Below are 283,948 nucleotides of genomic sequence, written 5' to 3'. Positions count from 1 at the left end.
AGTGGTTTCCTGTGGTGGATAATCCCTGGGTCCCCTCATCCCCATGTTTATCTTCTCTTTCTCTCATCACTGGTCAAATCAATTCCCTGTATTAAATTCCCTCTGTGTGAAAGACCTAGAATGGTTTCTGATTTTCCTCTTAGATGCTAATAAATCATTTATGTGAATTAAAAATATATCCTCTGGTGGAAGGACTGGCCCGTGAGTCAAGATGCCTGGTATGGAGACCACGTTCTCACCCAACCTCATGTGAAACCTTGAACTCTTTGTTTATCTTCCTCAAGCTTTGGACTTCTAATTCGCAATGTTAATGTTGGATTAGGGGTGTGTGAGCATGCGTTCATGCGTGCATATGTGTGTGTCTGTTTTAAGCATATTCCTCCTCAAGTGCATAAACATACACATACATATTCAAGAATACATGTTTTCCACGGATAATGTGAATTCAACGGTATCTGTGAAACACCACAGTTGCCCATGGAGAATGAGGATAAAAAAGAGTAAACAGACAAACAGAAAGTCCTGGTACTGACCAAGAATGATAACATGACATAACTACTCCCTGAACTTGAGGGGCCGTACAAATAATTCTCTATGCCCCGTTGTGCATGGAGACACCCCCTGAGTTTGGGGAATAATGTCTGAAACCAGACACAGCATTCATAACACAGATAGGAAGCACAGAACTGGGAGGTGGGCAAGCTGCCCCCGTTGAGCCTTCCACAGAGCCTTGCAGAACCTCTCCCTGTCCTGTGGGCGGTGACTCCCAAGTGCTATGTGACCCCTGGCTGCCCAGAGCCCCAAGCAAGGGAGAAGGAGAAAATACATATTAGAGGAGACCAAGGAGTTGCTACCAAAGCAGAGGAGAGACCTTCTTTCAGGGAAGATCTCTGGTAGCTGGGGGAGGGTAGGCGGTGCTGCTGAGGAGACATACGAAGTAAGTCTCAGGGAGGAAACCTGTCCTTCCTGGCAAGGTCTTAGCAACTGGAAAGCAATGCATGGCAGTGCAATGCAGTGGTTCTTAACCTGCCGTCCAGGACACATCACTGATCACCGTACACACCCACCCTGCGTCCTCCCGAAGCGAAGGGAAGCCTCTGGGGGCTTGGATTCACAGTGGCTTCTTGATGGACCCCGCTTTGAGAAAGCCTGCTCCTCCGATCCCGCCGCGCTGAAGGAGGCAATTCAGCCCGGAAGGCTGCTGGCGCCATCTAGTGCCCGAATGCAGAACTGCTGGGCGCACAGCCCTGAGAGGGGCTTTCCAGCCGCCACCTCTCCGGGCTCTCCAACCCCCATCTGCCTTTTCGACAACTTCACAGTTTGCCAATTTGCAAGTGCTGGGAAATCGCTTTGCCTTGCAATCTTCAAGGAGTAAACCTCCTGATCCCATTGCCAGGAGAACCCGAAAAGGCCGCCAGACCATCATCCAGCCCCCAAGGGGCTCCCTGCAAATTGGACATTCTGGTGTGTAAAACCCACCATCCGCATGCACAGAATCATTGGAAACTTGGCGTTCAGATTTCATCTCCAGCATCTCTCAGGGGCAACCTGAGTTTTTTCTAAGGGAAAAAAATCTCTCTCCTGAGGTGTGAAGCCATCTGCTTTCCAGAGTGCCACCCGCCAACTCTAAATAACAATTTCACAACCAGTTGTTGGCTCACACTTAAAATTTAGAGCCATGTTTTCTCTTCTCCTTGTCGGGAAGAAGAGGGTAGCTGTTTCAGGGTTCATTAAGCCCCAATTTCTTCACCAGGATTCTGGATGTAAATGGCTTAGCTGTTCCACACTGCTTGTTAAGACTCTGCAATCAGGCTCAATCTTGAAAATGAATTTTCAGCTGCAACTGCTGGAAAGGGCCTTGATTTACTTATAATCAGCTAATATTGTCATTCAACAGGAAAGAACAATAATAATGGGAGAAAGAAACTTGAGCACCGAGGTAGGGTGCAAGATTTGGGAGCCCACAGTAGTTTGCTCGCGTTGTTCGGAAATGGATGAATTTGTACCTATGGAAACGACTTATTGTGCCACTGTACTTCGCCAGAAGGAAATGGGATTTTTGTGCATGTGTTTTTTTCGTCAAAGACCTTATTGCTATGTTGACCATCCAAATTGTGTCAGCACCATCTCTCCCTAATAACACGGCCAGTGATTTCATTTGGTCCCAAGGCCACGGTCATTCAGCAGTCCCAAGGCTCTCCAGTACCCCTCCCCCCAGAGGGAAAGGGAGGTGTAGGTAGGACTGGAAGTGAGAGAGACTTCCCTCCCCCCGCTTGCCAGCGTCAGCAACATGCGGAAGTTGCTAGAAGGAATTGCCTTTTGTCTCTGGGTTTAGGTTGGGTTTTGACAGGTCCCCTTTTACTTTCCCGTCAGCTTCTCAATTCAGGCAATTTCACGGCTCCTTTTCTGCTGCTGAGACATGTGGCAGCTGGGTTGTTAGATGCAGCCGCGGGCTGTTGCTAAGCGGCCTCCCTCTGACTGCAGCCCAGCCCTGCTCGCTCCGGACGTGATGCTGGCAAACCAGAGTTAATGGGGTGATCTGGGCAGCCCGAAGGGGAGCAGTGTGTCCTGGTTAATTATTCAGCACAATTGGACAGCTGAGGGCTGTCTGTATACTTACTTTCCATGAATTGGAATATAATAAAGGAGAGCTCATTCATTCATTTAACAAGAGTTTATTGAGATCCATGCTACAGCTCGGCGGAATGTAATTAGCCGATTACACGGAACTAATGCTAGAGGGGAGGAGAGTTCCAGGCAGAGGGCGCGGCAAGTCCAATGTCCAGGTCACATGCTTGGCCTGTTCAGGGAAGAGCAGGACGGCAGTTAGAGCTGGGGGCACACGGGGAGAACAGAGGGGTGGGAGAGGAGGCCGCGTCATGGACAGCTTTCCAGGCCACGGTGGGGGGGCTTGGGATTTTAGTCGAAGTAGGATGAGCGGCTACTACAGAGCTGGAAGATCAAGTTGCTTCAAGTCTCATTGGGGCCTTAAAATGCCATGGCCTCTTAGATGAACCCCCCCTTCTTAGCTTGGCAACCCCCAGCTCCTCCTCTGGACTCTCCTCCTACCCATCCTACCCCCAGCTCCACACACCAGTGGTGAAATCCCTTTCTTTGCCCAGCAAACTCCTCCTGCTCCTTCAAGACCCAGCATATCCTTCACTGCCCCTCTCCAGCCTCCCTTGCCTTCTCCAGCCCGTGAATTCCCCTCTTTGCCCCAGAGCATCTGGGACACACTCTTGGTATGCAGGGTCCATACTGTCTCTTTAAGGGATCCCCTGCACCCCACGACTGGAGGCCCTAGAAGGAGGAACCAGGTGCTGGCCTGGGCCAGGACAAACAGAGGAGGTGCCGGAAGTTCTCAGTGGATGGATGACAGATGAACAAGTGAAGCAGTAGTTGGGGAGTTAGTCGGCCAGTAACCGCCCATCAGCCGCCCTCCTCCCAGGGAGCAAGAGGGGACCTAAGCTTAGGCGGGGAGCCAGCTGCCTGGGTTTCCATCCAGCCTCCACCAAGGACTGCCTCGGGGACTCTGGGCAACTGCTGTGCCTTGATTTTGTTCTGTATAAACTAGGGATGATAATAATGCCATCCCCTGACTTGTAGAGTCATTGAAAGGATTAAAGAAATGAATGCATAAAAATGCTTAGCACACAGTCATCATTCAGAAAGTGCTAATATTATTAGGGCAGCTCTTGCTATTGCAAGGGAAGGGGGCGGCAGGTAGCAGGGAGAGGGACTCTTGGAGGGACGTGAACTCTGCTTCCTTCACAAGAGCCATACAGAAGAGGCTCGTGTCAGAGGCGCTGGAGGGAACCACATTTTCATTAACCTCCCAGTAACGCCAGTGTAAAAACTGTTGTATTCCAAGACTCGCCCTTGACTTCTTGGGACCAATTACTAGCCCCTTTTGCTATGGAAGGAGCTGGTTTAGGGAGGCAGAGGTGGGGCCGTGGAAAGAAGTTGGGCCCCCGAGCCAGAATACTTGGGTTAGAGTTCTCACTCTGCCACCTGTCAGCTAAGTGGCCTTGGGCAATCTGTTTCCGCCCCTGATTCCCTTGGGGAAGGAAGAGAGAGGCTGATGGCCTGACACCACCCCTGCAGGCTGTGGTGGGGTAGGGACAGCACTTCTGTGTTCAGCTTGCAGTCAGGCCATTATGGCTCAGACTCTGCCCTCTGTTTCCTGTGGGCCTGGGTGAGTTATCCAGTCTCCCTGTGCCTCAGTTTCCTCAACGGAAAAATGGGATTTTTATTACCCCATTAATAACATTAAAAATGTTATTAAACAGCACCTACCCCGTTATGGGCCGAATTGTGCTCCCCTCCCCCAAATTCAATCTTTAAATCCTAACCCTCAGTACTTCAAAATGTGACTGTATTTGGAGACAGGGTCTTCAAAGAGGTAATTAAGGTAAAACAAGGTCATTGGGGTAGATTCTCTTCCAATAAGATAGGTATCCTTATAAGAGGAGGAAATTAGGACATACACAGAGGGAAGGCCATGTGAAGACACAATGACAGGGAGGTCATCTACAAGCCAAGGAGAGAGGCCTCTGAGGAAATCAACCCTGCCAACACCTTGATCTTGGACTTCCAGCCTCCAGAACTGTGAGAAAACGCATTTCTGTTGTTTTAGTCCCCCAGTCTATGACTTTTTGTTATGGCGGCCCTCGCAGATGAAGATGCATCCCATTGGGTGGTTGTGAGGTTAAATGAGATGATGCGTGTCAGGTGCTTTGAACTGGGCCAGGCAGGCAGCAAGGGCCCACCCATGCCAGGTTTGTTCATCATAGGAAAGGTCCCAGTACACGCAGGGCTCACTGGAGGCGTGCTACATCTGAAGGAGAATCCCTTCTCTTAGTTCCACTGAGAGCTGAGGACACTTCCAGTATTTATCGAGTGCCTACTGTGTGCCGGGCATCCATGGGGCTGGGGGGCGGCGGGGGAGACCCTGCCTGCATGGAGCTTGCAGTCTAATCTGCAGAAAGAGAGAAAACAAGGACACCATGGAATAAATCCTCACCAAAGGGCCCAGAGCACAAATAGAAGCAGGGGGCTGTGTGATAGAGAAATAGGGGTCTGACAAGGGCTGAGAAGGTGCCCAGGAGCACTGAGATGGATCTGGGGAGACAAGGCAGGCCAAGGCAGCAGCCTTTTAAAAACCTGAGGTGGGAAGGTACCGAGAATGCTGGGGTAAGATGAGAGCAGCAGTCAGTAAGGGGTCAGGATCCCCTCGTTTCTCCTTTTTCATGGGCCTGGGGCAGAAGACTGGGTTGGGGCCCCAAATGTGTCTCAGTCTCCTTGTCAATAAAATGGGGAGGTAACAGTAGTAGCCCTCAGAGCTGTAAAGATAAAGAGTTTATATATGTGGCAGACTTAGCACAATGCCTAGCATGCAGGGAGAGCTCTAAGTGTTAACCTGTACTATTATTATTTTTAAAGATTTTATTTATTTATTTATTTATTTGACAGGGAGAGAGAGACAGTGAGAGAGGGAACACAAGCAGGGGGAGTGGGAGAGGGAGAAGCAGGCTTCCCGCCCAGCAGGGAGCCCGATGTGGAACTCGATCCCAAGACCCTGGGATCATGACCTGAGCGGAAGGCAGACGCTTAACAACTGAGCCACCCAGGTGCCCCAACCTGTGTTATGATTACTCCATAACAGTAATAACAAGCAACACCTGTTGAGTACTTACCATGTGCTGGGAATTTAAAAGCTTTACCTGGAATACATCATTTAGTCTTTATAATAGCCTTTGGAGACAGGGACTGTCATAGTTTCTATTTTACTGGTGGGAAACTGAGGCACACAATATCATATCCAAGATCACATAGCAGTACATTACCCAAGGCAGCCAGACACCAGGAGAGGGCACCTGGCAGCTGAGGCTGACACAGTCCTGGCAGGGAATGACGCCTCTGTTGGTGTCTTCATTCAGGGAGTCTCAAAGCACATGGGTGTGCATGCACACACACACACCACCAACTGGTGTCATCTCCCAGACCTCCGGAGCCTGCTGTACATCTGCAGGGGAAGCGTATCCTTCTCCTTCTCTTTCTCCAGAGGCCTAGAGGAGGCAAAGAGGAATTTTAAATTTCTAGCAACAACAGAGGCTCTGCACCTTGCCTTATCAGTCTCTGTTGAAGAGATCGACGTGTTTTATTCTTGCACTGCCAATGGGCAAAGCCCGAAGGAGCAGAACAGAAGGTATTTCTTCCTCATGCTCACTGAGAAGAGAACTCAGTGCTTGATAGATTTCCTCATTACGGTTTTGGGGATGCACCATTTCTTTGCACTTCGAAGAGGGGAGATTGGGGATGCCTGTGTGGAGCCTTGATGTGTTTGCAGGCAGCTCCTATTAATGCCATAAACCCATAAACTCAGTGGGCAGGGCCGACCTGGCAGAAGGTGCAATGACGCAAGTCAGGGCAAGTCGTGGCTGGCAGAACCCGTTCAACATCTGTCTCCCTGACAGTTCCAACTGCTGGGTTCTCCAGGGCCTTTCTGTTTGGTTCTTAGAATCAAGGCCATCCCTGGGTACTTCTGTGAAGAAGGCTAACTTTGCCTCTGAAACTCCATCTTCATTCTTCGTGCTTTATCAGTTCGGATTATTTGGCTGAAAGCAACAGAGATCCAAAACAACAGTGGCTTACATCAAACAACTGATTGCTTCTCTCTCACGTAAAAGCTGGGAAGCCAGAAGTCCAGAGCTGGTGTGGTACTTGGCCAAGCCCCCAGGGATCCATGCTTTTTTCAGTTTATCCCTTAAATTTCTCAAGGGCAAGCGTCATCCCCATAGCACAAGACCACAACTAGAGCTCCAGACATCACACTCATGTTACTGATGGGTAGATGGAGGAAAGCATAGAGAAAAAGGTGCTCATCAACCACCTTTTAAGGAAGGTTCCTAAAAAAGCCACGTGACAATTTCACTTAATCACATGGCCACATGCTCCTGCCAAGCAGACTGGGAAACATCATCTTTATTTGGAATGGTCAGGGCCCAGCTAAAAATGGTGGAATCTATACTACAGAAGAAGGGGGAAATGGTTATAATTTCATGGGGCAATCTACCAATCTCAACCACACCTCCTCACCACCAAACTTCCCAACAGAAGCAAAACTAACATTTTGTGTAATGTGCTAGGCATCATGGACTTTCCCATAAGCTAAGTCACTGGGTCAATGAAAAAAAGGTGTGGAGTAAGTGTTGGTAAGTGTTGGATTTCTAATTCTGACTTAGCCATTTACACATGGTGATAGCTTGGGCAGATAACTAAACCCTAGTGTTCTAACAGACAAAGGGGGTATTATGATACCCTTGTCATAGGGTCATCATGAGGATTGAAGAAAAGGGCAGGTAAAGTTTTTGGCACACAGTGTGTCTCCCCGGCTTTGCCAAGCTTCTGAATTGTCTGAGCCTGAGCTTCTTCACTGATAAAATAAAGATCTGCTTTATAAGGTGTTGAGGATTAAGTGAGATGAAAGATATAAAGCATTGGCATAATGCTTAGCTCTTAAGAAAGAAGTTGGGGGTAAGTTTGGCACGATGTTGAAAGGGCACGCCATCATTTTCTTCCTTTCTTTCCATGTTTTGGAAACATTTTGTTCCCAGAAGTAATTCTCAATGATTGAAGAAACAACTGCTGAGTCCCTAATGGTGACCTGGAGGAGAGCAAGAAAGGGCTCCCGCCCTCCAGGTTCTCCCTGTCTTGTGTGTGTACGTGGCAGGGAGAAGGGTGTGAATTGTTGAGTTTATTATGGGAACACACAGTTGGCCAACCAACCCCGGGCAGACGTCCAGGGCAGCAGAAAGATGAGAAGGAGTCAGGTGGAAAAAGGGGAGAGGAACTTTCCAGACTGAAAGGTCCCTGAGAAATGGCACGGGGTTGGGGGTGGGGACTGGCACCAGCGGGGAGCTGAGTGCAGCCAAAGCAGACCTCTCGTGTTTTTACAGATGAGAGGTTAATTAACTTGTTCAAAGTCCCACAGGTAATAAGAGGAAGAACTGGGCTTGGATAAAGTCCATTCATTTCCCCACACTACCTCTCCTCTCCAGGCTTTTTAAAAATCTGTCCTCGAGGGACCAAAGGTCTGTGCCAGTCATTTGCACTTTGGTATTAATTCAAACCAGTCTATTGCTTCTCTTGGGGCAGTATGAATTCTAGGCCTGTCCTTCTGCAATTAAATGAAAGGTGCTGACCTGCATTAAAGGAATCCCTGGCATCCTGGTGGTGCTGGAGGAGAGGGTGCTTCCCCTTGCCCCTGAAATCCCAGCACCCCCAGAGAGTCAGACCCAAGCTGCTTGGCAACCAGAAATCAGAGACAGGAGCAGGGAGACAGCATGTCTGTTCTATCACCCAGATGTCGGCTCCTCTTACAAGCCCGTTAGGATTGATGAGGATATGTTGGCCTCCGGGCCCAAAGATGGAGGTAACAAGATCCTCTGACATATTCAGCCTTATAAAATTGGATGTGGTTTAATTGCCTGAGAAATTATTTCAAGACGTGCCCTGGCCTTTGTGGAGCCTGAGATCATGGGTGATACTGGAGGGGGTAGGGGAAAGCAAGCTAAACCCAATAGCTCTTATCATTCCACACTTTATATCGTTTGTTTATTAGTGGCGTATTAGTGAAGTCCCTGGTGCAGATGGCTGGGAAGAAACTCTGTTTCATTGCATCGGCATTTAAGTAATTCATTATCAGATGCAGCCAATCTGCCTCTTTGTCTCTGGATGCCAACCTTGTTCAAAGAAGGCAGCTCCCCTCGTTTTGCAAATGAGCCCGCTCATTGTCACCCCACCTGCACACGGAGCCCATCTCTGTCTCTCTGAGCTAGAAAGCACCCCTTCCTTCTCCCACCGTCCAAAATCCTTGCAGCTTCAGCTCAGGTGCAACCACAGCCTTCCTGGCCCGTTCATTTCCCAGAGCAGGGGACAGTGGGGGTCTCCGTCTGCCCAGCAGCCTTTTACTCACCCCATTCATTTAACAGATATCTATCAAGTACCTTGTTTTGTGCCCGGCAAAAAATGGGAATGTGGCAATGAATCAAAGGGCCATGATCTCCTGCTTTCATGGAGCTTGGTTCCAGTGGAAAAACTGTTCCCACTCCAACCATGAGGAGGAACTATCACTTTACATTAAGCTACTCATTTATTCAGTTGATGAGTATTAATGAGCGCCTGCAATGTGTCAGCACTGTCGTTGGCACTGGGGCTGCAGCAGGGAACAGAATAGACGAAGCCCTTGCTCCCTCCAAGTTTACATTCTAAAGTAGGTAGGCTAGACCATAAGCTAATAAATGTGGCAAGTAGTCAGAAATCCAGGGAACGAGATAAAGGGGACGGCAGGGCGCATGGCACTAGTTTAGATACTGTGATCGGGGAGGCTTTCTGTGATGCGGTGGCATTTGGGCAAAGAGCTAAAGGAAGCATAGGCCGGGTGGATGGGTGGTTATAGCACTTGTACACGGGGCTTCCGAGGGGCCAGCGCAAGTCCGGGTGTGGACCGTCCCAGCCATTCCTTGAGAGAAGCAGGGCAGCCTCCATGACCTTGTCTGATGGATGAGGAAACTGGGTTTCGGAGAAATGATCTCACATGAAGGAAAGGAGTCTGCAGCCAGGCTGTCCAGCACGGAACCTGCGTGTCCCTTTGTAGAATTGCTGAGTTGTTTCAGAGTGCCCTGGTCTCAACGGGTGGGCTCAGACTTCCTCCTTCCGGCTCACCGCATCCCGAGAACAGTGCTGCCTCGGGTCCGGGGTGTGGGTCTCAGCTCTGCTCTCGGTAGCTCTGCTCTCGGTAGCTGTGTGGGACTTTGGGCAAGCGGCTTAACCTCTCTGGCCATCTGTGTTCTCATCTGTACAATGGAGATGGTCGAACCTACTTCATCGGGTCAAGGCGAGGTTCACAGGACGAACAGAGCCAACACACCAGAAATGGTATATTTTGTGTCCTTAGCAGCATACTGGTGGCGATATGGGGGATATTGTGGGTTGAACTGTGTTCCCCAGAAACATAAGTTGAAGTGTTAACTCCCAGTACTTGCAAATGTGATCTTATTTGATAACAGGGTCTTGTCTGTAATTAAGTTCAGATGAGGTCGTGTTCAATTAGAGTAGACCGTCACTCAGTATGATGGCGTCCATAGAAGAAGACAAGAAACAGAGATGAACAGGGTGAACCCCTTGTGACCATGAGGCAGAGACTGAAGAGATGTGTCTCCGAGCCAAGGAATACTATGGATTTCTGGCAGCAGAAGCTGGGAGGAGGGCATGGGACAGACTCTCCTCCAGAGCCTTTAGAGAGAGCATGGCCCTGTGGGCTCCTCGACGTTGGGCTTCTGGCCTCCAGACCTGAGAGAAAATACATTTCTCTTGTTTTAAGCCACCCGGTTGGTGGTACTTGGTGACGGCAGCTACAGGAAGCTAATGCAGGTAAGATGGTGAGTCTCTTGAAGAACTGCGTATCTGGATGGGAACGGGTGAGCTGTACCCTGGCATGTGTGTTTAGGGATCAGATCCTTAAGGATCTGCTGGTACGTGCGGCTTGGGGGCCAGATGATCGTGTCCTTTGGGGCCGGTTTGGAAGTGGAGAGAGAAACCTGGAGAAGGCTCTTGTTAAATACTAAACCAGAGCCCCGTCAACCTGGGGCTTTAGCCCACAGCTTCAAGGGTGGAATCTTGGGGTGCACTCCGAGTGCAGGGGCTGCCACAGACTTCCTGGCTCAGAGAAGGTGAGAGTCCGTGAGCTTTTCTGGCCATCAGGCCAGAACTCACCAAGCTGTCTGTTTAAATACAGATGAAATCAGAAGCATGGGCCCTCATCAGCACTTACATAAAACCCAGATTGTCAAATTCGAGGGAGAAGGAGTCAGAACGGCCTGGCTGGAGTCTGGGCCAACATTCCAGAGGACTGATTCAACACAAGGAACAGATTCTGGGCCCCCCCAGCCATCTCCAAGCTGTCTGTAAAAATATCAGCATGAGCTCGAATGAAATTGCCTGGGCAGATATGGTATCATATGAATCCCTGTGGAGATTCGGAATTATAGCATCTTGGGGGCGGGAGGGACCTTAAGAGTCAGTCCGTCTGGTATGACAGTTGGAAGCGAGGCCTCTGGAAGCAGCTGGACCTGGGTTCAAGTTCCATCTCCTTGACTCTGAGGAGTGCCACCTCCAAGCTCCACGATCTTGTTCTTCTCTCCTCGTCCTTCTCTGTGGAACAGGCACCAGCTCCTGGCATCCTGGGATCTATTGACCCTGGTACCACACTTAGCCGAGACCCATCACAACGACTGAGAGAGCTGTAACTCTTGTGATGCGGATTGTTATTTAACTCAACCCCACAGCAGTGCTGGGTTCCCCTCTATGAGGGGCTCTCCTGCCTGTTTCCAAATGTCTCCAGGCCATGCGTCTCTGAATACCTCTGTTAGAACATTCTTTGCCACAGTAAGAGAGCTCCTTGTAAAGAAGTTTCCCTTTGCTGAGACACGCTCTGTTTACAGTCAAATGGTTCGGGGTACGGGGCCCCTGGGCCTGCACTCAAACCTGCCTCCAATTTAGAAGTTTTATGCCTTTGAGAAAATTACTTAGCCTGTCCGTTAACTAAGGGTCACAAAAGTTACATTACTTCACTTTACCTTTCAGTGCCTTGGCATTCTCCTCTGGGAGGTGATGATGGTGATGTCCCTGCCCCCTACAGTTGTCCTAGGATGGAAATGGAGAACATACACTTGGTTAGAGAAAGCCCGATGCATAGGAGGTGCTCAGTAATAAGCTGTTACCGAGGTAACATCCATCCCGGGGCCTAAGTCTATCGTGTCCTTCCCCCAGTTTGTCTTAATCTGATACACGGCCTCTCAATCAGTCCAGTGACCCATCACAACACCCATCCCAGCCTGGGCATCTGGGTGGGCTCTACAGCATGCAGCCTATGCACTTGCCAGGGGCCCACACCTGGTTTAATGCTCTGCAGTCTCCATCTTGAAGTTCTTAACAAGTTTTGAACAAGGGGCCCCGCAGTTTCATTGTGCACTGGCCTGACCTAGCTAGTCCTGCCTGGGAAGTTGGCCCCACTGGCCCCTTACCTTCCTGCATAGACAGAGCTGGGCAGGGCCCTCAGCAGAGTCTGCTCCTCCCCCACCCCCCGGCCATTTCCCACTGTGTGCAACAGGCCTGGTGAATTTGGGGTTTGGTTGTCCAGTGTACCCCCTCTATTCTTTCCTCCTTCAGCAGCCCCCACCGCATCTCTTGCTCTCCACCCATTCCTCCAACTTTCCCTGCTTCTACTTGGCTGCCAAGGTCAGAACCGCTCGCCTCTGTGCCAGATCAGGTGCCCCCGGCCCGTCAGGAGGCATCCCCCTTCCTTCTGAGGCACCCCTCTCCTTTCCCCACCGTAATGATGGAAGAAATCTACGCTGGTCTACTTGCTGGGGTGAAAATGGACACTGTCTTTGGCAGAGTGGGAATGGCAGCGGCCTTTATAAATTCACAAAGATGGTAGAGTAAGAATTCCAGGTTCTGAGCCCGGATGTGGGGTGTGAGACTCAGCAAAGTGCTCCAGACGGAGGGACGCCTGAGTGAAGGATTGGTGGGCATCGAGCTTTACATCCAATCATCAGGGAAATCAGGAAGGATCTATTCCTGGGCTTTCAACTGGAGAGTTGGCCCATCTGTCATGTCCCCAGGGTCAGGCATTGTCTCCCATCTCTTGTCTGTTAGAAGATCAGGAAACTGGGTTAGTGCTTAGCAAATGAAGTGGCCACCAGGAATGTTTTGGTCCTGCTTACCCCGCAAGAAGACGTGCAGGGAAGCAAGGGGGTTGACGGTGAAATAAGGCAGTGTGTGCTTTAAGCAGAAAAATAGCTAAGGGGTCCGAACTCACAGAAAACTCATATCCCACCAGATGGCTCCCCCTGGAAGAAAGACACCAGCTAGACAACGGGGTAAAAGCAGTCTGTGTCCCTAAAGCAGGGCTGGGGGTGGGAAGGAAACTCGTCACTGGCTGTCCGAATGAGAAGGGCAGTCAGCAGCGGCTCTGCCTTCGGCCTGGGCCCTGGGGGATCCCTGAGGCTGGGGCTCAAGCTCCGTAAAGGGGGGACAAAAGGCCTGGTTCGTGCTGCTTAAATTCAAGGCCCCCAGGCTCCTGCAATCAGGCACAGAGCCCAAGCCGCCTAAGAATGGCAGATGGGGTGCTGGGATCATCCTCCCATTTCACACTTGGTGAACTGGCTTTCAGCTGCAAGAACCGCTCCCCGAGAGCACACCCTTCTCCTCTAATCACCTCCTCCAGGTTCCCCTGGTAACCAGACTCCTAAGGGGCTGAGGGGGACAGAGGTGGGGGAGTCAGGCCCTGAGGGCATCTCTGAAGGTCGGTGCAGCTGGGAAGCCCGGGTGTCCCCGTCCCTGGCTCCCGGGGCAGCGCCAACCCCTGCAGTCTGCCCCATGACTCAGAGAGCCGGGAGGCCTGAAGAAGGTCCTTGGGGCTTAGTGATGGTCTGCAAAGCTGCTGTGTCCGTGCTTCTCCAGAGCCCAGACGCTTCACCAGCTTAGGCCCTAGAGACAGGAAGGCTTGGTGGCGGTGGGGGGGGAATGTTTACTCAGCCCCAAGGCAAAGTGCCTGCAGAGCCAGAAAGGCGGCAGATGCTCTAACCACACCACACCCAGGGATGTGAAACCAGGACTGGATCCTGAAGGAGGCTGGGGTGGGGGTGGGGGTGGGGCGGCACAGCCACATTCCCCGAGGTCAAGCCTTGGGCTGGGCTTTTCAGCTGCCAAGCTCCGACTGGGGCTGGGGAATGCCATGGAGACCTGGCCCTGCAGGACGGAGGGGTGGGAGAGGAGAACCCCAACCCCTGCCACGCCCTGGGATGGGGGTAAGGAGAGACCAGGCTTGGCCACGGGGACACGGGGCTTGTGTCCTCACCTTGCCACCCACTCCCTGGCCAAGTATGGGCATGTCACTTCCCCTCTCTGGGCCTGGTTCCTCATTTCTAACTCGGAGGCGCTGGAACAGTCTCCCATGGGAGCTTCCAGCTCCAAGTTTTTGATGATTTGACTTTACCAATGTCCTGAGCTGGCTTTGCAGAGAGCATGTGGGGAACGAGGAAGTTGCAGAGAGCTGACTGGTGATTTCCCCGGAGGGTCTGGGGCCGGCGGGGAAGCTCCCACTGCCCAGGCCCCACACGGCAGCCGTGGGCATGGGATTCGCTGAAATGTAGCGGGAAGAAGATGAGCTCATTAGATTTCTCTGTGTACCTCGGTGCCTTTCACAGCTGAGTGTCCTGGGGAGGGGAGGGTTGAGAAGGCAGCTCAGCAGGGCCGGAAGCCCCATGTCTGAAGGCCGGGCTGACACTAAAATGAGGCTATAGAAGCATATTTAATGACACAGAAAAATGTTCAGTGATAAGGTGAAAAAAGCAGGTTATAAAAAGCAGCATATGTAGGACAATCCTCTTATTATGGGGAAGAAATATTTCCCTCTAAATGCGCGCGCACACACACACACACACACAAAAGAAAAGGTCCTAAAATGCAAGGAGTGATTATCTCAGTGCATTGGGACTCCCTGTGGCTTTTTTTTTTTCCTTTTTTCTTTCTTTCTTTTTGTGCTCTGCTGTATTTTCCAAGCCTTTACACTATAAAGAATTTTTTTTTCTTCACAGAAGGTTCGGGGCACTAACTGTCGAATACACTGGAAGTTCCTGCCCACAACTTGGCTGAAGGTCCAGGTCCTAGGTGGCCATGTCTTAATTTATACCAACCCATGGTGGCTGTAGGATTTCACCACTGGAGTGATTTAGCAGGACAATCTGATTGGGAAGTGGAAGTTACGTGCAAAATTAACGGAGAAAAGATCAATGGTCCATATGAAAACCTATGGGAGGGGCTAAACCTTCCGCAGCTTCCTCCTCAGTGTCGGCCATTAAACCTTCTGGCGCTTCCGGTCCCAGCTCCCTGCCTCCGCACCGCTGATTGGACTGGCTATGATCAGCTGACCCCGCCACAGCCAATCTGTGCATTGGCCAAGGCCCTATACAAAAAAGATGAGCCAGCCCATCAATTCCATCCAAGGGATGTGAGCTGAGAAATTAGACAAGAGTGAGCCAGTTAGCAGCGGGAATAGTAGGTGAAAGGACTTGAGATGTAGCACTGTGACAGGAAGGGCCATGAGGAGTGACAGACAGTGTGGATTATGAGAAAGAGGAAATAATTATTAAAATGAACAAGCAAAAGCCACGAGAGCAGAGCTGTGAGTCTTTTAAAAGGTTACAGAGATTAGAGGCAAGGAGAACCCAAATGGTAAGAAAAGAGCAGAAGTTCAAGAGACTGAAGTTGCCATGTTTCTTCTTGGTTTGGGTTTTCTGAGGAGCAGCCTCTGAGACAAGGATCTGAGTGCAAATTGACACTCAAAATATTGGGGCAGTGGGCCCAGGAAACTGCAGAGGAGGAGTAGGAAGGGATATGGGCGAGGAAAGGGATATGGGCAGCAAAAAATGGTGCATTATCAAGCCTGCCACTGAAGTAGGCGACAAGCTCTTATTCCAGGGGGGAATCTGAATATGAACACCTAGGTTAGCCCCAGCCAAGAGATAAGGGGGTTGGAGCATCCATACAGCAACTCCTGGAAATCACTGGTGGAGGGCTGTGCCCATAGAGTTTGACTCCCTGGCCCTCTGACCTGCTGCTTGTAGGAAGAGCTGCCTTCCAGGCACCTGGGTGGCTCAGTCGGTTAAGCATCCAACTCTTGGTTTTGGCTCAGGTCGTGATTTCACAGGTCCTGAGATTGATCCCTGCCATTGGGCTCCACACTCAGCGGGGAGTCTGCTTGAGATTCTCTCCCTCTGCTTCTCCCCCCACTCATGTGAGTGCTCTCTCTCTCAAATAAATAAATAAATCTTAAAAGAAAGAGAGAGAGGGGCGCCTGGGTGGCTCAGTCGTTAAGCGTCTGCCTTCGGCTCAGGTCGTGATTGCAGGGTCCTGGGATCGAGCCCCGCATCGGGCTCCCTGCTCCGTGGAGAGCCTGCTTCTCCCTCTCCCACTCCCCCTGCTTGTGTTCCCTCTCTCACTGTGTCTCTGTCAAATAAATAAATAAAATCTTTAAAAAAAAAAAAAAAGAGAGAGAAAGAAAGAGAGAAAGAGAGAAGGAAAAAAGAAAGAAAAGAAAGAAAGAAAGAAAGAAAGAAAAGAAAGAAAGAGAGAAAAAGAAAGAAAGAAAAAAAAGAAAGAAAGAAAAGGCTGCCTTCCATGGCCCCAGAAAAAAGCTCCCTGGGTACAGAGATGCATATACTGGCAGTGGAAGGAACAGAAGCACACTGAAAGGTTGGAGAGCCATAGGCAAGGTTCTGGGGGTATCTGCCTCACCAAGAAGGAGGAGTGACAGACGGCCCCGTGTGAGGGAGATGAAGAGGGAAGGGTCAGCCCCTCGAGCTCTCTATTTTTTATAGTTGCCTAGATCTTGAGCTTCATTGCAATAAGTCCCCAAGATTTGAACAAGCCCAACTAAGACACTGAGAGGAAAGACAGAAGGAGTCACTCCTCTTTTCCAGGACTCTGTACCCTCCCCAGCCTCCCACAGGGAAAGGGCTACCCTATATTGTCTGGGGTTTAAAAACCATAAAAGATTGTCACCTTGGATTGACTCTTAAATAACAGAGTTTGAATTACTGACACATAATAGAGTTTGAATTACTGACACAATCCCTCATTCCGTCCTCTAATTCTCAGTGACCATGCTAAGAAATTATGTGGGAGTTCCCCAGGTATGGGTTGAGAAACCCTAAAAGGCTCTATGCCTGTTTGCCATCAATGCCACCATTATGGCCTCCTTGGGCAGATATAATCGAGTCTACTCGAAGCCAGGCACTGTGCCTAGTCGACATGGCGGAACCTCATAGTCTCGTAGGCAGTGGGCACAGACACTACGAATTCCCTCACAATGGGGCAAGTGTTAAAATGGAACTGTGTTCACAAAGGTGGGGAACATCGAGGCAGAAGAAATTAATTCTGCTTATGGCCATTGAAAAAGGCTTCACAGAGGAAGTGGCTCTTGAACTGGGTCTTGAAGGATGAATAGAAGTTCACTGGGGGGATGGGGAAGGCTGGGGGATAGAGGAAAGGAGACAACTCAGGCAGGGAGCCTGGATCAACAAAAGCACTGAACTGAGAAATAACTGGTTGGTTTGGAGAATGGGCAAAGACAGCAAAGGCTAAATGGCAGAAAAGACTAGAAAAGTCTCTCCACCCCCAACTGTGAAGAGCTTTACATGTTGGGCTGAGGTTTAATTTTATTGGGTGATCACTGAGGACCCACAAAAAATAGCCCATGGGAACTATTATAATACCGAAACTCTGGGAGGGTAATAATCATCAGTTTTAAAGACAGTGAGTGCATCAGATCACTCTCCCACCAGAGAACAGATCCACCAGGGCATTGGGCAAACATGAGAGCAAAGTTTATTTTCTATATTTACTGAGCACCTAACTATGAGCATAAGCCCTGAGCTAGGCTTGGCAGGAGTCCCGGGCATAATGTCACTTCAGAATAATCGGAAAAAGAAAACTAATAGGCCTAAGAAATTAAACAATTCCAGCGGTGAGAAGAAAATATATATTACTTTAAGAGCTAAAAGGGGAGTTCTTTTTAGGGAGAGAACTATTCTTTGCTCAGCAAAACATGTTATAAACCATTTGTACTGGGTCGAATAGTGTCTCCTCAAGACTCACGTCCACTGATCAAGTTAGGATGAAGTCACACCGGATTAGGGCAGGTCCTAAATCCAGTGTGACTGGTGACCTTGTAGGGAAAGGAAGATTTGAAAACACACAAGCTCGTACAGAGGGAAGAAGTCCATAGGACATGTGACATCAAAGCAGAGAATGGAGTGGGGCAGCTGTAAGCGAGGAAGGATAAGGATTGCCAGCAACTACCAGAAGCCAGGAAGAGGCAAGGAAAGATTCTTTCCTATCCTTCAGAGAGAACACGACCCAGCGGACACCTTGCTTTTGAACTTCTAGTCTCCCGAACTGGGAGAGAATCCATCTCTGTGCCTTTGTTTAAATAAGTAGTTACTTTAGGGGCACCTGGGTGGCTCAGTCGGTTAAGCACCTGCATTCGGCTCAGGTCATGATCCCAGGGTCCTGGGATTGAGTCCCGCATCGGGCTCCTTGCTCTGCGGGAAGTCTGCTTCTCCCTCTCCCTCTGCCTGACACTCACCCTGCTTGTGCTCTCTTTCTCTCTCTCAAATAAATAAGTAAAACTTCTAAAAATCATTACTCTAAAACAAGGAGAAGGAAGAAATCAACTAAATACATCTCTGATGCACCTTTGTCACCCTGAACTGCAATATGTGAAAATGGAAACCAGACGAAGGAACTAGAAGGGGGAGTGGATGGACAAAGAGACAGATTTTTTAAAGAGCTAACTCCTCATGTACCCAAAAGAGGATGCCACGAGATAAAATTTAAAAATAACTGAATCAGGGCGCCTGGGTGGCTCAGATGGTTAAGCGTCTGCCTTCGGCTCAGGTCATGATCCCAGGGTCCTGGGATCGAGTCCCGCATCGGGCTCCCTGCTTGGCAGGGAGCCTGCTTCTCCCTCTGCCTCTCTCTCTCTCTCTGTCTCTCATGAATAAATAAATAAAATCTTAAAAAAAAAAATAACTGAATCAAGAAATGGTTGTATATGGAAGTGTATACCTGAAGAAAACCCTAGAAGAATGGTTGACTTTCAGAAAGGAAGTAGGAATGGAGGTGAACAGGCTATTACTATTATGTAATTTTGGTTTTGTATTTTTTTTTTAAAGATTTTATTTATTTGACAGAGAGAGATAGAGCAGGAACACAAACAGGGGGAGTGTGAGAGGGAGAAGCAGGCTTCCCGCTGAGCAGGGAGCCCGATGCGGAGCTCGATTTTTTTAGTTTTTATTGACTGTTGAAACTTTGATGTGATACTTTGATTTAAAAAAGCAATTTAGGGCACACCCCCATGCCTGTGGCTCAGGTCATGATCCCAGGGTCCTGGGATCGAGCCCCACATCGGGCTCCCGGCTTGGTGGGAAGCCTGCTTCTCCCACTCCCCCTGCCTCTATTCCTGCTCTTGCTATCTCTCTGTCAAATAAATAAATAAACTCTTTAAAAAAAATAAAAAAATAAAAAATAAGCAATTTAAAAAGGTAATTTAAAAATTTATTTTAAATTTCACAGTGCTGCAGTTATATGTGCTGCCATGGGAAACTCAGGGTAGAAGAGTGTTCTCGAGATGGGGAGGGCACAGAGGGGCCAGAGGCAGGACGGGCCGAAGGTGTGAGGTGAACTCCAATCCCAAACCCCAAAGGACAAAAATAGGAGGGCCATTCTCTGGGCACAGCTGGTGAAGCCAGTTTTCGGATTGGCGAGGACCAGGGGAGAGCAGTCCAAAAAAGAAACCGATCATGTAAGTTTAGCTCAGTGTCTCTCAGACTGGAACGTGCATACAAGTTACCTGGGGATCTTATTAAAATACAGATCCATTCAGGAGGATTCTGCATCTCTAAAAAGCTTTCAGGTTGTGCTAAGGCTGCTGTGCACTTTGACTGGCAAGGCTGGAGGCTGAAAGGGTCTGAGAGGGGAGGGAGGACTTGGCCTAGGTCCTCGATGGGCCGGGAGAGGGAGGAATGGGTTCGCAGGTGCCACGGCTGAGTTCATGGGGCAAAGACCCTAGTCTTGTGGGGCTAAGACCAGGCGAGCAGGACATCAGGGGAGGAGGGGGGACACATCAAAGGCAACTTACCTTCCATGGGGTTACCTCTGGCCAGCCCTGACAAAGCTCTCAGTGTTTTGTTCCAGGCAAAGCTGCCCCCGCTATGGGTCAGATAAAGAGTTGCTGGCAGGACCTTGGCTGTCTGGCCTCACCGTCCCCTTACTGCCCTCGCTGAGGAATGACATACACTGATGATCTGTGCTGGAGCCCTGACCCAGGGCTGGGGGGTGGTAGGGCAGGGGATGTCAGGCTCCCCAACTCTCCTTCCCTCCCCCCAACTGTCTGCCTTCGGCTCGGGTCATGATCCCAGGTCCTGGGATTGAGCCCCGCATCGGGCTCCCTGCTCAGCGGCGAGTCCGCTTCTCCCTCTCCCTCTGTGCTCTCTCTCGCATACATAAATAAAATCTTTATTAAAAAGATAAACAAAAGAGTGCTTCCCATGTGCAATCATTCACTTAAGCACTAATTTATTTCTCCTAACAGTATCATTATCCCTGTGTTTTGGATGAGGAGACTGAGGCGGAGAGAAGTAACTCCCCCGAGGACACGGACTGTGGAGCTGGGATTCAAACCAGGCAGCTGGTCCCACCATCTGCTTTCCTAAGAGGCTGTGGCTCCTGGCACAGAGAAAAATCGCATCATAGGTGAATCTTCATCTGGAGGTAACAAGAGATAATGAGAGAGCGAAACACTTTTTTAAGCTGTAGACAATTGCCTGCCGTTGTTGCCACTTAGGCAGGCCCTAGGGAGCATGTGGAATCTTCCAGCTAGAGATCTGAGGTTCCCTTGGTCCATCCCAGTTCCTCCTCGCTTGTCAGACTCTAATGGAACAACATCCCGGGGCACTGAAATTTCGTTCCAGTTTAAAGACATATTTTACCACGCAGTACAAATCCTTAGATGCAAGCCAACTGCTTCATCCTGTGCCCCCTAAAGAAATGGTTACCTGTTCCGGGCTGGAAGAAAAGCTGGCGCGTGGGACTTACCGGAAGATGAGGCGGCTAAGACTCTACTGTAGAATTCTCTCTACTGTTGTAAATGGCTATAGTACTTCAGGTCCATATTGCATCCCATGGGCTAGCGTGGGCACTTAACCATCACTGAAAGCACCCCACTGCATTCCCTTGCCTCCCTGCCTTTTGTGGACTGGTCTCTCTCCTTGGCTTGCCCTGACTTCTTTGACTGGCTAATACCTACTTATCCTTCAAAATCCAGCTCAGGCAAGCATTACCCCTCCCGAAAGCCTTCTGGATGAATTGAACACCCTGTTCTGTAGCCACACACCGCCCCCCCTCCCCCCGCCCGCATAGAATGCATTGCTCTGCATGGTCAAGGTCTCTTGCCTGCTTCCTTCACTGTTAGGGTCAATTCCTTGAGGGTAGGATTTTTATCTCTATAATCCACAAAGCCTAACCCATGCCTGGTTCCTAATAGGCTCTGAACAAGTGTTTATTGAGTGGATATGGAAAAATGGCTGAGCAGGTACTATGGGCTGCCCCTCTGTCTGGGGCAACTTACTCTTCCCCAGTGTGCGCTTGCTTTTCTCTCTCTCTCTAATCTAAACTGTATTTCTCCTTCAGTCTTCAGCTACAGTTTCCAGGTCCTCCTGCCACAGGTGCCCGCCGCACACCATACTTCCCTTTCTTTAAGACACATCTCTCAAGTTATTATTTTTTCCACGTTTGTCTTCCTGGCCAGGTGGTCAGCCCCTTAGGGACAGAAACCTTGTCGGCTGCCCCTTCTAGCCCCTACCGCAGCACTGGGTACTCAAGGCATTCAATCAATGCTTGCTTAGTAAATGAGCAAACAAATGAATGAGTGGGCGATTGTATTTTTGAGTTCCCCAAAGTGAAGCCTTCCGTTTGTAGCTGGGGCTGGGGAGCCAGGAAACGCCAAGGGCACAGAAGGAAAGAAGGCGCTCACTTCAGAGACCAGCCGTGGACTTGCACTAGCCTGACAGCGAGGCCTCCTTCCCTCTGGGGCTCTGGGTGCTTGTCTCACCCGAGTCCCGGCCCTGTTCCCACTTCCTCCTTGGAGAACTCAGGCCTCTCTTGATGTAGGCAACAGAAATCAAATACACACGGATTAAGCCAAAAGCTGGAATTGATTCACTCATAAAAAAAAAAAAAAAAATCACAAGAAGGGCAAGGCTTGGGGATTCCTGGAACCAGGAATTCCAACATAATTGGAACTCTCTCTGCATCTTTCTCTTCCCCATTTCTCTGCTCCGGTGTATCATTCTCTCAGACCAGCATACTTTATATTCTAAAATCCCCTGTTGGTTCTGTTTCTCGGGAGGGCCCTCACTAATACAATGCTGATAGAAGTTTCTTGAGAAAACGGATTCCCACTGTCCCCTCCTCGTCCACCTCTAATCCCACCATGCATTTGGGGTGTAGAGAAAGTGGCAGGAAGCTGCGCAGGCCTGCCCCGTGCTCGGAGGCACCAGCTCTCATCGTTATCTCTTGGATCATGGTGTTGAGACCATCCAGAGGGCACGCGGGGCCCCGAACCCAGCCGGGGGAGTGCAGAGTTCCTCGGGTCCCAGAACACCTGCTCCACATACCGCAGGAGAACCACTGAGGCTGGCAGGGAAGTCGGGGCTGAGATGAAAAGGAACAGCTAGCACTCTTTGAAAAGCTCAGCGCATCGGGAAATAGCAGACGGGTCTAGTCATCCTTAGCAACCCGCCCGGAGCCCACCTCCCGCCCCCGCGCCCCCCCCACCCCCCCGAGTGTTACTGCTCTTTAGAGACAGCAGGGGCTGGGGGAGAAGGGAGAACCGAAGCCCACAGAGCAGCCCAGCTGTGTCACGCCTTCCTCTCTCTCCCCCTTGATTTGCCCGGGTATTTCCAGATGATGCGAGAAAAATCAAGTCCTTGCCTCAGAGCGGGGCTAGGACCCTGGGTCCCGCCCAGTTGGGGGGCTGTGCCTTCAGTCAGGTTATTCAGCGTCTTGGACAAGTAAAATGTGCCTCCTAAGACCGACGCCTTAGACGCATTGCGAGGTTTATCCAATCAGATGAGGCACGGCAAGGTCTAGCTCAATAGGGGTTGCCCAAAGGCCAGCAGGCGAGGGGGGTGCCACGGCGTTCTTGTCCCGGAGGGGTGGCCCGTCTGCACAGAGGGAGCCAGACCACCCAGCGGACTCTTCTTCCCCCCCAAAGCGGTGGTTCTCCAACTTCAGTGTGAGAATCGCCTGGAGGACTGGTTAAAATGGGTTGCTGGGGCCCCGCTCCAGAGTTTCGGATTCAGGAGGGCGGGGCGGGGCCTGAGACGCAGCATTCCCAACGAGTTCCCCAGGGACCACACTTTGAGAACCGCTCTTCTCACGGAGCCCCGAAGGTCCGGCTGCGCGTGAGAGGCACCAGGGAGGTTTATACACCCCTGAACTTCTGACTGAAGTGGTTTGGGGTGTGCCGTAGGTATCAGCAATTTTTTAATGCTTCCCACATTCATCCCATGTGCCGTGCGCGGGTGGAGAACTGGGTTTCCAGCGGCTGTGCGGGCACCGTGGCAGGGCTCATGATGTCTGGGTTAGGACACTGGGGTTCTGCCAGCTTAGGCCGTGCATCTTCCCAGAGCGGAAGGGCAGCTCCCACACTCAGTCGGACATTTACCTCTCCGGGGTGCCTTCTCTCAGCCTCACCTCCCTTTCTCCACCCCGGCCATCTCCTCTGCCCATGTCAGGGTCCTGTGAGGGCCCAACCAAAGGCCTCAGCCCCAAGGTCCAGGTCAAGGCTGACTGAGGTGGCAGGTCCTCGCTGACTGGCTTCTATTTCGGGGTCCAAATCTCTCTCTGCGTGTTGGGTTTCTGGGGCTGGAGCCCTACCACTGACCACTGGGTTTCCCTGGACTCCAGGCTCTGACCTGCGTGGGCCCACCTGTCTGTCCCATGCCTCTCTCTGGGCCTTGCGGGGGTGGGGAGGTGGGGGGGTGGACTCACCCCTTGGAGTTGCCCCAAGGTCTGCTCTCTCTGGGCCCAGCTCCTGCAGCTGGACTTCTGCTTCCTTTGTGAATCCTGTGATGTTCTAGTCATTCATTTAAAACACCAGAGATAAAGCCTTATATTTAAATTTCAGAAAGGGACCCTCCTTACCCTTTGATGTTCACAACACAAATAGATCTTCAAAGGGTATCATACTAACCTCAGCATCTCGGCCCCTTTAAAAAAGAAAAAAAAAAAAAGTGCTCCGTTGCTGAAATGCAACATTTCTAATTAGGGCCTTTGCCGGGCTGAGGATGCTGTGGAAATGCCTCTCCCATCACCTCCCTCAATTCTCCCCACCCTGGTTTGCCCCCCCATTGCACCTTCAGTCTGGTCCCCCCACTCTCTGTCCCCAGCCTCTCCTTTCATGAGACCCACTCACTCTGATGACACAGCAGCTAGGATCATCAGAAAGCACAGGCAACTTCCCACCCCCCGCCCCCCACCAAGGATGGAGGTAGGTGGGGTATTTCTTCTCATTTCTGATATATTTCTAGATCTCAGCTGGGACCCTTCTCCCCTGCCTGGGACATCTCCAGACCCGGTTCACCTCCTGTGTTAATCAGGACATGGTAGGCGATGCTGCTGTAACAGGCGCATCCCTCAAATCTCAGAGGTTTATCCCTCAAAAGGGTTTCTTCCTCCTTAGGTTAAATCTAGGCTGGGCATTCCTCCTCCATCTGGAAGCCGCCCTGTCTTGAAACCATGGGCCCCTAAGTAGCCATGTCACTGCATGAGAGAAAGCGAGGGATGGAGGAGGCACACGGCTCTTAACTGCTTGGACCAGTAAGCGACACACGTCATCTCTGCTCCCAGTCCTCTGGCCCCAAGTAGACGTGTGGCCCCAAGCTGACTGTAGGAAGCACGTGGAATTTTGGGTGAGCACTAACTGCCACGTCGTCCCTTCCCAGGTGAAGTGGCTCAGGGAATGTACACTGTTTTCATGATGGTGCCTTGGATTTCCCAGTAAGACCAGTCCAGGGTACGGAGGGGGTGCTATTAATTCTGCACTTAACTTCCAGATCCATGCTCTGTCCTTCTGGGACTTGGAATCTCCTGGATCCTTCTGCTCTTGGACTCCCAACTGGGTTCAGTCAGTGGAAAATGAACACTGGGAGGTCAGCAGCAGCAATGGGAAGTTACCAGCAGGAAATCAGGAGGTTGGAGGAAAGAAAGCGCTTTTCCCATACTGACATATTGAATCCTCATGACAACCCTTGAGGCAGATTCTACTGTTTCCCCCAATTTTCAGATAAAGAAACCAAGAAACAGAGAGGATAAGTAACTTGCCTGAGAACACACACCTCTAAATGGTCACATTTGGATTTGAACCCAGGGAGTCTAGCTCAAGAGTCCTTGCTCTTAGCATCTGTCCTACTATGCCACATTCCAACCCACTTGTGGCAACCATGAACCCCACCCCCCCACATAGGTCTGTGGGCTTGCCAAGTGTCCCTTCAGCCTTTAGCTCCTGGTTTCAGTGATTCCTCCGGCTCCCAGACCCCCCAGCGTCTAGGTGCCTCTGGGCTCTGTCCACTGTGAGGACTCTGCTTATCCTATGATTAAATAATGTCTTCTTTCTTTTCTTCTCTCTCTCTTTTAGCTCCCTAGTTCAGCAAAGTATTGCCCTTTTTTGTGGGTTTGTGTTCCCCAACAAGACACGTTGAAGTCCTAACCCCCAGTATTTCAGAATGTGCTTTTATTTGGAAATGGGGGGGGGCGGGCTACACATATAATTAGGTAAGATGAGGTCCTACAGGAGAAGGGATATGACTGGTGTTTTTGGCAGAAGGGGGGAGTTTGGACACAGATGTAGAGGGACAACACCACGGGAGACAGAGGCAGACACTGTAGGGGTCTGGGACGCCTCTACAAGCCAGGGAATGCCAAAGATTAGCCACAGCCACTGGGCGCTAGGTGAGAAGCAAGGGATGGGTGCTCCCTCCCAGCCTCCGGAGGGAACTGACCCTGCTGATGCTTTGATTTTGGACGTCTAACCTCCAGAACCACGGGCAACAAGTTGTGGTTGTTTGAAGTCACCCAGTTAGTGACACTTTGTTACAGCAGCCCTGGAGAAGGACCCACCTCTGGTGCCATGGCAACCACCTCTGTCCCCATCCCCACCACTGCCCTGTCTCACACCAGCACTGCAGCCCCACTGGATTCCTTGCCCCTCCAGTCGGGACTCCAGGTAAGGTCCTGCCTTAAGGCCTTTGCACTCACTGTGCCCTCCTCCTGGGGTGATTTCCCTCAGACGTTCACATGGCTCCTTCCTTCATAATACATTCTTAGGCGGGGGAGAAAGGCTCAAAGAACACTACTCATACTTCAGGTCCTCTGGTCCTCAGGGAGATTACTAAAATCTGCCCCATACTGTAAAAAACACCAAAAATCTTAACAAATATTCACTAGAAGAAGACACCAGGCAAAGACATTGCTGAAGGACGGACGTTCTAGAGTTAGCTGAAACTGGCTTTCCCACCCTGGATCTTCTGGATCATCTGTTCCACGGCTCCGTGTCAGAAATCAGCTGTCTAAAGTAGAAACAACAACGTGTCTGTCAGAAAAGTCTTTGGCTTCCAAAATTCGTAGAGAAGCCAATAATGAATGCCTTGGGACGTTTAGCAAACACAAAGCCCTGAAGAAACTGACCGACTTGTTAAGCATGATAACAAGAGAGCACAACTGAAGATGAGGAATCAAGTCAAGAAGAAACCAACACTAGGCAAATAGAAACCACCTCATACCCATGAGGATGGCTACCACCAAAACAAAAAAACAATACAAAACGAAAAAACCCAGCAAATAAGTGTTAGCGAGGATGTGGAGAAATTGGAACACTTGTGCACTGTTGGTGGGAATACAAAATGGTGCAGCCACTCTTGACAAACAGTATGCAGGTGGCTCCAGGAAGTAGAGTTAGTGTGTGACCCAGCAATTCTTCTTCTGGGTATATACCAAAAAGAAGGAAAAGCAGGGTCTTGAAGAGATATTTGTACACCTACATTCATACAGCATTATCCTAAATGCTAAGAGCTAATATAACCTTCAATAGCTATATTATATTTTCGCTCTAAAGTAGCTCAAAGCAACCCAACCACAGATAAATGGATAAACAAAATGTGGTATACACACACAATGGAATGTTATTCAGCCTTAAGTAAGAGAGACATTCTGACATCTGCTCCAACATGGATGGGCCCTGAAGACACGATGCTCAGTGAAATAAGCTAAGCCCAAGAAGAGAGACTGTATGATGCCGCTTCCCTGAAACACCTAGAGCAGGCAAATGCATGGAGGCCAAAGGCAGAACGCGGGTGGCCAGGGGCTGGGGAGTACAGGGAGCTACTGTTTCCTGGGTATCTTTTCAGTTTCACAAGATGAAAAGAATGCTGGAGGTTGGCTGCCCAGCAATATGGGTGTATTTAACTAGTGAATTCTATACTTAAAAATGGTTAAGACGGTCCATTTTATGTGATGTGCATTTTACCAAACTGAAAATTGTGTTTAATTAAAAGAAGAAATAAAGACTGACGCACCTGTGCACATGAGAGAGAGAGACAGAGAGATGGAGAGTGGAAGTCGGGGTCCTTTGTTCAGCCTGGTCGGCAAGCAGCACAGAATGGTGTCTCTGGGGCCTATCCCTTCAGTGTGTTCTGAGGGATGCAGGCCTTGAAAGAGAGAGAGGTGTAAATGAGGCAGACCTCCCCCCTCAACCTACAGTCCTTCAAAGCCTAAGGCCTGCTCTAGACTACAAATGCCCTGCTTAAGATAGAGAAATAAATGCACGGATCTTTTTGGGTTGTTTTTCTTTGGAATCATATTTTTTGAATAGGTAAGACATGCATATTGTCCCACCTTCAAAAAATATCCCAGGGCATATGGTGTACACGTAAATTTCCCTTCTACCTTGGCTTCATGTTTCTCTTCTTAAAAAAGCAACCACGGCTTTGTGTCCTTTCAGATTTATTCCCCTGTCCCCCTTTAGTTTTGACCCGAATAGTAGTATTCTAAGTCCATTATTCTGTCTCTTGCTTTACCCTAACGGTATATCCTGGAGATGCTACCTACCCATGTAGGTAAATGGGCTTCCCTTTCTCCTCTTTCCCCTGGAGAGAATATATTTATGAACTGACACAAAAGGGACCATAGAGAGCCTGTGGCCTGACACCCACCTTCAGAATGACCAGCTTTAGAAAATCACCACCACTTCCCCCTCCCACTGTTTATTATATTTTTAATTTCAAACAGAAATAGGGGGGCTAGTACAAGGAGCCCCGTATACCCATCACCCAGATGCAATCATTATCAAGATTCTGCAACATTGACTTTATCTTTATCCTTTTAAACTTGCTCTTTGTTTTTTTGTTCTTGGCTGATGTATTCCGAAGCCAACCCCGGGCATCAGGTAGTTTTTTACACACCTACCCTCTTCACTGTGCAGCTCTGAAACACGTCCACGCTGTATCATATAACCACAAGTTTGTGCCTGTGCCTAGTAAAATTAACAGTAATTCTCTGATATTGTTTTATGCCCAGTCTAGAAGCGAATTTCCCCAATTCTTGCAAAAGTGTCCCTTTTATAATTGGTTTGTTCAAGAAGAGAAGATCCATATATCATGTTTGGTTGTTATGTCTCTTCATTCTCCCTTTTTTTTTAAAGATTTTATTTATTTATTTGTGAGAGAGAGAGAAACATGAGCAGGGGAAGGGGCAGACGGAGAGGGAGAAGGAGATTCTCTGCGGAGCAGGGAGCCCAGTGTGGGGCTTAATCCCAGGACCGTGGCACCATGACCTGAGCCGAAGGCAGACGCTTAACCGACTGAGCCACCCAGGTGCCCCTCTTTATTCTCTTTTAATCTTGAATACTCCTACCTCCATCTTTATTTCACACTGCTAACTTGCAGAAATTGGGTCAGTAGTCCTGTAAAATGACCTACTTTCTGGATTTGTCTCTTTGGCTCTTTGTGGTCTCACGGAAGTCGTTTTGCTTGTTCCCTGGTTCTTCTCTCATCCCTGTAAATGAAAGTTGGCTCCAGGGACACAGTTGGCGTCCGGGGCAGGAACACCTCCGGGGTGGTGCAAGCTGCCTTTTGCAACACTTCAGGAAACACATGACGTCCTACTTTCTGTGGCTCTCAGATGGATCCTTGTTCAGGTAGCGCAGCCTGATCCCCCCATGGTCAAGTGCCCCATCAGTCTCTCATCTAATGAAATCATCCATTGGTGATCATTGTCTGAATCAATTATTTCCCTAGGAGTTACAAAATGATGATTCTCTCATTCTCTCCTTCCTTGCACATGTGTCAGGCTGTGTTCTTCTGCCTATTGTTAAGGAGCCAGGGAACCCCTCTTATCCACAAGTCTTGATCTGAATGACTTGCGGCTGTTTCTATAACTCACATTCACACCTACAAGATCTCATTTCTCAAATGTGGAAAAAATTCCGAAAACTCGGCCTTCAACTCAGAAAGCAAGCCTGAGAGGGGAATTCTAAAAATTATTTTCGCAGGGTGGCATTGCTAGTGTAATTACGTGGCTGTCCAAGGTACCTGATCATTTGGGTTTATAGCTTCTGAAAGTTCTGCTTAAACCAGAGATCAATCACACTGTTTACTACCACACCCACACCCATACTCACACCTCCACACACACGGATATTGCAAAACTAGATCAAGAATTAAATCCTAATGCAGGATTTCCTGTGTGCAATGTTCTTTCAGAAACCCATGTTCCTGGTTCCTGCCCTGGAGCACCCACTTTGAGAGAGGCCAGGTCAGGGTGGTGACATAACCACCTGCTAAGAGTTCTGGGAAGATATTGGTCGGGAACAAGACACCCCCTGAAGTTCAAAAAGGAACCTAAGAACGAGGCTTTGAGGAAATTCGTATTTCCTCTTGCTCATAACCTTTCCTAGGTTTGTCAGAGAACGTTCTTGGGTCTTCCTCTCCTACCTGCTGTCAGATGGATGAGAGTAATTGTCCAAGGATCACCTTTGGCTGAAAGGAAATAGATTTCAGAATGTCCCTGCTGTGGATGGCCTCACTTCTGTTTGTCTACTTGACACTTCTTTGCTCATCTCTTGAGCTGCTTGCTTGGGATTAGCCCAACTGAAGGGAAAGTGTCATTTTATTTTTACTTGGGTTTAAAGAAATCAGTCTCCAAAACAAATCAATTCCAAAACCAATAAAATCAGAGATTGTGAGAGCTGGAAAGGGATGCGGGACATCTAGGCCATCGAACTCAGAACTTTTGTGCTAAAAGGCATCTTAAAGAGTTTGAAATCAATTCTCTGTTTATAGCTGTGGGACACGGAGGCCCAGAGGGATGGAGTGACTTGCCCAGGATCCCGTAGCAAAGTTGAAACCTGAAGCCAGGTCTCCCCACTAGATGGTGAGGTCCCCTTCCCCACATCTGACACGTGAGGAGAAAGAGATCTGGAGGGGATCATGTCATTTGTCCAAGGTCAAAGAGTTAGGGAGGCACTAGGAGCCTGCTCTCTGCCAGGTACTCTGCTAGGCATGTAATTACACCATACTGCTTCCGGAATGAGTAAATGTGTCCTTAGTACCATTCTTCATGTGCCATGCAGCTGCTTCCCACAGAGAAGCTCATTAGATGTAAATATTCAGCATTTTGTCATTGCAGCTTATTTATCTTCTAATGGGTAAAATGCACTCACTGTGCTTTTTAAGGAAAATTTTGCCTCTATAAAAATATCCTCCAGATGAAACAACAATCCTAGATTCTCCAAAGTACGCCATTTCCTTCCTGGGGGAAGTAGGAGTGTGGAACTGGGAGTCTAGAGGCCTAAGTTCTAGACCTGGCCCTTCACCCCCAGCCGAGTGACCTTGGCCAAGTCCCCAGATGCTTCCTATGTAGAGCAAGGAGGTTGGATTAGTTTAGTGGTTCCCAACTGTGTTTACACCAAAAGCCTCTGCTTAGAAAGATTCCTTCAAACACTGTGCTCTTGATGAATAAGTTGTCTCTCCACTTTGTAAAAGTTACTCTTAGATCCATAACTATAATAGCTTTTAGTCAGAATAATATACCATAAGAAGGAGAGATGACTCCAGCCCCTAATAGTGCACATTAACATTTAGTCTGCATGGTTTTGTCATTGCTAAATGGATGATTTCTTTCAGGCTCTCAGAATATTGAGAGCAGTTCTGAGATCTCCATTCCTACCTTGATGGAACATTGCTAACCCATTCCAGGAAGTCTTGCGATCCACTTGGCTGGCTAAAAGCTTTAGATAATCCCCTGGTTCTAAAATTCTTTTTTTTTTTTTTTAAATATAGAAATTTCTTCTTTTTTTAAAAAAAGATTTTATTTCTTTATTTGAGAGAGAGAATGAGAGAGAGCACATGAGGGGGGGAGGGTCAGAGGGAGAAGCAGACCCCCCGCTGAGCAGGGAGCCTGATGTGGGACTCGATCCCGGGACTCCAGGATCATGACCTGAGCCGAAGGCAGTCGCTTAACCAACTGAGCCACCCAGGCGCCCTGGTTCTAAAATTCTTAAGGGGGCAAATCCTACCATCTTCCTCAGGGGTAAATATTTGAAGTTTCATCTACTGGTCAATACAAAAGCTTGTTTTTAAGAATGTGGCTGGCAACCATAATACTTCAAACTAGGAGACTGGCTTAGTCTACATTCTTTTTTTTTTTTTTAGATTTTATTTATTTATTTGACAGAGATCAAGAGAGGGAACACAAGCAGGGAGGAGTGGGAGAGGGAGAATCAGGCCTCCCACAGAGCAGGGAGCCCGATGCAGGGCTTGATCCCAGGACCCTGGGACCATGACCTGAGCTGAAGGCAGCCACTTAACAACTGAGCCACCCAGGTGCCCCCTTAGTCTACATTCCTTTTGACTGAAGGCTGGCCTTGAAACAAGGATTTAGGGTCATGCCACTTATTTGGGAGGTGATGTGAAAAGGGGGAAGGGGGACGGCGGTGGGAAAGGAAGCCAGGTAAGGGGTACCAGTGAGTAGACTGGTGCTGTGCACAACTAAAGTCAGTCCCATGGAGAGGCAAGAAAGTGGGGTTCCTCCCCACCAATTCCCACCACCTGCTGGTTGGGGACTGCTCCTTGGAGTGAATTCCCTGGCAATTTTGACTCCTCCCAAGACTGTGCAGTCGGAGACCCAGGATGCATCTGCTTTGGGGGAACTATCTGTTGGTGACCTTTAGGGTAATGGAGGGGATGCCAGTGGGACACCAACAGCTTTTCTGCAGACACTAAACCAAAAGCATCTCACTGTTGAAAGTCATAACAAATAACCATCCATTCATTCAACAAGTATTGGTTGTTAGGCACTGTTCTAGGTGCTTGGATACAATCATGAACAAAAGGGACATGGATCCCAATAGGAGAAGGAAACACGTAATATATGTAATAAATACACGAATTACACATAAGTGTTACAGAATAATATTCACAATAAATATGTAAACTGTACAGTGTTGGAGGAGGGTAAAGGGGACTGGGGGTGTCAGGTTCTGTGAGGAAAGGTTATAGTTTTAAATGGGGAGATGGGGGAAGCCTCTTGAGAAAAGATTTAAAGGAGGTGATAGGAGGAGCCGTGGAGAAATATGGCAGGAGAGAACTCAAGGCCAAGAGAACAAACTCCTTGAGGTGGAAATATGGGCAGGTCTGATGCATTCCTGGAGTAGTGAGTAATGCCTGGAGCAGAGAGAACAGGAGAGAAAGTAGGAGGACATGCGGTCAGAGGTCAGAGGTGGTAGAGGTCAGAACATGGCTTTGGCTTTTATTACGAGGCCAACAAGAGACATTTCTGAGAGAAAGAGGGACAGACAGGATCAGCTCGCATTCTGACAGGATCACTCTGACTAGTGAGTGTGTGGAGAACAAGTGCAGGACAAATAACCACAAAACCACTACATGACCAACAGCTTAAAACAATATAAGTTTATTGTGTCAGTTTCCTGGGTCAGTAGTCCAGGTATGGGTTAGCTGGGTCTTCTGCTTAGGGTCCCACCAGGCTGAAAGCAAGGTGTCATTCGGGGTTATGATCTCATCTGAAGCTCTGGGTCCTCTCCCAGGCTCACTGGTTGTTGGCAGAGTTCACATCCTTGTGGTCGCAGAACTAAGATCCCGTTTTCCTGCCAGCTATGGGCTGGGAAAGACTCTTGTCTCAGAGGCCACTCGCAAGTCCTTGCCATGTGATCCCCTCCACAGACAGTTAGCAACATGGCTGTTTGCTTCTTCAAGGTCAGAAGGGGAATCTCCCTTACACTTCAAATCTATTCCTTTGGGAAGGACTCAGTCCCTCTAAAGAGCTATTAGGTAAGAACCAACCAAGATATCCTTGAATATCAACTCAGTAACCTAATCACAGGCATGACATCCACCATATCTTCACATCCTGCTCACACTCGGGTGGGGAGTACACAGGGCCATCTTAGGATCTGCGTACCATAGGGGACAAAGGTAGAAGCTGACAGTTCTGTTAGGAGGCTGTCATCAGAATCCAGGCAAGGGCAGATGGTGGCTTAAACACTGATTATAACAGTAGAGAGGATGAGAAGGTTTCAGAGTCTAGAGGTGTTTGGAGAGTAGAGTCCATTGGTTTCCTGTCAGGTTGACTGTTAGGTATGAAGGAAAAGAGAGGAGGCAAGGATGATGCCAAGCGTTTTAACCTGAGCTGAAGGTGGGAGGGAGTTGCCATCTGCTGGTGATAAAATCACCATCCACCACCACTCTATGCCACATGCATGGTGTAAATCCCTAAGAAGCCAAAGGGAAAGTAAAGGTCAAGGAAGGCTTGCGGGGGGGTGGGGGGGATGGGGATGCATTTTAAACAGGTCTGGAAATTACTGTGGTATTAGATGGGTGACGGGGAAGAGGGTGTTCCACAGGGAGTGGAGGAGGGCAGAGGGATGGGGAGGGGCAGGGAGGCACCAGCAGCATTCTGGGGGGCACGAGGAGAGCAGCGGGCTAGAAGGGAGGGTCGTGTGAACGAGCAGAATGGGAAGGTAGGCAGGGGCGAACCTTGGAGGAAGTTCAGCCTCAAGGTAAGGCCATGATCCTACACGGTAAAGAAGTGTAGTTTGAGAGAAGGATATTCACAGGGGATGACTTAACGACCCCCGGCAGATGTTTACCGCGGAGCCACTGCATGAGTTTGCCACAGACCGGGGACTTCAACAACCCAAAGGGACTTCCTCACAGTTCAGGACCCAGAAGTCCAAGATCAAGCTTATGAGCAGGCCTGGCTTCTTCTGAGGACTCTCTCCTCAGCTTGTAGATGGCGGCTTCTTCCTGTGTCTCCAGTCTTCCCTCCCTGTGAGTCAGTGTCTTTATCTCCACTGCTTCTAAGGACACCAGTCACACTGGATTAGGACCCACCCTGATGTCCTCGTTTCATCTGAATCATCTCTCTCAGACCCACCTGGTCTCCAAATACAGTCACCTTCTGAGGCCTTGGGGGTTAAAACTTCAACATACGGATTCTGAGGGGACACGATTCAGCCCACAACACCTACTATGTTTATGTAATTGTGTTTGGCATTCTAGACACTGGAGAACCAACTGCCCTTCCTTGTCTTGCCTTTCCTTGGCTGGAAGCACATATCCAGGAGGCCAGGGCTGGTGGGACACTGTGCCAAGTTCACTGATGTTCACGGCAATCACTCTCTTCATCACTGAAAGCCACTGTGTTTGGCAAGAGCCGGTACGAAGTTCATGGAGAGCCCAAGTGAACCGACAAGTCACGTGTTTGGTGAGCAAAAAAAAAAAACCCCAAAAACAAAAAACAAGAGTGACCCTTTTGGGCGCCTGGGTGGCTCAGTTGGTTAAGCGACTGCCTTCGGCTCAGGTCATGATCCTGGAGTCCCGAGATTGAGTCCCGCATCGGGCTCCCTGCTTGGCAGGGAGTCTGCTTCTCCCTCTGACCCTCCTCCCTATCGTGCTCTCTGTCTCTCATTCTCTCTCTCTCTCAAATAAATAAATAAAATCTTTAAAAAAAAAAAAAAAAAGAGTGACCCTTTTGGGATTTTCAATCCTCTGCTTAACTCCCCAAAGCCACAGACCAACATTCCAAAGGCAGGGGCCAGCAGAAACTGAGTCCTGCTCTCTTGATTACAAAAACCAACTAAATGGCTTTGTGCTTGGGCATTTTATATCTGTAATGTGAGTCCACATCGAGTGGGAGCACAAATAAAAATAAAAAATAGCCATTTTAGAAGGCAGATTCTGCTTACTCTGCAAGCTAATCACCAGAGCTGCCATTTTCCTAGTAATCACAAAACCAGATTTCAGTTATATTTTTTTCTAAACACAATTGTCTTCATTTGAGCTTCTCAGAGAGAGTGTGCCCCTTCTGGGTTTTCACTCAACTTAGCAAGGGCAGCCAGCCGCATGCCCCTTACAGATGTTTACCCAATATTCCAGCATCACATTTACGAGGCTGAAGTGGCTCCAGTGTATTCCAGGGTGCATATACTTAGCAGAAAAGTTCAGAAGCTGGCAACTCACATTTGCCCAAATTGATTCCACATCTGCCATAAGTGAACCACTCTCTCTGATACAAGCATACTTGTTTGTTGTTTTTTTATCTCCCCTCACAAGTCAATGTATGTGATTAGAGGTTGAAAATAAAGGGGTTGTTTTAGAAAAGAAACAAAACAAACTAAAGGTCAGCCTGGCGTTCAGAATACTGCTGCCGGTTACTGTTCCTTCTTTGAAGGAAACTGAGTTAACTTTGCTAAGTTATAAGACATTTCAACCCTAGTTCATTTGCTCACACTGCACAATCCTTTAGTGTGAAAATCTTGTTACAGTAAAAGTCTCAACCAACAGAAAAATCAGGAAACCTCATCTATCCAGAACCATGCAGAAACAAAAAGTGAATACCAAAAAAACCCTCGGGGCAGCCAAAATGTCACAAAGCCCTTGCAATTCATCCATACCAGAGCCTCCAAATCCACATTAAAAGCTTTTACTTTCATTTGATGCCATTTTCCAAAATTTTGGCTAACTGCTTTCCAATCTCACTGCGGCCTAGAAGCAACAGATCGGAGAGATGAAGCCCGAGCCTGCTCCTTACAGCTGCGAGGCAGGGCAGAGATAAGAAACACAGAAAGCCAGAAAGCTCACAAGCATAGCAGGTACACGCCTGACCCACCCCGGCAGCCCCTCAGGCACATCTGTACAATAACAATAAGTCCAAGTCATAAAGAGAGGCTGAACTGTGTTGAACAGCCTTTATATAAGGTGGAAATGACATGTGAAACACATTTCGGAAAAGTAATTAAAACATAAAATTGAGGGGCGCAGGGTAGTTAAGCATCGGACTCTTGTTTTCGACTCAGGTCACGATCTCAGGGTCATGAGACAGAGCCCCGCAACAGGCTGCATGCTGAGTGTGGAGCCTGCTTAAGATTCTTCCTCTCCCTCCCTCTCCCTCTGCTCCTCCCTCTCTCTCTCTCAAAAACAAACAAAAAAAACCCCCCCAAACAAAAAAAACCCATAACTCTTTAAAATATAAAACTGAGATGCCCTAGTCAAAACTCTTTTGGTTGCATTTGACAAAAACCCAATTTAAAATGGTGCAAAAAGGGAACTTACTAATAACAGTATTTATTAATTCAGACATATCCTTGCTTCAGACCCAAATGGATCCAGGAGGTAGAAACAACAGCATCAGGACCTGGCTTCTATCTCCCGTTGTTTCCTCCTCCAATGGTGTTAGTCTCAGACCAGCTCCAACCCCATGGTGGCAAGATGGCTGCCAACACCTCTAAACCTGGTGAAAAAGACACCTTCCTCTAGTCTGACCACACAAGCCAACAAGCAAGATTAACTCCAGCTAGACCTGATGAGCCTGGTTTGGGTCACAGGCCCAGCCCAGATCCAATCCCAGGGGCCAGGAGTTTGCCCAACCTTCTGATTGGCCAAACATGGACCGCGAGCCTACTACTCCTGGAGTGCGGGGTAAAGTCAGCTTCACCCAAAGCAGGGAGATAGAATGGGTGGAATGAGCCAAAGGGGAGTAGGGGTGGGGGGTGGGGTGAAGTGTTCCCGTGAGAGAGAGAGTGAGGTGCTGGGTAAAGGGAGCAGTTAATGTCTACCAGGGGAGGTAAACCCTGTTAACTGTCTAGGAGATCCAGCGTGCCTCTTTCTTGAGGCTCTGGGTGTAATACTTTTTACATTCACACATGATTGTGAACTAGGACTTTCGTATTTGGAAAAATGACCACAACGATATAAACTGATTGTGACTCTAGAGTTTTCAATTACACCACTGAACTCCCTTTTGCACCATTTCAGTTTGGTTTTTCTGTCACTTGCAACCAAAAGGGTCTGGACAAAGCATCCCCCCCACCTTTTTTTTGCATTTTATTTTAATTATGTATGGTCACACAGAGAACCCCAGGAAGAGGAGAGGGCCGCAGAGTGTTCCCCAACTGTCGTGAGGAGTAGCGACCCCTCCTTTCTCCCCAGGGTGTTCAGAGGATCAGGGTTTGGGAAACACCACTTAGCGGAGGAGCGAAAGGTACCCTGCTGCTTCCCATCAGCTGGGAGAGCCTCAGGGAGGGTAAGCTAGCTGCCACTGCCCCGGAAGCCCTTCTCCAGGGAAGCTGGCAGCCAAGTTCCTGCCCCTCTTCAGGCGCATATTCGGTGGGATGCCCAGGCGGGCTCCCCAGGGGCTCCCCCACCATCTCACACACAGGCGTAGCCAGTGAGCTGTGCATTTCCCTACCGACAGGCAGAATCAACTGCAGAAGGCCTCAGGCACCAAGCAGGAGAGGTCTGGGAGAGTGAACTCCCCTGTCCACGGTGTCCCGCCAGGGGCTAAGACCAGGGTGTTCTCATCGGTTCTCTGCATCAGAACAGAGAAGCCTCAGGCGGGCAAGGAGCTCTCAGCTTGCTGAGCACATGGGACTTCCCCACCATGGACTGGTGTGGACCTGAGAACATCAGATTTACCCTCCAGCTCAGTGCTTTTCAACCTACCCGGGGCGAAGCTCAGCTTCTGTTTCTGAGTACCAATCCATCCCGGACCTGTAAAATACAGTAAGATTACTTTCACCAGAAATTTTTAAAAAGCAAAAAATACAAAATGCAAGCCCATTATTTTCAATCGGATTCAAAAGATAAAAACTCGTCTGTCACACTGCCATTAACCTTTCTAAGTGCTTATTCTTTGTATCTGTACTTAGCTCCCGTGGACAGGGAACAGGGTTGCCCTGCTCTGACCACCAGGGTGATTAGCCCTGCTCTGGGGCGAGCACGCTGGCTTTAACGTTTTCAGACCACTTCCTGCTTCTAATGCTTCATGTTTATCAATTAAGTAGAACTTACCAGCTTGACATTCCAGGTGTCCCCACACATGGTCCGAATCTGCCATTCCCTTCATCTGGTCCTCCCTCATTCTTTCAACTGATCACTCAGTCCATCCAAACCCTAATGAGCGCCTGCTCTGGGCCAAGCCCAGGCCGGTGGCACAGCGGGCAGGCAAAGCCCATGGTTCGGTTGTCTCCCCAGACACACCTGCACCCGGGCCCAGCCAGCTCTCAAAGATGGGCTTAGTTTTGCTGAGTCCACACCTCTGTCACACTGCGTGTCTGAATCCCAGGCGTTTTTCATAGCTCTGTTGGAATGTCAGCTGCCCAGCCAGTGATAACAGCTCTCATTAATCTGGCCTCTGCTGGCCCAGGAATTTGCTGGGCACTTTATATACACTTTATATACTGAACAGCAGGGTTCTCTGCTAAGGTTCCTGATTCCACTTCTTATTCTTCTAAATCAGATTTAACTTCTTTTCCTTCTAGAGCCAATCTCTGCAACTTTTTTTAAAAAAACCTTAAGTATGACGTACATTTAGAAAAGAATGTGAATTTATACAGCTCAGGGAAGTAGCCCAAAACTCGATACACCTATGAAACCTGCACCCAGATAAAAAAAATCGAACCTATCAGCACCGTGAAGACGGCCTGTACCACTTCCCGGTTACTAACCCTCCCCCTTCCCAAGAGCAGCCACCGTCCTGACTTCTAACTGAATGGCTTAATTTACCATTTTTATTCATCTAAATGGAATCTAAAAGTACTATTGCAACTGGCTTCGTTTATTCAGCATTATTTGTGGGATTCATTGTAGTGTTCATTCTAATTGCTGTATCGTATCCCATCATGTGAAGATCTCACAGCTTATTTATCCATCGTACTGTGGACGGACATTTGGCTGCTGTGAACATTCTGGTACATGGCTATTGGTCAATCTACAAGAGCATTTCTGCTGCATCGGGAAGAGAACTACAGGGACACAGGGTTTGTGTATGTCCAGTGTCGGAAGACACTCTGAACATCTTTAAAGGCACTTTTCATGTTCCAATCTTATTTGTGAATTCATTTCATTTCCCTTACTAGATTATACCTGGTTCTTAACTGAATAAATACTGTTGGTGCCCTGCCTCATTGTAACATGAGGGGTCTAACATGTGACACAACATAGAAAACTGGAGTAAGAAAACAAAGTCCGGGGGAAGAAAGGATAAAGTGAATGCAATGGCCCCAATCAACCCCACAAGGGCTTAGGTACTTTGTAAAAAGCTGAACCACAAACATGGCTGAGCTTCCTGTCGGCCAGTACAAAGAGGGAAGCAAGTTACACACATGAGACTCACAGGATAAACACTGCTGGGCGGTGAAGCCATTTCTGGTTCTGAGAAGTAAAATCTGTCAGCCCGAGCTTTCCTAAAGAGCGTATTGTTCGACATTGAAAATGAAGGATCCAACAACTTCATTTTAGTAATAGCAATAAAAAAATCCTGTCAGGATCTCCCTCCCCTGGTCATTTCCTTTAATGTGGACATGACGGAACACAGTTCACTACAAGCGACTGTTGGAACTGATGCAACCAGATACACAATTCTCAAGAGATCTGACTGAACCCAAGAAAAACAACTAGACTCAGAGTGTGGTCTAGGGACCTTTCAGGGTCTCTGAGAACTTTTCAGGAGGTCTACATGATCAAAACTATTTTTATAATACCACTAAACTTTATTTTTTTTTTAGTGTCAGAGGTAGAATTCAGTGATTTATCAGTTGCATACAGCACCCAGTGCTCATTACATCACGTGCCCTCCTTAACGCTCATCACCCAGTTACCCCATCCCCCCACCCACCTCCCCTCCAACAACTGTTTGTTCCCTGTAGTTAAGAGTCTCTTATGGTTTGTCTCCCTGTTTTCATCTTGTTTTATTTCTCTCCTTCCCCTATGTTCATCTGTTTTCTTAAATTCCACATGAGTGAAATCATACGGTATTTGTGTTTCTCTGACTTATTTCACTTAGCATAATGCCTTTTATTTCCATCCATGTTGTTTTAAGTGGCAAGATTTCATTCTTTTTGATGGCTGAGTAATATTCTAGTGTGTGTATACACACACACACACATCTTTATCCATTCATCTGTCGATGGACATCTGGGCTCTTTCCATATTTTAGCTATTGTGGACATTGCTGCTATAAACACTGGGGTGCATGTGCCCCTTCAAATCACTATGTTTGTATCCTTTGGATAAATACCTAGTAGTGCAGTTGCTGAGTCATAGTGGTTCTATTTTTAACTTTTTGAGGAAACTCCATACTGTTTTCCAGAGTGGCTGCACCAGTTTGCATTCCCACCAATAGTGAAGGAGGGTTCCCCTTGCCCTTTTTTTTTTTTAAAGATTTATTTATTCATTTGAGAGAGGTGGGGAGGGGCAGAGAGAGAGAGAGAATCCCCAACCAGACTCCCTGCTGAGCGCAGAGCCAGACGCCAGGGCTCCATCCCAGGACCGTGAGATCATGACCTGAGCCAAAACCAAGAGCTGGTCGCTTAACCGAATGCACCACCCAAGCACCTCAGCTTTTTTGCCGTTTTTCCTCTCATCTTCTTATGAGTGTGCACAGAGGAATTTTCCAGAGGCCATGACATGTGATATAGCAACAGACTGAATGTAGAAACAAGATATTAGAATCTAGCTGTGAAGAGAATCTATTATGCCAGACGTTAAAGAAATTTGCAAATTATTTTTGATCTTGGAAAACAAATTTTTCACACAAAAACATGTCATATTACTCTACATGGGTTTGTTATTGATCTTAAGTAAATTAATAAACATTTTAAAATTTGGTTTAATTTCTAATATAGTACCTACAGGTAGAACCCACTTTGGGGTCCTCAAAAAATTTTAGGAGTGGTAAAGGGTCCTGAGATCAAAAGTTGGGGAACCACTGATCGAGAGAAAGATTTCCCGAAAAGGATGTTGTTGGTCACTAGCCCAGAAGATAACCCACGAAAAATATTTTGTGATCAAATACATTTGAGAAATGGTAAGCCTCTCTTGGAAATCATCAAATTAGAAGCAAATAAGCCAAGTTTGCTTTAACTCTGTGTTTCCTAACTGTATCTGACCAAGATCCCCTCTTCTGAGGGCTTCCGTTATCAACCTGGAAGCACACCTGGGCACCTCATGGATGAACCCCAAGGCCTTCAGTCAGTCCCCAAGAGGAGCATCTCTTACAACCCACTTTTGTCAAGCGTGGGCAGCAGAGTCTGATGTCACACCTCTGACAGCATGAAGACTGATCCTTTTATAAATATCAAGGCAGCTGAGCAGGACAGAGAGTTCCTTTATCTCTACAAAGAGGTGTACCAAGGGCAGGGTCAAAGCCAGGACAAAGATCCCACTGAAGAGAGAAAACGGAGTCTGTTCCATCTGCCGAACAGGCAATCGAGGTCCCAGAGGTCTTGACGACATCTTCCAGAGCAGATGGTACACGCGCTTGCCCCCGTCATAAAGAAATCTCAATAAAGCGCCCACAGAATGCCAGACTTTAAGTTACACAACTTCCTGGTGCCCCCTCCAAGGAAAATAGAGGCCAGATATACCCTGAATGAGTCAACTTCTTTTATTGGGTTACTAACCATAAGTCAATTAAATGTTAGGAAATGTCTACCAAAAAATGATGCCTTTGGTTCTGGAACCATCAGTCTGAGTTCTTTTTGACAGTAATTACATAACTGTGTCAGTTGTCTGTTAAGCAAATTCCCAGTTCACAATAATAAAATTATGTTATCAGGCAGCTCATCTAAAGAGAACCCATAGTAATGTGCAAGGCACTCTGGGAAATCTAAAAATGAGAAAGAGGTGTCTCTTCAAAAACATACAGTCTACTAAGGGGCCAGACAGAGCACCAGAGAAAGAAAGAAAGAACTTCCACACTCGTCCCTGCAGCAGCTGGTGAGATAGCTGGTATTGCAACCAATAAATATCTGTCTCAACAAATCTGCTATTTACCTTTAAAATGTTTACTTGTACACAAACTGAGAAACACCACATAGTCGACTATCTCATCAAATATAATCTAGTCAAATACTGCTTCTTAGTGTGACTTAATGAGTTTATATAGGATTTCAAAAAAACCTACACCATAGTGAATTAAAAATAGATCATTTTAATATACATATTTTCACTTCTGTTAATTCAACGCTGATTTCTATTATGCATGCATAGCCGCTTGGTTGAACTTGCTTCCTATTTACTTATTTTCCAACATGCAGCAACCTTCGACAAGATGGCTAAGCTGAACTGGTTATTCTTAAAGAGTACAATGTACCCTGTCCTTAGAGTTTTATCAACTTTAATGTTTCCAAAGAGCCTGATGAGGCTGCTCAGCACGCTGGCTTTTCACTGAAATTTCCTATTTGGAGGATGGCAAGACAGACTAGGATCTTCCCAAGTCTCCTGGCTGCATGCATTCACATCACAGCTTGGTTGGGAAAGCAGTAGGGACTGAATAATAAGTGGATCGCCTCCAAACACAGCTGGGTGAGAGAGCTTCATTTTTAGAAAGTAAAGCGAATCATGAAAACCTCCCTAATGGTGTGATTTGCTCCAGGGTTCTTTTGATACTTAAGAAGGGAAATATTAATCCTTGTGCACAGTACTCTTATTTTCAGCTTTATAGAGTTTTCTTCTCCAGCCATCCTTCTGTAGTGAGGCAATTTATTGTACTTGCACGAAGATGTCTTTCATAATCGAGGTGGTGATAGCCTTCTCATTTCCTGCCAAATGGATCAGACCACACTTTTAACCCTATAGAAAGAAACATGAATCAAAACAGGATTCGCTTTTAAACTTCCTACCACTTCCCTCAACTGCAAACAAGCAAAATGCCATCAGAATTGAGTTGTGCAATTTCCATGTAGTTCGAGACAGTGCGGGCAAGCTGCCGGAAGTCTGGGATGCTGCGACTGGGCAGCCATGGCCACCATGAGAGACTTAAATGGCTCAGAAATTGCCCCACAACAGGAAGCTATGTATCTGGCCTAGTCAAAACATAAATAAAAAAGTAAGTAAGTTAAAAATTAAAAAAAGAATGGTGCCACAGATTACAAGAGTTTTGGTTAAAAAACTGGAAACCTCTCCTCACCCAACTGAGATCATCTAAAAGTAACTAACCATTCAGCCACAAAGGGAACTTTGAGCTTCTGTAATAAAGCAGAATCCCGCATCAATTAAAATAGCTTGCAAGTAAACAGACTTCTTCCAGAGAGGGCAGGGTTTAAATAGGTGCTTGGTAAATCGGTCTGCGGAACAGCTATTCACCCTTGATACTCAATAGCACACTTGTTACATTTTTATGCCCATTTATCAAATGCACAAGAGGAACGTGCAAACTTGCCCAAAATATTCTGGGGTGAAATGCTAAAATGAAGTCTTGGGGTGGCTCCTATGAAATGGCAACTTCTGAACAATGAATGGCATAATCACCAGCTAGCCTCCGCACTCAAAAGATTTCCTCCACTGCAGGGCAAGCATGCGCACCCCACACAACAGCACGAATGCAATTCTGTTTTGAATTTTAAGTTTACCTGGTGGCTGCACATCTTCTTGAATAATACCAGCTCTATTTACGGCTTGCTCCTTCTCTGAAAAACACAACAGAAAAATTGCTCTTTACAAAGGTGGGGGGTGGACCATGGTGGAAGAAATCTTTCTATTTACGTGGGCCAATGACATGGGACAATTCAGAAACAATATATACAGGACGCCAATACTCAAAGCTTTTAGGTTATGGAAGTTAGATCCTACAGAGCAGAAAGATCGGGCATTTTCAATAAAAGCAAAGAAAGCTGTACTTCAAAAGAAAAGCTCCCGACTCACATCTTTTCTCGGTGATCTCAGCATTTTGGTAAGGCAACAAAACAACGGAAAAAGAACAATTTTGAAAGAGCTGGTGGGCGTGAAATATTATGAGGGGAAGGCTGCTGAATTGAAGGAACAAGTACAATTAACAAGAAAACGATGTAGTTTCTATGTCTCAAATGTGCTCCGCTGAAGGACTAAACCCAGAGCTAAATATGCTATGTTTTTGATAGGAAATAGAGCAGAAAATTAATCTTTGGGTGGGTGGCTTTGGTTTGGATAACTGAAGCCTCCCTAATTGATTGCAGGTGCTGTGCCAATTAGTAAGCGCGTTCCAGCGACAGCAGCTCAGCCCATCTCTTCGGAGATGTCCAACAGGCAAGGGCCAAGAGAAATTGGGCATTTTAGGTCTGTGAGCTTCAAGTGTTCTGACACATCTTTCTAAGTGGCTTAGAGTAAGCCCAGGGTCTGCGAAAACAAAGACTTATTATTTTAAGTATCTTGACAAACAAATGGCGGCTTTTCAGGGGAAAGACTTGGAGCCAAAGGATGTTTACTACTAAATTACAGTAATTACATGTTGTAATCAGACCTTTGTCTTAATCAGGCTGACAGTATTTCTTGAAATCCACATTTAGCTCTTACTTAATATTAGGCCGTTTCCTTTATTCTGGCTTCTGGATTCTCATAAAGTTACAAGAAGCATAAAGGTACAAAAAACAGGGATTTGCCAAATCGAATATTCATTGAACTTGTTTCTCCCGTGATGTGACAGAAAGTCAATCCTAAGTGACCTACCTATAGTTTTATCAATGCTAAGTTTTGCTTTGGCAAATAAAACAATGGGCAATAGGGACTATGTGAATCTTGGTATCTAATTCTAAGACAGACAGACGGAAGACGCAGCATAAAGAAGCCCATTACAGACAACGAACGGCCTGATGGCTTCCCCGAACCTCTCTGAAAAGTAGTAGCAGGCAAGCAATAACCAAGACCCTCGGGACCAAGATATGCCAAAAGGCTTCTGCCATCTAGAGTGGATAATGGAGCTCTCGGGTGTCGGATTTTCTAAAATAACTCCAGCACAAAAGGTGATCTCATTTCCTAAGACATTAAATTCCTGTAGGATTGAGCCCTACCATACTGTCAACATGTAAGGTCTCAAGGGACGGACGTGTCTCAAATATGCTCTTAGAAAATGCCAACCAGGAGTAAGACTGCAGTACCATCCATGGTGCCAGGAACAAAAATAGATATGATTTCCCATGCCTAGAAGGTCCGTTTGCCAGTATTATGGAAGAGGTGAGGGTTTTTTTATTTTTAAAGATTTTATTTATTTATTTTAGAGAGAGGGAGCACGCACACACGCAGGCGGGGTGAGAAGCAGCAGGAGAATCTCAAGCAGACTCCGCACTGAGCGTGGAGCCCAACGTGGGGCTCCATCCCACCACCCTGAGACCATGACCTGAGCTGAAATCAAGAGTCAGATGCTTAACCAACTGAGCTACCCAGGCGCCCCTGGAAGAGGTGAGTTTTTAAAAAAATAATCAATTGCCAGAAAGCTTTCTAGCCATAGATTTAAGAAAATCAGACAGCCTGGTGTATTGAACACATTTCCCAAGAGGCGGCAGGTACTGCGAAGCCGCTGGCAGACTGCCAAGCACCAAAGGAAGTTGACTTTTGATAGCAAGGACAGAATGTCTAATTGTATCCTAACCTCTTACAATGCAATAGAGAACCAAGTGAAGAGAAAGGAATCCCTGTCTTCACACTTTCTTGCTAATTGCTAATGAGGTTCGAGAAAGGCTAAGGATTTATTTAAAATAGACCATAATCTCTTTATAATCCTTGTCCTTATGCGACCACCTCATTTTTTTTTTTTTTTGGCTTGGACAAGCAATTTAAACCGATTTGCTGAACTAGTTCCTATCAAGTGATAACTGGTATTAGCATCCTATCTACATCCCCTGGTTCTTTATTCCATTAATGTTTTATAAGTACTGTAAAGCCAAAGCAGTCTTATATAAATTCATGATATGACACAAAGGCACTTTAAAATTTGTGAATGCAGAATATGCCCAAAGGAAAACAAACCGGTCCCTCAGGATTTAGCAGTATGTCTTGCTGAAGTTGACAGTAAGTTTCTATTTTGCTCTCATTAGAGAAACAGCAAGTGTCTATAAAAACCTCACGAAAAGGACAACGCTGAAGTCAGAGGTTTAACTATGTGAACAAGTCAGGATGAGCTAATTACTGCCTTTTCAGTAGTGAGCATGTTTCTATCAGGAGTGCAATGATTAAGATGCAAACATGCAATACTGGGCCTGGAGCTTCGTGATGCCGGTTAGAAAAGTCCCCATCCCAGTGTCTCAGCAAGCCCGACTCTGCCCCCTGGTGCTAAGGCAGTGGTGTGATTTGTAGTTTTAATTGAGGATCATTATCTCATCAAAGGGCCAAAGTGTTATTATTAGAACTGGTAATGCATGTGGGCGGGCTGATTCTCCAATTGTAGTGACAGAATCCACCTAATAATTTCTAAGTCTCTGAAAATGAAAACATATCTTTATACTAAATGTCCATGCTGTCCAACAGCTCTACTGTGTGACTTGTTACTCGACACCCACGACCACGCAGCAAAGAAGACAGTGCTCCCCAGCGCCCACTGACAGCAGACTGCCTGAGCGTGCTCGAGTCGTGGGCCAGCAGCTAGAAACCGAAAAGCAGGTGCCGAAGCTCAGGACCCCAGCGCCCTGCCCAGTGAGATGGCCTCAGTCAGGACCCCTCCCTGCCATCTCTTCTTGGCAACAGTTAAAAAATACAAGCAACTCGGAACCTGAAGTAATTGGACAAATGGCAACATGTGATGGACTGTACATGAGATAATAGCATTGTGTCAATATTACATTTCCTGGCCTGGATAACTGCATTTTGGTTATGTAAAAGAATGCCCTTGTTCCTAGAAAATCCATGCTGAAGTGTTTGGGAAGGCAAGCTCACAGTGTCCTGAACTTGCTCTCAAATGGTTCAACAGAACAATAGAAACAATTATACGTATATGTAATTATATATGTATATGTATACGTATGTATGCATGCAACACATGGGGGGAAGCAAATGCGGCAAAACGTTCTCCGGTAAATCTAGGTGACAAATAAATGGGGATTTATCATACTATTCTTAGGTCTTTTCTGTTGGTTGGGATTATTATTATTTTTTTTAAAGATTTTATTTATTTGAGAGAGAGAATGAGAGACAGCACAAGAGGGAAGAGGGTCAGAAGGAGAAGCAGACCCCCTGCCGAGCAGGGAGCCCGATGCAGGACTCGATCCCGGGACTCCAGGATCATGACCTGAGCCGAAGGCAGTCGCTTAACCAATTGAGCCACCCAGGCGCCCGGGATTATTTTTTTAATAACTGAAATACACAACTGCAAAATAAGTTTTTAGGAAGCCCTTATACTTCCTGGTGACTGCTCCGTGATGATTACTTCAAAGTACCTTTTTTTAAACAGCAAATAAAAAAATTAAGAACTACTTTTTCAGTGTTCCCATTCTGCGGCTGTTGCCTAGCCACGTACTCCGTCTGTCTGTGGGGTCATCCAGGACGGGATGTGCCCTGGTGCCCCACCGAACCAGCGGCAGATGGGACCACACGGCCGTGGTGGCAAGTGTGAACCAGTGGCTGAGGGGGACCAAAGGGCCACTGGAGGCACCGACTCCTCCCAACACTAGAAACACTTTTGCTTCCTCATCAGAGAGTCTGGCTGAACCCAGGGAGCTCCGTAATGCTGGACAGAAAGTAAGACTTTAGTCTTTCCCTGTGCTGCACCGGACTCTCCAGTGAAAGAAATAAAAAGCATATTCTAGCCCCTGGCATGGGATAGGGAGAATGCCCTTCCGAGGTAAGAAGTATTCCTGGGTCAAGTGATTTCTCACAACCCTGTTCCGACTCCATACAGCAGACATCCGGAGGGTGGGGGGGGGGGGGGGGGGGCAGAAAGTGCAGCAATAAGAGAAGGCGACCATGTGGGAGGGGGACTGAGATCTCCTCACAGCAATCCCGCAATCCTGTGGTCTTTCCCTTCACTAGTAAACACTCTTTGCTGTCTTAAAGGCACGTGAAACAGTGCATCAATAGCAGACAAAGTCGGGGAGTTAGGGTCTCATGTCCACCCAGCCATTAATGTGCTCAGTGACTCTGGACAAGTCACCTAAGTGAGGGGACTGAAGGAGCTTGGGTTTTCTGGCAAAACTCTTAGGATTTTATGCTTCTGCGCGTCTAATTAAAGTTAAAAATGAACAGGATCCCCGAAAATGATCCTATTCTGTCTCATCTCACAGGCTGGTATAAAACACAGGTTTTTTTAAAAGGCCATATTCAGGATCACGGTCTAGTTCTAGGACACAAAGCCAGACTAGGCTCTGAGCTACAGCAGCTGTACTCTCCCCGAAACGTGGGCTCGTCCAACAAACCACGCGGTACCAGCAGGATGAAAGCTAAAAAGCATCATCTGGGATTCCCTCCAGGAGCACAACAGAACCATCCCCACACTTCCGGTTTGGGCTCGCTGACCACCAATGCCAACGCCGTCTCCCCAGGGCTCATCTCGGGACTGAAGTGTCACATGGAGAACCGACCTTGTCATCCCTGTAACGCTTAGGAAAGTCTGGCTGAGTTAGTGGAAGAGCTGAAGATCACACTGAATGTCAACATGAAATCCAAGAAGGCAGTCTTGTCAGAGCGGCTTGCCTGCTTTTAAGGTATGGGAGATCTCCTTGATTTTATTTTATCTAAGCAGCCTTCCCTTTCTCGCCTGCTGCCTCGAGGCTTATTCCGGCAGAGATCCTGTAACAGAGCTGTCCCCACGCTCCCCGTGCCCGGGCTGGCCAGCATCAGTCAGGCTGGCCCCACTGCAGGGCCGGCACTGGCCTGACACTCAGGCCCGACATGGGAACGTGGGCTCCTCCCGGGCCAGCCACTGGCCCCTCTTAAGGACTGGATGTCTGGCCTACCTTGCCCTGCACTTCCAAGAACTGTGGCCTTCTCCTCGGTCTGCCCAGAGTCCTGGGGAATACTAATGTCTGAAGGATGGTCGGGAGAGGAAGACCCAAGAGAGGCTGAGAAGGAGTGGCTGAAAGGCAGGAGCAAAAGAGCAAAGGCAAGACGACTGGCAGCGGGGGTGGTCACAGCTCAGGGAAGACAGTGTTTCAAGAAGAGAGAGTCTGGCCGGGGGCTGTGCCTCTCACTCACAGATTACTCACTTCCTGTGTTACAATGAGAACGGAAGTCATCACCTGGAAGTGCCCACAACTCCCCAACATCGGACCTATATTTAGCTGCATCCCTACCTGCCCTTCCTCCTGAGCCGGTGGAAGAGGTGTCCTGCCTTTTGTCCAAAGCTTTCCTGCATCTGATCTCAAGATCCCCTACCACCTGTCACTCTATGGATTATCTTCCTCTTTGTCCAGAGACTTCTTGGCTGTTCCATCTCTCCCTAAAACAAAACTCTCCCTAGACCCTCTGACCTGCTGCAAATATACTCTATCACTCTCCTCTCTACACAAATACCTTTAAGGAGCCAATTCAGTGGAGCAGCCTGTTCTCTGCCCACGACCAAACTACTAAAAGCATTCTCAACAAGGTAACTCTGACCTTCACCTTCTTTTTCATAAATCGACTGAATATTTTCACTTATCTGTCTCCAAGAAGCCCAACCCTGCTGACCATACCCCTTTTCTTTTCTTTTTTTTTTTTTAAAGATTTTTATTTATTTATTTGAGAGAGAGAGAATGAAGAGAAAGAGAGCAGGAGGCGGGGAGGGTGAGAGGGAGAAGCAGACTCCCCACCGAGCAGGGAGCCAGATGCAAGACTCGATCCTGGGACTCCAGGATCATGACCTGAGCCGAATGCAGTTGCTTAACCAACTGAGCCACCCAGGCGCCCACCACACCCCTTTTCATCAAGAGTTGTTTTCATGGGACTTGAGATTGCAGCCTCTTCTGGTTTTGACCCTCTTGCTCTGGCCGCTTCTCCGTCTCCTTTGACGGCTCCCTTTCTTCTGACCGCTTGCTCTTCCAATACTGTGTTCACCAGTGTCCTGTCTTAGGCCAGCTTGTCTCTTGCAGTTTCCCAGTGCTGCCTGGGAGCCCTCTCCTTTGATGACTCTGCCTCCCATCCCGTGCTGATCCAGCGCCCCATCCCTAGCTCTAGCTCAGGCCCAGGACCTCAGCTCCAGACTAGCACATCCCGCTGCCTGTAAGCAATCTCCACAAGCACATCCAGATACCTAAAACACAATACATCCAAAATTGAACTAGCTCATCCTCCTCACTCCCAAAACCAATTCCTTCTGGTGTTTCTTAGTTAATGACCAGCGCCACCATCTCTTCTGCTGCTGGAGCCCGGAAATTGTCATTCTCCTTCGTCTCCTCCCTCACCCTGTAGAGTTTACTTCTTAAATACAGCTCCCCAATTCAGTACTTCTCCGCAGTCCTATAACCACCACTGGTTCGGGCCAGTCACCTCTCCCTACTCTCCTGTGACCGCAGCAATTACAGCCTTCCTCTATCTGGAAATCTTGTTGACCCCGCGTGAGAGTGAATCCGGTCACCTCACTCTCCCGATTAAAATACTTCCATGAGCCTCCACGGGTTAGACACTGGGGACAGCAGAGGACTGTGGAAGTGTTTCAGTCAAGCAAGCAAGATGATAAATTCAAAGAACAAATGGCATGACAACAGACTTTCCAACAGCCACGGGGAAAACCAGAGTTCTAGACATTTTCTGACAAACAAGGATGACATTTGCCAGTGACAAACGCTCATGAAAGAAATATTGTCAGATGCACCTCAGAATGAAGAAAACGGACAGTAGAAAGGAGTGAGATGTAGGGCTCAGTGAGTAAAGACTGTGGGCAAAGAGAAACAATCAGTGACTGCACAAAACCTTGCCGGTACTAGGTGACTGGGGAGGAATAAACAAACGGCGGGGTGTGTGGTACAAGGACCAAGGCAGTCTCCGCAGGTCTCTGTATATTTTCCAGGAGGATAAAGATACTGACTAACTTTTGGGTGCCCGGGTGGCTCAGTCGTTAAGCGTCTGCCTTCAGCTCAGGTCATGATCCCGGGGTCCTGGGATGGAGTCCCACATCCGGCTCCCTGCTTGGCAGGAAGCCTGCTTCTCCCTCTCCCACTCCCCCTGCTTGTGTTCCTGCTCTCGCTCTCTCTCTGTGAAACAAATAAAATCTTTAAAAAAACAAAAAAAAAGATACTAACTTTAAACAGTAATCACGAAAGAATAAAAACAGAATGTAAAACTTTCAAAAGAAGAGAGGAGAAAAAGAAAGCTTGAAGCTGCAGAAAAGGAGAAAAAAAGGAGTTACAGAAATAGAAGAATAAATAGAAAACACAAAGTAAGATGGGGCAAATAAATATAAATGCATCAGTAAACATACATGAAAATGAGCTCAATCCAACAGTTAAATGATCAGATTGGATTAAAAAATCCAGTGTAGGCTGGTTATGAGATTTAAAGACAGATGCCAAGGGGCACCTGGGTGGCTCAGTTGGTTAAGCATCTGACTCTTGATTTTGACTCAGGTCATGATCTCAGGGTTGTGAGATCGAGCCCTGGGTCAGGCCCCCACTCTGCGGGGAGTCTGCTTGTCTCCCTCTCCCTCTGTCCCTTCCCCAACTCTCTCTCTCTCAATTAAATAAATATTTAAATAAATAAATAAATCTTTAAATAAATAAATAAATCTTTAAATAAATAAATAAATGTTTAAATAAATAAATAAATCTTCAAATAAATAAATAAATAAATAATAAAGGCGCCAAATATAAGAGGATAGATATACCAGGAAAATACTAACCAAAACAATGCTGGGAACTCTAATGCTGATAAAATAGAGCTAGGGAGGAATAGTAGGGATAAAGAGGACCCTTCATACAATGATAATTGGAAAAAAAATCTCCAGAATATTCTCTATTGTGTGCACCTAATAATATGGCCTAAAGATACCTAAGTAACAGAATTAAGAAGCTTGGTCTGGAATCGACACACACAGAACTCTGTACCCAATGATGACATACACTCACTTCAAGCACAGAAGGAACATTTCCAAAATTGACCTGTACTAAGCCACAAAGCAAATCTTGACCAATATCAAAGAATCAAAATCATATAGTCTTCGTTCTTTAACCACAAATGCAAATAAGCTAGAAATCAGCAACAAAAGAACAACCAGAAAGACCACTGTGGCCACTGGGTAGAGAATGAGTAATAGCTGGGGCCTGTTGGAAGCAGGGAGACCAGCTCAAGAGTCCAAGGAGCGGGTGAGGGAAGTGGGTTGGATGACGGTGGGGACATTGAGATGGACAGAATGCTCTTACCCATCTTGTGCGGTTACGTACACCCAGCACCTAGCACAGTACCAGGTACACAGCCATCGCTAAAACCCGGGTTATAAAACATGCAAAAGAAGCTCAATAAATACTAGTTCAAGTGCTGAAATGAACTGCAGCTCCATCCTCCCAATAGACAGGCCAGGTTTCCATGGCTCAATCACCAATACCTCACCTGCCCAGACCCCAGTTCACTGCCAAGTCAGCCAGCCCTGGCTTAAATCTCTTTGTCTCACACCCCTGTCCTATGGCTCCTTATTTTTTAAACATTTTTATGGGATGCCTAATATAAAACTATACTGTTTCCACACCTGTTATCTCATTTAATACATCCTAAAACCTATAAATTGAGTCCTGCAAACTCCACTGCTATAGATGAAGAAACAGGCTGGGCTCTAGGAGGCGAAGTGACTCACCTTAAGATCCTTCTCTAGTAGGGATTTAGACCCTCACCTGCCCTGCTCCCCCATCACAGCCCCTCAGAGACAGTATGGTGCCGTGGTGTAGTGACTGAGTGCACTGGTTCAAATCCCAGATCTGACTCACTGCCTGTGGGTCCTTGGATAAGTCATTTAACTGTTCCATACCTCAGTCTGTCTACGCATAGAATGGGGGTGATGATCACACAGCAGCTGCAACAAACGGTTATGAAAACTACATGGGTTATTATATATGAAGTGCTTGGGGTACACAGCACAAGTCCACACTTTCATCATCTGATCTAGACGAGCATGTCTCAACCTCGGCACCATGCCTAGCCTGGGCCGGATAATTCTCTGTCATGGGGGGCTGTCCTGTGCACTGCGGGTTGAGAAGCATCCCTGGCCTCTATCCACTAGATGCCAATACCACCCTCACACCACCCCCCTCCACCCCCAGCCGTGACAAGCAAAAATGTCTCCAGATAGAACCAAATGTCCCCTGGGGGACAAAATCATCCCCACTGGACAGACACTGCTCTAGTCTTCACACTGGAAACTTTTCCAGCAGCATCCAAAGCAGAGCCCCCGGTCCCAAGTTCAATTCTGGATGCCCTAATAAGACAGCCTGGGGCACGGATCCGGTCAGGATGATGGAACCAGACTGTGCAGGGCTTCACACCATCCTCTGTTTACCCCGACTGGTGGCGCATGGACATAGGCTGGAAGGCAGAATGCACAGAGGCCATTTTAATCCTGGATGACGAAAGAAGCTACCAGGAAATGGGAGCGTGTACTGAAAACGCTCTGCCTCCAGAAACCAAATGTTGTAGCATTTGTAACGGGCAGAGCATTTACACAGAGCTTTTGCCTTCAAATCGCCAAGCTTTCAGCCCCTGCTAATATTCTCCGGGGGGCAGGGTTGGCCCTCTTCCATCTTCAAGATGATTCAGGTTTCCTGGAGAACAAAATGAGCCTCTAATGCCTAATACTTTCTCTCTGACAGATGGTTTCAGATGTATCAAAGTGCTAATCCTTGCTGAGGTATAGGTCTCAAGGAAGGAGAGTTTGGCTGTTGGAATGACAGAACTTGAATGATTAAGGAGGAAAATTACTCCCAGGATATTCACCACTGTCATGTGAGCAACCCGCTTAAAATAAAGGAAGACAGCAGAAGCTGAAAAAAAGATCTGAGGAAAAACTCAAAAACCCAGGTTAACAGTTCAGGTTTGACACATTTCCGCTCAAAGCTGTCTCTGGGAGTGGAAATGAAGTGCAATAAAAACACCTTCAGGCTCAGGATGATTAGGGCTCCATCTGCCTCCCTCCAATATCACCATTCCCAGCTTCCACGTGTGGGAGAAGCCCTGCAGACACAGGCCAGGGTTGGAGTATTTGCCTTGCAACTTACTGGCTGTGTGACCCTGGGCCTGTTACACAATCCGAGCCTCAGTTTTCCCGCCCGTGAAACGCGCATTTAATACCGACCTCAAAGCGAGATCCAACGTACGCCTGACACGTAAGCGTTCCGCGAATGCTACCTGTGAGCATGACCTAGTATTTAGTGTCAACCTACTATGTGCCAACTGCTCTCGTTACCACCTGTGAGTCTCAATGAAGACTAAACGGTCTTATTTTACCGATTACAAATAGCTATTTATGGATGAGGATGCTGACTACGAGAGATTGAGCCACACTTGTCCAAGGTCACAAAGCCGCACACATCAGGATTCGAACCCGGGCCTGCCTGACTCCTGAGCCAAGCTCTTTCCACGGCCCCACGAGCAGGTGCGGGGCGGAGGGGAGGGGGCTGTTACTGAGACCAGGCCACCGCGCGGGGTCACAGGTCACTCACGGTATTCGTCCAGCCGCATTAGGGGCCGGAAGTAGATAGGGTAGAAGGCGGCGCCGATCAAGGAGATGAAGCCGCCGAAGATGAGCACGGTGCGCAGGTTCCGGGACATGGCGCCGGGCACGGGGCTGCCCTGACCCGCTGAGAGGCCCGCACGCTGCGAGTCCCGGTCCGCGCCGCCGGGCCGTGACCCCGCTCGGAAGGGGCGGAGCGGCTTTCGCTTCCGGGCCTTGGAGGCGGGGCTAGGAGGCGGGGCGGGGCGAGATAGGGCAGGGGAGGGCTCGTGGGCGGAGCTACGGGGTGGGTGGAGCCGGCAGGGGCGGGGCCTCGGTGTCGCGCCGCGCTTCCCCAGCGCTCCCTCGCTGGGGGTTGCGCCTGCCCCGCGCCGGCGGCGTGGTGAGAGGAGTTCTTGCATCGCTGGGTTCTGCGGGCCCTCTTCCGGCTCCTGCCCTGCCCGCAGCCCGGTTCCCACTCAGTGCACCATTCTCCTGACCTCTTTTATCACCCCCCTCCTTTATCAGCCGCGCTTTCTCATTCTCCCCACCCCTTATTTGATTTTAGTGACTTTCTACCTCGAGCTGCGTGCTCTCTGTGACTCGCTGATTTAATCCTCAGTATCAGTTGGCCCGTTTTACAGGTCAGGGAACCCCGGCTTGGCCGCGCGGCTTTGGACAAGTCATTGGGTCTCCTTGAGGGCTGTTGGAAGGGATGAGAGGCAAAAGGGCAACTCGCCTGCCCCAGGATGGCCTGCAGGGGGCTTCTAACCCGAGCCACGGGGACTTCTGGACCAAGACTAGCGGGGGAGCAGTGATGTTTCAACGTCCAAGCTACCAGTAGATTTGTTCTGACTCCGTTTTTCTATCCCCCTTCTCTCTCTCCGTTCCCTTTGCTGAATGCCTGGGTTACGAATGAGGATGGGGAATAAAAAGAGTCAGTGCAAGGCAGAGAGCCAGCGGCCAGTCCCACGGATGGGACCTTGGGGCTTTGCCTTTCTGCCTGGGGTGAGGGCCACTGAGGACAGACATCCTCTTCCCCTTCCTATGATCTTCATTCTCCATCCTTCCGGATGCGCTGTGGGGGCATATGAGCTACCCAGAGGTATTGAGCAGCTGAGATTAAGGTTCCTTGGGCCTTCACTCAGTCCTTTATAAATAAGGATGCTACCAGCAGCTGGGGGCTGGGGAGCAAGAGGATATTCATCCTGACCCCAGCAGTATTATTTAGTCTGGAAAAGATCTACGATCTTTCAGAAACGGTGTGGAGAGCACAGGTTTCCTCTCCCTCTGTAGTTCTGAAGTTGAGTCAAGCTACTTTCTACCTCAGTGGTTCCAGAAGCATATAAATCAGGTGTTCGATCAGTCAGCAGATTTATGGACTATCTGCCATGCCCCAAACACCAGGCACAGTGCGACGAGGGACACCAAGATGAGTAAGACGTGACCCTTGCTCTCTGGGATCCTGCCACGTGGATGAAGAGACAGGACATCTACATAAAAATAACTAATGACCCAGCGCAGCTTGTTGCCAATGAGTGATAGGGTCCTGCGGGCTGCAGAAGTTCGGTGGAGAAAGACAGATGGCTGTAGGGTGAGGCAGGGCTCCTCGGAGGCTTGCAGGAGCTTGTTAGGGTGAGAACAGAGGACTTCCCAGCAGAGAGGGGAGCTGTGAAGCATGCTTTCTGTCACATGGTATAAAACCCCAGGTGTGGTGCCTGTTTGTCATCTTAGCAACTCAGTGTCCACTTATCTTTCTGTTAATAGCCCTAGAATATCTTTTGGCAAACCACTCCTCTCCCATTCTCAATCCATGACATAAACTGGGCTTCTCCTCTGTGCGCCCCCTGCCCCTGCAATGATTTTTTTTCCAGCTCTGAGAGTTAAGCACACCACAGGGATTGACTGGGACTGATCATCCAACGTAGCTGCATCTTCCTGGCTACATGACCCACGTTGAGCCAATCATAGTCTCTCCCAGCTGCTAGAAATCTGGGTGTGAACTTGAGGGGATTAGATGCTCGAGCCACTGGGCACCACCATTTAGAGACTGAGAATGAGGACAGTACAGCAGAAGGAAGCTAAGAAGTGGAGAGAAGTCAGTTGCTGACATTACATTTGAGCTCCTGGAGCCAGCTGTTCCTGGAAAGGATCTGCCCTTGGACTTCCCAGCCCTTCTTCACTGAAGCCGGTTTGAGTTGTTTTTTCTGTTTGTTTGTTTTTTTTTTTTTTACAACAGGAGTTCCAGATGAAGTTACCACGAGTGTGATTTCATTTGCTTAACAATTTCATGAACTGCAAGTCAAGGATTACCCTATTTTATAGACCAGGTCACTGAGATCCAGTGACCTTTCTTAGGGTCACACACCATTAGCTGAGCCAGGAGCAGGCTTTAGTTTTCATGACTCCTGATCTGACAGGCTCTTCCCTGAGACCTCGCTGTCTCCATGAGCAAACTCACCAGGATGGCTGGTTGGGCCATGTCCACAGAGCCCCTGAAAGCCAGGATGTCCTGATGAGCTACCAGCCGTGCCTCCAAGGCAGAGATGGACTGATGTGGGGCAGATGAGCCATCCCCCTCTCCAAGTGGTGAGTAACCTGGTGGTTTCTCTGTTCCCTCATGTGAATCTGAAGGGTTTAGTCTGACCAGTGGCCAGGCCACAATCCATACAGATACAATAATCACCTTATTTGCATCATCACACCAAAAATTCGTTACTTATCACTTGCTTGCCACTGAGTCCCACCAAATATAGGTTCATCTCTTGGATCCCAATGTTCTCCTCATTTCTGAGGGTCCCACTGACTCACAGATTCAGTCAGCAAATACTTGTGTGCTGACTCCAGCAAAGCACTGCACTACTTGTTTGGGAACACAAAAAGGAAGCATCAGTATTTGTGTATTTGACAAAGGCTTACTGAGCCAAGCACCGTGTGCCAGGCACATTTCAAATGCTGGTGAATGCAGCCAGCAGTGAATTAACAAGAGAGTCTGTTGTCCTCATAGCATCTCTAGTGTGGTAGAGGGAAAAAATGCGACAGTGGATAGTAATTGCTTTTTGGTCCCTCAACCTTCCCTAATAATAGCTCCTGATTCCCCATTTGCATAGGGAGGAGCTGGGGGCTTAGCAAGAATGACTAGCTCAATAGCTACTAAATGGCAGTCAGGATTCGAATCCAGTCTGGCTGGCTCCGGAGACCTGCAATTATCACCAATCTACACTGCCTTGCAAAGTCAGTGAGTTCATATTATCTGAATGTGGGTCCAATTCCAACCTGGTCCAATTGTTCCTTTTCTCCCAGAAATAAGAATTGTGAGCATGGTGACATGGGGACAGACAGACAGCACTGTTGCCGTGGATTTCTTCCATTGCTAATGTCCTGATGAGATGATTGCTTATCTTCCACTTGCCTGTAATCCTAGAGAGTCTCTTATTCCCCCTTGCAGTCAGATTCTCAGTGGTTCATTATATTCTGCAGGCCACCCATATACTACCAGTAAACTCCCTTTGGATTTTAGTTCGTCAGAGTCTGTTTCGGTTGCATACCAACAGGAGACCGAATAGATGCAGAAAGTCCCACAATTACCTCCAACACATGACATAGACAAGGGGCTTGGGGCTTCATAGCTGGGCTAATGTTTGCAAAAGCCAAAGGAAATTTGGATCTGGGGGAAGGTCTTTGTGCAAAGGGGGAGAGAGCTCAAGGGATAGAAGGAGACAGGATGAAAGTCAAATATGTCAGGAGGCCTAGGGTGCGCATTTTCATCTCAATCACTGAGGAGAAAAAAAAATTGGTTTGGGCTCCTATCTGGCACTTTCTCCTCTTCCCTTGGATGTGAAGATTGAATGCTTGCAGGGAGCAGACCACCAGTGGTGTCTCACATGGGGTTCAGACAGACATCAAAGTTAATCCGCTCTCTGATCTAAGCGAAATGGTGATGAGGGTTTCCTGGGACAGCAGGTCCACTAATTGTAGCACTGCAGCCCAGCTGATGTATTTTTAGAATATTGTGGATTTTCATAAAGTACACTGCTTTCTGCAGGAAAACAGTCAAACTAGAAGCTTGGGGTTTGGAATAGAGTGGGATCTAATGCAGGGTCCTCTGGACCTGAACTTTTAAGAATCAGAAAATAAGTATAGGAAACACTTCCCTGTTTGTATCAGGCGCTGTGACTCTCTGAGCATCTACTCATCTGTATAAATATTTCCGATTTCGATCATTTGTCAAGCTTTTCTTCTTTGATCTGTTCTTTACATCCAAGAGAGTTCCCCAAATATCTGTCTTGGCTTAACTTTTGCCACACCATGCATCCTATTGTTTAAACTAGCATCTTTATGACTTTGTAGGGGCCAAGGGCAGGCAGCCCCAAGGTGGGCCACCTTGGCATGAACATTATTTTGAGTTAAAAGCAATCAGGGGCGCCTGGCTGCCTCAGTTCATGATGCGCGTGACTCTTGATCTCAGGGTTGTCCGTTCGAGCCCCATGTTGGATGTAGAGATTGCTTAAAAATTAAATATTAAAAAAGTTTTTTAAAAAAGCAATCCAAACCCAGCAGACTCAGGAAAAGTTTTTTACCTCCCCCTCAATTGCCTGCCTGTACCAGGAAGAACACTGTTCGCAAAGATTCCTCTACCTAAGAAACTGATACACATAACAGGGCACCTTTGTTTTCCAAAGATCTTCTGCTAACGGGCCTTGTTCCCTCTGTGTCATCGGATCCCTGCCCCTCTCCTTAGCTCATGTGTTACTTCCCCTCATTGTCTTTGGGATTTCCCTGTGTGGATTCCCTGTAACTACCTTATTAAATTGAGTTTCTCTTGCTAATCTGTCTCGTGTCGATTTGATTCCTAGTCCTGCTCAAAGGTCCATGAAGGGGAGTGTAAATTCCTCCTCCCCAACAACTTCAGCAGCTACATGTCTAGACCAGCCTTTCTGTTGGAACTCCAGCCTCCTATGCCTGGGGAAAATCCTCAGGTTCAAGACCCACTTGCTTCTGCCCTCTCCCCTTGACTCTCCCTGCGGCTGGTTGGGTTAGAGGCATTATCAGCTCCCCCTAGCCATGGCTTCCTAACTTGTCTCGTGGTGCCATCCCCTTCCATCACTAAACTGTCTCATTCCAAGAGAGTACCCGAAGATTCATGGAGGACCCAAAGTACCTCTGGAAACAAACATCTGGTTCATCAGTGCTCTTCTCAGAAGACTTCAGTGTCTCCCTAAAGTATGAATTACTCAGCCTGGAACTCAGGGGGTTGTTTTTCTTTTTTTTTTAATTATTATTTTTTTAAATTTAAATTCAATTAATTAACATAGTGTATTATTAGTTTCAGAGGTAGAATCCAGTGATTCATCAGTTGCATATAAAACCCAGTGCTCATTACATACGGTGCCCTCCTTAATGCCCATCACCCGGTTACCCCATCCCTCCACCTCCCTCCCCTCCAGCAACCCTCAGTTTGTTTCCTACAGTTAAGAGTCTCTTATGGTTTGTCTCCCTCTCTGATTTCGTCTTCTTTTATTTTTCCCTCCCTTCCCCTATGCTCCTCTGTTTTGTTTCTTAAATTCCACATATGAGTGAAATCATACGGTAATTGTCTTTCTCTGATTGACTTATTTTGCTTAGCATAATACCTTCTAGTTCCATCCATGTCATTGCAAATGGCAAAATTTCATTCTTTTGATGATTGGGAAATATTCCATTGTATATCTATACCACATCTTCTTTAGCCATTCATCTGTCAATGGACATCTGGGCTCTTTCCATAGTTTGACTATTGTGGACATATTGTGGACATGCTGCTATAAACCCTGGGGTGCAGATGCCCCTTTGGATCACTACATCTGTGTCTTTAGGGTAAATACCTATTCGTGCAATTGCTGGGTTGTAGGGTAGCTCCATTGTCAACTTTTTGAGGAACCTCCATAGTGTTTTCCAGAGTGGCTGCACCAGCTTGCATTCCCACCAATAGTGTGAGAGGGTTCCCCTTTCTTCACATCCTTGCCAACATCTGTTGTTTCCACTTGTTAATTTTAGCCATTCTGACTGATGTGAGGTGGTATCTCATTGTGATTTTGATTTGTATTTCCCTGATGCCGAGAGATGTTGAGCATTTTTTCATGTGTCTCTTGGCCATATCTATGTCTTCTTTGGAGAAATGTCTGTTCATGTCTTCTGCCCATTTCTTGATTGGATTATTTGTTGTCTGGGTGTTGAGTTTGATAAGTTCTTTGTAGATTTTGGATACTAGCCCTTTATCTGATAAGACATTTGCAAATATCTTCCATTCTGTTGGTTGTCCTTTGGTTTTTATCGACTGTTTCTTTTCCTGTGCAAAAGCTTTTTATCTTGATGAAGTTCCAATCGTTCCTTTTTGCCTTTGTTTCCCTTGCTTTGGGAGATGAGTCTTGCAAGGAGTTGTTGTGGCTGAGGGTTGCTGCCTGTGTTTTCCTCTAGGATTGTGATGGATTTCTGTCTCACATTTAGGTCTCTCATCCATTTTGAGTCTATTTTTGTGTATGGTGCAAGGAAATGGTCCAGTTTTATTCTTTTGCATGGGGCTGTCCAATTTTCCCAACACCATTTGTTGAGGAGACTGCCTTTTTTCCATTGGATATTCTTTCTTGCTTTGTTGAAGATTAGTTGACCATAGAGTTGAAGGTCTATTTCTGGATTCTCTATTCTGTTCCATTGATCTATGTGTCTATTTTTGCGCAGTACCATATTGTCTTGATGATTGCAGCTTTGTGATAGAGCTTGAAGTCTGCCATTGTGATGCCACCAGCTTTGGTTTTCTTTTTCCACATTCCTTTGGCTATTTGGGGTCTTTTCTGGTTCCATACAAATTTTAGGATTATTTGTTCCAATTCTGTTAAAAAAGTTGATGGTATTTTGATAAGGATTGCATTGAATGTATAGATTGCTCTAGGTAGCATAGACATTTTAACAATATTTGTTCTTCCAATCCATAAGCATGGAATGTTTTCCATTTCTTTGTGCTTCCTCAATTTCTTTCATGAGTTCTATAGTTTTCAGAGTACAGATCCTTTGCCTCTTTGGTTAGGTTTATTCCTGGGTATTTATGGGTTTTGGTGCAATTGTAAATGGGATCAGTTCCTTAATTTCTCTTTCTTCTGTCTCATTGTTAGTGTATAGAAATGCAACTGATTTCTGTGCATTGATTTTATATCCTGCCACGTTGCTGAATTCCTGTATGAGTTCTAGCAATTTTGGGGTGGGGTCTTTTGGGTTTTCCACATACAGTATCATGTCGTCTGCAAAGAGTGAGAGTTTGACTTCTTCTTTGCCGATTTGGATGCCTTTGATTTCTTTTTGTTGTCTGATTGCTGAGGCTAGGACTTCTAGTACTATGTTGAACAATGGTGAGTGTGGACATCCCTGCCGTGTTCCTGACTTTGGGGAAAAGCTCTCAGTTTTTTCCCATTGAGAATGATATTCACTGTGGGCTTTTCATATATGGGTTTTATGATATTGAGGTATGAACCCTCTATCCCTACACTGTGAAGAGTTTTAATAAAGAAAGGATGCTGTACTTTGTCAAATGCTTTTTCTGCATCTATTGAGAGGATCATATGCTTCTTGTCCTTTCTTTTATTAATGTGGTGTATCACACTGATTGAATTGCAGATGTTGAACCACCCCTGCAGCCTAGGAATAAATCCCACTTGGTCATGGTGGATAATCCTTTTAATGTATTGTTGGATCCTATTGGCTAGTATGTTGGTGAAAATTTTTGCATCCACGTTAATCAGGGATATTAGTCTGTAATTCTCCTTTTTGGTGGGGCCTTTGTCTGGTTTTGGGATCAAGGTAATGCTGGCCTCATAGAAAGAGTTTGTGGACCTCGTGTTTTGATCCCCAAGCCACTGCTGCATCTGTGTGTCCTCAGCTGAGTGAAATAATCTATGTCTATCTTGCCACGCTCTGTGCCTATGGACATAGCTGATCAAATCAGCATGGACATGTGACCTAGGACACACTTAAAGGTCCAAAATCTCTGCATAAGTGGGAAATGGGCTGACCCAATGAGATTCTCTGCCTCTCGAATTTCAGCTGGAAAGTCAGGGAGAGTCGGGAGGTTGGCTAAGGGAGCAGAAGTTGGACAGATGCACAGGGAGAGGCAGTAGCAGCATGAGGGGTCTGTGAGTAAGTCACGGTGATGACTCAGCCGAAGCTGTGAGAGCAAAGTTTGGTGAGTAGATGCTATTCCCAGGCAATGAGAGAATTGCCTGGGAATAGCAGGAAGCAGAGAATGATGGAAGAGAATTAAAATGAAGATCCACAGATCCCTGCTGCTGAGAAGTAACAAGTTACCGTAAGCCCTAAGCCTGCCTGGGATCCATTTATTCATTCATTGTTTTCTACCATTTTCTCTTGAGCATCCAGCATATGCCAGACCTCATTCTAAGCATTAGACAAAGTCCTTGCCCTTATTGATAAAAAAGTAGAACAATCTCATAGCTACAGAGAACACATTGGTGGTTGCCAGAGGTGGGTGGTTTGGGGTGGGCAAAATGGGTGAAGGAGGTCAAAAGGTACAAACTTCCGGTTATAAAATAAATAAGCCATGGGGATGTAATGTATAGCATGGCAACTATAGTTCAGAATACTACATTGCATATTTGAAAGTCGCTAAGAGAGTAAATCTTAAAATTTCTTATCACAAGAAAAAAATTTGTCACTATGTATGGTGATGGATATATTTTTTTAAGATTTTATTTATTCATTTGACACGGAGAGAGAGAGACACAGCGAGAGAGGGAACACAAGCAGGGGGAGTGGGAGAGGGAGAAGCAGGCTTCCCGCCGAGCAGGGAGCCCCATGTGGGGCTCGATCCCAGGACCCTGGAATCATGACCTGAGCAGAAGGCAGACGCTTAACGACTGAGCCACCCAGGTGCCCCTGGTGATGGATGTTAACTAGACTTATTGTGGTGGTGATCATTTTATCATATATACAACTATTGAATCGTTATGTTTTACACCTGAAACAAATATAATGTTGCATGTCAAGTGTACCTCAATAAAAAATAGGTTAAAAAATACATGGGGCGGGCGCCTGGGCGGCTCAGTCGGTTAAGCGACTGCCTTCGGCTCAGGTCATGATCCTGGAGTCCTGGGATTGAGTCCCGCATCGGGCTCCCTGCTCAGCAGGGAGTCTGCTTCTCCCTCTGACCCTCCTCCCTCTCGTGCTCTCTGTCTCTCATTCTCTCTCTCGCAAATAAAAAAAAAAAATACATGGGGCAGTTTGACATTTCTTACAAAATTAAACATACTCTTACCATACAATCCAGCAATCACACTCCTTGGTATTTACCCCCAAAACCTGAAGACTAGTGTCCACTCAAAAGCCTGCACATGGATGTTTATAGCAGCTTTGCTCACAATTGTCAAAACCTGGAAGCCGTCAAGATGTCCTTTGGTAGTTGAATGGATAAATAAACTGTGCTACTTCCAGACAATGGAATATTATTCAGTGCCCCAAAGAATGAGCTATCAAGGCATGAAAAGACATATTGAAGAAATTTAAGTGCATATTGCTAAGTGAAAGAAGTCCATCTGAAAAGACTACATATTATGTGATTCCAGCTATATGACATTCTGGAAAAGGCAAAACCATGGAGACAATAAAAAGATCAATCATTGCCAAGGGCTAAGGAAGAGGGAAGGATGAATAAACAGCACAGAGGAGGTTTAGGGCAGTGAAAATACTCTGTATGACCCCATAATGATGGATACATGTCATCATACATTTGTCCCAACTCATAGAATGTACCACACCAAGAGTGAACCCTAACGTAAACTATGGACTTTGGAGATAATGACCTGTCAATGTGGGTTCATAGATTGTAACAAATGTACCACTCTGGTGGAGGATGTTGATGATGGAGGAGGCTGTGCATGTGTGAGGGCAGGAGGTATGTGAAAACTCTTTGTACTTTCTGCTCAGTTTTGCTGGGAACCTAAAACTACTCTAGACTATAAAGTCCATTAACGAAATTCATGTTTTAACAAAAAAACTGAAGGAGAGATTACTCCAGATTAAAAGAAACTAAAGAAATATTCCATAAATAAATAATTAAGTAAATAAAGTAAATGAATGAATGAAGTAATGGAGTAATGAGTTCTAGGAAGAAAAGTAGAGCTGGTAAGGGGACTGTGTGTAGGGGTAACTATTTTTACTTAGGTGTCAAGAAAGGCCTCTTTGAGAAGGTGACAGAAACCTGAATGAAGAGAAGGGGGAAAATGTGAATATTTGAAGGATGAACAATCCAGGTGGAAGGTGGGGGGACTATGAGTGCAAAAGTTCTGAGCCCATACATAGTAGGCTGACTCTTCAAAGAACAACAACAAGGAGGTTGATGTGGCTGGAGGGAAGTAGGCATAGGAGACAGGGAAGGAAAATTAGGTCTCATCAAGGTAGCCAGGCAAGAGCACCATGCCATGGGCCTCACAGGCCATGAAGGATTTAAAATGTTACTGTGTGTTGCCTTGAAAGGGCACATGCATCCCAATGTTTATAGCGGCAATGTCCATAATTGCCATGATATGGGGAGAGCCCAGATGTGCATCTACAGATGAATGGATAAAGATGTGGTATACATATACAATGGAATATTACTCAGCCATCAAAAATAATGAAATCTTACCATTTGCAATGACATGGATGGAACTAGAGGGTGTTGTGCCAAACGAAATAAGTCAGTCAGAGAAAGACAATTATCATAGGATTTCACTCGTATGTGGAATTTAAGAAACAAAACAGATGAACATAGGGGAAGGGAAGGAAACAAACTGAGGGTTACTGGAGGTGAGGTGGGTGGGGGATGGAGTTAACTGGGTGATGGGCATTAAGGAGGGCATGGGATGTGATGAGCACTGGGTGTTGTATGCAACTGATGAATCACTGAATTCTACCTTTGAAACTAATAATCCAGTATATGTTAATAAAAAAATGTTACTGTGCGTGTGTTGGGGAGCAATTGGGGGATCCCTAGCAATCTTCCAATTCCAATGCATTCTGGGAAGTCCAGGTGGCCTATGGCTTCCATTCTATAAATTCCTTTCTCCTTACCTTATCCATAGAGCCCCATTGTTTCCCACAAAACCCTTTTACTCAGAAGAGCATGAATGAGTTTTCCTTTCTATCAACAAAGTGAGGCTGTCTCCAAAGCTGTCATGATTTTACCCTGAACACCCCTTTCAGCTTTGCTTTCTTCCTCTACCCCATTTCTTCCCTTTCTAGAATGACTTTCTCCAAAGAGCCTCTTGTCACCATCCTTCCCTCCAAGGAGATTTTAAATTCCATTTGTTCTAGAGATATTTCCATGATTACTTGGCCTGAAATGGATTCTTCTCTCCTAAATTCCTGTTTGGATTATTTTTGGCCATATAACTAACTATCCCATACTTAGTGCTTAAAATTTAAAAAAACAATTTATTATCACTCAGAAATCTGCAGATTTACTAGGTGTTCTGCATCACAAGATGTGCCTGGGGGCTGGGACAGCTGAAGTCATCTGGAGGCTTAACTGGCCTGAGCTATGCAAGTTGGTTCACTCCCATGGCTAACAGTTGATGCACAGATAGAACAGTTGACTGCAGCACCCATTAGTGACATTTCAGGTCCTGTCTTAGATAATTCAAGCCATAAGTCTTCTGATGGCTTACCTTTGGAAGGCACCCAGAGTCATTTCAATTGAATTGTATTGGTCAAAGACCAGATCAGGGGCCAGACCAGTTTCAAGGCGGGGCTCTAGCTCTCGATGGGGGCACTGTTGAGAATTTTCAGTTCTCTTTAATCTACCATAGCCCTTGTGGTGCTTTTTTTCCGAATACTGATTATAGCCTTTGTCACCTTTTGTCTTATATTACAATTATTTAAGTGTCTCTTTATCTCACATAGTAGATTTTCAGCCCCGATGAGAGATTACATGTTATATAACCCAAATATTTCCATGTAATAACTACCACCACTACCACATTTATGTATTAAATGCCTACTGTAGGTTTAATCTCATCTAATCAAACACATGATCTCATCTTATCTTTACCCTGATAGGATAGACATTATCCCCATCATACAGATTGGGAAGCTGAGGCACAGAGTGATTCAGCCTTGCCCAAAGCCACATAATTGGTAAGTGGCAGAGCCAGGATTTGAACCCATTTAAAAGTCTGTGTTCTTATTCTCTGTCTTCTATTGTCATTTCATGATCTCAGTCTCGGCACCAAGGAAATGTGCTTGAGTCAATCTGTGTTGGTGTTATTGAAGTGTCACTGAGCCAAAGAACAAAAGGGAAAGAAGAAGAAAGCAAGCTGTACAGGAAGCAAGGGGGGAGGGTGCCAAGTTGTTGTCAGATGCTCCAGGTGGCTCCACATGCGGTCCAGAGGTTCAGCACCGAGTGTCCTTTGCAGCCTGCTAGACAGAGTGCAGAACATTTGGGAGCTCAGCAAGAGTGAGAGTATTTATTGGGTTTGAGTTCCTGATTCGAAACTTTCCTCCCAGATTCCAATTTTCTATCTGCCAAGATAAGTGATGGAGGTTTATGGCTCATGTTCTGGCACATCCACCAAGGCCAGGGAACTATAACTTTGAATTTCTAACCTGCTTCCTCCCAGCTAAAAGTGAATCTAGATTTACTTCCCATCAGGAATAAGCACCATGTCCCTACTCAGTGAGAGCCTAATTTTAGAAGATTCTGCCTTTGTCCTGGGAATATCCGTCTAAGTGCACAAGGTCCTTCTTTGTGGAGAGGGAGACACTTAAACCTAAGATAAGTGGAAATTTCATATCCAGGCAGATGACAACTAAAATCTCAATATTTTTTACATTAAACCACCTCTTATACCTCTGTTCTATTAGAAATATAAGGGCAGTGATAGGATGAAAGTCTGAAAGGTCACCTCAGGTCCTGTCTTAGATAATTCAGGCTGCTATACCAAAATACCAGAGACTAGGTAGTTTATAAACAACAAACATTTATTTCTCACAGTTCTGCAGGCTGGGGAATCCAAGATCAGGGTGCCAGCATGGCTAGGAATGAGCTTTCTTTCTGGTCCACAACCTGCACCTTCTTGCTGTGTCCCCACCTTGTAGAAGGGGCAAGGGAACCCTCCAGGGCCCTTTTGGAAGGCATGAGTCCCATTCATGAGGACCCTTCCCTCATGACCTTAGCACTTCCCAAAGGTCCAATCTCCTAATACCATCACCTTTGAGGGTTAGGATTTCAACATATGAATTTAAGGGGAAGACAAGACATCCAGGACACAGCAGTTCCTCAATGCTCATGTGAGCAGTCAAAGCAAAAAGATGGAGGCAGAGATATTTGTAGCCACTCTCCCCCATAGCCCTCACATTCATAGGGCTGACCATCCTCTGCCCACATATGCGCCATTCCTGAAAGACATCACCTCTGAATGGTGGCCACATTCTTGGCCATTACAGAGCAAGTGTGCCCTCGATGCTTCAAGAACATAATTATAAGGCTTGTATACACCTTGGGAATTACAAAAGTATTTCACTGGTCATCCAACATTCTTAAGTCTTTATAGTCAATTCTCCTTGCTTTGTATATTCCTGAGCCCCTAGAAGGGTATGACGTAGGCAGCCCAGGTCTGAGGACCCAGAGGAGGTCCTTGACTTTGTGCAGGATAGAAATCAGAGGTCATCCAGGAGGAAGTGAGAGCAGAGTTTTTTTAAATAGTATAAGTGATAGAGTATAGCAGACGGAGTGTCTAGGAGACTCAGAAAAGAAGTGAGTCTCACTGTCGTTTGGGGCTAGGGGTTATACTGGAAAGGGGTCCAGGGTACATCTTTCAGGCATCCAAAGTAGGGTCCGATCAAAAGCAAGTGTCAGGCGTTGTTCCACAAATCACTGAAGCTAGAGGGTATTGAGGCCAGTGTCGACTGAGGTTTGTTTGAAGCTCATGTCCTGGAACATGCTTGGGGTCCAGTTCTTAGATGTTATCAGGTGTATAGGGGCCTAGGACAAAACTCAAAGAATGATTAACTTTCTTGCCTCCCCCATGGAGTAGGAGCATAGCTTCTTTGGTTTACTTAGATGCAAGGTGAGATACAGAACATGAATAAATGGGGCCTCGCAGAAAAACAGCAGAAATAGAGCCTTTCTGGGGATGCCTGGGTCGCTCAGTCGGTTGGGTGTCTGCCTTGGGCTCAGGTCACGATCCTGGGATCCTGAGGTTGGGTCCTGCATTGGGCTCCCTGCTCAGTGGGGAGCCTGCTTCTCCCTCTGCCCATACCCCCTCATGCTCACTCACTCATGTGCTCTCTCTCTCTCTCTGAAATAAACAAAATCTTTAAAAAAAAAAAAAAGAAAGAAATGGAGATTTTCTAAAATGGAGTCCCTTCAGTTTCCCTATGTCAGGTAAAAGGGTACATCAGCCTATAAAAATACTGCCTTAAGACCCTAGAAAGTCTGAAATGATGGAACTGCCGAACTGTAGAGAAACCCATTCTGAAAATACCCACATTTTGTGTAGTAAGGTCAATAAATGTCATTGAGTCATATTAACATCAGTATTATCTAATGTGGACATTAGTCCTACTGAATCTTTTCTTTCCTCTACTCCCTGCCACCTACCCCCATAGCCACACTCCACAGAGCAACCAGGCTAACTTTTAGAAATTAAAATCAGATTGTATGACCCCTTGCTAAAGCATTCCAAATGTTTCCCAACACTTAGAATAATATCCAAGCATCTTACCATGTCCCGGAAAGTTCTAGATCATTTGTCCCTGCCTAGCTCTTCCACCTCATCTCCCTCCATTCTCCCACATTAACTGGTCCCGGCACACAAGTTTCCAGTTTGTTCTTGAACATATCCCATCCGATTGGCCACTGGGCCTTTGCACTTGCACTACCTTCTGTCTGAAATGCCTGGGGCCCTGCTCTTGGCCTGGTTTTATTTGTTAATTCAAGCATCTGTTCAGGTGGCACCTCCTCAGAGCACTCTCCACAATCACATAGTCTACAATAGCTTTCATTCCCTCTCACTCTCCCATTCGTCCCTCAACCCCCCGTTCACATGTTAATCCTTCACCTTCACTCTAGAATATAAGCACCATGAGTGCAGGAGCTTTCTCTGTCTCCCTGCTGTGTCTCCAGAACCTTCCGGAATACTTGGCACATAGTAGATGCTCATTAAATATTTGTTGACTGAGTGGTGATACTAATTTCTTAACATTTTCCAGGCATTTTAGAGACACTATTGCATGGGGAAGATATTCGGAAACAATCTCCCTTGTGAAGGCAAGGAAAGCCTTGCTTCTCTTTAATTATTTAATTATCTTCAAAGCGTGGGATTTCAGGAAGATTAAAAATCTTCCTTATACCAGTTGTCACAGCTACATGCTCTCAGGCCCAAGCACAACACCTGTGACTCTGACACTGAGAGCTGGTGTCTGGCCTTGGGGTAGGATCCGCATAGCAAGAAAGCATCCTCAGACCGTTGCCACTGACATCTTTTGAGCTTTTAATTAACAGAGTATTTTCTGTTTCTTTCTCATTCATGGTCAGGATTTTGATGAACTTGTAAGTGGGAGCTCTGTTACTTGGAGGAGGTTGGAAGAGTGCTTAGAGCTGAGAGGGGCCAGGGCTGCCCTTAGCTGTTGGTGAAAGAATCAGTGGTGTTCTGGCCACCTCAGCCGGGATCTGCGCCGTCTACACCCTGTGAGGGAGGAAGGGGATGCACTGCTTGTTGGCTGCAGTGCGTAGCTGCCCTTGCTGGGATGCTCTGCTTGCCAGACATTTCTGTCTGTCTACAGCATCTTTATGGACATGGGGGTCCCCAAGTTTTCAGCGGTGGAGGTCAGCAGGCAGCAGTTTGCTCCGGTGTTTTGTCATTTGGGCACCTTCATGTCAGCATTTGGATTGCATCCAGGCTGTCTCAGCACTTCTGAACAACCAAGATCTGGAAATAGTTCATGCACAGAGCTGGCTTGCCGACTGAAGGCTTCTCAGCCGAGCAGTGGTGCGCGTCTGACTGCTCTCCACTCTGTGGCCCGAGGTCCAGGCCTGGCTTCTCACTGCCACCTGCTCTGGACCTTTCAGAGCCAGTTAATGTCTGGAGCAAAGTTCAGCATTTAGATGCAGCACTGATGTGAGACAGATCTGGGTTTGAGTCTTTACTGATGTATTTAAGCCACCAAGCCTCAATATCTTTACTGTAAAATGATAACTATAATCTACCCCACAAGCTTTTTGAGAAGATTAAACGAGACACTGCATGCAATGTTTAGAATAGTAGACATCAGCTGTTATTATTTGGGTTCAAGTCTGTGTATGGCACCTTAATAAGCTTTCTGGGCCTTAGTTGCCTCATCTGTAAAATGGGGGCAATGCCTCGTGGTTGTATGACTATGAAATGAGAGTGTGGGATACATGGTCAAGCATTGTACAAATGCCAGCAAATTCCATCAATGAGCCGAGCCGTTTTCATTCCCGTCCACCCCCGCCATGAAGTTAAGTTGACTTTTTCACAAAACCCTACACATTAATATGTCATCTGTCTTACTCATTAAAAAATGTAGGAGTGTACAAATAGGGAAGGTTGTATGCAAACGTTGGGAAGCTAAAAAAGAAGCAGAAGAAGAAGGAGAAGAAGAAGAAACAGAAGCAGAAGAAGCAGCAAATAGCATTAAAATAATGATTGCATGAGTGACTGGACTATTGTTCCTTGGGGGAAAATATTTCCCAGTTTGTTTAGAATAGCAAAAAAGAGGGGGGAAAAGATTTGATGGTTATTTCTAATCTGTCTCCCCCAGGGAAATTAGACCTGAGTTAAGGGGTATTTTTCATAAAACCAGAGTCTAGTATAAAACTAACAAGTTAGAGAATTTCTGTGAGGCGAGCCTAAGGGGATTGGGACTGGGCTGTCCTTAGCATAGGGACACCTGGACTCACATCATTCCTGCCATAGAACTTCCTCTTCCTTGTGCTCCAGCCCACCGCCGTGGCCGGCTGGCACCTGGGTATGCCCATGAGGAGTCACCTCACCTAGCCGTGTTCCAGTCCCCCTTACAAGGACGTGCTGGGCTCACAGCTGATATGCTGACAGCCCTCTTAGCCCCTGCCACTCCCACCAACCCTCCTCACCCCTAGCAGTAATTGGTGCTGCTAGGAGGACCACCAAGGCAGCTGGGCATTTGTATATTAAAGCAGCCTGTTATTATATGTAAGGTCTGGTTTCTGTTTGTATTTTTTAAAAAAAATTACACTGAATACTTTTGCAGGATTCTGACTCTTTTTAGCTTCATCTTGTGTCTTCTGTCTTATGGGCAATTTCAAGGGTCAGGGGCATTTCTTATTTAAATCTCTCCAGTACCTCCTTCCTGAAGGAGAATCCTCTTCTCTGTAAGGAGGCTATTCCACAGGAGGCTAACTCTGTCCTTCCCATTCACATGACCCAGGGCTGGTCACTCCATGTATCCTATGCTCCTGGCTATTGTGACTGGTTCTGACGATCCAGATCAAGCAAAGTTAGAATCTTCCTTGGATTTTTTTTCCAATGTTGTAATCAGCAAAAGCCTCTGGAGTTGTTAGGCTGGGAGGATTTCAGTCTGAAGTTGCTGGTAGCCATGGGATGAGGGTGTTGGAGAGACAGGAGATCCCTGATAGCCTTGTTTGCACACTGGATCCAGCCCTGCCTGAAGGCACCTAGCAGGGCATTATGTGAGCTAATAAATACCTTCCACGCTGCTTTTTTTTGAATGGGTTTCTGTCACTGCCAACTGAAAACATCTTGATCAATACAGTTAAATTAGCCATGTGTTTTGAAAATCTTGAAGACTTTCTATGATGGAATGAATGTGGTATAAAGAAATGTGAAATAGAAGGTAGCATGTAGGGTTACGTTTGGAATATCCTTTTAAAAGAACACCTCTCATTTACTTCACACCTACTATTTGCCAAGCATTTTATATACTCTGTCTCCTTGGCTTCATACCACCATCCTGCATGTTGTATTATACCCATTTTAGAGGGAAGAAAATTGAGGCTCAGAGGAACTAAGAGACTTGTCGAAGACCACTCAGAGAGGAAGTAGTAGAGCCAGGATTTTGCCCTCAGGGTTTTGGTCAAGTAATCCGTATGGTACAGATCTAAGTCTACTGCTTACTCCTTCATGCAGCACTTACAGGACATTATCTCTTTGGCAGGCATGGGGTAGGCACTGGGGATATGAAATGAATAAGCTAGTGCCCATTTTTCAGCTGTTTACAATCCAGCGGGGGAGGCCCCCACTAGGGTCATTATTATGAGTTGAATCGTATCCCCCCAAAGATGTCTTGAAGTCCTAACCCCTGGTACCTCTGAATGCAAGCTGCTTTGGGAATAGGATCTATGCAGATGTAATCAAGTTAAGATGAAATCATTAGGACAGGGCCTCATCCAATATGCCTGGTGCCCTTATAAGAGGGAAATCTAGACACAGAGACACACAGGGCGAGCACCATGTGAAGACTGAGGCAGAGATTGGAGTAATATCCTCTGTAACCCAAGAAACACCAAGGACTGCCCACTGCCACCAGAAACCAGGAGAGAGCCATGGAACAGATTCTCCTTACAAGCTCTCAGAAGGAATCCATCTTGCCAACACCTGATTTTAGGACTTCTAGCCTCCAGATACAGCCGTCCAGGGTTCCACCTCCAGGAACCTCTGTTCATTTGAATCTCGCCTAAGATTGCTCTGCCTGTGGCCCACCCAGCCGCTGCCCTGGGACGGGCCTCTGCAGCCAGAGTCCCACCCTCTCCATCATCACACCGGGACCCACCCTGTATGACGACTTCACCTGCCCTCTAAACAAACTCTGGTCCTGAAGGCTCCCAGGGGCCCCACTGTTTGCTTTGGACAGGAAAGTGTGGGGTGGCTGTGGTCAGCTAATGCCAGGGCGTCACCCACCCTTTATATTCCGAGGCTGTCTCTTTCCAGGATGCAGGTCTCGTGATTCCGCCTTTGTGATTAATGTTGAAGCCATTTCTTGATGTAGCGTGTTAATAACACAGTAAAGGCACACAGGTTTTGGTGACGCAACATGACAGCACTTTTATCTGACCAGCCCTCACCCCAGCTCCTTCCTGGGAGTCAGGTAGGCAGCGCAGATAGGCAAGAAGGGGCAAGAGGAGGGGGAGCTGCAGTCTGAATTAATCAGCGATTTGCCTAGGGTAGTGATTAGCTGTGATTTGGACCTGCTGCCTAGCATGTCAAGCATCGGCTCAAATTCCTTAATTTTCAACTTTTTCACAATGCTGACAGGACTCTTCTAATGACGTGCTTTCACCTGCTGATGTGTTTGGAGGGCAAAATACCAACTCATTAAAAATGGGGACGCCCCTACCAGCTGAAGCCTTCCCTGTGGGTGAACTTCAACTTTCCACACTCCCGAAGGGGACAGAGTCAGTCATAATTATCTGCAAGTGGGTGTCCTCCTGTCAATACCTCAAGGTCAAGGCCCCAATTTTTCTTTTCTTTTTTTTTTTTTTTTGGTACCCTTAAGAATGTTTAACAGAGAGGGTGTTTCTGGCCTGCTGGTAGGCTTGACTAAGTATAGAGATTAAATTCGGGCCACATTGTCCCTAGTTTATTAGGTATGGTGGTTAAGACTTTGGGCTTTGGGGGTTGGGGGCCAGACTGCCTGGATTAGGATGCTAGCTGGCTGTGTGACTTTGGGAAGGTCAGTTAACCTCTCTGAGCTTCAGTCTCTCATCTGTAAAATGAATTGTTAGAAAGCATCAATGAGGTAATATACCCGAAGTGCTCAGCATTCAGTAAAAAGACAGCCATGTTATTAACTGGTGACTGGCAGAGCACTGACTACCCGGGTTTATCTGGCTCCAGAGCCCAGGCTGTTGCCCATCTTGAAAGATCAGCATGACTTCCACTGGAATTCCCACCATGGGATGGTTTGTCACAACCAGATGCAGGATCAGCAGCCGCATGCTGTAGGAGCCACATTGGACATTGCTGCATCCTTTCCAGAGATGCCTGAGCAGAGAGCCCAAGCCCCCAAACTCACAGTCAAGAAGCACCCCCTACTCCCAACTAGTTGGTGATCCAGAAATCTCAGGAATGTGCCTCTTTGGGGCAGAAATAGAAGCTTTCCAGATTCCTTTCAGGTCTCTCTTCCAGGGCTTGTCAAAGGCCCATGTTGTAAGGACAGGAGAACAAGAGAGAAGACTCATGTTAGGGTTTTATTCGGCTGCTTCCTCCTCCTCCCCCACCCCGAGGCACAGGTGACTATGGTATCAGACCTGGAAGCAGGGCTCCCAGCTACCCATCTGTATTAGTTTCTTAGGGCTGCCTTCACAAGGTACCACACACTGGATGGCTTAGAACAGAAATGGATTGCTTCACAGTTCTAGAAGCTGGAAGTCCAAGAATCAAGGTGTTGACAGGGCCAGACTCTCTGTGACAGCTCTAGGGGAGAAACTCTCCGTGCCTCTTTCAGCTTCTGGTATCGCTGGGCGTCTGTGGCCTTCTTCGGCTTGTGGCAGCATCCCTCCAGCTGCCCCATCCCCTTGTCCCCTTGTCTCCACATGGTCTTCTCTCTGAGCGCATCTGTCCACATGCCCTGGTTTCCTCTTTTTACAAGGACACCAGTCGTATGGGATCAGGGCCCACCCTAGTGACCTCATTTTAGCTTGGTTACCTCAGTAAAGATTCTTTTCCAAAGAAGGTCGCATTCTGAGGTCCCGGGGGTTAGGATTTCAACCTATGTTGGGAGACACAATTCAATTCAACACACCATCTGTGCTGGTTAATTTTATATGTCAACTTAGTTAGGCCACTGTGACCAGATATTTGGTCAAACTTCATTCTAGATGTTTCTCTAAATGAGATTAATGTTTAAATTAGTAGACTTGGAGTTAAGCAGATTACTCTCCATCCAGTCAGTTGAAGGCCTTAAGAGAAAAAGACTGACTTCCCTGGAAGAAGACGGTATTCTGCCTACAAACTACCTTTGGACTCAAACAGAAATCCTTCCTTGGATCTTGCAGCCTATCCTGGAAGATTTTGGACTGGTCAAGCCTCCACAATCATATGAGCCAAAATTTCTTTAAATAAACCCTCCCCCCATATATAAATACATAAAAATATATACATATATATCTGTTTATATATACATATGTAGACATATCTATATCTACCTATCTATATATACACGTATATACATATAATACATATCTACCTATCTATATATACACATATATACATATTTTATATATATATACATATATATATATGTATATATATATATATGGCGAGTGAGAGACAGTTGGCTCTCTTTCTCTGTTGGTTCTGTTTCTCTGGAGTACTCTGGAGAACCTGACTAATAGCCCATCCAAGGATCCGTGTAACCAGAGGCCCTCCCTTCAGCCTCAGGATTTGGCGATGGTGCTACAGTTATAGAAAGGCTGGCCACCCTCACCTGGGCAGCAGAGGAGCCTGGGGTGCCTCTCACCCACCTCACTGTAGACAAACTACTAGTCAATCACTGAACAAGCCTTTCTGAGCCTTCCATTTTTATTATTGCCTTAGCAGAGGAAGGTTGAACAGTCCCGTCTCAGCATGAACTGCCATGAGAGATGATGGGGAAAACATGAGAAGAAATTTCTTAGCCTCACAGGATAACACAGTTCTGGAGGCCTCTGTTCTATACAAGGAGTTGGAGAAGCATCACTCTTTTAAAATAACACACAACATTTTAAAGCCTATCATGCTGTGCAGTGTTTCATTCACCTATTGCTGTGTAACAAACTGCTTCACGATTTGGTGGCTTAAAATTACAACTCTTTTATTTGTCCCTGACTCTGAGGGTCAGTAGCTCATGCTGGGCTCGGCGGGGTGGCACTCCAAGAGTCACTTGGGCAGTTTCCGCCACCTGGCAGCATCCCTAGGTGTCTTAGCTCAGGCCACTATAACATTGTGGTTTAAACAACAGAGATGTATTTCTCCCCGTTCTGAAGCCTGGAAGGTCCAAGATAGAAGTGCCAACCTATTCAGTTCCTGGTGAGTGCCCTCTTCCTGATTTGCAGAGGGACAACTTCTTGCTGTGCCTTCTCATGGCAGACACAGAGATCACCTCTTCCGTGTTCTTAGAAGGGCACTACTCCCATTCTGAGGGTCCCTCCCTCATGACCTAATTACCTCCCAGAGGCCCTACCCCCTAATACCATCGCATGGGGAGTTAGGGCTTCCACATATGAATTGGGTGGGTGGGTAGAGGGACAACTACTCATTTCCTAGCACTAAGACTAGATGTTCCAAGATGGCCTTACTCACACATCTGGCAATTGGTACTGGCTGTTGGTGAGGCTTCTCTTGCCATTCAAGCTCTAATTTTCAAGATCATTAGCCAAGTCTTCCTTCCTTGCTGGTTCTCTGTTCTAAGGTGGCAGTGGAAGCTTCAAGGTCCCTTAAGGACCTCGGCTCAGAAGTCACCAAAACATCACTCCCGTTGTATTCCTTTGGCCAAAGCGAGTTACAAAGCCTTCCTATGTTCAAGGCAAGGAGGAGCAGACACTGCCACTTGGCAGGACGTGGTGTAAAGTGACGTGGCAAAAGGATGTGTATGCACTGATGTGAGGTTTCATTACAGCCAACTTTGCAAACAACCTCCCACGTTCACTAAGCAAATTAAACTGGTGAGTGTAAAGGGCGAGTTATATCTGGATAGGGAAGGTGACAGCACAATACTGATCAGCACCAGAGATCAGAGGGGCATCTCGGATGTGCAAGGATGTTGCTATATATTATGCCATTTGATTGAGAACCCAGCAGGGGAGTTTTCTGGACTCTGCCTGATTCAGAGTCTAGTCTATCAATTTTTTTCTGATGAAATTAGGTATTTGCCTCCTCTCAGTTACAGCACAGCCAGGAGCATCTGGTTGAGCCTGCTAACTTATGTTCTTAGATTTTCCTTGGCAGAAATTAATTTTTTTCCTTAAGAATTTTTTTTTCTTTCTCGAGGCTGAGTCTTTGGGTTAATACTGGGGATCCACAATTCATAAATTTTTTCCTCTTGGTTCATTGTTTCAAAATGAGACTTTTAATAGATTCCAAAGACTTAATAAGAGTGCTGCCTCACCACATAATGAAGTTACCGTGCACGTGGCTGACAGGTAATAATTTATTATTATCCTTGTCCCTGATAAGAGTTGTGCCATGCACAGTGGGTGCCTAATAAATATTAGCTATAACAACACAAGTGAAGGAAGAAAGTTTGTCCTTTTGGGTCTCAACCACCTGTCTATTGTCTGTTAATTTTATCAATTATATGTAGAGGGGAACTATAGCTGCGTGTCTTTATTATTGTTAGTTTAAATGTCCTCATTTATCCTGCCACCGTGTTTTGCTTGCTGTAGCAAGTCACAATATTTTTCTGTCCCTGCAGTGAAAGACTGCAGTAAGTTGATCTCGCTAACAAGAGATAATTATTAGCTTCCTCAGGAATGTTACCGTATGTGCATTGCTAAGCATTCCAGGAGGATTAATATTTCTATGAATTTTGGACAAGATGAGGTGGCAGCCAAGAAAGATAGGGCTATTTTAATACTTGTCCTTATTCCATTTGCATACCCATCACCGGCAGTTTGTTAATGCCGCGTGTGTTTCGGTCTGTGGCCGAGCGGAGAATTAATGCCCCTCTACCAACTAGTACACCCAATTCCAAAGTGAGAAGTGGACAAGTCAGAACATTGGACAGTTCAGGCAGTCACGGGGTTTGCATTCAGGAAGAACTTGTGTGTAGGGTGATGCTTTTCTGAAAAGTCGGCTGTGATATGGCAGATTTGCAAGCACGGTTCATTGATGTTCAAGGGTTTCTTTCTCACATGAGCAGAGCTATTCTGGCATTTGGAATTGCAGATCCCCCCCCACCCCTGCGGCTTATTTGTTTGTTTTTATTGCTGTTGGGAGCAGACAGGAGAAGGTGAAAGGATTTAAAATTCAGCAGAGGATTGCCAATAGTCAGAGGTCAGTGGGGCTGGGAAATCTTTGGCAAGCTAAGGGTCCAAAAGAAATGGAAACCTCCTGAAACATCCAAGCTCACGCGTACATCGATTACACTGGACACCCTAACCAGACTGCATATATGGGTGTATTAAATACACTGAATTCTCTGAAGACCTTTCTCATAAATTTCTTCCATTTAGGAAAACTTCAGGTAAACCGCAAGTAGGCAAATGTTGATCTATTAACTTGAAGTTGGAACTTGGCTTTCATTATTAAGCATTTGTGAAATGCCTAGTTCAGTCATTTACGGGAGCCTTTGATCAACACACGGATAATTGTTGAAGGTCTCCTATGAGTCAGATGCGTGGTGGGCTTTGGGAAAACCAGAGGATTTGCAGTCCAGAGAAAGAGAAAGACAAGCAGACAGGCAGTTTGAATAGGATGGAATGTATGGTAGGACTCAGCGCACAGGGCTGTGTGCATGCACAGAGATGGCCCAGGCCCAATAGAGGGTGTCTGGGTGGGCCTCTCAGGAGAAAGGATCCTCTCAGGTGAGGCAGAAGGTGGGGGGAGAGGTGAGGCGGGAAGGGCAAGCGGCGCCATGTCTGTGGCAATCAGACCCATGCTGTGGGCTTTGGCCAGTTGGAGGCTTGGCGGCTATAAGAAAGGAAGTGGCACGACCAGGCGGAGCTGCTCAACGCTACTGTGCTTGTAGTGAGGAGAGTGGTAGAGAGAGGTGTCTTAGGTTGGGTTGCCCAGAAGCAGAGCCTGAGACAGGCTTCTTGGGCAGACAGGTTCCTGAGGGAGTGCTCACACGTGAAACCTTCAGGGGTGTGAGGGAAATGTGCAGAGGGCAGGCAGGGATGTGGTCTAGCCTCAGCCTGACCCCACGGGAGCTCTGGGGCATGTGGGTCAGCCTTGAGCCTCATTCTCATGCAGTCCTGATGGTGGGCTGTCCCCAGAGTGGAGGCGAAACCTCTCAGGGCAAGTCTCAGGACAAGGGAACAGCTGTGAGCTTTTAGCCACCCCGGTCAGGGGACATGATGGGGCACCAGGAGCAGCTACTTCCAGAAGGAAAAGTGAGCAGGGTGTCCTCCACATGGGAGAGATTGCGGCATGCCATTGCTGGAAAGGAAAAGGGGAATCAGTTCTTCTAATGGAAAATGCATTAGGCGTTCTGAAGAGAGCTGCTAAATATGGGGTGAGAACTATAGGACATTACCGGCGGTTTGGCTGAGGGCGAGACCTGAGAGGTGTATCCATCAATCATGAAGAAAAGAGGCCCACAATTCAGAATTAATCAGAGGTAAAGGGAGTGGGATTATAGTAACATTGAGGGATATGTCAGGCAAGGCAGGGATGTGGTTCGGCTAACATCCTGAAAATAAATAATTCTCTCCTATAATTTGCAAACATTTGCAGGCAGTTTTCACGGGGCTGAACTGCAGGCAAAGCTCCTACTGACTTCACAGGGAGCTCCCAGGGGACACGCAGCAAGGTGAGGCCGTGGTTCTGGGTAATTAAGACTTAGGGCACCCTGTTTAGTGCAGAAATCCCTGCTCGCATCACTGAAATGCAGCACCGCTGCAGCCTTGTAGCTTCTCAGTGGCCAGCAGCCGTTAGAAGCCCACTCAAGCTGTCATTACTTTTGCTATCCTTCACTTTCTGAAATCAGAGGATGACTTCACTTTAAGAGGGACAGTCACTTTCCAATCAGTGGAGTCAGCCTATTTTGGTCTGTGGCCTCAGAGTTGCCCACTGACAGTACGGTCGGTCCTCCATGGGGTGGCAGGAGATAGGAGTTGGCAGAGATAGAGCCAAAATCCACCATTGCTTCTGAGCTGGCGAAATTCTCCCCAGACACACTACCTGTACTTCTTTCTTTTTACATTACTGTCCTTTTCTACTTCCCTTCCTGTCCCCTTCTCTAAGACACAAAAGTGCTCCTAGGTGGTCAGACCTGGACAGGAAAAAAATGTCTCTAGAACACTCTTCAGATCCCTGCGCTGGATCGGGGTGCAGAGGGAAGGGGTAAATGAATTAGTAGTTGTCTCTGAGGTTTCACCGTGTGCAAGAGACTGTGCCGGCAGTTAGGAAGGGGACTGAGAATTCTGCAACATGTCCCTGACCCTCCAAGAGCCTACAATCTTTTTTTTTTTTTTAAGATTTTATTTATTTATTCATGAAAGACAGAGAGAGAGAGAGAGAGGCAGAGGGAGAAGCAGGCTCCCAAGGAGCAGGGAACCCGATGCGGGACTCGATCCCAGGATGCTGGGATCATGACCTGAGCCGAAGGCAGACGCTTAACCATCTGAGCCACCCAGGCGCCCGAGCCTACAATCTTATAGAAGAGGCACTTTAAAGAGGGAAACCATCAAATGCTACAGCAGGAGGGATGGGGCTCTGTAAGGGCCACAGCAGGACCTTGAAGGGGCAGCGGCCAAATCCTTGAGGATGGGAAGATACAGAAGAAGGGAGAAGGCAAGAGAGGATTCCTAAGGAGGTGAGGGCTTATGGCACAGAGCCAGCAGAGGCTCAGAGAGATGAAACAGCTAAAGGAACCCCTAAGTGTTTACGTGGCTGAAACCAAGGCTGAAAGTGGGTAGGATGGTAAGAAATAATTATAATAACCAACATCGTTTGAATACTCATGGTGTGTGTTAAGCACGTTGCACTCTCTCTTTTATTCTTTCCCTGGAGTAGGCAAACTATGGCACGTGGGCCAAATCTGGTCCACACCTGGTTTTGTTTTTAGCCCACCAGCTGAGAATGAATTTTACAGGTGAACATTGACAATAGATTTTGATGATCAGAAACACTTAACTTTGAACCTTAATTAAGCAAAATGTTAACTCCCCCCACCCGACCCCCCTGAAAAGAATTTCACTATCTCATTCAAAAATTGTCCTTGATTATTATTATACTTTGAACTTTGTCAGTAACATATGTTGTGGAAATTTATTTTCTCTCTAGTTATAGAAGTACCTACATAGTAGCCTTCATTTTGCATTTTGACCTACAAAACCTGAAATATTTACTACCTTGCCCTTTATAGGAAAAGACTGCCGGCCCCCATTCTTTCCAAATGCCCACAAGTCATCATTTTATTTAAGGATAAGGGGCCTGAGGCACCGAGGATGAACTGATGGGACTCAAGTCACAGAGCTAAAATGGGTGGGGATAGGGTTTGAACCCGGGTAGTCTTGTTCCGGGCCCACGCTCCGAACCACACCTCCTCCCAGCACTCGCAGAGCTCTGGGAAAGAAGCTAAGCACCTGAACTAAGTAAGGCAAGGGGAGAGGGACCAGAGGGGGACAAAACTGCCCGGATGTGGGGACCAGCAAGAAGGAGGAGGCTCCCCTGGCTGACCTGATGTGTGCAGACCTGCGCTCAGGCTATGGGCACAATGGGAGTAAGCCTTGTTCCCCAGAAAACAATTTCTGATCAGGGGCATCGGATTTCTGTCTTGAATGATTAGGCTTATTCACAGGGTTGCAGGAAGTGCAGGAGAAAGAGGGCTGGTGGCCAAGGGTGGGACGGAGGGGACGTTTGTTTGGTTTGGACAGGTGGCGCTGGGCCGGCTCGGGGATAAATATGTGGAGATGCCCAGGAGGAGGGTGGTCTCAGGGGCCAAGAGGAGAATTGGGGCCCCCATTGCTAATGACCCTCAACTCCGAGAATCAGAATTCACACACTAAGGGAAGAAATTGCTCCCTTTGTTAACAGGTATTGAGAAGTCTGCCTTCTCAGAATGGGGGTGGGGACAGAACAGTTTTTTATTTTTGAGGCCTCAGGGTGGAGGGGAGTGGGGGCCATGGTTCTGGATTCAGGGGATCTGGGAGAAGGAAAGATGGTTCTTTTTGAAATGAGTTATCCATGTCACCATATGACAGCTCGCGTCACACACACAAACACACACTACAAAGGATCTTAAGAGACATATTTTTAAAACTCCAGCGTGTGTATGAATTTACACAGAATTATCTGATAAGCTTCAGAGGCTGCTGACTTGAGCGTGAAGATTTCCAAGTAAAAGCAGAGGGGAAATGCTCAGTATAATCGAGAACACAAGGCGAATTTCCTTCCAGTGAAGTTTCAAAACACAAAGCAAGAAGCAGCCTCTGATTACATAATTCCTACCTGGGACAGTAACAATCTTTGATTATCTATTTATGTCCTGCCATACTTGGGGCCCAGAGGAAATCGGGCAAGCCTAAAAGAAACTAATTTCCACCCCTTCTCCCTCTCCTTTCTCTCGTTTCGTGGCCTCCGTAACCTTGACAAGCTGGCCTGCGTGCACCAGGCTGACTCAGAGTTCCACTGAGGCAGATGCTTCACCCAGGGGCAGGCGCTGCTGGGGAGGGAGAGACCCGGAGGAAGGGACTGGGGGCTGGTCTGAGTTGACCTAGCTCACTGAGGGGATTCTTAGAGACCTAATGTGTCCCCAAGAATTCACGGGGCAGATAAAGAGAAAAAGACGAGGCAGCGTGACATTTTAGAGGAAGTGAGGGTTTATCGAGGTCGGGGTGTGCCCTGAATTTGCAATGTTTGCCTTGGTTTTCCTTGAGGCCAGTCCTGATCTATAAGGTGCTTGCGTGCAAGTTATAAAAAGGTGGCCCTAAAAAAAAAAAGTGGCCCGGCTGCTCTGTCCCCACCCCAAGGCAAGCCCGAGGCGAGGACTAATGGTAGGCAGGGAGAGGAGGCTCCCACCTGGTCCCCTAACTAATATGAGAATGAGATTTTCATGAGATGTCTTTCCAAGAGAAAAATGCATGTGCATAAATACACAACAGCTGTGTAAACTAAAACAATTATCTCTCCTTGATTTAAAGGGAGCATATAACGTAGGTAGTGGAGAGATTTGTATATTTACCTCTGAACCTGGTTTGATTTTAATATCATTCTGTCACTTATGCACAGTTCCCAAGTGACTTGTCAGGAAGAGTCGCTTATTAAGCTGCTGAAAGTATCTTAGAAAAATCGCAGACGGCGTAAACTGTGACTCATTCCACGGAACCCCAGTGGCCCTCAGCACCGCCGGTTTCTGCACTGAGTTAAGAGTTGTGCAAACACGCGTTCCTGCTCTCCTGGGTGGTCAGTGCTAATCCCAGGGGAAGGAAGAGTCACAAGGCACAGCCTGGTCTGAAAGGATTTCGCAGCCCAGTGGGGAAGGAGCAAACAGGTGTTTAAAATACGAGACAAGATAAGGTCAATCGGAAGCAGCCACCCCGAAGTTGTCCTGACAATGTATAGGTCTGTCTAGGGTGCGATGGACGGGAACAGAGAAGAGCAGACATTAACCCAACCTCAGGGTGCCAGGGAAACGTCAAGGCAGAGACATCTGGACGATGTCTTCAAGGATGAATATGAGTTTGAACGCAGCAAAGGGAGTCTCGGCACGGGCAAAGGTTTGGGGACAGGACTGTGCCCAGCTAACAAGGACACAGGGAGGAATTCTGCAGGGCTGAACAGCCTGGTGTATGCGAGAGTGATAAAGAATGGGAAAGAAGGCAGGGTAACCGAGCCAGACCCCCAGGGACTGTGAGCCCCGAAGGTCGTCAGGCTGGGAAAGGTGCAGATTGGTGTTTTAGATGGACTCCTCTGATGGCCTCCCATCTGCAGAGCTGAGGCTTCTCAATGAGATCCGCCTTAAGCGTGATACACTGTGGTGGTGGTGGTGTTTTTCTCACTGACTCAACAAAGTAATTCACTTCTAAAGTGTTTGGCTTAGTCTCAGGGGGTGTTTATACCCTAAAACGCACTGCAAACTATGACCTATGGGTGGTATCTGGCTGGCCACCTATTTTTATAAATAAAGCTTTACTGGAACAGTGCTGCATCATTCCATTCTCTGTTGTCTATGGCTGCTTTTGCACCATGGCTGATTTTGAAGCAGAGTTCAGTGGTTGCAACCGATGACCCATACGCCTGAATTATTTATGATTTGGTGCTTTACAGAGGAAATTTGCTGACCGTTGCCCTGAAGTCTTTGCCATCTCTCCCATCAGACCAGAAACCGGGAGATAACTGTAAAGGCTTGGCTCATTACTTTCTGTGCTGTTTACCTCTGCCTTTATCAAGTGGCCAAATTCAATGGCCAACAGTGGGAAACAGAGTGGAGAATCACGCACAGAAGAGGCAATAAGATGATAAGCACCAGGAAGCGCGCAAATCTGGCCAAACCATGCCATTTCTGCTTGGCAGGGGTCCCTAAGTCTGAGATCAGCAGCGTGCCAGGAACACCAGGTATATTGGTTTCAGCAGAGTTTGAAAACCTTTTATCATGTCCTTACAGGCAGGGCAAAGCTGGCTAAGTGGTTGGATTGATGGTCAAACAATGGCCCCCCAATGTACAGACCACTGTGCCGACATCAATCTTAGGGTGATCTCTTACGTGTTCCCGCAAGACTCTAGACTTACTCATCCTCTCCTGTTCAGCAGTTTTATTGGCATCAATAAATCTGTCCTTTGGTGTTATCAATGTGGAGTTAGCCCATCGCTGGGGGATGGGGGGCAGCTCATAATTGGCATTGATACGTCAGCATCGGTGTTCCAAAAAATTCTTGAAAATCTTGAGCAGTGACCAAAATGTGCTGTCTGCCAGGGAAGCAGTTTCCCCTAACTGAGGAATATGAGGCTTTAGCAGGTCCAGCCCTAACATCCATGGGCCCTGGGGCAAGAGTACAGTGGAGGCCAGCATGCCATACCCCCAAATACTTAGAAGTTCTAAATCAAGCTCACAAACAGCTAGACAAAATGTGTTCTATCTTCCTACCTTGACAAATACACCTTCTTCACCACCTAGAAGCCCAGACTCAAATTCTGATTTCACTGATTGCTGAGGGTTTTAATGCTAGAACATGGCGGCATGGAGAGAAGCTGCCCTAGCCCCCGGCCCCCAGCTGTTGACCCATCTTCTCCTTCCTGACCTGCTCTTAGAGTCCTCAGCAGCTGATCTCTAGTTACTTCCTCTATACTGCTTTGCCAGTTAGAACTGTCTTTTGGTGTCATTTATCGGGCTCTGCCCTCTGGCTTCTATACTTATACCCAATTTCTGCCCCCACTGCTGATTAATCTGTTTCCAGTCTCTCCAGGTAACCCCAGTTTAGTGCTTACATTTGGCACAGTTCCCAGGCAATAGTGTTCCTGATGGATTCTTCCCAGGGCTAGGAAACAGAACTTGGCCAACCTTCTTCTACCTTCCAGCTCCCAGGTCTTGTAGGATAACTCCTCTCTCCCACCGTCACTGGAGCCGATGCTTCTTGGGCTTAGTTACGAAGAATGAACACATACTTCAGCAAACTTGAGGCTACTGGGGGTGGGAGGTAGTCCCACCCACAAGTAATACATTGCTTTCAATGCTTGCGTTTTTATTTTCAAAGGGTCACATGCTTTAAGAAAAGGTTTCAGTCATTCATATATGATTATGTATAACATTCCAAAAAGTACACAAAACAAATACACAGCTCAATGAATTATCACAAGGCATTTGACCACCAGGTAAACAAATACCCAGGCAGCGCCCCCTCCACCCCTTTGTACGTCATTATCTTCTTCCTGAAGGAAACCAACCATTATTTTTTTAAGATTTATTTATTTATTTTAGAGAAAGCGCGAGGTTGCAGGGAGGAGTGGGGAGGGGAGAGAGAGAGAGGGAGGCAGACTCCGCGCTGAGCATGGGGTTGGATGTGGGGCTGGATCTCACAACCCTGAGTTCATGACCCTGAGATCCTGACCTGAGCCAAAATCAAGAGTCAGATCCTTAACCAACTGAGCCACCCCGGTGCCCTGAAACCAACCATTATTTTGACCACTGATGCTATTGTTCAGTTTTGACTGGGGATTTTATGTACATGGAATCAACCACTATTCCTTTGTGCAGGTCTTCGTCCACTCAACATGTTTTTGGGATTCACCTATGATGCTTTGTGTAGCTCTCATCTGCTCATTTTCACTTCCGTGTGTCTATTACACAAGTACACCACAAGTTATTTATGCATTTTATTGTCGATGGGCATGTAGGCTGTGTCCCATTCCTGGTTATTATGACCGATACTGCCTTGAATATTCTGGTAAATATCTGTAGTGCTCCTGGGCATGAATTCAGGACTGTGAATATCTAGAAGTGGACTTCTGGATCCTGCGTTTTGCCTATCTTCACTTAGTACTTCCAAATAGTTTTCCAGAGTGGTGGAACCAATCTGTACTCAGTCCATGAGAATTCCTGGGGATCTACCTTTTCACAGGGTTTGTTCTCGTTGTTCTTCTCCATGATACAGCCGTGTTTGTTTCCATGTTGAAAAATGATATACATTTTATGCCCAAGAGGGGAAATGATGTTTCTGGACGATGTACCAAGTTTATCTTGAGGTTTCACCAGTCCAAGTTGCAAGAGTTCAACCAAGCTGACCTCTTAGATCTTCTTCATTCAGAGTCATGAACTTCTAGGCTTTCATCAAACTGTTTAATATTCATGGAACAGCTCTGCCCGGCATAGCACCTGAGTCATATTGGCTGAATGTGAAGAGGATTCCCTGCTGAACTTCAATCCATTTTGCCAAGATAGTATTTATCTGAACAATCTTATTTTGATTACATGTTCATCTATTTGTCACTTAGATAAGCTTCTAAGTCCCTGCAAGGAAATGGACCATATACTTCCTTAATACATACCTTTCTCATCTGTAAGAATTCTTGGGACCCCATGGGGAGCAATCAGTATTTGCTAACTGACTGACTGGCTCAGTGTAGCTTAAAATCCATCCTTATTTTTATATGATAGTTTAAGTGATTTAATGAGTGGCTGTCACTGACAAGGCACTTGGGGACTGTACATAAAATGACACAATAATATAAAAATAAAGCTGTGCTCAGAGACATTGCTCTTTATACTAGAGGAGACAATTCTTCCTTTGGTCAAGTGCAGTTGTTTTCATTGATAAAAGTTACGTCAGTCCACATTCCCTTCGACTGCCTTATTTGAATCCTTCCCAAATCAGGAATCATATATAATATTCATTTCAGCAATGAATATGCAGGAAGTGCTGCATCTCTTTATTTAGGGATTTTAAACATTGCAGTCATGTTCATCATGGTGACTATAGGCTTTTATATCTAAGACAGACACATTTCGCAAAGTCATATTTAAATATCTCAAGCGCTAGTGTTGGCCTCCTGGGTATTGCACAACATACGACTGGAGAAGGAAGGTTGACCTCACCCAAAAAATGTAAAGAAATGGCGCAGCTGTGAATATTTCACGTTTAGGAAGCAGTGGGATGAAGGAGAAGAAGAAAATTCTAGGAATTCTAGGGAAGCTAAGTTTGCAATGAGAATCTGGATGTTGGTTTCATCTTAGAGCAATGTGGGAGTTGTTCTCTAACTTAATGACGCTTTAAGTGAAGTATACAATTTTTTTTTCATTTGCATGTTTTGTAGGCAAGGTTTCTCTTCTGCTCCTTTCAATAATCTAAATACCAAGTGCTGACAATCCAGATGCCACACATACAGTTTCATATCTATGGCTCTGCTCTTGATTTTAGATCTTAGGATTGTTTCATTCTTTCATTCATTCATTTTTTCATTCGTTTGTTCATTTGTTCATTCATTCACTTGTTCATTTGTTTAATTCGATGGTCAGGCAAGAAATACCCAGTACCTACTATATGCCAAGTGTTGTGTTTGGTGCTCAGGGAAAAGTGATGTGTCCTAACAGACACTATTCAAGTAATTGTGAAGCTGCATCAGTGTGAAGACTTTAAAGGAGGAACATGGTACGATGGAAATGTGTATTAGGGGATTTGACCTAGAGAGGTCAGGGAAGTGTCCTTGAGGGAGTGATGCCCAGGCTGGTATCTGTTAAGTGAACAGGTGAGTTAACTAGGTGGAGTGGGGGAGAGGGGAGAGGAGCTTGAGGAAATGAGAACAGCTTGTGCAAAGGCCCTGTGGTGGGAGAGAGTATGACTTACATGAGGATTAGAATGAAGGTCAGTGTGGCAGGAGTAGAGTGAGCAAAGAGTGTGGGCAGGACCTTGTGGATCCTAAAGGAGCTTTGCCCTTAAAAGGAAAGTTGACACATGGGGGAGGATAAGTGGAGGACAGGAAGAGATCCCATTTCATAGTGTGGGCTGTGGGACTCAGATATATGAGGAAGAGGGTTTTAGAAGTTCTTATTCTTGCCTTTACACAGTTCCTGGTCAGCAGCTTGACTCAATTACAGGTGTCCCCTGACAGCTGTGAGCTGTCAGGCAGGCTGGTCTCCCAGGCCTGAGTGGATAATAGGGAGGATACTCAGGGGTGGCAAAGGGACACGCTCCACTGGTCCGGATCTGCTCTCTCCTCTGAGCACAATGAGCCATTTGGGCAGGAAGCTCGTGCTTGCTGCTTGCAGATCTGAATGTGCTTAACTGTAACGTCCTGACAGGAAAGCCTGGTTTCAACTTTAACAGAACACAAGGCACCCAACCAACTGGCATCATCTCTCCCCTGAAAGGTGATGCGTGGCCTTTGTGTGCTGGGACTTCAATTTACAACCGAGATTAAACACAGATAAATTCAAAATATAAACTTTTTGACACCATTTATAATGCTAATAATAAAATGCATCATAATAGCATTTTCATCCTCCAGGTATTCAACATTCGGAGATTCAAAAGATCTGAAAAAGTATTTTCGGTTCAAGCTATTATAATGCCCAGCATTCTAAGGCAACAATAAATCTTGGAGGGGCAGAATTCTGGGCAGGGGGAAGGAAAGGGAAAGGGAACTATGTCCTGAACTTTGACTGTGATTGTCATGGAGCAGGATTTCTCAACCTTGGTGCTATTGACATTTTGGCCCAGATCATTCTTTATTGCGGTGGGCTGTCCTATGTATTATATGTTTAACAGCATCCCTGGCCTTTGCACATTAGACGGCAATAACACACCACCCTATCTCCCAGTGTGAAAACCAAAAACGTCTTCGGTCATTGCCAAATGTCCGCTGGGGAGCAAAGTCACCCCCCACACTTTGAGTCACTATAATACAGGAGTTATAACAAATACACCTAGTGTCGACGGTTTTGTGAAATAACAATAAGCATTGCCAACAATTTGAAGATTTACATAAAATTTAAAAAAATATTACACAGAATATGGCTAGAGGATTTTCAACCTAAAATCAGCTTTCCTTCTCAAACTAGTTAGCCATATAGCATATATATGAAAATGACCACAGGCAAGCCTTCCTCAAAACTCCCAACAAAGGGGCAGATCCTTTTCTGTTCGTTGAAGGGAGCTGAGCTTGTGATTCTGCAAGTCAACTTTTAAATTTTAAGTTTGAAATGCACATACGGCTTTCCCATTTCTTCCTTTGCAGAGGAATAGTTTAAAAAAAAAGGAACCGGTTGTTCGATCTCTGTGCTCTTGAGACTTTAAACATTTCTCCCCACTCAGTTTTGGTGGGGAGATGGGAAGGTATTAAAAGCTCTCACACAATCATTCGAATGCTTAACCGGACTCTGGAGGAATTAGAAAAGCTGTGTAAAATTTCCCAAGAGGGTGAAGTCTCTGACAGGGGTCCGACGCCCCTGTCCTCTGCGGGGACAGTCACCCCTGGCTAGCTGGGCTCCTGCCGCCCAGCTGACTGAAGGTGCTTGGCTTGCAGCCTCTTTACCATGCTGTGTGTGAGTGACCTTGAAAATTGGCTAAATCTCCTAGGATCTCCACTGTCTTTTCTCTGAAAATAAAAATAAAAGCAGCGACTGAATCCCTTGTCCGAGTGTTGTGAAGTTTAATGAGATCACAGTCGGGGGACCCGGTGTTATCATTTGAAGAGTGTTACTTCTCACTTCCGAGGCTGCCAGGCTTTGTCGGTATTTTGCCTATTTTCTTTTTGTTAAATTGGTTAGGTAGGCAGATGTTTCTTTTATATAATTGGAGAGGCAGGATTTAGAAATGTCACGGAAGTACCTGTTAACCACCCTAAATTTAAATCTGGTGAGTTGAGATTAGACATACACAAGTTTCAACTTATTTTGTGTATATAAAAAATAGATGAATTATGTAAACTTATTATATATACAAAGTAAGTTTAAGCTCGCCGCTAATATATGTCATTGCTCTGTATATGCAACATATAAAACAGATTCAAACTATATATGTATGTATGTTATAGATACAGCAAATATCACTGAATAGATTTCACGGTGTGAATAATAATGATAAAAGACTGCCTAAAATATTGGTAATACCATGGCTTACACAATTTGAAAAGGCTTTTGGTATTTCAGCTTAGAAGATATAAGCAATCTGTACTAAAAATGTGAATGGAATTAGAAGAATTTAGTTGGTGTGAATAACAGAAAGCTCTGGACAGAAGTCACTCCAGGCAGCCTGCCTATTTATCTTGTGGAAGGAGAATTTATCTATAGCCCCTGGAGGAATACGAAGAGAGGGCTTGTCTTGTTGTGTCCAGTTGTGTTTTGTGGTCTATGCTGCGCAAGGAGGAGGATTAGGCAGGAAAATGTTGGTTCGTTTACATTAAAGCTAAAGACCGATCCCTGACTAATGTTGAAATGAACCAGATAGACTGGGGTTAGTCCAAGGGGGAAAGCAAATAATAATGGGAGACCAACATCCCTGAAACTGGAGCATGATTTTGGAACATTCCAGTGGCAGCAGCATGGGATGTTTGTCTTATGGAAGGAGGTGGGAGGAGAGGCCTGTGAGTTTTCAATCCTGCCACTCAGAAGTGTGTGCCCTGGACAGTAAGACTTTCCTCCCTGTCCAAGCTGATACTAATAACCTCACATTTGTGTCGCTTGCAAAGCACATCCCCGGCCACCATTTCCTTGAATCCTCAAGACAATCCTGAGACTGGCTGTCATCATTTTCAATGGATCGAGCTGGCTCAGGGAAATTGCTCAAAGGTCCTCATCTGCAAACTGGTGGAGAACCAATTCTATCCCACACACCAAGTTGCTTCTCTTTAAGAAAGAAAGAGAGAGAGAGAAGGAAGGAAGGAAGAAAGGAAGGAAGGAAGGAAGGAAGGCAAGCAGACTAATGCTCTTTACAAAGAAGGTAAAATAAAATAAAAATTGAAAGCCATCAGGGTTCTAGGTGGAGTTTGGAATCAATAGAGTGGTTTTATTTGCTTCTAAAAACGTTTCTTCTCTTAGGCTTGCCACCCTTCCCTTTTTTATCTTAATTTCCTGCCGGTGGCCTTGGGCTAAGGCGATCTTCCATTTTAAAAGAGTAAGAAGGCCTGTCTTGTTTTTCCAGGGCTCTCTCCCACACTGAAACTTCCCATAGGTCAGTTGGCCACATTTCTACATTAGCTGTCGGGTGATGGTCACCTGGCCATATGTACATGAACATGGCCTCTCCAAGGACCAGGTCTGTCCTCCTGCGTGGGTGGAGTCCACTTTACTAGTTTTAAGATGCAGTGAACAGAAGTCCGTTCCTGTAACTGACGAGAGGGCTTGACTCCTGAAGGCAGGAATCTCCTGGGGAGTATGAGGCTGCCCTGCTCACCCCACAGCCAAGCTCACTGCCTCCCAGCAGCTGCGGCTTTTACTTCTTGCTGTTTTGTTTTTCTTTTCTAATTCCCTAAGTTTTTTGTTTGTTTTTGCCCTCCACCGATCTGCCAGAGACTCACTTCTTATTGTTTTGTTTTTCTTTTCTAATTCCCTAAAGTTTTTTGTTTTTGCTCTCCACTGATCTGGCAGATACGTTTATACTTTCCAGAAAGGTGTTTAAGCCACTTGTGTTAAAGGTATTTTTTTTTTTAAATAATGTCCTGTCAACAATGCAAACGATGCATTGAGAATATAATTTCAGAAAATAAAATCAGAATCCGTTTAAACACAACTTACTAAATGTTATTGCTCATCGTTTGGCATTTGGTCTTTGCAATTTCATTTTATTTAATGCCACTTTTGATGTTCTTGATTTGAAGTACTTCCTTTTTTTTTTTTTTTTTAATTTTTATTTTAAGTGAGGTCCCCAGCCAATGTGAGGCTTGAACTCACGGCCTTGAGATTAAGAGTCGCATGCTTTTCCCAACTGAGCCAGCAAGACACCCCGATACTTCTTAACTTTTATTTTTATCTTGAAGGCAGTATTTTTTTTTAAATGCACTCCATTTGACTTTCTTCTGCTAACACCCTTCCTGGCTCAGTCGTTGAGCGTCTGCCTTTGGCTAGGGTCATGATCCCAGGGTCCTGGGATCATGACCCACAACGGGCTCTCTGCTCAGCGGGAAGCCTGCTTCTCCCTCTCCCACTCTCCCTGCTTATGTTCCCTCTCTCACTGTGTCTCTCTCTGTCAAATAAATAAAATGTTTAAAATATATATATATACTGGATTTCTATATAATTCACCTCAATTTATGTGTCTGCCTGTTTGTCCCTCTATGTAGCAAATGCTGCTTACTCTGGAAGGTGCTAGGACAGATCACCATAGTGATCTTAGTCCCCAGAAGATGTCTTTTGTTATGTGCTCACTGGTGGGTATCACACGGGATTGCCTCTTCAAAGTGAGACACATTCATCACTCACCAACCCGCTGGTCCTTTTCTGGAGTAATTTTGTTCCCTCTCCACTTCACTCAGATTTGAGAGAGTTAATTATTTAATATGTTTGCAAAGCACATTGGGTTCCCTAGAGAAAGTGTGCCACATAAATATATATAAATGAATAATTAATTAAAGTTTAAGCAGATTACTTGGTGAGTTCTTCCTTAACTGCCCCATTTTCCTAACGAGGTGTTTTGAAGTTCTAATTTCCTTTGGTTTCTCGCCCCTCCTCGTTTCCGGCGTCTTCTCCTTCTTCTTAATTTTCTTCTGTTTAATTCTTTCCCCCCTCTGTCCATTCTATCAGTGCCTGCCATATTGCAGACACTCAGTCAATCAGAGTGATTTAGCGCCAGATCCACAGGTAAAAGCCTTCATTAACTTCAACGGGCATCATAAGTTCCTCGGAACTCTAGGGTGAGATTAATAATTAGATAATGATTCTAACGCACTGTGAAAACGAGAAGCCAGGCTCATGAAAATGCTGAGCACGGTGTGATCAGTAGTCAAGAAAACCCTTGTTTACTAACCCCTTTTCCCTGATCTGTTTCAAGTAAAACAAGAGATCCCTGATACTCTAAAAATTAATATAAATCAAATCAAATCCCTCCTACCATCCCGGCTCTTCTCAAGGGCTAGAACAAAACACAGAGGTTGCAATTGAAGAGCACAATTTGGAGGTTCGTTGGATTCTCTTTGAGGGAACAGCAGACTAATTTAGATCGCGTTTGAAGGAGAGACGTAATTGCTTATCGAATGTTGACGTCCAAATCCTAGTTATTCCTTTACCAGCGATTAAGGGGAATTGGGGAACAGTTCACTTCCATCCTGCTAAACCTGACCCAGTTTATTTACACTGTAATCTTACTTCAGAGCATGAGAGGTAAAATGAGCTGCTCTTATCAATTAATAGCTGGAGAAAAAATTAGATTTCAAGTTCAACATAAGAGCTATTTATTCCAAAGCACCTCAGAAATGAAGAGGGGCTCCCTATTACGCTGGAGGGAGGGGCTCTGGGGGGCAGGAGTGCTGAAGAGAATTTTTTTTTCCTTTTCCTCTTAAGAGTTTGAATTACTGTGCAATCTTGGATTTTCTAGTGACCTGTGTTAAAGCCCTGGGGCTAAAGAAGACCTATAATGGATCTATTTCTGAATTGTTCAGCAGTATTGGAGTTTAAAACAGCAGTTGTGGTACATGCATATAATGAGGCCAGTGCTTCCTTCCTCATCCAAGAGGGCATTGGTCACAGCCCTTCAACGCCGCTCAAAGTACAGAGGAGAGCAATCTCTTCCTCAGCCCCCTCCAGAATTCTCCAAGGTAGCAAGTTCTATCCTGAGCAGAGACCGAAGTTGCTCTAAGGATCTGAGATACCGGGTCAGCGGAAGACCCTACCCTTGCCCCCAGATCTCCCTGTCCTGCTTTGCCTGCCCCAACCTTCAGTCCCACATTCCACAGTCAGAAATTCGTGTCCCTGGGTTCAGGCATTGTTTCATATTCAAATACCCCCGGGAGGTAGAACACATTCTAGTTATCAGTGATTAATAATTTAGTGTTCATTCGACAAACATTTGTTGTTTGTTGAATTTATTCATAACGTGAATTAATCAGAGTCAGGGAGTGAGGAGGTGTGTTGGAGTTCAGTGCTGCCTTCCTACTGGTAGCCTGACCCCTCTGCCCCTCAGGAGGCGTGGCTGGAACACCAAGTGGCTGGATTAGACCCTCCACGCTGCTTCCAGACCCAGCATTGCCTACCTCTCAGACAGTTCAGGGATGGGCACAGACCAGACAGTGGGGATGGACAGGGATGGTCCCTGGGCGTGAGGACACTGGGGGAGAGAGCCTGAGACATAATGGAATGAGCATAGAAACTCATCAGAGGGCTGGGGTCTTTGATTTGCTTTATATCAACCTGGACCCTTGGATCTGAGTTCTAGAGCTCAGCTCAGAGTCTGGTATGCAGTAGGTACCCAAAGACATTGCATTAAAAAGTATAGGAAAAATGACAACACCTGTATATTAGTTTTCTAGGGCTGCTGAAATGACATACCCCAAACTGGAACAGAAATTTGTTGTTTCACAGTTCTAGAAGGTAGAAGTCCGAAATCAAGGCAATGGCAAAGCCGTGCTCCCTCCACTAGACAAAGATCCTTCCTTTCCTCTTCCAGCTTCTGGGAGCCCCAGGTGCTCCTTGGCTTATGGTAACATAGCTCCAATCCCTGCCTCTGTCTTCATATGGTCTTCCTTCTGTGTCTTCACATTGTCATCCCTCAGTGCATGTCTATGAGCAAATGTCCATCTTCTTGTAAGGACACCAGTCCTATTGGATCAAGGCCCACCCCACGATCTCATCTTCACTTGACTACATCTGCAAAGACCCTATTTCTAAATAAATATTTGCAGGTACCAGGGGTTAGGACTCCCAACGTATCTTTTTAGATAGATTCCGCCCATAACAGGATTATTTCACAGGATTCCAAGGAAATTGTTGAGACAATGAACTGATATATGGATGTGAAATGTCTTGGGGATTGGAAAGCATTTATGCAAAGGTGTGATAAAGAATTCAGCTGGGATTTGAGCCTGGTCCTTTCTGCTAACCTTTCGGCTACCCACAGAGCCGTTCACTATGGGGACTCAGAAGTTCAGTTTAGGGGTGTGAAGACAAATGAGGGGAAGAGTATAGAAAATGAAGTCAAGGACTCAAGGATGAAATTCACTACCTTCATAGGGTTGCCTGGGTTCCAAGTAAGGGAGGTGACCTCAAATACCCCATGTGCTAACCCAGTCTTCCCAGGATAGGACCTGCAGGCAGATAATGCCTGTTCACTGAGGTCATAATTGAGTGAATGGAAATCACTGATTTACACTCAGCTGTATGTTTTTTATTATCATAGACTTGTAAGGTCACTTAATGAAGAAAAGCTTTAATAAGCACCAGGAAGACATTAAGCATTGCACTATTCAGAAGGCAGATATGGTTCCTGACCTCCCAGAGCATGGGTTCTAGAGGACACAGACTGTCATGTATGTATTTTACATGTTTTTTTTTTTTTTCCCTTTCCCTTTTGGGGGGTTAGCACCAGGGAAGTGTTGCATTCTTAGGAACCACAGTCTAATTTCCAATTCTGGGCTGAATAGTAATTTTTCCTGAAGGTTTGAATAAATCATCCAATCTGCTTCAGTTTCAACTATTTTCAGCATTTCTATTTTAATCATTAATTTTGGCTGCTTAGGACCCCGGAGACACTGAGCCCGTTTGTGACTTAATTTGGGATGGGAATGAGGCAGGAGGCAGAAGATGCGCTGAGAACCAAACAAGAGAAAATGGGCTTGAGCTACAGTCTGAAAGATTTGGGCCAGATGCAAGAACACTTTCTCGTTAGTGATAACTGCAATATTTGGTTTGTTCTAGCAAGGCAAATTATAGAATTTGCACAACTGTAATTTTGGTAAAGACAGGAGAGATTCTCACGTAAGGAAGATAGTTTAATTTTCATTCTGATTTGACCAAAAGGAGATGAGTCAGATGAACTATCCATTCAGGTAAATCATAATACTCAAGATAATAAGAAGGGCACACAATCCATCCTGCTCCCCTTTTTGCTTTGAATGCCAGGGAGCTCAAAGCTAACAGTACCGTTCAATTATAAAAGTAATATTAGCCTAAGGCACTGTTTCAGTTACCCATTGCGGTCAACAAACTACCCCTAAACTTAGTGGTTCAAAACAACAATTTATTTTTACCTTTCATGGTTCAGCGAGTTGACGGGACTCAGCTGGGTGGGTCTTGCTTGGGGAGTCTCAAGCAGTTTTAGTCAAACGGCGACAGGGTTGGAGTCATCTAAAGGCTTGACTGGGGTAAATGTTCAAGATGGTTTGCTCTTCACATGTCTGGCCCACATGATGGCCGGAACGGCTGGAGGCCAGCTGAGCATCTCTCTCCCTCCACATGGCTAGCTTGGACTTTCTCAGAGCACGCTGGTGGTCGCAATTGACAGGGCAGCTGGCTTCCCCCTCCATGGGAGAAATAGTGGGGGGAATACCCTCCCCACTCCAGGGTTATCATGGAAATGTGCTTCATGGGTGGGGTCATCTTTGGAGGCATGCCACCATAGGTATTTATAAACCTTTTTCTATTTTTCATAATTTTTAAAAAAGATTTATTATTTTTTAGAGAGAGAGAGAGAATGGGTTGGGGGGCAGAGAGAGAGAGAAAAGAATCTCAAGGAGACTCCCTGCTGAGCACAGAACCTGATGCAGGACTCGATCCCACAACCCTGAGATCATGACCTGAGTCAAAATCAAGAGTTGGATGCTTAACCGACTGAGCCACCCAGGCACCCCTCTATTTTTCATAATCTTATAAGGGATTAATCTTTCTTTGTGAGCCGTTTTTGGAAGTAGACAAGTGTGAATAATACACAAAGAGTACTTTATTCTTGTCTAGGGCTTGACAAGCTGCCATGTGCCCTCACCCATGCTCCTTTGATGGCCTTCCCAATGCCACATCAATGATCAGATTGGTGACTTTATCCCCAATTTAACAGAGGTGGAGACTGACGTTCAAAAAGGATTTGTGACCTGCCCCAAATAACATAGCTAGGAAGTGGTGGGATGGCCCTGGACTGATGCTTTGACACGATAGTGTGTGTCCTCAAGCTCCACAAGGCCCTGACTGACACTTAAGCTTCAAACCCACATATGACTCTGCCCCCCCCCCCCCCCACTTCAGGACACCTGCAGCTTCTCCACCACCCGTTGTCACAGGAGGAGTGGAGCGTAGTGGTGGAAGCTGGAGTCCTTGAGCAAAGCTGCCTGAAACCAAACTGGCTTGTCCACCTCATGACCATGGACCTGGGGTCTTTCAAAGGACTCTGTTCCTTCTTCTGTAGAATGAGGCTGCTTCTGCCCCTGTCATGAGGATTGAATGAATTAATGCCTCAAAGCAACACTTGATAAGAACTTTAAAAAGAAATCTCCCAGGGGCGCCTGGGTGGCTCAGTTGGTTAAGCGTCTGCGTTCGGCTTAGGTCATGATCCCAGGGTCCAGGGATCGAACCCCGCATCAGTGGGGAGCCTGCTTCTCTCTCTGCCGGCTGCCCCCCACTTGTGCTCTCTCTCTCTCTCTCTGACAAATAAATAAATAAAATCTTAAAAAGAAAGAAAGAAAGAAATCTCCAGCCAAAACTGTAGAGATAAGTAGCTATTAAGAGAACCCTGGTCTGGCTTCCTCTTCTCTAGGCTATTCTCAATTTTATATGGACCTTACTAAGTATCCATACATATACAGCTGATCTTGACATTTCATTTTACTTGATATTGTTTATTACCAGATAGACTAAAAGCCCTCAGTCGATGTTAATGCCTGCCTAAGGATCGTGATGTCAGCTGCAGGATGCAGTTATAAAATACTCTCAGGACTTGTAGACACCACCCGGTTGCCCAAGGTCTCACGGGTACTCTCTTTCCTCAATTATATACACTCTCTCTCCCTAGGTGCCTAGTCGATATCCCTCCGGGCTCTCTCTCCCGAGTGGATCTGCACATTCACACCCAACTTCCCTCCACCTCTCCTTTTCACACACATGTTCTTCTCAACACGCTCACCCAAAGAGATCTTTCCAACTACGGACACATGCCCTTGACCTTCTGCATCCCAGGGTCCTTCCTTGCTTAGACCCTCGGTAAACAGATTTTTCTGTGCTCACTGAGCCTAAAATATACCCCTACCATCCCAGATCCCCCAAGGATGGTAGTTTTTGCAGCCATGCCCAGTGGGGCAGGGCACAGACCTATATATGAGTGAGGAGGCTCTGGATACCCGGCTGCCCCTTCCGGGCTCACAGGCTCTCCACCAGTGGTCTGAGGGGGCCAGGGAGTGGACTTCCCCTCTTTCCGGGCCTGGTGGCAGCACAAACAGGCAGGATGCAGTCCAGGACACTTGTGATAGCTGCTCCTTAAGGGGGCAGATGCTCCTGACTTGAGAGGAGGCTTGGCTAAGGGAAGCTGCCTGCTTTTTCCCAGCTCAGGGTCGGGGGAGAATTGAGCTGAATAGGCACCTATTCAGAAGGGCAATGAGCCAAAAATAACTGGGAGCAACAGCATTTCATCTGACAGGCCCAGAAATAGAGCTCATTTCAGAGCACACCAAGGCTACAGAGTGGGTGATTCTGAGACCTTCAGCATTCCCACAGAAATGCGTGGAAAAAGTCCCAGCTCACACAAGCACTTCCAACTCCCCTTTGCACAACTTCTCAAAGCAAGGGTCCCATGGCCCCCAAGAAAGGAGTCTGCAGAGTCACAGAGACTTGAGGCTCAAAATATTGGGTCTGGGGACCAGGAGATGAGGATGGTATCTGGTGGAATGTCCTAAGGAAGGAAGGAACAGGAAGTAACTGGTAAATACGGAGGATTCAAAAAAGGAAGAACAGAGATAGGAACAGATTTAGGGAAGCCCAAAGCCTAGGCTTTCTCAATGTTTCATGAGAAAAAATGGAAGTACTGAATGCTGAAAAAGGGTTTTTTGTTTTTTGGTTTTTTTTGCTGGATCCTGAAGGTCATCCTTGGCAGAAAAAAGGCCATGGTTTTCCAATGGGGATGGGCAGTGTGTTGCCTGACAGCAATCTTCTCTTCTGTTTGTGTTTTCTTCTCTTCTATGTTGATGGAAAAGGCAAATGTCACAGTTCATTTATCTTTATTCTGCATATCTGAAGTTGCAGAAAGGAATGGAGGGAGTGGTAGTATACAGAATTCCAGAGAACCAAAAGCCGGGTGCTAACGGGAAGGAGATGGAGAAGATGACACTGAATAGAAAAGGAAAAAAAGGCAGGGAGGTAATAAGGGGGCAAGAAGGAAAGGAAGGATGGAAAGAAAAAAAAAATGAAAAAGGAAAATGATGAAGTCGATTTTATTGAGTGACTAGGGCTAAGAACTTTCTATGTACAAGGCATGGGGGCAGTGCCCAGGGCTTATTAAGAAACAACCCCTGCTTTCAAGCCTCTTTCAACCCACTTGAGGAGAACTGGCCAACAAACCGACTAGAATAGGAAGCAGGATTAGCCAGTTGCCACATGAGGCTGCAGGCGAGAGAGAAAGGACCGGTTGCTTTTTGACCTGAGGTCATGAGGGAAGGCTCTCCAGAGCTGGTGGTATTTGCCTGGGCCCCAAAGGTTTATGTAGGAGGGCAGTGGGCAGAAGGAGATTTCCTCACTCCTATGTAGTGCCCTCTGTGCCCTCTCTTGTAATTCAGAGATCAGGTGTCTCTGCATGGCCAGATCTCTCTACCCGAGACATCCTCGGGACCTAGAAATGTGGTTTCCAAGGGCCCCTGCATGGACTGTGACAGCCCGAAGTTAAGTTTCTACTGGTCCACAGCAAAATAAGACAATGACCCATCGGGAGTTTTTCCACAAACAAATTATATTCAGTTTAAAGGACTTTTGTTTTATTATGATAGTAGGTCCTTCCTAGTTTTTTGATGATAAAAATACCCTGTCTTTTAGACAAAATAATGTTGATAAAAGACAGCATATTGGGGCGGGGAGTTGTTTGTTTTAAGTATTTTTACTTGGCAAATGAATAGTTGGCCAACTGCATTGGTCCCTGAGTTTTACAGATTTTATTTTTTTTAAAGATTATTTATTTATTTATTTATTTGAGAGAGAGCATGAGCAGGGGGAAGGGGCAGAGGGAGAGGGACAAGCAGACTCCCCAATGAGCGCAGAGCCCGATGCGGGACTTGACCCCAGGACCCTGGGATCATGACCTGAGCCGAAGGCAGAGGCTTAACCGACTGAGCCACCCAGGTGCCCGATTTTACAGATTTTAAACCATTTCAGTGTCTAAGAACTACTGGCCTCGGATGCCATTCTGTGTCCATTGAGGCAAGTGCATTCAGTGAAGGTTGTTCTTTTTCCCTGGCAGCCCTGAACCGACCCCTCCAGGCCTCTGGTCGCTCCTCCCCGTAAGCCTCGTGGAGGGTGGCTGCTGTTCTCTTTGGGGACTGTGTCCTGTTCCGTGGAGTCGCTCTCTCACTGTCTCTCAGAGTGATGGGACACACGGATGCACATGAAGGCAGATAAATACAGCCCCCAGGCACCTTCACAGTTAGGTGGAGCATGAACACTTAATTCAAACCAATAAATTGTAAAGGCGGGAAACGATATTTTCAAATGAACGTTCTTCTTCTGTGATCAGACCACACCCTTCAAATTACTAATACAGACAGCTGGAGAGGAAGCAAGGGCAAAAACTGATTCGGGCTTCTGGACCAAAATGTCACAGACCGCTGTGAATAGAAATCCTGAACTTCTCTCTTTCTGCCCCTCTCCAGTCTGGAATTGATCAGTCAATCCCGCCACCCCCTGCCCTGGGCCACAGAGCAACCTGAACATCCCTTTCCGAGGACCAAACTGTGTTATGGTTAGTCTTCTGCACGCCTGCCACTCCTCCCGGAAAGGGGTGCCTGCTCACCTTTGGATTCTGGAGCCTTGGGTGGTGCCTGACTCACAGGAGGAGCCCAAGAGAAGCCTAGTGAGTCAGAGATTTGATATACGAGGTTAAAAACAGCCCAGTACCCTATGGGGTGTCTCCACAGTGACTACAGTCAGGGAAATTCAAACTCACAGCCTTCTAAAACTTCAATTCCATGAATCCTGATTACAAACAACCTGAGGAAACCATTTTGTTCCCTGAAGACCAACGGAGTCTGTGGGCAATGAAGGGGGAGAGAACTCCAGAGAAGCCCAGGAAGACAGGCGGAAATTCCAGAAATATTGTGAAGCCCCATCTTCTGAAACTGGCCAACAATTTTCCTTCCACATACATTAAAATGTATAGTTTATACTCTGACCTGACTAAAAAAAAAAAAAAAAAAGAATATATATATGTGTATATATATATATATGGACACAATCTGGGACAAAGCCACCAAACCTTTCATCCCCTTGGACACCCAATAGACTAAATGATTTTCCACATCACACAGGAGAATTTTAAGTGCTTTGGGTTTATGGAAGTGGGACAGGGTGCTGGAGACATCTGTCAAACAAAGAAACCCTCAGATGCTTTAATGGGGTGGCTATTGGATGACATGGGAGCAGAATGACCCTTTCTATAAGCCAGTGGATCTGACAAATGGGGTCTTTGGACCAGCAGCAGCATCCCCTGGAAACATGCTGGAAAGGCAGCTTTTCAAGCCTCACCCGGGGGCCAACTGAAGCTGAGATTCTAGTGGGGTTGCCCAGCAATGTGTGTTTTCATAAGTCCTCCCAGCGGTTCGGATGCAGGCTGAACTTTGAGAACCACTGACAGAAGGCATTACCTTGCCGTGAGTGACTCGCAGCCAAGAGCCCGACCCAGGGCCTCAGCCCTCAGGTGACCTAAAAAAAGAAAGGGATGACTCAGCTGAGCTGCTGAGTGTGGCGGGGCCCGTACTGAGATGGCTGAGGGCATATCCAGGCATGACCCCCGGGCACCCCATCTTTACTGCCAGCTTCCCCTGCTGCCTGTTTGGACTTGACCTTCGGCGGTGGCACGTCCACACGGCAAGGGCTGGGCGAGGGCCGTATCCTTCCTCTCTCCCAACTGTTATTAGTCGCAATAAGCACAAAGCCCCCAGTGCCAAAGGGAAGCTTTTGAGAACTTTCGAAGGTGGGCTAACTGTTTCAGAGCAGCAGCTAGGGGCCCAAGCAGTCGTCTGAACTGCCCCGCGCTTCCCAGAGCACCAGGTGGCCGCAAGCTGGAGGTCTCACAGTCCGGCCGCGCCCCTCGGCCTGGTGGCTGAACCCCTATCCTCGAACAGCCAGTCCCAACCTGGGTCCCCAAGACGGAGGGTGGGCCTGATTTATTTTTTTAAAAAGTGTGCACTTCACGAGCCTCACCCTTTCATTTAGGGCTTGGTCCAATTGCATTGACCTAATTAATTCATTTTCTTTTCGGTCCCAAGTGGAAGCCAGGGCACAGGGCTGCAAATCCAATGCAAACCCGCTTTGGGCGCCAATACTCTGGACAATTAAAACAAAGAGCGGCGGCGGCGGCGGCGGCACCGCACAAAACCCTTGGGAAACATCCAGAACGTGCCGCGCACCAGCCGGCAGGGCGGAGCGCAACCTGGGTTAAAAACGTGCCCGCAGGGAGGCGGCCCCACCCCTGCAGGTGGACAGGTGGAGGTTGGCCGCGGTCAAAATCCATCCTTGAAGAGCCAGAAGCTGGGCCGCTGCGTGGCGCAACTGCAGGGGGCACACTCGCCCCGCGCCCAGCGGGAATGGCGCCCTCGCCCCAAAAGCGACGGAACAAAACCCATTGCACCGGCGGGAACTGGGCTGCGGGACCCGCAGGAGGAGTGGGTGGGGGCGGGAGAAGGCGGGAGGGGCGACTGGAACGAGAAGGGGAAGGGGGGGAGGGAAGGAAAAGACGCGGAGAAAAGGCAGAAAGTGGAAGAAAGAGGGGGGTGAGGAAAAGAAAGGCGCGAGCGGGAGACGGGGGAGAGAGAAAAGGGGGAACGGAGGGAGGGGAGAGAGGGCTCGCGGACAGGAAGGGCGCCGAAGGGGGGGGCGGGGGAGGAGAGCGAAGAAAGGGGGGGGGCGGGCCGGGAGCCGAGGCCACCGGGCGGGGGGCGGCGGCCAGGGGGCGGGACCGGGGTCAGTCCTCCGCTGCGGGGGCCGCCCCGGGAGGTGGCCGCCGGGGTCGGGGTGGGGGGGCAGCTGCGGGGAGGCGGGCTGGGCGGCGAGGCAGAGGGGCGGGAGGGGACGGGCCCTGGGAGGCGGGGAGGAGCCGGCGCTCGGCTGGGGCTGCGGGGGCGGCGACGGCGGGAGCGGCAGTGGCGGCGGCGGCGGGTCCGGCGGCGGCGGCGGCAGGTGGCCCCGCGCGCGGCGGCCGGCCCGGCCGGGGGCGGGCGGGAAGGTGGCGCCTCGGGCGGGGGCCGGTCCCTGCACCAGGTGACCTGCTCCGGCCCGGATCCGGGCGGCCTCGCTATGCAGCGGCGCGGCGCGGGGCTCGGGTGGCCGCGGCAGCAGCAGCAACAACCCCCGCCGCCCGCGGTCGGTCCCCGGGCCGCAGCCATGGCCCCCCCGAGCGGCGGCGTCCCCCCGGGCCTCGGCGGCCGCCCTGCCTGCGCGCTGCTCCTGTTCTGCTACCTGGTGAGCGCCGGACCCTGCCCGGGTCCTCCCCACCCTCCGCGCGGGGCCCCGGGGACGGGGCGGGGGCGGCCGGGGACCTCCGCCTCGCCGGCCGGTACGGCGCTGCTAGTTTGCTCGCTTCCTGGCCGCTGCGCCCCGGGCGCGCCGGCACCTGGCATGGGGACCCGCGGCGCCGGGAGGGGTGCGTGGACCGGACTTGCGGCGCGGCGCTCTCGCTCGTGTCCGGCCCTCTCCCCCCGAGACGCGCTCCAGACCCGGCTGAGGCGCCCCCTGGAGACCCCCTCCGGCCCCCCGCTCCACCGGGAGCCTCGCCAGCCCGTTTCCTCCCCGCCAGCCGCGCGCGGCTCTCCAGCCCCCTCCCTGCGGGTCCTGGGCTTCCCTCACAGTCTCGCAGCTCCTTGCCTTCCCGTGCCCAACTTCGCCTCTCTCTCTCTCTGTCTCTCTCTGTCTCGCTCTCCCTTGGCGAACGCCGCCCGCCTCGAACCTCCGTTTAGTTTCCGCCGGGTCCTCACGGCCCGGACCGTTTTCTGCCAGCGCACCCGCGACGAGCCCTCGCGTTTCCAGCGCTCTTCAACTCCTCCGTGGTCACTCCAGCCAAGTTGCGGATGCCAGAAAGAAACCGAGTTCTTTGTAACACGCTTACAGCCAGAGTGGTGACTTTAGCTGCGTCTTGAACATTGTGATTTCAGAGAATACGCTTGGCTTAGGCACGTCCGTTTACCATTTGCACTCTTCTTGGCTTCGGTTTCAGTTACCAACTAAATGGCAGTAACCTATTTTTCAAAAGCAGCTCACTTAAAATACCAGAATAATTTAAACCCTCAGAACAAGGTGGGGGAATATTCCTCAATTCCTTTGGTGGCCTTCTTTCTCCTGCTTTGAATTCTCCTAAACAATAGTAAATTTAACCGAAGGCGACACCCTTCCTGTCCGGCCTACCTTATGTTCCAGGATCTTACAGAAAGCTTGGGTTATCTCGCCATATATTACTGTAAATAAGTGAAATCGAAAATGCTGAATCATGAAACTGATGTAATAGGAAATTCACAGAATGCTTAAAATTGAGCAGTGTCGTTGTCCAGAATTGTTCTCATTTATATGGTATCGCCATTATTTGGAGTCTTTCTTCGTAGAGGCTAAAAACTGCTTAGGAGACATTGTCAGGCATTAGGATTTGATTCCAAGGAAATTGCCACCCAGCCCAAGTTTCTTTTAACACTTTTACTTCTCAGCCGTTGCATTTCTTGAAGCAAGAGGGTGTAAAAATGCAAATTGTAATTCTGCTTTAGCGTCTACCTGTTGAGCAATCCATGCTTTTCTTCCTATTTTAAAGTTAACTGGTACCAAATTTTGTGGTTGGATTTACTTACTCAGAAGAGGTTGTCTGTTAACATGCATGGGTGTTTTTTTTTTTTTTCCTTTTCACCCAAGATGTATTATTATTTAATATTTATGCCACAGGGTTACAGCCCTCAGGCTCATAAATATAAGTGCCAAAACAAATGACAGGGTTTCCGTTTAAACAGATGATCCCTGTCCACAAGGCACTGTTACCCACAGAGGCAGAAATGATGTAGTAGAATAGTGTGTGGAACATTAATGTACAGGTGGTCTGGAAAGTTCCATGTGGAAATCCGAAGACCTGGCAAGGAGAGACCACTTCTTGACAGTTCTGAGAAATCGGAGTAACAGGAGAAAGCTTAAAGGCCTGGTGGTCTACGGGAATAGAGGCAGATGAGGGAGCAAGTAGAAAAGTTCTGTTGGGACCAAGGGGGATTTAAGGGACCAGGTCACAGAGAGGGGACAGAGATGCTGTGCACAGAGTAGAGTTAGAGAGTGAAGTGGTGAGGTCAGGGCTCTGAAGAGAGAGATTTATAAAAAATACTGTAATGTGGGAACTAACCAGAGCACGGCTGAGTGTCTTGGCAGATGGAGAAGGGTTGGATTTTGGAACCATCGTGAAGAGGGAAATGTCAGTGCTTCCTGACTCTGTGTTTCCTTCAGATGGGCTTCAGATAGGCTTCAGATAGGCTACTGTCCAGGAAAGGCTTGGTAAGCAAGCAAACCATTTTGCAACTGAACGAGACTCTTTTGTCAAGTCCAGGAGAGCAAAAGTGTGATTTGGAAGATGGGCTTCACCTTTTGTTCTAAAGGTCTAGCCATTTTTGTAGGATTCTGCTCTAGAGGTATGTACTATCTGAGCCTCTGGTGAAAGGTGAGGCTTCCTGACCTTGGAGAAATTCACCGTGCAAGGTGGGGAACATCTGCCTGAAGCACGAGATACAGAAAACGACAGAGGGAAAAAAAGGCATAATTGTGTCCATTCTCCTCGTCAAGGAATACTGCCTAGAGGAAGTGATTGGTCAGGGGAGGCGAGGCGGGTGGGTGGAGAGTAGATGTGGAGCAGAATAGCTAGGCAGGATCTCAGGAACATGGAGACCCTAGAGGGAGAAAGCTATCCCATAATTTGGAAAACATAAATAATAATGATAGTTTGCATTGTACTAAGTTGTTTATATGCATCATCCAGTATTTTTTTAAAGATTTATTTATTTGAGAGAGAGCACGCGTGAGCAGGGGGAGAGGCAGAGGGACAGGGAGAGAATCCTCAAGCAGACTCCCCACTGAACGTGGAGCCCTATGCGGGGCTCAACGTGGGGCTCGATCGTAGGACCCTGAGATCATGACCTGAGCCGAAATCAAGAGTCGGACCCTTAACCAACTGAGCCAACCTGTCGCCCCTGCATTCTCCAGTGTTAATTTTAACGACAACCTTGTGAAGTAGGAGCTGTTATGATCCTCATTCGGATGAGGTAACTAAGACTCAGAGAGGTTAAGTAAGTTGCCCTGGGCCACACAGGTAGTCCAAGATAGAAACCCAAGTCTGTCTACTTCCAGAAACCCAGTTCTTAGGCATGCTAACTTACTGCATTCTGCATTTTGCTGCTTTGTGTTCGTTCCTCTCATACATAGATGCATGGGTCATTAGCAAAGCTCTTACAATTAGCAGCCACTGTGCAATTGGCCAGGATGTGAGGTCATGTCTAAAGTAGCCTAAAATATACAAAGCAGGAAGCACAGGCCACAGAATAGAAGCAGGATGTTAACGAGAAAAAAAAAAGAATAGGTGACACCAGAAAATATTTGCCACGGAGAGGTAAAAGATAGGGTCTCTCTCTCGTCCAGAGGCAGCAGATGGAGGTTAGCACTTAGCGTCTGTACGAATGTGCGTCCAGGTGTAGAGCGAGTGTGCCTTGGAAAGCATTCCAAAGCCAAGTTGTCTGTGATTTGGGGGCCGATTCCCACTCTGTGCGATCCCCACCTATGTGCTTGTTCGCAAGGACTGGAGGTTGAGAGTGGTTTTCTGAACAGATGCCTTTAAGCCCCTGCCCTCATGGGGAGCATGCTTCCCGGAGCCAGGGTCTGAGGCAGCGGGCGCCTTTCCTCCCCACTGGCTGGGACAGAGTAGGCTTCAGTGGCAGCCCAAGAACAGTGCTGTGACTGTAGCTAGGATACTGCCAAAGCATGAATAATTGTGACGAGGCCTGAAAGATAAGTCACGGAACGATGCCAAGCAGATTTCTGAAAAGATGATCCCCGGTTCCAGCGGCTGCCAGAAAATTCTAAGGTCACCAGAGGTCAAGAGGCAGAGAGCCTCCTCAGAGAGGGTGAGGGCCTGGAAAAGAAAAGGTAACAGAATCGCTTCCGCTGAGGTCCCTGGTGCCGAGTGGTGTGGTCTGGGCTGGACTTGCCAACAGAGCCCCTTGCCATTCTCGTACGTCATTACCTTGTACCTTCCTCCAGACTTGGCCAGACCAGCTGAGGCTGTCCCAGCCCCATCTGTGACGGTGGCACTTGTGGAAGGCATTTCTGTCCTTTCCAAACGCTGGTCTCGAATGTATAATTTTTTCTTCAGTGAGAAAAACACATCTCACAATGGCTGGTATTGATGTCAGCTGTAGAGCTGAAATATTCAGAGTGGACATTTGCACTCGTTAGACAACCGGAGGACAAAGCCATAAATGGGCTTTAGTGGCACAGATGTATGTGGGAATGGTTAGCAGATCTCTGGTGGCTGTGACAGAATTCTCCATCGGTGGCCATAGACCGTCGGTTAACCCTCTAGTAGTAGTCCTGAACTCCTTACTCTGTCTAACACAGGACCTAGGAAAATCAAAACAAGGTATGGAGACTCTCCATTATCTCGCTTGTGCAAGAGCGAAAATGGATATTTGAAATACAGAGCTCACCTTCAAACTTCACGTCAGCCAATAGAAGCCACAGTCACCCTGACCAGAGCTCCTAAAATCCCCCAAGCCATGGTGTTTGCCTCTTGCTTTCTATACCTTCTATTCCTCTTGGCAAAAGTGTGGGAGTCATGAATTGGTTGAAGGAAGCAGGTGGAGGAAAGGTAGACAAGGCATAAAGAACCCAGGCAGTTCACAAAGATGGATAGACTCGAGTAGACCATAAATAGCCTCAAGTGAATTCAGTTACCCTGTTTATTGGCTCATCCTATTCCCCCCGAGAAGGGACCTGAGGGGCAGGAGGATTGTTGAGGAGATTCTGCTTTGGCTACTCTTATTTGTCTGACATCCTCATCCAAAGAAGGGCTTAACTGAGCTGGGGAGTTGGCTCAGTGCAGTGTGTAGGTTTGTGGGTAAGATAATGCCTACCCTCCCCAGGTACAAGGTGTAAGGACCTGGTAGGATCTTAGCTCCCATCCCCCCCTCCCTCCTGCACATTCAAGATGAGAGTGAACAAAGTCTCAGCTTTCCCCCACCTGTGGCCAAAAAGTGGGACAGGTGTAGAGGTCAGTTGGTGAGTCGAGGGCCTCATTTTGGGCGTTTCTGGAAGGCAAGAGGGACAGATAGGAATTTGAATTTTGGTTCTATTTTTGAGGAGCTGGTCGACCTTGGGCAAGTGACTCCCCGTCTCTGAATCCATTCCGTTTTCTCCGCTGTGTCCCTCCCAGAGCTGTTGTGAAGATTAGATTTGAAGGGAGACGTTCTATGAAGTTCTTTTTGAGAGGATGAGGTTAGAAGTGAGAAGAGGGACTTGCCGCATCTGTCCCAATGCCCAGCTCAGTTATTCAATGAAATGAAACCAAACCAAACCTTGGTTACCCTCATGATTTAAGTTAAAAAGAAATAGCATGTCAAACAGTATTAAAGAGAGGAGGCGAGCCAATCCAACTAGGAGTATTGCTCACTCTCATGATGGTGTTTCTCTAGCCAGCTCTCAGGTTTGGGAAGGCATATTGGTCAACTGTGAAGTATTGCCCAAGACACATCTCGATTTTGGAGTCCATACTGACATCACTGCCCATTCTGCTTAATTGCATGCTTTGTTGACATAAACAGGATTTTTGCTTATTTCTAGTCAGCAGAAATTGGGAAAGTAGACCTCTTAAGCCAATACAGTGACTTTTTGACCTATGGAAAGTTTGATCCAGCCAGTTTGGAGAGAAAGCACCTAAGTTTCCTTAGGTGACTGTTGGGGTGGAATGGGCAGGAATGAGAAAAACAGACATTCAGTAATTGTTTGCATATTACATGAACCCACCACATACACGTGTTAGTGTAAAATTTCCCACGACAAGACGTGAATGATTTAAGATGCTTCAACCTCTTGGTCCCTTCCTTAAATAGCAAGTTGTCCATATAGAGGAAAGAGCCTAGTTTTCTCAGCTTTTTGGAACGGGGAGGGTTATTTGAATAGAATTTCTTCTTACTGATTTTGCTTAAAGGCATCCGATGCAGTCATCCTAAAAGAAGCTTAGACAGAATTGATAGATTTTTTTTTTTTCCATCCAGAAGATACATAAATGCACCTCGACTCCCAGTCTGAATTGAACACATTTTGATCTCCAGTTTGGGGTCTTTTCTCATGAACACGACATCAACTGACCCATTTCTTTCTTTAAAAAAATTTATAATACATACACAATTAGACAAATGTGAGGGAATCTGTTCTGAGAGTGTGTGTGACATTGTCAAATTTGACTTTGATTAAGGCTTACTTCTGGTGTAAACAGATGTTTGAGGGCTCGGGCATCTTTCAGAGCCCAGCTCCATTGTGTGCAGAGCAGATCAGTAGCTTCCGAGGTGGAATATCTATGTGGTTGTCTAAATGGCAGATGAGGGGCACAGAAATGCCCCCACTCACCCCCCAAATCTTGCTCATAGCTGCAGTGCATTTGAGCTTTGCTTTTAAGGCATTATTTCCCCCAGACTGGCATAGAAATGTAGCTATGTGACATTACTGTAGTCCTTTTTCATCATCACATTAACACGGATGAACTTGCCAGACGAACAGAAGTCCAACAGGGGGTAGAGGGATAGGACATTTAAAACATTTAATTCGTATTTTTGCTGTGGAGAAATGGAAAGTTCTAGAAGATAGTGCGGTTGTCTGAAAGGTCTGGAGGGAGTTGATAGCTGAGAGAAGTTCACCCTAAATGGGTAAGGTAGGTTCCAGAGCGCCACCTTCCCTGACCTCACAGTCCCCACGTCAGCTGTGACTCCCCAGGGGCCCAAGGAAAAGCCAAAGGGTAAGGGTTCTTCCAAAGGAGATTAATGAGGCTGGATGGACAAAGAGAAGTGGAGAGGATCTCCATCACAAAAGGACTTGTGAATATCGGGAAAGGGTGGCGGGGACTTCAGGATTGGATCAACTCCTCCGGTTTATATGCAGGTGCCCCTGGGAGCTGTGACCTGAGGCGGACCACAGAGGCTCCTGGCAGAAAGGCTCATGCCCAGGATTTTATTTCAGCAGGAAACACTTAACCAAAATCCTACTGTGTGCCAAGTTCTGTTTGAGAAGCCAGGGACATAACAGTGAATAAGACATGGACTCTGACCTCATAATTTCTAAGCAAAGGAACGACTAGGTAATTTTTCACTTCCGTTAATGCAGCCTGGCATGTGAAAATACCTATGAAGGTTGGACACGTGTCATGCCGGTAGCTGAAACTCTTCAAGTTAATTGCCTTATTTTCCTGGCAGGAGACAGCTCATAACCACACACATGACTTGAGCCAGGAAATCAGCTTCAGCTTAATCAATATTTAGAGTGTGATGTGTTGCTAATCAGTGTTGGTTTTGTACATAACAGAGTTAGCCCTACTCATGGCATAGCCGCTGCCCACTGGGTCCCCTCCAATCCACAAGATGCCAGCTTCCTACATTGCTTAGGTGTCCAAAAGACTGAAGACCGCCGTGCCCTCTTGAGGGATTTAGACCGTGCCCCTAAAGCCACCTAGGGTGATTTTCAGGTCCCCTTTGGGGCCAGCACACCCCCATCATATTGCCCATCCCTGACAGTGTTCCTTTCCTGTACTCATGCTTCTCCCACTTCTCAAGTTCATCTTACTCAGTCCATGAAATTTTTCTGCGCCCAGCCTCGCTCTAACTTCTCATCCCACCTCGGTCTCTACTGAAAGAAACAATAGCAAGATGTCAACGCCGCCACCAAGGAACCTTAGCAAAATAACAAATCAAGCGCCATCAACCACACATCTATGAAATTATGCCTAATTGGATTATTCATCTCATTTCTCCCATAGGATCATTCCTTTGGAAAGCATATTTTCTGTCATGTTGTGTTTTCCAAACCTCTAAATCTAGAATAAAAGCTCGATAATCTAGAACAGTAGTCGGCAAGCTGTGGCCCACGGGCGCAACCAGCTGCGTGTTTTTGCAAACAGAGTTGAGCTGGACCACAGCCGTGCTCCGTCACTTACGATCTTAGTTGTCTGTGGCCGCTTTCTTGAACCCACAGCAGAGCTAAGTAGTTCTTCACGGACACCAAGTGGTCTGCAAAACCTAAAATACTTACCATATGGCCCTTTTTTACAGGAGAAGTCTGCTAACTTCAAATCCAGAGTAGCACCATCCAGTTGTCAGACATATAATGGAAGCTACAAATACAAGCCACGTGTGTACTTTCAGATTTTCTCATAGCTGCATTTAAAAAGTAACAGGTGGGGCGCCTGGGTGGCTCAGACGGTTGGGCGTCTGCCTTCGGCTCAGGTCATGATCCCGGAGTCCTGGGATCGAGTCCCGCATCGGGCTCCCTGCTCGGCAGGGAGTCTGCTTCTCCCTCTGCTTCTCTCTCTCTCTCTCTCTGTCTCTCATGAATAAATAAATAAAATCTTTAAAAAAAAAAAAGTAACAGGTGAAATTAATTTTAGTAATATATTTTATTTAACTTGCCCTATCTCAATATGATCATTTCAACATGTAATCGGGATAAGAAATATTAATGAGATAGTTTGCATTTTTTTTTTAAATTGTCTTTGGAATCCAGTGTATCTTGTACACACACAGTAATTTGGACCAGCCCCATTACCAGCGCTTCATAGGACTCGTGGCTTCTGTATCAGATAGCGCCCACCTAGAACCTGTAAACCTTGGATTTACTTTTCCTGCACTTGAGGCTTTGAAGTAGGTGAAAATAAAATAATCTCCATCTGCATGTATAGAGATTTCCTTTAAAGCCGAATTTTGATGGAAGGGCTGGAGGGAGAACACGGTCAGGTGTCCTATACCTTCTTCGTTCTCATCTGTCACCGCTGATCTCGGCAATGATGAGCCTGATGTCATGGGTCATCAAGCGAAACTGAAACCAGCTTCAGCACGCTGTGCTTCTTAACGTGGGAAAGTGGACTGATGCATGTTTAGCACTAAGAAGTAAAGTAATGAACATTACTACTAACTGCACTTTGCAGTGAAATCATATAACCTTTCCCCCAGAATTCCGTTTAAAAGAAGTATTAACTTGGAGTTCTAGCGTCAGTGATAAAAACATGATTTAAAAAAAATATTGAAGGGGCACCCGGGTGCCTCAGTCGTTAAGCGTCTGCCTTTGGCTCAGGTCGTGATCCCAGGGTCCTGGGATTGAGCCCCGCATCCGGCTCCCTGCTTGCGGGGGGAGGCCTGCTTCTCCCTCTCCCACTCCTCCTGCTTGTGTTCCCTCTCTCGCTATGTCTCTCTCTGTCAAATAAATAAATAAAAATCTTTAAAAAAAAATTATTTTTTTAAAAATTGAAGTGGGAGAAGAGGGCTGGGTTTTTTTTTTTAAGGTATATATAAAAGGAACGAGGAAGAGGTTTTAAGTCATTCTTGGAAAAAGAACACCAGGTGATACTCAGTATGTCACAGCATGTCCTGGACTCTGCTCTCTGTTGCCTCATTAACTGGGCAAATGTGGAATTGAGTGATGGTGGGCATGAGGGGCAGTTGGAATGAGGGGTGCCCACCTCTCTGTCTTCGGCTGGCCTCCGCGGGGGCCTCATCGACTGGATTCGCATCTTGAGAAGGGGGCCGCATCTTGGCACATCTGGCTGAATGAACAAACCGCCGCTTGTGGACAAATGCTGGGGCTATCTCTATTCACGAGAAAGCAGAATTCCGCCTGGCCAACTGTTTATAGTCTCGCTGTTGTGTGCTGCGTGCTGGAGAACGTGGGAGAGGGAGTGAAAGCAAGGGGCTGGGCTCCTGGGCTTGCCTCTGGGAAGCCACCAGCTGGGTGATGTCGGAGGACATCCCCTCTCAGTGATCATTGCCTTGTTGGAAGAATGGGGTGGGCTGGCTCATCACCAAGGGCTCGTCCGCTCTTAGAGTAGCTACTTCTAATTATAAGATTATTTTTATGTTTGTTTTCCCCCCTGTAATTTGGAAGTATAAATGAGAGCATGCAACAATTAAGGCTCTCACTGCGGGAGCAGACAATTTGGACTGTACCCACCTCTTTACATATTTCTTCCCACAGTTTTCCCATGACTAATCAAAAGCAATGGCCAGCCCTTCTCACTCTGTCACTTGGAGAAGCTACATTTTTAAATTTTCATCTTTAGGACAGTTGCTTTTCTCTCCATCCCCCCTCAACTCCGTTTTTTTTTTTTTTAATATTCATGTAGTACAAAATCCAAAAGATAAATAAGGATATATAGCACACATCTCTCTCTTAGCCTGTCTCTTGGTCACCTCATCCTTCTCCATGTGAGCAACCAATGCTGTGTGTATTCAAGCAAATGTGTATCTATTTTTCCTTTTCTTTTTTTTTTTTTTAAGATTTTATTCATTTATTTGAGAGAGAATGAGAGAGAGCATGAGAGGGGGGAGGGTCAGCGGGAGAAGCAGACTCCCTGCCGAGCAGGGAGCCCGATGCGGGACTCGATCCCGGGACTCCAGGATCATGACCTGAGCCGAAGGCAGTCACTTAACCAACTGAGCCACCCAGGCGCCCTATTTTTCCTTTTCTTAAAAAAAACCTCAAATGGTACTTCTGAACCTTGTTTAAAAAAAAAAAAAAACTTCAAACTTTGGAGTTCACTTCATTATCTGTCCGTGAAACTCTTCCTTGTTTTAATAGCTATCTAGCACTCCAGGAGTGGATGTCCTATCGGTTACTGAACCAACTCGGTCTTGATGGGCATTTAGTTCTGCATCCTTTGCTGTTACAAACAGTGCTGGAGTGCAAGCCCGTACATACATCATTTTACACAAATTTGAGTATATGGGTAGGATAAAATCCTAGAGGAGGAATTATTGGGCTGGAGGGTGGGTGCAGTTATATTTTTGATGGATTCTGCCTGACTGCCATCCACAGAGATCGCTTTCCCCAGCGGGACATAAGAGGCCAGTCCAACCGGGACAGAGTGTTACCGGACTTTCTGATCTCTGTGAACCTAGTAAGTTCAAACTGATCTCTTCAGTGGGGTTTCAACTTGCCTTTCTCTGACTATCAGTGGGAATTTACTTATTGATGAACTCTGTCGTTTGCTCATTTTTCTTGATTGCCAGCTTTGTTTCTAATTGACGGTCAGTGCTTTCAAATAGAAACACTGCTCCCTTTTCCAGAAACTTTCATTGATTCTTCACTGTCGGTAGAATCAAAGTCCGCATTCCTTGGGCTGGGGGATTCAATGTCCTTCAGAGCTAGGACCCTGCCTTTTTTTTTTTCCCAACCTCATATCCTCATGTCTTTTTGTGTCTTTACCCCTGTTCTGTTCTCTGGTCAAACCAATCTGCCCTCTCTCTAGTACATGTGTGTTGCCCCTGCTTAAGCTATTCACACCACTTGTATGGTCTTCCCTGTGCCTCTCTACCTAAAGAACTTCTCTTCCCCCCTCCCAGCCCAGCTGAAATATCATTCCTTCCATGAAGGCTATTCTAGACGACCCCCGGCAGAATGACCCTCACCTGGGACTGTACTCCTTTAGGACTTGCTTATAGTTTCACTGGAGCCCTCATCACATCCTGCCTGGTGTTACTGCTCTTTGTAAACACAATTCCCTGATGCCCAGCTTTGTGTCTCAGCCCCTTCTGCGTCTCCTACAACCCTCAGCCAGAAGTGAACAAAGGGGTCCTTACATCTTCCTTCTTTGGAAAACTGACCTTTTTCTTTAAACTTTAAAAAATATTCACAGTATAAAATTTACCATTTTCACCACTTCTAAGGGTACAGTTTAGGGATGTTAAGTACATTCATATTGTGGTAGAACCATCACCACATCCATCTCCAGAATTCTTTTCCTCTTGTAAAACTGCAACTCTGTGCCCGTTAAACAGTAAGTCCCCATGATCACCCCCCCCAACCCCGATCCCTGGCAACCACCATCCTCCCTTCTGTCTCTATGCATCTGACTGCTCCAGGTTCTTCATATAAGTAGAAGTTTATTCCTTGTGCCTGGCTTATTTCACTCAGCATAATGCCCTCAAAGTTCTTCCATCTTGTAGCATGCGTCAGACTTCCTTTTCTTTTTAAGGCTGAATAATATTCCCTTGTGTGTATATATCACATTTTGTGTATCCTTTTATTCATTGAGGTCATTTCTACCTCTTGACTATTGTGAATAATGCCGCTGTGAACATGGGTGTATGTCTATGAACGTATCTCTTCGAGTCCCTGTTTTCAACTATTTGGGGCTTATAGCCAGAAGTGGAATTGCTGGATCCTGTGGTAATTCTAGGTTTAATTTTTTGAGGAGATACTGTCCTGTTTCCTTCAGTGGCCACACCATTTTACATTCCCACCAGCAATGCACAAAGAGTCCAGTTCCTCTACCTCCTCTTCAACGCTTGTTATTTTTGTTTTGTTTTTGTTTTCGGATAATAGCCATGCTAATGGGTGTGAAGTGGTCCAAAGTAACCTTTTCGCTATTGTGTTTTGGATGCCTGAATCACAAAGTTATATTTAGAAGAACTCTTGTATCATATGCTGAAAACATTGTCTTGATCTCATGACCAACTTCCAAGATTTCTTCAGCAAGGAATGTCCATTTTAAGAGGTCTTCGTATTTAAAGAACTAGAGAAATAACACACACAGCTAAAATCTTTCTTGGCCCATGTAGCACCGTCCATGGTGAAAGAATCAGACGACACAGTCTGTTGTCCAAGCCTGCCTGTGTGTGACTTGGAGCAGTGGAAACCTCCTGCTGGTCCATCCGTCGTGTGCACTTGTCCTGGCTTGGAATTTACGGGAGAAAAAAGGGGCCAGGTTGGCGTCCCTGTCATGTCCCCTCTCGGGCGCACTTTGAACTCTTCCCCCACCCTTTGATTTGGCTGCATCTGATCGCCATTTGAAGTCAGGACAATGCTTTGTAAATGTCTGAGCCTGGCTCATCTCCTTTTCACGCTAAGGCAGGCTCACCGCTCCTGGATTTGTTGCGAACTAGCTCCTCCATTTGGAAACCAACTCTGGAATGATTGCCACGTAGCTTTGAAAGTCCCATTTTGATCAGCAGATGCTACTGAGTCTGGGGAGAGAGTTAAATGTGGCCTAATCTTCATTTGTGTGTGTGTGTTGGTTTTTCTCTAATTGTTGGGGAGTGGTTTTGCCATCTTTTATGTCCCACATTCAGTGCTTTCTGTAGATGGATTTTTTTTATCCCCGGAAAATGATTCACATATTTGTTAATGTGATGATTTTTAAACTTTCTGTCCTTCTTTTTTCCTTTCTTTTTTTTTTTTCCCCCCTCTTCAGAACATCATGCCGTCTTTGGGCAGGCAGACTTCCCTGACGACGTCGGTGACCCCCAAAGCTGAGCACAGCGTGGCTTACAAAGACTTTATTTATTTCACTGTCTTTGAAGGGAATGTCCGCAATGTTTCTGAAGTCTCGGTTGAGTATTTATGCTCTCAGCCTTGTGTTGTCAATCTGGAAGCCGTTGTTTCATCTGAGTTCAAAAGTAGCATCTCTGTGTACAAAAAGAGGTGGAAGAACGAGAAGCATCTTCACACCAGCAGGACACAAATAGTACATGTGAAATTTCCAAGCATCATGGTTTATAGAGATGATTATTTCATCAGACACTCCATTGCAGTATCCGCGGTGATACTACGCGCCTGGATTACTCACAAATACAGTGGCGCAGACTTGAATGTTAAATGGGAGGAAAATTTGCTACATGCTGTAGCGAAGAATTATACTCTGCTGAAGACGGTCCCACCTTTCGAACGCCCTTTCAAAGATCATCAAGTGTGCCTTGAGTGGAACATGGATTATATTTGGAACCTTCGAGCAAACAAGATTCCCCAGTGTCCTCTTGAAAGTGGTAGGTCATTTGCCTTGCAAGGAACCTGATGCTCATTTCTTCAGATAGCCTGTATCACGAGAGAATGACAGGAGAAGGTTCTTACTCTGGCAGTGGGGGAGGTGGGGAAAATGACGGGCACACCGAGCCTGTAGTTTAGGACTTTGGGGAGGTAGTGGGGGCGCGGGGAGTAAAAAGGTGAAGAGAGAAGAAATAGTAGGAGAGAATAGACTGCACCGGAGAGTCACAGAGATCATGGAGGGACCTGGAGGGGTTTGGGTCTGAAGTTGGAAAGGAGTGTTAATGCCACCGAAACAGACACGGGGAAAATCTTCCTCCCTCTCTCCCTTCCTGAGTCCTTCGAGTGTCAGTTACGTTTAAGTGGAGTGTTTTATCCAGGAGGGGGTGAGGACCTCAAGAGGAGACTTGCTGCGAAAGGTGGTATCACACAGTGGGTTTCAGCCCAGAGCCCCTGGGTTCAACTCCTGATTCTGCCACTTTCTGCCTATGTACTCTTGGAATTCTGGGAGCCTCGGTTTTCTTACCTGTAAAATGGGGATGATAAATAACAACTCCCTCAGAGCCGTGTTGTGAAAATTAAATGAGATGTAATTTGCTTAACGCATAATCAGCACTCGGCAAAAAATAGCCACGATGATGATAGAGCCCAAACTCTGCACCATATCCTAAAAGCCACATGGTTACAGCCTCCGAAGGACCCACACAGGAGGTCCCTGTGACCTTCTGTAAGCACTGGGGTTGGAGGTCTGTGGCTTGTGCACTCTTAGTTCTCTCCATTGGTATGAGGGGCACATTCCTATGTGGATGCTGAGCGCCTGCCAGCTCTTCTGGTCGTCCTGCAGTGGGGAGCTAACCTGGGCATGCTCCCAGGCACTCACCCGGAATCTGACAGTGTCTCCTCAGATGTAGCCCTGGGACCTGCTGCGACAGAATCACGCAGGGCTCTTGTTGTCAATGCAGATTCCCAGGCCCCGTCCATATCCTACTCAGTCAGGACCTGTGGAGTGCAGGGCCCTGAAATCAGCACTTCAAACACACTCCCATGACCCTGATGCATCTTAAAGCTCCAGACCTCCAGAGCAGCGGCAGAGCCGGTGGGATTTGGATCTAGGGTAACTGTGACCCAACCCCCATGGGCCTGTGACAGCAGACCCTTCCTCGGGGGGCGCCTGACCCCTCCTGGTCTTTAAGAGGACTGCTTTGGGGCAAGATGACTTAAGAACACTGAGAAAACAGTGGCGACGAATATTTCCTGAGACCACCCCAAAACAGCCTTGTATATGACGGACACTTCAAGGATCTGTTTAACCAGAGTGGTTTGAGTGGTCAGACGCCACTTGCCGTAGAACGAATACATGTGGCATTACAAAAAAAAACAAAAAACAAAAAACTCTTTATTTTGAAATAATTATAGATTTGCAAGAAGTTGCAAAGATGGGAGAGAGTCCTGTGTATCCTTCCCCCGGCTTCCCCCAAGTGGTGAGGTCTTTCATAACTGTAGCGCACTAGCAAGACCACAAAAGTGACGTTGACCTAGTACTGTTGAATTAGACGGCAGACCTTATTCAGAACTCACCAGTGTTTACATGCACTTTTGTGTGTGCGTAGGTCTATGCACTCTTATCCTGCGTTTGGTCTGAATAGCCTTGTGCTGTGGCTGGCTTGTGTGGGGCTTTAAATACAGAGCTGGAGAGGGAGGAGGCAGGTTCCTTTTCTGTGTGTATGTGAGTTGGGGGTAGGACGGGGTGGGCCGGTCGAGCTGCCTGCGTTCTGATGATCGGTGTGCATCCCTCTTCCAGGCAGAGCCCCATGCTAGCGTCTTTCTGGAATGCCTTCCACGGGGAGACCTAATTTATTAAGGAGAAGGAGGTATGAAGCACATAGAGCCAGTTTTGATTTGCCTTCGATTTTGTCAAGGCGTAATGATTCCATTTCATGTGTGGCAAATCACATATTTCTCACCGAAGAATGACTAAATTGCAAGCTGGAAGTTTTCAAATGAAGTTGTTTATGAACTGGCTGAGGGCTTAGGGTGCCCGCACATAGCCTTAGAACGTGAACTACCTCTCCTTGCTTTTGTTTTTCCTTCCCATATTCACTGAGCTTCAGAATAGCTCAGTGGGATTTTTTTTTCTCCCCACCTTCTTCCGAGCATTACTTTTGGGGTGAGAACCAAGCTAATAAAAGCATAATGCAGAGGAAAGCCTTTTCTAATCATTAAAGTCACCAAAAAATGGGGAGTGGGGTGGCTTTCTCTCAAAGCCAGCTCTGTTTGCGTGGCTGCGATGTGTTCACCAAAAGGGGGAACACTTCCTCTCCCTCTCTTTGAAAGAGGAATCAAAAGAGAGTGCGCAGCCGCCCCATGGAAAATGTCCACGACCTTTGCTCTTGACACGGCTGTGTGATGGAAGGGGGCCAGGCCTCTGGCTTGCTCTTAGCAGGGGCTTCTTTACTTGGCTCTTGATGAACAGGAGTCAAGTCACAACAACAAGCTGGCATAAGGGAGCCGAGGGGGCGCCTTTCATGCCCGGTCCCCTTGCAGTCTGCAGCCAGCACTGGTGTGGGGTGTGGGGGAACGTCTTCTGTGGCCAGTGCCTCATGTCCTACGAGGGCTCGATGTCTGAACTGAAGTACCCTCTAACTTGCTTTCATTTTCTTTTTCCTTTATAAAGAGAGAGAGAGAGCCCAAGTCCCCATGCACAGGGCTGTTCCGTGAGTATGGTTAGAGGGCCTCTCCACCAAAGCCTTAGCTTAGGCCCCCAAGGTGACGGCTGCGAGCACCCGGACATAGCCCTCCTGGACTGCTCCTCCTGCCTGTCCTCCCGGGAGAGGTCAGCGGGTCCCGTGGCCTCCATCTCCAGACGACGTTGCATATTCAGTCCTACTCCCCGCTTTGCCCTCATTCCCCACAGGGCAGCCGGTGCGGGCAGGCGGTTCCTCCCACTGCGGTGAGCACGAATGCCCCCCACGACCCTTCCCATGGCCTGTGCCAGGGGTCCCTGTCCTCTTCCTGTTCCTGTCCCCTATCCTGCCGCATCTCCTGCCATGCACCCCCTTGTCCACCGGCTCCAGCCACACGGGCCTGCCGGCTTCTCCTGGAGCCGACCAAGTTCATTCTCCCTTTGGGACGCTTACCTGACTGCCCCCTTCCCCTCCACGGCTTGCCGCCTTATGTCATGCCCAGTGCTAGTGTCATCTCAGGAGAGACGGCTTCCTCGCCCACTTTATCTCGGACGGCAGCCCCGCCCCTGCCACTCCCACCCCGTTGTCACTTGTCTTTGTTTTCCTGCACAGCCTCATCGTCCCCAGACGTTGTAATTAAATATGCGTCATTGCTTTTTTGCTGGATACGCGTGTCGCTGGGCCAGTACGCAAGCTCCATGCTGCCAGGGTCCTGCCTTATTCTGTGCGGTGGCCCCCACCACAGCCCCTAGCACCCAGCAGGCATGCAGTGACCGTTTGTGAATGGAGCGATGAATGCTCTTAGCCAAGGGGCGAGGACCTTTTTCTCACAGGCCTGTGTGCGACCATAATGCGGCGACATCCTCACGCAGCTGCTGCCACATTAGGGAGCACACAGGGGCAGGGGGTGGCTGCGTCCTTCCCGAGGCTCACACACACCGCAGCTGCCCGGGGAAGAGCCCAGCCGGGCTGTGTTGGTTGAGGATGCAGGCTCTTGGTCAGCGATTCTCCTTTGCCACCACACACGAGCCCACCTTTGCTCTGCCCTCGTAGTTTGAGTCTGGGATTCGCCATCCCCTGCCTTGACTGAATCAGTTCCTTTTACAGGGACTAGCCCTCCCCGCTGCCCACCTGTACCTGCTCCCCACTGCAACCCCACGTGGCAAAATCAGACCCATATTTTGGTAGCTGGCTCAAATTTCCACTCCTCCCCTGCCCACCCCCCCCGAAGCCCTTTCCTTCCCTTTCCTTTCCTTTTTCCTTTCCTTTCCTTTCCTTTCCTTCCTTTCCTTTCCTTTCCTTTTTCCTTTCCTTTCCTTTCCTTTCCTTTTTCCTTTCCTTTCCTTTCCTTTCCTTTCCTTTCCTTTCCTTCCTTCCTTTCCTTTCCTTCCTTCCTTTCCTTTCCTTTCCTTCCTTCCTTTCCTTTCCTTTCCTTTCCTTTCCTTTCCTTTCCTTCCTTCCTTGCTTCCTTTCCTTTTTCCTTTCCTTTCCTTCCCTTTTCCTTTCCTTCCCTTTTCCTTTCCTTTCCTTTCCTTTCTTTTTTCCTTTCCTTTCCTTTCCTTTCCTTCCTTCCTTTCCTTTTTCCTTTCCTTTCCTTTCTTTTCCTTTCCTTTCCTTTCCTTTCCTTTCCTTTCCTTTCCTTTCCTTTCCTTTCTCTTTTCCTTTCCTTTCTCTTTTCCTTTCCTTTCCTCTCCTTTCCTTTCCTTTCCTCTCCTTTCCTTTCCTTTCCTTCCTTCCTTTCCTTTCCTTTCCTTTCCTTCCCTCCTTTCCTTTCCTTCCCCTTTTCCTTCCCTTTCCTTTTTCCTTTCCTTTCCTTTCCTTTTTCCTTTCCTTTCCTTTCCTTTTTCCTTTCCTTTCCTTCCCTTTTTCCTTTCCTTTCCTTTCCTTTCCTTTCCTTTCCTTCCTTCCTTTCCTTTCCTTCCTTCCTTTCCTTTCCTTTTTCCTTTCCTTTCCTTTCCTTTCCTTTTTCCTTTCCTTTCCTTTCCTTTCCTTTCCTTTCCTTTCCTTTTTCCTTTCCTTCCTTTCCTTTCCTTCCTTCCTTTCCTTTCCTTTCCTTCCCTTTTTCCTTTCCTTTCCTTTCCTTTCCTTCCTTTCTTTCCTTTCCTTTTTCCTTTCCTTTCCTTTCCTTTCCTTTCCTTTCCTTTCCTTTCCTTTTTCCTTTCCTTTCCTTTCCTTTCTCTTTTCCTTTCCTTTCTCTTTTCCTTTCCTTTCCTCTCCTTTCCTTTCTTTCTTTCCTTTCTCATTCCCACAATCAGAAATTAACTCTCTACCTTCTGGCCTTCCCTAGCCCTCCATTGGTACCTGTCTCCCCATACAATGTGTATCATGTTCAAGTCAACTAAGCAAAGAACATTGAGCACCTACTATGTATCAATTTCTTTATTAAGTCTGGAGGCTAGAAGATGCAGACCTGGTCCCCTCTGTCTTAGGTGCTTAAGGGGGAGGGAAAAAACAGCTTCCAATAGTAACAGCTACTTTCTGTTACTGAGTACTCACTATGTGTTAGGCATTGTGCTAAGTGCTCTATGTATCTCATTTAATCTGCCCAGCATCTTACTGTCATATTTACAGAGGAGGAAACTGAATCAGAGACTTGTCTAAGGTCACGCGGTTCTTCATGATAGAGCTGAGATTTGAACCCAGGTAGTTTGGTTCCCAACATGTAACTATTAGCCTATACTGCTGAGGGATGTCATGAAGCTATGTATTTATTTATTTATTTATTTGACAGAGAGAGACACAGCGAAAGAGGGAACACAAGCGGGGGAGTGGGAGAGGGAGAAGCAGGCACCCCACGGAGCAGGGAGCCTGATGCAGGACTCGATCCCAGGACCCTGGGATCACGACCTGAGCCGAAGGCAGGCGCTTAACACCTGAGCCACCCAGGTGCCCCAAGAGCTTTGCTTTTTTCACAGAGGAGCTGACTTTTGAACAGAGAGTTGAAGGATGAGTAGAGTTCTCATAGTCAGAAAAGGAGTAGGGGGAAGGGCATCCAGGCAGAAGGGAAAGCATGAACCAGATCGTACAGAGAAGAAAATGGAGCCTCGTGGCAGAATGGCGATGAGCCTGCATCTCTCGGTGGGAGGGGTGGCAAATAGGTTTCATCTTGCTCGCCGGCTCAGCGGGCTTGGGGATGGCCACCTAGAGCATGGTGTTGAGAAGGATTCTGAGGCTGAGTCTGTGCCTAGTGAGAAAGAGTGGCGGGCGGATTGATTGCCAGTGTCCACCACAGGGTGGAAATACAGAGTAGCAGCTTCATGCTCTGTGTTTGTTCACCCAGGTAGAATCTCAGGTGTGAGTTGGATGATTCAGGAAATTAGACTGGAAAAGCGGGTTGGGGGCCACACTTTGAAGACTCTGAAGTGCCATGCTGAAGTGTATTAAACATTCTGGCCTGCTGTCCATCTATATGAACATTTTTCTGATCTTGCCGCTTACTTCAGAAACTGGGGAACATGGCAGCTTCCTTCTTTCCCACTCTCTTCCTTTCACCAAAAATCTGTTCTCATCTTCAGATCCAATGGATTAGAAGTATGATTTCTTATAACAAAATTCCATTACAACAAAGTCATGGAAGGGCTAAGTCAGATAGGGGAGCCAGGCTTTACCTGTCTCTGTGGAAATACCAGTTGATGCAGTGAGACTATTTAAGTTAATGACATGATGATACTGTTTATAACTATGAGAACTATATATTTGGCACTTTATTAAAAGAGAGAGAGATAGAGACTTAGTTCTTTTTTTCCCCTCCAGTTAATCATGGTGGTCTGAATTTCTCAGTAATAACACCAATTAATGCCTCGCATCTGCGTGGCCCTTTATGATTTTCAGAACACTTTTTCCATGCACATTGTCTCATTTAATCCTCGTAATAGTCCCATGGGAAAGAGTATTATTCTCATCCTTTCTTTTCAGGGGAGAAAAACCAAGGCTCAGCTTGTTTCACGGGAGTCCAAGCTTTGCTATGCCGCCTCTCTGAAATATGCTAATACAGCCCTAACCCAGGTTTTAAATTAGAAAGGAATACTCTTTTTTTAAGTTGAATTTTTACTGATGTGAATCATCCTGTTTTCCTCACCCACTGGACTTTGCCTCTTTGAAGCAGATTGAATAGCCGCAGAGGCCCAGGGCACGGAGGCCTCTGAATGTGGCTGGCCCCAGCTCCCGGCCTGCACGGGAGTGCTCAGACTTTGTTCTCTGCTTTTTTAGCCTAAAAAGGAATATATGTACCTGGTAAAAGAAATTCATATAGTGTAAAAGGGATTGGAGGAAGAGCAAGCTCCCACCCACCCTGTGTTCTTGTCCTTTTCCTAGAGGCAAACTCACTCACACTAGTTTCTTGTGTCTCTTTCCAGAAATGTTCTTTGCTCCTATAAGCTTTAAGTTGAGAGCCCCCCTCTTCACACACACATGGGAAGACACTACAAACTCTGTCCCGCACTCATTAACAATACGACAGAGATTTTTCTATAGCAGTGTATGCTACACGACCTCATTCTTTTCAGTAGCTGCTTAGCATACTGTTGCCGGACAGCCCATAATTTATTTCACCTGTCCCCTGCTGATGGTCATGCAGGTCATTTCTAGTCTTTTACTATTAGCAACAAGGTTTCACCAAACATCCCTGCACACGTATCTTTGTACACACCTACAAGTATGTTCACAGGATAAATTCCTGGGAGTGAAATTTATTTTATTCTTAGCACTCCTACTATTGAATATTCCACTAACTTCCTTACTCGCCCACTTCACTGCCTGGTATCCTTTGGGGAAGTTCTGACCTAAATCATACTTGCTAGAAAATTGAGTTTTAGTTCTCAGGCTTTGGTTTTAAAGAAAATGAAACACCCGAACACTCCTGCCTTTTAATGTCTTGCATTTGGAAACCACTGTTGAGTTACCTGCACTTTAGCTTTCCTTCTCCAGGTTGGAACATCTTAGCTTCTTTTCCTCCTGTTTTTATAGTCAGTTACTTTTTGCCTCAAGACTGTCTCTCCTCCACAAATGGGCTGAGGTCTCAGCTGCACCGTTGTGGTTGTGTTTGAAGCACGTCCCAAGTAGGGTTTTGTTACATGGATGTGGGACTGTGTCCAGAGCAGGTATCCATGTCAGGGCTCTGATCACTCTGCTGACCTGGAGAATGGGCTACATGACCGACCCCAGCCACCCTGCTCGGAGGTGATGTTCAAAGTACTTAACAACCAATATTAGACAGGGTCTCCTGGTCAGGCTCCGTAGGCGCTAGCCGTTGTACTGAAGCAGGATGGTCCAGGAGGCCCTTGCTGAGCCAAGCTCTACCCTGAAGGAGAGTCTGGATAGGTAGTGGGGGTGGGGTCCTGGAGGGTCAAGGCAGCACCCATCTCTTTGGGAAGACCTGTGAGATGTGATGTGGTTTAATAAGAAGTCCATCGGTTTATAGCGGGAGACCAGCTTTGAGTCATACCTGAATCTCTTATTAACCATGCAACCTTCGGTGAAACCCATTTTTCTTGTCTCCAAATGAAGGAGTTTTTGCCATACAAAATCTAATGCCTCTTCTTGCTATAAAATTTGAGGAAATAAAACAAGCAAAACAGTCAAGGTGGTGGGTTCTAAATCTGAACTGCCTTCCTGGTATTTTGTTTGTTGTAATGATGCCTTTTTCCTACCTAGCTTCTTCATTCAAGATCAGCCAGAGAAACGGATTTGGGGGAAGGGTCTGAAGGAAGAGAGACTGTGATCTGATTTGGGCAGCATAGGACGCATTACAGAACTGTGAAAAGAGTTGAGCAAGAGAGAGGCAGGTTCAGATCCTGACTTGGCCATACTGTGCCCATTTGTTTGTTCGTTCGTTCGTTCGTTCGTTCATTCATTCATTCATTCATTCCCTCAATATTTATGGAGCTTCTGTCAAGTGTTGGGCACTGTTATGGGCTCTAGGGATGGGGTAATGATTGAGGCAGTGTCCCTGTTCTCTTGGGACTTACATGCTAGAGGAAACTGGGCAAGTCTCTTAAGCACTTTGGACTTAAGTTTTCCAACCTGTAAATTTTTTCATGGAGAATGATACTGGTGGTGTTACCCCCCATTCTGGTGTCCACGACAGCCATCGCTAATCAAGCATGGTGCTCCAAGCAGCCACAATCACTTAATAGAAAACAAGCCTGTGTGTTATCCTGGGCTAGCTGAATTCTAACATCCTTTTCGGGCTCCGAAAGTTCATTCTTATTATTTCTAAGTAAATGGGAAGGCAATATTATACTGAAGGAAAAATTGCAGTAGAACTCCAAATCATAGAACTATTCAAGCTGCAGATTTTACAAGAAAGCCGCCATCGCTTTGGTTTTGTTGGGTACAAAAGGTATGTGTTTTTGTAAAATTTATTTTAGATCTTTTGGTCTTAGACTTTTTTTCCTTCCACATCTTTCGCTGCAAGTTCTCCAGCTCAACCCACTTTACTTTGATCCCTGGATAAAGGAGAGGCTCATCAGCATTGACTTTTAACTCCTTTCACTTTGGAAACCTCTTTATGAAGCCTCCTTTTACTGGAGTCAGGTTGGACAGAATCAAATCCTGCTCCTTTTGATAAATGTTTCTACTGCACACTAGGTAACTCAATAGCAATCACCAGCAGAAGGCCTCCTAGGGGGCTAACGTGGCCATCTGGTCTTTTATGTTCCACTCCACACAGTGGAAGCCAAACCAAGGTTGGGCCGACAGCAACCGCTTGGCGATTCTCTCCCTGGATTCCAAAGGCACCCCTGCAGTATTTCCATTTCCAGTCCCCCTACCCATCCCTATAATAGACCAGCAAGACTAGTGTCCCCAAATTGAGGTCAAGTTGTTAAGAAAAAAAAAAAGTTTGCATTGTTTCTGTTGGAATTGATAACTCTATCCTTCTGAGTCTTCAAATGCCTCTCTACCTCTCACCAAACAAGGAGATTTGTGGACACTGGGGACAATTTGGCTCTATATTATTTAATTCTATTAGATATACTGATAGGGGTCTGAGATTATGAACACTTTGCTCTTGTGATTTCTAAGTTTTAATGAACCAGAGGTACCTGTCTCTCTGTAATAAGATACTTCTCTCCATTGAGGAATGAGAGCTGGGGTCTCCAATAGCCCAGGCTGAGGCTCCCATAATTTGTACCAATAGAGGCATTTGATGACTTGCTTAGAAGTTAACTCTTCCCTTTCCAGGAAGTCCAGCAAAATAGATGATTTCCACCATTTAATCACAGACATAAGAGCATTTTAAGAAAGAGAAAAGAGTTCTTTATTCTTCAGTTGAATTCAGTGATTTTTTTTTTTCCTTCCAAGGGAGGGATGGGTATGGAAAATAAAAAAAAATTATTGTGGCCTCATTTAAAGCAGTAGGTATTAAATATAGATGAGATAATGCAGTTCTCCTTTTAAGACTTGTTAAGGACACCCCATCTTCTCTAGAGCCACAGAATTCTCCCACATTTGCAAAATAAAGAGAAAGGCTCCCTAGTTTTAAGGGGTTTGGTAGGTCATTTTTGCATAGAGTAATGTGTGGAGTGTATTGGAAAGTCTGCACAGAAGAAAAAAACCTGTGCACTTCTAAGCGCATGGATTCTGAAACCAAACTGCCTGAGTTTGAGTCCCAGCTCCACCTCTTACTATGCAGTCCTCTCTAGGGCTCAGTTTTCTCATTTGTTGAATGGGCATAATAATAACACCCGTTTGATAGACAGTTGTGAAATTAAATGAGATCGCTCCTGGAATGGTATTCTTAGCACATTGCCTGGCACATTCTGTGTTATATCAACGTTAGCTACCATTTGGGCAGCTGTGCCTCCATTTCCTCATCTGCAGAATGGGGATAATAATGAGGATTAAATGAATTTCTGTAGGTAGCTAGCTAGCTAAATGAGATATAGGCCTATTCACAGCAGTGTGGATGGGATCCAGGGCTACTCACGTGATAACTGTTACTATTGTCGCACAAATTCCAAATGTTTTCCTTAGCACTGGGAGGGCAGCAGGTGAAATGGTTAAGAACCTAGAACCCGAGCCTGAATATCAAATCTGGCTCTACCTCTTATTAGCTGTGACCTTAGGTGAGTTATCTTACCTCTATGCCTCGGGCTTTTCATCTGTAGATTGGGACTCATACTACAATCTCCTTTACGGGGTTGCTGTGAACACAAATTGAGACAGCTCTCTGTAAAGGGCTTAGCAGGCGCCCAGCATATAATCGGTGTTCAATAAACGTTTGCTGATATTTTCAGATGCTTTCTTGTAACTGTTTGATTGGAGATGGGGAGAGGGTTCCAGGAAGAATGTGATTGGGGAAGCATTGCTTTTCTGGAGATAATTGAAAGGCAGGTGTTCTTGCTGTTCGCAGATGTGGTCACCCTCCTGGGCTTTCTCTATGCCTCCAGTGGAGAAAACACAGGCATTGTGAAGAAGTTCCCAAGGTTTCACAACCGAGAGCTGGAGGCCACCCGACGCCAGCGGATAGATTACCCAGTGTAAGAATGGGCAGATGACAGGGGCTGGTGGGGCAGTACTCTGTTTAATCTGAAGACCAGGACAGGCTCGTGGAATCCCTTAGGAGGACACACCATGGTGATATGCTACGGGAAAATGTGGAGATCCACTCCGCTTAGACAGAATTTGTGGTCCAAAGCGTTCTCGAATTATTCTTGCCATTAGCAGTCCTCAGTTGGCCTTGGACTTTCTGTGCTGGTCCCAGGAATGTCACGAGCAGGGGAGCAAGGTGTGGGAGCCTGAGGCCTTGCAAGCTTTGGGGTGCAGCCAGCCGTAGCCAATGCACACCGCTGCTTTTGCTTTGCTTTTTCGGTCTTGAAAGATTGGATGAGCTGCTTGAAATCTCACAACTTCTGATCTCCTCCATTGATTTCAGCAAAACCCAGATATATTTTTTTCCTTCTACTGAATTGAAGATGCTGAAAACAGTTCCTGGTTCACCTCAGACTGGATGGATTTAGCAGAGTGATTTAATTCTTCCCATGCTGCTGGCTGTAGAAAGATCTTGACTCACTTTACTGAGCGTATGTTCTTGCTAAGCTTCCTTGTAATAACTTATCTTCATGAGCTTGCTCAGCTGGGTGGGTCAGGAGGGAGTTGTGTGACACCATCTGTTTGCATATCTCACCAACTGATTCTGAGGCCAGATTAGAAAGCCCAGAAGATTCTAAAGGACTTGTTTGGATATCTCCCGGAAGAACTCGGGGCCATGGCCACATTAACCCAAACTGTGAATTGCTTACTGGAGTCATGGCGAGAACTCGGTACATTTGTTTTGACCTTGATTCCTGTTTGACCTGCAAAATGCAGTTACTCCCAGTTCCCCATCTTGGAACTGCTGGTCACTAACACAATGGGTGGCATCGAGCAAGCGTTCAGCAAATATTTGCTGAGTGATGGATGGATCTCACATCTTGGCTAAATGTGTCCTAGTTGACTACTGTTATTTTATTCTCAGCCCACAAATCACAGATGTACAATACTTTTTTCAACTAAAATAGCCCCGGTCCAGAAATGGAACAATTAGATTAGTTGTTCCATATGGGTCAGACGGAACTGTGATCCTGAACAATCTAATGTGTGCATTAAAATAGTATCTACGTGTCCCAATTAACATATAGCAATGCCATTTACAGATTACGACACTTTTCTACCTTAAGGCTTTTATCTTGGAAGGAAACAAAATTGCTCAAAAAGCCCTAATTATGTTTTTTTTCTTTTAATCATTGAAATTAGAATAGCTTCTTATCAAATCACCTCTTATTAAAATCCAGATTTTTATTTTATGTCTGGCTTCCTAAACCCTAATCAAGAATTCAAATGGCAGGCATGTGAGATTCTCCAAGAGGCACAGAAACAGAGTTTTTGATGCAAGATACAATGTCTGCTAGTTTTGTACAATGATTCTTAACTCCTGTCTTTCACAGTTACTGTAACTACCTCCTTTGTCTCAAAAATCAAGCTTTGCAAGCTGATCTCCCATGATGAACAGGAAGGCAAATTCATCCCTTCGTTGGAAAGAAAGCAATTTACTTGGTCATTGTCAACTATAATTATCTGTTCTTGGATGATATCAATCTGCAGATTTTTTTCTTTCTCCTCACTCTTGTAGGTTTACTGTTTCATTGTGGCTTTATTTACTCCATTATTGCAAGGCCAATCTCTGTGGGATTCTGTACTTTGTTGATTCTAATGAGATGTACGGCACACCATCTATATTTCTCACTGAAGAGGGTAAGTATGAAACGGAACCTTTAAAATGATATGGTAGTTTTCTTGTGCTCCCTTGGCAGATATGTCTGGAATTAAGAAAGATACCGTCAACGTGGCAGTTCAGTGAGAGCAATGATTTTTAAATACGGATTCTTTTCAACTTTTCTTTTTTCCTTTTTTTTTCCCCCTGGAAGCTTAAAACACATGTCTTCTTTAGGAAGGAATCCACTTGTGCGTTCTTTTGCTTGCTTTTTTCTTGTTTGTAGGGAGAAGGCACACGTTCTGGTCGGAGAGCTCCTTAGGACAATTGTCAGAAAGGTGCAGTCACATCATGCCGTCCTCAGTATTTTTTTTTTTTTAAGATTTTATTTATTTATTTGACACAGAGAGAGAGAGACAGCGAGAGAGGGAACACAAGCAGGGGGAGTGGGAGAGGGAGAAGCAGGCTTCCCGCCGAGCAGGGACCCCGATGCGGGGCTCGATCCCAGGACCCTGGGATCATGACCCGAGCCAAAGGCAGACGCTTAACGACTGAGCCACCCAGGCGCCCCCGTCCTCAGTATTTTTTTGTCGTTTTTCACGAGCTTTACTTTTCCTTGTAGGCCACTTGCATATCCAAATGCATCTCGTCAAAGGAGAAGACCTTGCTGTGAAAACGAAATTCACCATGCCTCTGAAGGAGTGGTTTCGACTGGATATCTCTTTTAACGGAGGCCAGGTATCTGTGCGCTCGCTCCGTGAGTCCCTCCATGTTAGGCGTTGCGGTAAAGGGAGGGAGCAAGGGCACCTGCAAGAGCAAATGTGTGGTAAATGATAAACTCTTTACAACTCTACACTTCTTCAAGCAAACATTTGTAGATGGAAGTTTAAATCATGAGCATCCCATCCCATTTAATTAACTTCTTTTTTTTTTTTTAAAGATTTTATTTATTTATTTGCGAGAGAGAGAATGAGAGACAGAGAGCATGAGAGGGAGGAGTGTCAGAGGGAGAAGCAGACTCCCTGCCAAGCAGGGAGCCCGATGCGGGACTCGATCCCGGGACTCCAGGATCATGACCTGAGCCGAAGGCAGTCGCTTAACCAACTGAGCCACCCAGGCGCCCCCCATTTAATTAACTTCTAAAGTGCTTCTTTCGACCATACTGTGAATGAGTTAATAATATAGCCTGCTCTATGTCCACAATTATCTGAGCAATTCCGTTGTTTTTCTCCCCTGGGGGAGATAGGCTTTGTGGAGATAAATGTTAAAACAGCATCGGTCATGTTTACACAGTGTTATCAGATATATGACTTTTTTTTTTTTACCGGAAATTTATTGGCTAGTTCAGCCAAGAAATGGTCTGACTGTTCTTGGCAGTTACACAATTGCTGACGTTTGGCATTAAGCAACTAATAACCAACAAACCTAAGTGATCATTCTGGTGGGACAGAGGGGATTTATCTGCTTTGTACTATAAAACACAGCACATAACTGCTTCAAACTCTCATAACGCAGATTTTATGGATTATGGCAAATCTGTTGTTATAATTGAAGACCATTCCATTTCTTGATGTATTTGATGCTGACGTGCTACGTTTTTTCTTGTTACTTTACTTCCTCATCAGCTTTTCTTATTGATTTGTGATTTTCCGGTAACGAAAGTGGGAGAGACCTGTTGTTTGTCTTATGTATTAGATAAGACACAGGCTTCCCTTGGTGTTTATGTTTATCACATTTCCTTTTCCTGGAGAGAAAAGAAATTAGGTCAGTCCTTGTTGCCTCCCTAAGAAGAGTCTGTAAAAGATTAGCTGGGATTTTTTTGTATGTTTGTTGGTTTCCTTAACAACGTGAGGTGACCTAGCTGTGGTCTGTTGTCCAGCTTCCCACTTATATAGGGATTATTATGGCATTGCAGCTTGGTTGCTGCTTGCTCCTGAGGTGAAGGTGAAGGTCAGCTCAGTACCCTGTGTCACTTAAGCGGGTATCAAACCATCAGAGCAAATCACAGATTTATTTTGCACCTTATGTATGCAAGGCTCTTTGCTCACGGAGGTTATCGACTATTTATGGGAGAAGCATTACGCAGGTGACAGGATGTCATAAGGAGAGCTTAATTACCAAATGATTCATATTGACTCGGGGAAGAGAGGTAGCACTTCATGCTGGGATGCTCGGGGAAGGTTTCACAGGGAAGGTTCCTACGGATTGGGTGGAATTGAGATGGAGAGGAGACGAGGGAACATTTTAGCACATCACTGGAGGTTAGCAGATAAACCAGGTTGGAGTGGAAATTTGCAGACTGTAGAAAACTAATAGAAGAAACAAAATGTCTTTAGGGGTAGCATGTGGACAATCTTGACTATCAAGGACTCTGGATTTCTATTTGCAAGGTGGCAGGGTGTCATGGAAGATTTTCGAGCCGGAACAGAGTTAATCAAAGTAGTCCTTTAATTAAGGAGATGAATTTAATTTAGCAGAGTACGTTGGGGTAAGAATTAAAAAGACCAGATTGGATGGAAAGAAAAAAGAAGTAGGGTTGGGTTTTTGTTGTTGTTGTTGTTGTTGTTGTTGTTTGGTAGACTTTTCCCTTTTGTCCTACTTTCTTTCCATCCTATCTCGTCTTCCTAATATATCTATAGGTCCCTAAAACCGTATTATTGTTTTTCCACATGACATCCGCCTCTGTGGTGGGACTACCATACTCACTGCTTTGACTAAATGGACAAGTGACTTAAAGCCAGTGGCTGGTTTAGAGAAACAACTGATTGGAGTCATTTTCTTCTCTAAGCCAACATGTTGCATACGGATGAATTGGGTTGGTTTTTGTGTTAGTTTGCCTCTCATAGACAGTGTTGTAGCCACACCTTTGAGACCCTCGTTAGCTCAGCACGTATTTTCTAAACCCTTGCTCAGTGCTAGCACTGGGGGTGGGGGGTGGGGGGAGAAGGAGCCCCTTAGCTCCAGGGGCTTACGTTGTAGTAGCCCTCCAAGACACGAGAAGAATGCGTGACAGCTAACAACATGATCAACAAAAACATTGTCCCTGTTGAAAAGACAATGATGATTCTCCATGCTTAGGGAAAGAGAGTGGGGAGCAGCAATGCGTGGAGAACGCTCAGCACCAACTTGTTTCTCCCCCGAAGGCTCTCATGGAATCAAAGTAAAATTTCATAAACCTCTTATAGTATCTTATGCATTTCCTTCTCTTCCTATGCAACAGAATTTTTAGCACAAGTACACCAAGCAAAGCTGTGGCTTATAGCTTGGAAATATCTGAACCCCACTGGGGGAAACTGCATGATGGCTATGGTTACCATGTGAAGTCATTTGGAGAAATTAAATTCCTTTAATCTTAAAATATACACAGGGCTAGTAAAGTATTACTTCTATTTCTGCAGAAATGGATCAGGTGAGAGGCTACGCAGCCCATTTTATGAGTAATTTATACCTAGGACTGTATTTATGATGTGAGGTGTTGGGGCATAATTGATCTTGTGTATTTCTCCCACACAGATCGTAGTCACCACCAGCATTGGACAGGATTTGAAAAGCTACCATAATCAGACCATTAGGTAAGTGTGGTATTTTCTTTTTATTCAACATGATGTTGGATAAGGATTAAGAAATCGTCATACGTTAGCCCTCAACCCTAATGTTCTTCCCACACCCCCTTATTCAGCTTTTGAGCATGGACTGTGTCTGGTCTGCCCTAAAGCCCAGTCTTCGCAATTTTTTTGTTTTCCATCCGCAAACTCCCCTCTCTTCCCCCACAACATTTTTTTCTAAGAAGAGAAACTATTCCTCTCTCCAGATCTCATTGTAAATCCTTCCTTTCATGGCACTTGATAATTCATTTTCTTTGAAAATTATCTTCTATGAAGGATTCTGAAAAACAAATCAACATATTAATGTTGCTTATTGAGAATGGTTGGTAACTTTGGCCTAGTATAAAACATAAAAGCAGACAGTCTTCATATTTATGTTTATAATCTAAATTTGAAATGAACGCAACTATTGCCGTTGGTGTAACTTTTCATCCTCATGTAACCATTCTCCACGAGAGTTACAGAAACTGAGAACTGGGTCCTTTGCCTTGTGTTTCATAATTTTTACGTTTGCCCCTACACCCCTGTCTAATAGCGGGATTTCTAGGGGCAGAACCGTGGGGCAGTCTCCTTTGGGAACTCAGAATACCTCAACATGGCTAGATAATATATATATATATATATATATACACACACACACACACACACACACTCAAATGCTTAAGAATAAATGTAAAAAAACAGAAACAAAAACTACCAGCTTTATATGTATAATTTATGTATGCATGTATAATACACACGTACCAGCTTTGTCTGGATAATTTAAAAAAATGTATCAGGCACTTTGGCTGGGGGCGGGGGGCTCATGGAGCTACTTTACTACAGCAAGCAGGAAACTGTGTCTCCGAACAGGCTCGTTCACTCAGACTCCTCACACAAGCCAGATTTTCTTGGAAACCAATTATTGAAGAAAGGAACACCAGGAGAGATAGAGACTAGGGAACGGAGCAGGGCATACACCCTGCTTTTCTCTCTCCCCCCCACCCCAGACCCTCTCCTCCCACCATTCAGTTTACATTTAAGTCAAACTGCTGGCCTTCAGGCTCTGGACACAGAACAATTCTTATTTTCAGGGCCGGATTAAATGATTACAGTTATAAGGAAAGGCTAAAGAGGTGTTATTCTTTAGCCTGCAAAGAGAAGGTCAGGGGTGATGTTAACAGCTGTATGGGAACAGAGAGGCTGAGGCCTGAGAACAGAGGGGAAGTCTGAAAGGGGGCCACGTGGACTTAGACCAGTCAGAAAGCGTTCAACAGACATGAGTTTTGTTGTAGAACAGAGTTCATGAATAAGAGAGCCCTGGGAGCTTGGAGAAACCGATGACGTGTGGCTCCTTTGGGAGCCTTGTCCGGGGCCCCGCTCTGCACAGTGGGCCCCAGAGATCGAGGGTTTGCGTTTTGGGGATGCGAAGTCTGGAATAATACCTTCTCCTTTCTCTCCGGATGCCCAACCCCGAGCCCAGGACGTTTTTGACAAAAGATTGCTTTCATAGGCTTTTTTCATTCTCTGTGTAAAAGCTTCCTTTCACCATACATCCCAGTGACCTAGATGCTGGCACGAGTGAATTGCAGATGGAGAGATCACAGGGTGATCCAGGCCTGCGCCTGGGATGCAGAGAGACCTATGCCTTCCACATAAAATTTAAGGAGGTGCCAAAAAACTCAGTAATTGTATTAGTTTGCTAGTGTTGCTGGAACAAAGCAGCCCAAGCTGAGTGGCTTAAACAACTGAAAATTATTGTCTTATATTTCTAGAAGCTAGAGGTCCAAGGTCAAGTGTCAGCAAGGCCGTGCTTTCTCTGAAAGGTCTGGGGAAAGAGCTGGTCTAGGCTCTGAGCCTGCCAGGCCTCTCTCCAGCTTCTGACAGCTTCGGGATTGTAGTGGCAGGGTCCCAGTCTTCGCGGCATTTTCCCTGTTACTGTGTGTGTCCTTCATATTTCCCCTTCTGCGAGGACATCAGTCATACTGGATTGAGGGCCCATTCTGCTAGTATGGCCTCATCTCAACTAATTACATCTGCAATGGCCCTCTTTCCAAATAAGGTCACATTCTGAAAGTCTGGGCGTTCAGACTTCAACGTATGAATCTGCGGTGGGGGGAATGACACAATTTAACTCCTAACAGTAATCATGATAAATGACATTTAATATAATATTGTAAGAAATAAAAATTAATGTAAGGAATATACAATGAACAAAAAATAAAAGTTTTAAGTAAATACAGAATCTGCGTGATCATATAAGATTCCGTAAAGGAGGATTTTCAGGTACAGACCGATTCGACATTCCACATAAAACATTGAAATGGGGGCACCTGGGTGGCTCAGTCATTAAGCGTCTGCCTTTGGCTCAAGTCACAGTCCCGGGGTTCTGGGATCAAGCCCTGCATCGGCTCCCTGCTCCGCGGGAAACCCGCATCTCCCTCTCCCACTCCTTGTGTTCTTTCTCTCGCTGTGTCTCTCTCTGTCAAATAAATAAATAAAATCTTAAAAACAAACAAACAAACACTGAAATGGTCCCTGACCTGGTAATAGAGGCAGTCCCCAGACCCAGGAGTGTCCCTGGCCACCTCCTCAGCTGCCGTTCCTGTACTCCGGGGACCTCACCCATCAATAGAAGAACTGAAGATTTAATGTCGGGCTTACCTGGGATTCCTGTGGTTAGATATTTGGAATCTCATCCATCAGAGAGATCTTAGAGTGGGCCAACCCAGTGAACTAAACACCAGATATTTCAGATGGTTATAGGCATTCTTTTTTACTCCTTGTCATGTAAACATAATGCTGTCCCATCAAGGTAGTGTGGAAAGATCAGTAATTAAGTGCTCAGAAGTGCAGTGCTCCACACAGATGAAAGGCTGTCAGTGACCCTGGGTGACAGGTAACAACTTCAGGCCTGTACAGTGTTTAGCCTTCATTCATTTATCCAATATACACCCATTCATCCAACACCTCTACCATGCACCTGACACAGTGCCGGATTCTGGGAATAAAATGATGAACGAAGAGAATACAGTCAGTCCCTACCTTCAGGGAGAAGAAAGAAAGAAAGAGAGAAAGAAAGAAAGAAAGAAAGAAAGAAAGAAAGAAAGAAAGAAAGAAAGAAAGAAAGAAAGAAAGAAAGAAAGAAAGAAAGGAAGGAAGGAAGGAAGGAAGGAAGGAAGGAAGGAAGGAAGGAAGGAAGGAAGGAAGGAAGGAAGGAAGGAAGGAAGGAAGATCAGTGGGGGAGACAGATCTTAAATTCATAAATATAAAATTACAAATTGTGAATTCTGGAAAGGAATCGAATAGGATAGTTTCAGAGGATACTCAAGGGGGTCAGAATTTTCAGCAGGTCCCAAAGAAGGGACATTTGAGATGATAATTACTCTAAGCGGGGAGAGGGATGGCTAATTTGAAGCTCTAAGTTTCCCTACTAAAGAACTGTCGAGCTGGGGCTGTTTTCTAATTCTGAGTGAGATTTATTTAACGGCGCCGGAGATTTGTTCGGGCTGCCGGAGCTTGGCAGTTATAAACCGAGGCGGTCTCCTATGTCCAGATAAGAGTAAAGATAGTTTGCCAGTGTGTCTGAGGTTTCCAAAAGTGACGGCCTAGGCTTTGGAACTGTCTAGCTCAGCTTTTATGTCCGTGAAATTGATGACCATCAAACAAGGCACACACAGTACAAGGAAGCGCTTGCAATCTTTGTGCAGCCACGGAGGGGATTTAAGAGGAGAAAAATGTAGAGGCTCTGAGGTGGTTGGAGAGCAGGCTGGGAAGATTTCCTACTTAGCTGTTCCTTTTGGGTTCCCAGACCCAATTCCAAGATGGGGGAGGGCTTCCCTCCTACCCACACCAACCAATTCTGAGACACCAGCAGGGTGTCCAAGAATTCAACTCCACTCCACCACTATCTTCCCAGAGATAGTATCAGATGCCACAGGGGAAGGGTCAGTCCTAAAAGATGACCCCCACCCCCATTTCAGACACCAGTGGCAAGCCCCAGACTGGAGATTAGAGGTTCCAGGGACCTCCTCCTTAGGTTCTTTCGATTTGCTAGAGTAGCTCCCAGAACTCAGGGAAGTACTTACTTACATATACCTGTTTATTAAAGGATCTGATATAGGATAGTAATCAACAGCCAGGTGAGGAGACATGGGGTGACAGCTGGGAAAAGGGCACAGAGCTCCCATGCCCTCTCCAGGTGTGCCACTCTCCCCAGCCTCCATGTGGTCACCAACCTTGAGGCTCTCCCCCAGTCCTTTAAGGTTGTTTTTCTTTTTAAGATTTTATTTTATTTATTTGTCAGAGAGAGAGAGCACAAGCGGAGGGAGTGGCAGGCAAAGGGAGAAGCAGGCTCTCCGCTGAGCAAGGAGCCTGATGGGGGACTCGATCCCAGGACCCTGGGATGATGACCTGAGCAGAAAGCAGATGCTCAACCTACTGACCCACCCAGACGTGCCAGTCCTTTAGGTTTTTTTTTTTTTTTTTAAGATTTTATTTATTTGACAGAGAGAGATACAGCGAGAGAGGGAACACAAGCAGGGGGAGTGGGAGAGGGAGAAGCAGGCTTCCCGTGGAGCGGGGAGCCCAATGCGGGGCTCGATCCCAGGACCCTGGGACCATGACCTGAGCCGAAGGCAGACGCTTAACGACTGAGCCACCCAGGCGCCCCTCCTTTAGGGTTTTTATGGAGGCATCATTACACAGTCATGGTTGACTAAGACATCGGCCATTGGCTGATTCAACCTGCAGCCCTTCTCCCCTCCCTGGAGGTTGGGGAGTAGAACTAAAAGTTTCAATCCTCTAGTTACATTGTTGGTCCACCTGGGAACCAGGCTCCGCCTTTGGGTGGAGTCACCTTCTTCGATATAACAAAAGACATCTTTACTACTTTCAACACTTAGGAGGTCCCAAGGGTTTGGGAAGCATTGTGAGCCAGGAACTGTGGACAAAGACCAAATACATATTCCTTTTTTTTTTTTTTTTAAGCTTCTATTTATTTATTTGACACAGAGAGAGAGAAAGCAAGAGAGGGAACACAAGCAGGGGGTGTGGGAGAGGGAGAAGCAGGCTTTCTGCTGAACAGAGAGCCCGATGTGGGGCTCGATCCCAGGACCCTGGGATCGTGACCTGAGCTGAAGGCAAATGCTCAACGACTGAGCCACCCACGCCCCATCTTTTTTTTTTTTTAAGATTTATTTATTTTAGAAGGGGGGAAGCACACATGTACGAATGCGTGGAGGGAGGGGCAGAGGGGGAGAGAGAGAGAGAGAATCTGAAGCAGGCTTCACACTGAGTGGAGAGCCCGATGCAGGGCTCAGTCTCACAACCCCGAGATCGTGACCTGAGCCAAAATCAAGAGTCGGACGTTTAACCAACTGAGCTGCCCACGTGCCCCCAAATATATATTGCTTATAAACCACAATGTTGCAGTTATATTATGATAATGATAAAAAAAAAAACCAAAAATTACAATCCAGTACCATAGGGACCAAGTAATTTAATGATTAGTTGAAAAATTCAGTTAAAGCAAAGATCCATTTAAAAAGATACTTACCATAAATATTTTATTTTAATTAAAACACAGAAAAGTACATTCATCTACCAATCTTTCCAGATAGGGCCTTTCCTTTGTTCCGAATCTACCGATTGGACTTCCCTGTGGTCTTTCTTGCATAAACAGCACCCAATTCTTGTTTCTTAGAAATGGAAAGAAAACAAAGACCCTTGTGAAACTATCAAAGCCAAGATATGTCTAGATCTCTTCCTTTTTTTTTTGAATCTTCTACCGTTGTCCTAATTCCACACTTTTTAAGCAACCGTTCTTTTCTGAGTCAACCCAAAATATTCAACTTAATTGTTACAGAATGAACAATGCTTTCTTCCCGATCCATATTTTATTGAATGACATAATAGTTCATTGAATTGTATAATCGCAATGACCGTACAGTTGGCACTGCCAGGTTTGGGAACAGATACTTCTTATTCTTACTTAGCATGCAGTCCCGCAGCGGATTAGGTTAATAAGTACAGCCGTAGTTAACAGTTATGGTGCCAACTATGTGCCAGGCACTGTTCTGAATGCCCTGTTTGTTTTTTTTCTTTTGTCTTTTTTTTCAAGATTTTATTTATTTATTTGAGAAAGAGAGAATGAGAGACAGAGAGCATGAGAGGGAGGAGGGTCAGAGGGAGAAGCAGACTCCCTGCCGAGCAGGGAGCCCGACGTGGGACTCAATCCCGGGACTCCAGGATCATCACCTGAGCCGAAGGCAGTCGCTCAACCAACTGAGCCACCCAGGCGCCCTAAATGCCCTGTTTAAATATTAGTTTATTTAATCCTCACAACAGCCCAGTCGGTACATACTGTTATCATCTCTATTTAAACAATGAGAAGACTAAGGATCCAGAGAGTAGGCGCCAGCCAGCGAGCATCCAACACGTTGCAGGGATAGCCAGCAGGTGCGCTGGTAAGTTGGTTGAGCCGAGTTCCATTAAGAGAGCTTCTATTGTAGAAGTTTTGTATCCCTCAAGTGCCAGGTATTACGTCGTCATGAGGGTGGCTGGAATGTTAAGTCTTTCTACGGTCTTGAAAAACAAAATCAATTCACAGCTCTCAGAGATAATAACTTTGTGGTCCCAGTGGAAAATAAAGGGAAGGACCATCAAGCCTGAGATCCTGAAAAGAAAAATATCAGGAGAAGAAGCACTCCTTTTCCATTTTAGCCGCATTCGTGTAAAGCTAATTTCTAAGCGTTCACTTCTGCTGCCGTCTGTTGATGTTGTCAGAGTCTCATTCCTTCTCCCTTTCATCTTCCTCTCCAACCAGGTGCACCTGCTAGGGTTCGGGTTCCTTGGTAACAGTCAGTACATCCCCTCTCTTGGGATAACTCCAGGTTGCTTGGCTTCTCTGGTCTAACTGCTGGTATCTTGCCCTGTCCCTGTCGGCATCACCCTGGCCCATTGCTTTCGCGACTTGCTGGGCTCCTGGAGGCTTGCCTGACATTTTGTTTTCTTTCCGTCTGCTTCCATCTGCCCTCTGCCTTCCCTGACTCTTTCCTCTTTGTCTGGCTTCTCACTTGATGCTTGTCTTGACCCCCTCCCTCCAACCTGCTGTCTTCGTAGGCTCTGATCCCACCTTGTTCACCTATCTTATTTTAGTTTTTAAATAGGCAATAAATATGCCTGTTTAAAAAAATCAAAACTATATGAAAAGATGTACAGTTAGATGTCTTGCTCCTACCTCTGCCCCTGTCCACTCCATCCCCTACCCTCCATGCCCTGGGGAAATACTATTATTAATTTCTTGCAGTATATACTTAGAGTTTTTAAAATGCAAATACAAAAAAAAAATCCATTTTCCTCTTTCTTGGATAAAAAGTATATGCTCTTCGTTCCACTTTTGTTTTCCTTTTTTCACTTAATATATTAGAGATCTCTCCAGGTCAGTACACAGAGCCCTCTGTTCCTTTTTTAAGCTATATATGAATAAAAGGCTCACATTTAAGGTCCATTGGATGGCTTTGGGCCGGTCCTCCCTGACAGACGCCTGGGGTTGTCCAGTCTTTGGTGAGTATAAACAATGCAGAAAGGAATAACTTTGTGCATTTTATTCGTGGTGGCCCATTTTTCCCTCCATTTTCCTTCCTGTTCCTTCAAGTCTTTCAGTACAAGGCTCTGGAGTTCAGCCTCTTCCTCCTCACTCCGAATTATCCCTTGGTTCTTATCTAATAGGATATGTTCTTAGTTTTCCTTCGCAGCCACCTTCTATCCAGTCAATGTATCCATTCAACAAGGTGGTTTTTTTTTTTCTTTTAGAGCAAAACATTTCCAATTAAGACTAGTGATTCCAAAGGTTTCCAATTCCAAACAATTATACCAATATCAAAAGCCGGCAGGTACCGAGGATTTACGAGGCCAGGCACTCTGCTGGGCGTAAGGCTTTACATTTCACGAATCCTCCTAAGAATCTAATTATTGAGGAACTAATTTGCTAATGAGAAAACTCAGTCTCAGAGAAGGTAAGGGACAGGTCCAAGGTTGCACAGCTGGAAAATAGCAGAGTTGGGATCCTAGCCCAAGTGTGTCTGACCCCACCATGGTGTTATCTGTTAGAACTCAGTGTGAAGGACTGAAGAAATTTGGGGGTGTAAGAAAGGAGGGTCAATGAAAGAACCTCTTTTTTTAAAGATCTGGTTCAGACCAAGAGCTCTCTTAACTCTTTATTCTTCTGTAGCTTCAGAGAGGATTTCTATTATAATGACACTGCTGGATACTTCCTTATTGGAGGGAGCAGGTACGTGGCCGGCATTGAAGGGTTTTTCGGACCCCTGAAGTATCATCGTCTCCACACTCTGCGTCCTGCACAGGTGAGCTGCGGGCATGGAGAAGCTACAGGGTGTTCATGCGTGTTGGATGTGTGACTCCAGCATGTGGAACCTCTTGTAAGCAAAAGATTTACCCACGCTGGACCTCGCGTTGGCTCTGTCATCAAATGTAATTAATATGGAGGCTTTTCCCCCAGCAAACTCGAGAATAGATTTCTGTTAAGGTTTGGTTCATTTAGTACTCACAAAATGGAAACCATTTACTTCCTCTGTTTTAATAACTACTAGCTTAATTATAGAGTAGATTTTTATCAGGTGGTTGCCTATCCAGTGATTAAGCTAATGAAAGGAGAGAATCTTAGTTATTTGATAGAGCTTCTTTTATGTGCTATTATTTAAAGTATCTGAAGAGGAGACACTCTAGCAAATGAAAATCTTGGTTCTGTTCGCTGCTCTCTTCAGACACGCAGGCCTTGGGCTCCCACTGGGGTGGGCTGGCTGGACTTGTAGACATTGTGGAGGACTGAACCTACTACACCGTGACCCTCGCCTCCAAAACCTACCTACAGATGGGCTTGTCCAGCTCTCCAGGCCAGCTGCCCCCGGGCTGCTGCAGGGAGACAGGGACTGTCCACCTTTACAGAGGTGTCTTTTTCTGCCTTGGTAAGGAGATCACCAGATACCTGAACAAGGAATCTTAGTGCATTCCCGTGACCCTGCGGGATTTGTTCTGGGGAAAGCAGGAGTCATTAGGCAAAGTAAAGGAAGAACAATGCAGAGCCCTACTATCCATGGGTCCATCTCAGAGCCCCTACAGAGAGACCTCTATGAAGAAGAAAACAAAGAAATTAATGTATTCCTTTTGCAACAAATACTTCCAGAGCACCAGCTATGTGCCAGGCTCTGTGCTGGTGCTGAGGTGTCCACGATGATGAAGATGGCCACTCTCAAACTGTTTTTTGAAGGTGATTCACATCAGAAATCTATGTGATGAAGAAAGGGAAGAAAAGAAGAAATCTATGTAACATCATGAGCACACGTATACATGCACACTCGTATACACATACACGTATATATTATATATATGTATAAAATACGAAACCAAAACAAAGATTTTACTAAGAATAAGGCCCTTCCCATGTTAGGTGCACTCTGCTATTTTGTGTTCTATTTTATAGATATATTTATATATATATAAATCAGTGCTGGTTACAACCTGCTGAAATAATTTCTTGACCCTCTAATGGGTCACAACCTGCATTTTGAAAACCAACGAGTTGAGATAAGGCCTCTGTTTTCGCGAAGCTCCCCGTCTGGGGCTTAAACACCGAACACATGAAGGAACGTGGTACATGTGTTAATTCACATGCGAGTGTTTTGGGGTCGCTGAGGTGGGAACATCTGCATCCACACACACGGGAGGGGCGGCTGTTAAGGAAGCTGCCCTGAAGCAATGACCTTGGACCTGACTCTTGGAGGTCGAGTAGGAGCCTGCCAAGCAGACAAAAGTGGGAGGAGGGTTCGCAGGGCTCAGCACAGCACAGGGACACTTGGCACTTGGCATCTCTCGGGGACTGAAGGAGAGATGAACGTCATTGTCCAGGGACAGCACGCGGTGAGGGGAAAGAAGAGGGTGGAGGCCTGGTCTCTGGGAAATCCGGACATTTAAGAAGCTTTTGCAGAGAAGGTGCCACGGAAAGCAGTGAGTGGGAACCAGACAGAGTTTGTGTGCCCTTGAATTATACCCTCCCGTGGCTAATCCGGAGTGGATGGTCTGTGTGCAGACGAGCCAGCTGGTGATACCAATGGGAGAAGGAAACCAACCCGAACACAGCTTCAGAGGTATCAGTGGGAGCTTGATGACAATTGTTGTTCATTCAATTTTCTTGCCTTCTTGTAGATTGGTAATCCCCTCCTTGAGAAGCAACTTGCTGAACAGCTCAAATTATATTATGAGAGCTGTGCTGAGGTCCAAGAAATAGTGTTTGTGCACACGTCCACGGTACAGCAAGGGGGCGGGCGACAGGAAGCATGTAAGTACTGAGCTCCGGCAGGGCAATTTTTAGCTCTGTGTATTTGTGTCAACATGTTTGGCTTCTTTCTAACACGGTTAAAATAGAATATATATGACTTGAGCAGCGGGAACAGATATGACCTGGAGCCCTCCACAGATGGAGGCGGATGGCCGTGTTCGTGCCACCTGGATTCCAACCAGACCAACGGCCAACAGGAACCCCACACCTGCTTCTTAGCTTCAACCATACGCGATTCCCTTTAAGAATACAAATGAGAGCGTGCTGAGCCTTGCGTTGCATTCTTCCCGTCCATAATGGGATCTTAGGCCAGTCTAAGAAAATAAAAGTGAATTGGAAAATAAATTAATCATTAGAAATGTTTCCCCATCGGTGCACTTTTGTCTTGGACCATTAGTATCTGCATATTAGCTTTCAGAAATGTAGAACAGTGACTTTGTTGTTTGGGGCTTGGTTTTATTTTTTTAATCCCTTGAAATTGATTCTTTCTGGAAGACCCCAGTAATAGCCAGCAGAAGGAATGAATTTCAAAATAGACTGCTTTCAGGCCTGCTCATATTTGCCCGGGCATCCTTCACTCATACAGGGTGTTCATTGATTATAAAAATCGGTTCCTGGCCTGTCTTCCAGTATTCTGGCTTGGATCTAGCGCTTGTAAATTTCTCTGTGCTTAGGTCTTCTTGCTGGATACGGCGGCACTAGAGTTAGTCACATATGTTCCTTCTGGAAGAGAAATTCCTGTGGGGCCTTTGCCATCCGCAGAAGCGAATTGAGTATGGCAGTCCTGCCCACACATTGCACTCTCTCCAGAGCTGAACCTCCCCATTCCATGCTGTGCAGGGATGGGTGCCTCTGGAACATACCTCAGTCCGGTAGGGTCCACAGAGCACGGTCTCAGGAAGTGAGTAGACAGTGATAGGTAAGCCTGGAGATGCAGTGTTTTTGCAATGTAATTTAAGAACAGGCAATCCTGGTCCCCAGCTGCTGCGGGTACAGCTGACTCATCCAGAAAATACGATGCTGTCAGAAGAGGGGGAGGATATATAGGAATAGTAATATCCCAAACAGGAAAGAAACTGATTTTGATAACTGATGTAATTTCACGAGAGATCCTCTGAGTTGGAAGCCCATCCTTGTATGCTGATCTGTTTGGTGGCATGGGAAGGTTTTCCTAACACCCACTGCCTTGCCTCACTGGGGGTCCTTGTGCTTTGCTCCTCAACTCACACTACCAACAAAATGGCCTAGATATTGGCCTCCTGGGGAACAGTCCGAGGCCAGCTGCTCATTCTGTAGAATTATTCCCCAGCCATCAGCAACTTTGGCACATTTCCCTTGGACATGGCTTTGAATTTGTGACCTCGAGGCAGACGTATCGGAGCCGATTTCAAATCCCTAATGGACCCAAACCAACATTCAGTAACATTAAGTCTGACCTTTTATTTCTACTTCCTCTTAGGGAGGAGGGATTTAGAAGAATGAGACCTGCCCTCTCCTAAGGTGATGGCTGTCTTGTGCTTCCCTTGGCCTGTAGGTGACCTCCGGAACTCCTACCTGGACCTGAAGCTCAGGTACGGGAGACCCTCCACGTGCAGAGCCTTCCCCTGGGAGAAGGAGCTGAGAGACCGGCACCCCAGCTTGTTCCAGACCTTGCTGGAGATGGGCTTGTCGGCAGGTAACTGTGTCTTTGTCTCACGTTTGGACACTGGTTAGGAAGGCCCCCTCTTTTCCAGTTCTGCTCCCCCTCTTAGTCACATACACCTCAAAGTGACTTTTCACCCTAGTGTCCTAGGTTAACTGCACATTTAAATTCTGCCCTTGTATGGCCACAACTCTCTGTGTATCTGTGCACATTCCCGACACCAAATGCAAAAACAAATTTAGGAATCACTCCAGCCATTCTTTTAAAGCCAAGGCCACAAATGATTGGTTTGGCATGTACATTATTATCAAAAAAATTTTTTTATTAGTTGCTGGTATCTAAAAACTGGCACAAAAATGCAAATGTTTAGCTTTTCTTGAAAACTCCAAAGATCTGGTAATGCCGGGCCTCCATTCCTACATTAGTAGTGGTTCTGGAATTGAGAGTTGTCACAGGTGTGTTCTGTCTATCCACCGTCCCACCCCGTCCCCCCATCCCAGCACCTCCTGCCTACTTCTTTCCTGGAGCTTACCTGCCTGGGCCCTTAGGCCCTTGAACTTGAGGTCCTGGACTTGAAGTACACACTGCAAACGGCATCTCGGGAATCTGTCTATACTTCCCGAATGTGGCCGGCTTCTGCTTAGGCCCATCACAGTTTGGGTTGGCTTAGTAATGAAGTGGATGCTATAGGGCCACAGGGGATCTTGAAATGACGTCTGTTAGGAAGAGGAGGGGAGCTGGAGGTGTTCAGCCCGAGCAAGGGGATACAGAGAGGGGTGATGATAACTCCTAGTGGTGAGAGGCAACCCATGGTGTTGCTGGGCATCCAACCAGAACCTTGAGCCAAGGAAGCGCAGAAACGGACTTCTGCTTCACGTAAGGACTTCCTAAGAATGTCAGTGTTCAACGGAAGAGATTCCCCACTGCAGACGGGGCAAAGGGAATCTATTCTGGCCTGAAAGAATCCGAACCATACCAGATATTTCCTCTTTCATTCATTTGGTACTTGCTGAGTGTCTGCTCTGTTACTTGGCTAGACTTTAGAGATAAGTAAAATAACACAAGGTCCCTGCCCTTAAGGGACAGACTTGAAAACAAAGAAAAATGGTGATGCATTTTTTAAAAAGATTTTATTATTTATTTATTTATTTATTTGAGAGAGGGAGTGTGAGTGGGGGGAGGGAGAAGAAGGGGGAAAGAATCTCAAGCAGACCCCGTGCTGAGCCTGTGGAGCCCAACACGGGGCTCAATCTCATGACCCCGAGATCACGACCTGAGCCGAAACCAAGAGTTGGATGTGCAACTGACTGGGCCACCCAGGAGCCCCTGGTGATGCATTTTTAATAAAAGTGGTGGGAGTAAGTGGTAGAGTCACAAGGAAGGGAGTGGTCAGGGAAGGCTTCCTGGAAGAGGTGACACTGGGACTGATTCCTGAGGGGTCCGTGGGTATCTAGGTATCGGAGGCAGAGTAGAGGCGGAGATATGGGAGCAGCACCACCTTTGAAATGATGTGCAAGGCGTTTGGGAGGCAGGAGAAGTCCCGGAGGGTGTGATTCTGACTACCGTTCCGACAGCATCTTGAGAGTTTGGGCTTCACCTTGTAGGTGACAGGGGCCTGTGGAAGGGTTTTAAGCAGCGGGCGGAGGTGCAATCAGACTTGGGTTTCGAGGTTACTCTGGCAGCAGCAGGAGGTTGGGGGGAGGTGAACAGAGGGGTGTGCGGGGAAAGCAGTGGGTCCTTGGCGGTCCATGGTCCAGGCCAAGGATGCAGGCCTGAATGGGACAGGGTGGTGGGGACAGAGCTATGGGGTGTAAAGAGGTTGGCTCTCAAGGCCGTGGGACCGCTTGCATGCAGGCAAGGAGGCCGAGGAGCAGGAAGCCTGTGGACTCGGGGACAGCATAACCTCTGCAGCCAGGCGGCCTGTCTCCAATTTTAGCTTAGCACTTACTAGCCACGTGGGCTTGGGCAAGTTACTCCATTTCCCCGAGCCCGTTTCCTCATCTGTGCAATGGGAATGGGAATGGTGCCACTCTCCTAGTGTCGGCTTAAATGAATTGATGCTTATAAAATAGTTGAAACAGAATCGGCGTACAGGAAGCCCGGTACAAGCGCTGTTTCATTTTGGACTGGATAATTCCTTGTTGGGGGGCTGGAGGGGAGGTCTGTCCTGTGCATGAGCTACATTTCTGGCCTCAACCCACTAGAGACTAGTAGCACTCTCTCCCCTCCCATGACCCCCCTCTTGAGTTGTGAGGTCTCCAGAGTCTGCCAGATGTCCCCAAGGGGGCCAAATCTCCCGACATTGAGAACCACTGCTGTGTGTTATAGATGTTATCACCCGGCAGAGACAGTCCCCCGGTTTCCGCTGCTCATGCTGGACATGCATGCTGGGTAGGTTAGACTCAATGGGCTGAGGCCACATCCACATCAAAATCGGCTTTATGAGATTCCTGATCATATGTAAATATAGTTTTACCGACTGGGAGCAGGAGTGAATCATTTTCACAACACATTCTTTTTTTTAAAGTGAATACTCTCAGTAAGAATGTTTTCATGTTATTTTTATAGCTCAGAAGTTTTGTTTATAAGAATTTAGAATTGTTTTTTTTTTCCCCCCTCCGTGGAGACCTGGAAACGGAACCTAATTAAAAACCCAAATCATGAGCTCCTGCACCTCACGCTGTCCTGGGCTGTGGGGCTGGGGAGCCGTCACATGTCAGCACATAGCGTGTTCTGCTGACCCCTGTTAGGCCTCCAGGGGCTCCATCTGTGGTGACAATGGGAGCCCCAAAGCCGTATTTGCCACTTTACAGCCCACTGCTGGTGCCGAACCAGCCAGTCGAGTCCTTCTGGTGCCAAGTCTGCTTAGAACAGCGCCAAGGAGCGTCTCCCGAGGGGCTGTATCTGCGACCAGGGCGTCTGCCTCCCTTGGGCACCCAGCCACCTGCATTCCTTCGCTCCCTTCCCTTTCCTGGAGCCGAGGAGCAGGTGGGGAGATAGGGCAGGAAGGGTGGGCGAATCTCTGGAATGAACCTAAGCCCCCATTCTGCCTTCAGCTCCTATTTTTCTAGGTTACGCCATCCTGTCCATAAGGACCGGGGAGCCTCCTGCAGAGGTTGGGCATACACTCCCCATTAAAGTTCATCTCTCTGCCTGGCGCACTGCCCTTGCTTGGGGCTATCACAGTGCCCTCCTGCTAACCCTGGAGAGAGACTGGTGTTGTACATTGTGTTCAGTTTCTAACAAGGCTGAGCAAAATGCAGAACAGTTGATTTTGTAAATTGAGAGGAAAAAGAAAACAAGTCTATGTGTTTTTAATGTATCTTTACTCGGGTCTCCTATAAAAGGAATAGTCATAGACCAGTGTGGCTATAGATCCATTCCTTGTTCCTCCCAGGTTCTTCTTGCCGTAAGTGTCTATCTGGCTTTGGAGTGCTTTGGACAACTCTAGTTAATATGAACTATGTCTACATTCTCTTTTCTGCTGTTGCCCCGAGCTGTCCCATCCTGTTGACTAGTAGACTTTATTAGAACATCCTCATCATCTTACATTTTTCATATCTGAGATAAGCTCTGGGGATGGAGTCAAGGATCAGATGTTCGGTGCTTGGAATTCTGGCTGCAGGAACTCAGCAGGTGCAGGAAGAGAGACAAGGAATTTAACTGTGTGAGAAACGTCTTTGGTTGCTCATGTCACGACCTTCCATCCATTCGTTCACTCAACAGAGGTTGACCAAGTGCCCCCCGTGGGCCAGCATAGAACAAAAATGGGGCCATGTTTTGAACGAGCGTTTTTTACGTAAATAGAAAGAGAAACGTCAGCTCCATTGTTCCTACCAAGGGAATTAATTTGTGGAATTATTTTTTTCCCCCGGCATCTTGAAAAAAGAAGACCACTTAAGACAGTGGCCTGTGATTTCTGGTTCTTTGCGACAGAGTCTTTTTTTTTTTTTTTTTTGTGGGCAGCCTGTCCGCACATACACGGCCCACTCCGCTTCCAGGCCACTACACGTGCGTGTTTCAGACCTCAGAGTGTTGTTTCCCTGCACTGTGTGATTTCAGGCGGATCATCTGCTCTCTAGCTAAGCCAACAACACACTTCAAAGGAGTGATGAGAACACTGCAGGGGGTGGACAATCGGGAACATTGGCTTCATGCACAGCCAGTAGGGAGTGAATGACTGTGTTCCCTGTAGCCCGCCTAGCGAGCTCGGGAGTGGTCACCGCCGCTCCATTGTTCCCAAAGGTCTGAGCTGTATTTTCCTACTGCAAAAGAGAAACCCAACTATTTGTACCCTCACTCTTTAAGGACTGTAATTAAAAATTTTTTTTGTGGGGCGCCTGGGTGGCTCAGTTGGTTAAGCCACTGCCTTTGGCTCAGGTCATGATCCTGGAGTCCCCGGATCGAGTCCCGCATCGGGCTCCCTGCTCGGCAGGGAGTCTGCTTCTCCCTCTGACCCTCCCCCTGTCATGTGCTCTCTCTCTCTCATTCTCTCTCTCAAATAAATAAATAAAATCTTTAAAAAAATTTTTTTTGTGGTAAAAATACATGTAATATAAAATTCTCCATCGTAACCATCTTTATGTATACTCTTCAGTAGTGTTAAGTGTATCCACCTCATTGCACAGATCTCTAGAACTTTTGCACCTTGTAAAACTGTACCCATTAAACAATAGCTCCCCATTTCCCCTCCCCACAACTCCTGATAAGCACTATTCTACTTTCTGTCGCCATGAACTTACCTATTCTAGGTACCTCATAGATGTGGAATCATCCAGTATCAGTCTTCTTGTGACTAGCTTATTTCACTTAGCATCAGGTCCTCAAGATTGTTGTGGCAGGTGTCAGAATCTCCTTCCTTTTTAAGACTGAACAATATTCCATTATGTATATACCACATTTTGTTGATCTGTCGATGGATACTTGGGTTGCTTCCGCATGTTGGCTATTGTGACTAGAGCTGCTGTGAACGTGGGTATGCAAATACCTCTTCCAGACTCAGCTTTCAATTCCTTTGGATATAGACTCAGAGGTGGGATTACTGGGTCATATGGTAATCCTGGTGTTTCATTTTTTGAAGAACTTCATACTCTTTTTCATAGCGGCTACACCATTTTACATTCCCACCAACAGCGTACAAGGGTTCCCATTTCTCTACATCCTTGCCAACGTGTGTTATTTCCTGGTTTTTTGAGAAGTAGCCGTCCTCGAGGGTGTGAGATGTAATTTATGTTTGTAATTTATGTACTGGGTCAAGTTTGGTTTAATGACAATTAAGAATGATGCTCTCCTGAGTGACATAATGCTATGAAAGAGCTTCATGGACAGAGAGGCACCATATGGCTGTGAGGGACCGGGTCGCCTGAATAGAGCTCATCGCACTCTACCTTGAGTTATAACTATTGGATCCTGTTGGTGTCTCTATCACTCACGCAATTGCAAGCTTGTTGAGGGGAGCACAAGAAGTATAAGTATCCCACTTACACTTCCAGTTCTCCACGGTGCCTGCAATGGTGCTGGCCATGTTAGGTGCTTAGTTATCGATCCTTCTTCTAGATGACCCTACACAGCACGTTTCTATACCGGGTTCAAGGTCTATGCCAGCCAAGCCATGACACCAATCCAGACGCATAGAGGACTATGGGCTTATTTGCCTTCTTTCTACATTTTTCTCATTTCTTACACACTTCTTCAGTCTGTTCTCTCTCAGGAGCTGCCGTCCTTGTTCTGAGACACCTCTGCAAACAGAGTTCTCTCTCCCAGGTCTGCCAGCAAGCTGCTTTCCAACTCCTCCCTGTCAACAAAAGTAGCCCAGAATCCTTCTTAGGCACACCCATTACAAAAGAATTCCCAAAACGTAGCCCTCACGGTTCTCACTTTCATATGCCTGTTATCAAGTTGCTGAAGTAGACAGGTGCCCGGATGTAAAACAGCCCCAAGGTTCGTGCAACCCAGTTTGGCACCCATGGATTGGATCCCTCCAGCACTGTGCTGGGCCCCAGGGCAACCACAATGAAAAGACTACCCCAGCCCACACAGAACTCTCTACCAAGGTTGCGAAGGAGAGAGGCTTCTTAAATATTGACAGCTGACGTGCTAACCTTGTATAAAATGCAGCTGTCCCCACTGGCGGTTCCCACTCTGAAGAATCCTCGTCTCCCAGAGTAGGCATGCCTTTGAATTAAAGATGGCAGCGCTCCTTGGGGCGCTCAGCTGCTGTGCATATAGATGTGGCATGGTACCCTTCCTGCCTCCCGGCATTCCAGAACTACTGCTCTGCATCTTGATGTCCTTGCCTGGTGCGGGGCTTCTGTACTGCTCTGTCCCCAAGTCCACAACTGTCCAGGCTCTGGGTGGCATCCAACAGGAGACCCCGTGTTCAAGACTTCAGGGGAACTATTCTGATTGGTCACCCTCCATGTCGTTTCCTGGGGAACCTCCAATTCTCTAGGAAAATGGCTCCTGTTAGAGCATAGAAATTGCCCTATTAGCATTTGGGCTTTTTCCAGTGCTAGGATGGTAGGATTCTAGTATGCGTGCTTTTCCATTATTTAAGAGGTGTGCTGACTATTTCTTTTACTCTCCTATTGCAACTTCCTTGTCAAAACAGAACGCTTAGAATTCAAAAACCCTTTGAATGGGGCTCCAGCATCCAGGGAAGAGAGGTGGTGGGGATGGGGGGTTGCTGGTAAAAGGCTGCAGGGATGCGGAGATGGTAGCGGAGGTGGGGTTCGAAGCCAGAGAGCTGGTTTGGGTAGGAAGGAGGGAGGAAAGCTGCAAAGACGGAGGTGCAGGCAGGGTGCAAGGGCAGGCAGGGACAGGTGAGTGGGACAGGTGAGCTGGCCAGCAGGCCCCTGTGGGCATCTGCCTTGAGGCCGGAATTGTTCACTCTCTTCCCTCCCTTCATTCTGGACTGGGCACGTCTGAGCCCACGGGAGCTGTGGCTACAGGAAGTCCAAGGTCTGCCAGCAAATGGGTCTCGGGAGGAGGCCGGGTCTGAGGTGGGCTCACCTCCCAGGGCTGACCATCTGCATCTTGTCCCTCTCATTTTTGTTTTTGTTCCCGGCCGGCCTTGTTTCCCGGCTTAGGAGCGCTGAGTGCAGAGTTAGAGGAGGCCCCACACTAGATACCGAGGGGTTGCTGGCCTTAACTGGTTCGCTTCTAACTGTTCTTTTTTTGCCAACAATTGCAATGTGTATTGGGAAACACTAAAATGCAGAGCACGGGAATGGTAGACATACAGTAATGTTTCTTAATAACACCTGGATACCGTGTCCTTTAAGAGCTATTTTCAGTGTCGTTCATTGAAAAACCTTCATCTTTATTTTTATTTAGGAAAGCATACGTTATCTTTTTTTTTTTTAAAGCAAATACACAGAAGCACAGAGAAGAAAACAGAGAGGGCCACACTTTTCCTGCCCAGAGGTCCCCTGATGGCAGTCCTGAGGGTGGGGTGGGGGGGATGGAGAAGGGACAGAGAGAAATTATGGGACAAACCTGGAAAACTTGCATACTGAAGAGTACAAGCAATTTACTTTTTTTTTCTTTTAAGATTTATTTATCTATTTTAGAGAAAGAGAGAACTGGAGGGGCCGGTGGGGGGGGGAGGGGGCGGGGTGGTGGCAAAGGGAGAGACACAGCCTCACCACTGAGGAGCATGGACAAAGGACACAGATCACCACCTGAGCCCAAAATCAAGAATCCGAAGCCCAACGCACCGAACCACTCAAGCGCCCCAAGCAGTTTACTTTTGGAAAATAAGCCACCTCCTTGGGGCTCTGGGGCTCAGGGGATCAGAATGCAAATCAGGAATGTGCTGTGTTTTTTTTTTTTTTTTTTTAAGGAGTAAGCCGGGTGAGAGCTTCCTTTTCTGGTTAAATGACATTTTCTCCTTTCACTTCTTCTTCCCTTTCCAACTCGTACTTTGGACGCGTTCCACCTTTTGGAAGCTTGAAACTAAAAATGACTTTCCTATCGATGCCCCCCGTGCCTCTCACGAGGAAGGAGTCTGCCTCTCCCCTGAATTCTCAATCAGATGCCCACTCCAGCTCCCCAGCAAGGGCCCACCTTCTCATTTTCTGCTTTTTGCCTCCGTTGATGATGAGCCCGCCAATGGCCACCTTATGGTATCGGTATTGCTGTAGAAAAGCAAAACCAACAATGCCGCGCTCCTGGGGAAACAGGAAGGGTTAAGGAGTGGAGCGGGGGCGCTGGGCTTTTGTTTCCTTAGCTTCTGGGGCAGGAAGCCAGAAAATGGGAACATGGCTCCTTCTTCTATTGTGTTTGTTTGTTTGTTTCATTATGCCATTCATCTCCATAAACAAGGCATGTTTTTTAGTTACAGATTGACTAGAAAAAAAATGCATATGCTAAACCAGATGGGTGAAATTAACAGTTTCATTAAACTAATTTTGAAATTGCCAGTTTTACAGACTCACCAGTGGTAACATGCACGGCTTTGCTTTTCTGTCGCAGTTGGAACTTCAACTTTAAAGAATATGCAAAAAGAGCAGTTTGACTTTAGACTTTTTTTTTTATTACATTCACTAGTGCAGAAAATTGTTTAGATTCTTTTGCAGAGGAAATACTGATTGGTAATATTTGGGTGTGGGGAGAGTTAGGAGTTTTAATGTGTAAAAGAAATAACGAAGCCTTTTCAATCTGCCTTGGTTGCAGTCTGCGGGGTTTTGGTGCTAAAGCTTTGAGCTTTGTGAAGGATTCCGCTTTTGCTCCTTATTCTCCAGCAATCCCAGCTACCTGGGCACTCTTGCTAATGATTTCTGGGGTTCTGTGCCAGGGGTCAGCTGGGGTAAGTGTTTCATTTGGAGCTTCATTTGGTTTGGAGTTTCCTCTCTCCTCTGAGCCCACAAAGCCCACGTCTGTGGGTACTCAGGCAAAACTCATCGTCTTGGTTAGGTGTTTGGCAGAGCAGGTGAGGTGGGGATGAATCATTAACAAAATGGTAATGTTGCTTTGCTCAGAATGTGCACAGAGAGGCATATCTGAGATGGGTACATGTTTAGAAGTAAATATATGAATAAGTAGGAGTAGGATTCATTTTGCAACTGCATCGGGGTTCTGCAGCGCATACTAAATCCAGCGGAGAAGGTTGGTTCTTATCCTGTCTAATGGTTGGGTAGGATGGAATTCTCTCAACTATTCAAAGGGAAAGTCCAAAATGAGATCCCCAGACTCCTGGTGGAAAAGGGGGTTATTATTCAGATATATCCCAACAGATGAGCAGAGGGAAATGTTCAAGGATGTTCATTGCCGTGTTGTTGGTTATAGCAAAATCACTGGAAGCAGCCCAAGGGTCTAAAAATAGAGAACTGTTTGGGGACCCAGCACTGCTATAGAATGCTTTAGCAAAGCTTTAGAAAAAATGGGCTTCTGACAGCCACAGACAAATACCCATGATACGTGGTTAATTTAAGCAAAAAAGTTAAGGGTCAGAATTGTAGGAGCTTTTGTGGAAGAAAAGGCATGTGTATCAATACAGAGAGATGTGTATATGAGTTATATAGTCTGTGCAAAGGGAAAAGTCTGGAAGCACACACACCAAGCTTTGAACAATGCTTGTCTTCACTATTAAAGAAGGATTAGGAGAGAGGGCACTTCTGGTTTTATTTTATACAAATCTGCATTGTTTTTTTTTTTTTTTAAACAAGCAGGTATTTCTTTAGAGATTAAAAAATACAGAAAGAGAAGTAAATTCCATGTGTTCAGCGGGGTGATTTTTTTCCGCACCTATTGCTTGGGATCGAGAGAGTAAAAGCAGACCCAGCTGTTGCTTCTTGGAATCTAGAAGGCTGGGGTGAGGGGTTCCAGGAGCCAGGAGATGAGACTGCCTTGGCTCCGGGCAGGGGTGGGCTCCTTCCCCGCAGCTCGGCAAATGGAGGCACGTGTCCCCCACTCAGGGGGCAGCCCACCCGCCTGTGTGCCCAAAAGGACCGGCACCAGCTCATAACCAATGTCTTGGCTTTCGCAATTTCATCCTTGGATCCCACTGGCCTCTGTTTTTAGCATGGACTCTGCAAGGGACTTGCCCTTAAATAAATCCGATCTCAGACCTGCCCATTTCAGTTTTCCCACATTGGAACGTCATTTCTGTTCACTCCTTAATGGAGTGCTGATAGAATGAGTCTCTTGCTGCCCCCTGAAAGTTATTAGTAACATTTTAATTTTGGATAGAATGAAGAAAAGAAAAATGTTGGACATAACAACTTTTAGGCAGATACAATTTCAGTCTTAAATAAGATGACCATGTCTCTTTAAATGTAAACAATATTGGCCTATACAATCCTATTGGCCTTTCGAATCGTAGCATCTAATAGATACACAGAATAGAAAGTAAACATTTGTTGCCCAAATCAATGAACAAGAGAGATGAATAGTGTAAACTACTTTAAACTATTGGAAGACCATCACCCTTACGTTATAAGGCCATATAACTTGCTAGTTTGGGCTTAAATGTTTATCAGATTTATAGGATGGTTAGGTGAAAGGAAATACCATACAGCTGAAGGCAGTTGCATGGAGAAGGGTCTACTGGGAGTGGTAAGGTACTTATTAAGACATCTCATTGCCTGTTCATCAGCAGGTCGGTGCAGCAGAGTAAGTAGGAATGGCTTTTGTGACCGCAAAGCTGAACTCAAAACTGGGCTCAGCCACTTGCCAGGTTTTGTTAATGTTGGACAGGTGGGTTGACACCTCAGGCTTCAAACTCCTCATTGGAAAAATGAGGACACTAAGAATAGTACCTACCTCATAAAATTGTTCAGATTACATGACATAATTTGCATAACGCACCTAATCCAGTATTTGGCATTTTGTAGGCCCTCCATAAAAGTTGACTCATTCCTTTTATTGTATTTAGAAACCCTCAAGAAAAACTGGAGGCAAAAGATAAGAAAGCATCTCAAAGTAAGGCTTTTTGTGCAACTTTTTAGAGCAGCACCTAGGAACTATTTCTGAGATAAAACACATTCTTCTTCCGAGAGTCTTAGAGGGAAAAAAAGTCTCTCTGGAACTTTCGGCGGTCCTGATTTGGTGGTGAGTTACACTGAGTAAATTACTCTCTAGAGGCGCTTTCTCAGCTATATAAGGCACATCCTTTTTCCCAGGATACTAGGCTGTCATTTAGTGCCAAAGAAAAAGCTATTTGCAGAATGACACCGTGGCATCCCCAAAGGGTTTAATTTACCTCCCTGGAAGGTGGTGTATTTCAAGGCACTGCAGAACCAGCCATATTAATAACTCAGGTGGTTTAATTGGCTTTTCCCTCTTCTTTCTAAAGCCACGTCGATCCCATGGTACTTAATCGTGTGTGCTGTGAATTGTGGTTATTTACAGTGCCAAGGAACCAAAATGAATCTGTATTAGAAATCGGCAGGAGGATATTTGAGAAGGCTGTAAAGAGACTCTCCAGTGTTGATGGTCTTCACCAAATTAGCTCTGTTGTCCCCTTTCTGATGGATTCTAGCTGCTGTGGATACCATAAAGCATCCTACTACCTCGCAGTCTTTTATGAAACTGGATTAAATGTGCCTCGGGATCAGCTGCAGGTAGAGTATTTCATGGGCTCCAGGAACATCAGTCACCTGCGTTATATTTGCAGAGTAATGCTCTCATACCCCAGGTAGAAACCGGACCTGTTCATGCTCCATGGAGTCCTTTAAAAATCTTGACACTCAAGAAAAATGTCCTAGAGCTATGTTAAGTACAGGATCTTCTGTCTTCAGAGAGTGAGAAAGGGCGCTTCCTTTCTGGACGCAAGCTAGGGGATATGATTGGCATACTCTAAGGAAGAGTTGGGGCAGGGCTTACCAGAATCCCACTCCTTCAAGCAAGGTGCCTCTCACCCAATTCTTATAACTACCTAACTACGCTGGCTGTAGAACCATTATCTCTCATGACTATTTAGCTAAGTGAAGTCATTTGGACCTCTAAGCAAAATATTATCACATCCAGCCTTCTGCCATCAATACAAAAGCCATACCAGACTGTTTCATTTGTGGTTCTGAGACCCAATTAATTATGCAACTTGCTAAACATTTAGGATCCCATTTTTAGTAAGTGCTATCCGTGGTTCCTGATCACTTTTAATTTTCAGATCTGCACATAGGATTGTTCATCCTGGATTTGAAGAGACTGGTTGTTTAAACCTGCCCAGGTGGTTCCATATTCCTTCTAAGTGCTTTCCTGAGTCCCACAAAGGTAGAATAGTGGGGAAGATTCTAGCCTTGTCTCTGTCACAAAGTGGCTGGTTGGCCATAGACACATGACTTCAAGTCTCTCTCCCCCCTCTTTCCTCAACTATGAAATGAGGCTGTTGGACCAGCTGATCTCCAAAAACCCTTCTCAACACTAACATTCTGAGAGTGTAAGATTAGGACATGGCCACTGTTCTTATCATCTTCCATAGATAATGTAGCTGAAGCAGACCAGGGATCCATAGACCAGTTGGCAGATACACAAGAAGATTCTATGAGAGAAATCAGGGGACGACCCCTGTTTTCACTGAGTGAAAGGCAGAAGTCAAGGAATCATAATATTGGGCATTAAGAAGGAGAGAGAGCTAGAATTTGTGACCCATTAGAAAGTTGCTGTGGCTTCTTTTCTAAAGATTGTTTTTTTAAAGGCATGTTAACATGTTTCTGGAATGACTAGGTTCATATATAGGGACGGGGCCAGATGACCTTCCAATGTTAGGATTTTATGACCTTTTGCTACAATCCTGTGAACACTTGGTAAATTTCTTCCTAACAGGGCATGTTGTATAGTTTGGTAGGAGGCCAGGGCAGTGAGAGGCTGTCTTCCATGAATCTTGGATACAAACACTACCAGGGTATTGACAACTACCCCCTGGACTGGGAGCTGTCCTATGCCTACTACAGCAATATTGCCACGAAGACACCCCTTGACCAGCACACGCTACAGGGAGATCAGGTAAGAGAAAGAAGTGGGTGGAGATGGTCATGGCCCTGTTTACTGGGGCTTCCTGAACAATTTTATACAGTGTCTGCACCTGTGGCTGGTTCATTTTCAGGTCTTCAGAGGATGAGCATAATTGAATGGAGAGACAAGCTATCTTGCACTCTCCAATTCGTATTTCTTGGCTGTGTTCTCAGGCTGAATGCAGGAACAATCCTACACCCATGCATGAAAAGCTTTTCATGAGCAGGAGGACTAGCATGGGAAGAATAGATTTGGCCCTGGACAGATTCTGATTTTGCAAAAAATGTGTACCAGAAACATAGACACCTTTTCTTTGTTCCAAGATCATGTGAGGGGGTGGGTCTGTAGGTGTTAGGGGTTGGGTCACATTGAGTGGGCGGAGTAAGCCAAGGGCTCCTATCAATGTGTAACCAGCAAGCAGGGTCTGTGGTATAAGGAAGCAAGCTCCATCCCCAGCTATGTTCCCAGTGCCGGGCACCTGATGGTTTGCTGGATCAACTGATGGTTTGCTTTGAGGACCATGAATAAAAGGGTATAAGTAGAAGTGATAGTGTAAGAATTCAAGGGAAGCTGCCTCTAGTTGAGGCAGGTCTGCATTCGGAGGGAGCAGACCATGGCGTGGTTGGCCTCTTGGAATGTTTTTGTATATATCCTCTTTGTCAAGGAAGGATTTAAGAGGTTTTGATGGTCATAGCCCTTGAGGTAGTCAAGTTGAGAGGAAAAGCAAGCCGTCCCTACCAGGAGGTGACAGTTTTTTCTCTGTAAAGGTAAATACTTTAGGATTTGCTCATACAGCCTCTGCCAGGGACAATATATAAGCAAACGGGGAACCTGGGTTTGTGTAGCTGTAACTAGTACGTAAACTTCATGGCTGGATTTGGCCCCAGTGGAGGCCATAAACTTGATTTTCCCTGCTTCTGTTCGGTGAGCCCAGGGGATACGCCCAGCTAGGTCAGGATTGTGGAACCTTAGCCTTGGCGGCTAACGGGGAACTCATCCACTCACTGGTCCCCAGCGCTGCTTCTGGGTTGCACTCAGAAATCCACAGTGCAGAAAAGTTGCACTTTGATGATCGGAAACGGATGGTGCTGGAAAGGAAATCTACAGTGGTCGCCGTATGGTTTCAAAATAAATGACTCAACGGTATATGCTGTCGGTGACCATTAAACATGAGTCAAACCATAAAACACCAAATGGCTATCTATAGAGACATTCTAATTCCTTCAGGAAACAGTGATTTCTCCTGAATAAACTTACACAATCTCATCATTATCATTTGTATTCTATCAGTGTATATAAGCTATGTGCAAAATTGGACCTCAGTGCAGAATTAATTTATGAATCGACGAAGTTGTTTTTTTATTTTTAGAAAGGAATTATTCTGAAAAAAAAAAAAAAATCCACACAAAAAACAAGCCACAAAATCATACTGTGGTTGTTCTACTCAGCCTGAATGTGTTAATAATGTCCTCTATGTATACATTATACTTTTAAGAATTCTAATTCAGCATAAATTAGCAATGGGAAATGGTATGTTGCTAACAACCTCCTTTTCTTTTGAAGATTTGGCACATGCAATGTTACGATTATGAAAAAATGTTTAATTGGTCAGAACCAGGGAAAATGAATAGAGGAGATCCATCTTGCAGCTGAAAGTTGTATGATTAAGAATCACAGATAGGAATTATACAGTTAGGAGAGTTGTATCCTTGCTCATTTTCTTAAGAATGTGTAATTAATGGCTTCTTGAGAATTTAAGCAGGTGTCATACATTGATTTAAATGTCCTTTTGTTGAGAAATCTATTAATTCACCAGCAGCACGTAACAAATGAGGAGATATGGAAAGCCAGACCTCTAATTAATAAGCCAAGGATCCCTCAGTAACTCCTTCCTTGATTCTTGCTTCATTTTCTCTTTTATGTAACTCGTGGTTCACATCATTTCATCTTCTTTATTAGTAATCTCCCTTCATGTCACTTCTGTATGATTTATCGGGACTCTGCCTCAGGTGAAAGAGGAAGAAGCTGCTAGGTTTTGTTTGTTTTTGTGGCTTAATCGCAAATGAGTTTCTTTCATTCTCTCTGCTCCTGGGAATGTGCTTTTCCACAAGGTTTGGTCCCCGGCTTCCTCGCTCTGCACCTGCTAGAGGGGCGGGGGTCTCATCCACACCCCTGGTGTCAACTGCTTTCCACATACTGATGACACTCAGACCTTCCTCTCCAGCTTTTCTTACGCACCCCCAACTGCAATCATAACACACCTTGGAGGCAACCAGCCACCTCCCCTCTCCGTCCCCCCAAACTCCTCCACAGATGACACCACTGTCCATGGTGCTAGCAGCTGAGTAACCATCCTCCCCATCATCCCATCAGTTCCAGTCATCCCACTACATTTACCTGCCCATTTCTCTCTCCTCCCATCCCATCCCTGCTGCCCCAGGTGACATTCGCCCCTTGTCATCTCTGCCCTGAGCCACTGGACAGCCTCCTGTTCTGCGCTGAATTATGCCCACCCCACCCCAACCCCTAATTGAAGCCCTAATCCCCCAGTATCTCAGAATGTGACTCTCCTTGGAGGTAAAGGCTTTAAGGAGGTAACTCAGTTGAAATGGAGTCATTATGTGGGCCCTGGTGTAATATGGCTGGTGTCCTTACGAGAAGAGGGGAGTAGGACACAGATAAAACAGTGGGATGACCACGGGAGAACACAGTGGGAAGGTGGCTATCTGCATGGTAAGGAGAGAGGCCTTAGAAGAAACTAAACCTGCCGATATCTTGATCTTGGACTTCTAGCCTCTAGAACTTTGAGAAAATAAATGTCTGTGGTTTATGCCGACCGATCTGTGGTGTTTTGTTGTGGCAGCCGCAGCAAATCAGTACGTGTCCTAACTGGTCTTTCTGTCACTAGTCTTGTCCCATCCATTCTCTTCTCACTGAGGCCAAACCAGGCTGTCCACAGTCGAGGTTCTTAACCTGGTGGCACATCGAAGTCACCTGGGGGTTTAAAGAATAGCTCTGCACAGGCTCCACCCCATAGTCTTGAAGTGACAGACTGGGGGGCTGGGGCATATGTGTATATGTGTATATTTATACAGTTGACCTTGAACAATGTAAGGGTTAGAGGCACTGATCCCCCCACACAGTTAAAAGTCCACGTATAACTTTTGACTTCCCCAAACTTTACTACTAATAGCCTACTGTTGACCAGAAGCCTTACTGATAACATAAACAGTGAATTCACACATATTTTGTATGTTACACGTATTATACACTATATTCTGACAATAAGGTAAGCTAGAGAAAAAACGTTATTAAGAAAATCATAAAGAAAATATATCCATAGTACTGTATTTATTGAAAAAAAATCCGCATGTAGGTGGGCCTCTGTAGTTCAAACCTGTATGGTTCAAGCGTATTTAAAAAGCTCAGCTGCTCATAATGCACAGCCCGAGTTGAGAAGTGCTGACCCACAAGATCTAAGCTCAGCTGTTCGCTTGGCATAGGAGGCTTTCCTTAATCTGGTTTCTGTTTCTCCAAGCTCAGTTGTCAGTAGTCCCTGCTCAGCCTGTCTCCTCTGGGGACACCATACTTTTGGCCACACCTGGAGCCCAGCACATGGTATGAGCTCTCTAAAATGTTTCTGGCCCCAATGCTCCCTCCTCAGATTCTGTTTCTTCCATCTTCCAAAGCATAAAATTCTCTTAGATAGACCATCCTCACAACGGAAGGCTGTGAGCTGCACAAAATTGCAAAACCAACAGGAGGGCGAATGTTTAAACTGCTGTCAGCCTTTTACGTGTTAGAGCGAACTAAGGACCTAACAAATGATGAGTTCCCTTACTGAGAGCTTAGCATACACCATCCACTCTGCTAGCTCTTTTATAAACAATCTCATTTAATCCTCACGCAGCCCTATGGAGTCGATTCTCATTTTACAGAGGAGGCAACTGAGACTTAGAAGCTAAAGAACTGCACAAAGTCACACAGCAAATGAGTCATGGGGCCTCAGTTAGAACCTAGGCCTTTCTAACTCTTCATAGTATAAAAAATAATGGCTGATAGGTTGAGTGCTTTCGATATAGCAAGTATCGTGCTAAGCTCCATTTTATGGATGCAGAGACTGAACTCAGATCAGTAAAGTTAGTGGCCCAAGGCCCAGGGGTAGTTAGTGGTGAGTTAGAGTTCCTCTTGGTCTGATGTGAAAGGTTGTGCTCTTAATGGCCCCATCCTGCTGCAAAACTTGATGGTACCACCCAGGGGAGCAGGAGGGGCTAAGCCAGGGGACAATAATACAAAGGACAAAAGTGTTCCCTCTTCACAATTATGCACAGCTGCCCAGGTCCCCCCAGAAACATGACCTTTGCCAAGACCCTCCTCATGACACTGTTTGAATTTACTATGTCTCAGGGAAGACAATGGAACAGTCTATCATTTCCTTCCTCTCAGATGTATGAGTCCTTCACTGGGTGGTGAGGCCCATGGTCCCCACCGCCAGCCAGCCTGAGTTTGACATCTAAGCTTGAAGAACTAAATATGTGATCTCGGATAAGTTACTTAACTTCTGAGCCTCAGTTTCTACATCGGTGAAATGGGGGATATTGACAGTGATACTCTTATAAGGTTGCAAAGTTTCAGTGAGTCAGTCTTGGGCAAAGCAATTAGAACAGTGATATATCATCAGGATATATCTTATCGGGCTATATCAGTGACATATCATCACTTGGCAGAGAGTGGCAGAAACATCAGAGAGTGTAAATCCTTGCAGGGTAAGAAGTCCCATGACAAAGTTAAAGAGAAAGAAACAAAATAAGAAGAAAAACAACCAAAAATCAAAATGTCCAAGTTCTCCTGTTGAAAAAAAAGTTCTAGTTGAGAATTCCAGTATTTGAACAGCTCAAGCTTCAGTCCAATTCCAGGCTCATCACAGACAACAGAGTGTCCCCTGGAGTTTGAGCTGAAACGCCAGCTCATTGGCAGCACGCTTGTCAGGGTCAAGGAGACAGAGTGGATTCTAGGGCCTTCTTGCTAGAGGGCGACTTTGGGCAGCCGGAAAGAGCCCCATCTTCGGAGCTAAGCCAGCCTGGCTTCAGGACCTGCTCTACAGAGTGACCATAAGCTGATAGTTTCACCTTTGGAGCCTTGGTTTCTTTGCTTACAAATCAAGGACAGTGATATTTGGGTCGCAGCCCTATGGTGAGGATGAAGTGCGAAGAAAGTTTTAAATACCCGGCACAGAGATGGTTTCAGTTAAAGGTAGTGGGTATCCTTATTCGAATTGTTGCTATTCGCTTGGTGGCCTCCCCAGGTGAGACAGTGAGCAGGCTGTGACGCCCGCTGGGTGCTGAGCCCCCAGCACAGTCCCCGCTTCCCAGCTTCGCCGCGCCCCCCGGAAGGGACCCGGGGCTCTGCAGGGCCATAGCAGTCTCAGGAATGGGGCTGCAGGCTAGAGTTTGTGAATATAAGGACTTTTCTTAACTAACAGAGAGGGTCAGAAGGGAAATCAGGCCTGCCTCCTTGTTCTCTGAGGCTTCTTTCCCAAACTCATGCAGATCCAATTTTTTCACCATCTGCCCGTGGCATGTGCAGAGCGCGGGAAGCCCTTTCCAGGACCCCTCATGGCATTGTTAATAGACTTCATTATACTTCATTATGTTTAAGGGGAGACCGTGAAACCACAGAACTGGTCTCTTGATAAGCAGCCAAAATTTACACATCAAAATGAGTCTGATTTTCTTCAGAGGAGTCGGATACTTCAGAGGCTATGCGCCAATTCAAAACATTTTGTGAACTCTCCCTTTGGGTTCATCCTTAGAGCCTCTAGCACATTCTTGCTCGCATCCTCGGAGTGAACATGCCCTCTTTTTTTTTCCAGGGTAGATTTAATTTTTGGAAATAGCCAAAAGATATTTGAAGCTGAGCCCGCTAAATAAAAATGGTTAGGCATGCAGGATAATAACACTTTGGGATAAAAAAAAACAAAACAAGGTTGTACTTAGAAAATATTGATTTACCTTTTTGGATGCTGTGTGTAATCAGACTCTGAAATCAGCGGCATGAAAGTGGTCTTCTGGACAAGCTTGAGCAGCCGGAGTGAAAGGGGAATAAATTTTGCCCTCCCAAGGCAAACGCTTTGTTTGATAGGAACAAAAATGCCCACTTAGACAGATGAGATGTGACACATTCATTTAGGAAGAATCTGATCTCATGGCATCGTGAACACACTTCATATTTCAGTCATTCATATAGTTTTTACTTACGCGATTGCTAGTTTAAGAATAACGTCCTGGCTCTTGTGTGCCCAAATCATTTGGATATTTCCCTTCTCCCCCTCCTTCCCTTTCCTTCCTTCTTCCCTCCCTCCCTGTCTCCCTTCCTTCCTTCCTTTTCAGGCGTATGTTGAAACAATTAGACTGAAGGATGATGAAACGCTCAAAGTACAGACCAAAGAGGACGGAGATGTCTTTATGTGGTTGAAGCATGAAGCCACCCGAGGCAATGCGGCAGCTCAGGTAAAAAAAAAAATGTGGTCCACTGTTTTGGAAGCCCATCAGTTGTAATACCCAGGTTCTGCCATGGTAACAAAATATCTCAAACCTCACTGGCTTAAAACTGCACGGGTTAGTTTCTTGCTCCCGATATCCGTCTGATGGGGAGAGCATGCGCTGAGCTCTGGTAGACCCCTACGAATGGAGCTAACAGGGGCTTCACTGCAACACAGGCCCCCGCAGCCATGGCTGCTCAGAAATGGCACAAGCTACCTCTCACATTTTATGGCCAATGAGGTCACGTGGTCTGTCTTGACCACGCGGGCCGGAAGTGCACCCAGAAGGAGAGAGAGCCGCCCGGTTTGTGATCTGTCCTAAAGACTATCATCAGACATTTTAGGGCATTAGATAGAAATAAAAAGAGTGCAGGAGAGATTAGATGGGTATCAGGAAGAAAGCCATGAATTCAGCTAGGAGAATAACAGAAATCAGGTTCAGCATGACCAACGGACCAACCTTGGCTCTTGAACATGTCTTGTTTCTTGGATGGACTTTTCTGAGGTACCAGGAAGGGCAGAAAGCTGGGAGAACTTTCTCATCTGACTTCTTGCCTTGATTTCACTATGAAGAGAAACCCTTGACAGGAGCCAGCTTAGACAGATTGCACTGGGAGGGAGAAATCTCCCTTCCCGAAGAATGGCCTTAGCTTTTGCTTTGTGCTCCTAGTGAGCTTACAGTGTGGTTAAGGGCCTCTGGGTCTGCTAAGCAGGCAGAAGCCCAGAGATGGGAAAAAGAAAGAAAACAGAAAAGACAAATGCATTGACAAGCAAGCATTTCAGAGACCCTTTAGTAACACTAGGTCTTCCTAGAGTTTCAGAAGATACTTTGCTGGAAGTTATAAGTACTTGAGTAGAGGGTAGAAAGAAAAGGAGATGAGAGAAGAAGCAGAAAGGAAGAAAGACCATCAGGGGCCAGAATGGGGCTAGAATGTTAACCAACATTCCTCTGCTCCCTTCTCAGGCATCCGTCCCCAGCCTGCAGTCTTTCTAGTGCAGGAAGGAATTCCAGTGCCTAGTTCTGGACATACCACTGTCAGAGTTATTTCCTGGGTGCTCCAGAGCTTGTATGAACTTTCCTGCCTTCATTCAGCAAATCTTTGTTGAGTAGCTTCTACGAGCTCCTGCTGAGCTTTGCTGAGTGAGGGCTGAGGGGAGAAAGACAGACAAATCACATCGTGAGGTTCTGATCCCCAGAGAGCTCCCGCCTCGAATGTCATGGTGGAATGAGCCACGTGGACAAATGCTGGAGTGGGAGGAGCTGAGTGCCCTTCTGATACGGATGTGCACAGGCCTCCAGGCCACTCACTAGGCTCAGGGGACAGCGTGTACCTTCCAAAAGAAAGGGGCTTTGAAGAGAGGAGACAGTCATTGTCGACCAAGTCTCACCCGGCTCCGGCCCTGGGTGTGGTAGACTGACTCACATTCACGTGCAGACATGCATTGTTTCCAATTGGGGCTAAGAACTTGTATTTACACAGGTTCACCTTTCAGGGCTCCAGCCCCCAGTTGGAAGATGACACGTGTCTACCTAATTCCTGGTTCTCAATATGAAAACATTTGAGCTAGGTTTGTCCTTCCACCTTTTAAAGTCTTACGTTAAGCATTACACAGGAAAGTCCTTATTCTAAATTGCTACTGTCTCGAAGCAACGATTGGCCCAGATGCTGTTCTGGGGCCAGCAAGGCGTGGCCAAGAATCCTGAGGCGGCGATCGAGTGGTATGCCAAGGGCGCGCTGGAGACCGAGGACCCTGCATTAATATATGACTATGCCATTGTGTTATTCAAGGTAAGAGTCCCTCAGTTTGGGCTAAAATTACGCAATTCTTATCAGGCTTCCCGAGCAGTTTCCTGTAGGCGTGCAGGCAAACGAGGATTCTGTAACTGGAGAAACTCAGTATATGCTTCTGTCACTCTTGATGGAAAGGGATATTTGCTGAAAAGGCACAGTCAGAAACAGTACCCGGTCTCATTTTTTAATCATTAGTCTTATGTTTGGCACCTGGATTCTCTTTGCTTTTGCAAGAACTGTCTAGAGGAAGCACCCCTATTTTATGGATTGGAAAAAAAAACGGCCACCGGCCCCCAGAGGTTCTGCAAGTTCACCACCAGACAGAGTTGTCATTGAATTACAGCTTAACCCAAGTGCGTGTTTGGGCTGGCTCCCAACAGTCTGGTTGGTCAAAACAAAGATCTTGTTTTAAGCCGGATGGGTTGAAAGGGCATTAGCCCAGGAGACAGAGCATGGAATTCAAGTCCCTCCTCCGCAATCATCAGCTATGTGTCCTTAGAGTTATTTGATCTCATGGGGCAATGGTAATGACCAGAGATTGAATGAGATAACATAATGAATGGGCTTCAAGAAATGTAAAATACTGTCTTATTCTCGTAGTTTGCACTGATTGAGCACTTATTACATGATTTACATGTATTAACGCATTTAAGCCTCACAACCACCTTGTGAGGTAGGCACGGGGGGTGCATTATGATTGCTGTTTGTATATGTGGTAACAGAGGCAGAGAAAGGTTTTTTAATTTGCCCAGCATCACACAGTTGGTACATTTTAGAGATCTGGGACTGGGATCCAGGCAGTTCGGCTTCAGAGTCTGTGTTCTTCACCCCTAAACACAAAACATCAAGTCACCAGCCTTGGAAAAGCAAAACTCTCTTGATTTTGGGAAGGAAGCCCTTGGACCCCATGTCATGCCCAAAGAAAGCCGCTACCCTCGTAGCGAGTGTCTCCAAACAAGGACATGGAGTCACATGGCCAGGTCCATCTTCAGAACCCAGCTGTGGCCGCTCACTGATTAACAGCCATGACTTTGCTACATTTCTAACCCTCTTTAATAGCCTTAAAACCTATTGGTTCATATGGTTTCCAAATATAGGGTCTGGATGTTCCTTTTTCAGTTGTCAAGTCAACATAGAAATGGTTTGACTCCTAGCCATATGCCGAAGCATCCATGTGTTTATTCAATAAACACCCATTCCAGGCTGACGAAACGCCAGACTCTACGCTAGAGGGAGGGACAGATGGATGTGTGCACCACATCCCCGACCTTAAGGGACTTGTGCAGTGGTGGGGAGGGCAGGCACAGAGAGGCACCGGTCCGCCGGAGCTGGGGCTGGTCACTGTCAAAGTGCAGAGAAAATAACAGCATGAATCAGACATTACTTCTGCCCACCAGGCGCTCACCATCTAGAGGGAGAGACAGATACAGGAAAAATGACTCTGGAGGTGACGGATTGTCTGCTTTCCCAACCTTAAAGATTTTGGGTTCTCCCGCATTCTAACGAAGAATCCCTCAGTGGGACAAGGGAAGGCCCTTATCGGTATTTCAGTAATGGGAAGATTTTACCTCTGGTCAGAAGCTCACTTTAAGTGTGTTCCATGTGAAATAACCCCATGCAGAAAATGAGCTTCCCAAATGTGAAGAACAGAGGTGTGCTCTGGAGCTCTGTGTGGGCATTTGGCACATTGTAGGATGGCGCCATGGTGGCTACAGCTTGGCCAAGACAGTCTAAGCCATCCCGTCTTGCATCCACATGAGGATAGCACTTTGACTTTTACTGTAGCAGCTGTTTTCCATGAATTCACCCAGTGGACACTATTGAGCACTTACTATGTACCAGGACTTTACATTTCTCTCACTTAACAACTTCCAGTGTGGCTCAGATTTGTGCTTAGTGCAGGGTCTTTGTGCAAGAAATTATCCCACTTAGGTTTACATAACAAATATTCTGGAAAATACTTGGTGCCTAGAAATCAGAGTACCTGAATTCTAGTCACAGATCTAACTGTGAGGCTTTGGGTAAGTCATCCTCCCATTTTATGCCTTCAAAGCAAAGAAGTTGGAGAAGATAAACCTTGAGTTCAACCAGGTTCTAACGTTCTGTCGTCCTGCTCTTTCCTATGCTTTTCCAGAAAGTCCAAAAAGGTTGTCCCATTGCCCCATCCAGTTATTCCACGTAGCCTCCGTGTCCTTTTTCCTTTCCTCTTCCTCTCTATTAAATGAAGTAATGGTGCATTTCTGAAAAATATTTTCATCTTCAACTTTGCTTCAGCTCATCAGTTTCATTAAATAGGTAACTTGAAGGCTAGGAGAAACTTGGTGTATATAATTTAACTTTTAGTTGGATTCGCAATTTTATTTGGGGTCCTGAAAAATACAGAGACAAACATATTCTGCACGTTTTCTGTAAGGAGGTTATGAATCATTATACGTTCTCAGCACAGAACGGGAACGCAGAGGAGGAAGTAGAGTGTGCTAGTTACAACTTGGACTCTGGAGCCTGCCTGCCTGGGTTCAAATCCTGCCTCGGCATCTCACTTACTGTGCGATTCTGGGCAAGGGCTCAGATGGGAAGGCTAGCAGCATCTCCGTAAGCTTGTGGTGAGGATTAGATGGAGCAGCACGGTGCGGAACCCACCGCTTGAATTAACACGGGGATGTTTGCTCGTTCTGTCTTCCCTTACTGTAGTGCTATTTCAATAGAGCTGAAAGTTCTATTGGTACAAAGCACCCCCAACATTATATCACATGTGACCCCATCAACCTCTGTGTCTCTGGCCAAGAAGTCTCCATGGGGCACGAGGGGTGAGTGTGTCAACACAGACGCTAGGTTGGTTTAGTAGCAGCGATGGATTTCATCCGGTTTGCCTTGCCCACCATCTTCATTGTCAGTCCTGTGGTGAGAGAGGTCTTGAGGTCCTCTCCCACTCTACCCTCAGGCCTGTCACTTCCCCACACGGTCCTGCGGACACCTCGGTGAGGTCCCACAAAGTCCCTCTCTTGTGGCAAGGACCCCAAAGCCGTTTCTGTCTGTGGCAGTGCTCATACCGCCTGTAGCTGGAAAAACTCTGTAGCAGGAGGAACCTTGTCAGTTTCTGTCAGTATCTGACGCGACAGATTCCAAGGGGTCCTGTCTCCTTCACAGCTGGCTCTTGAGCTGGTCCCCCCTGGAGACTCCCGAGAGGACCCAGGAAGGCTGCAGAGGACAACCTAATAACTTCCGACTGTCCCGTCCCAGATCAAGGGCTGTATGTGGCTCGCAAACGAGGCCAGCCACAGAGAAACGCATCCAGGATGACCAGACTCACTACCTTGTTCTTCAGGGATTCTCCCAATAGGACCTGTGGATTGACAGGAATGGGATTCACTCGATGATAATGGGGGGTTTGTATGGATGCTAAGCGGGCAAGGTGAGGTCTGCTGCCTCTGCACCACCCATATAAGCAAGACAATAGTGAGGATGATGATGATGATGGTAGAGTAGTTCTGCGTGTAGACATCTTTAAGGTAAGGCTTTTAACGAAGAAGGCTTGGCTTTTCTTTTTGAAGTATTTTATGTGGAGCACTGGTACACCTGCGTCATGTTTTCAAGCGCGCTCTGGGTTTATTTTCTTCCTACTCATTGCTGTTTATCATTGTTTAGGGTCAAGGAGTGAAAAAGAACAGACGGCTTGCTTTGGAGCTGATGAAGAAAGCGGCTTCCAAGGTAACACTTTCGCATATTGTCAGAGGGAAACATTTGCACCACGCACACCCACACGCTCACAGGGCTACGAGAATACATGGCCAGCCTTTGGCCCGGCCCATGGAAAACAGAGTGGGGAGGGAGGGGTCGCTGCCATAGCGGTGATTAGTCATTTCGGAGCTGCAACACGGACAGAAACCCGCCACAAAGGGGACGGCGGAACTCAAAAGCTGAATGCACCTTCCAGTCAATAGAATTCAGGCCGATTTTGTTTGAAGGCTAAAATTATAATCACGGGCTGCCCAGATAACAAGCAGTGGGGGGGAGGGGTGGGGGGGAGCGGGGCTCCTTGGAATTGAATGGGTATGTAGACAAGCCATTGAATTAGGAAAACCCAAAGCCGAATTCCTTTGAAGGTTAACCCTGTCGTGTCCAAGCCCGTGTCCTGCCCGTGCTTTAATAATGGGCATGTATATCAAGTTGACGGCCAGGTTTAAAAATTGCTCTGTTTTTGTCACTGTTTTCTTTAAAATGTTGTCGTCGAGTCAGCTGGTTTCACTATGGCACTGCGGAATGGAGGTTAAATATCACCTGTGAGGGGACACACACACGTACAATGCGTTGCACACCCACACACGCACGCTCACAGGTGCATGCATGCAACTTGCCAATCAATTCGTAGAAAGCACTCTAAGCCTACAACCTCGACAGAGTCCTTTATAGCCCTTCTGGCGCTTGAAAGTGCCCCCCTCCCCAAGGCTGCTAATACTTGCCTTATCAACAAAGACTCCTCAAGTACCCATGCTGATTTCTTTTTCCCCTCGTCCTCCCCTGAGAAGTTCGGAGTCTCTTTTTGTGTGTGTAGAACAGGAGGTTGGAGCGTGGAATAAGAGAGCCAAGAGGTTTTCCGTCCACCTTGTTGGTGTCAAGAAGGCACATGACCCAAGAGAAGGGAGCCCACCGAAACACACACCAGCTCCTGCCCCCCCCACACACACACAAAGTAAAGGGCAGATTAACGGTGGGCATTCGGTCCAAAGCATCCTAAAATAGGGCAGTGATGGGGTTGCCCCGGCAGCTGTGAAATCTGCATCTCTTTAGCCATCCTAGGGGTGAGCTGATGTCTCATGTGCTTCGTTTTGAAGGGATTCTTAGCAGAGCTTAGGTGAGGATTGGGAAATGCTGCGTTATGGCCTGGAGTCATCATATCCTTAAAAGTGTTATGTGATTCTCGCTCATTGACTCAGCAAGGCATTTTGAGGCCCCTGCTCTTTGTCAGGCACTGTGGTGAAGGTCCCATATAGTTTGGTTTTCGGAATTAGGGAAAAGTCACTTGGGAGCAAATGTGGCGATTGAGCTGTGCATGTCAAGAACAGAATATGAAAAGTAAGCGAGAAAGACGGGGTTTCTTGTGGGGCTCCACATGCAATCCCTCGTGGAGTTCTGCCGATGTTATTCAGGCACCTGAATAAGCCTGTGGCCTCTGGCTTTGCAGCAAAAGTCACTGTGCTGTGTACATTCCATAGGCTTGTTCCGAAGCTGGCTGTTGCCACTTTATGGTATGGCTGGTCCATTACATGGTTGAAAGCCATTCTGCCAGACTTTCCAAGAGACCACCGTGCACCTGGTTCAGCATGCAGCTCAGGAAGAAGGCCTCGATGACTAGATCCATGGCACTGACACCCTTCCTGATGTCAGCTGGCTTGGGAGTCAGTTATCTCGGGGGCCTGCAGATCTGAACCCTACTCTCCATCCTCAAGGTGTAGGATTTGGACTTCCAGCATTCAAAGGGTGGCTTTCGTTCATTCGTCAAATATTTATTGAGCACCTACTCTGTAGCAAGCACTAATATAGGTCCTTGAGACACAAAACGAAGATTCCTGCCCTCATGGAGCTTCTATTTTATTTTATATATTTTTTAAGATTTTATTTATTTGAGAGAGAGTGAAAGCGAGAGAGATCGCAGAGCTCCGGAGAGGGGAGAAGCAGACTCGCCACTGAGTGGAGAGCCTGATGTGGGGCTCGATCCCAGGGCCCTGGGATCATGACCTGAGCTGAAGGCAGACGCTTAACCAACTGAGCCACCCAGGCATCCTGGAACTTCTATTTTAATGGGCTTTGTTAGTTTCTTTCCCCCTGGTCTTTCTGGCACCCGGAGTACGACAGAAATCTAGGAAGTGTAGCTTTTTAGCATCCACTGCAGACTGAAAAGGCTCAGCCTGGGATCTTGGCATCTGTTCTCAAGGGACACCCATCCTTCACTGGTGAAAGGTAGTGAAAGAGATTTGGTTCTATACTTAGACTCTGATTTAACAAGTTTTACAGATGCAAGGCACTATTTGACCCTCAGATCCTTTTTCCCCTGCTTCTTCATGGTTTGGTGGGCCTGGCAGAAAGGGAGGTATGAGGACCCTGTATGCCCAGGTCTACACACAGGTGTCTCACTGTGGGGCCGGAGGCTCCTTCCGGAGCACTCACACCCCTGCAGGGCTTCTGAGCCCTCAACAACCAAGCTGCAGGCTGCCCTGTGGAAGCAGTGGGAGCATCTGGGGAAAGCACACGGGAGTACCTGCTAGAATGAAATCAGCAAGCACAAGGAGGCTCCAGACTCGATTTGCTTAAAGCACTTCCTCGGTACCAGCCCCAGGTCTAGACACAGTTTTAAAACCCTCCTTCCAGAGACCCTGGGTGGCTTAGCTGGTTAAGCGCCTGCCTTTGGCTCAGGTCATGATCCCAGGGTCCTGGGGTCGGTGGAGTCCCACATCCGGCTCTTTGCTCAGCAGGGAGCCTGCTTCTCCCTCTGCCTGCCGCTCCCCCTGCTTATGCACTTGCTCGCTCTCTCTCGTTTTCTCTCTGACAAATAAATAAAATCTTAAAAAAAAACACAAAACCCTCCTCCCATCCTCCCCCCGCCTGAGCCCCCCTCCCCCCACCCTCCCAACTCTACCTGGTAGTCAGGACTGGGACTCCCAGTAGCCTCAGAGCTCCTGTGCTTTGCAAGCAGGCTGTTGCAGCCGCTTCCCTCTGAGAATTTGTTGGTGTTCAGGGCAGAGTAATCAACAGATGGGGAGGCGGGTCACCTAGAAACTGTCCCAGCCCGGGGGGGGGGGGGGGGGGGGGTCAGGCCTCCCCTCGCAGGTGAGCGCTCATGAGTCACAAGGTCACTGTTGATGCTGCGGGGCAATAAGAGGCCTTTTGTAGACAAGGGCTTTGCGCAGGAGCCTGCAGGCGCTGCGCCATGATCTGGGGGCAGCATCGCTGCGATGCTGGAAGGCAGGAATCCCCCAGCAGCAGCCAGATGAAATCCACCCCGGGGAAGGCTCTGAGCAGGCTCGTGGTTTCTAACACTTAGCTTTTCTTTAATGCCATCTGCCCCCAGAAAGAGACGGGAAAGGTTTTGCTCAGATGCAGGCAGAGTGCTTTCCCAACAATTGATTCTCTTTAGGTTTCATTAAAAAAAATTTTTTTTAAAAGTAATTTTTTTTTTCATTGTTCTAAAATCCAGGGATTGCATCAGGCAGTCAATGGCTTGGGATGGTATTACCACAAGTTCAAGAAAAATTATGCCAAAGCAGCAAAGTACTGGTTAAAAGCAGAAGAAATGGGGAATCCGGATGCATCGTACAATCTTGGAGTCCTGTATTTGGATGGCATTTTCCCCGGAATTCCTGAAAGGAATCAAGTAAGGCTTGAGACCAGCTGTGCCACTGGCCACTGGCTTGTCTGCCATGTGCCCGGCCTGCATGAGGCCCCGTGGGGGTGCAGATGCCACCCAAGACACAGACCTTGTCCTCAAGCAACTCCAGGGTCCAGTAAGGAAGATAAGACAGCAAACGGCAAAGGATGGTATCTAGCCAAGTGTCAAGTGTGTGCTCTTTGCTCTGACCCAAACAGATCTCGACAGGGGAAACTGTGATGGCCAAAAGCAGTCAGGAAGGCTTCCTGGAGGAGGGAGGCCTGAACTAGGGAAGAAGGGGAAGATGATTCGAGATGAGAATGAGCAAGAGGCAGTGCAGAGATTGATCTTACTAGAAGCAAAGAGAGCTGAGTCCAGATAGGGTTGCCAGATATGAGACCAGATTTCGTAATAGTGAAAACCACAGTGACAGTCTTCAGTGTTTGCTAAGCACTTCCTCTGTGATAGACACTCAAAAATAGTTGACAGGCACCCAGTGTCATTCTAATTACCTTCTGGAATAGCTGCTATGATTATATCCATTTTACAGAATGAACAATCAAGGCTCTGAGAGCATATGTAACTTACTCAGAGTCATACGCTTAGTGGAGGCAGGACTGGGATCCCTGCACAAAATGGAAGCCCCTCGTTATTACTAATAGTCTTGATGATGGTGATTATAATTTCTGCACCATTACAGTCCACAAATTTCATTGAATGCCCACCTATGCCAGGCACTCTCCGAGGCACTGGGGATACAGGAGCCTTATATATATCTGGGAGCAGAATATTCCAGAAAGAGGGAACAGCCAGGGCAAAAGCCCTAGAGGAAAGCAGGCTTGTTGCTCCTCAAGGAACAGCAGGGAAGCTGGAGCAGCGGGAGCGGGAAGTGGGGGAGGGGCATAGGTGGGCGAGAAGGTCGGGCAGGCAGGTGCGCAGGTCATTGTGAGGTCCCCGCCGCTCTGAGGAAGATGGGAAACCGCTGGGCAGCTTTGGACAGGGCAGTGATGTGCTGTGCTTTAAAAGCCTCCCCTTAGATCCTAGCAGAGACTAGGATTAAAGAAGACAAGAGGGGAGCAGGGGGTTAATGTATTGAATCCAAGTGAGAAACGATGGGCGACCCCAGGAGGGGGATGGAAATGTGGCTGGATTATGCACGTACTTTGAAGGTCAAGGTGACAGGGCTCGCTAATGGATTGGATGTGAGGTGTGACAGGGGAGAGGAAACGGGGTGACTCCAAAGTATTTGGCATTTATCGAGGTAGAAGAGTGGAGGGGGCAATTCGCAGGATGGGCCAGCCTGAGGCAGCGGCAAGTTTCTGGGGGTTGGGACCTGGAAGATAATTTCTGTGAAGCACTGTGCTAAACCTTGAGAATACATCTCATTTAATCCCTGAAACGGCCATTCGCGCTAGGTATTATTAGAAGCCCTATTTTTCAGCTGCAGAAATCTCGCAGTTGGAGAGATGAACTAATATGCCCAAGGTCACACAGGGGGAAGGAGCAGAGCTGGGATTTAGACCCAAGCCCATCTGACTCCAAAGCCCTGCTGCAGAACGGCAGCTAACCGCCTCGGCAAAAATAATAGTAACCAGCAGAATATTCACCCTTCTAAATGTTTCTTTTTCCCCTCTGCCTCTCTCTGCCTGCATAAGGGGCTGTATGTTTTTATGCATTGCTCATGTCTGGTCACCCACCCACTTATATGCTAGTGTGGATTTTTTATTGTCATATTCTAATTCTCACCTTCCTGCGGGAGATGCAGTTTTGGCACATGAGTTTGAAGAAAGTATTCATCAAGGTTAGGAAAGCCAATGCCTGAATTTTCACCCGGTATGACTTCTGATACATTCTTCCGTTTCATTTACAAGGGTTAAGGGATTCGTAGCTACGTGTTGTCTTATTAATTTATTGGGTAAACTTAACAGAATAGTTTACTGTCAGGGTTATCGCATCCAGAGGCTGGCTTCTGTGATGGGCTGTCTTCCTGAAGCTTGACTTGGTTTTCCTAAAGATATCAGAAGTGATGAGCCGGTGAAAATATCAGGGGTTGAGTGTCTCACCGTGTTGGCTCCAGGGAGACCAATCCACCTGGGAGGACTCCTCACTAATGAGATAACTCTGTTTATCTCTCTACAGACTTTAGCCGGTGAATATTTCCATAAGGCTGCACAGGGCGGACACATTGAAGGAACCTTGTGGTGTTCTCTCTATTATATCACAGGAAACCTGGAGACATTCCCTAGAGATCCCGAGAAGGCTGTTGTGTAAGAATCTGTCAGCTATTGTGCACAAAGGGAAAGCCGCGTACTTAATTCACTGTGCCTGAAAATGGAGTCCCCGTTCTTTGTTTTGCAATTTTGAATTCAATCTTTATTTTTACCAGCTATACATGCACAGAGTTTCAAGAGCCGTCTCATTCGACAAGGCAAAAATAAGTACATTTTAACTGAAACCAAAAAAATAATAATTTGACATGGGAAAAGCAAGCAATCTGCTACCCCACCCAGACTACTTCCTGCTCTCAAGAATAAGTCACTTTCAGTCTTTTCATTATTTCTTTACTGTTTGCCTCTCTCTTTCAATGACATGCTCATACTACTATTTCTTGTTATTTTCATTACAGGCTTTGTCTAATGATGTCCCACTGTGAAAAATAAAGATAGAGTTCCCTCTCATTCTGCCGCCACCCGTCATCCCATGCATCCACACTTCCCACCTGGTCCCATTTTCCCATAAATATATCATTATTTTGGTTAGATTAGGAGCAGGGTGTCCATTATTAGGGCCATGTGAGTGCTACTCCCCGCTGAGCCATGTAATATGCTGTGACTACTTTTTCTTTCTTGCACAGTTTTTTGTGTTCTGTGGAGCATTAATTACACTTCATAGTCCTTCAGTTGCTTAGCTTTCTGCATACTTATCATTTTTCATGTGTTTAATTCTCCAAATTCTCCCACAGTTGTCTAAATCTCTCCTCAGTATGTCCACACCCACCAGGTATACAATTAACTTAATCTCGGTGACATCTCTGTCTTTGCTCAGGACAGAGCTGCCTTCCTGAAATTAACTTTGTCATCACTGTGGAGATTTCCTTTCCCTTCATCCTTGTCTTTTTGGGCTCTCCTTGCCTTACCCTATTTCTTCCTCTTTCTTGATTTACTCCTATGCTTTTGTAGAGCACATCCTCCAGTAGCTTCCTAAAGAATGGTGAACAAGAGGTGCATTTTTGAGGTCATGCATATCTGAAAATGTTTTACAGAGGTTGGCAAACTAGGACCTATAAGTAACATGTGGCCCACCCTCTGTTTTGTGTGGCTCCAGGAGCTAAGAATGCTTTTTACATTTTTAAAGGGTGTAAGACAAGCACACACACTACGATGAATATAAATAGAGGCTATGTGTGGCCCACAAGGCTTAAAATATTTACTATCTTGCCTTTTACAGAAAAAAAGAACAAAAAACAAAACTTTGCAGACCTCTGCTTTAGATCACCCTCAAACCAACAGTCTGGCTTTTCAAAAGGTTTTGTTTCATAAGACATTTGAAAGCAAATCCAACCTGACCTGAACTCATCGATAAAACTTGACCAAGACAAACTTGAAGCTTTTTATCATTATTTGTTAGGATGTTTGGTGTGAACATTCATATGTTTCATAAATTTTTTTTTGTTATTGATTACTAGCTTAATTCCACTGCAATCAAAGAATACATTCTGAATGACTTCAGTCCTTTGGAATTTGTTGAGGCTTGCTTTATGACCAGCATACCGTCAATTTTGCTACACCTGCTTTTTTTGTTTCTTAGAGTTTTTTTTGTTAGAGTTATATCTTTTTCCAGACTTTACTTTTAATCTTTTCTTCTTTTAATTTTAATATGTATCTCTTCTAAGCAGCAAATAATTGGGTTTTTGTGTACTTTTTATTCAGTCTGACGAGTTTAGTTTTTAATTGGTATATTTAGACCATTTACATTTAACGCAACTTGCAGATATATTTTGTTTTAAATCTGCCATTTTACTACCTATTCCTTACTTGTCCCATCCATTCTTTGTGCTTGTTTCCCCTTTTCTTACCCTTCCTTTACATTACTCAAGTTTTTTTTAAAGACTTTATTTATTTGACAGAGAGAGACACAGTGAGAGAGGGAACACAAGCAGGGGGAGTGGGAGAGGGAGAAGCAGGCTTCCCGCGGAGCAGGGAGCCCGATGCGGGGCTCAATCCCAGGACCCTGGGATCATGACCTGAGCCGAAGGCAGACGCTTAACGACTGAGCTACCCAAGTCTTTTTAAAAAATTTTATTTCCTCTTTCCATTAGCTTGTTAGTTGTGTATCCTTGTAATATTCTTTTAGTGATTGTAAGTCTAAAGATTACAACAGGCCAGTTCATTATTTAGTAAAAATTCTCCAGGATAAATTAGAGAACAGAAAAAAAAAATGGGGAAACCTTATAATAAATCAGTAAACATGTTTTAATGGAGAGAGTACTAGAACTCTTGGTGAAGATTATCTTTTTTTGTATCGGTGGTTATTTTTCATTAGGTATCGCTCACGTCTTTGTCTCCATACACGATAACTCCTAAGCACTTATAAGAAAAGGCACTGAATGTAAAGTTCTCAAAATGCATCTTTTTTTGCCTTCTTAATGTTCAGTTCTGGTTTGTTGCTGTGTAAAAATTCTAACAAGCAAAATAATCCCCAACTGGGATTTACTGAGATCATATGAAGAAAAAACAATTATTTAATTTGCCACAGTTTGGATATTTTCTCATTCCTTTTCTTTTCAGATGGGCAAAGCACGTAGCTGAGAAAAATGGCTACTTGGGCCATGTCATTCGCAAAGGCCTCAATGCCTACCTGGAGGGCTCATGGTAAGCTGGGGACCCATGTTAGAATGAACTTTCTCAGCCCTCACCTTTCAATTTGTCAGTGTAGTCGTATGAGATGGAGTCTTAAAATACAACCGAAAAAGCAATTTGCAGGGAAATCATGGCCTCCCAGTAATGATATTCAGAGTATCACAGACTGATTGGCTGTTGATTGGAAAACATAGCATTTCCATGTTTAATTATACACGAAAATTAGTTCTCTAGGGGAAGCATCCACATTCATCAAGTTGAGAGACCCATGAATGTGTTGACTTCTCTTCCCTTCAAGCTTGTTCCTCTTGTTTTTAGAGTGGAGACAGCACAGGGGGTCTTAGCTGAACCTCTGCCCCTCCCTGGCAGAGCACAGAAAGTTCATGGGAAGCAGAGAGAGCAGTGTGTTTAAGGCTCAAGCTACATCTTTCCACTGATATGTTACTACATCTTCCATGGCCAAGAGCCTGGGATTACTGGAACTCACTCACCAGCCCTCGGATATCACAGCCAAATAGATTCCCCATTTTAACTTTCTTCTGATGGAGTTAACAAATCTCAACCTGTACCCTATGGGATGAGATGCTGCACTGAGGACTTGCAAATTATTCCCGTTTGCTGTGCCTTGATTTTACAAATAAGGGCACACCTTTCCAAACTGCAAACTCCACCTGATTCCATCTTATTGATTTCTTCTGCCAGTCCTGCCACTCTGTCTTACTTTTCCATTGGGACATATTTTCTTGGTTGGTTTATTGCCCAAGTGATCTGGGTATTTCAGTAATAACTTAAAAGGGTATACAAATCGGCACATATCCCATTGGTCCACTGCCTCAAAGACATTAGACCAGACCTATCATAGATCATACTCTGATCTGAACCTGAATTAAAAATTAAAATATAAGTCCAAAAGAACACTATTTTCTCCTTTCGTCCATGGGTGCCTGCATAATCAGCAGATAGCATGTCAGTGAATGAAAATCTTAAAGAAGGCAGGGACGTGAACCCAATGAAAATACCAAAAGGAATGTTTGTTATTATCATCCTGTGAAAGTTTATTATCTATAACCTCACTTTGCACAATCTGGAAAAAATTTTAATGGAATTATTATTTTCCCCTTGATGCACCTTATAATTTTTCTGGTGCTTTATCTTGTCTCCCAAGTGAGCTTCAGTTTCTAAAACTCCCAAATTTAAATTTAATTTATTCTCTACTTCTCATCCTCCAAACTACCCCCCTCTTTGCTCCCCACAAGCTTCTTAGGGGAAAAAGAGTATTCAAAACCCGAAGTGTGTACGTGGGCTTTCCCAAAGAGAGAGCACATCCGTAAACAGCCCCACACTGACACACATACACACCACAATGCTTGACACTATTTTTCCCCATAAAGAGAGTGTCTATTAATAGCTACATTTCTTGCCTGCTTTTGAATTTAACATCACAAAGCATTTCAGGTAGCACATTTTAAAATTCGCTGTGAAGGTCGAGATGAATTAAGATTTTTGCAACTTGTTGTCCTTCTTAAAATATTCAGCCACAACACAAGATTGATTTTTTTTTTTTTTTTTTTTGGTGGAGGGGAGGGGGAAATTAAGTGTGTTCTACACTGTGAATTCGGATCCAGGTCAGCAGATTTTACTGAGTACATTTAAATGCAGGATGCCTTGCCGTAAGCTGCAGGGCATGCCACAGGCGGGGCTCGAAGAAGTGGGGAAGCTTGCTGCCTCCTTTCTTTTTTTTTTTTTAAAGGTTTTATTCATTTGACAAAGAAAGAGCGTACAAGCAGGGGGGAGCGGCAGGCAGAGGGAGAAGCAGGGTCCCTGCTGAGCAGAAAGCCCATCCCGGGGCTCAATCCCAGGATCCTAGGATCATGGCCTAAGCCATAGGCAGGCACTTAACCACTTAACCAGCCAGGCGCTCTGCCTCATTTCTTCCTTATGCTGAACTATCTGCAGTTTCTCACGTGGTCTGCATTCTGTCTGACCTCTGGATCTTTGAACTTGCTGTTTCCTCTGCCGAGAAGTCCTCCCTAACTCCTTACTCCCTTTAAGATCATGACTGCTCTTGTTGATTGTCCGGTGATTTGTACCCCAGGGCCCAGCACCTAGGGTTACCTGGGAAGTGCTCAAAAACAGAGTGCACGATCTAAGGCAAATAGAACAACCATAACTCAAGGCACATGAGCAGTATATAAAGAGCATGAAGGATTCTGAGAAGGAAAAGATGCTATCTGGTTTGTGGGACTTAGATCAGCCTTCGTGACGGGGGTAGCAGATAATATGGCCTTGAGGGGTGGGTGGGATTTCCACTTGGCCATGCAGGGAACAGCATTTCTGATGACGGGAATAGCAGGAAACAAAAGCAAAGAGATAGGAAAATTCTGGATGAGTCTAGGAAATTTTAAGCCACCAGTTTGCCTTCAGGTAAGATTTTTAAAAGGGAGTGACAAATAACAAGAGCAAAGAGATGCTGCTCTATGGAACTTTGAATGGGAGGTCATACACTTTTTACTTAATTCATGAGGCAGTGGGGAGCTATTGATAGTTTGGGGAGAAGGTAGTGACATGACAAAGCTGGGTCCTGAGATGTCTAACCAGACAACTGTGTTTGATGGTAAAGAGAAGGGAGAGTCTGAAGGGGCATGCTGGCTCAGAATCCAGGTAAAAGGAGCTGAGCATTTGAACTGGAGATGTGGCAGAAGCCAGTTGAGTTGTTTTCTCCTTCTTCTGTCATATAGTCGTTGATAAGTATGAAGTGATATGTGATATATATATATATGTATACGTTCTTAAGTTCTTAAGCATAATGATACAATGAATACCTGTAACCCTATGTAAGAAAATGAACAGTTGAAGCTCCCTGCATTTCCCCCCCAGATTAAACCCACCCCCACCCCCAGTCCCCAGAAGTAACCATCATCCTAAGCCTTGTTGTTGTTCTCCCCTTGCTTTCTTTATAGTTTTGCTATACGTGGATATATTCCTAAGCAGTAGAGTTATTTGGCTTATGTCTGAGCTTTATATTATTAGAACCATATTATATATGGTTCAACTGCCTTTCTTTTTTAAACGTAACACTGTGTTTCTGAGCTTCATATCCCTTGAGGCATGTATCTGCGGGTCATTTTTATTGCTGTCATATACCACACTTTACTTACCAATTCTTATTTTAACACACATTTGCGTTTCCCTTTTTTTGTTGTTTTTAAGAACAATATGACCATGAACATTTTTTATGTATATCATGGCATACATAGGAAAAGTTTTGCTAGAATATAAACTTAGGAGTGGGGTCACAGGGCAGGTACTTTATAAGATAGTGTTCACGTTTACAAGGTAATGCTAGCTGTTTTTCCAAAGGAGTTTACCGATTTACTCGCCTGCCAACCATGTATACATTTTTGTTTCTCCATATCCTTGTCAATCTTGATGCTGATGCTAAGTATTATTAAGTTTCAATCCGGATCCGAAGCCTTTTTTTCTATCAACAGGAAGAGACATCTAGTATCCATTATAATGGGAAAATCTTCATCACAATGTATTTGAGGCGAAGTGCTTCTATTTCCACCCGCTCTCCAAGTCCTGAAGCCGGCCCTGGGGTTAACCAGGAAATATAGGAATGTTGGCTTCCCCATACCACAATGTGGCTTTTTTGGTACCATCTATTTTGCTGTAATAGAACTAAATCATCCATCAATGTCCCAAGTCCATCCCCCTTTTTCCTTTTCTGTGAGTGAATTTATTCTGGACGTTATTTTCAAATTACATGTGTCAGTTTGATGAGCTTGTGCTTTTCTGTGTTGTTCCAAGATTTATATGGGATAGTTTAAAAGAGGAGCATAATTGAGAAAAGGGCTTTTTGCTGTATAGGCATAATATGGAAGATAATGTTGTCATGCCTCAGGCTGTCCTCGGACACCAGAAGTCAGCGAAGGAGAGGCTGACTGTCATGTTTCATTTCTCTCTGCCTTCCCCCATGTGTGTTTTATCTGTGAGCCATGTGTTTTATTGTCCTTTGTCTTAAATATGCCCCAAATATTTAACCCAGGAGGTTAGCCAGATTATGGCGGGCTTGAGGCAAGACAAGTAGGCATGCCAAATTCAGTTGAAAGAGATTCACCTTTCTGCAAGAGACCAGGGGTCTCGAGTTCCACAGAGATCCCAGGATTTTTTTTTTTTTTTTTTTTATCCTTTCGGTTTGAGCTGCAGAGAAGAGCACAAAGAACATCATATAATTGTTTGGGAAGCTGCTCAGAGGTATTCAAATTCACAATTCACAGCAAGCAGCCAAATGATTGATTAATAAGATGTATCATTATAAAACTCTCTAAGTGTATATGCTGAGTCGGAAGTGGGAGGATAGCAAATAAGCCCCTAAACTCGCTCTTTACCATAAATCCCCTCCTCTCCATGTCTACCAGCCACCCCCATCCCTGTCAGAATGACTGTCTGGGGGACAACTTCATTTTAGTGCATTTGAAATAAAGCTTGAAGCTCTGGTGAGCTTCCTAAGCCTTGTGGAAATCCATGGAAAGGACAGTACAGCTTTGTGGCTTATCTTTGGGCTTCCTGCCCACAGTTAAGTGCTGCATACATGTTTGTTCCATGAATATAAATACAGAAATATCTGTAATTAATACTTCTAGGCACTCTGTGTTGAAACACAATTAAATAAGAACAAAACACTGGGAGGCTAAATGTGGGTAGGATTTCTGCAGAGGTGTCATTTCTCAGAAGTCTTAATAGGCTGAGGAAGTCTGGCCTTGAGAGTTCTAACCTTCCCCTGCGGATGGTGGCGGTGTGGGAGTGCACGGCGTCGGAGGATTGTTTCTGCAGGAGGGAAGACAGAAGTGGATTTCCCTTCAGTGCTTCTGTTGACATCGATGTTTCATAGACATCTCTTTTTGATGGATTTCAGTGCTTCCTCAAAGGAAATGCTTGGGAATTGTATGAAATTTCCCCTTGGCTTATACAGTAATTGGACAGTGCAAATCTTCCTATAAAACTCACCCCTCCCTCCCCTCCCCACCACCAAAGTAACTCAAGAGACAAGATCTTGTCTTTGTAAAGTTTATCCTAGTGACTCAGTTCTTCCGGGAAGCGTCAGCCTCATGCCTCCCTCGCACATTAGAACAGTCTGCCCGACAGCTGTCGAAGAAAACGCCATTTTGATTACATTTTAATAATGTGAGCCACATCCCATCCAGTTATGGCAGCAGAGGGACCTGGCCTGACATGTGACCTTGAGCTGGCAAGTCTACACCAGCTCCTTCCCGCATCCATCCCTGGGGGAAACAGGCACTGGTTCTAATCCAAGTGTCTCCAAAGAAACGCAAGATTGTGAGACCTTGGGAATGGGTCCCTGTCGCAGAATGATGGGGACTTTCTGCCAGGCCTCCTTTGCATGCCCTCCATCTGGGGTCTGTTCTGAAGATTCTTGTCACAAAGCATGATTTTTACCAGCTGTGTAGGAAAATGCCCAGGCATCTTTTGTGTGGTTCTTACAGCTGCCGTTGTGGGTTTGTTATCTGGCTTGCAATGCAGTGCACAACTGCCCAGCCAGCTTCGTCTCTCTTTAGCATGAGTCATGGCTAATTGGTCCACTGCCTTGGGTGTCTGGGAAGCGGCCCGTGACCTGCACTGTGTCCGATTGAAGGTCTCACTGTCCTAATTTGACCCCCAGTCACCTCTCTCTGTCCCCCAGGGGATGGGCCACCAGAAGCTGCTTAAACAGAGTAGAAAAAATGATTTCAGAATCTGCTTTCCTTATTTCACCAGTCCCACCAGAAGCCAGTTTTGGGGTGGAGCTGCAGTTAAGAAAGTTCTTAATGTCAACCCCTGAGAATGCAAAATAACGATTTCTGGTCAAAATAAAATTTCGCTCATAACCTGGGTAGCACAAAGAAATGGAGGAAATCATAGAATTAAAAAGAAGAAAATAAAATGACTTGATTCTCACCACCTAGAGAAAAGTACTGTGAGCACTTTGATAGATAATTTGGGGGTTTTATTATTTTTTCTCTGCCTATATGCACCGGCTTGAGCTTGTGAAGGTGTGCACTCGGTTTTATTTCTGCTTTACAAAAACGGAATTGCTCTGTTTCTCATCCTGCTGTTTCTTTTTCTTAACTGAGTGGAAAATTTTGCATAAACATCTTTCTACGTTTTTGAATTCTCTTCTACAACATCATTTTTAATGGCCTCATCTGAAAGTGGCTGCACCATGGGGTAATTTAACTACTCACTGATTTTCAGATACTTAAGTTGCTTCCAGTGTTTTTTTGTTCATATAAACAGCTTTGCCGTGAACTCTGTTGTCACAGAATCTTTGCACATGTTTCTGCTTCTTTAGAATAAACCTTCACAAGGGAGGACTGTTGGCCAAATGGTATGTGCATTCTTAAGACTTCCCGCATTTAACGGCTAGAGTCACCGGCCTTCCCGCAAGCACTGGCCTTAGGAATATGTCCATTTCCCCAAACCCTTGCTGCTACTCTGTCTTATGAATCTTGTGCCAGTCTTTCAACAGATTAACAGTGACCCGTCATTGTTTTGCCATCATTCAGTTACTAGCGGTATCGAACATTTTTTTTTTTTCTGTGTGTTTGGCCGTTGGTTTCAAGCCCCTTGTAAACTCCCTCTCCTCTGCCAAGCTTCTAATGCATCACAAAAACTCAGCTTTAATTAAGCTTGCTCAGAATCCTAAGTCCCATGAAGGCTTTCACGAAACCGAGGACCCAAAAGCACAGGGCTTTTTCTAAATGCCACTTATCTCTTCTAAGTGGGAATGGAAGGATTCAAGGACAGAAGGCTACGAGACCACCCAGCCAGCATGCCATACACCATTTAGCCAGTAGAGGTAGCTGTTGCATTAATAACTCTCCAACCTTATCAGTGAGTTCAGCCTTTAAGATAGAAAATAAATCAGTGCATGCAGTATTTTTAACAACAGGATTTATTTTAAAAACACACACACACAACAAACTCATGATTTTGTGGCTTTAAAAAAACTGCTTATTTTGTGCCCTCTTATGCTTGAATATAGAGCTCTCTGTGAATATTAGTAAGAGCCACTATATGAAATTTATTATTAATCATCTATTTTTAGGCACGAAGCTTTGCTGTATTATGTTTTAGCAGCAGAAACTGGAATCGAAGTGTCCCAGACAAATTTAGCACACATCTGTGAGGAGAGGCCAGTAAGTAAATGTATTCTTCTTGGAGTGGAAGTTCTAAGGTTAAGGATAATGAGTTGGGTTTTATGAAGGCAAAATTAGTCACTTGGCTGAAATATATTAATGAATTAACTTTTTCTCCCCCTTCACCCCCTTAGGACCTGGCCAAGAGATACTTGGGTGTTAATTGTGTTTGGAGATACTATAATTTCTCTGTTTTTCAAATCGGTGCTCCTTCATTTGGTATGTATGGAAAAATGGGTGCTAAATTAAAGCATTGGAAGCTTTTAATCTTTCGTAACAGGGAACATCTAACAGCTTTATGTGAAGTATGGTATTTCTAAACAATTAGGAAAGAGTGTGAAAAATCTCTGCTATTAAGATCATGAGTAAACTGCTGTCGGCCACAAGCAATGTGCTTCTCTTCCTCCATTGTCCACTGAATGCTTGAACCCACCATTTCTTCAGAGTTGGTGAGAATTCAAAAGAGAAAGCTATTCTGGAGAGATTCTCTGGGCCAGTCATTTGCCTTTTTTGCCCTCGGATGTATCCCTGTCTTGCTCTGCTCTGAATGGGAGGGGTTGATCCCCAGGAAGTACAGTTCCCAGACTCCTGTGTTCCTGGGCATCTGATTGGTTTCAGCCCATGGGAGGTGCCGGCAGGAGATTGCTGGATGGGAGGAAGTGAGAAGTCCAGGTATCTCTCCCCTTCTCCCTCTACTTCGGACTGTGTCTCCGGCAATGGCTGTATACCCATATGGTTCCAGCTCCTACCGGCAGGCCACCCTCTGTGGTCTCAGGTGGTCCCAGATCTAGGGATGGTAATAGTTTCCTATCTTACTCTTCTCTGGATTGTTGGTTTTTCCCCCATTTGCCCTTTCAGCCCTTCTAACACCCTGGTAACCGGTTCCCAGTGTTGAAATCCATCTTTTGAACCACTGGACACAGGTTCTATTTTTCTGACTAGACATTGAGTGATACATACACCATTAGGCAAAACTTTTTCCAAGGGGGAAAAAAAAAATCTATGGCTTAAACAGAGTAAAGAAATACCCGCCAGTCATCAAACTTAGGCAGCAAAATTTCAGATGTCAAATAAAGTGCCCCAAACGATCTTGGCCAATTGCGCTGTAAGGTTGTAGACTGGGATTTTCACAGACCCGTTTGGGAGAGCTGCCCAGCAAAGCAAGAAAATGTGTCTAGAAATGGCGGTGCTCGGTACAAAAGGTTTTCCTCCCGCACCCCCTTCCTGACACCCCAAGGAAACAATGATGTTATGTATTCAGGTCCAGGTAGGAAAAACTCTCAGTCGTGCGACTGGACCAGCCACTGAAAATGTCGGTCTGAAATAGAACCGCTTCACCAATGGGCCTCTGCTTTGTGTCCTGCAGCGTATTTGAAAATGGGAGACCTTTATTACTATGACCACCAAAACCAGTCCCAAGACCTTGAGCTGTCCGTGCAGATGTACGCCCAAGCAGCGCTGGATGGAGACTCGCAGGTAAACCACAGAGACAAACCCTGGGTGCTGTCTGTTTGTGAGGCTGCGAGGCCTGGAGTCCTCCCAAAGCCCTCCCGTCTTTACTCCTTCCCAGGTCACAAAGTCATTTCTCCTCCATTGTCACAGCTCTGTGAGGACACGAACCCTAACGGGGAACCTTCATGGAGCACCCGCTACGGTTGCCACGCTATTCTCACAGCAATCTCCTGAAGGTGGGGGTGATTATAGCCATGTTATAGGGGAGGACAACAGGACTGCAATCAGGTGATAAATTGCTCAAGGCCAACCAGTCAGGTAGCAGGGGAAGCAGCCCGATCCTAAAGCCACGTCTTCTGGCTCCAAGTCCAGGAGTCTTTCTACCAGATTCCATCAAACTAACTCACTGCGTAGAAACTGAAGAAATTGGAAGTGTGGTCAACATGACAAATGATTTGCTTGTATAGTTGGGCCAACACTTCAGTGATAGGAATTTGCTCTTGGTGACTTTGGGGGCGGGGGGGATCTTCTTATTTTGGAGGATTTTTAAATGTATAGAAAAGTTGCAAAAAGAGTGCGGAGAGTTGCTATATACCAGTCACCCAGCTTCCCCGAATGTGACTATCTTGCACATAACCACAATACCGTTATCAACTAGTCAGTGTTGGCTCAGGACCATTAGGTACACTTGAGGCTTTCCCTTGGATTTCACTAATGCCCTTTTTCTGTGCCAGGATCCCATCCAGACTCCCACATCACATTTAGTTGTCCTTTTTCTTTAGTCTTTTTCGGTCGGTAGTAGTTCCTCGGCCTTTGTTTGTCTTCCATGACCTTGATACTCAGGAAGAACACTGGCTGGGTATTAGGTAGACTGTGCCTCAATTTGCCTCTGTCTTCTGCTTCCTCATGAATAGAATGAAGTTATGCATTTTGAGCAAGGAAAACACGGAAGTGATATGTCCTTCTGAGTGTATCATATGAGTGATGTCAGTACATCTGATTCCTGGTGAGGCTGATCTCAGTCCCCTGGTTAAGGTAGCTTCTGCTGGGTTTCTTCCCTGCAAAGTTAACAATTTTCTCTCTAATTTATATATATCCTGGGGAGATCGTTTGCAACTCTGCAAATATTCTGTTTCTCCTCAAATTTCCGTCCACTAATTTTAGCATCTTTTAGTAGATCTTGCCTGCAACAATCATTAGTGTGGTGAGCTCATGATGATCCTCTGGTTCCATCTCTCTGACATTTGCTAATCGGAATGCTCCTGTGAGAATCTCAGGGTCATTTTCACGATGGAAGTCGCAATGGTTGATGCCTTTTTTTTTCCTTAAGATTTTATTTATTTATTTGGCAGAGAGAGCACAAGCAAGGGGAGGGGCAGAGGGAGAGGGAGAAGCAGCTTCCCGCTGAGCGGGGAGCCTGACGCAGGGCTCGATCCCAGGACCCTGGGATCATGACCTGAGCCGAAGGCAGATGCTTAACCGACTGAGCCACCCAGGAGCCCTGTGGTTGATGCCTTCTTAGACACCAGGTTTCTGGTGTTATGCTTTGCGGTCTGATTACAGAGCAAAAGCTGGAAACGCATACCTATCTTAGATTTTGTTTTGTTTTGTTTAAAGGAGGTACAACATCTGAGTGTTTCTTTACTTGGGTTAAACCCCCACGTCTTTACCACTTCATTGCTATTCCTACCGGCCAAGTCACTAAATCACTGAGTCTGTGTTTTCTCATTGGGAAACGGGGATAATAATAGTATTTAGCTCATAGGTTATGAGGATTGAATGTTATTAAACATTCAGCACTGAGTACACTCAATGAACAAGATCTTTCCTATGATTACTTCTTCTGGAATGAAATCAGAGTTGGTGCTAAAAGGACTCAGTTTAGAGCCAAACTTCCTTCGATGATTTAGGGGACCTATTTTTTTTTTTTCAATCCTGATGTTTATTTTTTGGAAAAACAATGTTATAGAAACATTAAAAGATAATTTTAAAGGAAAATAAGCATTAAAGGATGCAGCCACGGTTCCATGGCTGGGCCTTTACTCCTTCCTGTCTTCCTGTCCCCCTCTAGCTGCTGTCCACAGCCAAGTGTATCTCTGTAATTTTGACAAGAGCATCCACGCCTCTTAGAAAATCCATCCCTTTTCACATATTGTAGGGATGTGTGCATTTTACGCATGGTCTCTGTAACTATTAATTACTCTTAACCACTGCCCCATATTCTGTTGAGCCCATGGCTGTAATTTATTAAGCTTTATCTTATTGGTGGACGTTTATTCTCGTTTGCTAATTTATGCATTGACTTGGCACCTATTTCTTCAGTCCTGCCATGTCTTAGACACTTCTTAGTGGTGGGGACGGAAGAGAAAAAAATAGACAATATTCCTGCCTTCTTGGGATTTACAGTCTATTAAGGAAGACGCGGAGGCCTTTTCTGGTTCTGTTGCAAGGCTATCGAGTGCTTCAGTGGACATGTTCATACCTCCGTCTTTTATCTCCATTTGAATAATTTCTTAATAATCTGAGGGCTCGTATTACTGAATCAAACAGTTGAAATGGTCTCATGGCTATATACTAATAGCACATGGGCTGATGTGCTTTCTGAAAGGGTTTTCCAACGAATACCTCACCAAGCAGTGGCTGAGTGCGGGAAAGGGACAGAAATCTTGCCAGCACTGGATGCTTTCATGACTTCACTTTTAACTATTCTAATTAAATAACTATAAGTTGATAACTTCCTTGTTGTTTTACGTTGCATTGATTTGATTACTAGTGGCAATGGACATTTTTACGTAGACTTTACGATCATTTACTCGTGATATATTTTATGTGGATTCTCTATTCGTATTCTCTTCCTATTTATCTATTGGAGGTTTGATACTGGCTTTTTTTTTTTAAGATTTTCATTTATTTATTAGAGAGAGAGCATGAGCGGGGGGGGGGGTTGCAGAGGGAGAGGGAGAAGCACGCTCCCCGCTGAGCAGAGAGCCCGATGCCAGACTCCATCCCTGGACCCCGGGATCATGACCTGAGCCGAAGGCAGACGCTTTACCGACTGAGCCACTCAGGCGTCCTGATACTGGTGGTTTTTTTTCCATTTAAATCAGAATCAGTTCTTTATACATTTGCCCAGTAGATAATGGACCTTAAGCTATTACATTGCATACAAATATTCGCCTAGTCTGTTTTCCCATTTATTTTAATTTTGCTATTTTTCCAAGAGACATTAAAATTACATAAAGTGATTTTTTTTCTTTTCTTCTAATATCTCAAGTTTTAAGAGTACCTTCTTTCTAAAGAGTGGAGAAATATTCTATTTTCTGCTTGCGCATAAGTGTGTGTTATGTGTACATCTCGAAGGTACAACACTTTGATCTGTTTGGAGGTTACTTGGCAGCATAGTGAAGGTAAAGATTTGAGACTCTGGGCCCTGTGTGCTTGCATTTGGATTCCAGCCCTTGCCCCTGTCCAGCTGTGTTACGTTGGGCAAGTTCCTCAACCTCTCTGTGCCCCAGCTTCCTCACCTTTAAAATAGAGAGGCTAATAGTACCTATCTCAATCTGCTGTTACGAGCATTAAGCAGATACATACATAAAACAGAACAACGCCTCACATTATAACAGCACTCAGAAAATGTTACCTGCTATTATGTTTATCATGATTATTGCATGGGATGGTAATGAGAGGCCTGGTGTATACAGCCTGTTGGGGGTGATTTTCATTGAGATCCTTGTCCATGGCAACTGAAAGGAAAGGTCAAAGGGAGGATACAAGTCATTAAAACATGACCATGAATTCTTTGAAGGGCAACAATCCCGTTTCACTTGTAAATCCCTAATGGTGAGTAACGCATCGTTTTCTGTGGATTTCTCGGTCCGGCCATATGCTCTGCCCCTGATGGATGGTGCCTGTCCCCAGACAGTGTAGTAGCTCCCATTCTTTATGAATCACCTCTCCTGTCAGCCTCTTAGCTCTGCTGGTTTTTTTAATTGGATCTGCACAGCCCAGTAAGGCAGGTCCTACCTCTGAGGGTCAAGAACAAGGTGTATAAGGAAGAGGTAAGGAATTGTTACCAATTGCCAAGAGGATCACGAGCGGTTTTCCACACTGGCCTAGGAGAGCAGAGACAACCCCCCATGTGTGACATTGTGCATGAGAGAGACTCTCTACATTAGAATGCCAGTCAGGAGGAGCACCCCCGGCCACAAAAACATTCTGTTCGATTTCCGACATGCTGATGGTGTCCCAGAGCATGATCTATAAGTGATAGACATTGCCTTCAACTTGGTATTCTGGTTTGTGGATGACACAAGGGCACGTTTTCCAGCGAGTTCTGTCTTGAGAGAATGAGCAAGAAAGGACAGATTCCCCTGGTTGACTGGCTTCTGAGCAGATGGGACACAGCATCTTCTGAAAGCCTCCTGGTTCTCCTGCAAATAAATTTCTCAGATGCATATACTTAGGGAAACAATCCATCAATGAAGATGACAAAACCATCTGGCTCAAGGGACTTACAAAAAATAAACAAACAAACAAAAAACCTAGAGGTTGTAAAAGTTTACATTCTGATGAAGGGTGTGTGTCTGGGGTTTATTATAAGGAGTTGATGAGTTTGGTCTGTGGCTTGTTTTCAGGGATTTTTTAACCTGGCTCTGCTCATTGAGGAAGGTGCTATAATCCCACGTCATATTTTAGATTTCTTGGAAATTGACCCAACTATCCATTCTAATAACATCTCCATCCTCCAGGAACTGTATGAAAGGTGAGTTCGGAGCCTTCTTTAATCCTGTGGAGTCTGGGGGAACCCAAGTGGGTGGTGTTTGCTTCTTGGCTAAAGTCTGAGTTTCTCTTATTATGTAACGCCAGTGGTTATAAAAAGGGCTCGGGATTTGTTTTGATTCAAGAACACTCAGCTGGACCCAAACTATTTCCCTTTTTTAGCATCTGAGGCTTTCTATACAGAATGTGCTTGATCTGAAGTTAAAGTGCTGACCAAGGTTTTCCACGAGAGTGGAAAGAATAATGTGTCTGATTAGACCGTGCCTTTCTGCAAGATAGGGAAGCGTTCTGACGTCCGGACTTTGGACAGGCACTCGGACAGGAGATCCGCCTCTGGCAGATCTGTGTCGGGGTCCTCCTTGACCCATTAGCTTTTTACTGAGAACAAGACTCATCTTTTTCTGAGGCTTCTGCCAGCCAGGAGCCTGGAATCTCAGGACAGGCCCCAACCCTTTAGAACGGGCTTCGTGTCTTTGTTTTTCATCTCAAGTGTGCCCATTTGCCCAGAGCAGGAGGGGGGTTTGAGGATCTGACAACGAGGGTCATGGGTGATGCCCCCCAAGTTTGCCGATCCCTCGGGCTTCCCTGTGCTTTTTGTCTGCAGGTGCTGGAGCCAGAGCAGTGAGGAGTCCTTCAGCCCCTGTTCCCTGGCCTGGCTTTACCTTCACCTGCGGCTCATCTGGGGTGCCGTCCTGCACTCTGCCCTGGTAGGTGCCGTCTCCCCCAGCCCTGCGCTCATGGCCCCTGCCCTTTGTCAGCCATCTGACTCATGCTTCGGATTCTGCAGATCTACTTTCTGGGAACCTTCCTTCTGTCTGTACTGATCGCCTGGACCGTGCAGTATTTCCAGTCTGTTTCAGGTAAAGATTTCTAAGAAGCTGGGACAATATAAAAATGTAGGGATTCTTTTTCCCTACAAAAAAAAAAAAATAGAAAAAAAATGACACTCTCCCTCCTCATGCCCTTGACCATGCTATTTCCTTTCATTAGATGGGTCATTCACGGGGTGGAGGGCTTCCCCAGGGGGGTGTCATCATCTCTGGCTGATGGAAGGTCCCAATTATTGTTATATCTGTCAGAGTAAGCAAGGATTTTTTTTTAAATAAGAAGCTTCAGAAATTGAACCACAATGTCTTGTCCCATTGAAAATACATCCACTGTCAATATCCTACCTCCGTTACCTTAGAACCCAGCTCTGAAGCCCCCTCCAGTATGAATTCTTCCTATTTATTCCAGTCAAGGAATCAAATGTGTGGGATGATAAACAAGCACTCATGATGAGTAAACATACCCAGCCACATGGATTCAAAAGGAGCGGCTGAGGAGGAAGATGAAGTGGGCAGGTAGTTTAGCGTGATTTCCACTGGTCACTGTTATTTTTCCAAGCTAGCATAGGGCCATCGTTAAAGAGATGGACGCCACCGTAGCTTCTATGTGGGCTTGGAGTCCAGGCTTGGCTGCTCGTTAGCTGTGTGACTTATGGAGAGTTATTTCACCTTCCTGATCTCCCCATTTCCCAACAATAAAATTGGGTTATAATAGTCGCTATTTCCCAGGGATGTTCGAAGGGTTCAGTGAAAAAAATACACGTGACGCTTACCAAAGTGACTACTGCAGGTAGTCTTAGCCATTATATTTATCTGGCACATAAAACCCTCTCCGTCAATGTGAGCTCTTATGTCCGTCTCCCTTATCAGACCATAGGATGGAAGGCTTTCGTGCATCTTGTGGAATATCTCACACTTAGTAGGTGCTCAAAGTTGCAAACCTCTGTCGGTGGAGAATTACAATTTTCCACCCTCTTGGACGGCTGCAGAAGGGCACGATCACTCCTGAAGACCAGGAGGGACATTTACAAACGGGCAAATTGGGACTGGACATGGCATCGTAACACGTGCTCAACCAGTTTGTGCAGCAGATAATGAAAAGCGAAAGGAGTGCGTCTCACCGCAGATTCGATGGTGGGAAGGAAGTCTCTGTTACAAGAGGCTAACACAGAATCATTTCCCTCTGATTAACCTGAGGTTAACAAGGAGCCATCAAAACCCGTCCAGAGCTGATGCCCCGTTGTATGCCGGCTTATAAATTTTCCTCATGCAAATTCTGTCCCATCCCTAAATTTGTTGCCAGGTAGAGCACATTTATTTTGCATCTTGTCAGTGTTTTCCATTTCAAATTATCTTTGTCATTTTTACTCTGTAGAAATATTGTTATGATTATTACAAATGCAATTCCGTTAGAGGAGCTGAAAATTGTCTTTATGATTTCATGCCAGCTGGTAGCCATGAAAATTCATGGGCTGGTGGAATTGCTTTTATCAGAAGTTGTCTCTTTTTCCTGTCTTCCTGTCTGCATTATCAGTCTCTCCACATTCTTGCCTCCCTGCCCCTCCTGCCCTTTGATATTTTTTTTCCCTTTGCTATGTATCCTTTGCTCTTTCGCATGTGTTCTTCATTTTTTTGCAAACTCGTTCACTTCCTGAGCATACCTCCTTGCGTGTTGCTGGCCTTAGACTAAGTCTGGATGGGCTCTTAAAGTTAATTTAATTCTATGCCCTTCATTTTGCAGATGAAGAAATTGAGGCCAAATAGATGAAGGGGTCTGCCCCAAATCACAAAATAATATCCAAGAAAGGACAGAGGGCAGCAGGATTTCAAACTTTTTCAGAATTGTGATACAGTTGACCCTTCAGCAACGGGGTGGGGGGGGAGCTGCTAAGGACCGACCTACCCTGCAGTTGAAATTCTGCATATAACTTTTAACTCCCCCAAAACTTCATTACTGCCTCCTGTTGACCAGAAGCCTCACCGAGAACATGAACAGTCAATTAACACATATTTTATATGTTATGCATATCATATACTATATTCTTACATTAGAGAAAAGAATTCGTTATTCAGAAAATCATAAGGAAGAGAAAGTCCATTCATGGTGCTGTACCGTGTTTATTAAAACAAAAAACCCCCAAAACAAAAAAACTTGTGAAAGTGGATCCATCCAGTCCAAAGCTGAATTAGTCAAAGGTCAACAGTATTTTGAACTAGTGGTTACCAAAAATAAATGAATAAATAAAATTAAATAAAATAGTGGTTACCATTCTGTCTCTGACCTATTGTTCCCTTATATAAAAAATATTTTGTAGCACGTTTTTGGTACCTTGAAATGAATGATAATTATCCTGCCTACACACATATTTTTAAAAGTAATTGCCCTAAAAGCAATATAAAGGAGAAATAAAAAGAAATGAATTATAATAAAATGACACATATTTTACTATGTGAATTCCAGCCCCATACTTCTTTACTGTAATGTGCACATGAATCACCCCAGGATTTTGTTTAATGCAGATTCTGATTCAGTGGGTCCAGGGGTTGGCTCTGGGATTCCACATTTCTAACAAGATTTGAGGTGATGTCCACGCTGTGGTTCCATGGGCCACACTTTGAGTAGGAAGGGCCTAGAAGAAAAAAAAAAAAAAATCTCCACGTTATTTCCAAAATGTGCCCTAAGTGGTGCCTACCAGCCCTGATAGAACTCGTGTTAAGAGTTAAAATACATAGTAAATTATTTTCATTTTTTTTTAAAGATTTTATTTATTTATTTGACAGAGAGAGAGACAGCGAGAGAGGGAACACAAGCAGGGGGAGTGGGAGAGGGAGAAGCAGGCTCCCTGCGGAGCAGGGAGCCCAATGCGGGGCTCGATCCCAGGACTCTGGGATCATGACCTGAGCCGAAGGCAGACGCTCAACGACTGAGCCACCCAGGTGCCTCTATTTTCATATTTTTAAAATCCTCAACATAAGTGCAAATTTGTCAATAACTTTGAAATAGGGGGCGTTGCGTGGCTCAGCCAGTTGAGTGTCTGCCTTTGGCTCAGGTCATGATCCTGCAGTCCTGGGATCCAGCCCCGCGTCGGGCTCCCTGCTCAGCGGGGAGTCTGCTTCTCCCTCTCTCTCTGCCCCTCCCCATGCTTGTGCTCTCTCTCTATCCAATGAATACATTTTTTAAAAAAATCTTAAAAAAAAACAAAGCCCAACTTTGAAATAGGAAGGTACTCTGTCAGTGACTAGGCAATGGGGTGGGAGACAGGCAGGTTCAGAGGGGCAGGAGAGAAGACTGCTCAGAGGGCGAAGTTCCTAGGCCTGGTGCCTCGCCCAGGACCTGGTTGGTGCCTGAGGTCTCCTGACCTGCCCCGGGAAAAGGGGGCGCCCTCTAGCGGATGCTGGTGTGAAGCCGGCACAGGAACGAAGTCTGGGTGCTGAGTGACAGTTAAGAGGGACAAAATTTTGAAAGTCGGGAGCCTCCCTTAAGTAGCCTTGTGGAAGGATTCTGCTCTAAGTGAGGGATCTTTGGCATTTCGCGATTTGCATTTTTCCGGTCAGTTGTTTTTAAAAAATTAGTGATTTATGGTCAAACTTTTAAATTGAGCTGTCCATCCATTTTGCTTTCCGCTCCAACTACCTTCACTTTCCTCCTGAGTTTATGTGCTCTGTGATATATAGTCCACACTCCACCGCGTTTGTCACGCTAAATTATCCCGTGTTCAGAAGGTTAGCAGTGTGGGATAGTAGCTAATAACACAGGCTCGAGGGTCATGCTGCTAAGGTTCTGGCCCTGCCACTCACTGCATGACCTTGGGCAGGGGAGGGAGCCCATCTGTGCCTCGGTTTCCCTTTCTGTAAAATAGTCACAATAGCGGTACACCTCCTTTCCAATGTAGTTGAGAGAAGCAAATAACCAGATAACACAGTGTAAAGTGCTTAGAACTCAACAGTGGTAGCTGGTCGCTCCCCAAGGAATCCTATCCTGGGGCATTCCACCTGCAATTAAAGCATGCTGACACCAAGTAGCGCCCGCACTTACCTAGCTTGGGTTATCTCAGGAACAGACACAATTCCCAGAGCCTCGTGGGTTTTTCTATGTTGTTAGACTCTTTCTACAACATCAAACTCTTTTTTTCAACTGTCTAAAAGATACTGACCAGGCTCTCAAGAGAGCCAAAACAAATATATGAAAAATATCGCACATCTCTTGTTTCCTTTAAGGGAACGTGTTTTTGTCTCCTGGCTTGCATTCTACCAGGCGGCTCAGTCTTTCTTGAGACCGATGGCTCTCAGGGGAGCGCCAGGGCCCCTGGGTCTTGGGGGGCAGTAGGACCACTCACATGACCACCAGTGGGATAGCAGAATGCACACTGCTCTGAGCCTCCTCTGTCCCTCCAAGTCCATTGGCTTTGCAGCTTCTGGTCACCTGGGAGTCCCACTGACTTTGCTGCTCACCTTTTTTCTCCCCATGCTTCCTGTCTGAGATTGCTGAGGGGGCAAGGTGAGGGCTTAGCTGCCGCCGGTACAACCCACAGACGGGCTCAGCCACTTGCCCAGGCTCCAGACACTCCTCTCCCTGCCTCACTGAGTCTCTGAAGAGCTCCTGCTTTCCCCTCCCTGTCGGGGCACCAATCATAATTGCCTTAATGGACTCAGGCTTTTGGGAAAAAAAAAAAAAAAAAATCCCCAAAGCAAAGTATGTCTAGAACCATTTCCATTTCTGCCCTGCTGAAAGCCCCCCCGGAGACTGAGAAAGCATGGAGGCTGGCTGGCTGCCTGAAGGAAGGTAAAGAGAGGACAAAGGGGCAAAATGGAAGGTACCCTTCCAGAGAGAGTCTGGTCTTACCAATATTACTGGAAACTGGATGTCTCGGTAGAATGCACAGCGTAGAGCGAGACCTGCCGAGCTAGCAGCTCCTGGGTATGACCAGGTAACCTCTTAAACCAACGTCGTTCCAATTAAAACAGCTAGAATTGAAGCCAACTCGTTCTTTCTGCCCGAGTGGTTAGCCCAGTGGTCTTCGAAAACGGGTAGGATGATATGACCAAGATTAATTAAACCGTTTCTACTCTTTTCCTGTCCTCTACATTTCCAGTTAATGAGGTTGCTACTGAAATTACAGTGAAATGTCAGAAAGTGGCATTCATGAAAAAAGCAGAGGGCTTTAAGTCAGAGCTCTGTAACGCGAGATTTCACTTTTCTCATTACCCTTGGCACTGACCCAGTAGCTTCACTCATGAGAAATGTTTAAAAAATGACATGAATCTTATCCTTGTCTTGGTGTCCCACTAGCTCCCGGGGCCCAGGTGAAGTAGGCTAGATCTTATTCATCGCATAGGACTTGCGGGGTTTCCCCCTCCCCACCCCATCACCCCCTTGGGCTCCATCTTTGTAAACATTCTACTATCTCAGAACTGACCCAGTATATCCCTTATATTCTTTTCTTTTATGTTCCCATCTGGTCATCTGGCAAGCAGACCTTTTTCCCGCGATGGTCCACAATAGGGGTTGACAAACCTTTTCTGCAAAGGGCCAGATAATAAACATTTGGGGCTTTGCGGGTCATCTCAACTACTCAGCTTTCATTATAGGGCCAAGGCGGCCACTGACCATACGTGAAAATGAGTGGGCATGGCTCGTTTCCAGTAAAACTTTACTATGGATGTGAAAATCTGAATCTCTTATGTTTTTCACCTGTCACGAAATCTTACTCCTCTCTTGATTTCTGTTCAACCATTTAAAAATGGAGAAACCATTCTTAGGCTGCAAGCCATCCGAAAACAGCCAGTCAGCCCCATTTGGCCCATAGGCTGCAGTCTGCCAAACCCTGGTCTACCCCACACAGGGCCAGCTTTCGATTATTCTCGCTCCTATACAGAAAATGGTCCCCCAAGCAGCAAGTAATACAAAAATCACTCTGATTTGGCTCTGGAATAGACTCTATAATTTTTCAAATAGCACACTTATTTTCCTGGTTACCTTGATTCCAGTCTGGTAATCAAATTAGCATGCATTCCAGGTGAGCAGAAACAAAGAGGCCACTTTAAAATTATGATGGGCTGTGGGGGGGCTTGTCCATTGATTGTGACCCCCCTGTTGGAAGGGGGAGCGTTCTCACGTGGGTAATAACAAATTTACTGTAGAAACATCAAGGATTTTTATTATGTTCTTACAAGAAGATTTAAATGGTGGCAAAGCCAATTATGCATTCCTTCTACATTTACACATTGGCACTTTTTGGTTTTAATCAGAAAACTGATTGCTGCTTTATCTTGTTACCATGGTGATTTAAACTTTTTTTTCTTCTTCCCGGAGCTTGAAAAGGAAAAAACCGCATGCCTTAGTACTTTGTGAACTTCCTCAGAGATCATCAGAAAGATAAATCTCAGGGCCCAAGGGGGTCTTGGACACCATCCGATCCAAGTCCTTCAATTCACAGATGTGGACATTGAGACCCGTGAGATTCGAACATTTTAGGACTGAAATGTCTGCCACTCAGTACCTACCCCAAAGTCACCTGTTAGTGGCAGATAAATGAGACTCGTCCAGACCAGGTCTCCTGACTCTGGCCAATGGTCTTTGTACCACGTCACTGGGCCTCATGCTCCCTGCCATAGTTAGATCAGTGATGCTTTAACCTAGAAACAGCACATCATCATATAATACCCTGGCTCCTCCCCGTCCCACCAACCACCATCACTGTCCTGTTCTTTCAAAACCGTCTCTGGATCCACAAAATACTCTGTAGCTGTTGGAAGGGGTTCCTAGGAAATTCCATATCCAGAAAAGCCAGAGGCTTTGGAGCTCGTTCCTGAAGTCCTTGGGATGGCCTCGTGGAGATGGAACTCTCGGAGAGTTCATTCTAGAAGTCAGATTGTCAATGTGGTGTCATCTTCTTAAAGTCGATACATTGCAGGATGGATACTGGGAACCTTTAAGAATGCCCCCACCTACTGAAAATTGTCTAAGACTCAGGGACTGCTGAGCTTGATTAAGATCACTAGCAGTTGTTTGCACAAACTCTGGCCACTGGGTTAGCCACACGTCACACTTGTCTGCAAACTGCTGCCCCCCTTATCACCGATGAAGAAACCACAGCTCAGAGAGGTTAAGTAACTTGCCTAAGATCACCCATTTGGTAAATGGCAGAGCCACATGACTCCTGGCTTCAAAGCTTTGCTGTCTTTCTTGCTTCAAAGTGTCTGCTGTTTTCAGAGGCTCCTGGGGCCTGAAAGAGAGCTAGAGGGATCCCAGACTCAGATGCGCCAACTGACTCTTTCATCAGTCCTGCAAGCCATGTCCCTGAAATTCACAAATCTTAAAACACATTTCCAGGGTAAAAGAGATCGACTACCACTAGTACCAATGGTTAACATTTGTTGAGTAGCTGTGCGTGCCAGATGCTCTTCTGGGCACTTTAGATACATTAACTCTAGAGGAGAGTGGCCAGTTTCCAGATCCCACAGTCTTATGAGCCAGGATACTCTCAGCCTCAGTCTAGAAAGCAGGGCATATGCCCACTTCAGCGCTACTGATATTTGGAGCTGGATCATTCTTTGGTGTAGGCAGGTTATCCCCGGCCTCTACCCATGGTCCACCAGCAGCCGCCTGCCCTCCAGTTGTGACCACCAAAAATGTCTACCAACGTTGCCAACTTTCCCCAGGAACCAAAATCGCCCTATTTGAAAACCACCGACATAAAGTACAAAACTTTATAAGCTTCCCTAATATTTATGGTGGTTCAACCTGCTTACTAAAGGTAGTTTGATAAATAATTAAACCAAGTAATTATGATTTCTGAGACTTATACACATTTATTTAAATAACATAATTTAAACCAAATTTGATACTTCATCCAATGGGAGTAAGAATGTGAATAAAACGAACACTCCTTTCTGATCGACTGGTATAATTCATGGCTTGCATTGCAAGAAAAAAAGAGGTGACCACAGGAGACATAGACCAGAGAGTCAGTCTTTTCTTTTTCTTTCTTTCTTTTTCTTTCTCTTTCTTTCTTTCTTTCTTTCTTTCTTTCTTTCTTTCTTTCTTTCTTTCTTTCTTTCTTTCTTTCTTTCTTTCTCTTTCTTTCTTTCTTTCTTTCTTTCTTTCTTTCTTTCTCTTTCTTTCTTTCTTTCTTTCTTTCTTTCTTTCTTTCTTTCTTTCTTTCTTTCTTTCTTTCTTTCTTTCTTTTTCTTCCTTCCTTCCTTCCTTCCTTCCTTCCTTCCTTCCTTCCTTTCTCTTTCTTTTTTCTCCCCTTCCCTTCCTTCCTTCCTTCCTTCCTTCCTTCCTTCCTTCCTTCCTTCCTTCCTTCCTTCCTTCTTTCCTTCCTTTCTCTCTCTCTCTCTCTCTTTCTTTTTTAAAAAATGCAAACCTTTGCCTGGAAGTCACAGCATAAATGCAGAACTTAGAATCCCAAGATGTCAGAACCGTCAGAGATCTTTGCACATCTATTCCTATCTGCCATTTTATAGGAGGGGACACCAAAGTTCAAGGAATCTAGATAATGGGTATAGAGTCACTTAATCTATTAGTGTCAGGGCCACTGGACTAGAAGCATCTGCCCTGGCTTGCTAGGGTCTAGGTGTTGTTGTGTGTCCTGCATGCACTGCTTTGAATATTCAGTACCTGCTATCCATGTGTCTCTGCAGCCAGTAGTTCCCATCTGACACCAGCCCGGGCCTCCGCAGACCCCACAGCTCCCACCGCAAGTCCAGCTGTGACTCCAGCTGCAGATGCCTCCGCTCAGGACCAGCCCACAGTCACTACTAACACAGAGCCTTGAGAGGGAACTCTCTCTGGATGAGAGAGAAGCCCGTCAGCAGCTGGTATTGGAAAGCTGGGGCTAGGGCATTATACTGATAAACATCTTACATTTCATGTCAACTGGATGCGAATTTTGCACTTGGTGTCTTTTTTTTTTTTTAATCCAATTATAAGGAAGTACCCAGAGCAGGCAGTGGGTAAACCAAAGGTTATCACACAAATACAAGGAACACCCTGATCACAGGGGTGTGTTGGGGAGGTTGACTGGGTCACTGCAGAGTCCATCCCTAGTGACTGTGTGTATGGGGGCGGGGGTCATAGTCTGCCTTGTGGCGTATCCAAATCCTTACACACCGAGATGTATTTTAAGAATCTTAGCCCCTTGTTTGTTCCCTGTCATTAAAGTACTGAAAATTGTGACCTCTCCACCAGTTAGAGACTATTTCGGGGTGTGTGTTGGCCACAACCCTGCTCCTCAACGTCCAAAAGGCAGATTTCAATTTGACTTCCAAGGCCCAGCAGGTGTAAGGCACCTTGAAAGAAATCAGTTGTGGCTGGAGAGGCAGGGAAGGCGACGGCTTTGTAAATGGGTTCACATTCTTCTCCTTGACTTTTTCTAGGGTCGTGCTTCCGGATCATTCAATGACATTGTTGGATATCATTTCCTTTTCAATTGAATCCATAAAATAACATTTAGAAAATTCTTAGTATTTAACTGTAGTTTTCTCCATGAATTACCCATTAGAATAGACTGGCGGCAGTGGAATATGCAGGAAATAAGCCTTTAGCTCATAGTTCCATCCCTACCCCTTACGCCTGCCTGAGTCTGTGGAAGGGCGCGCGCGCGTGTGTGTGTGTGTGTGTGCGTGTGAGAGACAGAAAGAAAGAGAGGAAGAGGGAGAGCAGACTGTCCCTTCACTGTATGCTGCTAAGGTAGTAAATAAATCAGTAATGCAATATTGTGGGTCCAAACTACTCTTTGCACTACTTTATTTACAGTAGTAAATAAAAATTATTTTTATACCGTTGACTCCTGGGATGTGGCTTTCTTGCTTTTTTGTAGTTACTGTTGTCTTCATACAAAGTCCTAAGGTCCATGCATGCTCCTCAAGGAGGCAAAAAAAAAAAGAGTGCTCCTGCTGAGAGGGATTATTTCTGATAACCCATGAATGTTTACAGATATGAAGGTGGAAGGCGGCTCCTCTACAGGGGTCCCACGCTCGGAGCCTGGCCCCTGTGATGTTTGCATGGTTCCAGACGTTGCTTCAGGGCTTCTGGCTACGTTGGCGCTGTATTTATATCAGTTCTGGGTGACGTCTGTGGTCCGTGTTCTTTCTCCTCTGTGTGTCATGTAGACTGTTCTTGTTTTACCAAAAGTTGTCTTCCCTGCTTGCAAGAGAGCCAGACTTTGGAGTCCGATGGCCCTGGATTCAGATTCTGATTCTGTAACTTTCTAGCTCAATAAATTTGGGTGAGTGATTAACCCTCTCTGAGACCCTCTGTTTATAAAATAAGGACCATAAAATCCACCTCTCCCGACTTTCCATGCAGCTTAAATGACATAATGTAGGTAAAACCCCCAACACAGTGTCCTAAACATGGTTTGTTGTTATTTTTATTAGAAAGAAAAGTCTGAGGGGGCGTCTGGCTGGTGCAGCTGGTAGAGCATGCAACTCTTGATCTCAGGGTTGTAAGTTCGATCCCCACATTGGGTGTAGAGATTACTTAAAAATAAAATCTTAAAAAAAAAAAAAAAGAAAGAAAGAAAGAAAAGAAAGAGAGGTCTTAGGGTCCAGATAAAGGGCTCTTTGCTCTACCTGGATCCTCTCTTCATGGCAAACACTCACTCTTCAGTGGCTGGGATCATAAGAGTGCAGATGGCTCACTGGGAATTGCCATCAGCTCTAGGGACCTGCCCAAGGTTATGTCCTTGCAAGAGCACCTCATGGCCAATGACTTGTTGATATAGGGCAGGCTTTCTCAACCTCAGAACTATTGACATGTGGGACCAGATGGCTCTTGGTTGTAGGGGCTGCCTTGTGCATTGTAGGATATTTAGCAGCAGCATCCCTGGGCCCTACCCACTAGATGCCAGCACTGTATGCACCCCCCACCACCCACACACACCCATCGCCCAGTCGTGACAGCCAAAAATATGTCCAGACCTTGCCAAATGTTCTGGGGGGTGGGATGGCAGGAAGGAATCACCTCCTGCCACCCTTCACCTTCAGAATGACCTATGTAGGAAAAAAGGCTTTTTGCCTCATTTTGGAACAGCCCTGTAGGGCCATCCCAACTCCAGAACACCACCTTGATGGCAACCTCATTCTAGTTCAATTTCTCCCTCTACCTAATTCTGCCTTCCTTGTTTTTGTGTAGGATTTCCTGACACTGGTCCCATAAAACTTCACATGCAACCCTGTATCTCAGAGTCTATTTCCAAGGAACAGAGCTATGATTAGTCTGCTAGAGCTGCCATAACAAAGTATCACAGATGGGCGTGCTTAACCAACAGATACGTATTTCCTCACAGTTTTGGAGCCTGGAAGTCCAAAATCAAGGTGCAGCTGGACTGTTTTCTTCTGAAGCCTCTCTTCTTGGCTTCTAGATGTCCACCTTCTTCCAATGTCTTCACAAGGTCTTCCCTCTGTGTGTGACTGTGTCCTCATCTCCTCTTTTGAGGACATCAGTCATATTGGATCAGAGTCTACCCTAATGACCTCATTTTACCTTAATGATCTCTGTAACGGCCCCATCTCTGAATACAACCACATTCTGAGATACTGACTGTTTGACTTCAATGTGAGAATGTTGGGAGGACACAATTCAGCCCATAACACCAACCTGAGACACTGTCGGAGGTGGCTCAGTTCCAGAACATGGGCTCATGGGAGCCATCCTGATCTGAGACAGTTGTCCAAACATGCTCATCTCCAGGTCATGCTGTAAAGAGCTGGAGTTGTTCCAGCATCAAACTACTGCAGGTGAAGCTGGTAGGTAGGTCACACAACAGTTAATGTCCCAGCTTAGGCACCTGTTCTCTTGGGAGTTCTCAGCTTGTATGATCTGGGTCTAGCTCACACCTTCTCAAGCCTCAACCTCCCTCTTCTCTCCTCAAATTCTAAATTCACTTCCTATGAGCCTAGTGTTAGGCTGACTGGGATAGAATCTTGAACAATGAAGTCAACTTGGGGTGAGGGTGGGGAAAGGAATAGAAGAGTGGAGTCCAGAGTTGATGTTCAAGTTCCCTATTGTTTCCTCCCTTTAGGACATTCTTAGACCAGGGGGTGTAGATCAGTAGATTGTGAAACAAATTTAGCACACAAATGTGATTTCTTTGGCCCATCCAATATTTTTAAAAATTTGAATCATTTCTTAACATCTTAAAATGGAGGATTTGGGGCTTCTCCTAATAAAATCTGAAGATGTAAAAAAAAATAACTTTCATTGCTGCATGCCAAGAATTAGCTGAAGCTAAGGGGGTCTGCCTCTTTTAGGTAGAGCCTGTGCTTTCTGGTTTACCCCAATCCCCACCATTCCCTGCTGTTTACACCTAGCCCACCTAGGTATTTGGTTTACAGTCCATGCTTTGGACTTCTCTTTATTCTTAATGACCACATTTTGGCAAAGCTGAGAGTGATTCCCAGATTCATCTAGTGCTTAATAATTGTCAAGCCTCTGTTAGCTGGGGAGATGGTAGTCCTTCTTTCCACTCTTTGGTAGAGGAAGATGCCAAGTTGTTCATTATTTCAGTCAAAGTCCTGATTTTGTGTTTGTGAGGAACTGACAAACTGATTTAAAAATGTATGGAGGGCCCCCTGGGTGGCTCAACGGGTTAAGCGTTTGCCTTTGGCTCAGGTCGTGGTCCTGGGGTCCTGGGATCAAGCCCTGCATAGAGCCCCACATCAGGCTCCTTGCTTAGCAGGGAGCCTGCTTCTCCCTTTCCCTCTGCAGCTCCCCCCTGCTTATGCTCTCTCTTGCTCTCTCCTTCTTTCTCTCAAATAAATAAATAAATAAATAAATAAATAAATAAATAAATAAAATCTTTTAAAAGATAAAATAAAATGTGTATAAAAGAATGTAAGTCCATGCACAGGTAAAGAAAATTTGAAAAAGAAGAGGAAAGAGAATTGACCTACCAAACATCATTTTACTACAAAGCACAGTAACACAAACAGTGGGGTGGTGATGGAGGAATGGACAAATGGTTCAAAGGGGAACAATGGAGAACCAGGAACAGACCAGTTACAAATGGATGTTTTGTGTATGATAAAGTGTCATCACAAACCAGTTGGACTAACAATGATAGTAGACAGAGTTAAGAAATTGGCTATATTCATAGGTAGAAAAATAAGATGCAAACAGTATTTCAGGTCCTTTATACAAAAAAACAAATGTCAAATCTAATTAAAGACTTAACTGTGAAAGACAGACTTGGAAGGCTAGTAGGAGAAAATGTAGGACAGTATTTTACTGATTTTGAATCAGAAAGGATTTTTTTAAACAATAGATAGATTTCTTTTTTTCAAAATTGAAGAATTTCTGCTCTGATGACCATAGACAAAATTGGCAGATTGGTGCCAGATTGGGAGAAGGCATTTGCAACATCCATCACCACAAAAGATCAATATCTACAATGTACAATGAATACAAACTAATCAACCACAACAGAAAACCCAGTGGAAAAAATATTCAAAGCATATGATCAGCCAATTCATGGGAAGAGAAAAATATAACAACTTACAAGTAGATAAAAGGCTGCTCAATCTAACTTGAAGTCAAAGAAATACAAGTTAAAATGAGAAGATATTACTTCATATCCACATGTGTGCAAAATGAGAAAGACAGATAATACTGAGATATGGGGGAATAGAAATGCCTAGCTAGCAGGAGGGCAAACTGCTGCACAATATGGCAGTAAACGTACTTAGTGAAAATTAAGTGTTTATTACTCAGCAAGCCTACAGTTGAGGATGAGCTCCACAGACTGCACAGGTCTGATGGGATATGTATGAGAGAGGGTATTCATCACAGCACTGTCTCAGAGAGCAAGGAGATGGAGCAGCCTGGATATCCATTAGTAGGAGAATGGATGCAACAGATGAATGTAATGGAAAATGATGCATCAGTCAGAAAGGAAGGAACTAGACTTATGAGCAGCCGCATAGAAAGATGTCGACAAATATAATAACACATGAAAAAAGTAAGAAACTGAATAAGATCTGTATCTCAATACTATTTGTGTAAATTAAAAATCAAACTCCCAAAGAGTATCATATACACACATATGTATATACACATATAAGTGTATGTATATAATCATGTGTGGGTATATTTATACTTTTTTTTTTCCAGGATGCACATATAGCTCTCAGTCTTGGTGATATCCACATCTGGGGCTATATAGTTCTTTGTTGTGGGGGTTTGTCCTATGCATCGTAGGACACTTAACAGCATATCTGGTCTCTCTCTCCTAAATGCCAGTAGCACCCCTTCAGGATAACCAAAAATTTCTCCAAACATTTCCAGATGTCCCCTGGTGGGAATAGAAGTTGTCCTGGTTGAGATCATTGGCTCAAATCATGTATCACTGGCTCAAGCTATTAGAGGGTCTAGTGAAGTATTCAGAGGCAGGGACTGGGAGAAAGACTGTGTGAGCAAAGGAAAGAGCAGTGGTGGTGCGCCATGAACTGAAGAGAATGATTAACTCAACTTTGGGCACCTGAGGTCCAAATACAAGAAATGAAAAAACACAAAACAAACTAAAATTGACCTTAGTGCTCAGAATTAGTAGGTGTTCGTTGGAGTTCAGCCTGCTACCCTGTGAATATCCTTGAAGAGGAAAAAAAAAATGAGTGGACCCTATAATCTCTTGATTTTGGCTTTCACTGTGACTTTAGCCTTGGCTTTCCTTTAATGACTCTGTGCTAAAGCATATTTTGCAAAAGCTCTGGTGTCATGGAGACAGTGTTGGATTAACCAGTGGACAGACAAAGCACATGCTGTGGAGATCAGCAAAGCAGAGAACCAAACACTGGTGAGAAAAAGTCAGCCCTGATGAAATTGCCTGGATTTTAAAATTAGAAAATCCTAGAAAGAAACCTTTAAAAATACGTAATCTTTTCTAAAAGTAGCGCATTACTAAAGATACAAATGGGGAATAAGTAGAGTAGCTTTATTAATATCAGGCAAATAGACTTTAAGACGAGTGTTATAAGAGACAGAAAGGGACACTTCATTACATTAAAAGGGACAATAAATCAGGAAGATAGAATAAATAGAAATAAGGAAAAATAGATAAATTCACAAATTGTAAGCATTAACACACTTCTTTCAGTAATAAAACAACTAAAAATAAATTAGTAAGTATACAAAAGACCTGAATAACAAAACCCTTTATAAATGTTTTAACATAAAACACTATACCCCCAAATCATAAAATACACGTTCCTTTAAAGGACACATGCAATGTTTATGAAGATTAAACTATATCCTGAGCCATAAAACAAGTTTCAATAGAATTCAAAATATAGAAATCTTACAGAATATATTATCTGACCACAATGGAAATAAATTAGAAGTTAACAAAAACAAAGTAAATGAAGGGGGGGTGGAAATCGGAGGGGGAGACAAACCATGAGAGATGATGGACTCTGAGAAACTAACTGAGGGTTCTAGAGTGGAGGGGGATGGGGGGATGGGTTAGCCTGGTGATGGGTATTAAAGAGGGCATGTTCTGCATGGAGCACTGGGTGTTATACACAAACAATGAATCATGGAACACTACATCAAAAACTAATGATGTAATGTATGGTGATTAACATAACATAATAAAAAAAATAAAGTAAATAGAATAGCTGGAAAAGAAATAATACATTGTTAAACAACCCATTGACCAAAGAAGAAATGTGAAAGGAAATTAGAAAATATTTTGAACTGAATAATAATAAACACATAACACATCAAAAATTGTGGGACTGTATGACATTAACTGTTTATAAGAAAAGAGGTAGATCTTGGGGCACCTGGGTGGCTCAGTTGGTTAAGTGGCCGACTCTTGATTTCAGCTCAGGTCATGATCTCAGGGTCCTGGAATCAAGCCCCAAATTGGGCTATGCACTCAGCAGGGAGTCTGCTTGAGGAATCTCTCTCTCCCTCTGCCTCTGCCTCTCCCCCTGCTTGCACTCTCGTATGCTTTCTCTCTCTCTCTAAATAAATAAATCTTAAAAGAAAGAAAAGAGGTAGTTCTCAAGTCAATGATCTAAATTTTTACCATAAGGAAAAAGAAGAGCAAAATAAACTCAAAGTAAACAGAAGAGAAGAAATAGTAAAGAAAAGAAAAGATATTAATGAAATTGAAACCAGAAAAGTAAAGAAAATCAATGAAATCAAATCTGGTTATTTGAGGAAAAAAGAACAATGAAATTTGTAAAGCTCTGGAGAAAAGAAAAAAATTGCTAGTATCAGGAATAAACGAATAATATCACTACAGATCTTACAGACATAAAAAGACTAACAAGGGAATATTATGAAAACTTTAAACAAATAAATTTGACATCATACATAAAATGGAAAATTCCCTAAAAGACATGAACTGACTGCCAAGGCTAATGTAAGAATAGATAATGTGAATAGTCTACAGCTTTTAAGGAAATTGAATTCATAGTTTAAAAACTTTTTCAAAAAGAAATTTCCATGCCCAGATGACTATAGTGGTGAATTCTATCAAAAATTTAAGAAATGGGGAGCCTGAATGGCTCAGTCAGCAGAGCATGCAACTCTTGATCTTGGGTTGTGAGTTTGAGCCCCAGGTTGGGTGTAGAGATTACGTAAAATTTTTTTAAATCTTTAAAAAATTTTAAGAAAAATATAATGCCAACTCTAGACAAACACTTTCATAAAAATTAAGTAAAGGAAATACTTCAGATTTATTTTATGAGGCCAGCATTACTTTGACATAAAATCAGACAAAATATTATAAGAAAAGAAACTAAACTACAGATCAGTAACTCTCATAAACATGGATACAAAAATCTCTATCCAAATATTAGCAAATTGAAACTAGCAATAAATAAAAAGGATAATACATCATAACCAAATATAGTTTGCCCCAGGAATTCAAGGTTGATTTAATGATTGAAACCAATGTAATTCACCATATTAAAAGACAAAAAAACATAAAACAAGATCATCTCAATAGGTGCAGAAAAGACATTTGACAAAATCCAACATTCCTTTATGATAAAAACAGACAGCAAATTAAGAAGAGAAGGGAAATTTCTCAATTGCATAAAGGGCATCTACAGCAAAAGCTACAGCTACATTTCCCTTAATGGTGAAAGACTGAATGCTTCCCCCTAAGATTGGAAACAAAGCAAAAACGTCTGCTCTCACCAGTTCTATTTAGTATTGTACTGAAAGTCATCTGTAAAATTTCTAAGGAATACACAAAAAAGACACTATAACAACTAAGTGACTTCAGTAACCCTGTAGGACTCAAAGTCAACATACAAAACCAGATTATATTTTGATATATTACCAATAAACAATTGAAATGTGAATATTAAAAAAAAAAACTATTTACAAGAGCATCAGATAATATGAAACATCTAGGGATAAATTTAACAAAGATTTTATAAGCTTTGTATTCTGAAACTAAGAACATTATTGAAAAAAATTAAAGAAAAGCTAGATAAAATGAAAGATCATGTTCATGGATCAAAAGACTTAATATTTTCAAGACGTCAATCTTCTCCAAATTGATTTATAGAATCAATGCAATAGCAATCAAAATCTTGGCAGAATTTTTTTTGGTAGAAACTGCCAAGCTGATACTATAATTTATATAGAAATACAAAGGACCTAGAACAACTAAGGCAATCCTGAAAAAAAAAAAAAAAAAGAACAAAACTAGAGGACTGACACTACCTGATTTTAAGAGTTATGATAAAGCGGGGCGCCTGGGTGGCTCAGTCGTTAAGCACCTGCCTTCGGCTCAGGTCATGATCCCAGGGTCCTGGGATCGAGCCCCGCATCAGGCTCCCTGCTCCGCGGGAAGCCTGCTTCTCCCTCTCCCACTCCCCCTGCTTGTGTTCCCTCACTCACTGTGTCTCTCTCTGTCAAATAAATAAATAAAATCTTTATTAAAAAAAAAGAATTATGATAAAGCTACAGTTATTAAGACAGCATGGTATTGCCATAGAAACAGACATACAGATAAATGGCACAGAATAGAGATTTTAGAAATTCCCACATATATGGTCAATTGATTTTCACCAAATTGGTCAAGACATTCAACTGTCTTAGAGAAAGAATAATCTTTTCTTAAAAATAACAACTTGATAGTCATAAGCAAAAAATTGAAACTGTACCTTACACAACAGATAAAAATTAACTCAAAGTGGATCATAGATCTAAATGTACTGGCTAAAACTATAAAGCTTCTAAAAGAAAATATTAGTAATCTTGAACAGGCAAAGATTTTTTTATAAGGACACAAAAACATGAACTATAAAAGAAAAATACCAATAAATCAGATTTAATCAAAATGAAAAATTCTTGCTCTTCAAAAGCATTGTTAACACAAATGAAAAAAACAAGCCACAAACTGGAAGAACATATCTGCAAAAAATGTATATGAAAAAGGACTTGTATATAGCATATGTAAAGAACTCTTAGAACTCAATAATAAGGTATCACAAATACAATACAAAAAAAGACAGTGGGGGCGGTGGACAAACTGAACAGACTCATCATCAAGCTAGCTATAGGGATACCAAAGAAGAACATTAAAAATATACTCAGTATCAGTAGTCATTATGGAAATGCAAGTTAAAATCACACTGATATACTATTGCATACTTAGTAGCATGACTAAAATTAAAAAGATTGATCATACTAAGTGTTGATGAGGACATGAAGGAACTAGAACTCTCATTTACTGCTTGAGGGAATGTAAATGTTACAACCACTTCAGAAAAAAGTTTGGCAGTTTCTTAAAAAGTTAATAGTGTCAATTAAGTGTTCATTTAGTTAATTTAATGTTGTCAGATAAAATAAAGGAAGTTATATTTGAACTTCACATAAATAATAAATAATTTTTAATATAGGTATGGCCTAAAAATTTAATGGGACATATATATTAAAAAAAAGTTACTTGCTGTTTATCTGAAATTCAATTTAATTGGGTACTTTGTATTTTTATTTACTAAATCTGGCAACTCTACTCCCCATACAGCCCAATCATTCCACTCCTAGGTATTTACCCAAGAAAAATAAAAATATATGTCCACATATATATAGTGGACTGGAAACAACTCAAATGTCCATGAACAAAAGAAGGGACAAACAAAGTATGGTATATCCATACAACGAATGACTACCCAATATAAAATAAAAGGAAATGAACTATGGATACACATAAGCTATGGATGAATATCAAATTAATTATGCTGAGTGACAGAAACCAGACAAAAAAGAGTACATACCAAATTCTTCCATTTACATGAAATTCTAGAAAATGCCAACTAATCTATAGTGACAGAAAGCTGATCAGTGATTGCCTAGGGCAGGTAAGATTTGAAGTGAGATGTGGGGGCAGGGAAGATGCTTTTGAAACTTCTGGGAATGATAGATATGTTCATTATCTGGATTTTGATGATGGTTTCACGGGTGTTTACATATGTCAAAACCTATCAAATTGTATTCTTTAAATATGTGCAGTATGTCGTGTGTCAATGACATTTCAATGAAGCTGTAAAATTTTGTTTTTATTTTTCCTGTGTGAATTTAACCTGTATATAACAGTGTGTGAAACTCCGTGGTGGATAAAACAAACATTTTACTTACTTGGAGAGAGAGGACCGACAAATATAAAAAGTTAAATAAAAGCACAAGCGTTAAACAAGATGAAATTTGGAACAATATTTGCAAATATTAAACCAATGTATTTTAATTTCTCCCACAACTCATGTTCCTTTGAAGCTTTCTCCCTCAGAGAGAGCCCTAAAGCTTATAACCAGAGAGTGGAAGAAAACAGATCATTGACTTCATGAACAGGAAATTGGGCTTGCCAACTAAGCCTGGTGGGGAAAGAATGGGTTTCTTACATTTCTTTAGTTATATCAGAAGATAGATTTGGAGAATTAGCTCAAAGATTTTTCTATCAATATTGGAGAGCCAATATTCCTTCCACTTGTGACAACTAGGTACTACGGTTGAAAGAGTTTAATAAGAGAAAAATCACTCTTTATAGCCAATGGTGGGGAAAAGAAGAGAGGAACAGAGTTTGAAAGAGAGGAACAGAGTTTGAAAGCAGATGCCATGGTCCTCCTTCTCTACATCCTCTCAGTATCCTCTGTGCCCCGCCAGTCTTGCTGACCCTCTGCCCATACCTAAGGTTCAACCAGTGCCTCTGTTTGCAGTAGCCAAGGGCAAGAGCCTGAGGCTTCCCTGTGTCTTCTTGGCTTTCTGTGTGATTTGAAGGTGAGCAGAAACATGTGTGTGCCCTGAGGGAGAAATGGGGAAGGTAGCTGAGGGTGCTGGCTCTCTTCTCTAAGAGGGGATACAGCTAAGGGAATCTTTATTTATTTTTTTAAGTAGGATCCAACAAGTAGGTTCGAACTCACGACCCAGAGCTCAAGACCTGAGCTGAGATCAAGAGTCGGATGCTTAACCAACTGAGCTACCCCAGAGCCCCAGCTATGGAAATCTTTAAACATGAGTGAAAGCCAGAGTGGAGGTCATTGGTGAGCAGCAGTTGGAGAGGATGACCCTGAAGCACTGCCCAGGCCAAGGGAAGGGACCACAAGTGTGCTGACAGCAGATGTTTGCTTCAGAGCCTGGCCAATGACTAGACAGTATGAAGACTTCACACACCACTGTAAGAATCCTGCAGGTTCCACCATTCTACCATCTTACAAGGGAATTTTTGGGGTGGGGTGGGGGGTGGGTGATTCTGAAAGAGGAGGCATTTTACCTAAAGAAACTGAATATCCCCCGAAGATACTGCATTAGTTCGTTACTTTGGACTAAATAGCTCCCTCCCCCCAATCCCCCTCACCCATCCCCACCAATACCCAGAGGATGTGCACTCAAACATAAGTCTAGACTATAGACAAACTAAAGAAAATATATTTCCAATGCACATCTTGGTGTAATGTACATACATTTGCAACCCATTACCAAGATAATACAAGATACGTTTCAAGGCATTCAGTGATGGAGGGCGAGAGTGGTAGCCAGGAAGCAAGGGATAGTCACAGAGGTGGGGGCTGAGTCCTGTGGGCTGGGCAGGGTTTTAGCCAGGCAGATAGGAGCGGCATCTCAGGTGGGGAGAACTGCCTGAACGAGGGCCTGCAGGTGAGGACACACACAGTGGGGGAGAGCGGAGCAGAGAGCTCCCACTGACAGGAGGGCCTCTGGTTCCCCACTTGGTTAGCATGACCTGGGAACTCAGCACTGAGTGAGCTCAGAAAAGGCTGCCTCTGAACAGGCACGGATTTGCCTTCTGGAAGGTTTGCAAAAAGAAAGCCCAGAGAACATGGCCACCCAAATGTCAGCTGGTCTCTCAAAAGGTCAAGAAGCTGAATGTGGCCATTGGATGTCTCCTGGTGCTTACAGAGTGGCAAATAGCTTCAACATGGTGTTTAGAGGGACTGTGATGATTCTTTAGAGGGGAAGTCTAAAGCACTAGAAACACCAAGGGTCATTCTCCTAGGAAGTCAACCTAAGGAAACCAGGGACTCAGAATGAAGGCTGGCCGATATCCAGTAAGGAAAGCTCTTATTTTCTAGTTTCTATTCAGTCCATGAAGAATGCATACTGGATCGATCTCTGAGAACTGGCCTGGCTCATATTTTATGTCCCTTCCTGTGGCTGGGATGCTCAGCCAGGCAGAATTTGCTGAGAGGTCATGGAATAGGAAGGGGGTTGCTCCTGGCAGCCCTAATCCCTGGACACAGCCTTCCCTCCCCACCTGCCCCTCCCACATCCTGCCTCATGTGTTTTTAAGTGATTGTCACTTTCAGGCACCCTTCTCCCTCTGCCTCTCTGACCGAGGCCTCCTGCAGTAGGCCACGTAGCCATGGGAAGCCAGCAGGCCTCCTGTCTACACCTGGAGTGCCCACATATCTCAGGTGAGTGCTGGGTTGAGAAGCCCACCTACTGTTTCCCCCCAGATGGCACGAAGCCAAACTGTGTCTGGAAGGGCTCATCACTGTGAAGAGGAAGAACAGAGTTGTTTGGGCAGGACCCCAGGCCAGGTCAAGTGGTGTCCAAACTGATTATATGTAAGGGTCCCACTTTGACCCCAAAATAAAATAAAGCAACAAAAACTTATACCCATTAGAACAGCCCAAATTTGGAACACTGGCAACACCAAATACTGGCAAAGATGTGGAACAACAGGAACTCTCATTCATTGCTGACAGGAATGCAAAATGGAGCCACTCTGGAGGACAGTTTGGTGGCTTCTTACAAAACCAAACGTACTCTTAACATACAATCCAGCAATTGCATTTGGTGTTTACTGAATGAATTGAGAACTTCTGTCCACACAAAAGCCTGCACATGGCTGTTTATGGCGGCTTTATGAATAATTGCCAAAATATGGAAGCAACCAAGATGCCCTTCGGTAGGTGAATGGATAAATAAACTGTAGTACTTCTAGACAGTAGAATAATATGAAGAGCTAAGAAGAAATGCACTGTCAAGCCATGAGAAGACATGGAAGAAACTTAAATGCGTTGTACTAAGTGAAAGAAACCAATCTGAAAAGTTTACATACTATATGATTATAACATGGCATTCTGGAAAAGGCAGAACAATGGGGACAGTAAAAAGTTTAGTTGTTGCCAGAGGTGTGTGATTGGGAAGGGCAGAGATGAATAGGTAGAGCACAGAGGATTTTTAGGGCAGTGAAAATGCTCCGTATGATACCATCATGATGGATCCATGTCATTATATATTTGTCCAAACCCACAGACCATACAACACCATGAGTAAACCCTAATGTACGCTACGGTCTTAGAGTGACCATGACATGTCGCTGTAGGTTCATCAACTGTAACAAATATACTACTCTGGTGGGGGATGTTGATTATGGGGGAGACTACACAGTGTGGGGGCAAGCGGTATATGGTAAATCTCTGTCTCTTAGCTTGAATTTTACCGTGAACCTGAAACTGCTCTAAAATCTAGTCTTGGGGTGCCTGGGGGGCTCATTCGGTTAAGCATCTGACTCTTAGTTTCTGCTCAGGTCATGATATCATGACCCTGAGATCGAGCCCCACATCAGGCTCTGTGCTCAGCATGGAGTCTGCTTGAGATTCTCTCTCTCCCTCTCCCTCTGCACCCCCCACCGCTTGCACTCTCTCTCTCTCTAAAATAAATAAATCTTAAAAAAAAAACCCTAGTCTTAATTTAAAAAAATGAATAATGTTCACATTTGAAGAAGAGCTACAAATGTGAGAAAAACAGTACTCATGCAACTTTAGGGAACATTTATAGGAATTCTGGGAGGCCTTATAATGATTTCATCACCACAATGGTGTGTAAGACCCACAGGTCTGCAATCACCCAGAGGAGGCACACCTGGCATACATTACTTGCTAGGAACCCTGAGCAATCAGCAGACCATCTGAGCTCAGTTCACTGGTCTCATTCTGTCATCTCTGAGCTGATGTCAAGGTCTGATATTCAAGGACTGGGCTTTTTTACTCACACCAGGCACAGAGACTTCAGACCTCCTCCTTTTCTCATTTCAACTATTCCATAATCTAGCTAAAATTTCTTGGCCTCCAGAAAGTGGAAGAGAATTGATACTCTTGACTACCTACCATTTACTTGGTACTTTCTGTACATTATTTCTGTTTCTGTAAGCAGGGATCCTAGCAGGACCCGATCTACCCATTGAGAGTGGTCGAAGGATACCCCATCTCACAAGAAGCTGTGTGCAGACTCAGATTTGTATGGAAGCTAAAATGTCTTCTGGGAATGTATCTTGACTGCTGTTCACGGTTGGGGTTCAGACAAGCCTGACATACTTGAGGGTCATGGATTGGCAAGGTCTTACAGAGGGCAGGGAAGAAATTGACCCTAGGGACTCAGACTCAGCAACAGCCCCCAAGGGCTGTGCAGGAGGACTGAACTCGGTTTGCTGTGGTAGGTGTCAGAGGGTCTCTCCTTAACCCTGCCATTCTAGAACATTCCACACTTGAAAGGGCTGTTTCACTAAATTCTGACAAAATTCTGACCAGGCTGTGGAGTTCACCAATTGAATATAAATGAGGGAGAGAATATTGTCTGTCCTTATCAAAGCAATTACCCTAAGTCATGAATCTAGCAACAGTGTCCCACTGAAATACACAGCTCAGCAGACAGTGGATAGTTGTTAAGTGTGAGTCAAGCTGTCCTGCATCATAAAATTCACATCCTCTGCTGTTTATCAGTGAATCTCTATTGCAGCCCCACCAAACAGCCAGCCTGAGCTGCTTAGCAGAAGCAGAACCCAAGCTTCGAGTGGTACCCTGGCAGAGTTCAGGGGGCTGGTGGGGAGAGAGGGCACCCTCCCACACTGAGAAACATCAGGACTACTGATAGTCTGTGTTCCGAGGAGGGGATTCCTCTTGAGTAGAGGAACTACTGCAAATCCGGGATCAATGTTAATGCACCACAGTTGTATCCTCAGGGTGTTGAAATCCGAGACATTTGGCTTCTATTCCACTTAATGCTCACAATACCGCTGAACGTAGGACACATATTTTCCTCATTTTACAGATGAATAAACTACTGTTGCAGTCATACTGAGTACCAAGCCGCCATAAAGCTCAGGGGCTCGCAGTCGTAAGCACTTACTTCTCACTCAGGCACCTGTGGGTTGGCTGTGGTTCGGCTGATCTAGGTGGGACTCAGCTGGGCTGGTTTCCAGGCTGTGGGGTGCGTCCAGGCATGCTCAACATGTCAATCCCAGGGCAGAAGGCTCAAAACTCCAACAGTGCAAGCATTTTTAAAAGCCTTCATTCAGGGGCGCCTGGGTGGCTCAGTCGTTGGGCGTCTGCCTTCGGCTCAGGTCATGATCTCAGGGTCCTGGGATCGAGCCCCGCATCGGGCTCCCTGCTCCGCGGGAAGCCTGCTTCTCCCTCTCCCACTCCCCCTGCTTGTGTTCCCTCTCTCACTGCGTCTCTCTCTCTGTCAAAAAAAAAAAAAAAAAGCCTTCATTCAGGGGAGCCTGGGTAGCTGAGCTGTTGAGCATTCCAATCGGGATTCCCGCTCAGGTCATGATCTCCCAGGTGGTGTGGTGGGATCGAGCCTGGCATTGGGCTCCGCTCCCAGCAGGGAGTCTGCTTGAGATGCTCTCTCCCTCTGCCCCTCCCCCCCACTCTCTCTCAAATAAATAAATATGTCTTTTTAAAAAATTTAAAAAATAAAACCTTCATTCACATCGCTTCTCCTAATGCCCCGTTGGTTAAAGCAAGTCACGTGGGTAAGCTATGTGGGCAGGGAAGCGGATGCTTCCTGTCGAGGAGCAAGGGGCATTGCTTTCAACTTATACTTGTCTGATGCCAAAGCTAGAGATGCTTTCTTGCAGCCTTTGCTCACTGCCCCCTCCTATGAATTCCCTGGTTTGTTGTCTTTACCACTGAATGAAGCAATTAACTGCGTGTTTTCGTCCTGTTGTTCCGGTCTTTGTGCTTTGGTCTCCGCAGTGGGACTGTTGAGGTATTAAAGCAGGGACACTTCTGGGTCACCCCCGCCCCGCACAATGCTGACACAGAGAAGGACCACAGTAAGTAGTTACAGAAGGTCAGGTATATCATCATACCGAGAAGCCTGCACTAAGTGCCACTTTGAGTATTCTGGCAGATTGTGTGAAAACAAGCCCAAAAGAGCTGAGTGTGTAACTGTGGTCCCTCAGTGCTGGAGGAAAATGACAGCTCTTTGTTATTTCCGAGGATTTGCCACCAGCAGGTACAGCTGGATTAATCAGCACTGTGTCCTCCTTGCAGACTTAATTAGCAGCTCTAGTCGAAACTCAGCTTCTTGTTAAAGCCAGACTTTGAAAAAGAAACTGTTCTAGGCTTATATCCTTACTTTCAGTTACATGTCATCCAGAAATGAGGCAAAATCTCACTGTTTTAAATTGAGTTATAATTGACATATAGCTTTTGTGAAGTTTAAATTATACAACATGTTGATCCGATACACTTATATATTGCTATATGATAGCTACCATAGCGTTAGCTAACACTTCCATCACATCACATAATTATCATTTCTTTTTTGTGGTGAGAACATTTAAGATCTAGTCGCTGAGTAACTTTCAAGTACATAATACAGTATTGTTAAAAATTAAAAATAGAACTACCATATGATCCAGCAATCTCACTTCTGGGTATATATCCAAAAGAAGTAGAAATAGGATATAGAAAAGATGTCTGAACTCCCATGTTTATTGCACCATTATTCACAATAGCCAAGATATAGAAATAATATAAGTGTCCATCAATGAATAAATGGATGAAGAAAACATTATGTGTGTGTGTGTGTGCACACACACACACCAATATAATGGAATATTATTCAGCCATGAGAAAGAAGGGCATCCTTCCATTTGCATCAATATGGATGGAGCTTGAGGGCATTATGCTGAGTGAGATAAGTCAGACAGACAAAAATAAATACCTTATGATACCACTTCTATGTGGAATCTAAAAAGGCTGAACTCCTAGAAACGAAGAGTCAAATAGTAGTTACCAGGGCCTTGGGGATAGGGGAATTGGGGATGTGGGTCAAAGGGTACAAATTTGCAGTTACAATATGCATAAATCCGGGATGCCTGGGTGGTTAAGCATCTGCCTTCAGCTCAGGTCATGATCCCAGGGTCCTGGGATTGAGTCCCACATCAGGCTCCCTGCTCAGTGGGGAGCCTGCTTCTCCCTCTGTCTGCTGCTCCCCCTGCTTGTGCTCGTTCTCTCTCTCTGACAAATAAATAAATAAAATCTTTAAAAAATGCATAAATTCTGGGAATCTAATGCACAAAATCTCATTTTCTAAAGAGAGTCAAGAAACGAGAGTCAGAGTGATTCCAGAATACCCTTCCCCTAGTCAAATTGAGATGATGATTATGTGGGTTAACATTTAACTAAGCACTTACTGTGTACAGGGGTCATGCATTCATCACCTTGTTCAATCTTTATCTTACTTAATCTTATAGCTATTATAATTATAACTGCATAATTATTATAATTATTCCCCATTTTGCAGCTGGGGAAAATGAGGTTTAAAGAGGTAAAGGGACTCGCCCAGGGTCCCAGTGCTTACAAATGGTAGCACTGAGAAGTAAAACCCTGACCAAAAAAAAAAAAAAAATCTGTGCTCTTTAATATTCACTGCTCAATCTCTATTGCATTCTTGTTTATTTTATTGAAATTATTTCAAACATTATAAAGTATAGCAAATAATATTCATGTACTCACCAATCAGTTTTGTAAAATGTTACCTTTTTCTTTTGTCCTTCAGTGATTGGTTTTAAAACACCAAAATACTACAGACACAGAACATGACCCACAGCCATCCCTCCTCTCTACTTGGGGTAACCATTACTTGAATTTAGTATTTTTGATTCCAGCAGATTTCTTAATGTTTACCACATATGTAAATAAAGACAAACATTATATAAAATTATTTTGAATGCTTTAAAACTTTATTTACATAATATCCTTCTAAAATTTGCTTTTCATCCCACCTAATATGTTTGCGATTTATCCATGTTGATGCATATAGGAATATTGCTATATGTTTTATTTTGTAATTATACCATTGGTTTTTAATTTTCCTGTTGGTTTTTGTTAGTATAAACAATACATCAATGTATATTTTCTGTCTGTGTTTCTTCATGCACATTTGCCAGAAGTTTTCTGTGAAAAGTACCAGAAAGTGATACTCCTGTGTCAAAGGGTGTATTTTCTACCCGATTGCTGTGTGGGTCTCCAGTGTGGTCATACCACTTTCCACAGCCACCAGCAGGACCTGGGAGCCCCACATAGCTTATATCCTCACCCACACTTAAGACTGTTAGAATTTCAAATATTTTCCAATTTAATGGCAGTAAAATGACAGCTCATTTTAATTTATAGTCTTTGATTGTTAGAAGATGTGCATCTTCATTGACCAGTCATGTTTCTTCTTCTGTGAATGTTTTGATCTTATTATCTGTCCATTTTCATATGGAACAGTCTGTCTTTTTCTTACTGATTTGGAACTCTGGATACTAATCGTTAGTTACATGTGCTTAAAATTTATTCATTCCCCTGGTATATGACTTATCTTTTCACCTTTTTTTTTTAAACTTTTTTTTTTTAAAGATTTTATTTATTTATTTGAGAGAGAGAGAATGAGAGACAGAGAGCATGAGAGGGAGGAGGGTCAGAGGGAGAAGCAGACTCCCTGCCAAGCAGGGAGCCCTATGCGGGACTCGATCCCGGGACTCCAGGATCATGACCTGAGCCGAAGGCAGTCGCTTAACCAACTGAGCCACCCAGGCGCCCCTCTTTTCACCTTTTTAATGATGTCTTTAATCATACAGAAATTTTAAATTTCAATGTAGTTAATTCGCTAAATTTTAAATATATTAATCTTTTATTTGAAAGGCAATACATATAGCTTAAAATTCAAGAGGTACAAAGAGCATATAGTGACAAGTCTCTTGCTCTCCCTCAGTCACCCAGTGTCCCTTGGCATCCTTCCAAAATTATTTTATGCATATAAACAAATGAAATATTTTCACCGTTGAACCCCAATATTAACATACTGTGTACACTGTTGTGTGTGGTGTGTCTTAGGGTTTTTTCACCCTTTATCTATACCTTGAAGATGATTCCATAACAGTACTAAAGAGTTTATATCTTACAGCTCCAGTATCCTATAGTATGAGTGTATTATAATTAATATTGAACCAGTTACTGATTAATATTTTGTAGTTTGCCAACTTTTGAGGAATACAAACAATGTTGCACTGAGTAACTTTGTTCTTTGATCATTACACACATGTGTGCATATGTCTAGGGAACAAATTCTTAGATATGGAAATGCATGGTTAAAAGGTATGTGCAACTGTATTTTTGAAAGATATTGCCAAATTCCTTCTGTAGGGGTTGTAAAAATTTGCTCTCCACAGCACTGGAAGAGGTCTGTTTTCTATACCATGGATGATACTATATATTAGACTTCTGGATTTTTACCAACCGGAGAGGTAGAAAATAGTATCTCAATGTGGTTGTAATTTATGTTTCTGTTACTATTAGTGAAGTTGAAATAAATAAAATATTTTTAGATTTTTTAAAGACCACTTGTATATATTTTTCTGTGATCTGTTTGTTTACATCAAATTATTGGTGCTTTATTGATTTGCAAAAAGGATTTTATTTCTTAGTGAAATTAGCTTTTTGTGATGTAAGTTGTAAATTTTTTTCCAGCTAGTTCCTTAGTTTTTTTACAATACTTAGGTGTTGTTGTTGTTTTAGTGATCTCTACAACCAACATGGGGCTTGAAGTTACAACCCTGAGATCAAGAGTTGCATGCTCTACTGACTGAGCCAGACAGGCACCCCCCATGGTGTTTCTCTACTTTTGCTAAATTCTTCTCTGATCTGATGTCATCAAAATATTTCTCCTGGGTTTTCTTTTTAAAATTTGTAGTATTTTGCTTTTTTACATTTAATTTTTCAATTCATCTGAAATTGATTATTGTTTATGGTGTTAGGTAAAAAAGCAATTTTAGTTTATTTCCCATATATTATATATATTATAATTAGTTATTTATATAGTTATATAAAATATATTCAGCTATATTATAACTGTATTAGAACATACATACATATATATGTATGTATATGTGTGTATATATGTCTGTATCACTTATTGAAAAATCCTTTCTGGGGTGCCTGGGTGGCTCAGTCGGTTAAGCATCTGCCTTCAGCTCAGGTCATGATTCCAGTGTCCTGGGATCAAGCCCTGTGTCAGGCTCTCTGCTCAAGCTCTCTCTCAGCCCCGAGTCTGCTTCTCCCTCCCCCCTGCCCCTCCCTCTCATTCTTTCTCACACTCCTGCTCTCTCTCTTTCAAATGAATAAATAAAATCTTAAAAAAAAAGAAAAAGAAAAAGAAAAATCCTTTCTGTCCCAATAGATTAGTAATGGCACTCTTAAAGATAATAAAATTTCCATGAATATGAGAATCTGAGTTCTCTATTCTAGTCTGCTTGTCTATCCCAGCACTTTGTAACCTTCTCACATCATGAACACATAGAAAAATATCTTCAAATTGCACATTGAAGTAAACAGAAGAGGCTGATGATCCCTCCTGGGACTTCAGCTGCTTCAGACCACCCCAGGCCTCCCCTAACAACCCCAAGAGCTGACTGGATCAATATCTCAGCACATTTTTAACACAGGGGAGGAGCGTTGAGTCTATTTACCTTAATGACACACTGCTTCATTTCTATAATTACAGCTGACTCTTAAACAACACAGGTTGGAACTGTGCAGGTCCACTTACACATGGATTTTTTGGATACAGTACAGTATTATAGGTGTATTTTGTCTTCCTTATGATTTTCTTAATGATATTTTCTTTTCTCTAGCTTAACCTATTGTAAGAATACAGTATATAATACATATAACATACAAATTCTGTGTTAATCAACCGTTTATGCTATCAGCAAGGCTTCTGGTCAATCGTAGCTCCTCATAGTTAAGTTTTGGGGGAGTCAAAAGTTATATGCAGATTTTCAACTACACAGGGTGGGGGTGGGGGATGGTGCCTGTAATACTAAATCTTGGTATTTGTCTGGTAAGGAAAGTCACTCCTCTTTTTTCTTCAAGATAGTTTTAGTTAATTCCTTTCTGTCACTTTGCTTTTCTAAAAGAATTTTAAAATCAGGTAACTTACAGATTAATTTTTGGAGACTTGAAATATTTATGTTATTCAGTCTCCTTATCCATGAACATGGTACCCATCTTTTAGTCATTATCATCTTCCTAAAGCTTTAAAAAGCTTTCGGTGAAGTTTTATAATTTTTATTCTAAAGGGTTTTTTTGTTTGTTCTTTGTTTTTTTTTTTTCTAAAGATTTTATTTATTTATTTGGCAGAGAGAGAGAAAGAGCACAAGCAGGGGAAGCAGCAGGCAGAGGGAGAAGCAGACTCCCCACTGAGGAGCAGGGAGCCCAATGTGGAACTCTATCTCAGGACCCTGGGATCATGACCTGAGCCGAAGGCAGACACTTAACTGACTGAGCCACCCAGGTGTCCATATTCTAAAGGTTTAACAAATCTTTTGTTAGATCTATTCTTTGGTAAATTATTGTTTTGTGGATATTGTGTATAAATCATGCCTTTTTCTCTTGCTTAAAGAATGAGGGGAACATGATAATGATAACAATAATATTAACACTACTACTTCTAATACAATAGTAAATATTTACCTCCTATATAGACAAGCATTGTTCTAGGGACTTTACATAATTTAACTTATTTGATCTTCAGAAAAACCTTATTAAGTAGTTTCACTATTATTCCCATTTTATAAATGAAGGAACTGAGACACTGACAAGTTATTTAACTTGCCCAACATCATCCCAGTTGGTGGGTGGCAGTCTTGCTTTGGAGAATGAATTTTTAAAAATTTGAGGACACCAGAGGGGAAGTCCAAGATGGAAGAGAAGTAGGAGACTTTTGTTCTGTCTAGTCCCAGGAATTGAGCCATCAAATCATTCTGAACACCTACGAACTCAACCAGAGATCTAAGAAAAGAATAGCTGCAACTCTACAAATAGAAAAGTGACCACTTTCTGCAAGAATGACAAGATGGAAAAACCCACCTCAAAAAAGAGAACAAGGGGCAGTACTGACTGCCAGGGACCTAATCACTATGGATATAAACAAGATGTCAGAACTAGAGTTCAGAATAATGATTATAAAGATACTAGCTGGACTTGAAAAAAAGCATAAAATACACTAGAGAATCTCTTTCTGGAGAAATAAAAGAACTAAAATCTAATCAAGTCAAAATAAAAAAGACTATTAATGGGTGCAATTAAAAATGGAGGCTCTGCTAGGATAAATGAGGCAGAAGAGAGAATTAGTGATATAGAAGACCAAAGATGGAAAATAAAGAAGCTGAGAAAAAAAGAGAGATAAACAACTACTGGATCACGAGGGCAGAATTTGAGAGATAAGTGATACCATAAAGCAAAACAATATTAGAATAATGGGATCCCAGAAAAAGAGGAAAGGGTGGTGGGGGCAGAAGGTATATTGGAGCAAATTATAAAAAAGAACTTCCCTAATCTGGGGAAGGAAACAGGCTTTCAAGTTCAGGAGGCACAGAGAACCCCCCTCAAAATCAATAAAAATAGGTCAACACCTTCACATGTAATGGTAAAACTTGCTTATCTCAGAGACAAAGAGAAAGTCCTGAAAGCAGCTCGGGACAAGAGGTCTGTAACCCACAAAGGTAGAAACATTAGATTGACAGCAGACCTATGCACAGAGACCTGGCAGGCCAGAAAGGACTGGCATGATATATTTGGGGTGCTAAATGAGAAAACTATGCAGCCAAGAATACTTCATCCAGCAAGGCTGTCATTCAAAATAGAAGGAGAGATAAAAAGCTTCCAGGACAAACAGAAACTAAAAGAATTTGTGATCACTAAACCAGCCCTGCAAGAAATATTAAAGGGAATCCTTTAAGAAAACAGAGAGCCCAAAAGTAACATAGACCAGAAAGGAACAGAGACAATATACAGAAACAGTGACTTTACAGGTAATACAATAGCACTAAATTCATATCTTTCAATAGTTACTCTGAATGTAAATGGGCTCAATGCCCCCAATCAAAAGACACAGGGTATCAGATTGGATAAAAAGACAAGACCCATCCATATGCTGTCTGCAAGAGCCTCTTTTTTTTTTTAAATTTTATTATGTTATGTTAGTCACCATACAATACATTAGTTTTTGATGTAGTGATCCATAATCCATTGTTTTCATATAACACCCAGTGCTCCATGCAGTACATGCCTTCCTTAATACCCATCACCGGGCTAACCAATCCCCCCTCCCCCCTCCCCTCTAAAACCCTGTTTGTTTCTCAGGTCCATAGTCTCTCATGGTTCATCTCTCCCTCCAATTCCCCCCCCCCATTTTTCCCTTCCTTCTAATGTCCTCCATGTTATTCCTTATGTTCCACAAATAAGTGAAACCATATGATAATTGACTTTGAGACTCATTTTAGACCCAAGGACACTGCCAGATTGAAAGTGTGGGGTTGGAGAAACATTTATCATGCCAATGGACATCAAAAGAAAGCTAGGGTAGCAATCCTTATCAGACAAATTTGATTTTAAACCAAAGACTATAATAAAAGATGAGGAAGGACACTATATCATAATTAAAGTGTCTATCCAACAAGAAGATCTAACAATTATAAGTATTTATTCCCCTAAAATGGGAGCAACCAATTATATAAACCAATTAATAACAAAATTAAAGAAACACATTGACAATAATACAATAATAACAGGGGACTTTAACACCCCACTCACTGCAATGGACAGATCATCTAAGCAGAAGATCAACAAGGAAACAAGGGCTTTGAATGACACACTGGGCCAGATGGACTGCACAGATATATACAAAGCATTCCATCCTAAAGCAACAGAATACACATTCTTCTTGAGTGCACATGGAACATTCTCCAGAATAGAACACATACTGGGTCACAAATCAGGTCTCAACTGGTACCAAAAGATTGGGATCATTCCCTGCATATTTTCAGACCACAATGCTTTGAAACTGGAACTCAATCACAAGAGGAAATTTGGAAAGAACTCAAATACACGGAGGTTAAAGAGCATCCCACTAAAGAATGAATGGGTCAACCAGGAAATTAAAGAAGAATTTTAAAAATTCATGGAAAAAAAATGAAAATGGAAACACAACTGCTCAAAACCTTTGGGATGCAGCACAGGCAGTCCTAAGAGGGAAGCATATAGCAATACAAGGCTTTTTCAAGAAACAAGAAAGGTCTCAAATACACAAGCCAACCTTACATCTAAAGGATCTGGAGAAAGAACATCAAAAAAAAAGCTTAAACCCAGCAGGAGAAGATAATTAATAGAGATTAGAGTAGAAATCAATGAAATAGAAACCAAAAGAACAGTAGAACAGATCAATGAAACTAGGAGCTGGTGTTTTGAAAGAATTAGTAAGACTGATAAACCCCTGGCCAGACTTATCAAGAAAAAAAGAGAAAGGACCCAAATTAATAAAATCATGAATGAAAATGGAGAGATCACAACCAACACCAAAGAAATACAATTATAAGAACATATTATGAGAAACTAATTACCAATTACAAAAGTAACATGTGAATTACAGCAAAATCTGGAGAAAGCACAAAAATCTCCATAATTTCCCTAGCTGAGGACTCCCATTGCTAATAGGGTTTACAGGTCCAGGCTCTGGAGATAGATAAATGATAGCTAGATTAGCAGCCAGTACTGCTTTGTAAACTTTTCGACTTAATTCTTGTTTTCACCTAACAGAACAACTTTTTTTTCTTTACCATACTTGCAATGGCTGAATTATATTACATTATATGGATGCATTTGTGTTTGTTTTATCCAATCCTCCCATATGGGATATTTATGTTATCTCTGGTTTTGGGTTATTATAAAAAATTCTGACCAAAAAAAGGCCCTGTAGTCAAATCCATAGTTTCCATTCTAATTCCTTTGGGATAAATTCATGGAAGTAGATTAATGAGAATGTACAGTTTAAAACTTGCTGCACACGGCTGGCTTTGCTTGGCATCTCAGGTTGGGCTGGCATGACCACTCAGGTTAAGATGTTTGGGTTTCCAGCAGGAGTCACAGCAAACTCTGGCCTCTAGGGGTAAAGCTGCATTCAAGAGCTCAGAAGCCGGCTTCCCACTGCTGGCCTGCTGCATTAGGACCCTTGGTAACCAGATGCTCCTCCACTGGTTGTTCTCACCCTGAAGGATTAAAATCAGGAGCACTCATGGTCTGGTGGATAGATTTTGGGGGGAGTCCTCTGAACTCTAGAGGTTCAGAACCTAGAACTAGCTAGAATCTAGAACTTCCAGAACCAGGAATGAGAACTGATGACTCCAGGTTAGAACCAGCTCTGAAAATCTCTCGGGGGTCTGTTTGGAGGAAGGGGGAACATAAAACTACCTCCTGCAATTATCAATTTTAGATAAAGGAGTCAGAGGACTCTCCAACAGGTGCTGACATTCTATAAAATATGAGTTCTGTTCTAGTTTACTAAGGGCCCATGTGATATTTCAGCTCAAGTGCCTTAAATATTCAGAGGCAAGAGAAGCTCCAGTGCGAATTAATTGGGTCATTCTCAGCTTGTTTTTATTTTCCATGGCAGGTGAACTAAACTTTGTTTCCACTCTTTACAAGAGAGGGTGTGGACTTTGAAACCATATGATCTGGGCTAAAATCCTGGCTTTTACACTTCTTAGAGATCTGCCTTGAGCAAATGACTTGATTTCTTTGTGCCTCAGTTTTCACATTTGTAAAATGGGCATCAGAATACCTACTTCATAGGCTGTTGCAAGGATTAAATGAGAAAGCAAAGGTTGTGCACCTGAGGCCCAGCATCGAGTAAATACTTAGAAAACATGAATCCTCTTTTCCTCTTCTCTTAGTTCAACAGCAAATCTGGTGTGACATATACATTATAAATGTGGAGTCCTTCCCAAGTGTTTTATTTACAATTTCAGGTTCATTGACAATCTCAAATCAGCAGGAAGTCTTATATCAGTGGAACATTCACTTACAATAACCAAGAGGTAGAAACAGCCCAAATCTCCATTAACAGATGAACAGATAAGCAATGTGTGGTATATACATACAATGGAGTATCATTCAGCCATGAAAAGGTAGTGATACATATTACAGTGTGGATGAACCTCGAAAACATTATGGTAAGTAAAAAAAGTCAGAAACAAAAAGTCACATATTGTATGATTCCATTTACATGAAATACTCAGAATGGAAAGATCGATAGAGAGATAAGACCTAGATAGGTAGTTGCCAGGGTTTGGGGAAGGTGTAATGGGGAAACTGCTTAAAGGGGTTTGACTTTGGAGTGATGGGAATGTTCTGGAACTAGAGAGAGGTGGGGAGTGCGCAACGTCCTGAATGTACTGAATGCCACTGAATTGTTCACTTGAAAATGGTTAATTTTATGCGACAGGAATTTCACCTTAATAAATTATTTTTAAAAAATCATGAGAGGACCAAAGCCATTCCTGCCAGAATTCAACCCCAGTCTAGGATGTACCCAAACTCATAAGCTTCTGGTCCACTACATTGCTTTCTCTGCTCAAAGTCACTCTCTGGGCCAAGCTCTGGAGGGGGACAAGGGTGAGAGGTGAAGCAAGTTGGTTGGTGGTGGGGGGTGGGGAGGGGAGAGGAAGAGCCCCAGGGCAGAGGGAAAGCCCTACAGGGGTGTGAAACCCTTGCTGACTGTGATCCCCAACACCACTGACTTTCTAACTGGTCTTAGCCACATTCTTGATTTCTTTCATGACACATTAATCCCAAGCACCAGACTGGGACCAGCCTGATGTGGCCTTGCTGTGCTATATTAACCTGCTGATCTGAAAGGAGTTCTAAAAAACTGGCCAGGAAAGATGCATGGGAAATCTGAGACCTCTCTCTGTCCTCAGCTTCCACCTCACCCCACCCCATTCCCCACCGCATCACCCAGTACTGCAATCGAAGCCTCTACTCATGCTGGAGGTGAGGGTTTCATGGCAGAGGAGTCTGCCCTGATCATGCTCTGAGAGAATAATGCCTTATCCCTGTCCTCTGCCACCCTCCAAAGCCCCAGTATCCCAGTCAGTGGATCCAGAGTTACCCATGTAATCAGCCATCTAAAGCTGGTCAGGGTGTGGAAGAAGGACCTTAGCCAATCAGAAGATGATTTAGTTTAGGGCCAGGGCCAAGCAAGAGGTGAGAGACGGGCATTTTTCCCTTGTTGGAAGGTTAAGCTGGGGGTGAGAGAAAGTGGAGATCCACACTTTAATCCTGCAAGGTACTAGCCTGTGTCTACTCAGGGTGGATGGCAAATCTCTGTCCCTGAACGGTCTGTCTGGGCACCTGGGACACCAATACTCATGTCCTCCCCAGTAATACCCCCATCACATGATGTCACTGTAACCCTAAACCTCCCCTCACCTCCCCTCTTCCTTCTGCCCCCTTGGGTCTGATGGTACCTGGAAAGATGCATCAGGCGCTTGCTTGCTTTTTTACCAACAGCTGCAGAGTCTAGTTCTCTGTGTAAAGGACCACTCATTTAGAGGGAAACAAAGCAGATTATAATCCCACTTTTGGAACTAGGGCACACAATTTAAGGAAGCACTTGTGTGACCTCCAGAACAAGCACCTCCTTAAATTTTGTGCCCCTGGTGCCTCTCTTGCCTCACCCTAGTGATGAGGGAACAGAAGGCAAGCTGAGGACAAAGCGGAAGCTGACACCCTACAACACCCCCACCCCCTACCTGGGGATATATGTGACATTCCTCAGGCACTCCTGACTGCCCTGAAGGAAAAACAAATGGTTAACTGATAGAGATCACAGTCTGCAGGACAGGAGTCTCCCTCAGTTTACAAATGTCCTAGTGACTTACAAGGAAGAAGCTTTCTTATCAATAGCCTAACTTCCAGAGACTCATAACTCAGTTCCCGAAGCCCTAACATCACCCTCCCCTACATGAAATTGAGGGAGGCTGAGACAGAAGGAAATGTAAATAAAATTGAATTTCTTTTGAACCTGAAGCCCATTGACAAGGACGTGTGATGGGGGGAATGTAACACTCCTCCAGGAAACTCCCAACTGTCTTCACGTTAGTGCCTCATTAGAGGGAAAACCAACCTTGGCTTGACAATCACCAGGACTCCAGTATCCTGAAAGTCTTTAGCATATGACAGTCCTTCTGGACACTCCCTTTGTCCTCATCTCCCCAACCCCTGAGTATATAATCAGCCACTCCTCAAGACAACAGGGCAGCAGCTCTTTCTGCCCACAGGTCCTGTCCCCGTGCTTTAATAAAATCACCTTTTTGCACCAGAGATGTCTTAAGAATTCTTTCTTGGTCCTCGGCTCCAGACCTCACTTACATTCTAAAACTTCATCATTAGTCTCACCCCTATTGAGCCTCAGCCTCACTTGGTTCAGTAATCTGCACACAGAGATCAGATTCGATGACCCTCAGAGGACAGACTCCCATGAACTCAGTCCAAGAGGCTGGTGACTAATGCCAGAAGGTCAATTTATTCATTTATAGAGTTTGGTTATATTAGGCAACCATTGATTACACAATGGAGGCGGGGAGAGAGCTATTATAATAGTACCAAACCCTTACCAAACTTCTACCACGCGCCATGCAGTCTAGCAAAGTGCTGTGCACTCGGTATCTCACGGAATCCCCGCAACAACCCAATGAGACAGATGCATAGATATGTTATCCCCATTTGACAGAGAGGAAACAGGGACTTAGTAAGAATAAGGGATTTGCTTGGGACCCTGTAGACATGTACATCGAGGAATCCAGGTGTGACCCGCAGTGAGCCTGGTGTGGAGCCCACCACGGAGGTGCAAACAAACGGTCTGATCTGCAGGGGCAGAGGGAGCAGACGAAGGACAAGATTTGATCAGTATCAAAAAGGGCAAATGGACAGACCCACAGCCCCTGGCTGTGGAGGGTATGCGGAGGAAGGAGTAATTGAAGACAGCTCCTGGTTTTCCGGCTTTCACCACCAGGTGGGTGAATGACGACTGAACAGCCTTAGCTCTTCCGGACAGTAGAAGCTGGTATCAGAGACAAAGTGCTCATTCCTGCTGAAATACATAGTTCCACATGGGCTGCGTATTTGGAAGCTCCAGTGAGTGAATGAAGGGATGGACGAGGGAGAGGTGTTTTCACAGATTGATCAGGCAGCCTCGGTGCATACAGCCTGGAACCTTCTGCCTTGGGCCACTCTAAACATTCTCTGAGATCTTCTTAGCCGGTCTGTGGGAACATGTGACTTCTCAGCAAGTTTCTCCATATCCATCAGGATCAAGTCCAAACTCCGAGAACAGCCTCCAGTATGTATCTCTATCTGAACCGCCTTATCTCTCTCTCTGCAGGCTTATCGCTCACAGGCCGGCCTGCAGCAATTCCTCGAAGTTCTAAGGTCCCCTTCTGATCCTGGTCTTTGTTCCCTTTTCTTGGAAAGCACCTCCCATTTCCCATCACACAACCCCCCCCTGCCCCCTCCCCCCGTCCTCAAGCCCTTCCACGTGTCCGGTGAGGGACAGCTTAGACTTAAGTGCTCTGTTCAGAGATCACCCCCTCTGGGAAGTCTTTCTCCCCGCTACCCCCCACCCCCAAGGCACTGGGTCCTCCCTCTCACCTCCTCAGAACCAACAGAATTGTGTGCTTGTAAGCCTTACTATGCACCAAGCAACGTGCTAGGTGCTTTAGTTATGAATCTCAGGATTTTCCCGAGTGTAGTATTTCTATCCCTGAGACACATGAAATGTTTCTGACCCAAATGAACTTTAAAAATTTTAATAGCGGGGCGCCTGGGTGGCTCAGTCGTTAAGCGTCTGCCTTCGGCTCAGGTCATGATCCCACCGTCCTGGGGTCCTGGGATCGAGCCCCATGCCCGGCTCCCTGCTCCGCGGGAAGCCTGCTTCTCCCTCTGCCACCCCCCACTTGTGTTCCCTCTCTTGCTGCCTCTCTCTGTCAAATAAATAAATAAAATCTTAAAAAAAAATGTTTAATAGCTGTGCATCTGCTTTAATGTGCATTAGAAAAAAAAATAGGCCTCACACACTAAACCCAAGATTTCACAAATATTGCCGTTTCGGAGGGAGCAAAAGTGGGTGGCAACGTTAATGAACTAATTGTACCTGCTGCAGGGAAAGCGAGCAAACATTTTAAAGGGGGAGGTGCTAATACCTGAGGTTTGGGGAAATCTCATTTAATCCTTACAACAACCCTGTGGAAATGGTAGCTTCACATTGCTGAGATAGAAGCCAGTGGGTCCCAGAGGTTAGATAACGTGCCTCTGGCCACAGCACTAGCAAGAAGGGCATAGGGTTGGCTCTGTGTCTGGCCTGGCTCCTCCTGCCCTAGCAAAGCTCCTGCCCTGTCTCCCTCCCTGGATGCTTGACGGTCCTGGAGAGCAGAACACGCCTTCATCGTCTGTGCATCCTGTGCCCAGGGCACATCCCAACACAGTAGAACTTACTAAGGTTCTGTGCAAAGAACTGACCACCCGAGTGCTTGGCGCATGGTTTGCAAAGCACTCACCAGCATCTTCATTCACTTCGCCCGACACTCTTCGGAAGAAAGGCTTATTAATCCCCTTTTCTGCTTCCCAGGGGAAGACACTGGGATCAAAGTCTAGCCTTCAAGCTAGGAGTATCGGAGAGGGGCCAAACTCATCAGGGTGCCACAGAGGTCCGGGGAGTTGGGGAGTCGGGTGGGGGGTAGAGAGGGCAGGAAGGGAACACTGATCCGGTCCTCCTCTACAGACCCCAGGCAGGGGACCTTTAACCTTGACCACTTTTTCCAAGCTCAGAGCCCAGGGGGCCAAAGTCACAAGAACTTCCTGTCCTCGGTGAGCACCTGACAGTCACTTGGGACTTAGATAAGATATTAAGAGCTGAAGCCTTGTCCTTGAGCAAGGGGACACTCCTGGGTCAAATCCAGTTTCCCAACTGACACACTTTCTGGGGGTCATTTGCGTTTCTCTTTTCTTTATTACGTTTTCTTACTTGTGACAAAATAATGTTAGTTCATGGTCAAACAATTGGGAGGAGGGGGAAAATATGTAAGTTTTTATATTTTTGATATATTCGCATATGTGACCACATAATTATAAATGTATAATATAAATATATAATATGTATAATTGGATATAATTTTCTTGATCAATATTTCTTACCACCCTGAAATGACTAACATTTGTGTGTGTAGACAGAAGGAGGAAGAAGAAGAGGAGAGGAAAGGAGAGAAGCTGTTCCTTGGTAAGGAGAGCTGTGTTTAAAAAGGTCTTAATTTTTGCTGTTCCTGGGGGAACTGGGGGCTTCCTCTATAGACACCAGGGACGGAGGGTGTCTGGAGGTCCTTGGACCTAGGGGTTGGGAGAAATGAACTGGGGCTGAGATCTGGGAAGCAGGAGCGGGCTGAGCACTAGGGAGGTAGGCCAACGAGAAAACCGGACAAGAAAGCACGCCAGGTGATCCCATGTGGTCCACAGACTGAGTTGAGATGAAAGTTGTCTTTCTGGCGGTGTCCACTCGATGACATTTTCAAATTTTTAGGAAAGCCCGTGACTTTAAACAGCATGTCTTGGTGCTTTGGGGACATGAAGGAAAGGGTAAAGTGGCATGAAATAAGTAAGCAGCCATGTGTGGACCAACAGCTAAGGGCAGGAGACAGAAGGCGCAGCTTAGTGCAAGAGAAAGGTGACCCATCATGGCCCACAGGTGCCAGCACTCGGAGAGACCCTCAGGAGTCCACCGGAGCGAACCAGAGTTCCTGTTACCCAAGACAGAGGGGGGTGAATTTGGGGGTTTTGTTTTTTGTTGTTTTTCCCCCAAAGTTTTTATTTAAATTCTGGGTAGTTAACATATAGTTACATTACTCGTTTCAGGAATAGAATTTACTGATTCACCACTTATATATAACACCCAGTGCTCCTCACAGTAAGTGTCCTCCTTAATCCCCAACCCTCATTTAGCCCACCCACCTCCTCTCCAGCAACCCTCAGACGATGAGGTGTTTTTTGTTTTTTTAAAGATTTTATTTACTTATTTGGTGGGGGGGAGCTGAGGGAGAGGGAGAAGCAGACTCTCTGCTGAGCAGGAAGTTGGACTTGGGGCTTGATCCCAGGACCTGGAGATCATGACCAGAGTCAAAGGTAGACACTTTGACTGACTGAGCCACCCAGGCACCTGCAAAGGGTGAGTTTTAAAGGAAATGTCTGGGGCACCTGGGTGGCTCAGTCCTTTAAGCGTCGGACTCTTGGTTTCGGCTCAGGTTGTGATCTCGGGGTCCTGAGACAGAGCCCCACCTCCCACTTTGTGCTCAGCTGGGAGTCCCCCTGGGATTCTCTTTCTCTCCCTCCTCCCCTGCTCCTCCCCTTCTACCCCTCCCCCTCTCGCCCTCCCTTCCCCTCCCTCCCCCTCTCCTCTGCTCTTCATACTCTTGCTCCCTCTCTAAAATAAATAAATCTTTTTAAAAGATAAATAAATAAAGGAAATGTTTGCAGAATATAGACACTTTTGTATACACGCAGACACACGCAGACACACACACACACACACACACACACACCGTCTCTTTTCCCCCCTCTCACCAGGAAACCAGAACTAAAAAATAAAGTTGGCCAGAAAAGACTCCTGCTTGCCCTTGCCCGGGACCGTGTGTCCTTGAGAAAAGCTGGGCCTGGGGCCCCAGAGCCCACCGTCAGGCTGTCTGGGACCGAGGACTTTAACCAGTCGGGAAAACGCTATCACACCCCAGGCTTGGCCTCTGCTGTCTTTTACAGCTCCGTGCTGACTCACGGAGGAATTTGGACTGCAGTGTTCTGAAAGACAGTCACCTTCATCTCTGGATGCAGGATTTCCTAAGAAGTCCTTGGGGGGCAGTGCACCTTGGTTTCAAGCCATTCCCTTTCCCAACGACCCTACCCGCCACCACCAACTCACCCCCATTCCTCCTCCAGCTCTCTCTCTCCCTAGGGGCTCTTTTGCTCTGGTTGTTACCGACCTTTTCCTAATTGTAAAATTTCACTTATGCTAAATTGAAGGTTTAGGAAAGTATTGAAAAGGTTGCTCACTGTCTCCAAAATGTTGTAAAGATTAGATTATATATATATATAATTTTGATTCCTTCTCCTTTCACGTTTCTTCCTGGAGGGCGAACAGCGTTGGTACTATTATAAATGGGGTATTTTTTCCTTTGCATTATTTAGGAACGGCTAAAACTTCTGGAATAATGGTAAATCATCATGGTGATACCTGAATCTTTGTCTTGTTCCTGATTTTAATGGGACTGCCTTTGCTGTATCACTTTTTTTTTTTTAAAGATTTTTATTTATTTATTTGACAGAGACAGAGACAGCGAGAGCAGGAACACAAGCAGGGGGAGTGGGAGAGGGAGAAGCAGGCTTCCCGCCGAGCAGGGAGCCCGATGTGGGGCTCGATCCCAGGACCCTGGGATCATGACCTGAGCGGAAGGCAGACGCTTAACGACTGAGCCACCCAGGCGCCCCACTTTTATTTTTTTAAAGATTTGCTTATTTTAAAGAGAGAGCGCGCAGAGGGGAGGGGTAGAGGGAGAGAGAGCATCTCAAGTAGACTTCCTGCTGAGCACGGAGCCCAATCCTGGGCTCAATCGCAGGACCGTGAGACCGTGACCTGAGCCAAAATCAAGAGTCGGATGCTTAAGCTTAACCGAATGAGCCACTCAGGCTCCCCTGCTGTGCAGCTTTTAAGTATGATGTTGATTCCTATTTATACCAGTTAGATTTTGGACCATTGAGACAGATGTTCTTTACCAAGAAAAAGAAAGCATATTTTTAAAATCAAAGTTTACTACTTAAAAATAAATTAAAAATAATAAATCAAAATAAAGCAGAAATGGATATGGAAATTTATCAAATTTTTCAAAAATATCTGTCAAGAGGACAGATATTGATGTGAATTTTATGAGTAGATTTTTTCATATCAAACCATCATTATTTCTAATACAGCATCACTTGGCATTTCATGTACTTCGGGGCTTATTTGCTGCAATGTCGTTTAAAATTTTTGTTTCGATATACATTAAGTGAACATCATCTATACTTTTTTTTTTAAACTTTGTTCTGAATTAGCCTCATAAACTGAATTGTGATGTAATCCATAGTTCCCTCTGTCCCCTGTCCTAGAACAAGTTCTTTGTCATGAGAATTACCTACTCCTTCAAAGTCTTTTCTAACAGAGTTTTCTCTTGTAATCACTTAGCCCAGCATCTTTTGTGAAGGCAGTCAACTTCTCTTTCATGGTTATTGGTTTGTTTAGATTATTATCCATTTCTTGATTCAAGTTTGGTAACTTATATTTTACTGGAGAATCATACCTTTCATATGGATTTTCAAGTGTGTTGCTGAGTTGCACATAATTTAAAAATTTCTGTGTCTGTAATTTTCTCCACTACTTGGTATAGTGTGGAGACTTAAAATGGCAGGACCATGGGGCACCTGGGTGGTCCAGTTGGTTACATGTCTGACTCTCGGGGCGCCTGGGTGGCTCAGTCATTGAGCGTCTGCCTTCGGCTCGGGTCATGATCCCAAGGTCCTGGGATGGAGTCTCACCTCGGGCTCCTTGCTCACCGGGGAGTCTGCTTCTCCCTCTGCCTGCCCTGCTTGTGCTCTCCCTCTGACAAATAAATAAATAAAATCTTTAAAAAAGTGTCTGGCTCTCCATTCCGGCTCAGGTCATGATTTCAGCTCATGGGATCCAGCCCAGTGCTGGGCATGGAGCCTGCTTAAGATTCTCCCCTTTGGGTGAATCTCTGGCTCTGCCCCTTCTGGAACCACCCTGCTCCCACACTTTGTCTCTTTCTGTCTCTAAAAAAGAATAAAATAAAATAATAAAATGGCAGGACCTAAGGACCAGAGGCCCTGGGTTCAAATTTCCATTCTCTTACTTCCTCCTATGATGAGATTAGTTAGATAAATCACCAGCTTCTGAAATGCAAAAGTAAAAGTAGAGATAATAGGACTTTGCACTTCACAAGGATGCTAGGACGCGAAGGCTTAGCACAATGCCTAGAACATGGAAATATTCCGTAAATGTGGGCTGTTTTTATATATCTAATATTGGGTATTTGCTTTTCCACATTTTTTTCTTTATTATATAAGCAAAACATTACCTATTTTGATTTTTTTTTTTAATCTAAGACTGTTGACTTCTATTTTGTAATGCAGTTTTTTTTTTTCTGTTTACCCTTTGTATTTCCTTTCTCTGGATTTCCTTCAGGCTACTTTGCTTTCTAAGTTTTTGAGCTTACTGCTTAATTCCGTTACTTTCTTTCTTGCTTATTTAATCATGAATCATTTGCTACTTTGAATTTGCTTCTCATTACAGCTTTGTCATGCAGTATGCTCATTACTGCTATGTTTGAAATATCCTACAGTTGCATTTTGGTTTCATTTTTGACAAAAGAGGTTTTTTTAGGAGAGAATCCCTGTATTTTCGTAGGGTTGAGTCTTTTTGTTGATTGTAGTTGTGTTATTAATATTAGAGGGTGCTCTGAATAATTCGTGCCTTGGGGAATTTACTGAAATTTTCTTTGTTGAATAATATATAATCAGTTTCAAAGTGACCTACAAGTCCTAGAGAAGTGTTATGTTTATAGGAAAAGAGAATATAATATTTACCAATTAAATTGACTTTCTTGATCACATCATTCAGACTTTCTTTCTCAATGCCATCTGATAGAAATATACTGTAGACAACATATGTGATTGAAAATTTTCTAGTAGCCTTGTTAAAAAGTAAAAAGAAATAAGTGAAATTAATTTTACTTAATGTATTTATGTAACACCTTATGTCCAAAATATTATCATTTCAATAAGTTGTCAATATAAAATATATTAATGAAATGTTTTACATCTTTGCCTACCAAGTCTTCAATGTGTCTTTTACATTCACAGCACTTCTCAATTCAGATGCTAAATTGTCATCAGGAATACTTGATCTATATTTAGATTCCATAAAATCTACAGTTGAAAAAGTAGATTTGCATGCCTATGTTCTCAACATTCTTAAAAATTTGTCAACACTGAATCAAGTATCATTTTTAAAAATTATATTAAAATTAATTAAAATTAAATACAATTAAAAATTCAATTTCCCAATTCCACTAGCCACATTTCAAGTACTCAGCAGCCACATGTGGGCTACTCTCTACTGAATTGGGCTGTGCAGCTCTATATCCTTCTTTTTGCCTCTGGATCTGCCAAATAAAGATGTATTAAAATGTCCAACTACTGGGGCGCCTGGGTGGCTCAGTTGCTAAACGTCTGCCTTCAGCTCGGGTCATGATCCCAGGGTCCTGGGATGGAGTCCCACATCCGGTTCCCTGCTTGGCAGGAAGCCTGCTTCTCCCTCTCCCACTCCCCCTGCTTGTGTTCCCTCTCTCGCTGTGTCTCTGTCAAATAAATAAATAAAATCTTTAAAATAATAAAATAAAAAAAATAAAATGTCCAACTACTTTTAAGGATTTATTGTTAATTTTATTTACATGTGATAATGGTATTTGAGTATTTTTTTGAACTTTATTGAGATGTAATTGACATATAACATTATATTAGTTTCAGGTGTGCAACTTACTGACTCGCTAATGTACATATTGTGAAATGATCATCACAGTATGTCTGTTAACATTGATCACCATGTGAGTATTTTTTTAAAGCATTCCTATCTTTTACAAATACATGTTGAAATATTTATGAATAAAATTATATGATCTTTGAAAATAGTTTCAAACCAGTATGGGAAAGGAGAAAGTAGGCTTGGGTATAAGTGAAAAAATACTGGCTCTGGGTTGATAATTATTGAAGCCTAGGTACACAGGTACATAGGAAGTCATTACACTTTTCTGTTTACTTTTTTATATACTTGAAATTTTTCATAATAAAAAGACAAAAATTTTTAAAATCTAGATGAAACTTTTTCCATTTATGGATTCTTTCTATCAAAATTTCCAGTACACGGGGCACCTGGGTGGCTCAGTTGGTTGAGCAACTGCCTTTGGCTCAGGTCATCATCCTGGAGTCCCGGGTTTGAGTCCCACATCGGGGTCCCTGCTCAGTGGGGAGTCTTCTTCTCCCTCTGACCCTCCCCCTCTCATGCTCTCTCTCTCTCTCAAATAAATAAATAAAATCTTAAAAAAAAAAATTTCAGTACAGGGGTGCCTGGGTGGCTCAGTTGGTTAAATGTTGACTCTGGATCTCGGCTCTGGTCATGATCTCCGGGTCAAGGGATAGATTCTCAGGTTGGGCTCCGTGCTCAGTGGGGAGTCTGCTTAAGATTCTCTCTCTCCTTCTGCCTCTGCCCCCTCCCTGCTTGCACCCTCTCTCTCTCAATAAATAAAATCTTAAAAAAATTTTTCTTCCAGTACAAGGATGCCTGGGTGGTACAATTGGTTAAGCATCTGAATCTTGGTTTCTGCTCAGGCCGTAATCTCAGGGTCATGAAATGGAGTCCTGAGCTGGGGTCCATGCTTATTAGAGTCTGTTTAAGATTCTTTCTCCCCCTCCCTTTGCCCCTTGAGCTTGTGTTCTCGTTCTCTCAAATGAATAAGTAAATCTTTAAAAAAAAAAAATGTCCAGCACATTGCTTTATGTATTTCAATTCTAGGTTATTTTGTTATTTTTGTACTCATAACTGAAAAATTAAATAAATATGACTTCTTATATATAATCAGAACGCAACTTTATTTTTTTCCTGCTGATCTTTAAATCTTTTTCAATGGGAAGTTCTTTCTTGGCTTCCTCATAAAAACTCACAATTTTTCTAGTCATTCTTAGGTTAAAAAAAGTCTTAGGATCACTTTAAGTCACAAATTTAGTGTGGTGGTTAAAAATGGCTACAGAGGGCGCCTGGGTGGCTCAGTTGGTTAAGCGACTGCCTTCGGCTCAGGTCATGATCCTGGAGTCCCGGGATCGAGTCCCACGTCGGGCTCCCTGCTCAGCAGGGAGTCTGCCTCTCTCTCTGACCCTCCCCCCTCTCATGCTCTCTCCCTCTATCTCATTCTCTCTCTCAAATAAAGAAATAAAATCTTAAAAAAAAAAATGGCTACAGAGTCTTTACCATTATTCCTGTGGAATGGTGGAGTCCACTCCTCTCCCCTTGAGTTGGGACTGTCCTTGCTTTGACCAATAGAATGTGGCTGAAGGGATGCTGTATAACTTCTGAAGCTAGGCCTTCAGAGCCTCGCAGCTTCTTTCCCACTCTTGGTATTCTCCCCCTTTTAAATCCATTCACCATGCTCTGTGAAGCCTAAGCTGCATGGAGAGGCCACATGAAGAGAATCAAGGCACCTGGTTGACAGCCCCGGCTGAGCTCCCAGCCAGCAACTATGTGAGTGAGCCATCTTGGACAACATTCAACTGGCTGTCAGAGTGCAGTACAGCTGTTTCTTTCTTTCTTTCTTTTTTTTTTTAAGATTTTATTTATTTGACAGAGAGAGACAGCGAGAGAGGGAACACCAGCAGAGGGAGTGGGAGAGGGAGAAGCAGGCTTCCCGCGGAGCAGAGAGCCCGATGCGGGGCTCGATCCCAGGACCCCAGGATCATGACCTGAGCCGAAGGCAGACGCTCAACGACTGAGCCACCCAGGCGCCCCAGTACAGCTGTTTCTTAAACACGGCCTTTTTCTCTGCTGCCACCGGCCACTTTTTCTCAGACACAAGTTGGGTAGCACCCTATCATGTCCCCAGTGGCTGCAGAGCACTCCCACCTCACCCTCTGATGGCTCCACTGAAGCCATCTCCCTAGACCTGAGTAAGGGAGGAAGCAAGCCCGTCTTGGATTGGTGCTGAGACAGAAACATGTGAAGTGGTGGGGAAAGGATGCTAATGGTCACAGCCAACATTCTGTGGCATCAGCCTAGCCCACCACCAGCTGAGCCTGCTTCTGCCCAAACTTCCTGCTCTGTTTAAAAAAAAAAAAAAGATGTCTTCCCTCCACCACATGTAGATTCTTAATATCTCCTTTTTTATTTGAGGAGCAAAAGTGAGGGCGATGGTAAGATCAATGATGGAACAAGATTGCCTTACTGTTTTCAGACAGAATGGTGGGGGCAGAGGTAAGATCAAGGCAAGAGATGCAAATAGTTCCCTGAGTCAAGCTTCCCTCTTGGCTACTTGGGACTAAAACTTCAGGGGGAAGAAAGATGAGAGCTTTCTCCTTCCACCAGCAAATCTCAAGGTTCTCATCTGGTTCTGAAGTGATGTGTGGTGAGAATATGGTGCTCTTTTCACCTCTGCCCTGAATGTTTGGGGAGTGACTTGCTTGCTTTGATTTGTGATATGTCCCACACATACTTCAGTGGGTGGTGAGGAACAACATTTGTGGTATGTCCCACACATACTTCACTAGGGCACCTGTGAGGACGAGGGAGTTGGCCTTGGGAGGATGATACAGGAAGTGATGGATATTCAGCACATGTTTATCACAGCGGTCACAATCTGATGGGTCAGTCTGGGGGAAGAAATGGAGCACAGTGTCCCGTTTATTTTGGTCAGCCGTGGTAGGTCTCTCAGGGCGGACTCTACCCATGGGGGAGACTAGCAGCATTCACCTCTGCCTGTGATTGGCGAAGTAAATTGTTAAGAAAATGTTCTTAACATTCCACTGTTGAATAAAACCAATTTACTTCAGCCTCCTTGGTAATAAAATGGCTATTTTCATCTCCATCAGTCCGTCTCTAGGTCTTATTTTTCAGTTGATTCTAAATTCTGTAAGAGAAGAAAGAGATGTTATTTAGTGACTCCCTAGGACTCCAGTGAAGCCTTCTTTAGAATGTAAAACTACAACCTCAACCCCAGCAGCAGATCCCAGATCCCCTTTGGATCCTATGTAATTACATTGAGCCAAACGCAAAAGTATAATTTTACTGACAGCGTAATTCACACTCTACTCACAGGTCATCCATTAGCCAGTACCCAAGGATGATCTTTTTTCTGCTAATATCACACACCAAGGATGTTAAGCTGAAACTAAAAATTAAGTAAAACACCGTGGTGGACCTATAGATCTGCTCTAACCACTCCAGGTGAGGGGAGATATATTCTCTCGAGGGACTAAGCAAAAGAAGCCGTGATAGGCAGGACAGGTGGTAAGGAATGAGGTGTGGGAGAAACATCAGACTAAGGTAAAATTCTGTGCATTCAACAGTTGGTTCCGTATCCCTTATCTAGTGCTGTGTAACAAACAACCTCAAAACTTCACACCTTAGAAACGCCCACCATTTTATCTGCTTACAAATTGCTCAGCAATTTTGGGATGGGCTTTTTGGGCTGGCGGGACAAACTTCCACACGTGCCTGGGCTCAAAATTTTCATTTCTTTTGTCACCTTTCTCAGGAAATCCAAGCAAACTAAAGAGCAAAATAATAAAATAGGAACCTGCAAAGATACGGTATCCATCCTAGCAGAGTGGCAAAGCCCAAGATGACAGACAGCTGCTCTAAGGGCAGACAGAACACGAGTCTATACAGGACCAAGAGGATCAGAGTTTAAAAAACAAAAGAAAAAAAATGAAAGAAAAGAAACCAAAAGGTTGTCAGACACCTTGTGGAGCAATCAGAGAAAAAAGTATTTACAGGTATATGACAGCACGGATGAAAAAAAGAAAATAATGTTCTGCATCAACATAATAATGTAAATCATATTACCCATAATGATGTAAATATTGACTACTGATTTGGGAAATCGGTGTATGTGGGGGGATGTGTCAGAAAACCTCATTTACCAAAAATCAGGTGAATCGATCCGTAAGGAAAACCCATGACAATCATATGATGATTACAGAACAAAATACCAGAAGAGACCAGCCAAAGAATTGGAAAGGTTGCTTCTGGAACACCAGACAGGAGTATGGGGAGGGATGGGGCAAATGACAATGGCAACTTGTAAGCTCTATATAACTATTAGATTTTCAGCCTTGTCAAAAATAATGTTCAAACCTTTTTTAAAACAATGCCTACCTCTGCATCCTAGGTTGGGACTAGAGAGGGAGCCTCTCCTTAGAGGACTGTTTCCAAAGTGCTAAGTGTTCTTTGCATCTTGACCCCTGGCTGCTTCTTAGGGGCCCCAAGTCCATTTGGAAATGAGTCACAAGACAAACATCCAGCTCATCCTGATAATGAATCTGAGGTCAGTTCTGGCCTCTGGGTCTTGGGTTGATAGCTTTTCTGACTTGACATTTCACTGTGGAAATATGCATAAAGGAGAAAAATGCACAACAAGCATCGAAAATATATCCAGTACAGCTGCCAGGCATGTCAAGTCCCCTATAGTCTGAGGCATGACTATATCCCGAGCACTTACAGTAAACCAACCCTGGGCTGAATAGTTACATGTATTACCTAGTTTTCATAATCTTAAGAAGCCATGCATTACTGTCCCATAGTCCAGATAAGGAAGCCGACATTGAAGAAGGTTAACAGTTTTGTTAGTAAATGACATAGCCAGGAGTGGGACCCAGCTCTCCAGGCTGTGCCAACCCTGAGTTTATTATCACCCTATAGTGCCAACTCAGCCCTCTGCACCTGCTTCCGTGGTCCTAGAGAGGTGCTACCAATGTATTGTCCTTCTGCACACATTTCTTACTTTAAATCAACTCTTCCCTAACACTGACTGGGGTGGGGTGGTGGGCACGGTCAGCTTCCTGAGCATGCAGTCACACAGGACCTCACACTGAGAAGGACCGCATCCTTGGTGGAAATGCTCTGCCATCAGCGTCCTGGAAATCTGAATCTTTTAACTTAGTTTTGTCAGTGAAGTCCAATGGGACAATGGAGCATGTGTGAGGAGAATGGGCAATCTGTGCGCGCACAGTCCCTTGCCCCCTGACTCACACAGAGCATTGCCAATGCCCGAGTAGAATTCAAGCAGCCCCACAAGGAGCCTAAGTGCAACAAGACTCAAAGCCAAGTATTAGTGTGTTAAGTCTGCAACCGAGTACGCTGGGGTACTGACAGCCCCAGGAGGACATGCTTCCCATTCAAACCAGAACTTTCTTTGAGCAAAACAAAAGAGATGACTGAGGAACCCTATCTTAGCCCTTTTCACTTGTGATACCTCTCTGTGAGCCACTCACCTAGGCTGGAATGATGACATAGAAAGGTCAGCCCCTCATGCCTCTTCTTTTCACTGTCCTTACTCATCAGTAAGGTAAGGTATGGATAGAACGCACACACGTCAAGAAGAAAAATAAAAAGTTTTATGCAGCATTTCTGCTGTTCTGGTAGGAACAAAATACATGTAGGAGCTACAAAATGAGTTGTGTAATTTCAGCAATTCCACGTGAGAGTTGGAAGCTCTTATCTTTACATTTGAAGTTGGCATTGCACAATATAAAGGCGAACCTTATGCTCGTAATTTAAATATGCTAATATTATGCTAATAATTTAAATTTAAATCTTACTTAGAATAACACCACCCAACAACATTTTAAAAGCCCTAAGTCAAGAGAGAGAGCACTGAAGGAAGGAGAGCTTTATATTTAATGCCTATAAGGGCACTTTCCCTCTGCTCCTGAACGAGGGGCCCCGCAAATGACGCAGCTGACCCTGGTGGTGGAGAGGTGGGTGGTGATGTTAACTGAGTATAAGAGAGCCCACGTTTTTAGGAAACAGACCCAGGAAGCCCCGATTTCTCTGCAACAGAAAGCAACACACTCCGTTAGGGTTTGATTGTCTTTTATTTCTCCCTTCCCACAACCAGTAAAAAAAAAAAAAAAAAAATTACAATCAACGCAGGTACAAGGATCCGATCCAATTTTTTAAAAAAGTCAGTGTGCAAAGAGGGCCACAGCCCTGCCCAGGCTTAACTTACATATTTACAGGGTGTGTGGCCCAGGTGCAGCTATAGAGGCACGTTGAAAAGGCAGTATTACAAAATATACAAAGGTGCTTTCTTTATATTTCGTAGTAGAACCCGGCCTCATTTCCAAATGAGAGCACTACAAAACACAAATCACACTACTACTTACTATATAACTTATGAAAAATGCTGTACAGATGTGCAACTATAAATATAAGAGTATAAATGGCTCTGTTTGGGAATTGGTATCTACAGGGGTTAAGGGTCAGAGAAGGGCTCAGTTTGGCATCCCAACCTGCTAAGGTGACGCATAAGTCAGGATGGGGGAGAACAGGGTCTTGGAGTGTGGCTGCACTGAACCCCCTCCCCCAGGCTCCGTTGAGGATCCCTCCCTCTCCCGGGGCAGACTGGGACGGTTCAGGGTGAGAAGCAGTGGAGGGAGGAGGTGTGAAGACAGCAAGCTGCTCTAGAAGGCACAGAGAAGGCACCGGGGGCAAGAAGCCCAGCCACACACGGACCCCTACTGCTACTTGATGATCACCGTTCTGGGGGCAGTCTGGCCATGCCCCAGTTTCTGCCCTCTGGAAAAGGTTGGCTCTCCGCAGGCATGGAGAAAGGGCAGGAAATCGGAGCTTACCTACCTATGGGAATGTGAGAGAATGTTTGGAAAGAGTTTCTGGCTTGGATGGATGAATGGAAGCTGCCCACCAAACAGCTAACGCAGACATCTATCTTGCACTGAGAGCGAGGGGGCAGATAGAAGCAATTGTCCCATGTCTTTCCTGGGGTTCAAGGTGGCGGCAGAGGACTCAGAGGGGCTGCATATCTTATTCCAAAAGACTCAACAAGGATGATTTTATCTGACCAAGAGGGCAGCCCTGGGCTCTAGCCACGATGGTCAATTTGGCTTCTAGATTAGCCAAGTCAAGAAGAGCCCTAGGCCCTTTTAGCAGATAAACCATCTCCACCCCCAGTGCTCCCCATTCCCCAGCTCTCATCCTCCAAATGCCCAGCTCAGGACCAGGACCACCTGCTTCTCAGAAAGATGGAGCCAACAGGTGAGCCAAAGTGCTCCCTGAACCTCTCTTGGTAGCTCAGACGTGGCTCCCGCCCTGCAAACTCGGGCGAGGACCCAGCAGGGAAGCTTAGATGAGCCACACCTGCCCAGGTGAGGACACCCAACAAGGGACTTGGGGAGCTCTGGCAAAGGGGGAAAGGCCCACCTCTGTGGTCCTCACCAAGTCTCCAAACAATTACACAATTTCCCCCGAAGGGGTCTGGTCTGGGGCAAGGACTCCTGCTCTTGGTTGAAGCAAATCTGTGCTAAGAGAGAGGCATGGCTGAGCGTTGTTCTCACCGTCACATCATCACGTGCACACTTGACACGTGCGTCTTTGAGAACCTTCCACGGATCCCTCCCTCGGGGCTTCCTTTGGAAGAGGACGGCTGGAGTCTGACGCCGGGTCCTGCGGAGCCACCCAGCGGGGGCAGGGCTGGGCGGTGTGATCATCCCTAGCCCTCGTCCCTCCCGGCCTCGCAGGATCGCTGCGCACCTTCCCGCCAGCGAAGCCGGGGAGCCCCCGCCCAGAGGAAGCCCCCGTGCGGGCTGACGCACCGGGCCGAGGGCCATGCAAGTGGGGGGCTGCCGCGAACACCGTGTCTCAGGAGGGAGCGGCCCCCCGCCAGGCAGGGGAAGGCGCGCGGCGCCCGGGGGGATGGGGGCCCATCCTGCCGCCCCCCTACAAGGCCGTGCCGCCAGAGGCGCTCCATGCGCCCGGGGCCTCCCCCGGAGCCGCAGGGGGCGCGTCCTGGACCTCGCGGCTCAGGGCCACGTTATCAAAGGCCTCGGGGGCCTTGCCGGGCAGCTCGGGCTCGTCGTCCCCGCGCCGGCAGCAGCCGCAGCAGTGGCAGCACGAGGGACAGCCGCAGAGCAGGCAGCACGTGCGACAGCAGACCCGGCAGCAGAAGCAGCAGCGGTTCTGGCAGCAGCCGGAGAGCAGCGAGATCACGTCGTCCCAGGGCCGCAGCGAGTGCATCCACAGCGGCAGGAAGTTCCAGTTCTGCAGCCTCCCGGGCAGGAGGCGCGGGCAGCGCGACTGCAGGACATTGAGGACCACCACCAGGAGGATCACGAAGAGGATCGGCACCCCCACGCCCACCAGCACGGGCCAGCCGGCCAGCGAGAGGCCGAACACGGCCAGCGGGATCAGGAGGAAGAAGAAGATCAGGTAGAAGACGGCAAACCAGCGGTACTCGGCTGCGATGTTGCCCAGTCCCTTGGCCAGGCGGATGGGCAGGCGGGTGAACGGGATCGGGTACCACAGCAAGATGCCCGAGATGTTGAAGAAGAAGTGGCACAGGGCGATCTGCAACCAAGAGGTGGGACAGGTGAGTGGGTCTGGTGCCTGGGGTTGTCGGGGAGCTGGATCTTGCAGGCATCCTGAGCAGAGTCAGGGGTCTTCCTGGTGTTCAGAGCGCAGTTCAGAAGGGGCCTGCATTACCTGAGGACTTACTGTGTGTGTGTGTGTGTGTGCAGGTGGGGGGGAGGGCGAGCGAGGTGACCAGATGAATCACAGCTCAGTCCACCTGAAGTCCTCCAGGCAAAAATCTAACAATGAATTTCATGAAGATGCTGCCCAGGGTTTGACCCTGCTGCTTCCGGCTGAGCAGTTAAGAGCTGGGGGGGTGGGGGGGGTGCAAAGGAGCAGCTTGCTGGATAGCTGGCTCCATGTGGATTACTTCAATCCTCCAAACACATCCTCGGAGCTGCTGACCATCATGATCCCCATGTGACAGTGGAGGCAACGGAGTCAACTGAGGAGGAGGTGAGGCTCTGCCCTAAGTCACACAGGTAGGAGATGGTAGAGGTGGGGTTCAAACCCAAGTAGCCTGGCTCCAGAGGTCACGCACTTCGCCCCTTCCCCGTGGGCCCCCTCAGCGCTAGGCATCATGTGAGGGGCTCGGGACCAAGCTGTCCAATATGGTAGCCACTAGCCACGTGTGGCAGCTGAGCCCGTGGCACGTGGCCAGCCCACACTGACATGGGCTGCAAGTGTAGCACGCTGGATTTCCAAAACTTAGTCCAAAAAAGAAGGTAAAACATCTCACCAGCTTTTTAATCAATTACATGTTGAAATAATGAGTTAAATCAGATACGTTATTAAAACTGATCTCCCTGTTTCAGTTTTCTAAAATGTGGCTACTGAAAATTTCCAGTTACGTGGAGGGCTCAAATTTATATTCTACACTCAGATTTCTGTCCGGACAGAGTCACATCGGATCCTTAGAATAATCCTAATGAGATATGGCTCCCAGGTTTCGGATGAGGGAATTGATGCTCAAGGTTAGGTCACCTGTCTAAGGTCACTTAGTGTGGAAAGGCAGGACAAGAATGCAAATGCCAAAGGTCTTCTTGCCCAAGTAACTGAGGTGATCTGGGCAGGTCTCCCTAATTCTTCTAAATTCTGAGCCCAGAGCCCAAGTGACCTCCCAATGTCCAGGCAGAGTTCCCCAAGAGGGGAGCGAGTAGATGGGAAGTGTTTATGCTTCTTGAATATTCTTTCTCTCCTCTACCAAGTAGTGGCCCCCCCGCCTCTGTTTCAACCACCACCAGGGATGGGGGAGGTCTCACAGTGTTGAACATAGAGAAAAACTTGGCTCTTGTTCAAAACCATCTGCTGGCAAGCCCACGAATGGGGCTGTAGCCCACCAGAGCCCCTAACCCGCGCAGCCTTTCCTAACCTGCAGTGAGCTCCTCAGGGTACTGCCGGGGCTGGCCAAGGCGGCCAGAATGGCTGTGGTGGTGGTGCCGATGTTGGAGCCCAGCGTGAGCGGATACGCCCTCTCGATGCTGATCACACCAATACCTGGCAGGAAAATACAGAAACCAGAACATCAGCCCCAGGGGATGATGGGAGATAGTAGTGGCAACAAGGGGAAGCGAGGGAGAAACTCACCGATCAGTGGGGTTATAGAGGATGTGAACACGGAGCTGCTCTGCACGATGAAGGTCATGCCTGCCCCCACAAGGATGGCCAGATAGCCAGTCACCCAGGCAAAGGGAAAGGGAAAATCTAGGAGACAGAAGGAAAAGAGATTTGTCACAGGTCTTCTAAGGAAGGCCTGGGTTGGAGTCCCAGCTGGCACCTCCAGAGGACCTGGAGGGGCATGGGCTGGGCTAGAGGATCAGGTCGGCAGCCTCCCCACCCCACGTCACGGTCAGAAATTACAAATCGGATTTTTAGAATCCTTTCATCTTGCACATTAGGATGGTGGAGCCAAGAATGTGCGTGTGTTATGAAGACAAATACACACATCCACTGAGGTTCAGAAGTAGAGATGCTAAACCCACATGTCATGGGCTGAATGTTTCCCCAAAATTCATATGTTGAAACACTAACGCCCAGAGTGATTGTATAAGGAAATGGAGCCTTTGGGAGGTAATTAGTGCATGTGGGTGGAATCCTCATGAATGGATTAGTGCCCTTGTGGAACAGAGATCTTGCTTCCTCTCTACTCATTCCATGGGAGGATACAGTGAGGAGGTGGCCATCTGTAAATCAGGAAGTGGGACCTCACCAGAACCTGACCATGCTGGCACCCCAAGGCCAGACTTCTCAGCCCCCAGGACTGTGAGAAATACATTTCTGTTGTTCAAGCTACCCAGCCTCGGATAATTTGTTATAGCAGTGGAACTAAGACTCCACCCAAATAACCACCTTCCTCCCACAGAGCACTTGGAGCACTGGGGCCTCTGTCCTTCTGCCTGGCCTGGCCTCCCGATGCCTGTGGATCTTCCACCTTTGTGAAGGAGCATGGAGGCAGGGCAGCAGCTCAGAAGTCCCATACACGGAGCTCTTGGTACCACCCATATGGGATTAGGCCCTGCATACCCAGCAGGTGCCCAGAGTCACCCAGCGCAGCCATATGGCAACCTTGGGACAACCCTGGGAGGCAGATATTCTTGGCCCCATTTCACTGAGGTTTCATGGGGAGGGATGTTCTTGGCTTGGCACACTCTCATTGGCCAGGATGCCATACTCATCAGGAGCTTCTCCTGGCCAGTGGGGTTGCATTGGCTGCCTCAAGATGCTGACGTATTGTCTGGAACCATGTTTTCTTCCCAAGAGTTGAAGGGAAGTGGGGAGCAGGGTGGGCATCCGTTACCCTTTTCCTAAGGGATCCTGACAGACCCGAAAGGCCTGGGTATAGGAAAACCTGCCAGAAGGAAGGTCTATCTCACAGATTTCTGGATTTGAGCTGGCTCTTCTTCAGGACCTTTCAAATGTGACAGAAGCTTGTGCCTACTTCCCCAGACCCCACCCAAGACACCAAGGACGATTTCAAGGGCAAATGGCATCTTAACTTCTTCAGCTTATCAGATCCAAGAGAGAAACTCCATGCAGAGGCCATTGCTAGATAAAAATCTAAAGGAGCCCCCCTCCGCCCCCCACCACCCCGGGAGTGGCCACAGTGATGCCATGCCCTAGAAAGCCCAGAATTGGCAGGGGAGGTGGGTCAGGGTGCCTACCAGTGTTGAGAGTCTTCTTGATGACAACAGCTACCTGTCCCCGGAGCACGGAGCCTAGGAGCTTGACGATCATGATCAGGCAGCCACAGAGGACCAGCAGGGAGACTAACAGCAGGATGATGCCAACAACAAGATCTGGGAGGTTGGAATTCACAAAGATGTGCTGGCCTGAAAAGACAATGGAAAGCCCTTGTTAGGAGGGCCATGGGGCCCCCCCAAGGCCACAGGTTGTTACTCATTCCCCAACATCTTTCTGTATGACAGTAACACAATCTTGGTTGTTAGCTTGACCTATGCAACCCAGAATAAAGACCACACTTCCCAGTCTCCCTCTGCAGCTAAGTGTGACCCTGAGGCTCTGTTCTAGCCAGTGGGGCCTCATGAGGCTAGAGCATGAAGTGAAATCCTTGCAGTCACAGAGTTAGTTGGGCGCTTGCTTCTACCTCTAAATCCCATGGTGTATTTTACTCATGAAACCAAGGATACTTACAACAAAGAGTCTGAGCAGCAAAGGTAGGATGGGCAAGTCAGAGTAGGAGCTATTGCTAACTGTAAAACTCCTTATTTTTTAGAAGTCCTCTGTGGCCCCACAATTATATGGTTTTATTGATGGATGGATAGTGCCACCAAGAACATGGGAGGTGATAGACTCATGGATGCTGTGAGGTAAACCACATTGGAACCTTTACTGCTCAGAATGAATGTGGGTGGTGTGGAGAAGAGGAAGAGAAGCAGAGATACACACATGGGTATATAAGGAATGATCAGAAGAGTTAAAGATGTCTAGGCCAAGATTCCTAGGGCAACAGTCTAGCTTCTTAAAGAACTGGAGCATCATGTAGGCTCACTGCCTTGATCAGTGCTATGGCTCCAGGGTCTTGAATGGGGCCTGCTGTATAGCAGGGACTCATGACTTCAGGGTGAATGTATCTGTTCTGTTCTGTGTGGGCCCCACATCTCCTGCAAATCTGGCTGGCGTCTCCCTAGAGCCTAAGGGATACCAAAGCATACGGAGGGAGCACTCTGGAATCTATTGATGAGTTCTGGTGCATTATGGAACCGCCAGAGGAATCGGGGTTCTGCCCCTCACTGTGGGAACTCGGACCTGTCCCTGAGCCTTTGTTTTCGCTGCTATGAAAGTGCGTAGTTCATGACTTGGTATAATGCTGGTGCTCAGTGAATCCTTAGTGCACTGCTTTCCTTCACTTAATGGGCTTCACACAGATAAAGAACACCATCAGCATCTCCCAGACAGCCCATCCCCATGGCTGATGCTCCGCTGAGTTCCACTCACACTTGGCAATGTTCTCCTTGGAGGTCACGTTCTTGATAGTCCAGGTGTACAAACCGTCCGACCAACAAAGGGAAGGCGAGGTACAGTTCTCAGGCGAAGGGACAGTGACATTCATTTGAGTCTGGATGACAAACATTGAGAAATGGGATGTATAGTCCACAATACTCACTTTTGGTGGGGACTGGCAGGCTATGTGGCAAGTAGGAGAGAGACACACACCAATGTGTGTGTCTGTACGTGTGATGCATTGTTTCCACAGGTCCCTCCATAAATGGGAACACAGGTGGCCACGGAAGACATGAAAATAACAAGCCAGGAATAATGTATACACGGTTCAGGGTGGGGCAAAATGGGTTGGACCTACTGCATTGTCTGTCCATCCAGCATTCAAAGACTTGTTTCCTTAAGGATTCTCACAGGCCAATTTTTACTTCCTCTTACCTCTCATTTGCCCACATTGAATGAAAACTTTTGCTTAAAGCACAGATGCAAGAGTTTGCCCACCCAGCAACATTCTTAGAAACATACCACATTGGTAAAAGTTTTGCACCAAATCTTGATCAGACTCTTGTTTTTGGCGGCTTCGTCATTCATTGCGATTTCATTGATAACTTTCTTATCCAGCTAAGGAAGACAGACAGGAGAGAATCAACACGTCCCCAGCACAGAGGAGGGACAGGCACATAGGAATTTCTGTTAGTTAAAGGGGCTTCAACAACATAAGCCCGACCGAGAGCCCCTGCAGGAGTGAGTCAGGACTCACTCCATCGGCACCCCAGGATGGACCACCACACCTGGACATTAGCAGGTGCTTGACAAAGAAATGAATGATCCTCTAAACAACGGGCTGGTAGCTAGGAGCACGCAGTAGATGGTCATTGGATGACAGCAAACCCAAAGGTAGGGGTGATAAGGGGCAAGGTCTCAGCTGACCTGTTTTCCAAGGTAACAACCACAAAACCTTTTAAAATTTATTTCAACAATATTTCAATGATCCTAGGGAGCAGAGGGGTGAGATGGAAGGGAAGGACAGCAACCTTCCTCTTTGGCTAGGAGCAGGATAATGCTTTATCCATGAGCCCACGGGTGCCGAGGTCAGTAGGGGCAATAAAATGGTCCCAAGCACCCAATGGAGTCTCTGAGTCTTGAGAAGCACTGGTCACTGCCCGCTCCCACCCCAATAAAGATGACTCTTGTTGAGGTCAAGAAAACCAAAAAAGCCAGTTCCGCTACCCGGTGTCCCCGAAGTCTTGCCTCCCCATGGCCTTTTTGAGAGGCGACCAAAGAGCAGCGTTTATAGACCCTTGTGCTTCTCCATCTCCGCCCAGTTGGGAGGAGTAGGGGGATGGCGGGGGTGGGGAGGGGAGGAGTTAGTTCCTTCCTTTCCCTCTCTGAAGGAGGCTGGGTTACCTGGATTATGAGCTTCGTGAGGGGGTCTGTGATGACTTTCAGAAGTGCTGGGGCATCCTCCCCATTCCTGAAGTTAAAGGTCTCCACCACCAGGTCCGTCAGGATCTCCAGGTAATGGGTGGCTGCCTCCAGGGGCAAGAGCACAAATACGGAGAGCCAGTTGAAGAAGTCATGGACAGTAGCTCCTGCAAAAGCCCTATAAGAATCCCACCCCAAGCCAACAGTCGGATTAGTGAACAAGCAAATGGGCACCAGTCTAGGCAGGTCATGGATGGCATTGTCTGCCAGAGGGGGAGGGGGGGTCACCTATCCATGTCCCATTCACATTCTCACAGCAATCCCCACGTGGGCGGTATCAATATCCCCATTTGGCAGATGAGGAAACTGAGGGCCAGCAAGCATAGGGGAATAGAAGACCAGGACCCTTGGTCTCCCATTGCCCAGCAGAGCCCTTGCCACAAGCCAGACAGTACTCAGTTCTCTCTGTGGGGGAAAGGGAAGTAGACAGGTTATGGCTGCAATAGTGAGCTCAGTGGCCACCGTTTGGAAGTGCCGCATGAAGACCACTTCTGAATCACGCCCGTTGAAGACAGTCTTCCTGGGGAAAGATGGGGGCCGGAAGTATGGTGGTAACTAAAGCCCTCAACTGAGTTCTTAACTTTGTTAAGCTCTTGAGACTCCGATGAAACGTTTGAATGGCCTGCACAGGAAATAAGGCCAATATACACCACAATTTAGATCTGAGAAGGTTCATACGTTCCCCTAAATTCCATCCTATCTCCAGATTGAGAAATGAGATTTTTTTTTTTCCTCAATAAAAAAAGTTTCCTTTAAAAAACATCTGCATGTTGGGGCACCTGGGTGGCTCAGTTGGTTAAACATTTGCCTTCGGCTTAGGTCATGATCCCAGAGTCCTGGGCTCAGATCAAGCCCCACGGATGGGGCCCCTGGGATTGGATGGAGCCCACGGATCTGAGCAGGGAGGCTGCTTCTCCCTCTCCCTCTGCCCTTCCCCCCACCCACACACTCGTGCCCTCTCTCTCTCAAATAAATAAAATATTTTTTAAAAAAACACATCTGCATGTGCAAAAAACACCTAAAACCAAAAAAGGACATGAACAGACAGAAGCTAATAAACCTGTGCGGGAAATGCTTAACTTCACTAGTAGTAAAATGTATTTACAATTTATTTACTTGTAAGTGCAAATCTTTGCCTACCATATCAGCTAATATTTTTAAAAGTAACTTATTCTTCCTAGAAAAGGTGATTTAAGACATCTTCATAAAGCGATATAAAGTGATGTAAATATTTCTTAGTAGTTTGGCAAGATGTTTTTTTTTTTCTTTTAAGATTTTATTTATTTATTTGACAGAGAGAGAATGAGAGAGAGAGCACATGAGAGTGGGGAGGGTCAGAGGGAGAAGCGGGCTCCCTGCCGAGCAGGGAGCCCGATGCGGGACTCGATCCAGGGACTCCAGGATCATGACCTAAGCCGAAGGCAGTCGCTTAACCAACTGAGCCACCCAGGCGCCCCTTGGCAAAATGTTTTAAGAGCCTTTGTAGGTGTCAGATATCATCATCATTACTTTTCCGGAAACCTACGGAGGTATTCCAAGCCACCAGGAAAGAATGATGCACATCTCCAAAGATGTTACTGAAAGCAATCTATTTAAATAAAACAAATGAGGGGTGGGCTAGTTCAATTATATTCCTATGTGCAGGCACTTTCATAGATCATGTTTGTATCTGGCGAGTTTATATTTCATATGTAGCAGTGAAAAGAGCCTGAAATCTGGAAGAAAACCTAGATTGAGTCCCAGCCATGCCCCCTAGGGAAGTTATTTAACCTCTTTGTGTTTCTGTATTAATGAAATGGGGCAAAGAAAAGTCTACTCAGCTTCTTGAGAAGATCAAATTAACAACCCCCCTGGATAATGTTGTATCATTATTGCGACCCTCAGGACATTTCATCAGGGACCAAAGAAGGTTAGCTGTGTCTGAGCAGAAATGAGCAACTCGGAGGACCTCTGCCACCTGCCAGTTCACCAAGAGGAGAGGGATGGCATTTGCTGACCACCCAGCCAGCCTGCATAATGCTGTCTGCCCGACCCGTGGGGTGACTGCATCACGTAGACAAACTGCTTCTCTGTTTTAAGAACTTCTGGAAAAAGCCCATCAGTTAGAAGGCAGTTAGAAGATTGTGCTTCATTTTCCTGTTAACCTTTTGGAAGGAAAGGGTTCCCTTTGCCTGTTTCAACCCGCCCCATTTTCAGATCTTCCGCATCCACAAAAACTGTATTTTGCCTTTCATTGGCATGCAAGTGAAGAACAAAGAGGTGGTGGCAGGGGTTGAGCTCAGCCAAAGAGGAAGCTTTAGGAGGCTATATTTATTTCTGACTAAGCGGGATAGTAAATCCTATCCTAACTGGGCTTGTTTTAACTACACCAACATGGCAGGGAAGCTTCTAGCTAGGGCTTGCATTTAGGGAGCTCCGATTGCCTGCCAAGTACCTTGCTAAGCATTTACCTGTAGGATTGGTTTTAGTCCTATGGACAACAGTGGTGACAGCCAATGATCCTGGCTATGCAGACCAGGGAGCTGAGTTTCATCAGCTGGTAAGTATGTGATCCCAACCCCCAGCTGTACTCCACTATGGTTACTTCTAAGAGCTCTAGGAATGACCAACATGTTCTCATGGGCTAGTTAAAGGTAGTTATGGCAACCTGGCCCAAATCAATGAGCCTCATGGCGGGGAAAGGCTGATTCTGAGCTCCTACCTTCTGAACTCATTCCGGTCTCCCGCCTGCATGAGCGCCACAATGGTGTTGGTGATTGAGGTCCCAATGTTGGCCCCCATGATAATGGGGATGGCAGCACGTACACTCAGCACTAGAGGGCGGAAGAGAGAAAGTGAGTTAGCAAGCTTAGGAAGGCAGCCTGGCCATGGTCCCGATGTGGCCAGACTGACCTCAGTCAAGCTGGTAATTGCCAAAGCAGCCTTTCCTAACCATTTTGGGGTTGACACCAGGTATGAATCTGATGCAAGCTAGGACAGCTCATCACAGAAATATGCATGTGTACCAAAAAAATTTCAGGCACATAATTTCAGGGACTCCGCAGACTCCATGAAGAAGCCTTTCTGTGAACCCCAGTTTACAAGTGCCTTTCTAAATTTCTCTGTCCTCCCTATTACAGATGCAAGGCCAACTTATGGGAAAACAGGAAACAATGTTTAAGGACTTGTGTATTTATCATGGCAAATTTCTTTTTCTAACACAATTAGTACACTGTCACAATGTTCTAACATATGAAAGTAAAGATTTTTTTTAAGATTTTATTTTAGAGATAGCATGAGTGGGGGGAGGAGCAGAGGGAGAGGGACAAGCAGACTCCGCACTGAGCATGGAGCCCGACACGGGGCTTGATCCCACCACCCTGAGATCGAGATCATGACCTGAGCCAAAATCAAGAGTCAGACATTTAATTGACTGAGTCACCCAGCTGCCCTGAAAGGAAAATTATTTTGAAGAATACCTTTTTCTAATTTAGCCCAGAAAAGATCTAGTTAATTTTGCTAAAAATGCTGGTTTGAGCTGAAAATTAACCTGTTTAAATTGCAGCCTCCCCCCCCCCCCCGAGTATCTGTCCCAACTTAGCCAGAGCAAACTATCAGCAGGTTCAAGTTCGGAATGCCAGCTTCCCAAGCTCAGTTGTCCCCAAGCCAGTGCGTGATGGGATTACACGCCTTTATTCTTAGCACTGAGCAGTGACGGAAATGTTCCTCATCTACATGGCCCAATATGGCAGCCACTGGCCACAAGTGACTATCGCTCCCCTAAAACATAGTTAGTGCAACCCGGCAACTAGTTTTTATCTTTTAAATTAAAATAAATTGAGGTTAAACAAAATTAAATCGCCATATGTGGCTAGTGGCTGCTGGACTGGACAATACAGTTCCAGAGAATTCAGAGCTGAGTCTTCAAGCCTCGGGGACTATTTTCAGACCCAGCCACGGGGATGGAAACAGGACGCTGCCTGGGACAAGGCAGGGCACGTCACAGCTGCTCAAGACAGGAAGACACCGGTGACCAGCCTGGACATATTCAGAGTAAATCCCAGGCCCCCCAGCTGGACAGGGAAATGCCTGGAATATGTCTGGGCCCACAGGTGCCTGGACTCACGTGAGGAGGCCACCATGCTGACGACGATGGACGAGGAGGTACTGGAGCTTTGCACCAGGACAGTCACCAGCACTCCAATCACCAGCCCCGCCACGGGGTTGGACATAATGGAGTTGTTGCTGAAGAACTGTCCGGCCACCTTTCCTGAAAAAAACAAGGGCACGGTCACAAGAATGTTCGGCGGACACCGGATACACCGGTAGTCTCTAGACACAGTCAGCTGGCTGAGGGGGGATGGCGAGGCCCGCCTCCAGCCCAGCTGGTACCTATGGACTCTTACTTCCATGGGCTTCTTGCTAGTGCTGCCCTGGCACCAGGCCTCCACGTCTGTGAGCTAGCTCCCCATGTACCCCCACCACCTCTTGTTCCTCGTCCCTTCACCCTGCTCCATACTTCTGTCATTCCTTCCCACAGCAAGCCCTCCTCTAGCCTTCTCTGGTCACCAACCTGGCCTCAACTCTACTTGGCCCAATGGGTGTCAAGTGAGTCTCCTGATGCCCTCATTCCTGTCTCTGGGATGTATTCCCCATTCAGAAGATTTATCTCCCAGGAATGGATATTCTCATTCTTATCTATCCACCTTACCCAACCCCCATTCTCCAGCCCCAGCCTAACCTCAGATGCCCAAGACCACCAATCCATTCCCCAACCCATCTATTGAAGACTGAGGCCCAGAGGGTGGAGGCCACTTGTCAGGTACTCAGAGAGTGAAAGCCCTTGCTGATGCTGCCTTGGACCAGGGGGGACTGGGAGTGGCATCCAGGAGGTCAGTCTGCCCCTCATCCATCCCCACAAGTGCCCCCTCCCCCCATTCTCCCAGGTCACAAAGATGAGTTCTCAAGAAAGGCACCAAGGGGTATAAAAATCGACTGTCTTCCATGTCACTGGGATCTGAGTTTGGATCCCACTACACCAGCTCTAGGCTATGAAACAAAGGGCTGGGCAGCATGACCTCTTTCAGCCTCCGGATGCTCCTCGTAAATGGGAAGAGCTTTGGGAAGGAATGTGCAGGACGCCAGGAGGCATTCAAAGTGCTGGCTATCAATGTCGTCACCCATCAGGGGAACACAGGTGACCAAGCAGACACTGATCTCACTCCTGGGTCCCCCCTCACACTGTATAGCCACATTCAGTCCCGGAAGATGTTTAGAAACTGCTAAGGATGCAGATCCACCAACTCTGGGACCCTTGTCCTTCTCTAGCTAAGGCCCAGCCCTGATTTTCCACAATTGCTTTAGCTTAGAGAGCACTCCTAGCTAATAATCTCTTCAGGTGGGAGGCCCAAGACAGCAGGGATCCCTGAGATAAGTCCTTCTGTCAGACAGCTTCCTGTCCAGGGTCAGTGGACAAACACAGGAAGTCGACAGCTTGGAATTGGCTCCAGCCCTGGCTGCTGGCCTAAGCTACCTCAGCCAGTCACAGCCCCTTTATAGACCTCAGTTTTCTCTTCTATAAAATAGGGGCATAACTTCACAAGATGTGAGGTGACTTCTCATCCTAAAACAGGCTGAGAGGCTGCAACTGGAGAGGACTTGCTGACTTGTGCCTATTTGAACCAAATACCACGAAAATCCCCCCACCCCAGGTCTTTGTCCCTTTCATCCATACCTCCAACCAGCTGGAAGGCACTGCTGAGGACATCCAAGGAGCACACGAAGAAGTAGAGAAACCCCAGAAGCAAAATAAATTTCCCAATTCCTTGGAAGACATAGAGAATCTTCCCTTTGGTGTCTCTCTCTGGGGTAGGGGAAAAGGGAGGAAGGCTGTTAGGGCCTGAAACTCACAAGTCTGGCAATGAGCTCAGAGCTCCCCCTCCTCCCCTTCCCCACCCCCCGCCCCAGGTTGGGCTAAACAAGGCCGAGAGATGGGACGCATCCATGACTGCAGTTTTCAAAGCAATTACCACTGTAGTCCATTTAGTTGAAGCCTGTGGTGAAGTCTCTAAAGGATTAGCTCTGGGGAGGAGGGGTTCGGTGGGGTCTGGGGCACTGACAGGCAAACCAGACTCCATGCTCAGCTGCACCAGTGTTGCTGAGTGAGGCAGTTAAGGGCACTTGGCACCTGCTAAGTGTGGGGTCAGAGATAATGGCTCTCCTGAGCACCTTCAGAACAGCACAGAATACTTTCTAGAACGTGGCCGCAAGGTAGCAATCACGGCCTCCATTTGGAGGTGGGCTTGGGCGCTCACACATCCTGGAATGCTATGTCCTCGGATGCTATTTTCTCTGCTCACTCTTACAGTGGTTCTCACCTCCTCCCTCCCAGCTGTCTGATCTGCAGACAGACCCTACACCCTGCACCCGGAAAAGAAATGCAGCGTTTGCTTGCATGCCAGCCATGCTGGCTGTATATTCTATCTTCTGGAAGCCTTCCTCGATGCCCACGTTTAGGTGAGGACACGCCCCTGCCCCCCATCCAGGAGATCTCAGAGCAGGGACCTCGACTGTTCACGGCTGCATGCAGAGCACAGCTCCCGGGACCCAGTCGGCCCACAGTGGGTTATAAGGAGCACCACGGTGCCTGGCCTGGCTGGTACTCCAATGCTAGCACGTGTGCTGGATGTAGGAGAACAAAAGGTCCCCCGATTCTCACACTGTGCTTGGACTCGAAGCCTCCAAGACTGCCGGGAGGTATCCCTAGCCAGGACCTTTGTTTGAAGGGCATCAGAGCACCGGGAAGGAAGAGGACAACACAAAGGAGACGATACCGTGGAGACCGTGAGCCCAACCCCTCACTGATGGGGGTCCCCCCTCCCCACTTTTACCTGACCACTTGATCCCGGTGTCCCGAAGCTCAGGCAGGTCCCAGGGGTCTGCCACCTCGGTGGGCTCCTCTATCAGTGCCACGGTGGAATAGGATGGCAGAAGTTCGATCTTGGTCACAGGCGTCTTGGTGTCATCTACCCAAACAAGCAATGGAGGCCATGAGGAATACAGGTCAGACCTGAATCTCCGAGGGTCCTCACAGGAGGCCAGGCTGGGCAGGACGAACAGCACTTACTTTTGTCGGGCTCCTTGCCTTTCTCAGGTGTGGTGGACGGCTGACTAGTGGTCCCTTCCATGTATTTACTGGGGTTGGGCTGGGCATTTTCTAGCTCGGGCCAAGGAGCCATGGTCTGTGGACGGAAAACAGAGCTTCAAGAAGCAGCCACTCAAAGGCGTCACACTCAGGTGCTACGACAGGAAGAACCAGAGGCCACAGAGATTCGGGAGAGATGAAGGGTGTTGTGCTTATGTACCTTCCAAGTGTGGGCTCTTTTTTTTTTTAATTTATTTATTTGACAGAGAGAGAGATAACGAGAGCAGGAACACAAGCAGGGGGAGTGGGAGAGGGAGAAGCAGGCTTCCCGCCGAGCAGGGAGCCCGATGTGGGACTCGATCCCGGGACTCCGGGATCATGACCTGAGCCGAAGGCAGATGCTTAATGACTGAGCCACCCAGGCGCCCCAAGTGTGGGCTCTTGAGTGCCATATTTCCACCTCTGGGTCTCCCTCAACTGCTCGCCTCAGCTGTCACTACATCAAACTATGTCTTACAGTGTTTTTCCACTCTAGCCTCAAGTCAGCTGAACTTGCCTTGGTTTCTCTCACTTCCTTCTCTCAGCCTCTGTCTTGACTCTCCTTTAGTCAGCAAGTGGATGCGAACCTATCCATTTTCATCAACTCATGGAACACCAAGTCCTCAAGTCCTCCGATGGGTTCCCCCATCCGCTTTTTATTTCTAGGCTAAAGATCTGCGTCGAACCTCATCCAGTGGACTTAACATACGTGTAGATGCTCATACACGTTCTGCCTGCTTTGCCTACCACCCTGTCTTCTGTGAGCAGTGTGACACACTGGAGCTGGCTCGAATCCCAGTGGTGCCACTTATCAGTGGGTGTGTGTTTAGGAATGTCCTTTTTATATCTCTGAGCATAAAGGCATAAATGTCTCCCCACCTATAAAATGTGGATAGTTCTTCCTACTTTGCAGGGTTACAACTTTAGTGGCAATACCTAGGAAGTGCCTGGCCCTAAGCAGGCAATTAGGACCATGCCATGCAGCCTGGATTAATGACCCTTTGTCAGAACCACATTCCTTTTAACTTTTGATAGAGACTTCCTCATAACCCATTTTCCCAACAAAGCCTTTCTTGCTTACACGGACAGTAAGTGTGGCTCTTGACATACTTGGAAGTCCACTCCTTGTGGTCCTTGTCCTTTGACACACATTAGACAGGTGCAGGACAAAGCACTGGGACAAACAATTCACAGAAGAGGAAGTACAGGTGGCTAAAATACTGCAAAATAAGAATTTTGGCCCCACTAACAACCCACGATATGCAAAAGAGAACAGGGAGATGAGTTTCAAAAAATCAAATCAGCAGAGAATTATTTTTTAGGTATAATATGCTATGCTGGAGAAGATGCAGTGAGATGAGCACCACTATAAAGTGCTTTATTTTTAAAAAGACATCTCTGACCTAGTCACTGCACTTCTAGGAATTAAGAATCTAGGAATATTTTCTCCCAGAAAATCCAAAATACCTCCCTGTTCTGATCACTTCTTTGAAGAGATGTTCCCAGAATCTGGGTCTATCTGACTCCTTTCCCACTTTTCTTAAAAGGATCTACTTCCTGCCTACCTAAATGTAAGCTCTACCCCCAAAAAAGAGGCTCTGTCTAGTTCATCACTGCATCCTGAGGGTCTGCATCTCTGCCTGGCACATTGGCAGATGCCCAATAAATGGGGGTTGACTGAATGAATGCGATGCCGACCGAAAAGACGTTGCCGCACCGTGCACTGACAAAGAGATGAAAAGTAAAAACAGGGTAATTGTAGTATTAACCATGCTAGGTCCATGCGATGTAATAGCATGCCATTAAAAAGGTGATAAAGAACCAGGAAAAGAAAAAACCCAGGAAAATGCTTTAGCTAAACTGAAAAGGTACTTCCTCGTCCCACTCACAGCATGTTCTCATAGGATCTGGGAATGCTGCATGGGATTCAGAGTGGGTGATGGGATTGTGGGTGACTTATTTTTCTTCTGTATGAAATTTCCCAATTCTTGGGCGCCTGGGTGGCTCAGTTGGTTAAGCAACTGCCTTCAGCTCAGGTCGTGATCCTGGAGTCCCAGGATTGAGTCCCACGTCGGGCTCCCCGCTCAGTGGGGAGTCTGCTTCTCCCTCTGACCCTCTCCCCTCTCATGCTCTCTCTCACTCTCTCTCTCTCAAATAAATAAATAAAATCTTAAAAAAAAAAAAAAAAGAGGGGCGCCTGGGTGGCTCAGTTGGTTAAGCGACTGCCTTCGGCTCAGGTCATGATCCTGGAGTCCCGGGATCGAGTCCCGCATCGGGCTCCCTGCTCGGTGGGGAGTCTGCTTCTCCCTCTGACCCTCCCCCTCTCATGCTCTCTCTCTCTCTCTCTCTCTCTCTCATTCTCTCTCTCAAATAAATAAATAAAATCTTTAAAAAAAAAAAAAAAAAAGAAATTTCCCAATTCTTTTAAGAAATGCAGCCCAACCCCAGACCCACAAAGTATGATGGTTCAGGGACAGCCTCGCCGGCACTGTTATTCGTACTGATAAAGCCAGGACGTAAGCTGATTCTGGGTGTCCCCATCATGAAGGGGTTTCATCAACTTGTTTAGGCTAAGGAATTTCGACTTTCCCCATGAACTGCAGGGCATGACACGCTCTTCCACAATCACAGGGAAGAACGTCTTGCAGGCACTGGCTTGCCTTTCAACTTAACAAGCATCCAACACAGGGCCCGGCACACAACAGGCCTCACGTGCTTTCCGAGTAGGATGCTGGGACCTGCCTGGCCATCGAGAGAGCCAGTATTTACCGAGCTGGGCTGTGCTCAACCTCGCAGCTACCCATTCGGGGAGTTATTATTCTCCCATTACACAGATGACGAAACTGGGGCACAAGAAGGCTAAGTAACTTGCCCAAGGCCCCAAGGTGTAGAGCTGTGAACCCGGGTCAGTTTGAATCCTGAGCCTTTTCTGACAGACGCTCTTGGGCTGGGTGTTCTCTGCATGGCATTCGATTGGTTTCTAGGAGCAGGCCGGCTTCTGACGTGCGGCCTTCTGGAGTTGCTGTGCCTGCCACAGGTTCGACTCCTCCCTCAGGCTCGATGAAGAGCCTTCTTATAGCTGACAGTCAAAGGTGGGGCAAAGCCTGCTGTTCTCAAGGCCTGCTGGACCCGGGGCAGGGTGGGGGCGGGGGGGCTCCCTGGGGGGTGTTGGGAGGCAGCTACAAGGCTGGAGCCCAGGCAGGGGAGGTGGGGTGGAGCTGGGTGGTTGGGGAGGAGACCAAGGTTGGCCTGAGAGAGCTCTAAGCTCAGCTTAAGGCCACTCTGCAGGTGAACTGGTTCGGGTTTGAGACAGCACAGAGATAAGAAAAGACAGAGCCAGTCCCCCATGCTTCGGAGAGCGTAGGTAAAGTCACCTCTGTGACTCTCCCAACACAGGGATCCTTAGCCCCAGTGTTTTGGGGAAAGAAACAATCTTAGAGCTCTTCATCTCAGTCAGGCGCTAGGCTGGGTACTTTACATAGCACAGAGGTTCAGAATCATACTCCAGCTCTGCCCCAGATACACTGTGACCCGAGCCAGTTACTCGACTGACTCCGTGCCTCAGTTTCCCCTCTGCAGAACGGGGCTTATAACAGTCCATAATCCACTGGGTTATTAGGCAGCTTCAATGAGTTAATCTCTGCAAGGTGTTTGGGACAGTAACCTGTCCGATCAATGGGTTCAGGTTCCTCCTCCCAGCAACCCTGAGAGGGGTTAGTGTTACTCCCATTTTACAGACGAGAAAACCAAAGCACTCAGAGGGATACAGCCACTTGGCCCAGGGCCACAACACGTCTGACTCCAGCGTCCATGCTTGCCTCTCAGCTCCAGGCCTGGAATGGTCCTGGAAGGGATGAGTCACGCAATAATGCCCTGTATCTGATGAAAGCCCCATTACTAGGCACGTGGGAAGATGCCTCTCAACACTGGGGCGGCAGAAGTCAGCGTCCCACTTCCGCATACAGAGCCCAGGGAGGAAGCAAGAGCTCGGTGAACTCAGTCTCAAAGCACCTGCCACTCCAGCTTTTGGCACAAAAGCATTCCACCTGCAAACCTCAGCCTCCCGTCCCTTCGTTGCTGTCTGCGGGGCCCCTTCGAGCAGTCGGCACTTCCCCATCACCCCAGATGTTCCCCCCTCCGTGGATCTTGGCTGTTGGTAGTTCCCGCTATCAGCCTCCCAGAACTGCAAACTCATCTCCGACGCCCCCGCGCGCACCCAGCCCGCACCAGGACCTGCTGACTGGAGCTGGGAGCATCGTGGCTTGTGGTCTCTGGCTCCCTGTCCGTGCCACCTCCCTAGGCTGAGCCCCAGCACCTCCTGACTCAACCAACACATGGCAGCCTGTTTAACTGGTTTGGGCCCCAGTGTCTCTCACCGGTTAACTTTCCTAACACCCAGCTGTGATTGTATGGACTCCCCATTTCTTTACTGCCCACTGCCCCCTAAATGATCCCCCTCCTCACATCACACTGGCCTAAATTTGGGACCCCAATCCTCTCTGTAGGGTGTCACTCTCTGCTCTTGCCTAGGTAACACCCCCCTCCATAGGCCCCCCCCCCCCCCATCTTTCTGTCCAAGCCCTCCCTCCGCCCCTGCCTGAGTCCTGCAGGCCTCTCGGATCATCCCTGCGTACCAGGCAGGTGGCGCCTGTGTGACCATAGGGCTCTCGGCCATACACACAGCCACTCATTTCTAATAACTACCATTTAATGAGCACCAGCGAGGGGCCAGGTACTGTGCTGGGCCTTGACACATATTATCTCCTGCAATCTTTATGCAAGAAAGGGGGCATGCTCATCCCCACTTGCAAACAGGAAAACCTGGAGCGCAAAAAGAGATTAAGCAACTTGTTCAAAGTCACCCGGCAGGGGAGTGACAAGAGTTTTTAAACACAGCTCAACCTGTCAGTGAGGTTGGAGCCCGGATTTACAATATCCTTGGCCATGACATAAACCTATTTTCCTGGAGCGCTGATTTTACTCCCACAACTGGGGGACAGGGAGGTTGAGCAGCTTGACTGGTGGATGATTTACACTGGAGATGTGATATTTCCCCGTGGAGCACATTCTCAGCCTGACATTTAGGGCTAGATGATGCTTTGCTTGTGCGAGTTGTCCTGTGCATCGTAGGATATGCGGCCTCCCTGGCCTCTATTCAGGACATACCCCTCACCCTTAGTGTTGACAACCCAAAAGGTCTCCAGACATTGGCAAATGTCCCTTGGGGGCTGAGAACTACCGGTCTAGAGGTTGAGAGACCAGACTTCAGGTCCCAACTGCCTGGTTTCAAGTCTCAGTGATGCCATTTGCTGTGTGACTTTGGGCTAGTTCCTTTGCTTCTCTGTTTTCCCTGTATGTCAAATTAGGGTAAGATGACTAATGAAAGATTGTTATGCTTAAGTGTGTTATGTATTAAAAGTTCTCAGAATAGTGTTTGACACGTTGTAACTTTGTGTGGTTTTCAGCTATTATGGGAAAACAAGCAGGGACATTATGGTATAGAGTGCAAGACTTCTATGAATTCAAAATTTAAAAAAAGATAGGACACAAAGCATTGCTTTGAGCTTGCAAGGGACTACTTTGAACTACTCACAGACTTGCCAGGGGTTCCTATATACTTGGCTTATTCCGCTCGAGAGTAGTTTGAAGGAAGAATTTGAAAATTATCGTGACCCTCTACGACCTCTCTTTTTATAATCTTAATTCACTCTAGAATCGTTCTCCTACCTCTTCTGCACATCTCTATAGCCTTCTCAACTGGGATTTAAGTTTCAGAGGGCAAGACCCATATGTTATGCTTTTTCTCCCAGTGCTCAATAGACTACACATCGTAGGGCCCCTTACATTTGTGAATGGAGGAGTCCGCATACAGGGTTTGCTGAAGGGATGCCCTGGGTCCCTGACTAGGAAACAAATCAAGCCTGCATTTTACCCATGAGTGGTTGTTCGTCCTCACCTTCAGCTGGGATGGACAAGATCTGCTGGATAGAGCGGATGCATCAAGAGACTGCACCCTGAATGTCACAGCAGCCCTGCTTGGGAAACTCTCGTCTGCACTTAGGTCTAAGAAGGGTGATTATTTGCCTATTTCAATTATGTTTTCAGGGACGGGATTTCTGAGTGATCACCAAGTGTCTAGCAAATACAGAAACGGACACTTCCAGGGTCCAATGTCCCAGTCGTTTCGAGCACCGCAAACAATGGGTCCAGCACACATTCACTTGCACTTGAGCAGAGAGGAACGGGACATCATGGCAAGGGATCTGACCCGCTGATGTTGTCTGGAATACTGACTTACTCTGTGAGGCCTGTGCTGGCCTCATTCAGCTCCAGGCCCTCAGTTTTATTCTTTGCCAGTCCCTCCAAAAAGCAAAAGAACACTTCTGTGGAATGTCTCCACGCCTCCTTCTTGGATCTCTTTTTGTCTTCCCTATCCCAAGTCCAACCATCTGTCCAAGCCCGTCCCCTCTTCACAAACACTTCCCTGATGAGGCAATGATCTCACCTCGTGCAATACTTCCTTTTCGGATACATTCACGTACTCCATCATTGTTTGTTGGGGGTTCAGGGTGCTGGGCTCTGCCTGGTAAGAAGAGGAGGGACAGGCCCACACACCTAAGCCCTTCCTTCCCTCCTCACCGCCACCCCAGGGGCAGGCAGCCAGGAGAGCCATCGGACCAGGCCCAGAGCACTGGACAACTGCTGGCCACTCCCTTCCAGGCCCTCCCCACCCCCACAGCACTGGTTGCTCCCTTCAGGACCTGGGAAGTGAGGAAATGTAGGGCACCTGGCACCAATCAGCTCTTGTGCGGGCTGACCTCCCGGATCTGGAGGAAAGGGAGGACCTGGAGCCAACGCTCCGTGATTGGCCCTGAGGCGGCGGTTCAGGGCCTCCTCCTCCAGGCCCCTGGAGTTGCCAGGTCTGCTGGCAACACAGCACCAAGAGCATAACCCACAGTGGCTGAGGACCGGCTCCACAGAGGCCTACCACGGTGTGTGACCCTGAACTTCCTCTGAGCCTCAGTTTCAACATCTCCAAAATGGGGATAATACCATCCCCCTCCCTGAGCTGTGGCAGGACTGACTGATTATTGGGCCTAGGTGAGGCCCTGAGCAGAGTGCCTGGTAGAGTAAACACGGAGAACTCTGTGGAATGAACTGCATCACGGACAATGCATTGCCCTAGACCGTAAGCTCATTATCTCAGTGCCCGGCACAGCAGTGAACCCTCTGGAAATGTGTGTCCACTAAAAGAACCCAAAGCACAAGAGAGAAATGTGCTAACATTGTTTTGTGATTGGGGGGGGGTGTCCTATGTGATCCGTGACCTCATTAAATTTTACAATAACCACGTTCTTTCCAGGAGAGAATGAGGCACAGGGAAATTAAGAAAGTCCCACGGCTACCTGCACATGGAGTCAGGATTGGAACCCAGGAATGCTGGTTCCAAAGCTGGGGCCCCTTCCACAGACCTCTCAGCCAGGTGCTGAGACAGAGGGAGGAAGAATCCCCTGGGCCCCATCACAGCCGCGTGGCACCCAGGGGCTTCGGTCCAGGCTCCAGGGACGTGCCGGAGAGCTGGCAGACCTCGTCCCTCTGCAGGGGTCCCTCCTGCCTGCTCAAAAGGCTAGAAATGCCAGCCAAGAATGCTGTAATGACAGGCTGCTGTTCCCATAGAGGCTTCTGGCATACCAGCGACCTGGATTCGGCATAGGCCAAGCCTTTTTAGGAGTCTCAGCTAAGCAGGAAAAGGTGACACTGATTGAGCTGGACAGAGGCCGCAACCTGAATCTAAGGCCAGTCTCCCAGTGGGATGGCAGACACTGGCCTGTCTGGAACCTGCTTCTCTAGGAAGGGGCTCTGGGGATCAGCAGGGGTCTTTGGAGCCTTTGAGCCGCCCCCCCCAAAGGCTCTCTCCCCAGGGTATCCTCTGATCTAGCTGCTCTCTCTCCCTACCTTCCCAAGGGCACACTCCTGCTACCTGCCAGAAAGAGCAGAGAAGGACAAAGTCATCTATTTTGGCTGTTTGGTACTAATACCCACAAAGATATGTTTTTGTTTTTGTTTTTGTTTTTAACGTGGCTATGATCATGCATCTGCTCCCTTGCTCCCCACCACTCAGCCCTACAACTGAGCCAAATAACCCTTTTGGCTCGACTTCCCGCATCCACATGTGTATTGCATGCCAAGAGGAACTCTTGCAGGCCAAGGAGAGGACACTTCGCGGCTCTTCTCAGATCTGGGCAGCGGGGAAAATGTAGGGCACCTGGCAGTCAGCCAACCCCTCCACTCTGCATTGTTTGAGCTTCTCCAACCAGGACGGCTGCTGAGGCTGCCTGTACTCCCCCAGCGGAGGAGGCAGGAGCAGAGTCCTGCCGAGGCAGAGACAAGCACACAGTCTCCTCCCCAGCCCCCCTACTCAAATTAACCCATCCCACCTCACACGCACTTTAGTTCTGCAAATTTACTTTTAAGTACTTATACTTTCATGCTAATTATACTGAGGAGGAAACCAAAGCACAAAGAAATTAATTGCTTCAAGTTATACAGACTCTACACCTTCAGGATTCAAACTCAGGTAGTCTGAGTCCACCGTCAATATGCTTCAGAAATCTTTTCATACGTTGAAGGAATGACCCAGACTTCAAAAATGCCCAAGAGGGCAATGGCTACTTTTTTCAGCTTCCTTCAGCCATCACAAGGCAAAATAATCCCAAAGACATGGGGGGGGGGGGGAGGGGTGCATGGGACAGGAGATAGAAGCAATTGGTCTAGGTTTTGCATTGATGAGTGGCTCTAGTTTAGACTTTTGACTATAAGAATGAATGGGATTTTAAAAAGACATTTACTCTATCTCTTTAAACCTGGGCCTTATTACCTAACCACACCCTCATGATGCACTTTCAGTGTACATTTACGAACTTTTAAAATAAATCCTGCAATTCACTTTTAACTGTATCAATTCTGTTGCATTGTGTCAGGGGTGGGGTGTTAGAAGAGCTAATTGCCGAAACCACTTTCCACATCTTGCAATCTGTTTGCAGCCTTCTTTTTGCACTCCGGTGCATTTTTTTTAATTGAGTGGGATATCCTGACTACTTCCTTTGATACTGCCATTCTGCAGTTCCTATGGTTGAGGTGGGGGGACAGGAGGAGGGCAGGCAGGGAGGAAGGTGGCTGAAAATGGTATTAAAAGTTTATTCCAGGGGCGCCTGGGTGGCTCAGTCGTTAAGTGTCTGCCTTCGGCTCAGGTCATGATTCCAGGGTCCTGGGATCGAGCCCCACTTCGGGCTCCCTGCTCGGCAGGAAGCCTGCTTCTCCCTCTCCCACTCCCCCTGTTTGTGTTCCCTCTCTCGCTGTCTCTGTCAAATAAATAAAATCTTAAAAAAAAAAAAAAAGTTTATTCCAGGAGCACCTGGGTGGCTCACTTGGTTAAGCTTCTGCCTTCAGCTCAGGTCATGATCCCAAAGTCCTGGGATTCCCGCTTAGCAGGAAGCCTGCTTCTCCCTCTCCTCCCTGCTTATGCTATCTCTGTCTCTCTCTCTCTCAAAATAAATAAAATCTTAAAAGAAAGTTTATTCCAAATCACTGATCCCAAGAAGCTGTTTTCTTCATTAAACTGAATCCAGGCTATTTTTATGTCAGCTTTGTGCCTAATAGCTATAATCCAGACGTCCATCCTCCCACCACTGGGGACTTGTTTCCGTGAGATGGTTGAGTGATCTGGGGTGGATTTTGGAGGGGGCAATTTGTTCAACATCCAAACCTTGTACAAGCATGTTCTCTTGCCACGGGTTCCCAAAGGTACAAAAACAGAGATCATTATCAGCAGGCTGGCTGGAAGGAGCAGAGAGATTCAAACACTCTTAACAACCTCAAATAATGGGTGCTTCTCTGGAGCACAACTTTCTCAAGAATACCCAAGCCTGAACAACCCAAAGAACTCCAGCTCGGGGGGGGGGGGGGGGGGGGGGGGGGTGGGGGAACGACAAACAGGTCCGAAGCAAGCAGGGCTAACACAGAAATCGCTTGTGAATAGAAACAGGGAGGGACAGGGGATTCTAAGCGATGAAATCCACAAGCTGCCTCCATGAAATCAACACGTTTGAGAAAACTGCCACCTCCCTAAGGAAATTGAGTGATTCTAACGCTCTTCGCCTCAGTGCCAGCTACCCGTGGCGGGCATTCACCTCCGGGAACCTGCAGACTGAATCCACTCCACCCCACGTGCCACCTGATTCTAGCCTGGAGATGCTGGGTGCCCCCCAACCCGACCACACCTGTGCACATTTCCTCGCAAGCCATTCCCCCAGACTGCTCACCTGGTCCCCTCTGACTCTGAAAACACTGAAAAACTGAGGGCTCTCCCAGCCCCAGCTGAAAAGACAGGCCCTGTGCGGATGGCTGCCTGCCCTGATGGGACCAGCAAACTAGACGTCATCCTGCAGTCACTTTAGATCAATAGCGCCACAAACAAGAATGGTGTGGTGGCACATGGAAGTCACACTGGTGGGAATGGCATTAACTGGACAGCTGCCCAAACCTAGAATTTTCAGCGCCTGGGAACACTGGGAGAGGGTTCCCTTCCCCTTCTCACAAAGAGGGCGAAACTGAGGCCCAGGGGCTCAGAGCAACCTGCTTTTAGGTCACACCGCTAGTGAATAACCAAAAAGAGAGCCCCGCCGTCCTGCTCTCTAGGTGGCACCTTCCATCTCCCCATTTTCCCCGCCCCAAACCACGAATTCCAAAACATGTATAATTTTAGAACCCCCAGCTGTGGCTGGGTAATACCATGGCCAGCACTAACAGCGTCGTCGTGGGAGTTGTGACAGCCAAAAAGCAGTCCCAGCGAGAACCAAAAAAACAAAAACCAAAGAACAACAATCTGAAAATTTAGGGAAGGTGTATTATTTTGTCTTCAGCAGCCCAAAGCCAACCAAGTTCCTGGAGGGTCAGCATCGGAGGGATAGCTGAAAGAATGAAGTGCGGGGGAGGTGGGGGGGAGGAGGGGGCAGTAAATGAAGGTTCTGCGCAGAGCGAGAAGGGAGAAGGAAGCGCCTGGCCCGGCGGCCGTACTCACCAGCGCTCCCAGCGCAGGTAATGGACCCAGGGAGGCACCCAGGTGGAGCGCGGCGGCCGGGGTATATATAGCGAAGGTGTTGCGCAAAGAGGCCGCCGGCGACCGCTGTCATCACGCCCCTCGCACATTCCAGGACCGCCTGCCGCCGGGGCACTGCCTACCTGCCGGCTTAACGAGCCCATCGTGACCTCGCCCCGCTTCGCAGAAAGCCGGGCGCCCCGGCTGCGGACAGCCTCACGCCGCCCCGCGCCCCGAAGGCAGCGTCCGTCCCACGCTCCTTCCCCCCCACCCCACCGCCCCAGCGCCGGCCGCCGCCGCCGCACAGCCCAGCAAGTTGGGCCAGCCCCCGGCCGCCCCTCGCCCCACAACCGCACCCCGTCCCCTGCTCTCTGCAACGCAAGACCCTGACTCCTCTAGTTTAGCTCCTGTGAGGCTGAAGAGGTCAGAGGCGTTGAGACACAGATAACAGCCAACTGGAAACTCAGGGACAAATCCTTCCAAAACAAAGCCAGGATTGTTCGGCCTTATCAGTCTTTGGGGTGCTTTCTGCCCTCGGAGCCTGGACTCTGCAGTTAAGACAGTTGGCCATCGGGAGCCCTGGGTCTGCCACCGGGGCTGGGCGGGATTAGCCAGGCTGAGCAAGGGGAGAGGGGCTGCTCTCACCTCTAGAAGGGTGCCCCTGCCCGCTCATCCGGGCTTTGGCAGACCGTGTCCCTAATTTCACCCTTTTCTGCCCTCTGTACTCTCCGTGTGGATCTTTGTCCATCCCGGCTGTGAGAAGACCTGTCCCAGGGAGAGCCTATCACGACACTTGTCCTAACAGCTACCCAGTTACGTGGGGGCTGACCTTCGATGATCACACAAACCCCTTCCCAGGAGTGAGAGTAGCTTCCTTTCTAGTTGAGGCTTCTGGAAGGATTAGGGGGCATGGCATAGCATTACTCGGATTTGCTAAGTGGGGATCAAACCTGGATCTTATTCCAAAACCCACGCGCCTTCCCTCGGCCACACGGTCCTGGTTTTACAGGGAAGGTAAGTGAGACTTAGTTTACTATTACCCAGCTGCGCACAAAGGAAGAGCGGAAGGGCCCATTGGTTTCATCCCCAAACCAAGAGCTATCTCCTCCCTGGGCGGGAGGAAATCAGGAGTGCCAGAGCAGGGCTGTCCCCAGGGCTGAGAAGTCAGTGGTTATGCACACTTAACTCTGGGTCAAAGTGCCTAAGCTCAGTTTCCTGTTCTACCCTTTGCTCTCCCTGCCTTCATTTACTCCTGTGTAGAATGGGAATAATGTCCCTATCAGTAAAGTGAGCTAAAATATTTATAGCACATAGCACAGTACCTGATGAGCACATGAGCACTCAGTACATATTAACCACTGTAGTTTTCACGGGGAACCTCCGGGTGTTGGGAGAAGACTGAGTGGGAAGCTTTGATTAATCTCTTTGGGAACTTCGTGGACTCTGAGGTCACTTCTCCACAGCCTCAGATGCTAGGCACATCGGTCCAAGGGTCAGGACATCGTGCTTGGAGAGTGGGCATAGAAAGCAAATCAGCCGGGGCTGTTCTTAATAGAGGGATGATGGTTGTGCTAGTGGGTGCCAGACTTCAAAGCCGGCCTTTGGCGACAGTGATCAACCAGCACCTCTCACCTCTCCTCGGAGTGACTTCCAAAGCAGAGCCTCCTGGTGATGGCAGCCCATTGGCACATGGGCACTGAGCTCAGCGCCCCCTCCAGCCCCGGGCAGGCAGGCTGCGGACACCACCTCGGGCTCACAGGGGTGGCCCTACTTGGACATCCATCCCGACAAGCCTCCCCCCACCAGTTACTGTGGGCTTTGATGTGGGGCACAGAGCTAAACCACTTTCACGTTGCCTTTACATCACTCCCAACAAGGAGTGAATAGATCAAAATTTCAAAAAACCTTGGAAAGGGAAAGCTTTCCCTTTTCTGTTCCAGTTGAAAAGGCAAAATGCTGGTTGAATCAGGAGGCTTTCTTTTAATGTATGTGCATCCTGGTGATAGAGGAGGGATGATATCTATTTGATTCTACTTTGGGATTGTAGTTTTCCTATTACTTTTTCCACAAAGTCTGGAAGAAATCTAGATGCCGTGTGTTTATGTGTCAGTCCTGAATCCCTCCCTTTAGGGGGGAGCACAGTTTGCTACAGGGTATTTTCCTATCTTCATCCCATCCTAGATAGAGCGCACTATCATCCTTGAGAAGAGCTTACACATACTTTGCACAGCCTATGTTTACACACAAACTTCTAAAAGTACTTTCATTCGGCACTTTTTTGTGTGCTTACTGTTGTTCTATAAGGTAACACTGAGTGGATTAAATGTATCATTAATGCAAGATCGAGGCCCACCCAGAGTCTTGCCCAAGGCTACAAAACTATGTGCTAATAACATAGACCCACAATCCTTGCTGAGCCTCTGGGGCCAGATGTGTTGCAGAATTTAGAACTTCCAGGGCACCTGGGTGGCTCAGTTGGTTAAGCGACTGCCTTCAGCTCAGGTCATGATCCTGGAGTCCCAGGATCGAGTCCCGCATCGGGCTCCCTGCTCGGCAGGGAGTCTGCTTCTCCCTCTGACCCTCCCCCCTCTCATGTGCTCTCTCTCATTCTCTCTCTCAAATAAATAAATAAAATCTTTTAAAAAAAAAGAATTTAGAACTTCCCAGTTTTAGAAAGATGCGAGAGACCCTCTGGGGCCTGGGCAGCACCCTGCAATCAAACCTACTGATATTTTTTTGCCATAAAGATGTACGAAGAGTATACTACATGGCATGACTTTGATTTATCAGTTCAGGCTAGGGTTTGGCATGACAGGAGTTTTTAAATTGCAAATTAAAGATTGTGACTGCTCTTTATTGAGCCCTTACCCGAGTACTGTCCTAAACACTTTAAATATATGAAGTCATTAGTCCTTATAATACTAGGAGTGAGGTATAAAGGCCGGGAAACGGGACCCCAGAGAAGTGAAATAACTCTCCCCCATGCTGCAGGACTACTAGTTGACAGAGTTAAAATCTTAACCTAGTGACCAATTCCACCCACATAACCAGCAAGCATTTTCACTAATTTCCTATCTCCTTTTCCGTATAGGGATGTTTGGTTGCCCAAAGAACATGTATGAGCAGAAGGAATAGAGAGTTCGGGAACACATATGGGCATTAGATTTAGAGCCATATCACTGTGGAGCAGCAGAATAAAGATAACCTGCAATAAATGCATGTCCCAACAGCAACAAATCAAACTTGACACCCTACACACCCAAGCATTTATCTAAATGTAAAAGCCAAAATAATAGGACTTCTAGAAAACGATATGAACAAATATTCATGAACTCAGGGTGGGGGAAAGACTTCTTAAGTAGCAAACAAGATACATTAACCATAAAGGAAAAGATATTTTTAGGACCATGAAAAGGCCAACCAGAGTGGAAGGAGAGGCCTAGAGGACATAGAACTGACCAAGAGCTTATTTCAGAATGTGTAAAGACTGTTCACATATCAAGAAAAAAAAATCCAATTTAAAAAATGGTCAAGGGACTAGAACAGGCCCTTCACAAATGAGGATAATTAATAAACACGTTAAAAGGTGCTCTGTATCACAACCGAAGGAAATGCGAGAATTAAACCACCATTCGATTTAAACCCAGATTAGAAGTTATACACCTCCAATCCCAGGCATATGCCCAAGAGAAATGGACACGTATGTTCACCAAAAGACAAAGTTGCCCAAAGTTGCCCAAAGTTGCCCACGGTAGCACAGTGTGCGGAAACAGCTCAGAGGTCCATCTCCGTTAATAGAATGGAATATTAACCGCAAAACACTCCTACAATAAAATACTATCAGGAAATTGCCATTTGGGGAGTCAAGTGGCCAGATAAACTGGGATGAAAACAAACAGTTTGTTACGTGGAAGGAAATGGATAGATGTTCTCACAAAGGTAACCACTAAGTTAGAGAAATCAGATATAAGGACTCACACTGTTAGTTCCGCTTGTATGACATTCCCAAACCAGCCCAAACTAAGTCTTAGGGCTCAGGAATGCATGCTTAACTGGGAAAACTATGAAGAAAGGTGAGGACTTACCATAGACGTCACGTGGGGGTCACTGTGTTGGGAAGGAGGGGGTAAGACTGGGAAGGAGGGGGTAATATTGAGGGGACATGCTAGAATTTGAGGCGTTGACAATGTTCTCCTTTTTGGGTTGTGGTCATTTGCTTTGTGATAAATCCTTGAGCTATACTAATCCTATGGTTTTTTTTCCTATGAATATCTCACAATTAAAAAGGTTGAAAAAAGGGGTGCCTGGGTGGCTCAGTAGTTAAGCGTCTGCCTTCGGCTCAGGTCATGATCCCAGGGTCCTGAGATGGAGCCCGGAGTCAGGCTCTCTGCTCCGCGGGAAGCCTGCTTCTCCCTCTCCCACTCCCCCTGCTTGAGTTCCCTCTCTCGCTGTGTCTGTCAAATAAATAAAATCTTTAAAAAAAAAATGGTTAAAAAACCCACAAAAAAACCCTAGTGGTACTGGGGAAGGGTCTAGGGAAGAGAATAGGCTCTGGGTTCTATCAAGGGACTTGGAAATCCTTTGAAGCCTGTAGGTTTGAGCCATTGACTGGCTGTGTCACGTAAATACTTACCATCACCGTCCCCATAGCTGGCACTTATGTGCATAGCTGCTTCTGTCCTAGATGTTTAACCAGTTATGTGATCCACTTTTAAAACAGAACACACGGACTTTTCCTGCCAGCAGAAAATGGACTCCAACAACCTCCTGATGACTTCTCGTTTTATAAAATCTAGTGACCATCTCATAATTTCTGAAGCACCTCAGAGCTATTTTTCTATCTGAAATAGGCCCAGACAGCTAAGTTTTCAGTTTTTCCTGTGTGTGTGTGTGTGTGTGTATGCATGTATGTGCGTATGTGTTTGGGGAGGGTTTGGGTGATTTTTTTGCTTGTTTTTTTGTTTTTTTTTTTAAGATTTTATTTATTTGCCAGAGAGAGAGAGAGCGCGGCAGGCAGAGGGAGAAGCAGGCTCCCCGCTGAGCAAAGAGCCCGATGCGGGACTCGATCCCAGGACCCTGGGACCATGACCTGAGCCAAAGACAGACGCTTAACCGACTGAACCACCCAGGTGCCCCTTTTTGCTTCTTGTTGCCTGGTGTTAGCAGTTAGGTCATTAGAGGCTCCTTCTGAGGGATCACTGTAAGTATATGTAGCAGGAACCTCCCGCATTATCATGATCAGAAGCCATCATTATATTGCTATTTCTAACCTGTTGTGGATTAAGAAAATAGCTCACCTCATTCATTTATCCATTTAATTAATGGTCATTAAAACTATGTAAAGCAAGAGTAAGTAAGCCTGAAAGGTCTAATGGGTCTATTTATATGCATCTTTTTACTGCCCAGGCTTAACATCATTTGCTTTAGATAATCAGAAAACCTCTTCTTACTGCATTGTACCGAGCTAGATTCTAAAGCGTTAAGGCCACCACCAACACTAAAATCCCATTTTACAAGAACATACCGTAAGGGAATAAGACTAACAAGTTAGTGCCAGACAGAGGGCCCGGGGTAAGCGGTGCAGATTGGATCATCACGCTGGGCCCTACAGCCTGCTTGGTGGCCAGGAGTCCAGCACAGAGAAAGAGGTGGCTTCCCTGTCATTCTGAGGTTCCTTTTGCTTCTGTCATTTATTCCTACCCCAGGGCCTTTGCTCTTGCCATCCCTCTGCCCAGAACATTTTTCTAAATTTTCACATGCACACTCCTCCTCATCATTCATGTGTCAGACTTTCACTGAGCGTTTCCCTTGCCCTCAGCCATCATCACCCCTGTTCTTTTCCTTCACAGATTGTCATAGGGCCTCTTCTTTCAGCACCAGATCTCCAAAGAAATGGCTCCTTCCTGGGTTGAGGGACTGGGATTGGGGGTCCAAATGGCTCCCTAAATATTTCACTCAACTTAAATTTTAAACCAAGGGGATTTAAAGTTATTTGAATGTATAACTTTTGACCACATTACTTAAAATTAATTTTTGGTTAATTACAATCAAAAGATAAAACAATAATTTGAAGTTAAGAAGAAACTCACAGCTTGGAACTTAAGCCTGAACGCCATCCTGGAGGCTCGAATCTCTCTTCTGCTCTCTGTTGGGTCTGGGTTCCACAGGCTTGGTTGGAGATGCCAAAGGAAGAGATGTGAGTGATTCCTGAGCCCCTGCTTGCACAGACAGATCTCCTACAGCCTGTTAGGGCATCTCATAGTCCCACCATAGGTGACTACCAAAAAAAAAAAAAAGTGAAAGTTATAGAACCCAGTGTGGGAGGAGCTATGGGGAAAGGACAGGGATGTGTTATCTCAGGAGATGATGCTGGCAGTGACAGTGGTGTTTAAAAAAGTGTCTCTTTTGGGACGCCTGGGTGGCTCAGTCGGTTAAGCATCTGCCTTCGGCTCAGGTCATGATCCCAGGGTCCTGGGATGGAGTCCCGCATGGGGCTCCCTGCTCCACAGGGAGCCTGCTTCTCCCTCTGCCTCTGCATCTCTCTCTCTGTCATGAATGGATAAATAAAATCTTTTTTAAAAAAATGGTTTCTATTCTGCTTTACTCCTAGATTGCCTCATGACCTTTCCCCAGAAGTATTTTTTTTTTCAGGTGTTCCTAAAATGTAGTGTTTATGGTGGCAAACAATTGGAAACCACTTAAATGAATGTATAACAACCTTTCTCCCATTGATATATTATAATGGCCGTCATTTAGGCAAGAACTACATTTACTGCTTTACACATACATAACAAAACCCTCTTAAGCCAGCCATGAGCCAATGGGGTGGGTACCACTCAAAGAACAGGACAGTTATGGAAAGAAACAGATTGGAAGATATATACCAACATTAACAGGGATAATCACAAGGTAAAATCTGATGATTTCTTGTTATGGATAGGACTATCCATACATACCAATTTAAAAATTAAGGGAAAAAAAATTTCTATCCATCCATCCATTAGGAGATGCCACCTAATTCTGAGTTGGAGTTTTTGGGTTTTCTTTTAAAGATTTTATTTATTTGACAGTGAGAGACACAGCAAGAGAGGGAACACAAGCAGGGGGAGTGGGAGAGGGAGAAGCAGGCTTCCCGCTGAGCAAGGAGCCCGATGCAGGGCTCGATCCCAAGATCCTGGGATCATGACATGAGCCAAAGGCAGACGCTTAATGACTGAGCCACCCAGACGCCCCTGAGTTGGAGTTTTCTTATCCGTTAAATAAGGACAACATTTAAAGCTACCTTCCCCAACTCACGATGAAAATTTAGTAAGATTACATCAGGAAAGGGCTGGTAACTGCAGAGTTACACAGATGTAAGACAGTTGGACCGTATGCACATACTGTGCCTGCATACGCACATGCTGTTATGTGAAATATGTAGGAAACAGAGAGTCTACCCGTATCCCCAGTAACTCCCCACAAATGTGTCTGGGTGCATTGATGAGGACTGGAATTGCATTTAAACATTTTTATCAGTTCTATGTCCATTCACCTTACCTGAAAAGCTGCCAAAATGCATAGTAAATTTAAAATAACACCAACTCTAGCTCTTTGGGGACCTACTCTCAAGCACGTAACAATCTAGAAGGAAGACACCTGAGGCGAGGTGAAGGGGAGGTCTGGCCTTTCTCTTCTTCCTTCTTCCCCCATTAGCCCACCCTATTACCCACCCCACATTTTACCAGCTAACCGAAGACACTTAGACTTCTTGCCCATAAAAATAGTGTCCTCTCACACGATTTCCTTCCTGAAAGACCTGTTTCCTGGAAATCCAGCAGCCTGAACGAGCCTCTCCCAGCATCCCTGCCTCCCTCTAGTGCACCAGCCTCCAGCCCAGTGTTGCTGCCTTTGGAGGGGTGAGACGCATCGGGGCCCTGGGAGGGAAGCATCTTCTCTTTATAAACAGTACTGTTGCTTGTAGAGCTCAGTCCTGCTTGGATGAGGAGACAGACAAAGTGCCTGAACAGAGTGGGGCAGGAGTCTCTCCATCACGGGCAGGCTGCAGGTGGGAAGCGTGTGTGGGGAAGCCAGGCACTAGAGGACCAGTGCGTTCTGTGTCAGTCTGGACAGGGCTCAGCTCCAGGGGTTGCATGAGAAGACATGGAGTGATGTTGCCAGATCTTTGGACTTCTCTGGAGAAGCCAGATAACTGGTTTTACGAAATTTACCACTAAACAAACAAACCAAAAAACCAGACAGGCCAAACAAAGCAGGGCTCTGGACTGCCGATTTTCATCCTGACACCAGAATATATTCTCAGGTGTGCAGACCCTGGCCCGGGGCCCCTCTGACCAGCATACAGGCCGGCGGTGTCCTCTGGGCCCCCTGGGGCTTCTTCCTGCCAATCTCCCAATGCATTCAGTGGGGCTAGCCATCCTTACAGAGTAGAAGTGGCAGTGAGTGTTGACATCTTCACAATATTTGTTCTTCCAACCCATGAGCATGGAACGTTTTTCCATTTCTTTGTGTCTTCCTCAATTTCTTTCATGAGTATTTTATAGTTTTCTGAGTACAGATCCTTTGCCTCTTTGGTTAGATTTATTCCTAGGTATCTTATGGTTTTGGGTGCAACTGTAAATGGGATTGACTCCTTAATTTCTCTTTCTTCTGTCTTGTTGTTGGGTGTATAGGAATGCCACTGATTTCTGTGCATTGATTTTATATCCTGCCACTTTACTGAATTCCTGTATGAGTTCTAGCAGTTTTGGGGTGGAGTCTTTTGGGTTTTCCACTTAGAGTATCATATCATCTGCAAAGAATAAGAGTTTGACTTCTTTGCCGATTCAGATGCCTTTTATTTCTTTTTGTTGTCTGATTGCTATGGCTAGGATTTCTAGTACTATGTTGAATAACAGTGGTGACAGTGGACATCCCTGCAGTGTTCCTGACCTTAGGGGAAAAGCTCTCAGTTTTTTCCCCATTGAGGATGATATTCACTGTGGGTTTTTTGTATGTGGCTTTTATGATATTGAGGTATGAACCCTCTATCCCTATACTCTGAAGAGTTTTGATCAAGAAAGGATGCTGTACCTTGTCAAATGCTTTTTCTGCATCTATTGAGAGGACCATATGGTTCTTGTTCTTTCTTTTATTAATGTATTGTATCACATTGATTTGCAGATGTTGAACGAAACTTGCAGCCCAGGGATAAATCCCACTTGGTCGTGGTGAATAATCCTTCTAATGTACTGTTGGATCCTATTGGCTAGCATTTTGGTGAGAATTTTTGCATCCATGTTCATGCTCATGGATTGGAAGAACAAATATTGTGAAGATGTCAATGCTACCTAGAGCAATCTACACATTCAATGCAATCCCCATCAAAATACCGTCCACTTTTTTCAAAGAAATGGAACACATAATCCTAAAATTTGTATGGAACCAGAAAAGACCCCAAATAGCCAGAGGAATGTTGAAAAAGAAGAGCAAAGCTGGTGGCATCACAATTCCAGACTTCCAGCTCTATTACAAAGCTGATCATCAAGACAGTATGGTACTGGCACAAAAACAGACACATAGATCAATGGAACAGAATAGAGAGCCCAGAAATGGACCCTCAACTCTATGGTCAACTAATCTTCGACAAAGCAGGAAAGAATGTCCAATGGAAAAAAAGACAGTCTCAACAAATGGTGTTGGGAAAATTGGACAGCCACATGCAGAAGAAAGAAACTAGACCATTTCCTTACACCACACACAAAAATAGACGCCAAATGGTTCAAAGACCTCAATGTGAGACAGGAGTCCATCCAAATCCTAAAGGAGAATACAGGCAGCAACCTCTTCGACCTCAGCCACAGCAACTTCTTCCTAGAAACATCTCCAAAGGCAAAGGAAGCAAGGGCAAAAAATGATTGGGACCTCATCAAGGTAAAAAGCTTTTGCACAGCAAAAGAAACAGTCAACAAAACCAAAAGACAACTGACAGAATGGGAGAAGGTGTTTACAAATGACATATCAGATAAAGGGCTAGTATCCAAAATCTATAAAGAACTTCTTAAACTCAACACCCAGAGAACAAATGATCCAATCAAGAAATGGGCAGAAGACATGAACAGACATTTTTCCAAAGAAGACATCCAAATGGCTGACAGACACATGAAAAAGTGCTCAGCATCGCTCGGCATCAGGGAAATCCAAATCAAAACCTCAATGAGATACCACCTCACACCAGTCAGAATGGCTAAAATTAACAAGTCAGGAAACGACAGATGTTGGTGAGGATGCAGAGAAAGGGGAACCCTCCTACACTGTTGGTGGGAATGCAAGCTGGTGCAGCCACTCTGGAAAACAGTATGGAGGTTCCTCAAAAAGTTGAAAATGGAGCTACCCTATGACCCAGCAATTGCACTACTGGGTATTTACCCCAAAGATACAAATGTAGGGATCCGAAGGGGTATGTGCATCCCAATGTTTATAGCAGCAATGTCCACAATAGCCAAAGTGTGGAAAGAGCCAAGACGTCCATCGACAGATGAATGGATAAAGAAGATGTGGTATACGGGCGCCTGCGTGGCTCAGTTGGTTAAGCGACTGCCTTTGGCTCAGGTCATGATCCTGGAGTCCCGGGATCGAGTCCCGCATCGGGCTCCCTGCTCGGCAGGGAGTCTGCTTCTCCCTCTGACCCTCCTCCCTCTCATGCTCTCTGTCTCTCACTCTCTCTCTCTCTCAAATAAATAAATAAAATCTTTAAAAAAAAAAAAGAAGATGTGGTATATATATACAATGGAATATTATGCAGCCATCAAAAGGAATGAAATCTTGCCATTTGCAACGGCGTGGATGGAACTGGAGAGTGTTATGCTGAAAGAAATAAATCAATCAGAGAAAGACGTGTATCATATGCCCTCACTGAT

General features: G+C 45.9%; 3 protein-coding genes across 6 annotated transcripts; 1 reads left to right on the top strand and 2 right to left on the bottom strand.

Annotated features, from left to right (window-relative positions):
• Positions 1-41,631: 41,631 nt before the first annotated feature.
• On the bottom strand, positions 41,632-54,779 carry SMIM20 (small integral membrane protein 20). The gene is made up of 3 exons (XM_045881368.3): positions 54,563-54,779; positions 43,613-43,669; positions 41,632-42,833 (listed from the first exon to the last, which is right to left on the bottom strand). The coding sequence occupies exons 1-3, from the start codon at positions 54,669-54,671 to the stop codon at positions 42,796-42,798; spliced, it is 204 nt and encodes a 67-aa protein (XP_045737324.1). The 5' UTR covers positions 54,672-54,779; the 3' UTR covers positions 41,632-42,795.
• A 49,162-nt stretch (positions 54,780-103,941) lies between these two features.
• SEL1L3 (SEL1L family member 3) lies at positions 103,942-214,689 on the top strand. 4 transcript variants are annotated; one of them, XM_064584343.1, is made up of 24 exons: positions 103,942-104,235; positions 117,227-117,797; positions 128,833-128,959; positions 130,591-130,712; positions 131,294-131,409; positions 134,185-134,243; positions 142,489-142,621; positions 144,480-144,612; positions 146,147-146,287; positions 157,607-157,818; positions 159,023-159,202; positions 165,601-165,720; positions 167,402-167,542; positions 171,191-171,253; positions 174,738-174,914; positions 177,048-177,175; positions 179,696-179,779; positions 186,876-186,966; positions 187,101-187,185; positions 188,333-188,442; positions 193,053-193,180; positions 193,802-193,904; positions 193,985-194,057; positions 214,387-214,689. In XM_064584343.1, the coding sequence occupies exons 1-24, from the start codon at positions 104,071-104,073 to the stop codon at positions 214,398-214,400; spliced, it is 3,276 nt and encodes a 1,091-aa protein (XP_064440413.1). In that variant the 5' UTR covers positions 103,942-104,070; the 3' UTR covers positions 214,401-214,689. The 4 variants fall into 4 exon arrangements, with proteins under 4 accessions (XP_064440413.1, XP_045737327.1, XP_045737325.2 ...); XM_045881371.3 differs by lacking the exon at positions 214,387-214,689 and adding an exon at positions 194,895-196,813; XM_045881369.3 differs by lacking the exon at positions 214,387-214,689 and adding an exon at positions 202,671-204,268 and having other exon boundaries at positions 103,943-104,235.
• Positions 214,690-248,160: 33,471 nt separating this feature from the next.
• On the bottom strand, positions 248,161-262,007 carry SLC34A2 (solute carrier family 34 member 2). Its single transcript, XM_045881818.2, has 12 exons — positions 261,896-262,007; positions 261,660-261,794; positions 260,504-260,632; positions 258,896-259,039; positions 257,492-257,603; positions 254,713-254,908; positions 253,831-253,926; positions 253,303-253,423; positions 252,009-252,176; positions 250,435-250,551; positions 250,220-250,344; positions 248,161-248,844 (listed from the first exon to the last, which is right to left on the bottom strand). Exons 1-12 carry the CDS (start codon positions 262,005-262,007, stop codon positions 248,218-248,220), a joined length of 2,082 nt encoding a protein of 693 aa, XP_045737774.1. The 3' UTR covers positions 248,161-248,217.
• Positions 262,008-283,948: the final 21,941 nt, after the last annotated feature.

This window comes from Mirounga angustirostris, unplaced genomic scaffold (assembly GCF_029215605.1).
Source record: "Mirounga angustirostris isolate CCGP_5_RB_7025 unplaced genomic scaffold, mMirAng1.0.hap1 SCAF_2, whole genome shotgun sequence".
NCBI lineage: Eukaryota > Metazoa > Chordata > Mammalia > Carnivora > Phocidae > Mirounga > Mirounga angustirostris.
This window is presented reverse-complemented; position numbering and strand designations above follow the sequence as displayed.

Bases quoted from the DNA above. Each gene is read 5' to 3' on its own strand.
- SMIM20 (XM_045881368.3), bottom strand. From the start codon at position 54,671: ATGTCCCGGAACCTGCGCACCGTGCTCATCTTCGGCGGCTTCATCTCC. The intron at 43,670-54,562 runs GTGAGTGACCTG...TGTGTTTTTCAG, and splicing joins AATGCGGCTGGACGAATACC to AGAAGGAGCAAGCCGTAAAT. The intron at 42,834-43,612 runs GTAAACTTAAAA...TTCTTTCTATAG, and splicing joins AGAAGATGTGCAGCCACCAG to GGTTAAAAGTGTGGTCTGAT.
- SLC34A2 (XM_045881818.2), bottom strand. From the start codon at position 262,007: ATGGCTCCTTGGCCCGAGCTAGAAAATGCCCAGCCCAACCCCAGTAAA. The intron at 252,177-253,302 runs GTGAGTGGAACT...TTGTCTTTTCAG, and splicing joins CAAGGAGAACATTGCCAAGT to GCCAGCACATCTTTGTGAAT. The intron at 248,845-250,219 runs GTTAGGAAAGGC...TCTTGGTTGCAG, and splicing joins CCCTGAGGAGCTCACTGCAG to ATCGCCCTGTGCCACTTCTT.
- SEL1L3 (XM_045881369.3), top strand. From the start codon at position 104,071: ATGCAGCGGCGCGGCGCGGGGCTCGGGTGGCCGCGGCAGCAGCAGCAA. The intron at 130,713-131,293 runs GTAAGTATGAAA...TTTTCCTTGTAG, and splicing joins TATATTTCTCACTGAAGAGG to GCCACTTGCATATCCAAATG. The intron at 171,254-174,737 runs GTAACACTTTCG...TCTAAAATCCAG, and splicing joins TGAAGAAAGCGGCTTCCAAG to GGATTGCATCAGGCAGTCAA.